This window comes from Drosophila teissieri, chromosome X, assembly GCF_016746235.2.
Source record: "Drosophila teissieri strain GT53w chromosome X, Prin_Dtei_1.1, whole genome shotgun sequence".
Taxonomy (NCBI): domain Eukaryota; kingdom Metazoa; phylum Arthropoda; class Insecta; order Diptera; family Drosophilidae; genus Drosophila; species Drosophila teissieri.
The window spans coordinates 20,612,191-20,892,126 of NC_053034.1; the positions used below are offsets into that span (position 1 = coordinate 20,612,191).

The 279,936-nt window shown below is 44.7% G+C and overlaps 26 protein-coding genes and 5 non-coding genes across 58 annotated transcripts; 13 read left to right on the forward strand and 18 right to left on the reverse strand.

Moving 5' to 3' along the window:
- Positions 1-398: 398 nt before the first annotated feature.
- Positions 399-1,278, reverse strand: LOC122624435 (mitochondrial import inner membrane translocase subunit Tim17-B). The gene has a single exon (XM_043803969.1). The coding sequence runs from the start codon at positions 1,115-1,117 to the stop codon at positions 560-562; it is 558 nt and encodes a 185-aa protein (XP_043659904.1). The 5' UTR covers positions 1,118-1,278; the 3' UTR covers positions 399-559.
- Positions 1,279-3,228: 1,950 nt separating this feature from the next.
- On the reverse strand, positions 3,229-80,449 carry LOC122623021 (glycine-rich cell wall structural protein 1). 2 transcript variants are annotated; one of them, XM_043801905.1, is made up of 4 exons: positions 80,320-80,447; positions 9,806-9,921; positions 9,172-9,366; positions 3,229-4,535 (listed from the first exon to the last, which is right to left on the reverse strand). In XM_043801905.1, the coding sequence occupies exons 2-4, from the start codon at positions 9,873-9,875 to the stop codon at positions 3,604-3,606; spliced, it is 1,197 nt and encodes a 398-aa protein (XP_043657840.1). In that variant the 5' UTR covers positions 9,876-9,921; positions 80,320-80,447; the 3' UTR covers positions 3,229-3,603. The 2 variants fall into 2 exon arrangements, with proteins under 2 accessions (XP_043657840.1, XP_043657841.1); XM_043801906.1 differs by lacking the exon at positions 3,229-4,535 and adding an exon at positions 4,548-7,506 and having other exon boundaries at positions 80,320-80,449.
- Positions 15,706-16,547, forward strand: LOC122624301 (serine protease SP24D). Its single transcript, XM_043803794.1, has 2 exons — positions 15,706-15,956; positions 16,013-16,547. Exons 1-2 carry the CDS (start codon positions 15,706-15,708, stop codon positions 16,545-16,547), a joined length of 786 nt encoding a protein of 261 aa, XP_043659729.1.
- Trnai-aau lies at positions 30,104-30,177 on the reverse strand. Its single transcript has one exon. It is a non-coding gene; the product is annotated as a tRNA-Ile (tRNA).
- On the forward strand, positions 30,919-30,991 carry Trnar-ucg. The gene has a single exon. It is a non-coding gene; the product is annotated as a tRNA-Arg (tRNA).
- On the reverse strand, positions 49,559-50,800 carry LOC122623022. The gene has a single exon (XM_043801908.1). The coding sequence runs from the start codon at positions 50,655-50,657 to the stop codon at positions 49,788-49,790; it is 870 nt and encodes a 289-aa protein (XP_043657843.1). The 5' UTR covers positions 50,658-50,800; the 3' UTR covers positions 49,559-49,787.
- A 4,011-nt stretch (positions 80,450-84,460) lies between the features above and the next one.
- Positions 84,461-95,287, forward strand: LOC122625183 (phospholipid-transporting ATPase ABCA3). Of its 2 annotated transcripts, XM_043805154.1 has the most exons (10): positions 84,461-85,370; positions 85,434-85,577; positions 85,914-87,206; positions 87,319-87,698; positions 92,117-92,569; positions 92,647-92,987; positions 93,117-93,440; positions 93,541-93,889; positions 94,225-94,974; positions 95,050-95,287. In XM_043805154.1, the coding sequence occupies exons 1-10, from the start codon at positions 84,498-84,500 to the stop codon at positions 95,228-95,230; spliced, it is 5,088 nt and encodes a 1,695-aa protein (XP_043661089.1). In that variant the 5' UTR covers positions 84,461-84,497; the 3' UTR covers positions 95,231-95,287. The 2 variants fall into 2 exon arrangements, with proteins under 2 accessions (XP_043661089.1, XP_043661090.1); XM_043805155.1 differs by lacking the exons at positions 92,117-92,569; positions 92,647-92,987; positions 93,117-93,440; ... (1 more) ...; positions 94,225-94,974; positions 95,050-95,287 and adding an exon at positions 87,753-87,854.
- Positions 95,288-95,330: 43 nt separating this feature from the next.
- On the reverse strand, positions 95,331-110,533 carry LOC122625182 (phospholipid-transporting ATPase ABCA3). 6 transcript variants are annotated; one of them, XM_043805147.1, is made up of 14 exons: positions 110,483-110,533; positions 109,417-109,630; positions 103,263-103,547; positions 102,560-102,625; positions 101,353-101,941; positions 99,857-101,281; positions 99,458-99,794; positions 99,025-99,392; positions 98,105-98,957; positions 97,827-97,977; positions 97,594-97,770; positions 96,612-97,385; positions 96,356-96,544; positions 95,331-95,946 (listed from the first exon to the last, which is right to left on the reverse strand). In XM_043805147.1, the coding sequence occupies exons 3-14, from the start codon at positions 103,472-103,474 to the stop codon at positions 95,892-95,894; spliced, it is 5,196 nt and encodes a 1,731-aa protein (XP_043661082.1). In that variant the 5' UTR covers positions 103,475-103,547; positions 109,417-109,630; positions 110,483-110,533; the 3' UTR covers positions 95,331-95,891. The 6 variants fall into 6 exon arrangements, with proteins under 6 accessions (XP_043661082.1, XP_043661084.1, XP_043661088.1 ...); XM_043805149.1 differs by lacking the exon at positions 110,483-110,533 and adding an exon at positions 110,165-110,409; XM_043805153.1 differs by lacking the exon at positions 102,560-102,625.
- On the reverse strand, positions 108,290-108,384 carry Trnay-gua. Its single transcript has 2 exons — positions 108,348-108,384; positions 108,290-108,325 (listed from the first exon to the last, which is right to left on the reverse strand). It is a non-coding gene; the product is annotated as a tRNA-Tyr (tRNA).
- Positions 108,564-108,671, forward strand: Trnay-gua. Its single transcript has 2 exons — positions 108,564-108,600; positions 108,636-108,671. It is a non-coding gene; the product is annotated as a tRNA-Tyr (tRNA).
- Positions 110,534-111,447: 914 nt separating the features above from the next.
- On the reverse strand, positions 111,448-118,740 carry LOC122624910 (phospholipid-transporting ATPase ABCA3). The gene is made up of 13 exons (XM_043804680.1): positions 118,353-118,740; positions 117,627-118,212; positions 117,421-117,564; positions 116,606-117,362; positions 115,643-116,127; positions 115,285-115,564; positions 114,647-115,157; positions 113,610-114,295; positions 113,253-113,391; positions 113,012-113,194; positions 112,086-112,745; positions 111,955-112,020; positions 111,448-111,787 (listed from the first exon to the last, which is right to left on the reverse strand). Exons 1-13 carry the CDS (start codon positions 118,568-118,570, stop codon positions 111,535-111,537), a joined length of 4,968 nt encoding a protein of 1,655 aa, XP_043660615.1. The 5' UTR covers positions 118,571-118,740; the 3' UTR covers positions 111,448-111,534.
- Positions 118,741-119,561: 821 nt separating this feature from the next.
- Positions 119,562-121,252, forward strand: LOC122624912 (26S proteasome regulatory subunit 8). Its single transcript, XM_043804683.1, has 3 exons — positions 119,562-119,721; positions 119,781-119,925; positions 120,129-121,252. The coding sequence occupies exons 1-3, from the start codon at positions 119,704-119,706 to the stop codon at positions 121,181-121,183; spliced, it is 1,218 nt and encodes a 405-aa protein (XP_043660618.1). The 5' UTR covers positions 119,562-119,703; the 3' UTR covers positions 121,184-121,252.
- Positions 121,253-121,599: 347 nt separating this feature from the next.
- LOC122624914 (acyl-CoA-binding domain-containing protein 6) lies at positions 121,600-122,436 on the reverse strand. The gene has a single exon (XM_043804688.1). It carries the CDS (start codon positions 122,434-122,436, stop codon positions 121,705-121,707), a length of 732 nt encoding a protein of 243 aa, XP_043660623.1. The 3' UTR covers positions 121,600-121,704.
- A 56-nt stretch (positions 122,437-122,492) lies between these two features.
- LOC122624915 (SRA stem-loop-interacting RNA-binding protein, mitochondrial) lies at positions 122,493-123,000 on the reverse strand. Its single transcript, XM_043804689.1, has 2 exons — positions 122,861-123,000; positions 122,493-122,778 (listed from the first exon to the last, which is right to left on the reverse strand). Exon 2 carries the CDS (start codon positions 122,763-122,765, stop codon positions 122,493-122,495), a length of 273 nt encoding a protein of 90 aa, XP_043660624.1. The 5' UTR covers positions 122,766-122,778; positions 122,861-123,000.
- Positions 123,001-123,467: 467 nt separating this feature from the next.
- Positions 123,468-127,843, reverse strand: LOC122624913 (CTD nuclear envelope phosphatase 1 homolog). Of its 5 annotated transcripts, XR_006326521.1 has the most exons (5): positions 126,961-127,842; positions 125,569-125,826; positions 125,309-125,491; positions 124,811-125,105; positions 123,468-124,754 (listed from the first exon to the last, which is right to left on the reverse strand). XR_006326521.1 is itself a non-coding variant. In XM_043804685.1 (4 exons), the coding sequence occupies exons 1-4, from the start codon at positions 127,057-127,059 to the stop codon at positions 124,914-124,916; spliced, it is 723 nt and encodes a 240-aa protein (XP_043660620.1). In that variant the 5' UTR covers positions 127,060-127,843; the 3' UTR covers positions 123,468-124,913. The 5 variants fall into 5 exon arrangements, 4 of the variants coding, with proteins under 4 accessions (XP_043660620.1, XP_043660619.1, XP_043660622.1 ...); XM_043804685.1 differs by having other exon boundaries at positions 123,468-125,105; positions 125,569-125,817; positions 126,961-127,843; XM_043804684.1 differs by having other exon boundaries at positions 123,468-125,105; positions 126,961-127,841.
- A 353-nt stretch (positions 127,844-128,196) lies between these two features.
- Positions 128,197-132,017, forward strand: LOC122624911 (pyridoxal-dependent decarboxylase domain-containing protein 1). Its single transcript, XM_043804682.1, has 6 exons — positions 128,197-128,456; positions 128,596-129,717; positions 129,783-130,067; positions 130,126-130,641; positions 130,702-130,895; positions 130,959-132,017. Exons 1-6 carry the CDS (start codon positions 128,346-128,348, stop codon positions 131,293-131,295), a joined length of 2,565 nt encoding a protein of 854 aa, XP_043660617.1. The 5' UTR covers positions 128,197-128,345; the 3' UTR covers positions 131,296-132,017.
- Positions 132,018-135,321: 3,304 nt separating this feature from the next.
- Positions 135,322-142,179, reverse strand: LOC122625293 (protein tweety). The gene is made up of 8 exons (XM_043805370.1): positions 142,144-142,179; positions 140,623-140,935; positions 139,774-140,259; positions 138,942-139,705; positions 138,647-138,816; positions 137,804-137,815; positions 136,792-137,722; positions 135,322-136,116 (listed from the first exon to the last, which is right to left on the reverse strand). Exons 2-8 carry the CDS (start codon positions 140,758-140,760, stop codon positions 135,714-135,716), a joined length of 2,904 nt encoding a protein of 967 aa, XP_043661305.1. The 5' UTR covers positions 140,761-140,935; positions 142,144-142,179; the 3' UTR covers positions 135,322-135,713.
- A 1,198-nt stretch (positions 142,180-143,377) lies between these two features.
- On the forward strand, positions 143,378-149,161 carry LOC122625291 (protein flightless-1). 5 transcript variants are annotated; one of them, XR_006326544.1, is made up of 5 exons: positions 143,378-143,796; positions 144,192-147,346; positions 147,584-147,734; positions 147,905-148,847; positions 148,910-149,161. XR_006326544.1 is itself a non-coding variant. In XM_043805369.1 (5 exons), exons 1-5 carry the CDS (start codon positions 143,964-143,966, stop codon positions 147,990-147,992), a joined length of 3,510 nt encoding a protein of 1,169 aa, XP_043661304.1. In that variant the 5' UTR covers positions 143,860-143,963; the 3' UTR covers positions 147,993-148,130. The 5 variants fall into 5 exon arrangements, 3 of the variants coding, with proteins under 3 accessions (XP_043661304.1, XP_043661303.1, XP_043661302.1); XM_043805369.1 differs by lacking the exons at positions 143,378-143,796; positions 148,910-149,161 and adding exons at positions 143,860-144,017; positions 147,773-147,850 and having other exon boundaries at positions 147,584-147,718; positions 147,905-148,130; XR_006326543.1 differs by lacking the exon at positions 143,378-143,796 and adding an exon at positions 143,861-144,017.
- A 458-nt stretch (positions 149,162-149,619) lies between these two features.
- LOC122623323 (putative peptidyl-prolyl cis-trans isomerase dodo) lies at positions 149,620-150,830 on the forward strand. The gene is made up of 3 exons (XM_043802408.1): positions 149,620-149,759; positions 149,869-150,210; positions 150,638-150,830. Exons 1-3 carry the CDS (start codon positions 149,702-149,704, stop codon positions 150,745-150,747), a joined length of 510 nt encoding a protein of 169 aa, XP_043658343.1. The 5' UTR covers positions 149,620-149,701; the 3' UTR covers positions 150,748-150,830.
- Positions 150,813-154,194, reverse strand: LOC122623322 (protein penguin). The gene is made up of 5 exons (XM_043802407.1): positions 153,661-154,194; positions 152,312-153,014; positions 151,839-152,241; positions 151,271-151,746; positions 150,813-151,066 (listed from the first exon to the last, which is right to left on the reverse strand). The coding sequence occupies exons 1-5, from the start codon at positions 154,104-154,106 to the stop codon at positions 150,881-150,883; spliced, it is 2,214 nt and encodes a 737-aa protein (XP_043658342.1). The 5' UTR covers positions 154,107-154,194; the 3' UTR covers positions 150,813-150,880.
- Positions 154,195-154,676: 482 nt separating this feature from the next.
- Positions 154,677-162,425, forward strand: LOC122623643 (calpain-D). Of its 4 annotated transcripts, XM_043802915.1 has the most exons (9): positions 154,679-155,248; positions 156,339-156,964; positions 157,243-158,137; positions 158,610-158,923; positions 158,989-160,571; positions 160,643-161,149; positions 161,215-161,481; positions 161,552-161,694; positions 161,763-162,425. In XM_043802915.1, the coding sequence occupies exons 1-9, from the start codon at positions 155,010-155,012 to the stop codon at positions 161,938-161,940; spliced, it is 4,752 nt and encodes a 1,583-aa protein (XP_043658850.1). In that variant the 5' UTR covers positions 154,679-155,009; the 3' UTR covers positions 161,941-162,425. The 4 variants fall into 4 exon arrangements, with proteins under 4 accessions (XP_043658853.1, XP_043658850.1, XP_043658851.1 ...); XM_043802916.1 differs by lacking the exons at positions 156,339-156,964; positions 157,243-158,137 and having other exon boundaries at positions 154,681-155,248; XM_043802917.1 differs by lacking the exons at positions 154,679-155,248; positions 156,339-156,964 and having other exon boundaries at positions 157,415-157,553.
- A 345-nt stretch (positions 162,426-162,770) lies between these two features.
- Positions 162,771-166,180, forward strand: LOC122623573 (septin-1). The gene is made up of 5 exons (XM_043802800.1): positions 162,771-162,893; positions 164,029-164,221; positions 164,288-164,546; positions 164,664-165,029; positions 165,096-166,180. Exons 1-5 carry the CDS (start codon positions 162,876-162,878, stop codon positions 165,343-165,345), a joined length of 1,086 nt encoding a protein of 361 aa, XP_043658735.1. The 5' UTR covers positions 162,771-162,875; the 3' UTR covers positions 165,346-166,180.
- Positions 166,181-167,596: 1,416 nt separating this feature from the next.
- On the forward strand, positions 167,597-177,936 carry LOC122623602. Of its 4 annotated transcripts, none has more exons than XM_043802852.1 (4): positions 169,657-169,791; positions 174,502-175,538; positions 175,599-175,680; positions 175,794-177,936. In XM_043802852.1, the coding sequence occupies exons 2-4, from the start codon at positions 174,559-174,561 to the stop codon at positions 177,048-177,050; spliced, it is 2,319 nt and encodes a 772-aa protein (XP_043658787.1). In that variant the 5' UTR covers positions 169,657-169,791; positions 174,502-174,558; the 3' UTR covers positions 177,051-177,936. The 4 variants fall into 4 exon arrangements, 3 of the variants coding, with proteins under 3 accessions (XP_043658787.1, XP_043658788.1, XP_043658789.1); XM_043802853.1 differs by lacking the exon at positions 169,657-169,791 and adding an exon at positions 172,814-172,904; XM_043802854.1 differs by lacking the exon at positions 169,657-169,791 and adding an exon at positions 172,842-172,942.
- A 1,549-nt stretch (positions 177,937-179,485) lies between these two features.
- LOC122623283 (proline dehydrogenase 1, mitochondrial) lies at positions 179,486-190,534 on the forward strand. 7 transcript variants are annotated; one of them, XM_043802336.1, is made up of 12 exons: positions 179,486-179,663; positions 181,511-182,057; positions 185,365-185,486; positions 186,024-186,110; positions 186,179-186,360; positions 187,021-187,056; positions 187,492-187,556; positions 187,927-188,105; positions 188,174-188,348; positions 188,405-188,758; positions 188,825-189,002; positions 189,074-190,534. In XM_043802336.1, the coding sequence occupies exons 2-12, from the start codon at positions 181,596-181,598 to the stop codon at positions 189,277-189,279; spliced, it is 2,046 nt and encodes a 681-aa protein (XP_043658271.1). In that variant the 5' UTR covers positions 179,486-179,663; positions 181,511-181,595; the 3' UTR covers positions 189,280-190,534. The 7 variants fall into 7 exon arrangements, with proteins under 7 accessions (XP_043658271.1, XP_043658278.1, XP_043658270.1 ...); XM_043802335.1 differs by lacking the exon at positions 185,365-185,486 and adding an exon at positions 184,971-185,092 and having other exon boundaries at positions 179,488-179,663; XM_043802339.1 differs by lacking the exons at positions 179,486-179,663; positions 185,365-185,486 and adding exons at positions 179,768-179,980; positions 184,971-185,092.
- Positions 190,535-191,120: 586 nt separating this feature from the next.
- LOC122623813 (probable ATP-dependent RNA helicase DDX56) lies at positions 191,121-193,303 on the reverse strand. Its single transcript, XM_043803156.1, has 4 exons — positions 193,152-193,303; positions 192,340-193,091; positions 191,718-192,146; positions 191,121-191,659 (listed from the first exon to the last, which is right to left on the reverse strand). Exons 1-4 carry the CDS (start codon positions 193,215-193,217, stop codon positions 191,224-191,226), a joined length of 1,683 nt encoding a protein of 560 aa, XP_043659091.1. The 5' UTR covers positions 193,218-193,303; the 3' UTR covers positions 191,121-191,223.
- On the reverse strand, positions 192,211-192,303 carry LOC122625398. Its single transcript, XR_006326570.1, has one exon. It is a non-coding gene; the product is annotated as a small nucleolar RNA Z30a (small nucleolar RNA).
- A 734-nt stretch (positions 193,304-194,037) lies between the features above and the next one.
- On the forward strand, positions 194,038-196,628 carry LOC122623845 (protein misato). The gene is made up of 3 exons (XM_043803203.1): positions 194,038-194,168; positions 194,224-194,953; positions 195,014-196,628. The coding sequence occupies exons 1-3, from the start codon at positions 194,088-194,090 to the stop codon at positions 195,925-195,927; spliced, it is 1,725 nt and encodes a 574-aa protein (XP_043659138.1). The 5' UTR covers positions 194,038-194,087; the 3' UTR covers positions 195,928-196,628.
- A 5,421-nt stretch (positions 196,629-202,049) lies between these two features.
- Positions 202,050-202,805, reverse strand: LOC122624303 (putative uncharacterized protein DDB_G0294196). The gene is made up of 2 exons (XM_043803796.1): positions 202,770-202,805; positions 202,050-202,602 (listed from the first exon to the last, which is right to left on the reverse strand). Exons 1-2 carry the CDS (start codon positions 202,803-202,805, stop codon positions 202,075-202,077), a joined length of 564 nt encoding a protein of 187 aa, XP_043659731.1. The 3' UTR covers positions 202,050-202,074.
- A 3,628-nt stretch (positions 202,806-206,433) lies between these two features.
- On the reverse strand, positions 206,434-206,828 carry LOC122624595 (salivary acidic proline-rich phosphoprotein 1/2). The gene has a single exon (XM_043804232.1). The coding sequence runs from the start codon at positions 206,786-206,788 to the stop codon at positions 206,516-206,518; it is 273 nt and encodes a 90-aa protein (XP_043660167.1). The 5' UTR covers positions 206,789-206,828; the 3' UTR covers positions 206,434-206,515.
- A 20,731-nt stretch (positions 206,829-227,559) lies between these two features.
- On the reverse strand, positions 227,560-263,014 carry LOC122624305 (neurotrimin). Its single transcript, XM_043803798.1, has 10 exons — positions 262,883-263,014; positions 247,628-247,952; positions 246,777-246,883; positions 240,347-240,532; positions 237,184-237,376; positions 236,890-237,018; positions 230,096-230,215; positions 228,985-229,155; positions 228,637-228,692; positions 227,560-228,509 (listed from the first exon to the last, which is right to left on the reverse strand). The coding sequence occupies exons 2-10, from the start codon at positions 247,884-247,886 to the stop codon at positions 228,105-228,107; spliced, it is 1,626 nt and encodes a 541-aa protein (XP_043659733.1). The 5' UTR covers positions 247,887-247,952; positions 262,883-263,014; the 3' UTR covers positions 227,560-228,104.
- A 14,292-nt stretch (positions 263,015-277,306) lies between these two features.
- LOC122624932 lies at positions 277,307-278,995 on the reverse strand. The gene has a single exon (XM_043804712.1). It carries the CDS (start codon positions 278,993-278,995, stop codon positions 277,307-277,309), a length of 1,689 nt encoding a protein of 562 aa, XP_043660647.1.
- Positions 278,996-279,936: the final 941 nt, after the last annotated feature.

Genomic DNA, 279,936 nt, shown 5'->3' on the forward strand with positions numbered 1-279,936 from the left:
CCCACACAGACACACACACAACCACGCAACCGCCGCGATGACGACGCCGCCGTGTCGCTTCTAATGCGACTTGAAAAGTCAACGACATCCGCAACGGAACGAGCACCGTGAGGCATTCATGGGCGGGGTGGGTTGGTTGCAGGGTGCTTGTGGGGCAACACGGGGTTAAGGGCGGTGTGCGGCAGCGAGAGCGAAAGGCTTCTAAATGCGGCGCGTCATTGTTTTGCCCTGAAGGAGCTGCCAGCTGAAATCCTTGGCCCGAACCAAAAGACCTGGTCCTCGATCTGCCACCCACAAGCTGCTTCTGGGTGGTGCACAGTGGTGCACAGTGGTGCAGATCTACAGAAATCATCTAGATTGTAGTGTAAAAAACGCAGTAACAAATGAAATACCGATGCTTTGGATGTGCCCAAATATATGAAATATATTAAGCTTGAAATTTGGATTTTTACGAGCGGCAGTGGGAGGCACACAAAGTAATCGAGCGAATGCAAAAAGCGAAAGCAATTATAATTATTCATGGAACTTCCGGCTTGAGCGACAGAATGCGAACGGAAATTTAGCTGGTTGCGTTGGCCTGCTGGGCGACGGGGAATCCAAAGCCGGGTGCGGAATTGATATCGCCAGATCCCGCTCCGGATCCAGATGCAAACGAGCCTGCTGTTGCCAGCTCGGTCTGGGGATCAGGATTGCGGAACTGCTCGGCGGAGATGCGGGTGAACAGAATGCCCACGCCCTCGATCATTGAAAGCAGAACGCCGCCGATGATGGCGCTTCCGAACATGGCGGCCACTCCGTTCCGGGCGGACAGGATCCCGCCGGCGATCGCCCCGCTCATGATCGAGTTCCACGGATCCTCCTTCTTGCGCAGATGCACCAGGCTGCAATCGACGATGCTGAAGACGCAGCCCCAGGCGGCGAAGTTACCGCCTATGGTCGGCGATCTGGCCTTGACGGCCGCCAATCCCCCGGCGAACCGGCGTCCCAGCCCTTGAGGTGCATTCCGGAATCCCTTCAGTCCCTGGAAGAGACCGCCTCCGAAGCAGCCCATCGTGAAGGCTCCGCCGCAATCGTCGACGATGCGAAAAGGACACGGTTCGCGGGAATACTCCTCCATTTCGGTGTTCCCTCAGTTCAATATTCCTATGTCTGGCCGAAATTGAAAACTCTAAGCTGAATTTGTGACGCTACGACGCTCGACTTTTCACAGGTGCGGTAGGGCTTAAAATAAAGTGAAAGTGAAAGTGATATGAAGTTAGCCTGGACTACGATTTGGTATTCACATAATAATGCTCCATACGTAGCCTACTACTTCAAAATTAAAACCACTCAGGAAATTACATTTCTGGAGTCCACGTAGTGACGAAGTGCACCGGGAGGGTGTGCGAAAGAGAAAGATACATATCTTAACGAATCTTAACCAATCGCAAGACATAGCAAAAATTAAAAGATTGCTTACCCAGACTGAGAAAATGTTATCTATTGTATTTAGTCCCTTGTAAACTCATTTTTCATTGTTCGGTCGTCACTAGATTTAGGAATTAAAAAGTGGAAAAGGTATGGGAATTTCACCTGCTTTATAAAACATATTTCTTATTTAAAGGCAAAACTTGTAAGCCGAGACTTAACTATAAGGCTTTATATAAGCCGTTCGGAATTATAACCAACTTAACTTGGCCCAGTGGAAAAAGGAAAGCATCTAGTGGCCCCTTCCTCCCCGATCCCGATCCCGAAAGAAACCGGCTGGCTAATGGGCCTGCGAAATACTAGTGTAACCTCCCAAAGGCGAACAGTAATCCATTTCATCCATTTTGCATAGACAACCGACCAGTGTGAGTTGCTGCTGCTGCTGTTGTTGTTGCTGCTGCTGCTGGGTGAAGTGCTGCTTAAATATGAAAAACTAACTCGCAGCTGCTTTTCACATTTTCCTGCACTTGACACTAAATTCACTTTGGCCAAGTGGGTGCTTGGTGCACTTGAAGCGCACTTTCGCTTGACAACAAACCCACCGTCAGCATCGCATCCATATCCACATCCACATCCACAGCCACATCCACATCCACATGGATGCCATGGAGCGGCATCCACGCAGCAACATCCACATCCATATCCATGGAGCAGCATCCCAAGCACAGGGCAATTCAGACGGCCAGGTGCGCAGCGTACGTACCATATAACGTACGTATATTTATTTTATTACTTAAATAAATTACAAAACGGTAGTCGGTTAACCAGAGCCATAGCCAAAGCCAAAGCCAAAGCCATTGCCACAGCCAAAGCCAAATGGCCACCCATCCGCCGGCTGCATAGTTGAGGAGCTTAGCGCATAATATATTGTTGCAGTGCAGCAGCAACATTCCGGCCAACAAAGGCAACAAAATGTTTGCCAGAGCGGCAATGCCTCCACCTCCAAGCCTCCACTCCTCTCCAGCTCCTGCAGCTCCTTCGGCCAACTTCCAACTTGCAACTGCCAAGTGCAGAGCTGCCGAGTGTGTGGCCACGTGGAGTGCCAGGCGGGACAGGATTGGGACAGGATTCGGACAGTTCTGGGACGGAATGGGATGGGTTGGGATGGGATGCGATGCGATGGGACAGGACAGGTGAAACTGCAGCGGAAACGCAGCGCATTTCGAGTGCCGCCCGAATGCGAAACTTTGCCAACTCGGGCAACTTTCCGGGCTGCAAATCCGGTTGCCTTCAGTCAACAGCCTCTTAAAAAGTTATGATCGCGTTGATTAAGGATCTCTGTTATTTTTGCGGATTTTTCCCAAAGCCATTTACACTTTCCATTTGCTTGGTTGCTTGGTTGCTCGGTGTAGCCACACAGACGTGAGTCCGTGGTACCCCGCGTTATACTCGTGCATACATTTGCTTTTGGCCAACTTTTTTGGCCAGTTCTATTTCATAGCGGTTGACTTGCATATCCATCTCTTCACTTGACAACCATTGAAAAACATCAATGTAAGCTATGTTTTACCTTTTCCTAGAAAATGTTGTATCTGTCCCATGCAACATTTCAAAATAAATTTAAATTTCTAAGCTAAATTATGCATAACATGATGTGATTTTAAGTGCGCCCCTGGCAAAGGATATCTTTGATATTATCCCCACAAACACAGGAATTTGTTTCAAACTTCGATTGTTTATGTGATTGTTAACTTACCAAAGCGACGATCAAGATTTTGGCCCACTTTCAATCCAACGATTACAATTAAAACGCGCATGAGCTGGCTTTCAAATCTTACGTATATTATCTTGTTCAAATTCAATATCAGTTACTTTTCTATGTACAAATGAACTCCGAATTGGGATCTGTTGTTTCTGGGGGATCTGGGGGATTCTACGCGCACGGTATCTCAAATTACATGTGACTTGTTTCTCAGTTATCGAGTATATATGCTTGTATATATGTATTGTATTTGTATATCGTCATTAATAGTTTCGTATAATATGCTTATATATTTCAATATTGTTTCAGTTAATTTCGTTGAAAGTTCTCCATTTGATTACATTGCCGAAGGACGAAAAAAGACCTTTTTAAAAGGAGACTCTAAAGTCGATCTCCACGTGGAAGGCTGCGCTACCTCAGCCGTAGTTAGTAGCCTAGCCGTAGTAGTTGCCCGGTGCCTGGGTGGGATAGCCCTTGGCTCCTCCGTCGGAGGAGGAGGAGGAGGAGCCGCCGCCCCTGGACGAGGGATTCTCGCTGAAGAGGCCGCCGAAGTTCTTCGAGCTGAAGATGTCGCCCAGTCCTCCAGAACCGCCGCCTCCTTGCTGAGCACCTCTGTTGGAATTCCCGCCACTGAGCAGGCTGCCCAGGAAGCTGCTGGTGCCTCCGCCGTTGCCAGCGCCTGCATTGCCACCGCCGCCGGATAGAACGGATCCCAAGAGTCCTCCAAGGATGTTACTGCCACCGGATCCGCCGCCGCCGCCGCCGCCACCTCCTGCTGCCGATCCGCCGCCATAGCCACCGCTGGGCTGGTAGCCACCAGCCGGCTGACCACCACCGGCTCCTCCGGCTCCGCCGCCCTGCAGTTGCTTGGCTATCTGGCCTGCAATGATACCAGACACCGCTTGACTCACCGCCGGATTCGAGAAGAAGTTGGAGAAGAAGCCGCCCTCCTTGTCCTTGGGTTTCTGGGCACCACCACCACCACCGTTGTTCTCGTAGCCCGGGGCGGGTGGCGTGTAGCCAGGTCTGGGTTGGTATCCGCCAGGAGCTTGAGGTTGATAGCCGCCAGCAGCTGGTGGCTGGTAGCCGCCGTTGTAGGGATTGTAGCCGCCGTATCCGCCGTTGCCGCCACCGCCGCCGTATGGATTGTAGGGCGCCGCACCACCGCCGCCGCCATTGGAGTTGGAGTTGGGTAGGGCGGGGTACAGGGAGTGGCCGCCAGCCGAGAAGCCACCACCATATCCGCCGCTTGCACCACCGCCACCACCACCGCCCGCAGCACCACCGTAGTCAGCACCACCGCTCGCATCCGCTTCCGGCAACGGGGCACTCGGGGCATTCGGGGCGTATGCGTTATGGCTCACCTCTGGATGAGTGGATGAGTCGGCAAAGCAGGCGCGCAAGCAGTGCGCAAGCAGTTGGTTAGCCACAAAAGCGGGGGTTTCGGGGTTTCGAATCGAATGGAAAGCATAAAAGTGGGAGATAAGATAGAACACAAAAACGTAAAGAACACAAATTAGGCGGGTAAACAAACGAAAATAGAAAATATTAAAACAAACAATCAATGGTCGTCAATGGTCGGGTTACAATCAATGGACTTAGCCTACGCGATTGATTAATTACCATACCGCTTTAAGTCTACACAACTTTGAGTTTTTGTCCGCCCCAAACTTAGTCTAGTTAAGTCTTCGCTTCAGTATTACATATTAAATATATCAATATCCATATCCGACTCCGACTCGGCACACACGTGTGCTTACGTGTCTTTAATGCTATGTACAACTCTTTAGTTTGTGGTTTTGATTAGTAAATACTCGAATACTTATTGTTTGCTCCTCGATTTCCCCGCCGTGTATGAGTCGATGTGGGTAGGATTGTGGGTAGAACCGACGTGGATAGTGGTAGTGGTAGTATTGCTAGTGGTTGTGGTAGTGGTAGCGGGTAGTATCTTATATCGATAAAATGATTTCGGTTTGGTTAATACTGGTCGTACTGTTTACATGGTTCCGGTTCAGAGATTCAGAGCTTCAGAGGTTCAGAGGTTCAGAGGCTCAGAGATTGCAAATGAAGTCAGCTTTAGTTGGTGTCCCAAATCAAGTGTGTGCAAATACGAATACAAACGGACGGAGTAAATATGCTCGACATGAGTGCTTTTTATCCGGAATTTACAGCGACAAAATCATTATGTTTCGTTTTCTTGGGCAGTTTTGAATCTCTGGGACCTCGTGTGCTTAACTCTGAGTGTTTGAAATGTTTAACAATTTGTTTTTCGGCTCTGTGTTTTGTGTTTTTTTTCTGTTTAGTTCTGCTTGGATTTTGCTCTTTGGCTTTCGATTTTGTATATGTATTTGTATTTGTATTTCTGGCAGTTTGTTAGTAATGTAAATGCCTCTCAGTGACAGTTTTTGATTTCTTTTGATTCATTTCGGGAGTCAGCAGCACTTAGAGTCTAGTTTTTGTTTTTGTTTTCATTTTTAGTTGTATGTTTTTACTTCAGATTAGTTTTGAACACCTTAGGCTAGCTTAATTCTTGTTCGTTTGCTTTTTTAAAATGCCATTTAACTTGCTTCAGTGATTATTTATTCATATTCGTAATCGTATAAAAAAAAAACAATCGGTTCTGGTTTGCACGCAGCGCACTTGGTGCTCTGCCCTCGAATGTAGCTCATTATGCATTTTGATTGACATGCGTATCTTGTATCTACAACACTATCCGTCTAAGTATCTGTAAATGTATCTGTATCTGTATTTCTGACTGCAGCAGCAGTGGCAGTGGCAGTAGCATCATCGAAAGCCCTGGATCCGCCAGCGTCTGGCCGCAAATTCGTAGCATCAACAAAAATGAAATTAACATCAAAGTTGCCCAACCATGCCGTGTATGTGTGTGTTCGTGTGTGCTCGTGTGTGTGTGTGTCCTGTGTGCGGTGGTCAGACTTGCCACGCCCCCTCTAACCAGAGGCTGGCTGTCTAAGCCCGAAATTAAATTCCAATTTAATTGAGCTGCAAAAAAGAGCGGTTCGGTTCCCAGGGAGCGCCACTTTCCCTTGACTGATAGCTGAAAATGCACACACACACACACACACAAATGAACTGGCTGCCTCGTACACACACCCACACAGCCAAACGAGAACACTCTTTTGCACAATATTAAATTGAAATTACGCATTCGCAGTGTGGGCCAGACAGCAAAGGCTGCCGATAAAAGATGCCAAAATACGTAGAACGAGGGCTTACAGTGTAATTAAAATACAACCTTTGAATTGTAGTGCAAAGCTACGAAAAGATTCAGATGATTTTCTCATCGAACAAATATAGCTACAGCTCCTGTGCTACAAAATCTGTCAAGAAGAAACCATAATTAAGTACCTAGTGAGCTAAAGTCCTTGAAGTTGCGCATACGCAGCGTGGGCTTAGCACCGAAAGCTTCAATCAGAACTGCATTTGTTTAAGATTCGTGCCAAACCTCTTTGCAAAGTAGAAAGCGTATTAAGTAAGTCGTTAAATTTTTAAATGCCAAGCTAACTGCTGCTGCTCTTACATGTTTCTTAAGTCTAAGCCAGAACAAAAAGTCAAACGAATATCAAGGAAAATATGAATAAAAAGGTAAAAAATAATAAGTAACGCATAACGTTCAGGCGATCTCCCATTTTTACTTTAATATTTAATAGTTTGCATGTCCAAAAATGAAAGCACCTTTGGTGCTGTATACGAATTAGGTGAGTTGTAAAAATCTGTGGAAAGTGATTCTTGTTAGTAGAACAATTCAGTGAAAATGGGCTCATTCCATGAAGGTTATCCCGAGCAAATGGGATGGGTTAATTTCCGGGGGTCGTCGGGAGTTGTGTTCTGTGGCTATTCTGAGTGCCGCTAGTGAGCCGCTGCTGGTGAGGCCGCAGCTTATTACGTGTGCGGCAGGAGGGCCAGGAGGAGCCCCACGACCAGGACGGGTAGTATCCCCAGTCCGCCCAGACTGCCGGCTGCCGAGGGATGCGCCTGGGTGCGGCGGTTGTAGGGGTTCTGTTGGTTCTGGTTCTGGTACTGCGGCGGCGGCTTGTTGTACATGTTCGCGTTGGAGTGCTGGTTTTGGTAGCCCTGATAGCCCTGGTAGTTGCTGCCGTAGGGCGCCAGGCCGCCGCCGCCGCCGCCGAGGATGCCCAGCGTCGAGCTGGGCAGTCCGACGCCGCCGCCGACGCCGCCATTGCCGCCGCCGGGCGGACCGCCGGTCCCGGTCGGCCCGCCGCCGCCATAGAATGGCAGCTGGCCAAAGATGAAGGGCGGATTGTACGGGTTCACCGGCTGCAGGCCGTGCATGGGGTAGCCGGGATTGAGGACGCTGCCTGGATGGTTGGGTTGAGGGAACTGCTGGAACGCTGGCGCCGACGTGGGCGAGTTGTACGGGAAGATGGGCATGTTCGGTATGACGGGCATGTGGTGCTTGGCCCCGAACACGTAGTGCGGATCTATCACGCCCGTCGAGGAGGCGCCCGCCGCCCCCGCGTTGCCGCCCTTGTCGCGATCGTTTCCGTTTCCGGCGTTACCATTTCCGTTGCCGTTTCCGTTTCCATGGCCGTGGCCGTGGCCGTGACCGTGACCATGGCCGCCATCGCCACCGCCATCGCCGCCACCCTGCTGATGGTTGTACGTGTAGGTGTTAAGCGTGGGGTTCGATGAGGCGGGTGCAAAGATGTTGTTCTCGGGTCCCTGGCCCAGACTCGATCCTGTTAGTGGTTAGTGGTTGGCAGTCGATGGCACGCGGGGAGAAGAGAGCGGGTTTTCTTGTTAGCTTCTTGTTAGTTTTGGCCATGATCCACCCCCCCACCCCCCATCACGCCCAGCCTGCTCTTGGCCTCCTCTCCGGCCAGCACAGAGAGAATGCGCCACACACTCATCGAGCTGTGGCTCAAACCACAGTCAAACTTCCTCAAAAACTTGATTCGCTTGTTTTAGCTTGAAATGTAGATGTATCTGATGTTTTTAAAAGGTTACACTCTTGGATGTAGTTGATTAGGAAATGGTTATCTTGTTGTCATGCGTTTAGTATTTCCATTTCAGCTGCAAGATTGTGGAAGTTGAACTGTTCCTTCAGCAAGTTAATATGCAAAGTGGATTTTTAATGCTGTGAAGCTCTTCTGTGCTCGTAAACTTGAATCAAAAATAGAGGTAGCATTTTTTCTCTCTGTGCTGCGGCATCCTAAAACATGCAGAAGTGCTCGGCGGAGATGGGTGAGGCAGGGGCGGGGGCGGGTGGGTGTTGGGTGTTGGGTGGTGATTAGCTTTCGAATATTTGCAAGCCTTGAGCGAATGAGGCGATGAATGAGCGAGCGAGCGAGTGATTGGTTGATTGATTGATTGATTGATTAAGTGTTAGATTGATTGAGTCAGCGGAAGCGCTCAGTGTGTTGGTGTGAGTGTGTGGGTGTTAGATCGCCATACAACATATTACATTCGGCTATATAGCATGGATATATATGTACATATATATATATATATATAGATGGAAACGATCACAAAAAAATAACAAATACGTGGGGCCAAACAAAAAGAACCAAAAAAAGTTCGATAATTTGGAATAGAGCTTATAGCCTTGCAGAGCTTCGACGGTCAGATAGGGAATGTGAATGTAATATAATATAAATATATATATTATATATAATATAAAGTAATGGTAATATAACAGACAAAAGGCCAATAACGCCCAACTATTTGTATACTCAGGAAAATGCACTTTCTCGACTCTGCAAGGCTATTGAAGTCTTCGGCGTCCGAAGCCAGGTCGTGTGCCCCAGAAATTCCCGTCTTTGGTCACAAATCGTTGGAATATTTAGTAACAATATAACCGCAATAACTCGTTTTGAGGAACCAAAAAGATGTGGCCGCCAATCGCCAATAGCCGGTCGCCAAACCTCGAATTACGAATTACGGAACACGATGCCAATCGCCTGGACAACTCCCCCAGGGAAGCGCACAATGAGTAATCAAGTGGGGGATTCCAAGCTAAATACCTGACGGATTGGCCGAGGGGGCTGCCAAGTTGGGGCTGCTATTCGAGGCGGATGATCCTCCGCCGGAGCGCCGCTTGCAGGTGGGGTAGTTGCCGCAATCCTTGCCGTCCCGCTGGTTGTAGCTGCACGAGTCGCTGGTGATGACGCACTCCTCGGTGGGCAGGCAGCCAATGTCCCCGCATCCACGGCCGTACTCTTCGCCCGCGGGAAATTCGATTAGGTTCAAGGATTACGGATTTCGGAATTCGGATTACGGATTACGATTTACGGGTTGCGGATTACGGATTACGGATTTCAGGTTGCGGATTGCGGATTGCAGGTTTCAGTGTGTGTGTTGTGGAGCAGAGTGGTGGGGTCAAAATCATACGGAAAAAAAAGAAAAACAAATTATAAGCCTGCTCGAAATCGGGGATATCACATCTGGCTTCAGTATGTCAATGATGGAGGGCCAAGGGTTGATGAAGGCATGAAAGGTTCACCACCGATCCAACGGATCGGTGCTCATCTCGGGATTACTGATTACACAACACAACGAATGGCAACGAATGGGGGCGCTGGCTTTCGGGGACCTTGAGTGGGTGGCATGGTGTCCACGAAAGCCAACCCCCCCACCCGGAATATTACGCATACGTACTGGAGTAGGCGTCCACGGTGTAGCCGCAGCTGGCGAGGACCGCCAGAGTCAGCAGAGGCAGTGCCAGCATCCTGTTGCTCGCTGTCGATGCCACGCCCTTGGATCAGAAGTTGCTGCAAAGGACAAGATGGAAAAGTACTTCTTCAGTTGGCCAACTTCGCACAAGAGTTAAAACAAGTTCGCAAGCAGTTTGCTCCCGAAAAATACGCATATGCCCGAGCCCGAAGTAACCAATCAAAAGTGCATCACAAGTTTGCAATGCCAGTTGGTATGTTTTGATTTCAGCACCCTCTGCTTTGGAATGCAAAATATTCTTATAAATATATTACTCTACACATATTGTTTTTCCATTTAAACTGTATTGCCACGTTGGGAACATCAAAGGTATATTTAAATTAGGCTGGGACTAAGGTAAATTCACAGGCTTCGTGCAAACAAACAGATGTGTGGAAATGGTGTTTCCCTTAAGAGACTGCGAGCAGTCGATATTCATATATGTAATTCCACGTGCCGAGCCAGCCTTACACTTGCGCAACGCACTGTGGCTAGACAGCTGAGACAGCTGAGGCAGCTGCTGCCTGATTATTATTTATATGCTGCCGCAGAGCCAGGAGGCTGTACCCTTTTGGCTAGCCAAGTTTATTTATCACATTGACAGCTGGCTCAAGTTCATTGCGGTCCCGATGCGTCGCCCAGAGAAATGGGAAAGTTTGCCCAAATGGAGCTGGAGCTGGAGATGAAAATGGAGAGCGACCAAATGGCGTCGCATTTGTTTGGCTGGAAAAGTCGAGAATCGAGTACCCACATGCGATCAAGCCAGCTGCTCTGTTTCCAATCGAATCTGTTTCCCGCTGCAAGACTTCAAAATCGCACAGCAGAGTTCACAAACAGGAAATACTCTTCGATGGGTTGGAAGTATTTCAATAACATTTGGAAAATATTTCACAATTATAGTGAACAGCCAAACCAGTTCCTCTCAAGCGTGAGGGCTAAGCTATTTGCTCATTATTACAGATTGATTTTAAAATCATTTAACTGCACAGCGTGCTGAAGAAAATTCTTAATTCTTAAGCGGGAAATTCCAAGTTCCGTTCGCCTTTCCGAGCACTCTTCAAGCAGCTAGAAAATAGTCAACTCATCCCAGTCAGCCCACCTGGAGCAGACACTCCATCACCATCACCATCACCATTACAGTCGGCGCTTTTCAGCTACCGTGGTGCTTAATCAATTGCCCTCCAGTGGGTGAAATGGGGAAGGTCTCGAATATTTTCCGCGTTTCAATATCAAACAATTTAAAGAACTTTTTCATAACTTGCCCTTCCTGGCCGTCGTCCACTCGCAGCATTTCCATATTCAAATTTCCCAAATGACTCGGCTACTTTTTCTGGGGACACGAGCGGAAAATATTCCTCAGCCGGGGAGGAAATGAATTTAGGGTTCGTTCGTCTTGATTAATTTCGAATTCCGCTTAAAGATCTTTGTCCTTTTGCATGAAATGGACATTTTATGGGAATGACCAAATGAAAAATGAAAACGCATAAATTGTCCGTCTGTCTATATGTGCTGTTCCCCATTTCGCACACCCTCAAAAATAAGTGACAAATATAATCATAGAAAGGAATAGGCTTTCCATACTATAAAACATATGTAAATATAAAGCATCTCATTTCTTTTTATATAATCAATCAGATAAATAAAAAGTCAGTTCACTGTAAGGTAAGCTTTATTTAAATGAAATTGTACTAAATTAAAAAAACATAAGTTGGTTTAGCTAAGAAGTTTTCCTGCATAGTAGCCAAAGAGTCCCATTTCAGTGCTTTAAAGAGCTTGTGTCTTCCTTACCCGCAACTCGACTCGTGTACTGTCCGTTGTCCGCCCGGCTGTCCGTTTGTCCGTCCGGTTGTCCGTTTTTCCGTCCGTCCGTCCGCCTGTCCGTCCGGCTGTCCCCGTACATTTGTCTGTGCGGGCCACGTCCCGGTCGACGGAAGCCAAAAGTGGAAATGCATGATAAATGACACAAGGTTTGCCTCTCTTTTTTTGCCACTGTTATTTTTCGTCTTTTTTTTTTGCCGCAGCAGCAGAAGGGGAAGGAGCGTGGGCGTGTACAACAACATGAAGAACGAGAGCGGCAACAACAATTTTCATTTCAAGACACAACACACAACATACAACACACAAACACAAAACATGGATTCTAGGACAGCGCGAAAGTGAGCAAAAAGGGGGCTCGCAGCACAAAAATTGTGAAACGATGACGTCGTAAATGTTTTGTTGCAACATTTCTCTGTTGTAAGCGAGAGAAACAAACGAAAAAAATAATAAATACACGAAATATACGAAAAATACGAAAAACAAAGCCAAAAAGGAGCAACAGAGACAGAGACAGTTAGATACGGCGTGCAGAACTCGAGAAAAATGAAGTAAAAACAGCAAAGCAAACTGTCCGCGAAACGGAAGCGCAAATAAAACAACTGCAAGGGGCGCCCAGCCAAGCGGTCAGTGGCGTCGGAAGGGGTCGGAAGGGGGCGGAAGGGGGCTGTGTGGGGGCGACCAGGGGTGCGGATGGAGTCCGCAAAAAGGGGGGCTTAAACCGCAGGACGCCCCAGTGTGCGCAGCCTGGGAAAGTGGTTGCTAAAATAGGAACAACAGCCGTAATATTGAACAAGCATATTTTTTGAAGTTGTTTCCTCGCCTAAGGCAAGTGGTGCATCGAAAGTAATTGCCAACTTGATTTGTGAAAGTCTGTCTATAATATAATAATAATATCCTCTTCATTTTATGGTGGAACTTAATATTTTGGGAGTCAGGAGAAAACGTTTTGGAATTCGATTGTTTCTGGAATCGCAGATAAAGTTAAGCAAAGTGTTGTACTAAGAAATAATGCGTTGCTCAATGCCTGCTATTTCATAAACAAATTATGAATTGTTAATTTAAGTACTGTAAGCGTACTGCGCTTAAACTTTTAGGTTTTCGCCTGGCATTTTTGCATTTGCAGCAAACTCAGCTCCGCCAGTGTGGCCAAGTGCAGCTATAAATCCGGAGCCCGCCCATTTGACCCACCGGCAACAGGAAGGAGAGCAAGCCACACCAACGAGCAGCGCCCGAGGGAAAGCGGAAGGGCTGCGAGGAGGGGCGGTGGAAAAACAGGGGGGGGGGGGGAAAGCGGTGGGTGGAAAGGAGGGGGAAAAACAGCAGCAGCGCCGCTTCAACGCTTGGGTTCGCAAGGCATAAACCGAAAATTCACACTTGGTTACTTCCTTCATGACTTTGGATATTATTGTGGTTTATGTTAGTGCTGTCACTTGCCCGCCGGCCGGCCACGCCCCCCGCTCCGCCACCGCCACCGCCTCCTTAACCCCCCGACGGCCTCGTGATGTATGACTGCATGAAATGCGATATATTCATGTTAAATTATTTTTTTGCAACACAGAACGAGGAGCAGAGAAGTCGAGCAGACGAGGAGAAGGCGACATCAGAGAGCGAGAGTCGCTGAACAAGTTTGAAACAACAAAAGTGCAAAGTTTGGCGCCAGTTTGAAATTGCAATTGCAATTGAACAAACAATTAAAACTTTTAAATATTGTGACAGCATTTTCACAGTTAATTGCACAGGCGAACGAGCAGCTGCTGCCTCCGCCGGCTCACCAGTTTGCCAGTTTGCCACTCTGCCAGTTTGCCAGTTTACCAGTTTGCCAGTTTGGCAAGCCCACAGCTCATTCACTCATTCCCTCATTCATTAGTTCCAATTCATTTCAAAAACTTCTCCCACTCCCCCCTCTCCCCTCTCCCCCGGCAAAGTCCGCAGTTTGCCCTTTTGGCCTGCCAAAATAGGTGCAAAAAAGCGCCGCTCCCTTTTTATCTGCAGTTGTTGCAGCGGCCAACTGACAAACTGACAACCATTTGTCATTAGCCAGGGGGCGTTGGGGCTGGGGGGGCGTGGTCGCCCATGCGACATTACACTGGGATAAACTCCATTAACTTGTCTTACTGATGTGTAATTAGAATGCAAATATTGGCTAAAAATAAGGGTAGCATATGCAGTTTCCTTCATTTTAATATTACACTGCCACTACGAAATTGGTTATTTGAATATCACAAATTGTGACACATTCGCCCTTCAATTTCTCCGAGTGCAGCACTAAAAAAAAAAAGGATCTGTCCAGTGAAGGCGACTTTAATTACGGAACTTCGCGGGCTGATTTTTCAAATTTATTTCGGTTCGGCTGGCGCATTTCTGGCTTATTAAATTCCGTCAGCTAACTACAAAAAAAAAGTGGCGAGGCGCAGAAAAAAATCTAAAAACGGCGGAAAAAATGGGCGAAAATCGTCAAAAAGGTATGGGGCATCCCATTCCGTCCCGTTGCCGGCAAAAAATGTCAATTTGTGGCCAGAACAGGCTCGGGGCCAGCAGCGTATCACAAAAAGGCAGGCAACACACAAATACAAAAAGAAGGAGCGAGTAGGAAAAAAATAAAAAATACCGGAAGAAGGAAAATCTTTGTAAGGCAGTTAATTAAAAACTTCACATAAAGAGCCTAGGGTGGGCGGGTGTAGATGGAAAGGGGGCGTGGCATGTGTGCTGGGAAAAGCGGCAGAAGCGACAAAGGAAAAGCTGCCAAAGAGCTTCCGACTGCAGCCATAATTAAAAAAGTCCGCAGCCGAAATTGAAACCCATATTGAGAGCGGTTCAATGGGGCGTATGCGTGATTTGGGCCTCCGGCGCTTACGCATTCAATTAGGTTACAAATTACCAGCCCCCAACAATCGGGTGATGAATGGGTTCGCATTTCTTGGCTCTGTCACTTTTTTTTTTTGTTTTTTTTTCCAATTTCAATTTTATTTCGCAGCGTGAGAGGAGCGGCATGTGGCGCCTTGCCGGACAAAAGTGCACGGCGGGAAGTGGGTCATCGATTCGGCACTGGCAGAAAATAGTGACACCTTGCACTAACCAACTGCCAACTATGAGTTTGAGTCACGCAGCAATTTAACGAACCCCTTTTATACTTTTCGAGCCAACTAATTTTACAAGGTATTGCTATTTTTTTGCAAAATATTTTTAGTACTTGTAATAAGCGGGGAGTTGTGTGATTTTCAGCTAGTATTCATATGACTAATGGCAGAGCTGGTAAATTTAGGTGACTGGCGACTATTTGGAGTATTAGTTTCCCTCGCTTGCCATCAAATTAGCAGTAGTGCGAGTCCGAGCTGTTGGCGTTATTTCTCTCTGTATGTCAGGTGCCATGCCGACACGATGATGATGATGATTGATTTCGTTAATTTAGTTGAGCAGCTGAGCTCGTGGCGGGCCATGAAAAATGCATGACACTCGCCGATGGAAGGTGTTTGCTTGTGCAGTGGTGCGGTGGTGCAGTGGTGCGGTAGTCTGGTGGTGCGGTGGGTGGTCACTAACTGAGTTAATCTGGTGGGGAATCTCAAAGGGGAAGCAGCAGCTGTTCCTGGAGCTGCCATCTCCGCATGGCTGTCCATTGAAAGCCGCTGAAAGAGACCGCTCGTTTGAGTAGTTTTCGGGGGTCAAATGTCAGCGAGCACGAGTATATCTGATGCTGGTTGGGGTTAAGGGTTAAAGCTTTGTTTGCTCTCCAAATCGGCGAATCCTATTCACTCCCTTTTCGCATGCGAATTTAATTGGATAGAAATGTGCGCTGTATGTGACGGTTCAGTTTAAAGTTGAATACTGCTGCTTTTGGATTTTCAAGAACATTTCCTGGAAGACTTTCACTTAGACCATTGTAATTAGAATGCAGCTGCGAAGTTCTAGCCAACTTAGCATATAGCTTAACAGCACTACTAATGATGATGAGTGCCATTACCTACTCCATATATACAACTGAAAACGACTTTCAGCAGGTAAAACCTAATAGGAAACTAACCCATTCAGTCATGCCAGCATTGTGGAGTCTACTGCCACTGCTGCTATGTGGCGTCCAAGGAATACTGGGGCAGGATGTGGCCACAAACCGGAGTGAATTCCCCATAGAGCCCCGAATCGTGGGCGGAACCAAGGCGAAGGAGGGTCAATTTCCCTACCAGATCTCGCTGCGCCTCCGTGGAGAGCACTACTGCGGTGGAGTCATCATCTCAGCCACCCACGTCATCACCGCCGGCCACTGTGTGAAGCACGGGGATGTCGTGTAAGTATGGTCGCAGCTTTTTGGTTCGACTTTGATTGCCATATCTGTGGCCGTAGAGTTGCGGCGGATCTATGGTCGATTCAGGCGGGCAGTCTGCTCCTCTCGAGCGGCGGCGTAAGGATTCCGGTGGCCGAAGTCACCATGCACCCGAACTATGCCACAGGTGGCCACAACGACTTGGCCGTGCTCCGACTGCAGAGTCCGCTGACCTTTGACGCCAACATAGCCGCCATCCAGCTGGCCAGCGAGGATCCGCCCAACTGCGCATCCGTGGACATCTCCGGTTGGGGCCAGATCGCCGAGAAGGGACCACTCTCCGACAGCCTGCTGTACGTGCAGGTGACCAGCATACCGAGGGGGGCCTGTCGCTGGCTGTTCTACTCCCCTTTGCCGGAAAGCATGATTTGCCTGCTGCATCCCAAGAACAGGGGTGCCTGCTATGGGGACTCCGGCGGACCGGCCACATACGGGGGCAAGGTGGTGGGCCTGGCCAGCTTGCTGCTCGGCGGTGGCTGCGGCAGAGCGGCTCCTGATGGCTACCTGAGGATCTCCAAGGTGAGGGCCTGGATCGCCGAGAAGGCGGGCCTGTAGAGATGCACCTCTAAGTATTTAACATATATGAGCATTTGAATAATTCCAAAATTGAATGTTTCAATCTTGAATCTGGTCAGTTGGGAAACCTGAAGTCTGTGAAAAGGATTTCCATAGTGCAAAGTCACGAGCTAAAAAGAAAGTGCTTGAAAATTGTGGCCCGTCAAAATTGGACAATTCTGTAAGTCGAGCCAATGACTTCGGGTCTGTCGGAAGCACTTTTGGGTGCAATGAATCCAGTTGGACCCACTTCCGTGACTTTTCGCAAACAATCAATGGCTGATTGCTGGCCCCAAAGAGTTGTCGCGCAACATAATGAATCGGAAAGTTTGGGGGCCAGCCATCCACGTCGTGGATCCCCCCGAATTGGCCCGACAACTATGCGCTTTATTTTTCGATCAACTTGAGGAAACTTTGGAGGACTCTTCAGTCGCTCGCGCTCCATCGACTGGCAATGAGTGGGCTTTGGCTTCGGTTGGGGAAACTATCAAGTGGGCGGGGCAGCTCTTGGCGCTCGGTCTTGTAGCTCGCTCGCTCGCTTAACCCTCGAGTGCCCGCGGGGCCAAAATGGGTATGAAATGGCAGTGGGAGTGGCGTGGGCGAAGCTGAATGTGGGCGGAAATGAATGTTATTTATTTATGTCGCTGCGGCGTGGTTGTTGGCCCTGTTATTTGTTGTACTTATTAGCAGTACATAAGGATAACTATCAGCCGGCGGCGGGTGCACTTTTGCCCGGCAAAGTTTTCCTGGTAATAAAGTTTGCCCCAGCTCCAGTGTTAGCTCCATCTCCAGATACAGCTCCAGCTCCAGAGTCAGCTTCAGCTTCAGCTTGAGCATGGGCTTCAGTCATGTAAATTTCCCTTTAAGCAATAAAATGCACAGTAACTGGACCCGCTTCTCTGTTTCTCTGTTTTGTAATCATTTCATTTCTTAGTCAAAGCAGCCAAGGCGGAAGTTATTATTTGCTAGGCAACTGCATAACTGCTAAAAGTACACCAAACGCAAAAAAACGCAAAAAAAACGCAAAATGCTGAAGAGGAATGGCAAGGACCAAAGGCAAAGGACGTGCCGAAGGACGAGGAATGAAAACAATTTCTGAGCCGGCGACGCGTTGTAAACGAAGGCAGCAAGCAAAGTTTTAAATTGCAGTTGGGCGAGAGTTTTAAATTATGTGACCAGCTCTCCTGGAGCGGCATCTTCGGCATTCTTTTCCCGGCTAATTGCTGTCTCTGGAAAGTGTCCTCACCAGCCCCTCCCCCTCCCTGGAAAAGCCCAGCACTCGAAGCCCTTCAGCACCCGCATTGCGTATACGCCGCGTGCGTCGATGGAGTGGAGTGGAGTGGAGTGGTTGTGGAGTGTTTGGCTGGTGAAGCGGCCAAATCCGGTGAGTAGCCGGGTCGCCTGGCCTGGCTAAATGGAAAATCCATAAGCCCCAAAGAGCCCACTGAGCTGAGACAGATGAGCTGGAAACGGAGCTCCAGTTGTCCACCGCTGGAGTAACTGCATGAGGCTCGGCACTCGCAAACGGCACACTGTCGCAAAATGAAAACCCCAAAAGTATGGTGAAACCCTATTTACCCAACGAACTATCAGTGCGTATTTTAAAGTGTTTTTTTAAACACCTTTTTTATTCTGAGACAAGTTAGTTGTAAGATGGCAACGACACAAGAAGTCTTAAGCCTGCCTGCTTGACCGATGAGCTACGCAAGTCCTGTGACTTCTCGAATGTTTTCTGATCGATGTGCCAACTTTCGAACGTTATTTCCCTGAGTGCCCGTCCTGCCGGTTATCCTGGTTATCCTGGCTATACTGGTTATCCTGGCTGTGCTGGCTGTGCTGGCTGTGCTGGTTTTTGGGGGTGTGTTTATTGAACACTGAACCCGGGGATCTGCGGATCCTTTTACCCGGCCAACAAGTTGCCGCTGTAATCCACTTAAGTCGCTGCCATAGCTGCCAATGCTGCCGATGTGGCTGCCTTTGCTGTTGCTGTTGCTGTTGCTGTTGCTGCTGCAGTTGCTGATGATGTTGTGCATCGACATTCCAGCTGCTGGGCCGCCGACTCTTTTGTGCTCCGGCAGGGCGGGGAGCATTGCGATTTGCATAATGCCAGAGAGAGGGGGAGAGAGAGGGGGGAGGTGAAGGGCCAAGTGCACAAAGGCGGAGAACTACGGGCACTTGAGTGCCGGAGAAAGGGCGAAGGAGCAGGGATAAAGGACCAAGGAGCCGGCACAATGGGCAATGGCCTACGGCACGACCTACCACCTACCACCCCCTCCCCGGCATTAACCCCTTGGCCCCCTGCTTGCATTTTATGGCATTTTATTTACTAATAAAGTCCTTATAAAGTCAATGCCAAGGAGCCCGCACAACAAATCCGGGCCATAAATCATGCAGGCCATGCAGGCCACTTCATTTCCCATTCTCCATCCTGATCATGAACTCATTTCTGTGCGTAATTGAAATCCTTTGACAGTCTCAAGCTGATTTAATTTATCGCCGCAATTTCCAATTTAATTGAAACTGAAAATTGAAATCGGAAATATTTATGCCCACCCCCATGCTTCGCCCACAGCCGCGCTCAAAATTTAATCAAGCGCCAAATGCGAGCCAAAACTAAACAAAGTGCCAGTCAAAGGGAGCCCACACATACGCACATACGTATGTATGTATACGAGAGCATGCATATGTATGAGTATTTGATATGTACATACACATATGTATGTAGGTACGAGTACATGAATGGCTGGCACGGGTGTGTGCGTGCGTATTAGCCGGGGTAGCAGCAAAATTAATTAAGTTGAGAAAATGTCAACGCTGCTGCTTTTTGGCTTGACAACGCCGCTCAGCAACCACTGCGTCCCTCCTAAATATTTCCCCACACCTTTGTGCCTTTGTATATACCCTTTGTATACCCTGAACAATGGAGCATATATCCCCGCCGATCCTTCAGCTTCCAGACTACACTGCACCAACTTCCCCCAAAGAATTCCGGCGACATCGCAAGGCTAATAGTCATTATTGTTGGGCTACCTTTGTGGTCGTAATTGCTTCTGTGCGATACTTCAATACCGAGATACTATAAGTTACTTAGGTAGATATGCCCATTTCCATGTGAATACATTTAGAATCTTGAGTTAATTACTTTGAAAACAAAACATATAAACCAATCTGCTCCTAAAATGACAGTAAAAAAAGAGCAGCCATATTTAGAAGCCAATTGAAACCTTTTTTTAAAGCTGCCAGATTCTTAAAGCACTCAAATCATTTTTGAATATTGATCGTGAATATATGAAGGAGAACCACGAATGTTGGGCTATCGGGCCTACACATATGACCATTGGAGAATGTGCCGAATAAGTAATGACTTTCCTGTTCCTGTGCGATCTCGGAGCCTGGTTACCTTCGCCAGGACCTTCTTTGAAGGGTATTCCCCGACCCCCTTCCCCTTTCCCCTCCACCCTCGTCTCCGCGTCAAATTGACTTTTCGTTCTGCTTGTTCCCATTTTCCGTTTCGTCGCAGCCATTTTGTGCAGCTGCCTGCATTTTGGCCACGTATGTGTGTGGGTGTGAGTGTGTGGCCTCTTCCTCTTCCCCTTATCCTGCATCCTTTCTCCTTTTAAATATTTTTGCTTTTGTTAAGTTTCCCTCGCAGAGTCGTGTGTGCACACATACTCGTATTCCCACACCTGGTGATTTAATAACGCGTCGTTGCAAAAATTTGCGGTTTGAATAGCTGCTAACTTTATTTTATGATAAGTTTATAATGCCCATGCCCCACCACCCCGCACCATCTCTCGCACACATGTACTTGGGTGTATATAAATGTGTACAAACACATACATATGTATGTGTAGTTGTGGGCGAATGGGAATTGCAGCTGCGGCACACAAAGCGAAAAATCAAATCGCAAAGGCAAAGCCCCCGTGGCATCAGCCGCGCTCCTGAAATTTGTTAAAATTGCACTAAAATGCAGCTCCCGCAGCGCCAAAGGAAATCGCATTAGAAATTTTTGTTTGCCCGCGTATGCCCACGTGGCAGAAGGAGCTCCCTTGCCCCAACTTTCTAATTTTCCTTCACTTTTCCCTCCCTTTCCATTTTTTTTTCGGCGCTCAGCAAACTTCTCTCGATTTTTGTGAGCAGGGCAGGGATACGTCGCTTGCGACTACTCAAACAGAAACAGCAAGTGAAAATTTTCAATTTCCCATGCAAAACTGCCTCGCAGCCCGATAGTCACGCACACGAAGGCGGAAGAAAACGTGGCCAAGAAATTGGTGGGCGGGGAGGGGCGTTGGGTGGAGGGGAAGGGACGGGAGGGTCTTGGGGAAATGATGATGTCGCCCACGGACATGCCCCTGGAACTGATGCTGTTTGCCCGATAGGCGACAAAAAGTCAAATTGTGGCAGCCAATTAACAGCAGCCATCCCCCGGGCACGGGCACGGGTAAGGGTTAAGGCTGGCTCGGTGGGGTACGGAAGTAGGGAGGGGGTGAAGCGGGGGGGGGACCAAGAAAAGAACGCCACCAACAAGTCAAACAGAAGCGAGCAAAGTGTGCAAAGGGTCTGTGGCTGGAGGTAGACACTTGTCCCAGGATCAGGACGCACGGGTTAAGGCCCACAAACAGTGGCACAAAACGGGGAAAAGTTCTGACAAAAATCGGGAGCAACCATTTGGGAACAGAGAGGAAATCTATGAAAGGTTGTTTTATATTAAACTATCAGCTATTTTACTTTACTTGTTAAACGTTTGTAAACTTACGTTATCAAGGAATGGCCCACTTTAAACAATTGCGTAGTGTTATTCAGTAATTCAGGATAACCTTACCTAAAAGCATAAAAAATATATATACATTAATTGAAATAATAATGCTTTAAAATAATACTTTAGCTCAATGATAGTAGTATAACCTGTACAAGTGCAAGGCTTGATTCAACCAACTATGAGCCGTTGGAACTAGGAAAGGACAGCACGTAATGATGTGGGGAAAGCTTAGGCAAATGTGGTTCCTAAAGCGATTTCCAAATGATTTTCCTGATTTTTCTGATTTTCCCAATTTTCCCGATTTCCCCTGCGGTTCGAACCACTGCTCCTCAAGACGTGCGTTTGTTTGTTCTTCTGTGATATGGACGTGCCTCGGTCCAAGTCTTTCGTCATGGCGAGATGAGCTCGTTTATAAAGTTGACAAAAGGCGTTCCCCAGTTCCGATAATCATCTGACAGTTTTTGCGCTATCAGCGACAAGGCACACAGAGCGTGGGCGAGCGAGATGGCAGAGGGCAAACAGAAAGAGACGGACTGGAGGGTGCGACAGAGACGGAGACAGAGACGGGGACGGAGACAAGTCCATGTGAGAGCTGCCTTCCTGTTCAACACTTTTGCTTTTGTCAGCATTGCGGACAAGATACAAAATTTCCCATTGCCAAAGATGACTAAGGGAAAATCCCGCACAAATAAAAAAGGGGGGAGGGGATATGAAAATAGGGAAATAGGAAAATAGGAGAAGCGGATGGGAAACGGAAATGGAGGAGAAGTAGTTCGTTCTTGCCCTGGGGTACGGTGACCCGCTAATGAGCCGCCAAAGCATAAAAAATGCGACAAGGGTCGTACGCCGACCATCCGTACCCATCCGTACCCAAGCGAACACGACCCGCCACGCCCCCTTTTCTAGGGAAATAGGCGCAAGGCCAGGCCAACAACAAAGCCAAGAAGAAGCAGCAGCGGCAGCAGCAGCAGCAGCGGCAGCAAAAAACTATTCCCGCAGCTCATTAAAAACCCAAAGGGTTAAAAAGTGAGGGGAGGCGCCACAATGCAGTATGCAAAACAAGGCAAACAACAACAATAAGCGTCGGAGCTGGAGAAATTGAAACTAGGCTGCCGCAGAAAGGGACGGACACAGGGGTGTGCGAGCGAGGTGGCGCTAGCGGAGAAAGTGGGCAAAGTTAAACAATTGAAATTGAAATTAGTTGGCGAGCGTAAAAATTAGTTGGGCGCCAATTAAACGAAAGTCCCTTAAATTGCAGCCGGGAAATTGGAAGATTCCAAGGAGACCGCAAATCAGTTGACACCAGACAGCATCCTAAGACTCTAAATTATTACCAGAAGTGCATTTTTCGCCCTTTTAAAATACTAAAGAGTCTATGTACATGTAGAACTAAAACTAGAATATGTGGAACATGTAATATATAAATAATTTAAAACAGCCAAGCAAACACAGAGTTTTTAAACCAATAAATATTATATTTTACGATGTTAAATATTTATATGTTGCGAGAAATAAATGTGTAAGCAGGTGAATGTGTGAATGTGTAACAGTAGCAAACCACTTTTCATAATTAAAAGCCAGCCTACCAACCAAAGATAGGCTCCTTGCTTAACTGTGCTTCGTTTTTAAATGGATTTCTTCAGTGACTCGAAATTGTATGCATATGCGCTCCATTTGCACATATTTCTTAATGGGTCAGCGCCCCGCAGAGTCCACTCCCCGCCCATATAATGTCCTGCCAGTGACAGTTGTCGCGGGGCTGCCTGATTAAGAACTTAGTTAAATGGAAATCCGCAAAAAATCCGCGAGGAATAACAACAACAAATTCAAATGGAAGCGGAGCAAAGAGCAAAGAATTTAATTTGCACAAAATGGCACACACACACACACACACACACAGAGACAAAACAAATATATGTATAAATATGTTGGGGGGAAGGATGGGGAAAGTGTCCTTAAAAAGAGCAGCGAATTTCGCCTTTTGAGCTTGGCATCATATATCTTTCAGTCAACAGCAGGCAGTCCACAGTTGGTTTGTCACACAAAAGGACAGCCCCTGCCCGCCCCAAAAACTTGGAGAAACCCTCCTCTTCGGAATCCTTCGTCGTCCTGCGACAGCGTTGCAATTAAATGAAGGCAACGCACAAAAGTATGCAATGCAAATGGTGCACACTGCGAGACGGGCTAAGAATCGAGCGGAGAGCGGAGAGCAGAGAGGAGAGTCCAATTTGAGCAGGGAGCACAGGATGCGGACGCGACAGGATGTTCCTGATTTATTTGCCAGACTTAAATCTCTTTTTCAAGGCCCAGCTTTAAGCATGGCGATATCAATGGCTTTTCCAGCCTTGATTCGTTGATGTACCAAGAATTAAAAAGTAAATTAGTGGATTAGCATGGGTTATTTTTTAAAATAAAATACCTGAGGCACTATAAAACCAGGCCTAACCACTACGAACATTTTAAAATAGGGCTTTCTCGAAAGCCCTTTTTGGGCTCGTTTTCGGATCAATCAAGTGATACCTCGAGTGCTTTTTAGCAGCCAGACAAACGAAATAAATATAAAATATTTTTACGGCTCACCTTCAGGGCCATAAATGAGTTCCAAAACCTATAAAGATTTTAGGAACAGCCTCGCCACAGTGAGAAGGACGACTCAGGACCGAGGATCCCGAAGTGAGCGAGACAGCAAGACAGCGAGACAGCGAGAGAAACCTGCCAGTTAGAGCGAGTGGGATGCACACGTGCAGACATAAAAGCGGCCATACCTGAGCTACGTGCACTCAACACCTGCCCAAAGCCTCTTCAATCCGGCAGCGTCGCCCCTCCAAAGACCCTCCGCCGACGCCCCTGCTGCACACCGCCCCTGCCACACCCCCCGCACTGGCGAGTGTGTGGCAATTGCAATTGAAAGTGATAATTTCATTGCATCATGCACAAAGGGAAGGAGCACGAGCACCGGAAACGGAGACGCAGGACGAAGGATCCGCCCGCATTCGCATTCGCACTCGCACCCCCTCTTCGATTCGCCCCCACTCCACTGTTATCAGGGCACGTCCATGGCCAGTTACACACACACACACACACACACACATTGGAACTTAAGGGGGTGCTTGCATATATTTGCACACTGGCAGAAGTGTTTCGGATCTTGAGAGGTTAATCAGCGAGTTCCGCATTTATCTGCATTTGTAATCCTTCATCAGCAGTTGTGAGTGAAAAGCATAAAACAATTACAATTCACTAAATTTATGGGCATATAAAAAATATTTAACTAAATAATGGCTGCTGATTAAAGAAGACTTTTCAGTTGACTGTGTGCTAAAATAAAGCAGCAATACTCTAGAGGATACTTTTAAGAGAATATATCTCTAAGATCTTTAATCTTCAAATTCCTATTATTCCATATGGATATTGTGAAATTTAGTAACTAAGAACAGCTGTATTCAGAACTAGCAGTTAAATGCTAATTTGTATCAGTAAGCCCTACTAAAAATGGTAAAAAAAATAAATACAAAATAAACAACCATTTCGGTCCAGTTGGTCAGACTTGCTGAATGCCAATCAGTAGATTAAGCAAACTTTTAAGAAACTTCAGAAATGTTTACTTCTTGAAGATGGTGCTCTTAAGTGAATATCTGTATCCTCCCTATGGCGGATAAAATAATAATATCCATAAATATATGTAAATACTAATTCTCAAGTTCATTGAAAGTAGCAGGTTATTCATTTTACTCCACCACGTTACTGCGAATTTGGATTTTCTCTCAGTGCACTCGGCGAGCATGACAGTTGTGCACAAATCAGGTTAAACACACGACAAGGAGTGGGGGGCGGTGGGGCGTGGATTGAAGGGAAATGCAAACCAAAGCCAAACCAATTGGGTCATAATTGCTTTACGGGCGCCAAACGCAAATGAGTCGTAAGCAGAAGGACGCAGGACGCAGGACGAAGGACAAGGGACGGAGGACTAAGGACTGAGGACTGAGGCATCTGGATCAGGACAAGATTGGGGGAGCATTCGGAAACCGAACAAGAGCTAGTGGTTGGGCGACTTTGTCACGCTCCATGTGGAACGATTTTCGAGGGGTTGGCTGCAGAACCTGCAGGACCTGTCGATTTGTATTCAGAGCCATTCTGAGCCATTCAGACCCACCAGGCTGTGGTCCCGGGATGATGGAGGCCACACAAATCTAATAATCAATTGCCATAACCACTGAGCCATTATCCAAGTGCAGTGTCTCGAGTGGGCACAACGGGTATGAATGGAAAACGAATTCCGCAAGTACGAGTATGCTCAAGAAACAGTACATACAAAAATTAGCCTGAGAAAATTAGGGGTCGAATTCGTATTTATGATTCTTGATGTGTGCAAGATAAATAAGAATTCATCTTCTGCAAAAATCTTCTGTCTAAACACATAATTGTTAATCTCTGTAAGTATATTATATATAATTATTAATAATTGGTAACTATTTACTCAAGAAAATATTAAAAACTTCCGGCTGAAAGCCACAGCAGCTATAGCTTTTCTCCCAAGTGTTTAGCTTGTGTCCACAACGTACAAATAAATAAATAATATTAGGATTTCACCAAACGTACGAAATTAATGTTCTGGAAATACGTTTTGTATAAAAAAAAAGACAATAACATCGTTCTGTTCCGCTTTACCAATTTGGGTCCATGTCAACCATGATCGCATTGATTTCCCCTCATTTTCCAGTGCAATACTCGATATGTTAACCGCACTCATCATTAGTCCATCTGAGTTATTCATTCAAATCATTCATTCAGCGAGTGCAAATATTTGCCAGCCTTTCCGGGAGGAAAAGGGCAGGCAAGGAAGAGGAAAAACAAGGAAAGCGGAAACAAATCAAAAAGGAAACAAGTAAAAATGATTGCGGCTCCTGTGGCGTCGTCATCGTTAATTTGTTATTTGATGTGCGCTCTAAGCACACATAACCGGAGTCCCAGCGCTTAAGTCCGCCCCCACTAAGCCCCTAGGCCCCCCGAAAGCCCCCCTTCCGCAGCCACTGGGGCGCACTCAGTCATTCGCTGGAGCCAGTGACGAAGGATGCAGAATGAAGGACGAAGGACGCAGGACGCGGGACGACGACAAACGTCAACCACGCACTTAATGAGCCCCGTGCGGCCAACATGTTAATCCATCCCGGACTGAACGAAGTGCACTGTCAGAAATCGGGAGCACTTCACGTAAGCTGATGATTTTCAGACTAGGCTCGAAGCTTCTTCTCGATTTTGGTCTACAATCTACTCATTTTGAGTTTTAAGAATATTATTACTAAAGTACTGCACAAATTTAGCTCAATTGAAGATGGAAATTGGATTTGGAAAACCTTTTTACAAAATGAATAAAGGAAAAGTAACGTGAGCATTAAAATTGTAATTGATTGTAATTGTGAATATAAATTTTAGAAAATAATAGGTTCTTTCTTAATTTTATCATATGCGTTAATCAAATTTTTCATATATTGATGCATTTAGATATAAAAAAGAATGTAGATAAGCTGTTCCTGATTTTATAAGATTTTTTATTTTCTGACTGCATTGACTCCGGACTATGGACTCCGGACTGCGGACTACGGACCCGGCTTCAGGCGTCGTCATTCAACACGATTGCCCACCCACCCACACCACCCAATCAACCACCCAAGCGCCAACCACCCAACCACCGCCCACCGGAAAAACCCCATCGCATTTGTTTCGTAAGCGCATACGAATGCATTTTTGTGTTTTAATTGCCCCCCGGCTGTGGAAAATCCCAGAGCAAATTTAGCAGCAGCGGTTTTTTTTCACATTTTTCACGCTCATTTATCGGAGGACAGGGATGCGGATGAGAATGGGAGTGGGAGTGGTGCAGTTGGTGGTCGTGCATGGTGTTTGGTGGGTCAGAAGTGGAGTCGCATAAATCAAGAAGCTGACGAGGCGTCAATGGCAGGCGGCGACGTTCAGTCCAGTCGCCACTTCATAGCCGCTGACTGCTTTTCTTTCATTTTCTTCGACCCGCCAGCTTAGCACCACCCACCAACCAACACCCACCACCATCAGCAACCTCCAATCAGCAGCAGCCAGCATGCACCACTCATTCATCTGCAGCCACATTTACCACTCCTGTTTACACTTGCAATAACTTAACGATGGGGAAAATTCGCCAAAGAAAATTATAAATTAATAAGGGGAAAAATTCCGTTTGCACGGACTTGGCTTGGCCATAATTGAGCACTTCTCTGTTACATTAATAAATCCGAGGGAATTTGAAGACGAAGACCCGTAAAAAGTGTAACAAAAAAGCCATTTCCCTAATTTGGAAATAGTTTCTCCAAGCATGAAGCTATAAAAGGCAAGCAAGTCACATTTAGCAGCTCAGTTGCGATAGAAATCGTTGTAAGAAATGAATGAAATGAATGTACTCGGTATTTTACAGAGTTAATTAAAGCATTTGCGTACGTACATGTATATTAAATGCAATCTAATCAATTAACTGTATACAACTACGCAGGCTGTGGCCCGTATGAAGTATGAATTAGAATGGAGAAAGTTTTTCATATCCTTGGGTTGTCTCTTGTTGGTGGGCGAGGCAAAGTAAAGTCCAGTGGGTGAGGGAGTGTGGAAATGGAAATGGAAAAATGGACAAATGGAACTATCCCGACCGGGCCAACGATAACGGCAGTAACAGTGGGCTAAAACTGGCCACTGGCCAGTGGCTATGGGCCATCAGACATCGGACATCGGGCATCAGACATCAGACATCGCACATCGCACATCGGACATCGGGTCCAATGGGGACTAAGAACCAGGAGCCGGGGAACGAGGAGCGGAGACCAGAAACTAGAGACTGGCGACCGGAGACCAGAGACCAGAGACCAGGGGCCGTGTCCACGTTGTCGTCCTCGTTGTCGTGGTCGTTGTCGTCATGGCCCTGTTAGATCGCTCTTCGGGGTAAAATAAATTACCATAATTTAAGCGTAATTCAGTGCCAGTGGCAGCAAAAACTGTGGACCGTTTGGCGGGGGCGGGGGAGGGTCCTTTCAGCTGAAACGGGATCTGGAGTTATGGGTGGGCGGCCGACTTTGTCGTTATGTCGTCTTCTTGGCTAAGTGGACATGAAACATGCACGACCAGCCATGATTTGTTAGTGGCCATAAGTGCGAGTGTGTGCGACTCTCTCGGCCCGCCATATATTGTTTTTCTCATTTTTTAGCCCTCTGAAAAGGGCATATGCAATTGGTCGATTGATTTATGCAGTATATATGTATGATTTCGCTTATGCTCTTTCATAGCGCCTTTAAAAAACGTTAAGAAGAAGTAACTAATAATTAATCTTACAATTGAATAAAGATTTGAAGCTCATTAAAAAGCTTTGAAAATAATTACTAATCTGATGAAAGCATTTTAGCATTTAGACGCAAGTAGTCCTCAATTACACAAACAAATTGCATTAAGAAATATTTATCTTTCACTCCCAAGTTCCTTGCAACTGTAGTTGAATTTAAAAACGTTGTTCCAAACCTCCTTCTGAAAACATTTTCTGTAATTGAATAAGCAGTCAAATACCTTTTCACCGAGTTGGACAGACTTCGTTATCATCTCGAGTAATAGATAACATGTGAAACAATGTTGTGTGACACGAAAATTAATTCACCGCCATAAAGATTCGTAACGCAAAAGCACTGGCCATATATTAGGGCATTTTCTGGTCGTGTATGGGAAAATATCCATGGGATTTCAGCCAGGACAAATGTCCGAGCGTGTTTCAGTTAAGCTTTTTGATAAACTGCCCCCTGCCCCTACGGTCTTTTGAGGTTCTCAAACGTTTACGGCTGCCATTTTTTGCCGGTTTTTTTTTTTTTGCTTTGTCGAGAAACATAGGACCAGCAGACCAGATCCAGCCAGACAGCGGGGTGTGGGGTGTGGGGCTGCGAGAATTGGGAGGTGGAGTTTCCAGGACGAGTACAAGGCTAATAAAGTTCAATAGCCAAGGCGACGCCTGCTAAATGTGCGCACAGCTCATTTGATGCACATTATCGTGGGGTTCAGTTCGGTTTGCTTTTTTCCACCGACTTTTCATTTTGAATGCTTGCCAAACGGGAGAAGAAACCAAAGAGCCAAAGGGGCCGGCGGGGAAATGAAAACATTTACAAGGCAGCGTTCCCACTGACCTGTCCCCTCTTTATGGTCCAAAGAAAATATGCTCATGTTGTTTTCGAGCTCCGGCAATGGCGCCTCCTGCAAATTGGTAGCCATGAATCGAGGCTAGTGAATTGAAGGGAATTGCAGGGAATCGAAGGGTTTCGCCAATGGAACTGGGCAGGCACTGGGGAAGGGGCACACTGAAGGGCACAAGAGGGCATTGAATGGAGGGAAATGGTTTGAAATCGACTACGAATCGAGAATCGAATCGAATCGAATTGAATCAAATGAAATGTAGCCAAATGAAAGAAAAGCGAATGAATAAAGTACCAAACGGAAGATGCCTCTGGCCTGGCCAATCAATCCGATGACGAGGCTGCTGATTATGATGGTGATGTGATGATGCTGATGAGGCCGATGAATTCGACTGTTCTCAATGTATTGTGCTTGGAATTGAATCCATTGTGATCCGATTGGCAGCCATATAATTGGGTGGGTAGTCGGTGGAAATATGTTTTTTAGAAAGTTCCCGAGTTAACAAGTACGAATTGCAAAAATATAATCATTAAGAATATGTGTAAAACGCTTACTATTATTTCTTATTATTTAAAGAAATATCAGCTACGATGGAAAATAAAAAAACAGATTATGGCCCATGAGGGGATCGAACCCGCGACCTTCGCGTTATTAGCACGACGCTCTAACCAACTGAGCTAATGGGCCGCTGATCCCGATTGGGAAAAAAAGCTATGAGAGCCGACGGAGCGTCCGAGGCTAAAAATAGAACGTGGATCGCCGAGAGGCGAATTCTTAAAGCTTTGCGAATTGCAGTAATGACGTGGCACGAAAGCTCAACACCCCAGTGAAAGAGCGAGAAGAAGCGAGAAGGAGCGAGAATGCGAAGCCGGAAATATTCCATCCTATTCAGCTCGCGGCGGAGACAAAAGCAACAAACACATAATAATAACACAAGAGTTTCCAAGTCATTTTGCACATTTCCTTGACATTTCATTTTTTTTTTTTTTATATACACATTTTCCCGCCGTCTAGTTATTCTTTCCTTTTTTGCCCATCTCTTTAGTTTTTCCAGCACTCATTTCTTGCGTATGGAACGTGTTCTATTGTCGGTATTTGTGCTCATGAGCCAGGAAGAGGAAGCAGCTGCACCTTATTGTCCGTCCGTCAGTTCGTCACTCCGGCACTCCCCCCCATTTCACCATTTCCCCATTTCCCATTTCCTCATTTCCCCACTCCGCACTCTCCCATTCCGGCATTCCGTCAGTTGTTCATTAGAGCGTTGCTTAATTAGCGCCTCGCTTTGTTTTCGCACACACCATCCTCCCTCTCTTTCTTCTTCGCATTCTAGTTCGCCCTCTCTCTTTCTAAATCCGCACTTGCTGCCTCGCTCCCACACTAGCTCCCCACGTTTGACTTATTCACATCTTAATCCGCTGGAAAACATGCGACCGTGTGGCCTAATGGATAAGGCGTCGGACTTCGGATCCGAAGATTGCAGGTTCGAGTCCTGTCACGGTCGATGAAAATCAACTTTTTTGTCATTATTTGTTTTCAGTTTTAATAGTCCAATTAGCTATACATTTTCTAGAAGATTGAACTTGTAAATTCGGAAATACATTTTAAGCTCGCGATAAAAGCGACCTAGTATTTATTTCCATATAATAGACATATGGAGCCTACATTTCCCTGACCATAATCACAGTACAATCCGCACAGAAACAGTTGCCATAGAAAGCTTATATCCAACAAATTAATTATCAGTAAAGAGTGTTTAAAGGATTGCATAAAAAGAGTATATAAGCACCACACATTAAAGTTGCCTAGAGGTCAGTCACTTAATGGCTTGGAAATCAACTACAATGGCGACCAAACAAACACGATTGAGGATCGTCACCCAACTAACGAAGCCCAAATAGACATCGAAATTAATAGCTTAAAGCAGCTGTATACCAATTTTCATATCTGTATCACCAATACCAGCTCAGTGGCCGCAGCACAACCAACTAAAAGCACTGAAATCCACTACAATGGCGGCATTCACTAGCAGCCCGGTGCATTTTTATTGCAGTTTCCACTCCAAGTGCCGGCGATCCGATCGGATCGGGCATCAATTTCGTGCTGTCCCTGACAGCGGCTGTCGCTTATAAATTGCAGAGCCCACAAAAACAGCAAGAACAGCAAGAACAACAAGGGCCATGGGCCATGGGCCATGGCCACTATGGCAACAACGGCGACAAGCGCCCTGACATTTAACATCCGGTTGAAATTGTTCAACGCATTTCCGGTGCTCTCTGACCCCCGTTCCCGATTCCGGCCCCGCAACAGCCCAGAACCACCCACAATCGGGCATCCCAGAAGACAGGACGCTGGGTCCTCGACCAGCAATTAAACGCTTATCGAGAAGTTGGCCAAAGAGGAGAAGGCGGGGCGGGGCGGGGCAGAAAACAGACGACAATGAGCTGCCTTGCATATAATTGAGGTTATGGCCGACTCCGACCACCTTTGGCCCGAACTTTTCCGGCTGAAGAGCAGAAAAACAGTTTTCGCTCTCCACTCCGCCGGCGAAAAGTTTCTCCAGCAGAGCAAACACACACACACACACACAGCATAAGTTGAAATGTGTCCACCGAATGGAAGTGCACACCTGGGTGGGTGGGTTTACGTTACGTACCATACCTGTGCACCTACACACACCTACAAACAGAAACATGCACATATTCTCGTGTATATGCGGAAAATAACTGCAGACAAAAGCCGAAGAAATTAATTAGGGTCTTCTGCAGCACCTTCACCTCGTTCGCCGACATCGTGGCCATATCATCACCATCATTATCGCAGCAGGCAACCTGCATCAAAACTAGCAAAACGGATGTCACCCGTAAACAAGCGGCAGCACAAAGGCAACACAACTGGTGAAACTGGAAAAACTGGTAAAACTGGTAAAACTGGTAGAAAGGACAAAAAAGGACCAAGGAGCAGCAGCAGCAGCAACGGGACACATGGAGATAGTGAACGGAGTCGGAAAACAAATCGAGTTGTTGGCATGGAAATTAATTGCTGCAAATTGAGTAATGATGTTGGTCGCTGTCCGGAAGATGGCAAAAACAGCTTGAAAGTGCAATTATCCTTAAACGGTTCCAGAATATCTATTTTAAATGTTAATAACAGTGAGGTCAGCCAGAGGTATTGCATATTTCAAACTGAGCAATTGCCTTAATAAGCCTTACGCTTTAAAAATGACTTTAAGTTGAGGAGACGGATACCCATAGGTTTTCCACGACCAATTTGCAACACGGCTTTATTGGAGTTTCCCTAGGAGCAGACATCAAAGCCATCCGAATTTCCCTGTGTCATCACATTTAAATATATACATACATACTTCGTTCCCCTAATCAAATCAACATGAAACCCCTGCAAAGTTATGATTACGCACTTTCAACGCTGCCTGCAAATAAAATGTTTCGTCAACTCTGAACTGCCAAAACAGCGTCAAACGGCGATGGGCAAACAGAGACAAACAAACAGGCAAGCATACAAACAGGCGGACAAACGAACAAACGAACAAATAAGCAGGCAAACAAACAAACGAACGAACGAGCGAACGAACGAACAAACATTGACGCAATTTCTGCTGCAATATGAAAAAGTTTTCCCTGCCTCTGCCACGTTTTTCCAGGCCTTTTCCTTCTCCGCCCTGACATTTTTTGCTGTTACTGCTCTGTGCTTCAGTCGACGCTGTAATTTGCATTTGTAATCAAAAAGTTGCACATAAACTTTGTTTTATGCTCATTTTCCTCGGCTAGTCACATGTGTGTATGTGTGCGTGTGTGTGTGTGTGTGAGCGGGCCCGTGGAAAGCCTCCTCCGGCTGCTAAGACATAAAAGGACACACAGCGCACAGGACGAACTCTCATCATAATTTTCCTAATTTCAAATTATTTCCATTAGTGGAGCGAAGCAAGAGCAAAAATAAAAAACAAGCCGGGAAGCGAACAAAAATACAAAGGACGGGTTAGCAGTGACAAGGCTTTTCAGGGAAAAAGAGTTCTGCAGGACTAATCATATATCACGGAAATTCTGCAAGTTATTTATGTATGTATGTATGTATGTATGTATAGTAAGTACATAGTAGCTCGTAACTATAATTGCGAAATGCTCTTTGGTGTCATTATCTCGTTAAATTTTAATCATTTATACCAATTATTTTAATGTTTTAAGATGATTCCTTCTGCACTTTAAACAACTAGAGGTTTTTCTGTACCACGTTCAATGCAAAGGTTTCCATCTACAGCATATCACTCATACGCACTGTTGTGCGTAAGGCAGCAAGCTTTGATTGCATACAATAAAAATGAAACTTGCGCTTCAAGTTCTTTCTTTCCTTCTCCTTCGACAAACAAAATCGCTCTTTCATAAACATGCAAAATTCCGCAGTTCTTTTCCGCCCCTTAAAGTGTTCAATTAAATACATAAAGGAAAATCACCGAAATTGAAAAGCTGAAAATTGCCATTTAATCAACTGATGCCGTTTCTGGCTCCATCGGTCGGGTTGAAGAGGAAATCAAATCAAATATTTACTTGCTGTTAAATTTATGACGAAACGCAAATCGCATAAAAAGCCGCACTCCGTCCCGCTCACACTGTGTGTTGCCATTTCACTCGCTCCCACTGTTTTGTGGTCGCATAAAAAATGCGGCAAATATTTGCGTGCAGCTGCGACCCTTCAAACCCATCGGAAAACAGAACAGAACGGAACAGAACGGAAAATGTTGACAGTGGGTAGCCGAGGATTGGGCACTGGCAAGTAGAAAGTTGGAGGTGGGTGGTGGGAGGTAGAAAGGGGTTTCCCGAGGGCTTAGGGCCATTTTCCAGGACTCCTTAGACCGGGGGTAGGCCGAAAAGGCGATGCCAAAATAGCAAAATGCCAAAAGCCATTTAACTGCATTTATCCGGCTAGAAAGCCAAGACATTTGATACGGATAGATAGCTAAGTCCTTTAACTTGCTCCCCATTTTTCCGCTTTCCGGCTAATATTTAATTTGTCAAAGTGAGATTTCACTGTCGGCGGTCCGCCTCCAGTTGCAGTGCAGTTGCCTGCACTTAACAATTTGTTGATAAATTAGCTGGAGCCAACGCCAAAGTCAATCTCACTGACGGAGGGAGTAGAGTGGCTTAAAAAGTTGCTTTCCTTTTGGCCGGCTTTCCATATCCGACCTCAGCACGTGACATTTAATTTTTCGGACACACAAACATGGTTTGCCGTCCGGAGAATGAAGTTTTAATGCAGATTTATCACCCGGCCACCGGTCACCGGTCACCACTCGCCGAAGACAAAGGCGGATGACAAACACTTTTGGGCCAAGCGGTGAGCTGGCTGCTTTGTCTTGTTGATAATGTCAACAAGTTTAGGGATAATTCCCCGCACAGAAAGAGTCAAATCACTGGACGGTTTCATTCTGAAAATGATAATATTTCACAGACTTTAAATTGGCTTGCGAAAAATGCATTTCTGGACAAATTTACCTTTGAACTATCATTTAACTAAACTATCATCGCAGCTGAATTTATAAAAACAGCCTTACACTTTGATGGAATAAGAAAACGTGTAAATATGTCTTTATAGGGCAGATATTTCCATGATAAAAATTGTTCCCTCTTGGGAAACTGCTCTGATGGAACAAGAGGCATATTTAATTTGTAAATTTCGAAGTATTTGTAGGACATTGTTGGGTCAGTTTCAGCGAAACAAGCAAAGTCTTGGAAAAGCGTTTCGCCTAGCCTGGAAATTCCGCACTTTTTCCCAACCGCAAGTTGACAGAGTTTCGGGTCTGGAACCGGCGGTGGAGATTTAGTTAATTAAAATACAATAAAATATGCAGAAGTGCTGAAATACTTAGGCCAAGGAGGGCCGCAAAAGCCACAAAATGCCCGGGGATTCGCCAGCACTGGATCAACTTTACTCAACTCTTTGCCAGTTTTAAGTTTCTCGGCTACTTTTCGGCCCAAGTCAATAGCCAAGCCGAGCCAACAGAGCGAAGTTGAGCTGAGGGCAGAGGCAGTGAGTGTATGTATGTGCCACATGGCGTATGCGTGATGTGAATTTCTGGCAGGAGCAGGAGCAAAAGGAGCAGGAGCAGCAGAAGAAGCAGGAGCAGCAGAAGCAGGAGCAGCAGGACGAAGTGGAGGATCAGAGGAGCACTGCAATATTCAGCAACCAACTGCCACCGAGTGGCAACTCAATTAATCCGCCCATCCCGACCACGTTAAATGCATTTACATAGATTTATTTTTAAGCAGACAGCAGGACAGACGCAGGACAGCCCTTAAAGGCCTTTAAAGGCCTGCTTAAACTGGGATGTTTTTGTAATTTTACTGCCATCTGCTCCCGTCCCTCTTCCCTCTCCGCGGTCCCACAGGACATCGGTTAGCTCCGGGTTCTTGCTCGATTTTTATTTTGGTGGTTTTTGAAAGCTTTCGGGTTGCGTTATTTTTTTTTGTTCGTTTTTTTCGTTTTTGCGAAGCGAGAGGATTGCCAATTATGCAGAAGGCCGCCGAATAAATATGAAATGACATAAATGACCACACAACACAGCGGCTTCGGTGGTGGCTGCAAAAAGTTTCAGTTTTCCGGCATTTTCGGACCCTCGTCTAGGCGGCAACAATGCGAGCACAACAACATTGACAGGACAACAAAGGCGAGCGGTATAAATACTCTTAAAAAGGGGTGTGGCACGGGCGGCAATAAATTACATTTATGACTGACCAGGGCGCTTAAATATTTACATAGAATAAAATTATTTATTAATATTTCAGTCGGCCGAAACAAGAAAAAGGAAGAAAAAGGAAATGAAACGAAAGCAAAGAAAATGCCGACGCACAAACAAAAAGAAATCGTCTTCTATTATTTACGTTCAAAATAAAGTTGAAAATAAACCATAAGTCTGCGAAATGGTGGCTTTAAGTTACGAGAAAATAAAGAAAAGGAAAATTAATGGGAAAGTCTTGCTCGATTCGAATAAATATTATTGAAGTTGAGTCAATAAAGTTCCCTTGAATGGCTTTTTTCCTTGAAAAAATAAAGCATAACCATATTACTTGATACTCGAAAATGCTAGTCCTGATTCAGATTCATTGCTTTGGGAAATGCATAAAAATTAATCAAGCAATCATATTTTGGCTTAATAAATACCGCAATTTCGCTCTCGTTTGCAGTCCATCTGCTAACAGCTTCCGGTTTTTTCTCGCCTTTCCTTTGGCTTGGCTAATTCACTTGGAAACTCTCTAATAACTTGATTCAATTTACATTTAGTCCATAAAAAGCTGAAGAGCCACCCCCGCCCGATTCCCCCCTTGCAATTGCGATTACTTTTGGAAAATAAAATGCGAAAGGCGAGGCGAGGAGGCCAAAAAAGAGCGGAAATCGACACAAAACGTAGCAACTTCAATGCAGGCGAGGGCGAAAAAAGAAGCCCCGCATCCGGGAGCCGCCTCTCCGGACTCAGGAGTCAGGACACAGGACACCGACGAGGACACGGACACGGACACGAACACGGACTGGGATACGGATAGGGACTCGGACCTGGGACACGATGTCCGGACAAGATGGGGCAATTATTGTAAGCGGCTTTCATCGTGCGATGATTACACTTACAACAGAAATGGGGCGCGCGAAGCGAAGCGCCATTGAGGATCCACGAAAAAAATGCAAGAAAAATAACGAAACGAAAAAAACGGAAAAAAATAGGATATAGCCACTAAAAAGTAATATCAAAAGGCGGCCAAGAAAACATTTCTAAGTACGCATCTGCTGGCGCTTTTGCCATGTTTGTTGGCCTAATTAGTGGCAGTGCATTTTTATAGCATAATTTTCGGCGTTGTAAGCGTTTTTCGTCTCCCACCGTCTCGCCCGCCAACCAAATTGTACAACATGGAAATATTACATTAAAATTTATGAAACTGCAGGAGGGCACAAGCCGAAAAAGCCCAGAACCAAAACCAGAACCAGAAAACCCGGAGTACATGGACTTGGCTACATTACACACAGCGGGTGGAAAAAATGGGGCCGAAATGGAGGAAAAATGGGAAATGCGGTCTGGAATTGAGGCATCTGAGGCATCTGAGGGATCTGAGGGATCTGCCAACGGGGGCAATTAGTGGCCAGCTTTAGCCAGCCGACCCCTTCCGGAAAATCATGGGCTAACCATTGCTCCTTGGCTGGCGAAACTCACCTGCAACGAGATAAAAAGAGATAAAGAGTTGAATTAATAAATAGTGCGGCGAATGAATGGAAATTACTTAGTTAAATGCGCAGGCCAGTCGAGGTGTAATTACAAAAATGCTCGAGGCACAAAGCCAGCAGATAAGAATGAAGCAGCAATACAGCGCGGCTTATTAAGGACTAAACTTCAGTTAATAAATCACCTGAGTGCCTAAGTGGAGTTACTTACTATACTCGTAACTATTCAAGGATCCACTGCGGGGTATATCCTTAGAGACCAGAATTTTAACTTAAATTTTCCAAGTTGGCGCTCGCTTAAAGCGCCTTGCGAATAAAATGAGAGAGTTGCCATCACAATCACGGCACTTCAGTAACAACATTTTTATGTAACTCCTAATGAAACCCCCCACATTCCAGCTATCGAGCACTTGCTGGCCGCCAAAGTAAACCTTTGCGGAAAACTGATAAATGAAATAATAATTTCCATTCGATGAAAGTTTGTCTGCTGCTCAAAGGACTCTTTTAGCAGGCAACTTGCAACTCGCAACTCGCAACTTGCAACTTGCTGCTGGGGTCCTCGTAAATTTATGAACTTTATGGCCAGCAACTCCGGAGGCCGCCAGTCGGCAGTCGACGGTCGAGGGTCGTTAGTCGGCAGTCAATATCTTGTGCATTTCAATAGTTCATATATTTCGGTGGTTACCCTTGTTGTGCCCATCCCACGTCCCACGACCCCATCCACCATCCGCCATCCGCAATCCGTTGAAGAAACCCATTGCTGGGTGCAATAAAAATGCATTTCATGCTCGAAACATGACTTGGCTCAATTTATTTTACTTTGCCGCATTTAACGACTTCACACAGGCGCCGCCAGACTTGGCCTAAACCGGACACTGGGAGAATACTTCTATTACTTTCGGAACATCATTTCCTTATTTCGGAGCTATATTACTTTTTAAAATTGGTCGAAATAACCATCTAAAATAAGAGAGAATAGTTTAGTTTTGGGCGAAAATATCTCCAAGGCTTTTCTCGCTGTGCCGTCACAGTTGAATTTGGCAACTCCATCTATCTGTGTCTGCCGCCGCCGCCGACCCTTAGCCCCCCTCTAACCCCTAAAGCCCCTCACCCCCCTCAGCCCGCCTACCACCTAACCCCCTGCCCACACATGGGCGCCGTCGTACATGGCCGGTGTAATGGTGTTAGACCACAATGAGCTCAATTTACGCCAATGATTGGCGGTGCTTGGCAAGGCGGAAGCGGCGGACTCACACAGACACACAGATTTCCAGGGGCGGCGGGCTCGGCGGGGGCTTGGCCCAGAAAGGGGGCATGGTCTGGCGGTTTCTCCTCCGTTCCGGCCGAAAAAGTTTCTTGTTTGCATTTGCCTATCGTCTGGGACTTGGTGGGACTTGGCGGCGATGGTGATGGTGATGGTGATGGGGTTTTGGGGCAAAAGGATCCAGGATCCAGGATCCGAAAAAGCAGACGTTAAACATCGCGTGCAGACATTGCCAATGCCCGCCACGCCTCCTTGGCGCTGCCAGCCGCCCCCGCCGCCAGACACAAGAATTTCTCCACTGCACACGAAAAATGTTCGACAGTCGTGGAAAAAGCGAGAAACACAAGTTGAAGTTGAAGACTTTGGGGCAACACACACTAAAAAAAATATACTGCAAGGGGATTCACAGCTACCAAGCTGTCATGTCCCAGACACAGGGGCGTCGTGCGGCCGGGGCTACCAACTAAGACTGCATTTTTTGGGCGAGCTTGATCAATAACTTGGGATAACACACAATAAGACAAGAAAAAAGAGAGGAAAACAGCATGGAATGCCTTGCTCTCTTGGACTTCTTCGCTTTAGTTTGCCGCGGGGTTAAAGCCCCCCCCGGGCTAAGCCCCTGCTTAGCCAGACAAGTTTACTTGTTACACGTAACCAGAGACAGGCAATTTTTGGATCACGACGAGGAACTTAGCCCAACCAAAACATTGACTTTTGTTTGATATTTTTCACAGCCACAACCAAAAAAGAAAACCTATAATTAGCTGAGGTTATCAGACGAAATAGTCGCAAATGGCTTGATATTTTTGCGAAAACATTTTTGCATCACTCACTGCATTAGGGCGAACAAATTATTAAAAGCAACAGTGGGAAGCCCTCTTAGCGATTCGGAAATTCGATTTCCGGACCCACTAAAAGCCATCAACGAAGCAAACAAGACATACATCTACTGCTACATCTACATCGCTCGAACTCTAAAAGTAAAAGCCAGCTATTAGGACATCTTAGAGTCTGAGGCACCCGCATACATTCGCTACATGAGCGGCATGCGCGGCAGTAATCAAAGGAAAAGCCAGTTGCTAACACCATTTGCCATTGGCCCATTATGATAATCATTCTGAAAGGCTTTCCGCACGGCTCTCTGAGCAACAAAGGCGATTTAAATTACGCCCGCTAAGCGGTTTATGCAGTCGCCGGCAACAACAATACCCAAGGCCAGAACAAGGAACATCCGCAGTGAGTCAAAGTTAACAAGTCAACAAGAAAGTCGACAGTCGACCGGCGTTTCCCCACCAAACTGGGTGGATGCCCTTCGGGCTGTTGGAAAAATGCTCGCGGGCAAAATCTTGGGGATACACTTTTCCTGCCATGACGAAAAATACGCGTGTGCTAGTTTGAAAAGTATAAAAAATAATTTAAATAATAAGCATAACCTTTGAATTAATGTTGCTAAATATTTCCAAATTTCCAAAGACTAAAAAAAAACTAAAAACATAAACGCCGTACTTGTCAAGGATCTCTCTTTTTTTAGGGTCATTAACTAGGCAGAAATGCTGCTTTTTTTGCCGCTTAAAACACTTTCCAACACTGCCAACAGCATGACTGCATAAATAGCAAACAGAATCATTAAGTGAACAAGCGGAACACAAAATTCACTCTAGCTGCGAAAAACCATGGGCGCAGCGAGGGGTTTTTCGAGGGCTTGCTCCTGGGTAGGGGTAAATGACAAGCTTCCATCTCTCGAGAGCAAAAGGGGGCGGTGGGCGGTGGGCGGAGGTCGGACGGGGGTTGGGGGTTGGGGGTTGGCTGTGGCTGGCTGGCACTCATCAGCAGCCAAGCATCGCATTTTGAGATAAAACATAAAGAGCGCACCTAATGCGTGCCTGTGTAAGTGTGTATGTGTGTGTGTGTGTGTGTGTGTGTTGAGGTCTATGAGCGCGCGAGTGTGTGGGCGCCCGTACGGATGTTAAGTGTATGCTTGTATACAGCGCCGGTCAAGAAAATAGCACTACCCACAGCGAACTGCAGGTTAACAAACACATTTCGTGTCTTAACACTTTGATAACTGGTTCACAGAATAGTCAGTATAGCCTGCAAAGATTCTGTTTTTTTTTGGTACATTTAACACATAACATACATCCGTTCAATGTTTTCCTAGTACGCAAACACAAAGCTTAATTATGTTAACTACTTGAACTAGCTACGGACACCAAATTTGTTTGCTCGTAATACCTAATTTAATTCGATTTAATTACAAAAAACCTTTTTCAAGCGTGTCCTTTCGCGCGGCAGGCTGCTTAAAATACACGCAATCTTTTTGTTAAATATTTGTTTTGTAAATTGATTAAAAATAGCACATGGCCACTACCACTAGTTTTCGAAACGCCGCTGTGTGTGAGTGCGTGTGATTTGTTTGTGCTGTTGACTTTGGATAATGTCGTTTGTTGGCTGCCATCGCCAACCGCCTTTGTTTGTCTGCATGTTTGTTTGTCTCGGGCGTTGGTGTGCTTGTCTGTGCGTATGTGTGTATGTCTGTGTGTGTGTGTGTGCTTGTCCGTGTGTGTGGGTGTACATATATTTGTCTGTTTGTTTGACTGATTGTCTGTCATTTTGTCTGATTGTGCGCCTATTAGTACACAAATGAATGAATAAGTGCGCACACAGACCGCACCCCCAATGCCCCACCCCACCCCACCCCTCATTTCGTTTTCATTTTCGTTGATTGAATGGCCCTAAGCCCCGCCCCCCATTGGCCCGCTGGATTATTTGTGCTTTAAGCCTTTAAGTCTTTGTTAGACAATTTACTGCCAAACTGCCAAACTGGCAAACAAAAAGGATGCAAAAAACGACGCGTCGATGGAGCGTGTGTGCTTTAATTGTTGTAATGCGATTTCGTCACCTCATCCAGCCAGTTTATCCCACGCCCCGCATACCTCGACTTTTCCACTTTTCCCGCTTTTCCCGCTTTTCATTCATTCGTCTCCTTTGTCGGCGCCTTTTGATTAGCTTTCCCATGTGTTTGTGCGGCGCATTCCGAGCTCCGAGCTCTTGGTCAATTTGATTTGCCTAATTGGCCAGCCCAATGGATCGGAAATTGACCGGGTGATTACTCAAAGCGTCGAAACCGAGTGCTGTTAAATGGAAACTTCTGTCGCTTCGCTGGGAACCACACAAGTAACTGCCAGCATCGTGGCTTTTAATGTGTGTGATTGAAGGCATTTGATTGAAACTATGCACCCTTTCATTCAAAATGTACAGATATAACAGATCTAGCCAGTATAGCGAATTCTCCAGCTCTTAAATCTTGTATCTTACCTAGGTGCTAGCCTCATCAAATGATATCTATATATTTGGATACATATATCTATAGATAATAAATAAAACAAGCACCATAGACACTCGTGCGGTGGAGTGCGGGTACAAGTGAGCAAATCCTAATACTCCCACAATTTGTTTCGCAATCAGATCTTATTCCTGAACAGTCGGCACTTACTTATTTTCCAGCAATTTCCCACTTGTGCTCATCAAACACCGAGTGGGTGGAAAGGGGCTGCGTTTTCCGAAGAGAGGGGGACTCCCCCCACCCCACCCATGCTATTAACACTTAGTTACAACATGTACGGCAATTGGGAATTTAGCTCGGCCACTTGAGCCACTTAAATGCTCGTGAAAACAAACAAATTGAGTGGACTTGGCTGGCGCTTGTCTGCAGCTGCGACTGTAGCGCTGTACTATATATACATACATGTAACTTGTATATATGTGCGACTAAGTATGGGTTTGGTATATGCACACAATATAGTTATTTGGCCCTAATGATGCGCATAAATTTGTCAGGGTCAGGAGAGTTGACGGCGCAGAGCTGGGCAGCATAATTTAGCATCCCGGCATCCCAGCATCCCGGCATCCCCGCCAACCGAACCAGCATCATAAACACAGTGCGCGCAAATTGTTAATTGACACATTGCTACACTCAAGTGGTCCCCTAATGGTCCTTGCCGTTGGGCGGCAGTGCAGAGTGGCTTTCGCCAATTTCAGTGGGGCTTCAATTAGTTTCGGAGGTGGAGGAGTTTGCGGAAATCGGGAAAAGTCCCAGCGATATTGGGAAACCGAAGTGATATGGTCTGCAAATGGTGCTTAATTAGAATTAGAAAACTTTGGCCATCAACCAGAAAGAATGTCCAGCAATGTGCCAGAAACATCACATAATATTTGTGCCTTTTTGTAGGAAGGAATATATATTAAAGCTCAATTTATATTCCCAGTGCATACACTTTAAAAACGAACTAGTGCTCGAATTATTTATGCACAATCCTTGTTAATGAGCTTTGCTGTCTTAGCAAAGAATGACTGCGAAATATATATTAATGCATACATAATTTTCCAAGTTTTATCTCCATCTGCTTGGCATTACGACAATGCCTTGGTATCAATAGAGATAATCAGCTAATTATGATACTTTGCACCGCAGCCACAACCATTTTAATTGAATTACGCCCGGCCAAACATTTCGATGCCCGCCTAATAGAATAGTAGAGCGTAGCAATTCATTAGAACAATCTCCGAGTTTAAATTAAATCAAATAATTGTTCTCTGGCAATCGGCAATCGGCAATCGGCCTTCCTTGGACCAGACAACTTGAATGGCTCTCAAAGAGGCTGCCATTCTTGTCCGACGTTGCTCATTTCGAATTCATTGAATTTTGCGATAATTTGATTAGGCCACGCCTCCGACTATAACTTGAAAATGCTTTGGCAGGGTGGGAATTCTGGATTCGGAACTGGGTTTCGGCTTGGGATTGGGTTTGGGTTTGGGTTTGGGTTTGGGTTTGGGATTGGGGCTGTCATGTCTGAGATGCCTCACTGACATAAATTGCAATTGCAGCAGAGCAATGCAAAATTCGGAATTTACATTTAAATGCTCGACATGACACTGCAGCATTTATCACAAGTATGTGCGCTATATCAAATAAATTAGTTAAATATTATGTTACCCAATTACAATGAGGATGAGATGTTCAGATGATGAGATGGGCGGCACGAATTGCGGAGCAGACATTCTGTCAGCATAAATTGCCAAGTCGCCGCATTTGATGTGACAACAATAAAGCCGAGGGCCACAGAGGATGGCTTCGCTCGGCTTGGCTTGGCTTTCAAATTACGACAAACTAAGGCCTGGGAAATTGTCAGCGACACTCGCTGGGTTTTCCCACCCCCTCCCCCTCCCCCCTTTGCATTTACCACCCCCACAGAAGGTCCGCCGCAGAAGTTGGCAGTTCAAAATGCTAATCACCACACGACATTCATTGTCTGTGAAACAATTGGAAATGGGACTCCCTAACTAACACGCCTCGCCATCATTATGAATCGCATTATGTGGCCGCTAATTCCGTGGGCTTCGCTGGGGGTGGAGGTGGAATAAGTGGATTGGGCGACAATGGGTTAAGCAGCCCGTCAATATCAGGCTGTGCAAATTGCAACCCATCAATCGGGAACAGATTTCAATTTTCCGCCGCTAAAATCCAATTACCCGTGGCGAAATTGGCCACCAAAAAACCACAGCTTAAAGGTCAAATCTGGGTAAATTCCTAGGCTTAAGAACAACGAGCTCGATCTTTAATCAACTCGACATTTTGTTGACTTTTGTTTAAACAGAATATAAAAACCATAGGACTGCAATTTTTATAAAAATAACATTTATATATATAGATATAGGTTGTACAACAGCACCAAAAATAACTTGACTAAGAACATAAACTTAAATATTCAGATAAAAAGCACAACGTATTTACACTGCAACCACCGGGAATAAGTTACAAGTTAAGCTCAATGGGATAACAAAAAATCCCAAGTAAATAGAAATCTGCTGCCAATCGAATTATTCTGGGTAATTAAACAAAAGCGCAAATTGAGTCAATGATGCGAAAGTTGTTCCACCAATGACCTTTTTTAAAAACACCAAAAGTGTGTTGAATATTTAACAATCGTTATTCAAGTGGTGTGTTACAATGCTTTACGAGGATTTTTATGTTATTTTCATGAATACACATTTCAAGAATACTGGGTACAAAGATATTTACTTATTTACGGACAATTATTTGTCCGTTAGCCTGAACTTGTGATTTGCAGCTGCGAAACTCAATCGCATCATATACATATGTACATACATGTAGTTATGTAAATGCAACTCTTGAAACTGAATTGAAATTGAAAAGCGTTGGCAAAGTGTCGTAGAAAACCACAGCAAAGCACTTAAATCGCTTAAAATTGTCCGTAACCACAGGCCAAGGATCAGAATTGTCAGGACTTCAACGACGAAATTGCAAAAGAGTCTGTTATCGCACAAGAGCTCACTTTTCAGCCATTAATCCAAAACAAACTGCTAAATTCCTAATCGCAGAATATAAAAATGAAGTGGGAACCGCAAGCCGAAATGCAATTATTTTTGCTGTCCGTCCAAAGCCCGGTATTTGCATATTGTCAACATAATTAAAGAGGCTTTTGACTTGTGGTTACACGCCCACTCGAACACACACGTGTCACGTGTACGGGCTGAATGAGTACGAGTATGTATGAATATGTATGAATATGTATGAACACGGAACACTCGCTCGTTCATTCAGAAAACATTCAGCCGAGTGTCCTTGACTGACGCTACTGAATACGAACACCGAGTGCACAACACTGAGTCCTGCAAATGCAAAATTGTTTTTGGCAAAGTGCACAATGCACTTGACGACTGTCAAAACGGACATGAGACGGGGGCGGGGCGGGGGCGTGGGCGGTGGAATGTCCATGTCCTTGTTATTTATGTAAAATGTTGCACAACATTTATTGCCCCCCACACACAAATACACACATAAAATCGTCCTTAACTGGAAGAAAATGAGGACAATTGCAGCAACTTTTCCGGCAATTTTATATATTGAAACAATGCCGTCGTCCTTGCTGCTTGGGTCAGCAATAAAAATTTGTCCTGCGGTAAATGAAATGGATAGCAATTGCGATTGCGATTGCCATTGCGATTGCGATAACTGGCTGCCCAATGGTCAAGTCAGTAAGCGCGGATCTCTCCATTGCCCAAAGTCCATAGCCCATAGCCCATCGAAAAGTCACGTTAAAAAAAGGCGGAAAATCGGCAAAAACAATGGGCCACCAAGTACAAGTTATAGCCGGGTCGAGGTCACCCCGGACTGGTGTCCTCTTTCCGTACTTGCTTACCCTGTAATCGCAGTCCTTGGAAGTCGGCCCTACTCATTTCTTCATCATTTATGAATGGCTTAATTCTGAGTAATCCAATCGATGAGAACAACACATAAACTGTTCTGGTATCAACACAGTAGATTTAGGTTTTTTTTTCCATTAAAATTTGAAGAATCAAATAAAATTGTGGCCATTCAACCTTTAAATTCCAATCTATTGGTAAGTTCTTCCAAAACTTTGTAAGATTACAAGTTGATCACTTAATTTTTGGGGATTTGTACTAGGTATCGCCTTGTTTGCTACTTTTTGTGGTTTGGGGGCGGTTTTACGTTGTTTTCGTCTAAGAGACGATTTCGGTTTCAGTTTGCAACTTGTTGGCATTGCTTTTCGATTTCTGCACTTGTCGGCAAAGAGGGTTTTGTTTTTTAATATTGCACTTTTGTTGCGAGTTCGCCGCGCATTGTTGTTTTATTTTTGGGAAAGTTTATCTGGCTCGGATTACTGGGTCAATTGGTTGGATGGCCTCCACTGGGGGAAATCAGCTTTCGGGATCGGGTACACGGGCTTGCCTAATTAACAAAGTCCTGAAAAGGAAAGTTAAGCACACCCCCACCATGTACATATGTATGTACATATATAGCTATCCCACTCGCTCGCTATCCCTGTCCCTGTCGCTGTCTCTGTTTCTGTTTTGTTCAACTGAACTTTGACCCGTGCATTGACATCGTTTTGCGTAAACTACGGAACTGTGTCAGGTAATTGCGTTCAATAAGCAGGTCGAATTGGGAACTGGGACTGAGAAAGAGACGGTGAGATTTGGTAAGAAAGAGTCGGATATATCAGAGAGAGAAAGTGAGATAGAGAGAGACAGACACACATGGCCTGAATGCCGTCGAGTGTCACTTGCATCCTGCATAATTGGTTTATCAATTGCGGTTGGCCCATTGAAATAAGCAACTTGCATTTGTGCGTTTAACTCTAAGCACGTCTGCCAACCCCCCTTTGTAGCCACCCCTGCAAAACCCCTGCACCACCTATTTTATGGGCCATAAAACCAGTAAAATCCAAATCCAAGATGACACCATGCACTCTTCCTGCCCCCGTGGAAACCACTTCGCCCCTGGACTTTCCCACTTTGACCGCACAAATTTGGAGCAAGGCAATGATTAATTTATGCGAAATCCGAAGCGAAATCGTGCGAAAGCCAAATTTGCTAGGCAAACACAATTTAAATGTGGAAAGAAATGACACTGGAACTATCTGAATTGCTCTACAAAAAACTCAGAATAAAGAACTGGAGGAACAAACAATTGAAAAAGTCCAGAGAGTATGTACCTTTGTACGTGGGTTAGCCAACTGCAAATATTGTCATTTCATTCTGAAACTAACAAAACCTATAGATATAGATTTGCATTGCTAATAAAACATTGATAAGCGGAGAAATACATTTTTTTAAATATTTTTTAATAATTTAAATAGCCTTAAATGAGAGCATTTTGCAAAGAAATCGCTACATTCCTATAAAATTCATTTATTCCACTTATAATTCAAATTCTGCACAGGCGTTTTATGAAACAGCTTGTGAGCTGTACTTAACCCAAGATAGGCAACCATCTTGGTTTATTTAACCCTTGCTCAACCCATCAAGAACTGCGTAACTCCGTCTCAAGGGGTCTCTATCTAATCGCGTTCTCATCCCGGCCAATTCCGCCTCACTTAGCCGCACAAAGAGTCTCCATTGCAATTGGCATCGGCGATGGCACCGATCTTTTTTACCAGCCCCTCGTTTTAATGCTTCCTTGCTCTTCAAGCTGAATGCAATCAAGGATTTTTTCGACTGGCCAAAAGTGCGCTTTCAGCCATGTTCTTTGGGGCGGACACTGGACACCTTCTCCATCCAACATCCAGCATCCTTCGCCCCGCTGAACACCATCCCAATCCCCGCCTGAATCACGGTCTGGCCACGATTATAAAGCCCGGGGCATAAATATTAGCAAAGGCGTTGCCGTTGACGTCGCTGCAGTCATTTAAATGTTGTCGGTCGTTGTGGTTGCAGATCCTCCAGAGCACTTCCTGCTGCTCCCCTCTTGTACACCCCCTGCCCCTCCTGTTCCTGGTGATTATGCCTGTCAACGAAGTTTCACATACACGGCAAGAAATCTTTGACGACATATTGTCTTGTACAAGACAAGAAAGTTATTCGCTTTTCACAAATGTGAAAGATAATATGAAATAGCATAATTTAGAGAATCGCTACTAGTTGTTAGGAAATACAGCGAGTAGCATCAGCGAGTGAATATCACAAACGCAGCGAATTTCAAGTAAATTTCGGTACAGTCACCTGTCGCAACTATTAAGTACCGTTGTGCAAAATCATTTAAGTGCAAAATGCTTTTTACCGTGTAACGCAATACTTAACCCTTTGTCCCCCCAAAAACTCAGCTCGGCGCACAATGAATTAAATGAATCTCAATTTCCGTTCGGTTTGCGGTTAAAAGCCGCAGTCGTCGTCTTGGTCTTCTGGGCAAAATGCAAATTCTCCGGCGGCGAAAATGAAAACAAGCCGAAAAACTCTCGTTGCAACAACAACAATGGCAATGGGAATACTTCTCCTGCTCTGCTGCTCTCCTGACCTTTCACCCTTTCATTCGCCCGGGTGTCCTGGGTGTGCTGCATCAATTGCCTGGCTTCCATCTTCCACTCGCTTCTCAAGTTTCTTCCCGTAAATTGCTGCAAGATGCCCCCGAAAAAACCGATGCCGGGAGCAAGGATTTCTGGCCCCAAAACTTTTGTGCCGGGAAAACTTTTACAACTGCACCAGGACGATGATGAGATTGGGAGGCGCTGAGGGGGCTAACAAGGAGCTAAGGAGCTGGAGGATTTGGGAGGATTTGGGAGGAGCAGCCAGGCCAAATCGTTGGGTCGCCGTCTGCAAAAGTTTTGCGATTTGTTTGCGCGAAATAAACGCGACGCAGATAATTTGCGCAAAAGTTCGCTTACTGCCCGCCGACTTCGCGGAAGCCAGCTCGAAATCCCAGGAACCAAGACCCAATCCCCCGAATCCCATCTCCCGTCTCCCATCTCGCAAACCCCATTCCCATTTCATATTGTCCAACAATTTCATTTGGGAATATGTATTTCTGGTATGTACAAATAAACCAACCGAAATGAAAATGTTTCGCGTTCGCTTCAAAGTTGTGCAAAGAAGTTTTTTGTTCCGAAATGCCACAGTCGTTGATTACCGAATCCATTATCCATATCAGGATTTCCAAAGGAACCTTCGACGGAATATCAGGAATATCTCAACCGATAGACTTTATACTCGTTACTATTTGACTAGATGAATAACTTGGCTGCATGATTTTTTGAGGAAGCTAGACGAAAATTTGCATATATGAAAGTAATTATATTTAGCAATTTAAGCCTTCTTGGTAGCAATGTGCACTCGTCCATTGATATAATTTTAACATTTGGCAAAATAAATGTAAATCCATTCCATTTACGGATAAATTAGACTAGAAAATTAAAGGCAGCCTGAGCCGCAAACCCCTTTTGAAAAGTATATACATGTCCACTCGTCACTGATCATTAAACACTCGCCACTCGCTGGTCGTCTATAAATGGATGTTTTTCCGAGGGTGCGGCTTTCGGGTCGAGGCGGCAGACATAGTTTGGAACTCTTTGGTGGAGATGAAGTCGATGATGGGCAGTCGGCTGGTCAGCGGGACCACCACATCATTGGCGGACGCACCGATGCCGGCCACTTTGCCGACTAGGGATGACAGGCCGGAAGGATGGCCCGTTCGCACTGCTCCCTGCGGAACGCCGTCACCCAGTCTAGTTCCTTCTCCACCTGCCAGTCTTCCCCTGAAGCCCGCGTCACCTCGTTGTCCCACCTGTTGGTCCTTCTGAGTCAGCAGCGGCTGCATCCTGACGCCGAGATTGCAGAAGAAGTTCACACCGTCGGTGGCCCTAGTCTCGGCCTTCATCATCCACCGGGGTTCCATCCGTCTTTTCATCCGGGGTAACGCACTTTTTTCGCTTGCCGCCGTCGGGTGCTTCATATTCCTGGACACCTTGGACACCTTGGAGACCCTGGAATCCTTGCCCAGAAACAGCACCGAAGTGCCGCCGGCGTTCCTCTGCGGTCTGGCGTCTATGAGCTTGGTCCTGCGGGACATGCCTAGGGATTGCAGGCCAGGGATTGCGTCCTCCGGCTGGCGATGCGACTTCTTGAAGGTCACACGCGACTTCTTCGCCGGCCTTGCCTTGGCCAAGCCCAGCACTGTGGGCTGCAGGGCGGCTCGCATCAGCGGAGATCGTCGCATGGGCTTCTTGAGCGGGCTCTTCAAGGACTTCTTCGCGGACTTGTGCAGTGTTTTCGGCTTCGCCTTGCCAGCTCTTTGAACTTTGCACTGTGGCTGTTTTGTGCTAAGCGGCTTGGAAGCCGCTTTCATTGGCGATCTCTGCGTGGACTTGGGCATAATTTCAGTACTTTGGTTAAACAAATCTCAATCTCTTCTTCGATCCGTCGCTCTCAGTTCTCACTAGGAATTTTGGTGTGGTGTCGGGCGGGGGTTATTTCAAAATCGAATGCCTCGACTTGACGTGTTAACAAGGACTGGGGATGGGGGGCAAACGGAATTCGTAGTGCCTACTTGTCCACCTCATCTGGGCCGCCCGGACTCCGAACTTGAGCACGTTCCGCCTCCTGTTTCCTGTCACCTCTTGACTTGGCCTCTGCTTGTTTGTTTGTCTCGAGTCAACTGCTATTTGTTTTCCCCGACGCTTTTCTTTTCTTTTCTGTTCCTTTTTTCTTCCCTCTTTTTTTTGCCTTTCCATAAAACCTTTGTCGTTCCCTCGGGCTACAGAAACTTGAAATCAACTTCCGTTTTGCGGCCCTTGATTTGCATATATACCACAGCAAAATAACGTTACATTTAGAATCTAAAAAAAATATATATATGCATATTGTCTTGGTTACTACTCCCCCAATTATCAAACGAAGGGGTTTCCTATTCAGTAGCATATGTAGTTTTATGATTTAAAATCGCCTATTGATTTTCCCGCATCAACTCATTAATAAAGTAACTCGTTTAGCTTTGCCCCTATTTGCCTCCATTTCCTTGGCTTTCTGTTTCAGCTTTCTTCTTTTGCCCATTTCGGTGTCAAGTGTTGCGTATCATTTAATGTGACACACTTAGCCGGAAAATGCGGGAAAACAGGGGAGGGACTTTTCCAGACTGACAGCTGAGCACATGTTGGCTGAATGCTAATTTGCTGTGCTAAGCGGATGACAAAAAACCGGAATGGGACATCAAACCGAAGGGTTGATGCACTAGCCGAGAAATGTGAGAAACGATTTAATAGGTAACGAAAATAACTATCTATAACGTTTTTCCATAAGTCATACATACATATGAGTATTCATAATTATTTGGAAACGTGAATGTTTGATGGGCTGAGAACGGGTTTTCCCCAGCACTGGGCAATATTCAGTTGGGGGACATTACTCAGCCTCAGGAACAGGAACCCATATACAACACACACACACACACACACACGCACTTGAGCAGCTGGCAAGACAGGAAATCAACAGGACACCAGCACACAGACACGGACAGCTGTTGTGGGGACTTCCGTTCTCGGTCAGCTTTGATATATGATCAGGAATCAAGTCATGGGCCCGCCGCTATATAACTGCATACATAACATACTTGTACATATGTACATGCATATGAATGTTTGTGGACTTCGCCTGGGGACGAGTAAATTACAAGCTGAAGCAATCAGCTTACGCCCGTCTCGGTTGTATGTTTATTTCCTCTTTCTCGTCTCGTTGTCTTGATGGCAGTACATGATTATCATCACGTTTCTTTCGCGTGCAGCAAAATGGAGTATACGCAATATCACGTATACGCCGCATTGGCCAAGGAGTGTCCGCCAAATCTGCCTGCATCTCCATGCACTCCTTCTATGCGGTGCCCCGTCTTAAGATTCAATTTTGAAAATGATTCTAGCTTAACACCTCAATAAGTTCGCCGGATGTCAGTTGCAGCCGCCGCAACTGGGAACATGCAACATGCAATCTGCAATCTGCAACCTGCAACACCAGCAGCAAAATGTTGTTTTCCGCTTAAGCACATCGCTGGAAGAATAAAAAAGGTGGAAACAAATAACCCCGGGAAGAGGCAGCCCCCTTCCACTCCCCTCCACCCCATTCCATCCCAAACCAATCCCAGAAGTGCGTCCGTCCAAACGTTTGTTTATTTTATTTTGCCGCACAATTTTGCCCCTTCTTCCTTGCCACCTCCCTCAACCCTTTCTCCGCGTTCTCCGCTTTCTCCCCTCCGTCTTCTGTTTCGCCTTCTGCCGCTTGTTTCTTAAACAACAGCAACAACAATGGGCACAATGAAACCTCAGTCGAGGAACAGGCCGAAAAAGGAGTAACTCCCCTGGCCACTCGACCTGCAGAATGACCTGCACACCGATGGTTGTAAAGCCAAAAGCCACCATGAATATGGAAACTACGAGCTGTTAACTTAGCAGGTGCTTCGTACCACACTTTTATATTTTTATATTTAGTTTCGTGATTTAAGGCATTCGTATTTTGATACAAGTACAAATGAGTTGTATTATTTATTTTGGCAGAGGCCTTTTATATCACTTAAATTAAAAAGGCCGAGTTCATCACGTGCTGTGCAATAGCCTATATGCCAGCGATACCCCGCACTTCTGTTGTTCATGGCGAAAAATGAAACAAAACAAGTGAAACACAAAAAGGAGCAGAGGACCGACACAGCGTCGGCAGAAAAGGATGAAAAGGAGAAAAAAACACAAATGTGCACATGCTTCGTTGCCTGGAGTGCGCTATTTTGCACCTACGGGATTTTGTGCCCCACACACACACACACAAAGGCACAAAGACGGAGGGAAACACACAGCGAAACACACAGCGAACACTCGAACAGTGAAACACTGAAGCACACACACATGCAAAGCGTGGAAAATCCATTCGAAATCAGTCAACGCGCCAAGGCTTTCATTCAGTTAGAAAGCAGACAGTAGACAGCAGACAAGCAAGGGCAGGAAGGGGATTTTCGGTGCTCTTCGGAATGGGTGCTCTTGGGTGGGGAGGTTGGGGGGTTTTGGGGTTGTGGGGTTTTGGGGATGGGGGTGCTTTTCAGGGGCCTCTCTTTTTTGCAGCATGGGACCCGAGTTCCAGCTGGAAGCGGAAGTGCGGCTTGATTTACTCAACTCGTTTGCTCGCTCGTTTGTTTCCAACTGCTGCAAACATATTTTCCTGCACCACCCTGGCTAAAATATTTATTAGCCCTTAAACAAACGGAATAGATGTGCGGCCCCTCGCAGAACTACACCTCCGATCGGCCATATATGCGGGCCAACTTAAAGACTTTCCAGCCAAATGGCCCGGAAAACAAACTACCATCTTCCTCCCGCAAAACGAAAAAAAATCCAAAAAAAAAGGAAACTGGTTCCCTGTTTATTAAAGCATTTCTTACGCATCATTTGTTGCTTTGCCGACAAAAAAGCAGCGTGGAATGCAGATGAAATGGCCCATAAGAAAGCCCAGTGGAAGGCCGGAAAATGCTGATGAAACACAACTTGAGGTTTGATTAAGTGAAATCTCGTACGAGTGGTGCGGATAACTCGAGAGCAGGAGCAGGAGCAGGGCGATCACGTCCTCGTACGAAATGCATCAATCAAAATCGAAAATAGCAAATAGCAAAGCAGAAGCACACCCTTAATTGGGTCGAGGGACTGGGAGAGGAATTAAGTAAATCGCCAAATTAATTGTGCGAAAGCAACACCAGAGAAGCAAGGAGAACGCAATACCAAGACCAAGAACAAAACCAACTCCAAAATCCAAGTCCAAGTCCAAATCCACACAATGCCGGGTCAATGGACTGGACTGAACTGAACCAAAAGCCGGCTGGCCAAAACGAGGAAGAGTTCTTTTGGGTGGAGTAAGGCAAACGAAAGCGCAAAAAGTGAATAGGCGAGCTGGAAATACAGAGAAGGGGGAAGATATTAGGGTACCGCAGGATACCGATGAGTAGCTCCATCTATGCAGGATATTTAAATATACATACTCATGGTATGGACAACTACCGGACTTTAAAAGCAGACAAAGTAATGTGATGGCATCTAAGGTCTACCCAGACTTGGATTTACCAAGAAATATTACCTACTCGTACTCGTATTACCTACAACTACTATGTTCGTTTTCCAAACCTAATCACGGCACCTAATCCCTTTGTGCCCCATCACAGTAGCCCAAGACCACAAAGTCCGAGCTAAATCCAGATCTCAGACTTGCCTAAGTTTCCCCATTCCGCATCAAAATGTCCGTTCCGAAAATCAGGCTGAGCAGCCAGCAGCTCGACAATCTGGATCTGATAGTAGACCACATGCTCAGCGGCGAATACAACAAGGCTTCTCGATTGATTGGTAGGTCCAGCCGTTCGGAGCACCAGTTTGAGCCCTTCTACGTGACCATTCTGGGCAGGACATTGGAACTCCTCATTGATCCGCGCTCTGAGTGGCAGAGCAGTCTGCCTCCAAACGAGGACGAGGACCAAGCGGTAACGAGGCTCAACCAGCTGAAGCTGGAGGAAATCATGCTGACCAGAATGGGATTGACCCCCGAATCGCTGGACGACATCTTCGAGGAGGTGGTGGATGGGAGCAGCTGGAGTTTCCGAAAGAGCATCAAATTAGAGCGGAAGACCCAATGGATGATCCGGAAGAACATCGAGGTGTTCCACCAACACTGCAGAAGGGCCAAGGCGACGGCGGATGCGATCGCCCGGCTGGAACCTACCGAAGGAGTCACCTTGGACATGGCCGCCCGCTATGCGGTAATCATCTTTTTCCTGGTCCTGCTGGCAGCCATCTTTTTTGAAGATTTCGAGATGCGTGAGCCTGTTTCCTAAGTTGTTCAATTCGCTGTTCGCCTTGGCATTTAAAGGCCAAATTGGTTTGTTTGGTGTTCGGCGGAAATTGCAATATATTTTGTTTCCTCCTTTTACCCAAATGGTTGTTCCTAATGGCCACTATGGCAATGGGAAGCAGAGTCAACAGCCGTAATCCCACCCATTAATTTGGTGCTGGTGTTGGTGTTGGTGCTCTAAGGACTTGTATTCGCAGCCGGATATAATTAAGCCTATCGCACAGAGCTGTTGGCCAAACTTCAATCAAACATTCAACCGAATTAGTAGCCTTTCTGCCAATTGCCAGTGGTTGAAAGGGGGCGTGGCGGTGGTACATTGTACAAAAAAGAGCCTAAAGAGCCGGATGGACAGGAAGTCACGCAATTGTTCCATTGCCCGCAAAAGTAGGCAACAGATTTTTGTGCTTCAATTAAATTTGATTTGCTGCCATTCAGTGGAGTGAAATGGTAAACTGGGTGGCACGGGGATGCTCGTATCATTGCAGCGCCCTAATGAAGCTGTGCGACATCCATGTATGCGCAATTTGATAAGCCCCGCCTTTGAATCCTCTTTACCCATCATTAGGTTCGCAGTTTGTGGACCTTTTTTGCGCTCGCTTGCCACAAATTTAGTGCCATGTGTGTGGCGTTGCCGGGCACCGGGCACCGGGCAATCCTGTGATTCAGGACTCTGGCTGCAGGACCCCTTGTCCCGTTTTTGCCCATTACCTTTGGCAGTTGCGCCTGGAAATGACATTTTCACATCATTTGCTGATGTGGCAAATGTCTGGCTATCCAGCTCGCCAGCTCGCCAGCTCTTCAGCGCCAGTGTCTCCCTGTATCGCTTCTCTCTGTGTAGCCAGAAATTCAGAAAAACACCCAAAATGCCACTCCCGAATCCCTCTTAACCCTCCATAACCCTCGTTGACCTGCGGTCAGCATTGAGTGCTTGACCCAAGCCCGCCCACGTTCGTACGTTTTTTGTCATTTCCGTTTGTGCGAAATTTTCGGATATCCTCAAATGCAGCCTCACCCAGTGCGCACTGAACCACAGCCACCACATCCACCACATCCACATAACTTGCACAATTTGAGCCAAACGACGACAGCTTCCAATCATAATGCCAATGAAATGAACTGCCCCGAATGCCCCCTGCTGCCTTGAATGCCTTGTCAGGCTCAATAAACTCCAAAGCAATCTCCTCTCTCATCTACGTGTGTGTTAATATGGGGCGAACTGGTACTGCTGTGTTTTTGTACGTTGCCCTTTCTCCTTGCACTCCCTCACAGGGTCGCTCAGCTAAGTCTTGCAATACTAAATCTATTTTGCATCGCAGCCAACAGACAGGACCCATCCTTACTTTAAAGCAAAACCTAACTAAGAGAAGCATCCTAGCCACAGATTGATTTCCCTTCTAGTATAGTATTTATGTTGGCAGCCCAATAAAGGGATGAAAGGACATTCACTGGCTGGAAAAGGGTAATTTTTAGGGCATCAGGAAATGCATACATCACGATGGGGAATCCCCGAAAATTGTTCAGTGCAGGGCGCTGCACTTTTCACTTTAGCTGCACTCTCGTTGCCTTTAGCCTGCAACTCCGAATCCTTTGGCTGCTTATGATGCCCCTAAGGCACACACACACACACACACAGGCACACATACACAGGCACACACATGCGGTGTGTGCGCGGAAAATCTGCTGCAAATCATTTAATTTTTCGTCTGCGGCTCCATCTTCATCGACTTCGTCGGGGGCTTTTCCACATTTCCACATTGCCCCCGTTCGCCTTTTCGCGCTTTTCAGCTGATTTGGCACTTTTCATGTGCAGCTAAGTGATTTCCCAAAATCATTTAGATGTGCTTGGTATTTTTTCAGCGCTCCCTCGCATTTTGCGCTAATATCCGAGAAGCCTGTGGACTGGACTTCGCTGCGGTGATGGATATTTGGTCGTTATTTGTTGCATCTCACTATTAGTGTTTTTCCGGGTTTTCCAATTTTCCTTGCGTACTTAAAAAATCATTTCTTCCGCTGACGCAGCTCTTGAATCGTTTTTCATGTGCTCATGGAACTGCTCGCTTTTCGCAATTCCCCTTTGGCTATCTGCTTTTTGCTGCTTTGCAACACTACTCCGTTTTTTTTGCTGAGTTTTACAACCCCTTTTTTGCCAGTACTACTTGGGTATTTCTTTTTAATTTTCCCATTTCGTTGGTTGGGTTTTTACCCTTTTTAGCTTCCATGTTCCCCAAAATGTTCGGTTTAGTTTGCAATAAAACTTCTGTTTTTTTTAGAAATCATTTTTGCTATAACTTTCAAATATGCACAGTATTCTTGTGAAATATGTTAAACATTTTTATAAACAATTACTCGGCACTTTTCCGTTTGAAGTCTAGTTTTATACTCTTTTATTACTCTTGCTTGGATTTTTTTCCAATACCAGCTAGATGCATATTCTTTAACTCCTATTTCCAAGCTCCGAAATGAAACGTAAAAGATATTGGTTGAAAGCTTTTTCCGTCCATCTTGCTCTGCACATTTCCCCTTCCTGCCTGGATTTATGATCATTTCATTTCCTCGAGTCCCAGCCCCCTCTTCAGCCCCCTCCCGGCTTCTTTGGTCCTTGTTGTGTATATCCTCTTGTCACATCTGTGCCAATCCAAAAATGATTCTTTCACGAAAGTTTCGCTCGACCATAAGTTTGTGCAGCGGCCAGAGCAACGGCAACACACACACACACACACAACAACAAAGGCGAAAGCAACGGCCATTTGGAGTCGCACATTAGGCCAGGAAAGTTGCCTTGCCCATTTCGGCCAAGAGCGCTCGGGCTGGCCAAAAGCAATTGCGCCCACTGCAATGGCTGTTGTTGCTGTCGTTGCTGTTGTTGCTGTTGTTGCTGTGGTCCCAGCTGCCAAAATGCCCCGTGTTGGGGTCAGCTAACACAACTGGGCAAGCGGAGTCCAAATCCCAAAGTCCGAGGACCAGAAGTGAAGCCAAGTTTTGGAAGCGTCGACAGACAAGCGACAACCGAAGGCTGGCTGAACTAAATGAATGCCATCTACGAAATAGCGCAACGAATTGGGTGTACCCTGTATTGGCAAGACATACTATCTTCCTAAGATGGTAAAAGCAGAAAGGGTGGTAATAGTATGCTAGAAAATACATATGAGTAAATGTCTTTAGTTTTTTAATTAAACTAACTTTTAAGCACTTTTCTGAGTATACTGGTTAGTAAGTATACCCCCCGAAAGGGTATGTAAGACCCCATGCAAAATCACAACTCCTTGCTGAGGACGAGATGTCGTCTGGGTGCTGTCGTCTTGGGCGCTGCTGTCTTAGCGCTTAAGTGCGATGGCATTAAGCTATTAGCATAATTTTTGTGCATTATCATTTGGGCCGTGGGGCAAACGGGGCAAGCGGGGGATGCGGGGGAAGCGGGGCGGTTTGTGCGGGTTTGTTGTGGGCTAAACAGATTATGCCATTTATCATTGACATATTCGGTTCAGCCCCCTCATCTCACACAAACGCAAACACATACAAACGCCGGAAAATATGGCAGAAGAAAGGAAAACGCATCCGGGAAAAGGGAAAAAATTTGCTTTTACTTACTTACGGCCGAGCCGCAGACAAAGCCAAACAAAGTTGTGCGAAAAAAGTTTCGGCTTTTTTCCATTTCACCGTCTTCTTACCCTGGACCAGTTGTCCTTTTTCTTTTTGGCCCGGCTTAGTCCGGGGAAATGAAACGAACCGAAATGAAGATGAAAGAAACTGCACTCACCTGCAATGACAGAGAAAAGATGGAATTTTTTGTTAGTTTTAATGCACTTTGGGGTAGCTGTGGGTAAATATGTCCCACAACAGGAAAGCCGTACACTTGGGAGCTAATTTAATCAGAGAACCCGAAAATCAACAAGCAATCCAAATAACTCAATATTATAGTGAATGCAAAAATGTGGCCTGTACTCATAGCTAAATTAAAACAAGATTATTTTTCCTTCCCGTTCCTTGAATGGAAATTCAAAGTACTTCTGGAAATAATACCACAAATCCCTGCGCCACTCGTTTGATTAATAACGTCAACACTTGGCCACATTTGCCATCCCAGAAACGCATTGCATCAATCATCATCGATAATCCTCTGCCCCAGTTGAACGTCCTCAAAGTGTGTTGCACTTAATCAAATCAAAAGGCATTCCATTTCCTTAATTTGGATTGATTCCCTCGCACCTGTTTCTTAATTGTCAGTGATTCCACGTAAAGAGGATTAAGCTTGCAACAAAATAAAACTAAATAACATTTTCCACACTAAATAAATGCTATGCTTAAAATATAAAAAATGAAATCCAATAGATTCTCAGTCCTAGCGGATATATGCCCCCATTATTCATGCCATAAGCAATTATTTCGGCTCTCTGTCAATTTTCCTGGGTATCAACGGTGGCGAGAGGGGGTTAAGTTTTTTGCTTGCACTGCTGAGTGAATAAAGAGCTTGGATTTGTTTCCCCCGCCACCTTTGCACATATGGAGTGTGGAAATATTGTGGCAGGATAATGGGGCAGCCGCCAGGGGTCGGAGTTCAAGCCCGGACGCATTTGGCCTGGCCCAGGACGAGGACTCAACATTTTAATTGCCTCGCTGGGAGAGCGCAGTCTGCCACCGCACGACTTCCAATTTTCAACTCGAAAACTCCAATTTCGTGTGCAATTTTCTTGGCTCTGCCGGTGGAAAATGGAAAATGCAGAAGGTAGCCGGTAGCCGGTAGACGGCTGCCATATAAAAACACATAGAAAAGGCTAAACGACTTGCCTGATAACTCGCTAAGCCGCAAAACGTTCCGCAGTTCGTTCCAGTTGTTTTTGTCCCGCACCAATGCCACTGTCCTCGCCATGCTTTTCCCCTCTGATTTCCCCGTTTTCCCCCTGTTTTCCCACCATTTTCCGGACCCCGCCCACTCACGCCTCAGCAGTTTGTCCCTCAGCTAATCCGCCTCAAAATTTATTTGCTTAATTTCATTTGTTGGCTGCAACTTTTCGGGGGCCACACAACTGAAGAACTGAAGAACTGAACTGAAGCGGAGCTTTGCGGACGTGCGGTAATGTTTTGGCTTAAGCTCTCTTCTTCCACCTTCCACCCACCGCCCGTCTCTTTCGCACAGCTCTTATCGCCCTCTCTTTCGCACGGCAATTTTCTCCAACTGGTCAGTGGCCAGAAACCAACTTGGCTTTGGATCATAAATAACCAGTGCCAGTGTATAAATCAGGTCTGCACTTGCCAGTGAAGCAAGATATTTCCCCTGTACATGTACATTTCAAAATGGATCGAGTAGCTACTCGTAACTCCTAAGATCATCCGGCTTTTTATTAATTTAACATAGCAAACAAATGAAAACATTAGTTAAACATATTCCGGTTCCCTGCCACCGGAAAGCTTTCAACGCAGCCTTAAACTTCGCTTGCACATCGTGCAGTTTCCATTTCCCTGCTGGAAAACTGAAATACTGAAATAGTGAAATTTCCATTTCATTGCGACGCGCCGCCTAAAACCATTTTCGCCCAAGGGAGGTGGAGGTTCCTTCCTCGCTGGCAGAGACATGGGAACGCATCTTCATTATTTCATTTTCCGCGCATCGACTGCAGCGTTGGCCTCGCGGAAAACCCTCGCAAAAGTCCTTGCGAAAATGCCAGCCTTCGTTTCAATTAATTTTCGCGACATTGATGCGCCTTGGCAGAAGCTGCAGCCGTAGAAGCTGCTACCCCGGCGTAGATGTTTGCCGTCCTCTCTCCCGTAATTTCCCGCTGCAATTTTCCCAGCCCTGCTGAGTTTTCCCGCGCCCCCGCCCCCCAAACCCCCCGTTTAAGCCACTCTGAGATTGCCGCGAAAACTCCTTGACGCCCGCGTTTGTTGTCATCGCGAGCTTAAAACATTTTTGCCCGGCGCGTTTTTAATTAATTTAAAGTTATTTTGCCTGTCGCCAGCCACTCCCCCTTTTCGTGTACGCCTTTATTAAATTCGTCGGCATTGCGTTTTAATTGAAATCCGCTTGTTGCTCAATAAATTTACATAAATATCGTAATGGCTGCAAAGAGCCAGAGAGAAGCGGCAGAGACCGGCTGTTTGATTCGGGAAAATGCCGAGGAGTCCGGACTATTTTCCATGATTTCTGATTAGCCCGCTCTGCGGCAGGATCCCCAGGTTTTCGGGGGGCAGAGACAGATGCAATATCCGCAGACAGGAATCCCCAGCAACTGCGGAGGCAGCAGCTGCATGTGGCATAATTAATATTTCCTCTCGCCTCCGGTGAAATGCGGAATGGAAAATGGGGGAAAACTCAGACGGGGTTGTCAGGTCCAACAAAAATTAGCTCTCATAGACGTTTCAATTGCAGCAAAACTTTTCAAAATATCAGTATATGACAAAAGCTAAACTTTGCTTGCAATAATACTCACTTTGAACCACATATAATCAAGCTAATTTAGGGAAATTGTTATTATTTCTATTCCCAATCCAGAAAAACTAAAATATGCATTCCTATAGCCAGCACTTCTTGGAAATTAGTGCCGGAGATCAACTCGACTTGGAAGTTCATTTGCGAACTCACCTTAACTTGGGGGATTCGAAGCAGTTGGCTGTTTTGAAATGAAAGTTTTTAGCATCCGAACACGAGTTTTCCATTTCGGACTTGCCCAAATCCGAACTCACTCAGTTTATACAAATTTTATTCGGTTTGCTTTTTCCAGTTTTCCGTTTTCCGTGCTCTTTTGCCGGCCTCTCTATTTGTGCCTGTATGTGTTTCTGTGTTTCTGTGCTTCAGTGTGGCTGTGTATTTGTTTGTCTGTCTGTTTGTTTGTCTGTTTGTTTGTTTGCTTGTTTGTTTGATGTCAACATGGCCTAGGCATATGAGCAGCAGCAACTGGAGCTGTGCACTGCCAAGTGGCAAGTGCATCCTGGCATGTCCTCCTCTAAATTCAGGGCCCCATTCCAGCTCCCTTTGCCTTCATTAGCCTTTGGCAGCAAGTCAGAGGCGCCCTGTATTTACCAGTATCTGTGTAACTCTGCATCTGTGTGTGCTCAACAAAGAGTCTTTTGTGCGATATACACACACACACACACACATCTATGCTGCCATAGTGCCTCATAGCCGCACGGACATGGCATTGACTTTTGTCTCGTCCTGCGAGCCTGAATTGTTGCCATTTTCTATTGATTGCCCTGTAGCAGCTAAAACTGCAGCCCAGGCAATCGCAAAGGTACGAACACGAAGTATGGAAAACGGTGCTGGATGCAAATTTAATTAAATTATGTGCAATAAGAGCGTGTGATCAAAGAGATCTTTACTCCCATATAAGTTATATAGAATGTACAAAGATGTTTACCTAATGAAATATTTTCGTAGCTTATGACACCCATTTCAAAGCAATTGTATTCTTTGACCTTATAGCTTTTACTTCCTTAGACAATTTATGAACATATTTCATGCCCTCAGGTGGGCATGGTTGGCACCACTTGATGTTTTGCACACGTTAATGTCTGCAATTGTATTATTAAACTTGACATGACGTCAATGGGCACACAATGCCATTCGCAACGTTTTTGAAATATCGATAGGTACTGGCATGTGAAATAAAAACCCAAGAAGTTGCTGGGGTCAACTACCTCGACTGTCAGATACCCCTTGCTGAAACTGCCTGCGAGGGAAATCGAGATAAGCAATCCCATAACTATTCTACTATTCATGGATGTAAACTTTTATAGAAACTGTGGTAAGCACATTAATTAATAGTACTGCCATATTTTCCCAAATCGTAAAACCGAAATTTATGTTTAATGATGTTTTGCAAAATGTAATCCACTTTACATCGACTTTATTAAAACTGCATCAGCTTAAAAGAATTCAAGCTCTAGCTGGGCAAGCATCAGGTTCTATTTAATAAATAAAGTTCTACTCCATTTCCTGGCCTGCCATTCGTGTTTGTATAGGTTTAACTGAGGCTGACAGCCCGCTGTTTGCATGTGTGTGTGTGTGTGGGTGTATGGTGTGCGGGTGTCTGTGAGTGGGCTTTGCATTAAAGTCATCACAAGGCAATCTAATTTGAAGAAAGCGCCGCAAAGTCTGCAACAGAAGGCAGCAGCACATGCAATGCCAACTCGCATGTCACCCGGCGAATTTCGGCGAGGAAAGTCGGCGGAAAAAGTCGTGGGGAGAGCCGAGAAAATGCGGGAAAATGCGGGAGAACGCGGGAATGCCAAGGCCCGAATAGCGGCGATGCCACACACGTTTAAACATAATAATTCTCAATTTCGTCAGCGATATCAATGGCAGCGGCAGCAGCGCGACAGGAAAAGCATGCACACATCAACATAAACTGGCGTTTTTTGTATGAAATTGAGCACACGAGCACCCGAAAAAAATAGAGTCAAACTTACGCGCACAGCAGCGCTCACATTAATAGGAGCTGTCCGTTTGAAATCAACTTTTTTCAAGCCAACAGGAAATTAGCATTTGCGGTAATCATTTCGTAGACAATTCCTCCAACTAATGCTGTGTACTTGAAATATTGAGCGCTATTATTGCGGCCACAGCTGTGCTACATTCGTACATAAAAAACGAGCCATAGCAGAAGGAGGAAAAAAGAAAATCAAGCAAACGAAGAAAAAGTCGGCGGCAAGAAAAACTCAAACGACATGCGGAAATCATGTCAGATGAAGCAGCAGCAGTCGCTGCAGTCGAAAAAAAGTAAAATTACACACAGACTCCGGCGAAATAAATGGCGGCCCACTCACACATATGCCAGCCCGCCATCCACACACACACATATGCACATATGCACAGCGGAAACGGAAGGAGTTGTACATGTTTGATGGCAGGGCTGCAACTGCAAGTGCAACTGCAACTGCCGTTTAGAGCGCGCATAGCGGGCAAGCACTGTACGGTGGGGAGTCAGACTTTTGAAATTCTTCAAATATTTTGCATTTCACTTGGGGACGCACCAAATATCTTAGTGCGCCATGACGCAAGTAGCAACTGCAATTGCTTTCCTTTATCTGAAAGCACTTTCGATGCCCTTGATGTGTAACTATATAGTGTTCCTAACTTGTTTGTGCATCAGCCAATGAAAGTGCATTATGGGCTTGACCCAATTGCTGACATAAGCACCCCGCAAATGTATCAGGTTCACAAGGCACGTGGCCCGTCCAGTATTTCGTTCAATTTTTCAGCTTGCACAAACATTTGATATGGCATCTGGAACAAGACCGCAAGCACCACAGGGATTATCGGCTATCACAAGCGGTTACATCCACACACACACACACTCGATGGCATTAGAGTGCGCACTTGCACTGCAATTGATCCCACTGTGCGGCATTGTCATTACTATTTGCGCTCGTTTAGGGCTTCTGATGCTGCTGGTGCTTCAGATGCTGCTGCGACTATAAGTGCATGGTAATGTTTTAAAAACGCGACACAGACGCCTGACGATAACAGCCAACACAGCAGGGAGGGGTGGGGAGGGGGGGAGGTGTGGAAAATTGGGGGGAATTCGAATCGCTGGGAAATCGCACGGAGGGGCGACGCAAAACGGAGGAGCGGAAGAGCGGAAGAGCAGAATGGTGCAGCCAACAAGCGATGCCATATCAATTTTCAATTTCCAGCGAGCCAGCAACTGTCAGGGTGTCAGGGACAGAGGAACGGAGGAACGGACCGACCAGACGGCCATTCAAGCCCACACCTAATGCCTACACTGCGCGAAAAGTAGCCAGCATTCGTTACAAGGTTCTACAAAGCAATGCCAGACCTCACCTCTAAATAATAAGAGGATCTTCTTACATGCCTGAGTAACTTTCAAACTTGTAGAAATGCATTTTGTTTGTCTTTGAGTGACTGAGGAAAGAAGTTTCTTTCACTGCATGTTGTACGCATCGCCAGCAAACTTCGGACAGACCAAAGACCATTAGAGAAATATCCAAATCAACAATGAAATGCAATTTTTCCCATAGCAAGACAGGCTGCATTTGCAACCAGCTCAACTATAAATTGCCCATTGTGTTGATTGAGAAAAGCAACGATAAAATAAAAAGACACAGCGCATGTCCAGCATTTGGTGTGGAACTTTAAAAATGCTTTATAAACACAACATTTAAATTGGCCAGCCAAAATTTGAAGCACCGCATGGCGAAATTTGATTTTATGCTAACTTTCCAACTATTTCATTTAGCTACATAATATACTAAATGTTTGGTGTCTATATCGATAATATTCATGTTTCGAAATTAGTTAAGTAATTAAAATTAGTAATTAGTTATAAGGATTTTCTCATGTCTCTGTGCTAATGAAAGAAGTAATGGTTACTCCTACTCCGTTTTATACTATCCAAGATGTTATATAAGAGAATGTATTTAGAGCACACAGTTCTTTAAAGACAAAACAGATGGTGGCCATTAATGCCACATTCCCACGGCGGTTCCAGGGTACGACCAAGTGTCTGGACAGTCGTTTATTGTCAACTCATTTGTTTTCGCTTGGCCCAATTTGGAGTTTGATTTATGTCGAAAATATTTTAATTTTATTGGCACAGCAGCACAGGTGAGAGTGGCCCCAAAATGTAGTTGTCGTTGTGTTCGGCAGGATAACCCAAATTCTCTCTGGCACGCACACACACTTGCTGGCTTTAGCTGTGTCCTTTCGTCCTTGCTGCATCTGTTTTGATAAACTGCATTGTTATGGATTCTCTTGCCGAATTTCTGCCGAATTTTTCGGCCTTGTGCTCGGTGTTGGCCCACATTCCACACACAGCCTATGCGTTGTAATCACATGAATTGCAGTTTTTGGTCAGGCGTAAGTCCTTCTGATATTTTTTCATCATCTCAGCTTTCGTTTCATTACTCCCCGGCTTTGGGCTCAAGTCTCCTGTCTATTTTTGTGGACAAAAATAAACGGAAATTGCATTCGAAATCTATTTATTTGCCATGCCGGGCTCGGTTATCTGCATTCAAATCAAATTTACAGTCACAATGGGGAGAGAAATTATTATTATTTTGGTCATTCAATGAATTGGGTTTTATTCTGAGCGTCTCTGCGAGTTTCCAACAATTAAACTTTTGAAATCCCATTCTGTCTGCAGGAAAAGGGCTATTCCTTTGATTGATGGATTGAATAAAGTTATTAAAGTGGGGCAAGTATCTATATCTATATCTTATTGCTACCTATAGTGATTATTATTAAAGAGCGGAGCTTGGTTGGCTTTGAAATTCGAAATAAAATTGCCAGCCCAGCAGAAGAATTACGAAAGCCCTCTAAAGTAGGCAACAATTTGTATTCCCAAGATGGATGGCACTCGTGTGTTTTCGTCCATCTCTCAATCAGATTAATTAATTGGATTTTGTCAAGCGACACTTCAATTAATCAAAATCAAATTAAAGCTAGAAAAAAGGCGAGGAAAATGTGTTGACTTGAGGTTTGCCACCCATTTCCCATTTCCCGGCCGCAAGTCCTCCGAGGCTCATTAGGCCAAAAAGATATACGTTGACACACATTGATAACCGCACATACATGTGTGTGTCTGCCCCTAATTAACCCACTAATGCCATTTGCCGACTAACGTCGCTAATTAAGCTCAAAAATGAGTGAGGGACGAAAGGAGTGCACGAAAAAAGCGCAGAACAAAACGAGAAAAATTTTCCCTGCCTGCGGAAAAGGTCAAAGCATAAATCAGAAGGCGGGGTGGAGGGGGACGGGGGGAGGGGGGCGCTGGGCGGGGCCATGCAGGATGCAATTGCCAGGCCTGGCCCACTTTTCTATATTTTTTTTTTTGTTTTTTTTGTGTGTTTTTTTCGCCCAGCCAGGCAGCAGCAAAAGGGGTCACCATAAAGTTTTTCCATTTCTGGGATCCAGTTTCAAGCAATTTCATTTAGAAGTGGCCTTTCACAGGTGGAAAATGAAATGAAATCTGCCTTAACCGTGTCTATCTGGATCTAGTGTGCATCTGGATAGCAAGTTCAGGCGGAAGTTCATATGCGATATCTTTTACGGCCATCTGGCAGCCACTAAAGAATATATACATACATATATGTACTTACATATATGTACGTGCTGATTTCGGTCATTTTTTATCGCCTTTTTAGTGGCTGGGTGCAAGGGAAGTGCATTGATTCCATTGCAAGTCCTTCAAGCAGGATAATGCCCACATTCAGTGGCAAATAGTTCAATAATCTAGTTTATTGCTTCGAGTCGCGCGACAATGTTTCATTCTTGCACATTTCAAAACTGGATACCTAAACCCGATACCCGATACTTGGAGGCCAAATGTGAAAAGGGAGAACCCTTTTCTCTCAGTGAGCCTCTTGCGGAGCCGAAAGGAAAATTAGAAACCAAATCTGAGCGCATATTAGTCCTTCTGTCTTTGGCTGCTCGAGGATCTCTGCGACTCCGCGCCGGTGACACAGTTCTCGTTCGCCCAAAATGCGGAGCTCCTTCGCAGGGGTCAGGGGTCAGCGGCGACGCTGGCGATGGCGATGGCAGCACAATGTATTTCAAGTGGAGCGAGTGCAAATAAAATTAAAAAACAACAAGAGCATCAACAAAGCGAGATAGAAAAAAAAGAAGCCGAAAACAAAAAAATATATGGCGCCGACCTCATTTTGGAAAAGGGGTGCTGGTGGGTGGTGGGTAGTGTGGCTGCAACGTTGACTTGTTTTGCCACTTTTGGCACTCCCCCCACCCCCAGGAACTTCCTACCCCCCTCTGTTTGTCTGTCGACACTTGGCGACCTCTGCCGCTGCCGCTGCCGCTGCCTCTGCCGGCGTTTTGTCATTGTTTGCATTTGGCGCGCATTTTTTTGCTTTCGCTTGTGGTTTTCTTTTGTTTTTGCCGCATCCAGCAAGGAGAAAAACAAGGAAAAACTTTGCAAAGAAAATGGGCATATGGCATACCCTCTAAAATGTTACCAAGACTTTGTCACAATGTGATAAAGGAAGTTTTTGAAAATCAAAAAACTGCTTCACAGTTGAAGTATATAAAGTATATGAGTATCTATCTACGAGTATATACAAATTATGCTCAATTTAAAACAAATCAAAGAAGAACCGTAATTATCACTTAACGAAGTTGAAAAGTTCAAGCCTGGCTTTATTTGATTTTTCACCTCCTAATCGTGGGCATGTTCCATGTGCCACATGCCCCTTGCTGGCGTCCTGAAGTACGAGTATGAACATTTTACGTGGCACACATTTTTGTACATATTTTGCGCTGAGGGCTTTGTTGTTGTTTACTTGGTTGGCCCGAGCTCATTGAGTCGCCTCGCCTGGCGGCCATTTTGTCATATTTGCTGGCACCTTTGTCAAGGACGCGTTCCTGTTGGCCAGTGGCGCATCCTTCGCTGTTCCGCATCCTTTGCTGCCACATTCCATCAAGTGTGGCCAACCGAATTTCTGTGTTTTGCAACGTTTTCCTACTTTTTCTGTGGTAATTTGAAAGGGGAGAACCGGAGATGGGCAGGGCGAAGCGGGGCGGGGCGGGGCGGGGCGGATCTGCAGGAAGTTGTGCAAAATTTAAAACGGAAGTCAATTGCCAGACAGTCAGCGATGGCCGCCGGAAGTGGCAGCTGCATGCAGCATCAGCACCAGCAGCGCCATGTTGGTTTCCCTTCTTTATTGTTTTTTTAGCCATGATTTTTTTGTCATTTTTGTTTTATTGAGTTATTGGCGCATTCATTTGCCATACGCCGCATGCAAGATTTATGCCCGCCATGTGTCATGTGGCTAAAAACAAACCTACCCCATTCGCTCCCCCCGCCACCCATTCTCCATTCTCCAGTCCCATTTCCCAACATTTTCCCCATTTAGCATTTACCATTTCCCACCATTTCCATACGTAAACACACACACACACGCTCATGCTGGCCAAATTGTTTAAAAGCCCCGACAACAACAAACGGAACGATTGCGAGACAAAAATATGTTCTCCACGCTGATCTCTTTCCTCTCTGGCGAAATGTTTGCATAATTTTCCCAGTCCCAAATTCGGTTTGGAGTCATTTGGATCCGGATTTGGAATTCGGCAAAATGCTGCCCCAAAAAATGCCTCCCATTTCCTTTAAAAGCCTTTGCTTTTGCTTTTAGGCAGACTCTGAAACGTGCGAGAAACATTGTTCTTAAGTCGCAACAAACACATAAATAGTTGCAGTTTATTTTCAGGAGAGTACACTTTAAAAGAGTTCCTATTCTACACATGCACAACTGAGTAACCAAACATTAAAAAATGAGGGATTTTAATGAATAAAAACCATTCGAGGCAAGTTTTTGACATTTATCGCGGCAGCCCCTTCACATTTTCCTTCCCATTGACATTTTGACATTGACACATCATCTGACAGATCGCCGTCATATTTCATTGAGTTATGCGCAAAACCAAAAACCAAAAACCCAAAACAAACAAAAAAGTATACAAAAGCTAATGCGTATTAAATTGACAATGGACAATTGTTGCTCCGCTCATTGTTCGCCGTTGCAAAATCGGATCATAAGCAAAACCCGAATCGTGTTTAGCAATTAAAACGAAATTAAAGTCCATTTTGATGTGCAATTAAATGCGAACCGGTGGAAACGGCAGCTACTCCTTATCCCATCCCATCCCATCCAATCCAACCCTTTCCATCCATTCCATTCCAATCCAATCCAATCGCCATCCGATCCGCTCCACGCCCCCTTTTCAGTGCGCCCAGCGCCACATGTCAAAGTTGAAATGCTGACGCAGTCGCGGCTTTGCCCCCTCCCCCGGGAAAACCGACCCCTGACCTCAGCGAAGTCGTTTATTATTTGCCGCCTGCTGTTGCGTCATAAATAAATTTTGCAGTGCATTTAACGAATTGTGAACTCGCCAAAGGGAAATGCCTCGATATTCATACGGCGTATATGTGCATATATATTTTTTGGTAGGGTGTATCTCTGCAGCCAAGCATTTAATTAACCTTTTTTCCATTGACAATACTTCCTCCACTCAATGAGAGTAATAAATAAAGGAAGCAGCATATCGCATGTCAAATCTATCAAAATTCCTTTGCAAATTGATAAGCACAACTAATGGTGGGAATTTGAGGAGCAAATCATTAGTCTTAAATGCTAAACTACAAAAAATTCCACATATAATTATAATTACAGTATCAATGCGCAAAACAGCGAGCATGATTTATATTCAGCTTCAGCCGCTGGCAGCAATTAAAAGTAATTGTTTTCGTATTTTCGCGTACACGAGTATACGCACCTTGGTCACCCTGGTGTGCACACCAGTATCTGTGTGTTTGCATGGCCCTGCTGGTGTGCGGGTGAATATTTATCTCTTGATTTACTGTCCGAGTCTGAATGAAAGCCGGGAGTTTTGGGGCTCATCATTACGGCCATTGTATGGGCCCATTGGCCCATTGTAAAACAGAACACAGCCAGCGGGCATGTTCGACCAATGAATTAAGCGCAAATGAGTTGAAGGCCAGAATAGCGAATTACGGAAGAAGTCTCTCCATTTTCTACATGATATATCTAACCAGTCTTGCCTTCAAAGAGCATTTTCCGCATTCGGCCTGGTTTCCATTATTTCCGCACAATTTACTCGTCTGTCTCATTGACCACTATCGCTTTACAGGATATTAGTGCGGTTCGATCTTCGGCGTTTGGTTCCCTGCTATTTTTATGGGCGGACTTTGGCGATGAGTTGGGAATGCAAAACTTAATGCGCTTGCAAAATTTATTCATAATTAAATATAAATTTATGCTCAATTGTGGTTTAACACGATGACGACCCACACACGTGTGCATTTTCTTGCCCCGCCTGTGAAAATATATCATTTGTCAACTTTTCCCTGTGTGCATTTATGATAAATTCGTTCGAAGTTCACTCAATCATCGGCGTCGTCATTAGTTTTGAACAGCATTTTTCCAGTACATTTATTTTTGCAGCCAATGCAAATATTATTCAAATTTTAGCATACTGACTAAATTTCTCTCGTTCTGTTTAAGCTTAGTCTTTAGCTACATTTTTATGACAAATTATCGCGAATAATGCAATGGCTTTATTAATATTTAATGGCTCTGCAAGCAATTAGTGAAAATTATTATGGGTTCCAATGTGTTTTATGCTGGAAAACCAGTGAACCGTGTAAGTACGCCCATTCAATCATAAAAATAAAATATATAAAAAATAGGCGTTTTTAGAAATCTTTCCACTCAATCGATACAATATTGTGCCTGGCATATTAAATACATCAAATGCTGCGCATATTCATAATAAATGATTTGCGATTTCCACAGAGCTGATAAACCGCAGGGCGGAAAATGGAAAATGAGGAGGGCCGTGGAAAATCCCAAACAACAATAAAGTTTAATAACCCAAAGGAATCCGGCGAGGAGACGCGTATAATCAGCATCATCAGCGACATCAATTTGTTTGCTCCGCCCCCTTTTCATGTATAGGCGCTAAGCTGTTAAAGTGTAAATGACGTGTAAATGGGCGACCCAAAAAAAAAAAAAGAAGAAGGAATAAAGGACACTTTTTGGAAGGGGAAAGTATTTGCCCCACGTTTGGCTCCCTTTGAAAAGGAGACAAGCACGAAGTGTATATGTATAAAAATATAATTCATATTTCAGTCACCGTTGATTGAACAAATTGGTTGAGTGAGCGAAAATCTATACGTATATTTATATGTATTCCGCTATTATTTCCCATAGATTTATTCAACAATGGCAACGCAACTCAGACGACCAGGCGCACTTAAAAAACTTTAGCATAAAAACCATGAAAACCCTGAAAACCCTGAAAAGGTGTGAGAAGCGAGCGAAAATGAAAATGGGGGAATACCCAAACCCTCGAAATATATTTTGAGTTGGGTAAAGTTCGGCTCATAATTTTCATAAATCACAATGGCCTTTTCAATTTCTTTCTTTTGTGATGAGGCGCACAGGCAGCCGGCGATTCGCGCGATTCTTTATAATTAAATCATAAATTATACATGAAAAATTATATTAGCTCGATGGATAAAATCGGTGGAAATATTGGCAGAGTTGTAGGTGACAGAGCGACTAGCAAATACTTCTGCGTTTACATGATTTATTTGGGGGATTTCCTATTTGGAAATGGAAAATTGAAATGGAAAAGCTGACGGTTTGGGGGGAGCTATTTTCGATTAAAAAATTTAAAATCTAAAAAAGGGAATTATTTGCAGTAATGGGATTCTAATTATTCATGGATGGATTAATTTCACAAAGCCTAATGCGATCAGCAAGCGTTGCAGTTCGATGCCAATCCTGAAATGGAAAATATGTAGAAATCCCCAGTAATTTACAATGTCTTTGCCGTTGCATACGCAGTTTGCAGTTAATGGCAATTAAGTTGCCGCTCTGCATGGAACCAATTTGCAGTTTTCAGCGAGGTGACGAATGCAGCTACTTCCTTGGGGGTGCGCTTTATCACGCATACGTCGTGTGGTCCCCGGCCCAATCAACCCACCAACCCACCAATCCGCTCACTCGAGCTGACTCGGGCTGACTGCCGTCTTGATTTGATTTGATTTATGCCCTGCTGAATGCAAAGCGAGCTGGCAAATGACTTAATATTTATGGAAAACATTACCGCAATATCCTGCTCGCTAGACAGGCACATGTATGCATACTCCTACTCGTACATATAGAACATATAGCAGAACCCCGACCGCTGCTCCTGTTGCAGCGTTTTATGTTCTTTTAATTTGCCCACCCACTCTTTGGGGCGCCAAGTGGGTGGGTGGCTGGCAGGGCAGGCGTCTGTCTCAAGGGCGCCACAAAAACCGCGACACACGAAAAGTGGGTGGCAAATGGCGGCGGTTGAGCTAGGATTGCAATAGCAGATTTTCGTGCAAAAATCAAAAAGTCTCACCCGCCCGCCGGCAGTTCGTGAGAAATTCGCATAAGTCCTCAGATTTCCAGGGGGTTGTAATAAAATATTTATTACTCCACTTATAGAAATGCATATACAGCACAGCTGTGCGAGTCCCACAGCACATTGAACTGCATGGAACCAAAGCTTTCAAGTTAATCAAAAATTCAAGCTCCAGATGTGGCTAAGGCTTAGCAAATTTATACGAGACTTGACGGATCCTATAATAGGTTTTGTATCTTTATCTTTATCCTGGCCATAAACGGAAATCAAGTCTATTGTTTTATGTGATTTAAATTCACATCGAAATTGTTTACTAAATGGTAGATATCATGACAATATAACATCATTTTTAATAAATTGTCCACGTGGTCTTTCTTAAAAACAGCTCGTAAGCCGAGAACTATTCTTGCATATTCAGTTGTGCTTACACGCATATTGCATGCTGCTATTTTCCTAAGAGCTTCATAAATAATCAAGATATTTCAGTGTGATTCCCCAATGGATTTCCTTGAGTGATGCACAGATGCAAAAATAAACACATCAGGCGTTACTCACAATATCAAAATGCTTGGGGGAATCATTAATGCCATGCAATACACTTTCAAAATACATGCAATACATGCCTCCTTTCAGTTCAGGCGATGGAAAGCCTTTAATCGTAGTCGTCATGGAACACCAACTAAATATTTGCAAAATTCTTATTCTCCTTTGAGCGACAAACAAACGAGAACAAAGCCAAACAAATCAACAAACACACAATATCTGCTGTTATCTGAGCGCTTACACACCGACTTTGTACTGGGGACAGTCCCAGCCCCCTTCCTTAACCCACAACAACCAGCCCCCATGTCGTCCCTTAACCCACAAGTAGCCCCGAGTCATTTCTAATGCGAAAACTATCGACAGTCCATCGCAGTGAGTCCGAGTGAGCTGTAACTGCTACTGCTACTATTTACAGGATGGTGTTTGCTATATCTGTAAACGAATCAAATTGAAAAAGGCAAATGCGAGTGGGCGATGGCAGTGCACTGAGCGAAAAGAGGGGCTCTGTTTGGGGGAACCATTTATACAACGTTTGCTATGCACTTCTAATTACGACTGATCTAGTGGCTAATACATAGTCCTGTGTACAAAATTAATAGTATAAATGAATAGTTAATGGTTTTTTGAGACATGACAAGTACTCTGACTCACTTTTGTACTCATCGTGTATGACCTCTTAAGCAATCGTAAGGTTATTGGAAATGGTGACCGCAGAAATGTCAGTGCATTCTCTACAGCTTTTAAGTCTATCGACTATTTCTGCCACTGCAATCCAATCCGGCTCAGAAGTGAGCAGATGACATGACAAATTTCGCTGAGCTGCAGTCAAAGTTGAAGCTCAACCCGAAATCCTAAATCGAAAATCGAAACCAGACGCCAGAAGCCAGAATCCAGAACCCAGAAAAGTGAGCAAGGATTCAGAAATCGGGGAAAACGGTGCGGTGCTGACAATTCAATTGTCACATCCTCTTATAAAGTTGGCAACCGTGGCTGAGAGGGAACATTTCAAGGTTAACGCTGGCCAAATCGTGGCGAAATCATGGAAGAAGTCCAAAGGCTGAAAGCCAGACAACTTCAATTTCATTCCGTCTCGCTGTGCTGGTGATTCAGATCCAACTCGGATTCCTATTCCTTCTCCTATTCCGACGCCATGTCCGCGTCCGAGTCCGACTCGGAATCAGATTCAGACTCAAAATCAGATTCAGATTCAGATTCAGTTACTTGTGCCATTGCTATGACTGTTTCCTGTCTGTCTTCCACTTCCTGCCCTCGATTTTAATTTGGCCGCCCTTCAATTTCACAGATTCTCGAGTCGCATCGCATCGCTTCGCATAGCATCGACAGTAGATTGTGAGGGGCGATTAGGGCGATGAGGCGATGGGGCCACTCAAAAATTGAAAACTTCTCCCTCATATTTTCTTTATTTCGAGCCACAAAATCAAGTCGAGCGTCAAATCACTCAAACAACATGGGACGACCCTCCGTCGCATTTGATTTATTTCTTTTTCGGCTGTGTGTCGTTTATTAAATATTTAAACATAATCCCGTGGGGAAAATTGAAAGCAAATAGCTTATGATAAACAAACATTGTCGTCCTGTCACTACAGTAAACGACTGGAAATAAAACTCTCGATAAAGTACATGCGGAATATTTATTTACCCTTGGGCTATTTAATGTCGAATCAATTTATATGCATAGGAACAAATAAATAAAGTCACCAAAGTGGCCATCAAATTACTGTTAACACAATTTTATTTATAAAAGTTTTGATTGGGTTTTAATGCGGTTGAAAACGCGTTTCAATTTTCAACAGCATCACAGAATAGTTTCAAACTATTGGGGTCAAATGAAATTTAAAGTTGCCTTCGCCATACATATACTCTTTCTCTTAATATATTCAGCCATTCCTCTCGCATTTTACCACGTTGTTTAGGAAATAATCCGATTATTAATAGTTGGCTACCATACACGAGGGGAGCTTTTCTCGAACATAATAATTACAAGTCGGGAAAACGCTTCTCCATTCATATTTCTGAGGCGTACCACCTTAATTCTATAGAATTTTATAATTATACACCAAACGCCAAACGCCAAATCGCCCTTCCTCTCTTGTGGGGAAATACGTGAAGAAAAAACGAGCCACAAAATGTTCGAGATAATATTATTCTAATGATCATCGAGACGACCTGAAAACGCGGAGACTGTGCTGATAGCGATAACCTTTGGGGTCAGTTCTCTATCTGAAAACGTGTGCTTATAGGCGGGACGCACAAATATATGTGCATATTCTTACACTATACTCTATAAATATACGAGTATTCGACTTTGTCTTTGTGCTTCGCGGCATCTTAACCAATCTACACGTAATCCAATTTGCCCTCGCCGCCGACGAAGAAGCTCTCCAACAATTGTTTTTGATTATTTAATTTGCCAGAATTTTGCTTTGATTTAGTTTCGTTTCCTTTCGTTTTGTTTCGCTTTGTTTCGCTTGGGTCAGAGAAGATCCCTGCTATCCTGCCATAGCTTTATCCTGGGGCCTTGAGGCGAGTTCAGTCGACCACAAGATGTGTCCTTAGCCCTTTGCTTTGCTTTGCTTTGCTCTGCCTTGCTTTGCTCTGCGTTGTCCCTGCCTATGATTTACTCCTGCCGCAGTTCTGGGACCTTGAAAATGTGGCAGAGCATTGTTACCAAACCTTGTTTTTGGCCCACAGACCGCAGCGCACCGAGTGCCGAATGCAGAAAGCAGAATGCCACTGCAACACAGTGGGCAACAAAAGCAGGTCGCCGAGTGGCGGAGAGTCTGCGGAACATGGCCAGTAATGGGTGATTCGAGTACATCCGCTGGAAGTGTACCAAAGCCACCCATCTTGGAAGAAGAACCCCTGTTGAAGCGGCTCGAATGCGCACATGGTACAAAATACATAATCGAGTTGGAAATCCATTTCCTGTTTTTGACTAGCTATTTAGTTGTTCTGCTTTTTCAAAGTCAAACTTAACTGCTTTGGCCACATTAACTGAGATTAATGATTAAATTGTAATATATGTACACAAGTGACTTCATGAAACACTTTAAAGCGCTTTTATAGCGCGTTTTCATGGTTATTCCTTCTTTGTTGGACAATGATTAGGGGAAATTCTATTTAAAGACCTAAAAACTAAAGAATTTCAAGAACTTAGTTATCATGGTAATATGACTGTTGCAAAAATATATATGTACATATGCTGAATATATGGTCGAATTATTTGGTGTCAGAACAGCACAATAAATTGGATACCTAACGGTCGACTCTCGACAGTTTGGTGTTAGTTTTCGGCACAGGACGTGCAACATGGCTTGCAACATTTCCACCTCAGATGGCTCACACCCCCTCCAACCCCTCCACACCCTTGTCTCTCCACTCGCCGCTATTTCACCCCCTTTTAGCCTTTGTCTCTGTGCATTTGGCTTGACAGTCGCAGCAACCAAAAGTGCGCTATGAGCTTTTGTTTTTCGCCTTTCTCTCGATTCCAGTATTGTTTTGTTTCAGTTTTTGTTGTCGCTGCGCTTAGCCGATTTGTCCTGCCCTCTGTCCCCCTGTCCCCGTTTTTCCCAATTTTCCCCGATTTCCTTGGCTATTTCTGCGGCTTGCCGAGCTTCGGGAAACATTGCAGCAGTTTTAGCAGGTTTGCATTATTAAAATACGTTTAAAGCTCGAAAGAAAACCTCCGAATACCTTTGGACACAATTATCTTCTGGTGTTCTCTGGGCATAACTTTCAATCGCAGCTAATTGTTTGCGTCAGCAAAAACTTTCGGAGATTCCCCACAATAATGCACGTTCCTCGCCCACAAATTAAATTTCCCCGAGCAAAAAAGTTGCAAATAATTTGCGTGTGGGTCGGGGGATAATCGAATATAACTTAGCCTCATGGAAATTATTTGTTGCGAAAGTTTTGCCCGTCTAGGCAAACTTTGCGACTCGTTTTGCATAATAGCGATATAATATTTTGCCATTTTTCGACTCTGATACAGAGGCATTTAATTGATTTTGATCGATAGTAGAAGACTAATTGAATTCGGCCTCGGACTTCAGATGTTCGAGACTATAGACTTGACTTTGATAGATGGGTTAATTGCTAAACTGGTTGAATGAGCTAAAGATTTACCACTTATTTGAGGGTAAGGCGGATAGTTTTAATAGTTTTTGAAGAGTTTAAAACATGTATTAAAGTGTTTGTTGCAGTAAACCTGAATTCTTTTGGCAAATAGGGGAAATAGCTTTCAAATAAAATTCTGCACCAACTTTATACAGTTTTAAATAATATATAGGACCCACACCACTGTGTTGTTCATTCAATAAAAGCTTTAGCTTAAAACTGAAACACATGCGATTCTTTCCTCCGCAACAAAATTGAAACATAATAACCACCGTGCTGCGTTTTTGCTGTTGAATTTTCAGCGCACTCATGAACTAAAAAATAAAATGATGTCAGAAAAGAGTGGAATTCATTTTAAAGAAAATTAATTTATATACTTGTTTACGATGCTTCACTCTTTTCGTTGAAAAATACCTCTAAAAATGATAGTTTAATATTTCCAATAAAAGCGGTTATAAACACGTTATTCCAAGCGATTGTCAGAAACGTTTTCCCTGCCGCATTTCAGTCAGGTTTCCTTAAGTTTTCCTGATTGATTTGTCGGAACCCACAAGACTTTGCCGACTTTTCCGACTTTCCCAGCTAGAATGCAGCGAAACAAAAGTCGCAGTAAATTAATAAGCCTGCCGCAGACGCGGGGGGCAGTCAGGCCCCCGGAACCCCTGGAACCCCCGGAGTCCCCGAAACCCCCTTATGGCCAAATAGTAACACATACTGACCTGACCTACTCTCCGGTTGCGGGTTGGAGCACGGGTCCAAGTACGGGATCCAGAACGGGAACGTGAACGGGAACGAGAACGGGAACGGGAGCGTTGCACAGCGGTGGCAGTGGCGAAAAAAATAACATAAAGAATAAAACACAAAAAAAATATGTAGAAAAAAATATAGAAAATTTTGTTATAGAAAAAAATTGTACTCTATGTGGTATAGGCTTATAAGTACGAGCACTTGAGTTTACACTGCGCGAAATGGGCCAACTCGCCCTTTGAAGGCGGATAGTGTCACTAAATTGGATTGAAACCTTGAAGTGGCTGCAGTTCAACAATTCTATTGCGTATTTCACTGTCATACTTTACTAAAGGCGAAGCCTTAAAGAGGCTAACAACTTGAATATATTCTAATTTGATTTGACGAATCTGGTTAGAATCGATATGCGAGCAACATCGAACACTACAGAATTTCCCACTGTGTACAGTGGAGGAGACTGGGGGCCTTTGGAGCCCGCGCTGTTTGAAGCCCCTTTGCTGCCCCCTGATCCCCGGCGAAAGTCCTTCATGCTGGGCCCCCGGAACACGCGATGTTACTGGAGGGGAGTACATATACAGGAGCAGGGCTCCGGCTCCGGCTCCGGCTCCACATACATATATATTCCGGGGGATGCAAAGGGGTCTAAAACGACGATGGTGGGCATGGCTGACTTTATTCTGACGGACTGTTGCGTGTTTTGGAGCCAACAACTGCGATGTACTCGTTGCCATTGTTGTTGTTGCTGTTGTTGTTGCTGCTGCTGTTGTTGTATTCGTTACTTTGTTGTTGCGGCTTCCATATACTTTCTATTGTATTATATTTTATATGCTTTGACAAAGCCCCAAGCCACTTAGACAAACTGCTTCAACTTTCTGCCCGGCTCTTGTTGCTGTTTATTATTGTTATTTAATGTTTATAGTTCGCCGAACAAGACGCGATATGTGGGTGGTTTCGGGCGGCTGGCTGGTTTCCCCACTCACTTTCGGAGGCGTAAGAAAAGGGATTATTAGCCATGTATATTAGATGACGTTACACGACCCGGCCTACAAAAGAAACGCGGAGCAACACGGAGAACCTCAGAGGAAATTGCTCGACAAAGTGGAACACTCAACACTGATCATCGCAATTATTTTCCCATTTGGCATTCAAGATTCATGTATTAAGTGTCATGTTTTCAATAATTTAAGATTTAATTAATACGTTGAAAATATATTCGAATTAAATGTGTACAAGTCTTCTGAACCTTGAGCTATTTAAGTTTTGCGTTTGAAACGTTGAGAAATTATTTGCGATCATAGTGGATTTTTCAAATCATTAAAAAACTATTTTCCTAACAAGTTCAATGGCAGCATTCGGCAATTTATACAATGAACATATAAGTTGAAAGCATTCCCGGAATTTACTCATACACTTGGCACTTTGTTTTTTTTTAATTCCTATCAATCAATAAAATTCAGCTGCAAAAACAACATTCGATTTGCTAATTAGCAAGAGAGAGAATCGTATAGGAAAAGGCAAAGCGGAGATGACGATCACGATCACGATCTTACACACTCGAAAAAAATCTATACGCAAATAGGTTTTAATTGAGCACAACAACAATGGCAACAACGGTTTGAATTCACTTTGTTTTTAGCACTTTTTCGCTGAAAAGATGATTTAATGGCACACAAACGAAAAAAAAGAACAACACAATTAAAAAAATATATTTAAGTTGTGAGAAAAAATCCCAAATCATTAGCACTTTAATTGTGTTTTGGGTTTATTTTCAGTTTTTTTTTTTTCGTTAGTTTGTAATGGTTTATTTTTTTTTTGTTTTTCCTTTTCTTTTGACTCGAAACGCGTTTGTGAAATCACCGGCTTACGTACGTTTATAATTTGCGTCAAAATCGCTGAGAACTGCGTTCGCTGTGGGAGCTAAAAGTTAAACCGTCGGGAGCCCAACTGACACCTTCAGTGCTTCGTTTTGCACTGAGCGCCAACGCAGCGCCAGTGTAGCGCCAAAAACCGGTTCGGCTCCACGTTCAACGGTTCATGGGGACTCGGGTATCTTCGGCAATTGGCCTTCGTGCCCGCATCGCATCATCTCGCTCTTGCCCTCGCCACCGCTCTGCCCTGCTACCATGCCCCGCCCTCCCCGCCACTCATACTCGATTTCAATGCCAAGCCAAAGCAGCTGTTTCCAGCGTGGATTTTGTTGTTTTGATTTTTTGTCGCGCTCGCACGTGCGCGATGGTGTGCGTGTTTGTTTTGTTGGCGGCAAGTGCAACGCTTATAAATACCGTACAATTTTAGTTGGCGCTGATAGAACGAATTGAGAATTATAGCGATCAGCCTAATAATTGTAGGCTTACTTCAACCTATGTACATACATACACATGTACGAAAAACCTCAGAAATACATAGGACCTATGTATGAATATATTTACGCATGTAATAGAATGAACACACAACATTGTTTCTAAAACACATATCTGATTTGAGAAATACATATAATTTATACTTTCTTCAAAAAAACATATGTACAGACCTTACAGATGTAGCAGAAGCGATATAAAAATATTTTATTCCGGGTGTAACAGATTATTACATATTCAAAAAAATGCATTATGAAAGACTGCATACTTTTAAACAACCATACAAAGGTGAAGTTAGTCAAATAAAGTTAAGTAAGTTAATAAGTAACAAAGCCAAAAAACCGCAGGAGGCCCAACAGACTCCTGCATACCCTGCATATTTACCACTAACGGCACTTACTCACGCCGGAGTAAAAAGAAGAAGACGGCTGTCTAAGAAGAAGAAACTGCAGAAACGCCAGTTAAAAGAAAGTTAGCAGCGCAATGATTTTAATTGGGAATCGTTTATGGGACAGAGATTTTTCTAATCCGAATGAGTTATTCGGTCATTAGTAAGGCTATTAGGGTTCCCTCCCGCTCATAGTGCTCCTACTCCCTCGCACTCTCTGCTAACTGCATTCTGTGGCGAGGGCCTTTCTTTTGATACCCTATATGAGAGTTATTAATATGGCTTCCCATTTTCTCGGAAACTGAAATATCCTAATTTAAGGGGCGTAAGTGTCCACTAGGTGGCTTTTAATCACATTAGTTTACATCACTTCACATTTTCGAATTGTTTTCGTAGGGTACCTTAAGATTCCATCCGAGTCCGTTGCTTTTTTTATTGTTACATTTATGTACGTATGTATGTATGTATGTATGTATGTACATAAATTTGCAGTTGTTGTTGTTGTCATGAGCAACGAATTTTTCAAGTTCAACATGTCGCCGCTTATTTTAATTTTAATCACACAACACAAAACATGAGCCGTGGTTATTGCTGCTGTTGTTGTGGCTTTTTGTGTTACATTTTAATGTTATGCGGCCTTTGTTTGTTTGTTTATGCACACAAAACATTCATAAAAGTGTCCCAGGGTGGACTTCAATTGTTCCTAAAATGTAAGGTCATGCGGTGCAGTTGATAGGAAATTTGTTGGGGCAAAACTGAAATCTGCACACAGGAGCGTTTGGAACAGATATAATTAATATAAATGCCTAAAATTTGAATATCAACCATAATTCATACATATATGTATCACATATGTATGTACATATGTGTGTACGTATATTAAAAAATGTGTATGTATGGGTTTTCCGAAATGAAGCAAAACTGAGGTATTACAAATTTTTAAAAATAAGAGGAGGATTTTTCAGGATTTCCGGAATCTATTCTTTTCAATGTCCACCCCAAATCACGCATATTTTATGGGATATTTTTTGGCTTTCCTTATTTAGACTTTTGGGCCTTAATGTCCTCTATGAGATATTATGTGCCATGCACACACACTAGCACATATCCAAAGATAACTGTAATGTTGTAATGTAGTCCATTTGCGACAAATATGCGCACCCAAAAAATGCTCCTCGGACAATGGCTGAAATTGTTCGCATATTCATGACCGAATTACCCACATTCGGCTGGCGAGTGAGCGAGAGGAGAGGAGAGACCCTCCAGAGGGAGCGAGAGGGAAGACGAAATGGGGCGCGGGGCGGGGAGGGGCGGATGACTGGACACAGCAGAACAAACAAAACCATTGGCAAGGCACGCAAATCTCGGCTATGACCAAAATATTTGCCAAAGTTCGTCGAGTCCTAAAAAATCAGAAAAAATGTACACTAAGCAAAAAATTTCAAAGTCACCTTGAACGGCAAAGGATTGAGAACCACTTGCAGTATATACTTCCTATTACTTGTACTTAGTAAGCATCATTTATAATTTTAAAACATCAAATACTTTGTTTTTCTGATTTTGAGAACTTAATACTATCATAAATACGTGAATGAGTAATAAAAACTAAATCATTTCAAATAAACCAAACTTTATGCTATATCAAACAAAATTTGCAAGAATAGTACAGTCTAAAACATTTTTCAAAATTGTTTTTCTGCGGCTTGTGGACGTTAGATTAGATTTGATTTGAGTCATACAAACAGACGGACGGACGAACAAACGGACAAAGTCGAAACCGAATCCAACATATGAATCACTGATTTCGAATTTTAATACAATATTGTACAATACAATAATTTTGAAACGCATTTTTGGAGTTTCCAAGGAATATTTCCCATAGACCAAATTCGGGTTGTGATAGCCTTATTTAAATCTAAAATGTTTCAATTTTTTTTGAGTGTGCGAGTGTGTAAAAAAGCGTTGCCAAGAAATCAAAGTGAGAGAGTTTGATGACGACAACGGGGGGATGAAACCAGGCCGGATATATTAGCCAAGACAGGACAGGGACAGCATCATCGTTTCATTTTGCTGCCTACGTCAATGGCAACAAATTTCATGTAAGTCCTTTCCCCAAAAAATTGGAGGGGATTCACTCCATTGACGATGGGCGACTAATATTTGCCAAGCGTAAAGTAATAAAATATTTCTTTGGTCAATAAATGCAATTGAATGTGAGGCCCAGAGCCGAAGACACGACTCAAATGGAAACGAGTCCAAAAGCGCTAAGGGCGCAGACACAAATTAAACGAGTTCAGTGAAACCCACGAACTTGACATGCCCTAGTAAATAGAACATTTTGAAAAAAGGGTTCATCAAAATAAAACTGAATCATATGTGTGCAGGAAAGTGGTGACCAATACCTTTTGTACATATCGATTTTTTATTTTTATATATTTTGAAATATACTCCAGACAGCAACAAGATATTTTTGTAGAATTTAATAGCCATGTTTTTAAACCAACCTATACATATTTTTTTGTTTTTGTCGCATCCAAAATACCGGAGTCGAATTAAACCAAAATGCTCAAAAACAACCTACTATTATAAGGAAGTAAACTGCAAGTGCAAGTGAACCGACTTTGAGTTTTAAAGATAAAATCCTGTCATCGCCTCCTTTGCGCCTCCCCCCTTCTAGCCAGGACCTTATGACTATTTTTTCTCATTTTCCATTTTCCTTTGGAAGCGCACTGGTGTCATTTTAATGCCCACTCCCTCGCTTTTCTTTCGGAGGAATATACGTAAAAGCTTTTATTGTCATTTGTTTGCTTTAGAATGCAATAAAAATGTTATGCCAAAGGATAAATAAATACGCCTGCATGTTGCCAAAAATCAACATGCGACTGACACGATATATCTATCGCCCTATGCTATATGCATGGTGTGCACTTGTATATATAAAAAGGAGGCCATGCAGCATAGATGACCATCGAAAGCGGCGAAAAAGAGCGGATATGAAAATTGTCTGTAAAAGGACTTCAATGGAGAAGGGTAAGGCTATCAAAGGTGTTGGAAAATAGCAAGAATAATAAGGAGGAAAAATAGTATATCACACATAGTATATATTACTACTGACCATTTACCTTCTTTTAATTAAAAACGTTTACCCGCTGTGGATGGTCAAATATAATCAATTGGGCAGCTTTTATTATTTAATTTTCTTATTTCCAACAAGGCTCACACTTAATCGCAGTAGCCTGCTGGCACTAAAGGCAGACGTAAAATTTATGGAACCCGAGCCCATCTGAAAACCCTGGAACGATGACGGTGCGCGGCTACATCCGCAAGTTTTTACTGATGAACTGGAAGAACCACAAGTTGCAGCTGGCCAATCCGTTGGAGCTGCTGGTCATAGTACTGCTGCCGCCATTGTTCACCCTCGTGGCGGTGCTGATGCGGTTCTTCATTCCGGTGGATTCCCGAGCCGATAGGGTGTACGATCCGATCGACCTGGACCGCAGCTGGATGCAGATGGTCGACAGGCTGCAAAAGGCGCGACAGGTGGCCGATCAGCACAACGTGAAGGGGAACCCGTTCACGCCCCATCTGGTCATTGGGTGGGCACCGAAACGCTACGGCATATTTCAGGCCATGATGCGCAGGGTGCAGAAACAAGTCGAGCCGATGACGATGGTGGGCTTCGAGGATTGCGAAAAGATGCGAGAGTCGGTGATCGAGAACAGCCTGTTCGCGGGCATCTGTTTCGATGGGAGGCCCTTCATAGAGGACCAAATCTTTGAGGAGGACACCTTGGAGACCTACTCGAACATTCAGCCGATGCTCAACTACACGATCCTCCTGCCCAGCGAACTAAGGCTGCTGGACGGCGACTTTCGGATGGCCAATTGGATGACTCTGTACAATGACCATCCGCACACCTTTGTGCTGATCCGACTCAACCAGCCGTATGAGGGCGGATTTGTTGGATATGTTCGCGAGGGCTTCATTCGGCTCCAGAAGGCCGTCAGCGAATCCTTCCTCGTCCTGACCAGTCACAAGTCCTTGCCGACCATTCAGATTAGACGCTTTCCCGTCACAGGCCGCAAACAGGATCCGCTGATGGGTAACCTCGACTACGGCATGTCCTTCATAATCATAATTGGGTTCCTCTTTCCCGCCCAGCTATTCGTCTGGGTAAGCCGAAGACCTTATTTCATTGATTTAAAGCTTCTTTAAGCTTCTTGTTTTATCTTTTAGCAGGTGGTATCTGAGAAGCAGTCCCAAGTTCGCCAGTTCCTGATTAACATGAACATTGGCAATCTCATTCACTTCGTGTCGTGGTACCTCAAGGGTTTGATATACGAGATGCTAAGTTCGCTAATCATTGCAGCACTTTTGAAGGTAGGATTCTTAAGTTTATATTCCGAATAAATCCATTACCATAGGGAAAATTAATAGAGATTTTTAGACCGCAGTAAAGAACGTCAGAAAGTTGTTAACAATAAATGTAGCAGTAACGGGTATATGATAGTCGAGAACCATAGCTAGACGGGTAGTGAATTTCAATGCGGTTAGAAAGTCTTCCTTTCTTGCAAATTATTTATCCCTAGTTTTGCCTTTCCTGTCTAAATCCTCATGCAACTTGACTTACGTTTGCAAAGAGGTTCGAAAGCAGATATTATTTTACTTCGATGACTATCGTTGTGCTACAAATATGCTAATTTCTACACTCTACAGATAAGATGGGACCAGGACCACGGGGTGCTGACCCAAACGCCCTGGTACGTACTGCTCCTAGTGCTGTTCTGCTACAACTGCGCTGCAGTTGCCTTTTCGATAATGGTGGCGGCGTTTTTCCGGAACGCCCTCAACGCCGTTCGGGTGTTGACCATCTTGTGGATAATGTCCTACGTGCCGACCTTCATTCTGTCGAACAGCTTGGAGGGAAATATTCACGCCCTGCGCTACGTGTCGTATGTGCTGCCGAATGTGGTGGCAACTCTGGTGTTCGAATTCCTCATCGAACGGGAGTCGATCGTCCATATTTCGTGGGAGGACACTGGGTACAACCTCAACTATAGCGGCGGTCCCATAACGGTGACCTCGAGCACCTGGATCTTCATGCTCAACTCGTTGGTCTACTGCGGGATTGGCCTCTACGTGGACATGTGGCGAGGTGGCGACCGATCCGGCAAGAAGATGAAAAAACCCAACCCGGATGCCGGTGTACATGAAGATCCATACCACGAACGCGGGGACAGTTTCACCCATCAGGGTCAGGCCATTGGCGTTAACTCCACGAAAATCTATGAGGTGGAGCCCTCCCATCGGCGCTTCAAGCTGAAGATCAAGAAGCTGTGCAAGCGGTTTGCGGCGAACGATCGTCCGGCATTGAATCTCTTCTCGTGGAATGTGTACGAGAACGAGGTCACCGTTCTGATGGGCCACAATGGTTGTGGCAAGAGTACACTGCTCAAAATTCTAGCCGGCTTGGTGGAGCCCAGTCGAGGCACTGTGATGATATCCAGCCACAATATACAGACCGAAAGGAAGGCGGCCTCAATGGAGCTGGGCATCGCCTTTGGCCTGGACATGCTTCTCACCGGCTTCACTGTCATTGATTATTTGCGATTCATTTGCCGAGTTAAGGGACTGCACAATAACATCGAGATCGATGGACAGTCCAACTACTTTCTTAACGCCCTGCAAATCGGACACCTGAAGACCAAGCGAATCCGCAATCTCACTGATCGCGATCTGTGCCTGGTTAGCATTTGCTGTGCCTTCGTCGGCAATAGTCCCATAATCCTCATAGACGACGTTCACTCGGATCTGGACAAGCGCACGCAGTCGCTGGTCTGGAACCTGATTAACGAGGAAAAGTCCAAGCGCACCATTATCCTGGTGTCCAACTCGCCGGCTCTGGCCGAAAATATTGCCGATCGGATGGCCATTATGTCCAATGGGGAGCTCAAGTGTACCGGAACGAAGCCGTTTTTGAAGAATATGTACGGACATGGCTATCGATTGGTGAGGATTTGAGTTCTCCTGTTCCTGCAGCATTCTACAACTCGACCTTGATTACCTTACAACTTCCAGAGCTTACTACGAGTTCCTAACACCTCCATTTGATTACTTCCAGACCTGCGTCAAGGGCAAGAACTACAAAATGGAGGAACTGTTCGGCATGATGAACAGCTACATGCCCAACATGAGTATCGAGAGGGATATTGGCTACAAGGTCACCTTCGTGCTGGAGAACAAGTACGAGGATCAGTTCCCCATGCTGATCGATGATCTGGAGGAGAACATGCAGCAACTGGGTGTGGTCAGTTTTCGTATTCGGGACACGTCGATGGAGGAAATCTTCCTGCGATTCGGTTGCGAGGACAATGACCAGAGTGGCGCCTTTCAATCGCACGAAAACGCGCAAATCCTGCTGGAGGAGTACTATTCCGCCCTGGCGGAGGCCAATGAAAAGGGTCGGAGGACTGGCTGGAAACTGTTTTTTTTGCACGGCAGGTATTTGCAAAACAATGTTCTATAAAAGCTTTTCTATATATATTCTATTTAAAGAGTGTGATGGCTCAATAGCTTCAATCAAACCCTTTACATTTATACTGAGCCATTCGGCAAGCCGAAGCTTATATACCCTTGCAGCAACTTGTGACGTTCAGCCGTGCCTCGGGTAGTCAGGGCTGGCCAGGGTCGTCCAGGAAATTTCTTTCTTTCAGGACAGTGGCGCTAGAGAGGAATTCCCGACCCGAGTCCCAGTGATAATGCGCAGAGTTAACCTTAACTAGGCTTAAATATAGACGCAGAGTTTATTCATTCAATTTCTTGGTTACAATAATTGTATATAAAAACTGTACAGGCTCCCTCGGCCTAGTTTCCGGCTTCCACAGCGAGGCTCTTCGTACCTCGCGTCTTCGTCCGGGGACGCGGTCTTCCATACACGGCCGCTCCGAATTTCGTCGAGTACCCTTGAATCAACGTAAGCCTATGTTGTTGGACCCTGAAGTCAGCGTAGAGAATTATACGGACCCTGAAGTCAGCGTAGAGAAGTATACGGACCCTTAAGTCAGCGTAGAGAATTATATGTAGGACCCTTAAGTCAGCATAGAGAATTATACGGACCCTTAAGTCAGCGTAGAGAATTATATGTAGGACCCTTAAGTCAGCGTAGAGAATTATATGTAGGACCCTTAAGTCAGCATAGAGAATTATACGGACCCTGAAGTCAGCGTAGAGAATTATATGTAGGACCCTTAAGTCAGCGTAGAGAATTATATGTAGGACCCTTAAGTCAGCATAGAGAATTATACGGACCCTGAAGTCAGCGTAAAGAATTATACGGACCCTTAAGTCAGCGTAGAGAATTATACGGACCCTTAAGTCAGCGTAGATACGTAATTCGGACCCTGAAGTCAACGTATAGACATAAGTAGGACCCTGAAGTCAGCGTAGATACGTAATTCGGACCCTGAAGTCAGCTAAGGAGGGGTATATACGTAGGGGGGTTGATCTTACTCTCCAATAGTTACCACTCGTCGATCCTGGTCCTGATCCTGCTGCTTTCCCGCTCGCTGGTGACTTCCACCTCGGTCGACTCCGACCACCGACTGCCTATTCTGAGGCCAGCCGCCCGCTTTATATAGCCCTTGGCTTAGTGTGCCCGTATGCCCGTATTGCCCGACTTAGTGTGGCCGGGTTTCGGGGTTAGTGTGCCCCTCTAGTTATTTGGGCGCGCTTGCGCGCCTTGTTTGAATTTGACCTTGTTTATGATGATCATTTATTATGTTATGGTTTTATCTATTATTATGTATTATGCCTTATTTATTATGTTTCATGTATTCGGTATTATTTATTATTTATTATGTATTATTTATTATGACTTATTTATTATGAATTATTTATTATGAATTATGTTATTGTATTTATTATGAATTATTTATTAAGTTTTATTTATTGTTTGTTATTTATTATCTATTATTTATTATTGTGCGCGGCCGCGTCACACTCCCCCCTCCTTTGGGAAGTGACGCTTCACCGTGACATAATTTCCACGGTTGGATGTGATGCGCCACCACCTTTCTCCGTCTTTTTCTATCCATCGCCGTTGGGTCCTTTTTTGTTTGTTCGCCAGGTTCGCCCTTATCTTTGCCAGTACTTCCTCCGATATCCTGGCTCCGGTTGGCACTGTCCACCCCAACTCGTTGGTGGTCTCGGTGTGGAGCTCTAGGATATCTCTGTCCGGCGACGCAGATTCCACGGCTCTCGTCTTTTTGACCCTCCGTATCTCCAATTCTAATCCGCCACATCTCAGTGTACTTCCTGCTCCTGCCAGAAAGTCTATCCCTAGTAGGATTCCGCCATCGACGTTCGGTAGGATCATGAATGTTATTTCAAATCTCCGACCCCCGAACTCCACTCTTGCTCCAAATCCTCCGATCGCCTTCCGCCGTGATCCGTCCGCCAGCGATATTTCCGCGTTTATCCTGATCCACTGTCCCTCTCCTCTTAGATCCTGGAACATGTTCCTACTTATCGCGCTTCTCGTTGCTCCGGTGTCTATTATGCCCTTGGCACTCCTACACCCTATTCCGAATTGTGCTACTATTTGGTAGCCGTCGCATTTCATATCGCCTGTTGCTGTTCTTCTTGCCTGAGCTGCCAGCTTTACTGGCCCAGGCCTTCTTTCGTTTCCCGCATTAGCTCGGCAACACTCCGTTGTCCTGACTCCGTTTCGTCCGCACACCCAGCAGAACAGCCTTGGTGGGTTGCCGCATGTGCGGGCCGTATGACCGGTTCCTCCGCAGCTCATGCATACCTCTGGTCTTAGTGCCTGTGGTCCTGCTTGTTCGGTCTGTGCTCCCGTTTGCTCAATTTCCTCCACTTCCTCAGCTAGCTTAAGGAACTCCGTTAGCGTTGTAAATCCGTTCCTCCTTGTGTACAGCTTTAGCTTGGTCCTGCAGTTCTTGTATACCCAATCCAGCTTTTCAGCTTCCGACAGTTTCGTGAACCTCATGAGCTTCCTCAGGCTCATCGCGTATTCCCGTGCTGGTTCGTTCTCTCTCTGTCTCAACTGTGTTATTTGGGTTTGCAACCGCTCCTCGTACCTCGGTGGTAAGAAGTACTCTAACAGTTCCGTTCTCAATTGAACCCACGAGTCGATCTTTGTTGGTTTTGTGTTCCACCAATCTTTGGCGCTTCCCTCCAGTATAAACGGCATTGTTTGGACCAGCTGATCGTGCTGTAGTCCGTATCCGGTGGCCCACTGCTCCATTTTCTCGAGGAATTCCAGCGGGTTTGTCGTCCCCTGGTATCTGATCCCCCAATTCCGCACTCTGTCGACTGTTCCCGTCTCCATTTCTCCTTCCATCTTTGTCTCCTTCCCGTCGTCCATCCTTGTCGAATAAGCAGCCACTGTTCTCCGTAAATCCTTGCTTTTCCCCGACGGATCCAATCCGAATTCACTCGCGTATTCTGCTAGTTCGGGTTTTGTTGCCATATCACTCTCCCGGCGTCGGTTTCCTCTAGTCACCACCTTAGCCTGTTCGGGCGCCACCTGTGACGTTCAGCCGTGCCTCGGGTAGTCAGGGCTGGCCAGGGTCGTCCAGGAAATTTCTTTCTTTCAGGACAGTGGTGCTAGAGAGGAATTCCCGACCCGAGTCCCAGTGATAATGCGCAGAGTTAACCTCAACTAGGCTTAAATATAGACGCAGAGTTTATTCATTCAATTTCTTGGTTACAATAATTATATATAAAAACTGTACAGGCTCCCTCGGCCTAGTTTCCGGCTTCCACAGCGAGGCTCTTCGTACCTCGCGTCTTCGTCCGGGGACGCGGTATTCCATACACGGCCGCTCCGAATTTCGTCGAGTACCCTTGAATCAACGTAAGCCTATGTTGTTGGACCCTGAAGTCAGCGTAGAGAATTATACGGACCCTGAAGTCAGCGTAGAGAATTATACGGACCCTGAAGTCAGCGTAGAGAAGTATACGGACCCTTAAGTCAGCGTAGAGAATTATATGTAGGACCCTTAAGTCAGCATAGAGAATTATACGGACCCTTAAGTCAGCGTAGAGAATTATATGTAGGACCCTTAAGTCAGCGTAGAGAATTATATGTAGGACCCTTAAGTCAGCATAGAGAATTATACGGACCCTGAAGTCAGCGTAAAGAATTATACGGACCCTTAAGTCAGCGTAGAGAATTATACGGACCCTTAAGTCAGCGTAGATACGTAATTCGGACCCTGAAGTCAACGTATAGACATAAGTAGGACCCTGAAGTCAGCGTAGATACGTAATTCGGACCCTGAAGTCAGCTAAGGAGGGGTATATACGTAGGGGGGTTGATCTTACTCTCCAATAGTTACCACTCGTCGATCCTGGTCCTGATCCTGCTGCTTTCCCGCTCACTGGTGACTTCCACCTCGGTCGACTCCGACCACCGACTGCCTATTCTGAGGCCAGCCGCCCGCTTTATATAGCCCTTGGCTTAGTGTGCCCGTATGTCCGTATGCCCGAATTGCCCGACTTAGTGTGGCCGGGTTTCGGGGTTAGTGTGCCCCTCTAATTATTTGGGCGCGCTTGCGCGCCTTGTTTGAATTTGGCCTTGTTTATGATGATCATTTATTATGTTATGGTTTTATCTATTATTATGTATTATGCCTTATTTATTATGTGTCATGTATTCGCTATTATTTATTATTTATTATGTATTATTTATTATGTATTATTTATTATGACTTATTTATTATGAATTATTTATTATGAATTATGTTATTGTATTGAATTATTTAGTATTTATTATGAATTATTAATTATGTTTTATTTATTGTTTGTTATTTATTATCTATTATTTATTATTGTGCGCGGCCGCGTCACAAACTATACATATAATTAGTATATTGTCTAAAAATTACAAATGCCAGGGCGGTGATCTACAAACGTGGGATTGCGGCCTGCCGACACTGGATCGTTTTGATTTTCGAGATTCTGGCCATGGCTCTGATAGCAGTGTGCACCTTCTCGAGCATTTTCATCTACGGCAAGAACTATGAGTTGGCACCGCTGACCTTCAACCTCAGCCAGCTGCGCACAGTGGACGCCTTCGTGGAGCTCTTCTCCGAGGAGGAGGATGTCAAGGACATGCACGCCTATTACACGGAGCTGCTCTATTGGTACGACGCTCATGTGGCGACGCTGACAAGGAACCGGCATAACGCATACGCCCTGTTGTCCCAAAACGAGTTCACCTCCCATGTCAACTCCCGCTTCATCTTCGGAGCCACCTTTGATCAGAAGATCGTCACCGCCTGGTTCAATAACATACCACTGCACGCTGCGCCCTACGCCTTGAATATTGTCCATAATGCGGTGGCCAGGTGGGTTCTAGTTGCTTAAACATATCGCTTAAAGATATCGCAGATAATAGAGATTCTTTTTTCACCATATGCTGCAGGCACTTGTTCGACGAGGAGGCCACCATTGATGTGACCCTGACGCCGCTGCCGTTCCGGACGACCATCAACACCTTTCCGCCTAGCAGTCATACCTTTGGTAGCTGCTTGGCCTTCGGCATTTGCTTCGTGCTGACCTTCATTTGGCCAGCATTCTCGATTTACCTGATCAGCGAGCGTGGAAGCCTGCTGAAGAAGCAGCAGTTCTTGGCCGGAGTCAGGGTGTGCAGCTACTGGACGTTTACGGTGCTGTATGATCTGCTCTTCCTGCTGGTCTTCTGCGTGTGCGTTGTGGCCATGGTGGCCATATACGAGGATCCCAACCACGACGTTATGCTTTACGGTAACATGTCCTGTCGGTTAAGTGACGATAGCAAATTGAAATTTTAGAACTGCCAGACATTGTTATCACCAATGGACTTGGTATATATTTACCGCACAGCATTTTGATTGTGCCCATTGACATCCGCAGGTTACATATCCATCACGTTGATGCTGGGAGGATTGTGGGTGATCCTGCTCGCGTATTTGACGGCGAGCCTCTGCCGGAATCCGTGCTATGGATTTTTGTGGCTGTGCGGGATTAACAGTATTGGCCTCGTCTGCTTCTCGCAGTTCTATAAAACTGATCGCGATAACATGCTCTTCGAGCCGACCTTCTTGGCCATGTATGCGGTGGCCACGGTAATATGCAAGCTCTTCATGGTCTACGAATTCAAACTAATCTGCACGGATCCCGTCGTGAAATTCACCTCCGCCGAGGTATTCAAGTGCAATAGCACCCCCAATTGCTGCAGTTGAGTACGATTCCATACAGGAAAAACACTGTTTATGCCACTTATCTTATGATACAAAAATAATGTTTATTGGTCCTTAATATCTCTAATATGTTATAGTCAAAACGGACTACGGCACTTCCACCTCGGGCATCTACCAGGATCTGGTCGTACTGACCATCATAGATGTAATCCTTCTGGCTTGTTTTTTTGTCTGCGAGTACCATTCAATCTTGGGTTTTGCCGACTGTCGTCTGGCCTTCAATAAGAGGAGATCCTCGAATAGCAATGAAGAAAACAGAGAGTTCCCTGGCCTTTTATCTCAGGACACCGCGGCCCTGGCAGAAAAAGAACAGGCCAGGAATTTGAATGAAGAGGAGCGCAGCAAATACGCTGCTATCGGGATTGGGATTGTCTCAAAGTATCGACAACACCGAGTGCTCAATGATCTGGACTTCACTGTGGCCAAGCAAGTATTAGTTTGGGAATTACATTTCTCATTTGTACACCCAGATTGTAGTAGATGCGTTGAAAAGTATGTAACAGCTAAAAAAAAGTGTCAGACCCTGAAAAGTATATATAATTTCGATCCGTCCATATGTCCGAGTTAACGCTGTGTTTTAGAACATTGGCCAAACCTGGCATGCCCCCATTTTAGTGCTTTGTTGTCAATTTCTATAGATAGAGAGATAAAGAACGGGTATCTGATAGTTAAAATACAAAATTACTGAATGTAATTTTCTACAACATACAAATATAAAGAAATACAAATTTAAATAAACATTGAATATCATTTGTACGCAGATCGGAGTGCTTGAGCATCACTGGAGCGAACAACTCCGGCAAGACTACGCTGCTCAAGGTGGTGGTCAATGAGACGAAGATGAACGCTGGACAGCTCTGGATCCACGACTGCTCGGTGAACAATCACCCTCTCCGGTGCTACCGGATGGTGGGCTACTGTCCGCAGAAGGACAGCCTTCCGGCGGAGTTCACCCCCCGCGAATTGCTGTACATTCACGCCCTGTTTCAGGGCCACAGGCACCGCATAGGCCGCGAACTGTCGGAGGCGCTGCTCCGGCTGGTGGGACTGACCCCTTGCTGGAATCGGTCAGTGCGCATGTGCACCACGGGTCAAATCAGGCGACTATACTTCGCCTACGCCGTGCTGGGTGCCCCGGATCTCATCTGTGTGGACGGCGTGCCCGCTGGACTGGATCCTACCGGCAAGCGAATCATCCTGATGATGACCTCCACCATGCAGGCGATGGGCTCCAGTTTCTTGTACACCATGCTCACAGGTCTGGACGCCGAGCGACTGTCGCCGCGCACGCCACTTCTTTTAGAGGGCCAACTCTGGATGATACGGCCCATGGACACGGAGAACGAGAACTACAAGAATGGCTATCAGCTGGAGGTTCGATTCAAGCGGAAGGTCAATCCCAATGTCAGCATGTCACGGGCCACCTGGAACCTAATCAACCACTTTCCCATGTCACCGAGCAAGAAGTTCAGTGCCTTCATGGAGATCAAGTTCCCCGAGGCCGTGCTCAAGTAAGTTTAACCTTTGGCTCTTCGCAGCGGGAATAGCTGAAACTCACTCACTCAACAATGATGTTTCATTTCCAGAATCGAAAGGGAGGACTCGATGGTATTTCAAATGCCGTTGGGCACCACCACCTTCTCGGACATATTTCTTACACTGCGAAAGGATGCCTTCGAAATGAACATAGAGGACTACTTTATCACACGCAACATGCTCGTGGGCTTCCAGATCTTTACCTATGATCAACATCAGGACAATCCATAAGTTTCACAGTTTCAAGTCAGTTTTAAACTATTTAGAGACATCGAATTGCCTTGCTGGATTTAAAAAGTTAATATTTCCCCCTAAAATACAATAACTATAGTTTACATTTAGATAAAATTTAATTCAATAGTATAGTATTACATTTATACAGTTTACAGTTAACATAGTTTGTAAATTCTCATATGTATCGTAGAGTTTGTGCCACATTTAAATTGACTTATTTACACGCTTTGGTAAGCCGGTCTAAGTACATCGAAATAAATAGACATATTACTATATGCAACAAGTTTCCTTTGGGCGCTGGGAATAGTTTCGGGCCAAGTCTGGCCAATACTTTTAAAAGGTGAAAATTAAAGGATAAATCAAAACTTAAAAGATCTTGGGAACTTATCGTGCAAATCAAGCATTTTTATATGCATATATGTACACACATATACGAGTATATACATACAAATTAAAGATCTCTCGTCGTGTAGTGTAAATTTCGCTAGATGATCACAATGAAATAAGGCATAATCGCTGCTATCTATTGTCAGGTCGAACTTAGAAACTATTTGTTAGCTGTTCAGGCATTGGCGTTGTTTTGGTATACAACATTATTTTCTGTGAGTGTAAGATCAGGTCAAGTTCGGATCGTAACGGACCCGTTCAGGTAGTTGGTTCAAAACTCATTAGCTAGCAGGCACTTGCACAGCTTCCTCAATTCCGAGAGGCGGCTGGATATAGGAGGGAAAGATTTCAGAAGGAGAAAGAAAGAACAGACATAACACGGTTAGCATCAGCTCGGCATTCAGGGCGGGCGTTGGTTAGTAGGATATTGTTAGCTCCTTAGGGAATATGCGCATGCAACTGAGTTAGCTTGTTACATTAACGTTAGGGTGTTGGCTAAAACTACAAACAAAAAATCATTAAGCACAATTCATAAAATGACAGATGGACTACGCCGGGTGCTGTCGTGCATGAGAAATAGGATGTTCTGGCGGTGCTGCGGTGCTCGGTTTGATTAGGTGCTGGCAATGCGATGCGATGCGACAGGTAGGAGATGAAGCCAGGAAGCAAGAAGCCCGTTAAAAAGCCAGGTGGTGTTATCAACTGGGTGGCGGATCTTTTTGGGGGCTAGCTCACTGATTGGCGCGCGTATCCTCGCGCTGGTATTTGGCGAACTCCAGAAAGATCTCCTCCAGCGTTGTTTGGCTGACTGAGTAGTCCTCCACATTCAGCTGGTCGCGATTGCTCTCCATCAAGCCGAAGATGCGCGACCATTTCACCCCAGTCAGTGGAATGTAGAACGTTAAAATGCCCTGGTACTCCTCTCTTTAAAAGAAAAGAAAAAGCATATAAAAACAATGAAGAAAAGCACCTAATGAACAATTTAACTCACTGCAGAATAGAATTCGGATATTCGTGCTCCACGAACTCCTTGACGGCGTCTATGTCCTGCTGGGCCATTTGGGCGGGCACGGTCTGCTCATCCGGATTCCGCGAAAAGCCGCCACTTAATCTCGCTTGACGCAACGCCTCCAGATTGCGGCGCACCTTGATCTTAAGGATAAGGCCTTTGGAGAATTTGTTTTTCAGATGCTGCGTGGAGCCAATGCATTTGAATTCCCCGTTCACCATAATGGCCAGTCGCGTGCAGAGTGCCTCACACTCCTCCATGCTGTGGGATGTAAGCACAATGGATTTACCCGAATCACGGATTCGGCACACCATGTTCCATAACTGGCGCCTGGCCGCCGGATCCATGCCGGTTGTGGGCTCATCTAGGTAAATGACGGACGGACTTCCAATCACAGCAATGGCCGTACTCAACTTGCGCTTATTTCCGCCACTATAGGCGTGAGTTTGTTTATCGATGTGCTTCATAAAGCCAAATGACTTGGCTAGATCCTCGGACAGCTGCCGGATGCGAGACTCCTGGACACCACGTAACATGCAGAAAATGCGGAGCACCTCGCGACCCGTCAGATCGTCCAAAAGTGCGTCGAACTGCGGACAGTAACCGATCATCTTGTAAATGCTGTTCATGTTCGACTCCAGGCTCAGACCTTGGACGTAAGCGGCTCCCGAGCTAATACGCTCGTCGCCGGTCATCATCTTAAATGTGGTCGTTTTGCCGGCTCCGTTCACGCCCAACAGCCCAAAACATTCGACTCTGTGGAAGGGAAGAGCGAAGAAAGGATCTGTGATTAGAAGCAATCCTAACAACATTTTAAAAGTTTAAAAAATGAATACGTATAATAATATAGAATGCATTTTAATACAGTTTCATTTGTTGCTTTCTGTGCCTCCAAATGTAATTATATATATTATTATTGTTACAAATAAGTAACACTTCATAAGAAGTAGCATATTTAACTTACTCCTGTACGCAGAGCGACACCTGATTAACGGCCAGAAACTGGCCGTAATACTTGGTGACCCGGTCCAGCACCAAATTCTTGGCGGCCAGCTCATTAGAGGACATCTGCAGAATTCGCTCCCGTTCGTGGGCAACATCGTCGTCCAATTGACCTTCTGCTGGTGGCGGTGGAGGTTTACTGAACAAGATACGCATCGTTAGACGGGCCACAATTCCGGAGTGGCAATGACTTACGATAGCAGTTGCCGGATTTTGAACATCAATTCGTTGATCAATCTAAACTCAAGCACAATAATGATGAGGAAGAAGACGACGCCGGTAACGGTCATGTACACAGTCTCGGGCAGAACTCCAGGCTCTTCCCAAGCGAAGTAAGGCTTAATGTCTGGAATTGTAGGGTTAAAGTAATAATTAAGATGATAATTTGCGTACTTTGACGAGGTAGGATTATGTAAGCAAGTCTCAGTATATCCAAGAAAGGTTTTCTTAAGAATGGTTCGTCAAATACTCACTGCAGCATTGTGGCACCAACTCGCAGAGCAGAATGGGTGGAAGAGCTCCCGCCTTGGCGCAGGCATTCCTTGTGGCTGTGTTCGTGTAGACCTTATTCAAACTCATGGCAAGCGAAAAGTGTGGAAAGATTCGGAAGATCCAACCCAATATGTCCGCAGTATCCTTCGTATCGAATAATTCCGAGGACATCACCACGACCACAATGAAAAGGGCCATGCCGCAAAAGATATTAACAATGGATACCCTGGCAAAGCCTGTGGCCGGCTCACTAAAGAACAACGACATGATGTAGATAAAGGGCAACACGGCGAATCCAAAGAGCAGTAACAGCAAATAGTATCTTCCCAGTTCGCCGAAACTAGATAGCCCGGACTCTTGGAAGCAGACAATCGTAATCACCACAATCAGAGCCGTCACAATGTAGGATGCGAAATCGCAGATGAATTGCGACAACCAGAAGGTCCAAACTTTCACGCCGCCCACAAACTGCAGCAACTTGGCTCTGGACTCTCGCTCCTTGATCAGAAACAGAATATATATGGAGCTAACGAAGCACATGCAGAAGCACAGATTGGAGGCCAGTTGGGTGCCCAGATTATTGCCCGTGCTGAGCTGAGAAAGCAACGTGCTGGTCGTGTAAGGCAATGGCGCATTTGTCACCTGGATCTTCACCGATGAACCAATGAGCTTTTCGGCAATGGCATTGTGGACCATGTTCACCGTCAAGGGAGCAGTGTGCAAAGCTTGGTTGTTCAGCCAGGCAGTGATGTTGGACTCGGTAATTGTGGCGGCCACCAAATAGCGCGAGTTGATGCGCACCTGGATCGTTTTCCCAAGTTCTAGGATGTAATCCTAAAATTAAGATATTAATGCGTAAGGAACAAAGACAAAGCAAAGACAAGAGTTAAAGATAACCTACCTCAAAGCCCTGGTTGCCCGTTAGTTCCAGACCATAATCACTTCCATAGGATCGAGCCAAATTCTCGTATTTATCAGCTATTTCAGAGCTGCTCGTTCCGTTTGCATTTGACCGATCTAAAACAGTTACAGCCAGTGGATATTGAGTCAACGAAATGGTAATGGGCTTTAGTTCCTGAAAAGTTCCTTGTGTCCTAATGATCAATATGGTGACAACCACGAAAAAGACGGGCATAATGTTTTGGATGAGCAGTAGCAGCTTGTTGCGCCACGTGTAGAGCAACTTTTTGAGCAGCATGGCCTTCCATTGGTTCGAAAGCAGCTGCAATCCCTGGAGCAGTCGTCGATTCTCCGAGAAGATGCCGTCCGCTGCAAACAGTTAATTGAGCTTATCAAGAGTCCAAGATCCTAGATCGAGTTCAAACACTGCTTACACTGAACAGATTCGTTGTCATCCTCGCCACGGAATCCGCTGCCCCCGTTCATAATCTCATGTTGGTCCTTTATGTTGCCGGTGTTGTCTTTTTCTGCGCCAACCTTCATGAACACCTCCTCCATCGATGTGATGCCCACGCCGTAGCCGTTTAGATGAAGTTCGTCTGATTGTTCCTCCAGTTGTCCAAACATCTCTTCAAATTTGGTAGACGCACTATCCGGCAGTTGATAGGACAGTTCCGCGCCAATATCGCACTCCGGCTTCAAGCCCGGAATGTACTTGTTCAGAAGAGCTGTCACCTCATTCGTCTCGCAGTCATCTCGTTTCACACAGATCTTAAAGGATTGTCAAGTTTAATAAGTACATGTACCTTAGGCAAATTGCGATTTCCACTTACCAATCGGTAGCCCGATCCATATTGCTTCTTCAGGAAAAATGAGGTTCCCTGGCACTTTAGCTCACCGTCGCACATGATGGCAATCCGATCGCCCAGCACATCAGCCTCGTCCATAAAATGAGTAGTTAGCAGCAGGGTGCGCCCCACCTTCTCCTGCTGCAGCAAGTCCCACAACTGCCGCCTGGCCGAAGGATCCATTCCTGAGCTCGGTTCGTCGCACAGCACCACCTTTGTGTCACCGCAGAGGGCGCAGCAAACGGACAGTTTGCGTTTCATGCCGCCAGAAAGTTTAGATGAGGCCACATTCGCCTTGTCCTCCAGCTCGATCATCTTCAGATACTTTGCCACCTCCTGCTCCACGGCCTTACCGCGCAGTCCCTTCATCCGACTGAAAAAGCGAATGTGATTCGACACACTCATCTCATCGAAAAGGACGTTGTGCTGTGGACAGATGCCCAGGGACATGCGGGCTCCTTCGATATTGGTGCGGATGTCACTGCCGTTTATAATGGCTGTCCCGCTCGTTGGCGGAAACATGCCCGTCAGCATCGATATGGTCGTAGTTTTGCCGGCTCCATTGTGACCAAGCAGAACCGTTATCTCATCCTCGAACATATTCATCGAAATGCCTTTTACGACCGTTTTATCACCAAAGCGCTTTTTGAGGTTTCGCACCTGCAGGCCGATATGCTTGCCCTCGGGTTCCGTTTCGAAGGCCTTGGGATCGCGCTGCTCCACATGCCCATTGGGTATGTCCTCCACGCCCGTGTACTCCCGTTCGCCGCACCAAAACTCCCGGGTGAACGGGAAGTTCCAGGCACGAGGCACTCCAAAACTACCCGGCATCACTTGCTCAATGTACAAGCAGATAATCATGTAAATTACGCTCGATAACAGCATCATGAGCATCACGGCTCCCAAAGTCAACGTGTCGTCCACGGAAACCGGCGTGAAGAAGTTGCTCCACTGCAGACCCTCGCCCGTTCCTTCGAAGCCCAGGATCAGTTTGATGCCAAAGCCCATGGCCGTGTTTGAGATCAAGCTCCAGCCCAGCTTGGCGGAAAGACTCAGGTCGTCGTAGCTATTTATGGTAAAAGAATACGGAATGTAGGCGATGAACCAAATTAGGCCCGTAACGGCGGCCGCCGTGCTCGCTCTTGAGAAGAATGTGGCCATCATGAAGCAGAAGCAGATGCTCGATATGATGTATATAATCAGGAAGAAAAGCAGCGCCGTAAAATTAGCATGGGTCAGTACGGCTACACCCTCAGTCCAATTGATTTTGACCAGAATGGCAATCAGAACGGCCGATATGGTCAACATGATGAAGGACTTGACAAACCAAGCGGTCCAATGGAGCCAGTTGCTCAGCCCCATGATCTTCATCACCTCCTTGAGCTGTTTCTCCTTCTCGGCGGTGATGTACTGCAAGTGAATGTAATGCCGTGAGTGGAGAAGGTATTTTCAATAACCACAATCCCGGCATTGTCACTTACCTTGGTGATGTACGTGCACGGGTAAATAAAGCTCAGCAGTATGATCAGCGACATTATCGAGGACATGCCCTCCAGGAGAGGATCATAGATGTAGGCGGGATACGGATAGCGCTGCATCACCACATTCGGCAAATCCTGTTCCCCCGACTTTTGCCTTAAATAAGCCATTGAAAGGCTGTGCTGCAGGGGCAGGAAACCCTCTCGCAAATAGCCCGGCGGAATGCCACCGTCTTGGTCTCCTTCGTTTCGCGGTCCAGTCAGGTCGATTGTGGGAAACAGTCGCATCGTTAGCCAGGTATTCGCAATGGCCATCGTCGCCGTTCGCAGCTCCGCTGGGAATCTCAGTGCGAAGTGAAAGTCATCGGGCAGGGGGTCATTCTCCGTTAGACTCGCCCACGCATCGTCGAACTGGACGCCGGCGAAGGCGTTCTTGCTGACCGTATCCAACTCCAGTTGGGCGGCATTCTCCGATTCGCAGATTTTGGTCTTACCCAGGCTCTGCCACGCCTCTTCTACCAGTTTCTTCAGCACGGGATTTACGGGCGAGTAGCACAGCGTGAACTCAAACTTTGAAAAGCCACCATTCGCCCTAAACATTGCAAATCGAACTACATTAATACAAGTCTTGATTACGTTTAAAAACATATATGGTTAGTATTTAAATGAATTACTGTTAAGATGGAAGTGCAGGATTATTAATCCAGGATTTCTCTATATTATAATAATTACATCGATTCCTAATCGTTTCGACAGTGTCGCTTGATACATAAAACATATCTGCAAGCGGTGCTTAAAAGATTACTTTAGATAGTTTTTAAGTCTCACTAAGGTCAAAAGTTTGTCGCTTGTTTCGAAATTATAAGAAGTTTTATGTTCCAAATATTGTATTCGGCAGATTACTACACCGTTAACTTATACTCCTTTTTGTTGTAGTGTTAACAACTTTTAAAATATTACATAACTAGTAAAAACATGATTTTTATTCAATACACCATTATACTAAAGACTCGACTCCCTTGACATTAATACTTTCTTGTTACACTTGTAAATATGTTTTGTGAATTAGGTTATTTTTGTTTAAGACGTGCAGGTGAAGCATTCATAGATGTTGCATTTTGTTATTAGCTTTTGTTAGGGTGGCCGGTTAAGTTGGTTAAATTTGTTGATAGATTTGTGTTCTGTTTTTTTTTTTTTTTGATTTGTTTACCTCCGTCGATTGGGTGCAATCAGCGCTATGAGCTTGCCAAGGTAGGACGATCTATGCAACGAATGTCTTCAGGTTTTGTGGCCAGAACAAGACAAAAAACATTTACATATATTGGATGTAGGAAAGTCTAAAGGGGTGATTGCCCTGAACAATCGTAAGCAAAAGTATAAATTCGCAAAAAAGCCAATAAAGATAAAAAAGAAAACTATTGCTAATAAGATCTATTTTGTAGACGTTATAATAAAATCGTATGCGCAAAGCAGAGTCTGAACAGCAACCAAAACTATATAAAAATAATAATATATTTTAATAATAATAATACAAATACTCAGACAGTTTAAACATGTAACTTGGCCAATCGCAAACTGTAAAGCTATAGTAAATGTAAGACTTATAGTAGAATCAAAGACATTCGAATAATTATTATAATGTCTTTGGTAGAGCTGACATAAAAGCATGAATTAGCATTTGTGCAACTCAATCAAATCCATTTAAAAATTCTGTAAATTAAGAATGTAGCAAATACAGCAACTATTTAACGAAAACAAAAAGAGAATTTCATTTACTTTAAAAGCGCTTAGGAAGTATAAGCCAATTTAATTTATGCGAGAAATAAATTTCTGAAAATGTATACAATGAAATAAAACAAGTGGAATGCCAGGACAATAAGCACAGATATCTATATATCATGGTAAAAACTCACTGCAGCAAACTGAGATCTGTTAAATTCTGAGGATCATAATACTTGACTCCTTTTTGCTCCGTATCCACCAAGGTGCGGACCAAAACGAGGAGCAGGGAGAATATGGCCGGCAGCACCAGCTCGATAACCATCTGCCACTTGTGGTTCCATTGCAGGGTCCAGTTCTTCCACAAAAGCAGCACAAACTTATCCCAGTTCGTGACTTTTGCCATTTTGCAGATTTGTTCGATTGGCTTTTAGTTTTTCAAAGATTACCTTGACATTAAAATTGGTTAAATCATGGATCTGTAAGAAAAAAAATACAATTTTATTCAATCCTTGACGTTTTTTTAAATATCATACATTTTATTTGGTAGAAGAAACGTTTAAGTTGTTGTAATTGTTTATCAATATCAACCAAAACAACAGAGAAATACCTAAGAAATTCATTTTGGTATTGATCTTTCGGGAAAATGTGAATGGTTTTAATATAATTATACTATATTTTCAATTTTCAAACATACACAATTGGTTTATTTATTGATTTACTGTTAATTATTTATAACACTTGTGTGTTTATTTAAACCTTTTCTTGAATAACAGTAAAGTAAAAGTGAAACCAATATCAAAGGATGATTGCAAGGTAATATCTTAGATGGAAAAGTAAAATTCTTACGCAAAGTATGTATATACATATAAGTAGTATATGTGTACACATAGTATATAATATAGTATATAAGAAGTATATGTACATATGTATGTAACGTATGTGTGCGTTTGTGTCTTTGATTTTTTTATTGACTTTGATATTTATTGTATTGTGAGACTTATTTCTTTTATAAAGCCTTTAAATCAAATACTTATTATCTAAACATACTACGGTAATTATATTTATATGTTTACGGAACTAAACGCCACTTAAACTAACCCCGTTCTAGAGTGGGAATCATTATACTAGTAAACAACAATATATTGTTCATTGTCAAGTGCTCTTTCGATCTATGCGTCCTATGTTTGGTATAGCTATCTAATCTTCGCCGCTCATGTTAGATTGAAATGGCTGTGTCCAAAGCTTAAAAAACACATATACCGAAATAAATAAATCATAACCCTTCCAACACCATTGATATTTCGAGGTTTGCCCTACGAGAACATTGACATTCCTAGAAATTCCATAGTTAGTAGTGTTTTTATGGACCTATTATAATTTAAGTGTACTCATAACATGTACCGAAAACTACGTATACTGGGTAAACGATATATACGGGTAATTAGTTTATACCCGTTACTCGTACATCAAAAAAGTATACTAGAATCGTTGGAAGGTATGTAACTGGTAGAAGGATCTTATAAAGTATTTATATTCTTGCTCAGGATCTCTAGCCTAGTCGACCTTGCCAAGTCCGTCCGTCTGTCCGTCCGTATGATCGTTGGGATCTCGTGAACTGTACAAGCTATAAAGTTGAGAATAAACATGCAGATTCTAGACTTTTTTACGCCCACAAACGCCTTTAACGACCATGTTTAAAGTATATTTTTTTTAACTTATAAATTCTTAATAGTCAAATTATTAATTAATTTAGTTAGGAGCTGTCTTTTTTCCATTAGCTAAGCAATGGGTATCTAATAGGCATGGCACTCGACTATCACATTCTCTCTTGTTTTACTCCAACAACCTTCGTTCCCTTTAGTTACCAACCATAAATATACACACTTTATTGAACCTGAAATACACATTTAGCACATTTATTGCTCTATTTCAGTTTGCATTATCAAATGCACTCAAAATATCTGGCATTTTAATCTTTCTATGGCCTGATACCTTATGTGTCTAAAATTAAAGATCGTTATTCCCAAAAGTTTGCTTTGTTTAAATTCCCAGTGTACATATGTATAACTCCGCTATAAACATTTACTCTGTTACAATCGGATTCGTTGGCAGCTGGCAGCTACCAACTGGAACTAAAATTAAAATGGATTCTATGTCTGGCAACTGGTTGTGATAAACATGAAGTGTCTGGGCGTCAATGGAAAAAACTTGCTGATCTAAGGATGATTCGCATAAAATCAAAGTTGAAAGTACACACAATACGATAAGTCGTAGGCTTCCGAGGAAGTTCCTCTATTATTGTCGGAAATATGAATGATTCACGATATGTCTCTGAATAGCATCGTGGAAAATGTTTTTAGTTCATTAATACTGTAAAAAGATAGATCACCGTTTAGATTCAAATTTTTGGTTCACATATGTGGGCTATTTGAGTTAGAAATAAATTATTTAATTATTTTTTTGAAGAAAAGAAAATGTCACCAAAAATGAGTCAAAAACATACCGGCTCACATGGGAATTCCTATATGATAACACGACAATAAACAATATAAGTAAGAATGACAGCTTCGTCAAGTCGAAGGTTACGTACCCTTACAGCAATTATATATTTAACCAAAAACTGATGTATAGCAAACAAGGACACTTTAAGTTCAAAAATAGGGAAACTTTGACTGCTTGGTGGTCTAGTCGTCCGATTTGGACCAAATTAAAACGGAAATTATATATTGTTAAAAACCTGCTGTATACCTCTTTATGATCAAAAACACCGAAGGTGTTCCACTTATTTTCGATTATTCCTATAGCTATATAACTATATGATATGGTGGTCCGATCCAGACAGTTCCGAGTTATATACTAGCTGCCATAAACAAATATTTTGGGAACGTTTCACGCAGATAGAGAGATTATATGGCATAGAAACGGTCAAAAGGACAGACGGACCTAGCTATATCGACTCTGTTGCTGATACTGGTCATATATTCATATATATATATACACTTTATATGGTTGCAAACTTCTACATGAAATCAATTTATACTCTGCAAGGGTTTTCAAATATATGAAAGGCATCGTTGATAGAGTATTCACAGTAGTATCTTTATAGTCGTACAGATATATTTTAGTTAAGATAGCGGGGACTACAAAAGCGATCGGCTAAATTATATTCTTTTATTTCGCTCATATCTCATTTTAAGAAAGCAGTTGGTCGTCTACGAATTGTATTGAATGTTTATCACGTATACGTACTGTTGCATCTGAGTAATTAGTATACTTTTTATTTTTGTTGAAATTAAGTAGAAAAAGATTTTTTTTTTAATTACTAGTGTAAGGTGTCAAAACTATCAATTCAGAAGATTAAAAACATTTAATATTTTTCTAAAAAAAGGTAGTACGATTTTATTATTCGTTGTGTTTTTACTACTTTGTTCACTGCTTGGTACATTTGGCTCGCCAAAGCTAACAAACACTCATCGTTTTTATTGAAATTAAGTCATGACTGTCAATCAATAACAGTTTCAACTTACACTGTGGAAAGCTGTAGGTTTTACTTTTGAAGTTTACAAGCGCTAAGGGCTTTACAGTGCAATTTGACTACCCTAATACTTTTGTTAAGATGGCAATATGTATTGATTTCGAATTATTTAGCTGAATGCTTGCCTTACTGCACAATCGATTGGCGTTTGGTGGTTTGAAAGCACCAAGATACTTCGGCTACTAATGGCTTTTGCGAACCACCCGCTTATCCGGCAGAAGAGGCACTAACGCACAAACCCGTGTGGAACAGGAATAAACAGAGATATAGCGGCATAAATCCAGCAAGCGCCAGCGACAGGTGTACTAGCGATATGATAATCCGAGGGCGGATTGGGCAGTTGGCGATGGGTGTGGCATTTGCACCTGCCAAGCACCGGCACTTACCCGAAGCTTAGCCAAACAAAGAGTGTCACACAGCCGCGGCACAAGAACAAATAAAAAAAACAATCGGCCTGAATGGGTCGGGAATTTAAGCTCGAGAACTCCGGAACTCGAGAACTCAGGAACTCGTCAAATTGGTAAATTGGTAAACCGGGAACGCGCGGACTCCAGCGGACACACGACCGTATCGGCGAGCGGACTATTTCGAACTGAATCGCAAAGCGAGCCAATCTTCCTTTTTTTATCAATTGAACGCAATCTAGCCGTGTTCCATAGAGGCCAATAAAACCAATAGCATTTATTGTTTTGGCCGGGCTGAAAAATGATAAGCCCAAAACTCCCTTTCGGTACAAGCAGACATATGTCCGCGTTCGATTTTGTTGTTTGGGGACATAAAGTCCCAATATAGGGATATCTGAATCTGATAATGGATTAACCGCTAATCGATGACACCACATTTAATATAGGCTAATTAAAAATGTAATTGAATTACTCGATAAAAACTGTGAACAGTTATGACTAATCCCAAAACCCTTAGAACTTATAGTTCTAGTTAAACAAATGCAGCACCTTGGTTGAATCATACGCGACGCGTGGCCGTCCTCATTATCTTAGAGCCACTTATCGAATATGATCGTTTTTTGTGATTTACACAAGCCACTAGTGTCGTTGAATGACTCAAGTTAGTTTCGGTTAATTGCCTGTGTGGATTATGCGAATTTTGAGTGGTCATGTGAAGATAGTGAAGAAGTTATCTCTGGACTATTGCGATTAGACAGAAAAACCGTGCTGCTAAAATCTTTGATTATATACGTAGAAATTTGCACGGGCACCTGCTCTTCACATAGTATGTAGGTCTTATCGCAAATCAATTTGAACGGTAACTATGACATCGACGAATTATATCGCTGCTTAATATTTATTGTTGGCTCGAGAGTTCATGCACGTTTTGGGCAATAAATGTTTGGATTAAACTGTACGTAATGGCCAGGTACAGCAGAACTTAAGTTTTTCACGACCTGGGAATGGATAAAAATATGATACAAATCTAGCTGTGAGAGGTTGCATTCACGTGTTATATCGAATTCCTCGACTATTAGATACTCGTTACTCAGCTCAGTGAAAGGGCGACGGAGAACTTTTAATATACTTTTGGCATATCGATACAAATTAGCAAGACGTATATAATAAAATATTCGAATATTTTATGATCAAAAGCAACGAAACTACGATTTCTTTAATATTACTTCTAGTTTCTATTTACCTTTAGTTCAAAAAATAAAATGAATGTGGAAAAAAATCCTTCGAGCCGGATTTGAACCAGCGACCTATGGATCCCTGCCGTTGCGATTTACCATCTACAGTCCACCGCTCTACCAACTGAGCTATCGAAGGGGCGATGGGCGCTGCGGCCGAGCAGCTAAACAAGAGCTACGAAAAGCGAAGCCAGACGAACTAGTAAAAGTGAAAGGTAAGCTATGAGATGCATATACATATGTACATATGTAGCTGGCATATATTATATAGAAATTTTAAATTAAGCAATGTCGGCGGAGACAGAGATTTTGACACAACCTTCGATAGCTCAGTTGGTAGAGCGGTGGACTGTAGACGGTTGCAAATTGCATTCAGAATACAAAGCAGAGATCCATAGGTCGCTGGTTCAAATCCGGCTCGAAGGATTGTTTTTTTTGCCCCCCCACCACATTCCGACATTCCCACGTGTTATAGTTCGCCCAGGGCGATCTTGAACCATATAACAAGTATTGGGACTCGAGGGCCCCCAATAGCAATATGATGCGGAATGCTGATATGGATTGTTTCGCAGAATGTACCGAAAGCAATAAGAGCTCCATTCATCACGAGGACCTTTCCCACCTGCTGACTAATATGAAACGATGAATCATTGAGTGTAGTTAATGGCGCCTGACATTTGGCCATGTGACGCACATAAAAGAAGGAGCACTGTACTATCGCCAACTGATTGGGCCAATCTATCGGCTCATTTGGCATTTCTCGTGGAGAGTGGATTGCGGTGATAATAGTGACATTATCATGCCTCCCATAAGCCCACAGCACGGTACCCATTCACTTCCCAAGGGCCTGGAAAGCAATCTGTTAGACTAGCCTGCTGACCGATACTATAAAGTTTAGAAACTGATAAAGCTCACTTATCGTACAACAAACATATGTAAAGTTGGCCAATTAGTCATACTAGCAATCTCATTGTAAGATCATGATCTCCTAACTAAGATAAGAATAAGGAATAATCTTGTATTTGACTTTAAATGAAGAGTATACGGTCATGCAGTTTCGCAGTCAGACATGTTGACTTTTCATTCATCCCCCAATGATCGTGAGTCACATTTTTATAAAATGGAACCAGCCATAGAAAATTAGATAATGTTCAATTATTCTTGCACTTACCCCTTGCACGTTTTGAAGGCAATAATTGAAATTGCAACGATGTTTGTTTTGCACTGTTTGTTGTTATTGCGATTAAGTGAGGGCCCACTTAGTGATAAAAATTAGATCGACATTGAGCATTACTGCATAATCGATTGCCAATCAAATTGCTGCAATTGCAATTAATTATTTATGCTAACGCGCTGCCCTTTTTGCACTCGAATATGCACTGTCACTGAAATTGAAATATAGTATACGGATTTATTACGATAACAGGGCTGCACAGCTTTAGCTCACACTCTTGAACCACTTTGATTAATATCCAATGTAAAAGAGAATTAAGCATTATTATTTGCACATATAGCTAAAAACGATTAATAACCATTTGGGTTTTGTATTAAAAATGTATGAATATATATATTATTAACAGTTATGAAAGGATATGCATAAAACCTCAAGGAATCTAGTTTTCATATGCATGGGTTTCCCCGTTAAGGGTGTTATGAAATTCAAACCCCTGCGATCGCATTTAGCAGCCCTGGGAATTAACGGTCAAAGTTCAACGGCGGTGCGCTCTAACTGTAGATGTGACTGCATCACTTGAGGATGCGCATGCAACACTTTACGCCCGGGAAAAATGTGTGTATGCACCGTTATACAGACAACTTTGGCGCCTCTCATAGAGCCGTGCAAGTGTGTGCGTGCGTTTTGGCCAACATATTTGGAAAACAACTTTTCACGGACGACGACAACAGCAACAACTACGAACCGGCGAATCTCCTGCAATAACTCTGATTTCGCCCACTGTGCGGTCACCTAATGATTATTCCTCACAAACACCGCGATACATAAACAATATATATGTGCGTTGATCGAATATAGCGCTGTTATTAGTTTTTATCTCTTGCTGCGTCATTGAGTTGCCCAGAAGTTCATAGTTTAATCAATTCGTGCAACACCGTACGCACTTCAATTTGCTTTGTTTTATATCAATAATTTCGGTAATTTTTGTTTTTGGGGCAGAACAGCTGTTGCCGACACACACACAGAAACACACTAGAAAATAATGACAAAATAATAGTAGTACTTCTAACGCCGCCGGAGATGCCAAACAAAATGAAACGAACTGTTAGGCGGCAATAACATCAATGAGTGCGAGAGAGCAGAGCACGGAGCATTGCTGAGCAGTCAGATTTCAGCTATTGTCTATTCAGCTGTGGAATTTTTTGATGACATTTTTTATAATCATTTCGTTAATGGGCTAACAAAATCTTACAATATTCATGGTTATTAGTTTCCATGGGCACTACATTTAAGACAAGCACCACGAAATTAAATTCAAATTATCATTTATTGTACAAGTTTTTATAGTCCGTTAAAAACAGCTTTTTTAAAGCCAAATTGTGGGCAGCACTAGCGTTAACAAAGAGCACGAATAACAACTGTTACGTCAGCTGGCATTGAAAGGGAGAGCAAGAAAAATTCTAACACCAAAAATATGAGCATCGATTATTCGTCTATCGATAACGCTTGAGCGCGCTAAGTGATGCATTTTAAAATCTATTTCAGATTAGTTTTAAAACTCCTTAATCCGCTACTTAATCAAAGCTAATCCGATCAATTATTATTTTTAAATTGAATACTTGCTAAAAACTCACCGCATTGGCAACTTATAATAATAAAAATTCACTCCTGTCGCTAAACTACCCACATTCATCAATTATCAATTCCTAGGCGAAAATGTGTCAATGGTACGATAATTTTTATTGAGCACACAATGAAAAATGAATGCGGGCACGTGCAGAACTTCCCAGAACCTATAAACTTCCCCTGGGATTATTATTATTTATGCAAAACCACACGTGCGGAACCCTCAAAGTTCTCAGTTGGTGACAACGGGAAAACCCACATTTCCAAGGGCCTTCGTCTGGACAACCGAGGCCAGACATTGACCTCCGAGTAAGTCGGCCCCAGAGTCTACGAACATACAGATGCGTAAATTAGTTCAGATTAGGTTGATTTTAGGGGGTTGACAAATTAAAGTCATTCACATTTCAGCACGGTTGAAAAACGTATAATGTCAAAGTTTATAAAATATGCGTGGCAAAACAGTATGTCTTCCCCAATAAATGCTCGGAATTACTTCTTTCCCCTGCCCTTTTTGGTGGTCGTAGTGTCCAGGGGAAGCGGACCCTCCGTCTGGACGAGATGATGCTTCAACTGGGCCCGTGTCTCCTGCACCTGGGCCACCACACTGATCATGTCCGCCTGGTAGATGCAGTAGTCACTCACGTTTAGACGCAACTTGTTCTTCTCCATGGCGCCATACAGAAATGAGTAGACGATGTGGCCCACGGGCACGTAGAACTTGAACCAATTGTTTAGACGTCCTCTGAAACATAAATTATTAAAAATAAGTTATTATCAAATCATTGTTGTGTAACCAAAAAATGATTGTTTAAGAAAAACTCAAGCTATGATCCAGTAAAAGTGAAACCCACTCAAACGATAATGATATCAAAAATAATGCTATCTATATAGCAGCAGGCAACCACTTACACTAGCTCAGATCGGTTGTGCAGGAAGTTGACGAACTTGGCCAAATTTTCCACATCCTTACGCAAACTGAAGGAGAGAAAAAGAGTGGTTATTAAGCCATGAACCAGAGATCATAGCTATGTAAAACCCACTTCTCCTCCGATTCGGCGAGGGTGGCTCCATCGCGGATGAGCCGGACCTCCAGGTAAAATCCATGGCTGTACTTGTATCGCAGATACTGCAGGCTGCCGATGGCCAGCATCTCGCTGTCCTGAAACAGGAGAATAAAGTCGGCAAGGATCTTGCACTCCAGCTCATCGTTGGTGGCAAAAATGATCGTCTTGCCGCAATATCGGATATACCGAAGGATGTTCCAGATTTCCCGCCTGGTAGTTGCCGGCATGCCGCACGTGGGCTCGTCCAGAACGAGGACCTTGTTGTAGGCCACCAGTGCCAGGGCGATTTTTAACTTTTGCCGCTTTTCCGCCGTCAGCAAACTGCACTTTCGGTGCATCCACCCGGTCATGTTGAGCATGAGACACAGATCATGCATCTTTTCGCCGATCTTAGCCTCGGGAACACCACGGATCATGCACAACAGGCGAATGTGCTCCCGCGGTGTCAGCTCATTCAGGAGTCCTTTGTGCTGCGGACAGTAGCCTATGTAGGTGTGGATGCTTTCCAGATCATACTTGAAGTCCAGGCCTCGCATGTAGATCTCGCCAAATGCGAATCCTTTCTGGCCCACCAGCTGCCTTATCAAGTGACTCTTGCCCGAGTTGCGAGGCCCAAAGATGCCCATGCACATGTATCTAGAAAAATAATACACGTGGTGAATAAGTGAAAAATTCGAGCTTCGGGGAAAACAACACTGATTTTTTACAATAGCGAACTAACGTACTGTAACACTGGAATCTCATGCCTAAACGCAGCTTTCTAGAATCTGGCCGTTTATACGGACGGACAGACAAACGGACAGTGTCAATCGATTCGGCTAGTGAACCACGTTGAAAATATATACCTCAGATAAGATTTTTATAACCTTATGTACATATATAGGGGACTACTCCACACTCACTTGTTCAGGGCAAAGGAGACAGTGTGTATCCTTTTGCCCGCAGTTGGGACCCTGGCCTCCACCTGATCCACTAAGAAGACGGACTGCTTGGCCTTGGTGTTATCCGCTTCGGCGATCTTTAGCTTCACGTCCGCCACATCACCATCGTCGAAGGGATAGGTTGCGGTTCTCATATTACGAAGACTGCCGGAGAGTCGGATTTTTGTATAGGTCGAGACATATCAATATATTACAAACTCACTCTCTGGGTGTATGGAACTTCTTTTCCCTGCGATGCAGCTCAATCCAGAAAATCAGAATTAAAAGACATAAAGCAGACAATAGCATGTACACAATGGGAGGTAAAATCCCCGGAGCAGCCCACTTGAACAGAGTGGCAACTAGAGAAAACCAATAAGAAAAATTAACAGATCAAATAAATATAATTAGAAAAGATTAGGATCATGCAATTTCCAAATTCTAGAGATTTGTCGGCATGATCAATAATAGCACCAAGATTTTTAAATGGCATTTTTAGATTAATACAAAATGATCAGTTTGCTGAAAAACTAAACTAAAATAGAGGGCAAATAAAGAATTACCCGGACCGAGGACTCACATTTGCAATTCGGCACCACCTCCTTCATGTTCTCCTTCGTGCAGCTGTCGTGCGCCTCACACTTGTCGACGCAGATTTCCTGCTCCAGATACCGGGCGTACACAGTGCTGATTCCGTCCAGGAGCGAGAATCCTGGCGACATGCAGGCGGCGTAGAAGAAGATCGTATTGCTGTTCGCGACGTCCCAGTAGATGATATAAAGTACCAGGCCGGACGTTCCCTGCAGGAGTACGGAAACGAGAAATGCCCGGATAATCGACTTGTTCACGAACATGGACACCAGGTAGGTGAGTGGCAGGGCCGCCAGTCCGAAGATGGTCAACAGTAGCACCAGGATAGCGTTCTCGGAAAATCCAAAACCACCGATGCCCATCAGACTCATGATAACCACAATGATGATCGAGTAGACGAAGAAGTTGAACCAGTCCCAAAACAGATTGATGCCCCAGAAGACCTTCAAGCCAAGTCCGGCCATGTGCTGCAGGAATCGAACATCATACATCTCCTCCTCCACCAGGGGGATGACGAAAACGGACACGGTCAGCGGTATGATGCAGCCGACAACCAATGGCACGTGGATGTGCGCGATCTTGTTGTCCAGCACATTGATCTTCCTGGACAGCCGTGTGGGCAGCGGATGGTTCTCCACCAGGGCAACTATATCCTTTTGGTCGGGATATGCAAGTCTGAAAATAAGGACCACAGAGAAATCGTCTGTTAAATACTTGTAACTCAGCTATTCAAAAGATATGCGAGAAAGACTGAGATATGCAACCAGAAAACGAATTAGAAAGAATCAACTGCTTTAGAAAAACAAAATGTGCACTGCAAAATAGCCGTCAATAGAATCTGCACCTCTCTAGCTCTCATAGTTGCAAAGATCCCGCCGTTCATACGGACAGATGAACGGACGGACAAGACTAGATCAAGGATATAGCTCCTGGAATCCATTCTATTGAGGTCTTATTACAAATAAAAAGGAAGTCTTTCAAAAATTTGACGATAATCGAACTCATTATCTTTAAGGTAATTCTCACCTAAGTATGACATTATGCAGCAAGTTCAGCATCATGGGAGCCGAGTGAAATATATCCTGAGTTATATAGCCGTTTAGGTACTCATCCCCATCCGCCTCCACTGCCCCAAAACTGCTTAGCTCGTTCTTCTTTCTAAGATCGTTCCGATAGCTTCCTTTTTTACAAACGAAGGAATCGTCATCAAAAGTTCGGGAGACATCGACGCTGTTCTTCTCGTTAACTTTCACCGCTGTCTGGATGTCGATGTACCCGCAGTCCTTTAGATTTGGCATGTACTTTTCCACGTCCTCTGGGTCGTTGAAACCAATATGAATCGAGTTCTGACGCACTTTCGGCATATCGAGCACCACGGACAAACGTGCAATGATGGCAATCAAAACGAAGCTGGTGAAGATCATGATAATGGGCCAGACATTGGGCGCCGTGTGGATCATCTTCTTGTAGAACATGGCTCGCATGCGTTGTTTGACCAGTTGACTCTTGGAAACCACCTGGTATTTGAATGTTTGCGCTGCAGAAACGGGTAGAATTTATATTTAATCTGTAGCAGAATAGTTTCCTTTCCACCAGGCTAAATATATGTATAATGGCATGCCCCCAAATAGGTATTCCCCTAGGTTCGATGGCTTTATACGTACTGACATCCGGAATCATCTGTTGCTGCAGTCGAAACGAGGTGACCAGTGTCATGTAGATGTCGGAGAGTTCCGCACCCACCACTCTCACATTCTCAATGCCCAGCATCTTGCGATCGATCTCCAGGTGAATCAGTAGTTTCTGCAGCCTGGGGCGGTATATCACGGGGATCCTGTAAGTCAGAGAATCACCGATCTCATTTTCCGGCTCGATGTTGTACATAAACTGGTTTATGTAGTCAGTGATAGGCTGATCAGGTACATGAGGCTTCTTGATAATGACCTTGAAAATGAGAAATGAAAAGAGACCGATACGCATTATCAGTTATAGATCTGAGATATAAAATCGGTTTATAAATACCAGATCCACACTGCTGCTGAACTTGGATCGCAAAAAGAAGGGTGTGCCACTGGCCTCCAGGACGCCCATGCTGAGGATCCCGATGCGATCTGCGGCGTGCTCCGCCTCGCCAACACTGTAAGTGGCTATGATAAAGGCACGATTTTCCTTCTCCGCATGGACAATAGACCAAAACATCTGCGCCTCCCGTCCCGTCAGCGTGGTGGTCGGCTCCTCCATTATAATGATGGGCGTATCTCCGGCCAGGCAGCAGCACAGCGCCACCAGTTTCATGGAGCCCGTACTCAGCTTTCCAATCCGGACCCTCCGACTCTCGACGTGCTGATCCAGTATGGCCAACCACTTGCGCCTCTCGATTTCGTAGCGGTCGGACTCGTTGGGCGACAGTTTCAGACGCACATGGTAGTCGATGGTCTGTTCCACGGTCAAGTGCTTGTTGAGCCCATGCTCATCGAAACGGAAGTCCACCATGCGACGGGCTTCGCCTAGTTGAGTTTGTTCTTATGAGTATGGGTATGGGTATAACTACAGCTTATCGCGACTACTAGATACCCTTTACTTAGCTACTGGAAGTGCGAGAAAGTGGGAGATATGCAGCAGAAATCTTATGCTTAAGCATGCAGACGGCTCATTAATGGTTGTGGGCGTTCCAGTGGGCGTATCAAACTTACTTGTTCCCAGCTCTTTTAAATCCCAAGATCTCGACGTTTATATGGACGGACCGACGGACAGACGAACGGACAGACGAACGGGCAGACGGACGGACAGACGAACGGACAGACGAACGGACAGACGAACGGACAGACGGACGGAAAAACGGAAATGGCCAAATTAAGCTGGCTATTGATCCTGATTAATAATATATATACTTTAAAGAGTCGGAAACGCTTCCGGTTTAGTAGCTGTTAATTACACTTCACGCATCTAGTGCACCCTTTTACTCTACAAGATTAACCAACTTACCATTGGGCTGGAAGCTATTGCCCTTGATAGATACACTGCCACGAAGTGGGAACTTGAGGCCGGCCAGAATCCTCAGAAGTGTAAGTTTACCGGAGCCAATGTGGCCGAGAATCACAAACACCTCTCCACGATAGATTCGCATGGATATATTCTTCAGGATCTTTCGCTCCGAGTCGCGATGTGATGTGCTGACATGGCGCAATCGCATGAGCTCCACACTGCCCACATCACCGTACTCAAAGTTCTGGAAGCTCGGAGTCCTGCCCAAATACATAATGGTGGTATCCGAGTCCTGTATCTTCCGGGGCCTATTGTTCACTACACGCCGACTGAGGAAGGTGCCCGGCATGCGCCACTGAATCGCCAATAGAATGAGAAAGTAAATCAAGGCCGAGCTTATGGCCGATGTGAAGATCACGACGAAATCGATGGTGTTCACCAATTCCGGTTCCTCGATGCAGTTCCTGAACAAAGTCATGCTGAAGTGCATCTGGCAGTTGCAGAAAGCCACCAGGACGAAGAACACATAGTACTTGTGGATGTCCCAGTAGCGTTCCAGGATAATGCAGAATGCCGCGTACATGAACAGCCAGAGCAGCAAGGCGAAAAGGACCGCATTCGTGGGATTGGCGAACAGTTTGGCGACCACCATTCCGGTGATAATGATCTCCACGGTGTACACTATGATGAAACAGACGAAGGCTATCGTTCCGGTGCCGGAGAACTCGCCTTCCCGACCTCCAAATGCCCAGAAGGCCTAAATATATTGGTTTAATTACTTGAGTTTTTAGTACGGTCAAGTGACATGAGCTCACCAACAACATTACTGTATATATGGTACCCAAAATGCACATTTTGAGAAAAAGCACCAGAAACTTGATGCCCCACTGCATGCCAAAGGAGTAGCCGTAGTGCCACTGGTGCACCATCACACCATCCTCCACCTGGGCAGCCACGTTCTGGGAAAGAGCCGGAAAGCTTCCTAATAGTTCATGTCATTATGCTTGGGTGGCGTACTCACTCTGATGATATTCAGGAAGGGCAGAAGGTATATAAAGTTGTACAAGAATGTGGGCAGCCGGGCGACACTCATCACGGAGCACGGCTCGTCGGCGGCCTTGAGTAGGATGTTGTAGACCTCGACATTGGGTTCCTTATAGGGGGTGACCGCGTCCCTGGTCAAAAGGTGGTACCATTCCACAAAGATCTGATGCTGCAGCTGCAGGAAACCCTCGCGAATATATATATCCTGCTGCTTATCGTGCTTGGCCCGATCCCGTGCGGGATTAATGCGACCCGAGCAGCGGGTTATCCACAGGCGATCTTCGGTGAGGAACGGAGCGACTGTGCGGAACTCGCTGGGGAATCGTATCGAGACGGATAGCGTCAGAGGAACGCCCCCATCACTGAGGTCATTGAAAACAATGCCCGCCAGGGTAGTCCGCTCGTCGAACTGCATTTGCATTTCGGACTCGCTTTCGTAGCCCACGGTTGAGCTTAGTTCCAGCGTTTTGGCCACATTCTTGGTCACGTCCGTCGTGAACGCCGTTTCGGGCGTGAAGGCTAGGATGTACTTGGTTTTCTCCCGCTTCGAGTCCACCATGCGTCTGCGGAAAGGCGGATGGTAATATAACCATGGAGTTATGAGCATTAAGTTGAGACCTTTGGTATGGCGCTTCCAACTTTGGAAGGAGCTACATTCAACAGGTACTCTCAAAATTGGCCCATTTAAAGAGCTCGCACTTACGTCAATATATTTATGTCCTGCAGCTTGTGGGATACGATGCTCTGTTCGTTTTCGTTATCGGTCTTCGCGTAGAGAAGCCTCTTGGAGTGGGCAATGGGATTTAGGAAGATCACAAGGACCATGATCACCAGGGCGACGATCTCGAAGAGTGTCCGTCGCCACAAGTTCAACTCGATCCGGATGTAGCGCTTGAACAGAAGTCCCTTGGTGGCCGGCATTTCAGACTTTCAAATATAAATTTAACAAACGACAGAAAATTGGTTGTGAGATCTGCACTCTTGCACAAAATAGAAGGTTCAAGTGTGGGAAGTTGTTCGATTTTCGGCAGGGGATTTTGAATATATTTTTTATTTTGCGTCAAAACATATCAGTACTTTGTTCTCAAAGCACATTTTGATGAACTCCGTTTGCCCATTTGGACTCACAATTTTTTGAAACTTTAAACGATAATATTGAATATAGGGTGAAGACTTTGTTTTTTGATTAACAAGTTGTTTCATTCTCATTTACTATTCACAATTTATAAGAAAGGCATTACATACTATTGATTTTTATTACCAATTCTAATTAATTACTTATAAATTGCTTTGCGAACAAAAACAAAAAGAACACAATGTAACTTATGAAAAGAGAGAACGCCATAGTCGACTATCAGATACCCATACTCGGATAAAGCGTCTGCAACTAGTAAATCTGTTCTGATCTGATGGCATGCTGTAAGCTTTTGATTTAAGGAGTATTTCGGACAATTTTTGGTGTTTTCCTAGATGTTGACTGAAACAAATATTTAGTACCAGGAAAAAAAAATCCTAGATTGTAATTACATGGCGTGGGCTACATTTGCTTCTGTGAATGTGAGAGTTTTCTGACAGTTTTTCTATTGTTATAATTCCTGATCATTTTACGTTCATACGGACAGAAAGACGGACAAACAGACGAACGGACAGACATGTCCTGGTCGACTCTGGAAATGACTATGAATAAAAATATATGTATGTAAAACATAAGCAAAAACTTTCTTCTGGCTGTTACACGCTATGCAATGAATCTAGAATACCCTTATACTCTACGAGCAACGCGTATACCTAAATTTTGTAATATCTTATTTTAATAATCTAGTGCAACATTTAATTTAAGAACATTAGCTAGGTTTCCCACCTAGCTATTCTTATCGATTCCGATTACTCTGTGACATCGGTGGTCTGACTGCAGTGCGATAAAGGGCATGTTCCATCTCCAAAAGCAAATGCCGAGTCATACAAAATACCAAAATTAACTCGACGTTTTTGCATTGTGAAGGAAACACGACGAATAATAACCAATTAAATTGTAAACAGGCACAGGAAACAAAATGACGGTGACGAATCGGGTATGTGCCTTTGAATTCCTTAGCTTTTCAGTCGCGGAAAACTAATGTTGTTTTCGCAGATGGAAATCGAGTCGGCCTACCAAAAAGGCGAGGGATTCCGTTCCTACTACATCCAAAAGATCGAGGAACTGCAGTTGGTTGTGGCCGAGAAGCACCAGAATCTAAGACGTCTGCAGGCCCAGCGCAATGAGCTCAATGCTAAAGGTAAATTTACTACAGGACATTAAAACCATATACTGTAAAATCTTGGCATAATTGCCCACAATCACTACTGAGAACCAAGATTAAGATTGTATCATCTCATATGTTTTCATCATAGCATTTTGCCATTGAAAACCGAAGGACAAGTCTTGCTCATTTTCGAAACCAATTTAAGAAACCAATCCTAATAAGCACGTCTTTTGCAGTTCGTATGCTGCGGGAGGAGCTCCAGCTGCTCCAGGAACAGGGTAGCTATGTGGGCGAGGTTGTGAAACCAATGGACAAGAAGAAGGTGCTGGTCAAGGTGCATCCCGAGGGCAAGTTCGTCGTCGATCTGGACAAAAACATAGATATTAACGATGTTACCCCCAATTGCCGTGTGGCCCTGCGCAATGAGAGCTATACGCTGCACAAGATTCTGCCCAATAAGGTGGATCCGCTGGTCTCGCTTATGATGGTCGAAAAGGTGCCTGATTCCACATATGAAATGGTTGGCGGCCTGGACAAACAGATTAAGGAGATCAAGGAGGTGATTGAGTTGCCCGTAAAGCATCCAGAGCTGTTCGATGCTTTGGGTATTGCCCAGCCGAAGGGAGTTCTCCTTTATGGACCTCCGGGTACAGGAAAGACTTTACTGGCCAGGGCCGTTGCCCATCATACCGAGTGCACCTTCATTCGTGTCTCTGGCTCGGAGCTGGTCCAGAAATTCATCGGCGAGGGCTCGCGCATGGTGCGAGAACTCTTTGTAATGGCCCGCGAGCATGCGCCTTCTATTATTTTCATGGACGAAATCGATTCCATTGGCTCGTCGCGTATTGAGTCGGGATCGGGCGGCGATTCCGAGGTGCAGCGTACTATGCTGGAGCTACTCAACCAGCTGGATGGCTTTGAGGCCACCAAGAACATCAAGGTGATTATGGCCACCAACCGCATTGACATCCTGGATCCCGCTCTGCTGCGTCCCGGCCGCATTGATCGCAAGATCGAGTTCCCGCCACCAAACGAGGAGGCGCGTCTGGACATCCTGAAGATTCACTCCCGTAAGATGAACCTCACGCGTGGCATTAATCTGCGCAAGATCGCCGAGCTAATGCCAGGTGCATCGGGTGCGGAGGTCAAGGGCGTCTGTACGGAGGCCGGCATGTATGCGCTGCGCGAGCGCCGTGTCCATGTCACCCAGGAGGATTTCGAGATGGCCGTGGCCAAGGTGATGCAGAAGGACTCGGAGAAGAACATGTCTATCAAGAAGCTGTGGAAGTAGGCGTTGATCGACCACTGCAAACGAACCCTTATTTCATTGTCAATAAAATACATCCGTTAGTAACATAAACTCATTCTTGTGTCATTGGATTTACTCCTTAGGCAATAAGCAAATCTTCAAAGATAACTTCCATTCAATGGTCCTTGAAGAATACAATAGATTTTCAGATAGAGTTGCAGCTTTATATGAAATACATCACAGCTTTTCATCAGAATAACAAAGAAAAAAGTGCTATCCATCTCTTTCTTTTTCAGACCACGACGCTTGCAGTTACTGCATGTAATGATATCCTAAAATTCCATCACATTAGATAGTTCCGAAGCAAAGTATATTCAAAATTACATTTATGAATGTTTATTATAGTTCCAAAGAACTATAATGTGTACCACTTCTAAATATCGTAAAAATAACTCAAATGCTTTTTAACCAAAGTTTTAGGGGACTTGTCGGTGATTTACAATGGTTCACAGCACCTTGCGGACTTAAAGCAAAAGAGCACCTAGCGACTTAAGATTTTGGCATCAGGATGCGGATCCAGCGAGTCGTTTCCGTTCCGTTTGAAGCACCTGGCAGATCTGTTCATCGTCAGCCACGTCGTAACAAGTCTGTCCATCTGAATCGCATAGCTCCAGATTGGCCCTTAGCTCCAGCAGGCATAGGAGCGCCTCCAAGTGTCCGCAGCTGGCGGCGTAGTGCAGCGGTGTCTGTTGTTCCGCATCTCGCTGATCTACACTAGCGCCACTCCGGACCAGAAACTGGATGATTTCGACGGCATTGCGATCGGTGGCCCAATGGATGAGCGCCATGCCATGCTCGTCCAGCTCAACCAAATCACCGGGCTGCAACAGATCTCGGAGCCTGTCTAGATTGTTCTCCTTCACGTGGTCAAACAGGGTCTTTTCGCTGTCCAACCGCTGGTCCTCCAGTGGAGCCGATTCAATAGAGTGAACGACCCAGCCTGGGTTGCGCCGGGACCGCCAGTTGGGTTGCAGCTCCTGAAGTTTCTGGACGTAGGCCTGCCTGGCGGCGATGGGGGACATTGTTCCCAGATTCCGCCACGCCTGCCATTTGCTCTTGGCCTTCAATTGGAGCAGACTTGGACTTGGCTCCTCGCAGGGGCCATTCGTCGCCTGCTTGTAGTATCCGTAAAAGAGTAGAAGGTCCGCGGAGCCAATGCTGGTCGACTGTTTGGCCACATGCTCGGTGGCTAGGTGAAATAGCTCCTCCTCGGGATCCGTATCGCTGTCCGACATGTCAACAAAAAAAAACTACTAAGCTTATAAACTAAATGACAATTGAAGAGGGGAATCTAAGATTTCTGTATGTTGAGGTAGTTGCCCTCCAGTATGTGCTTCTGTTCGTTCTCGATCTTCTCCAGCGCGGCCAAACTATTGAAGCTAACGAAGCCGTAGCCCTTGGAGCAGCCCGTTCGCTTGTCGAAGATCACGTTGGCGGACACCACGCGTCCGAACTCGCGGAAGTAGCCACGCAACTCCTGGTGGCCCACTGTCCACGGCAGATTGCCCACGAAAATGCGGTGCACTGATTTTCCGACTTTTGCTACAGCTGCGGCGGTGGCCATGGATTCGGTTTTCCTAAATACGGGGAGGCTTCGTGTTAAATATGCTTGTTTGGTTCTTGGGGCCAAGGCGATCTAGATTCCGGGCGACTCCTTACCAGTTGCGTTGCGTAAAAACTGCGGCGCTTCTGTTTCACGGTAACTTGCTGTTTTTGTCGGAAAAGCGGGCGGTCATAACCTCAAAGTGACAGCTAACAGCACTTTGCGATACCCTACATGTCTAGCACATCGATTTACGTATATAATCGATACTGCTGAGGAAGACACAGTGAAAGACTTAAATGGTTGAAAAGCTTGTTATGATTTTTATATTACGCTACGCCTAAAATAGTTGATACAAAATAAAAAGCTTGTCTCAATAGATATCTTTATACATCGTGTTTAACAAAATGAAAGTATATTTCTTACGGTAACATATTATTGTTACTCAAACAAGCGAAAGGCAGTTTTAAATAAATAAATAACATATTATTGTTCCAAATAGAGTATCAAATAGTTGTGTCAACTTACCAAAAGCGACCTTCATTCATTATTTGTGCGCCTAACAGCACATCATTTGCACTAACAGTTTGGCATTAGCAGTCTGTTAAACGACGAGATTCTGCAGAACAGAAAGAGAGCGCCCAATTCAAACAGCATATTAACGAAAACACAATGTTTTTGATTTTGTATGATTTTGTTGTATTTTTGTAATTCTTTTTCAGATTTCGTGTTCCCTTTCTCATTTATTTCATTTACTCTTCAGTTTAACAAATTTGCTACAAACTACTTAAAATTAACAACATCGCATACACGTATTATTCTCGTTTTCCTTGCAATAAATAAACAAATATTGATTGTTATAAATGTACAATAAGATAAAAAGAACAATTGGATAAGGGTGGGGTTAAGGGTGAGGGCGTGTGCAAGCTTTTGTTGTTTAGTTTAGTGTTGTATTTATGCTTTTGGAAATAACATTAACTATGGAAGCAGTTTTCATGTGTTTCTCTTTTCTCTCTTGCTTAATTCCTCTGCTGCTTTCCTGAATATCCTGTGATGCCTCGGATGATGTGCCACGATTTCTCAATTCTCAGACTAACTCGGTTCTCGTATAATTAGTGATTTGGCTCTCTAAACTCCCTATATATATCTGTCCCAGTCTGCGGCTCATTAACCTGATCTGATCCGATCCTATCAGAATTAATGTGATTTTTAATTCTTTTTGCTACTTGGCTCGCCTTAGAAAATATAACTTTTGCCTTACTTGCTTGCTTGTCGGTTGTTGTTTACTTTAATAGTAGTTTATAGTTGTTGGTTGTTGCTTAGTAGTAGATTTTTATATATATTGTATAAATATATAACTTCCCCGAAAGACAAAAATCTTATCCATAGAAAAGTGTTGTTTGGTTTGCAAGCAATGAAACTCTTGAAGATCTTCCATTCGTTTAGTTTTGTACAGGAAACGAGGGCAGAACATATATAAGTCTATACAGAATCGGTTACATATTCAATAATTATCCATAATAATGATGTCCAGGAAAGTTTCGTAATCAACTAATTTGTATAAATATAAGTATTTTGCTTTGTCTCGTTATCTTCACAAAAACAATTCGTGTCATAATAATTAAATGTTATCATGGTATAGAAATTACAAGACTCTTGTTGTAAGTGGCCTTATATTTAATTTATAATAATATGATATATAACTTGACAAATTTGTTCTTAATGTTGCCGCTTCGCTTTCTACTTAGCTTCACATTCATATATATACTGTATTCAAGAGTTTCCATTTGATATTATAATCAAAATATACACGCACAAAACAAGCACAAAAAAATAATAATTCTAATAAACATAGCTGGTCTACATATATGGACAAATATGCATGTATAGTTAGATGTTTACAAAATCTTTTAGTCTCTATACACAAAAGGAAAAAAACCATCGCTTCCAAATCTGCCAATCTATCATCTAAACTCAACTTTCTCTTTTATCTGTGTGTCCTCCGCTCATCTGATTGAATGGTAAAAATAATAATAATGAAAAAATTCGTTAATGTGTCACAGCACCACCATGTTTGTTGTTAATTTCAGAAGATATTATCCCCACTTCGCTGGCTTTCATTGCTCCTCCTAAATAGATAAACTAAACTAGCGACAGGCGGCCCACCTGCTACCAGAGGCGGTGCAGGTGCAAATTCCTCGACAGCACCGATCTCACGTCGTTCGTAAACCTCAGCGCATCCAGCATGGGCAGCAGCGACAGCAGCGCCGTGTCCATCGGGTCCGAGAACCAACTTTTGATGGGTATGGCGTTGTTGGGAAAACAGCGATAGGCCCCGGGCGAATTGTCGATGATGAATATCTGTAAAGAACGGCGGTCAATGAAGGAATCAAATTCTTCTACAGACAATAAATAGTATATATTCCTTAGTAATTTGTTGTAGAATCTACCTTATGCAGCACTTTCTACTTAACATTACATTAAATCCATATAAATTTGCAAGTTATCCTCATGTCCAAGTTGCACCTGATAGCTGCCATGGAGTTGCAAGTTCCCGAGCTTACCCTATTTAAGTCACTGCAGATGGCCGACAGGTCTTTGGTATAGGATCCGTAGTCGGGCGTGCAGTGTTGTCTGTAGTATCGCCTCCGGAGGATGTTTCGTCCGTTGTCCAGCTTGTCTGCCACCGCCGCTCCGTATATCTCCATGCTGGCCGTGAAGACCACCAGATCATACCACTGCGAAACCTGCGGGAAACAAGGAGTAAGTTTATGTGGCAACTTCTTTCTATTGGTCGTTTTGACTAATCCCTTCAAGAACTTACCACGTCCAGGAAATAGTCCACATGCGGTCTCTTGTGCACGAAAAAGCGTACTGGATTCCGATCGATGGTCACTTTGACGGTGAAGTCGTGCGGCGTGCCCGGCTTTACCGTGTTCCGGGGCATCGCATTGTGATGGGAGTGGATCAGCGTTTCGTCCAGGTCCAGAACGAGGGTCTTTCGCTGCACCAGGCTCAGGCGGTGCCGCGAGACGGGTGACAGCGGGAAGAGTTCGTATTTAACCGGTTGATACTGGATAAACTAAGAAAGTTAATACATAATCAACGGAGCAGTACTTGAAAGGCATTCGACATGGGGTTCATATGATGGGCTTGGTGGTCATACGTCTCTAGACTTTGCGGGTTGGGGTGCATGGGGATGTTGGAGGTGATCAAAAAGGCCAAGTAATTGCGTTTATCGCTAGTGCATAGGAAACCCCAATTTACTGATTTATAAATGATGTATTATACCGAAATGAAGCCATTATCATTTAAAATAAAATATTTACAAATTCATTTAAATGGTTTTACAAGTTAAGCTGATTAGCTGTGCAATTAAATATTATTTTGATGTGGATTCAGCGATATCTACATATGTAGGCGTTACTTGAGCATGTAATGGTGGGAAAGTACAAGTTAGCAGGTCGAAGGTCAGTGCTTCTTGCCGCGTCACGATTTCTGGCCAAAATTGCCGGCCCAGTGGAGAACATTGAAGGCGGGTGGAGGTCGATAAGGCGGATGGGTGAACAGTGGACAGTACTTCTGGGAGGAACGGGGATTCGGTGGAACAAGCCCCATTAAACGTGTGGCGGAAAATCTTGATAAAGGCACACTCTAAGAAAGGTGTCACTGGCTAAGTGTTACCCAGAAATAAATATAACTTCAAATTATTTCACATTTTGCATTAATACTACGACATAATTAAGATAAGAAATCTAGTTCATGTATATACTAAAAGTCACTTTTAAACTTGTCCCACCTTGAAGTACCGTTAATATATTTCGGAAATATAATAAAAAACTAAATTTTTACTTTGGAAATTGATACAAACAATGGATACAAACAACTATATTATATTATTTTGTTTAAATGACTTTAAAAAAGAAATTGTATTTCCCTTGGGTTTTGTTTTAAATAGAATTTATTTATGCAAATCTTCAGGTACATTTCCAAAGTGAATGCATCACACCTACTGTGCAATGCAGCGGGTGCGGACTGTATCATTGAAAGTCTTATCACTGCGGCCGCTTTTATTATTATTATTCTGAAGCAGTAGTACTTGAGTGTCGATTGCGGGAGCGGGTTGGGAATTATTTCGGGGTTTCGGGCGGGTAAAAATAAAACTATTTTCGTTCTTGATTTATTTCTTCTGCTTTCTGACAATTTTAGTACTTACAGCTCGCACTTGGCGATTGAACATGAAACAGATGCATGTCCATACTTTTGATAGCAACAACAAAAGTGCATGGAATTTCATTTGCAGCAGCGAAATCATTTGAAATAATTCAACTACTTGTACGGTGGTTTTTTTCGGGACGATTAATTTGATAAATCGGCCACGATCCGCGATTGACCGCGGTGCGAGCGAGATGGCGCGATTTGCAACCGGCTAAAGAAGTTTCCTTCTTCTTCTTTATTTCTCCTTTTGCAACGAATTGTTGTTGTTTTTGATAACGCGCCGAGAGCACACGCACACACACTCACCCACACAACCGCACGCGGGCGCGCTTCACACACACAAACACACGGAACAAAATCGATAACAAGGCTTCTAGTTATTTTGTTGGAAAATAGTTTTTCTACAAATTTTCGCGGGTTTTTTGGGTTCAATTATTAGTTGTCGCCCAGTTTTATTACCCCTTTTTGGTGGAGAAGGGGGGGATGGTCTTATTTTCACTTCCTTGGGGCCTTTTTTATAGCTGGCGTCTGCTCTTCTTCTTCTTTTTTGTTGTCTTGCACGCGTGTGTGTGTGTTGTGTTTTTGTGTAGTTGATTTTACTTTTTGGCAACTATCGCACCGATTTGGGGATAGATTTTGTTTTCGGTTGAGCAAAACGAATCAATTGATTGAGCTATTGCACTTTGATTGCAGTCGATTGAAAGGTGCGTTCGCCGAAATAATACGACCTAGCCGTGGTCTGCTCAATGCTCTTTGGCGTTGCGGCTTGGTGTTTATTACATAAATATAGTTTGTCCGCGTTTCGTTTTTGTTTAATAAATTCCCACACTCATGCACACACTCATGTTTATTCGATACTATCGCACTTTCGCAGCATCGATGATTTTTCCGCAACTATCGATCACTGCTTAGTAGGACCGCGCGCTGGTGGCTTTAAAATACGGAAATCGCTTTTCTCACACTCAGCGGGGACACAAGCCGTGGTTAATTTGAGTGAGTGGTTAATTAAACTTTGATATCTCATTGTATTTTGCTCAATGGTGAATTTTAAAAAAAGCGTAGGTGTTATATACGTCTGTGTACTGCTGTTCAACCTCTTTAAATACCGTGCACTATAATGATATTAGGTAAGTTTTTCAATTTGCCCGCGAACTTGTTCCATCACCAGAACCAATGGCCTGCAGCGTACACCATTTGCGGTCTTATTCCGCCGCCCCCACTACGGTCACACCATTCCACATCAGCCTCTCTCCCACCAACACACGCACACACGCCCGCCCCACACACACACACCCACCCACACAGACGCAGTGGCACGAAACGAAAACAATTATTTTGCATCGCAGGCGATAAGTTAAAAGTGATTTAGACCGCACTCAAACCATGTCAGCGGCTGGTAGATCGGATGACGATCCCGGCCAGAGTCCGGTCGTAGACCAAGAACCGGATCCGGGCCAATCAACGCCAGCGGTGGCCGAAATCGCCGCTTCCAGTGTGAGTGTTTCGTGTTTTTCGCCCTGCTTCTTTCTTTTTTTTTTTTTGCTGACGACGACGGAAGACACGTCAACTTCTGGAGCGCTGTTGTTTACCTTGTCTACTATGCCGCCTAATTAGCCATGTATTCACCATATAGATTCGATCAGGCCTGGCGGAGCTGGAGCTGCGATCCTCGCAGGTGCTGCAGCGCTTGGAGAACGTTAAGGTATCGTCCACGCCAGAGAACCCACATCTCGTCGAGAACGAGAACGAGGAGGAGGAGGCTGGGGAGCGGGTGATCAGTGAGGACCTCCTGCCAGCGAAGCACCGAGTGCCCTCCGACATTCTCAAGTCCCTGGAGCAATTGGTCTCCTACACGGACAGCGACGATGATCCCGAGTTCCCGCTGCCCGCCCTGGATGACGTCTCCCACTTGGCCCTCATCTCGCACAGCATTGTGGCCTATTTGTCGCACCTGGACCGCCAGCAGCTGCTTCGGGTGACGAACAGCATTTCCGGTGACGCCACCCGATGGTTGGGCACGTTGTTTCACTTTGCCCACCCGGCGAGCAGCTTCCACGCGGACAATGCGGACGCAGTCCTGCGCACGGTGCGACTGGCCATCGTGGCCAGGTGCCCGGGGTACTTGGAGGGTGGCATACCCGCCTTGGCGCAGCCCACGTTTTATATCTCGGAGAATACGACGCCAATGAGGCTGCACTACGCCTGCCGCCAGTTGGGCATCCCGCTGGAGGCCATCAAGGTCATACCGGAGCACAGTCAGTCCGGAACAATGGATGTGACGCTGCTGCAAAAGCAAATTCAGCAGGATGTGGGAAATAACCGAACGCCGCTGCTGGTGGTCGCCGACATTGGTGCCTCGTTGTGTGGCTATGTGGACAACCTGCTCCGGCTAAGGGACGTGTGCAAGGCGCACAACATGTGGCTGCATGCCAGTGGCCACGGGCTGGCCGCCCTGGTCTGCGCCCAGAATCAGGGCCATGTGGAGGAGGTGCTCCACTCCATGGCCCTCAATTTGGGCAGCTGGCTGGGTGTGCCCAGTCTGCCGATCGTCCTGCTGCACCGTCCGCTACAGAACAGCGCTTTGAGTGCCTTCGAATCCGATCCCATACTGTCGCGTCGTCTCAATGCCCTGTCCTTGTGGACCAGTCTGCAGGCTCTGGGCCGGAAGGCGATTGCGGAGCGGCTGCATGTGGCCTTCCAGACGTGCAGTATTCTCTTCGAGATCGCATCGAAGTGTGAGGGCATCCGGGTGTTGGTAAATTATTGCAAAATTTCCGAAAAAAATATGTTTAGCTTACCAAAGGGTCTTCGCATTTTCAGAGCCATACTCCTGGAGCGCAGACCGGAGCCTCTTTGTCGGACGTCATTCAGAACCCCTTCGATGTGCAGGCGCTTTTTGATGCCGCCGCCCCTGTGGTCGCCTATCAGTTCGACGGCAGCACCACAATTCCGCTCGGTGGGAGTGGCTCCTCCGCCGTCGCCGTCGCTGCTGCTGAGCGGGAGACGGCCGAAGGCCTCAAGCCGCTGGAGAAGATTAACAATGCTTCCTACTTTGACCGGCTCAACTCCTGGCTGGGTCAAATCTTGCAACGCGACTGTCCCAACGTATGCAGTGTAAAATGAATCACCCCATTGTATGAACCTAATCACCATGTTCTTGCAGTTTGACTTTGAGGTGATCGAACACCCGACGCACGGCAGCTGCATCCGCTACTGTCCGCTGGAATTGGGGTTGGGTGAGCAGCCGCCGAGCTCCGAGAACCTGGAGAGCTTCGCTCAGAGCTTAGAGGCACATGTGGACATCCTGCGCGCGACCATCAAGCACAAAGCACGCTTCATTCATTTGGTGGAGCGCAGCGAGGTGCTGCGCCTCGTTCCACTGCCCGAATGGGCGGGCATGGGTGGCGTTCGCTTCGTGCCCGAGGGCTGGGAGTCTCTGCTGACGGACCAGGCCAAAACAGAGCTGAACAAGCTGAACATCGACCTGGTGGAGGCCCTGAAGTCCACGGACAATGCCTTTTCACTAGGCGAGGGCACCGATGGCCTGATTTGTGTGCGATTTGGAATGGTCACCCACGAGACGGAGGTCGAAGAACTGCTAGACTTGGTGGTCACGGTGGGCAAGAGCGTCCAGGAAAACTCGCGGGTATTGGACACCATGTCGGAGATTGTTAAAAAGGTTAGCTACCACCATCGCGCTGCATTAATGTAACATGTAGTAATTTATTTGTACACTCAGGGCATTGAGGCGGTTACCGCAGATCTGCAGCGCGAATCGGAGGAGAAGCTCTGGCAGGAGGGCATCCTGCGCCACGTGCCTGTGGTGGGACGCGTGTTCAACTGGTGGTCCCCACCGGCCAAGGAGTCGGGCATCAAGGGGCGGAGCCTCAATCTTACCCAAGGTGTTGTCGAAAGCACCGAGAACATTTACAAGTGAGTTTCGAAGGTCGTTCGATATTGTGTCCCGATTTAATGTTCATTAACTTTTCTGCAAAGGTACCACATGCAGATGACTGGTGCCACTGCACATCAGTTGCCAGCGAATCGTTCGCCTCCCACTCCAATGGTGCAGACGCCCGTGGGCGCGCCCGCTTCGCCGCCAGTCTTTCCCACAGTGGAGCCCGTACCCGGAAACGGAACTGGAACGGACGAGGGCACGCCTGTGCAATCGGGAGAAGCTTCGGGATCGCCAGCAGGAGCCTCGGGAGCGACACCGCCAGCGGCACCGACACAAAACCATGTGGATCACGCCCGCACTGTTAGTCAGAGCAGTGCCGCCTCCTCCAACGTTCCCGAGCTAGTGGCCGCCAGCAGTGCAATTAACAATAATTAACACGAGTACGAGTATATTTCAAAAATAGTATACCTATAACTGAACAGCAGATAACAACACACACTTAGATCAAGGCAGAGCCAGCAAAATGGATTTCAAAGTGGGAGAGGCCTTAAAAGCAGCAATATCAAACAAGGCTTAAACAGAAACGCGTAGACGACAAATACTGAACAGATTACCATATATGGACGGCTTCATTTCCACTTTCCCTACTTAAACGAAAAACAAAAACAATTCCAAAGAAGAGATGATTGTTCGCCCGAAAAGATGATAACGCAAAATCCAATTCAATTGCTTTTATGTATTTATATATCGCTATTTCTATGATCTTTTTTTTATATATCTCTATTATATATTATATTATTTTACCTTATACTTTACTCCCACCATTGTTGTTGATTATGATCAGAAAGAAATGTGCGGAATTTCGTCCCCTTTTCGCTTGTATTTTTTGTAATAATTTACCTTAACATTTGTTTGCCTTAATTTGTAATTATTATTCAGATGCAAGTACCTTTGAGAGACATAATATATAGGCAATTCTTCAATGTTCAATTGTGCGAAGCAATAAATTGCGCTATTCTTATTTGTTAAGCTAAGTGACAGCACACTAAAGAAATTAAAGAAAACGAGGAAAAAGAATATAATTAAATGACAAAAATATATTTATTATACAAATTGCTGCTATAAGAAGAAATCTGCACAAAATATGATAAAAGGAAACTATACAAAATAAAAAGTGAAATAATTTAGAAAGAGAAGGCATGTGTTTTTTTGGTGTACGCCGTTCGCTTCTAATTGATGAAATCGTATCTTTTTAGTGGGACTTTCCTAAGCGATCAAATCTGGTTTCATTTGTGGGTTTTTAGGTTTTTTCTGTAACGTAGAAGTCTCAAAAAACATAACTCGACCCGTCATAATAATTCCTAAACTTATGATCCGATATTCTGAACCTGTGATTTTGTGAATTCCAGAAAATAGAAACAAATGGTTTCGAATATTTTTTTAAAGCTTATCGCTTGAAATAGTTTATTGTTATGTTATGATTCACCAAACCTACCTTCAGCATTCGTCACTCCATTGGCTCCCATTAAAAAAACAACAATTCTCCATCTAACTAATGCAATTAAATTTTATATTTTTATTTTATTTAATATTTTTGTTGGATGTTTTTTAGCGCTTTACTTTGCCGCTATTTGCTTTTGAAAGAAATTCCTCTTGACTGCGCGCTTTTCGTCGACCCGCCGACTCATTTCGATTTTTCGCATAAAATATGTTTTCATTCCAGAAATTTGGTTTCTCCCGCTCATCATCGGAACAGTTCCGAGAAGCAGACGGGGCAAAAGTGGTTTCTGGAACACACTTATTAGTAAATTTTTGTATTTCGTACTTCTTACAAGAATTTTTAAACTGTTCTTACGATTCGCTAGAATCGCCTTTGTGGTACATTTTGGTTTTACTCGTTTATTAATATGCCACTAAGCGCTTCGATTTATGCCTCTGTTCTTTACATTTGCTTTAACTATGCATACTATATATTTAAATATATATTTATATATATATATGTTGTACAACTCGATCTTCTTTCGTCTTATTGCTGCTGCCGCCGAGCCTTCGAAAAAAATGTGCGAATTTCGTTTGGAATCTCCAGTTGGCCATTTCTCGGATTTTGGGTAATTCGAGGAGTTCGGCCCACTTGTTTTGCGTTATTCATAGGGATTTTCTTTTGTAATAACTACAACGCGTACGATGACAACATTTAACACAGAAATATATTTACGAACTAATTGTGTTATATTTATATGTACGTGTATGTGGAGCTCCGATCTGGGCTCGGAGCTCCCATGACCAAAACTTTGCCTTTTGCCTCCCAAGGGGCTCCTTCGCGGCTTTCGCATGTGTTATTTAGATATTCTGGTAATCGGCATCCTTGAATTGGATCCTTAAAGGATTCAGTTTCGATTCGGTTTCGTGTGGAAGGGCCCCTTGAGAGGACTGGTTCTTCGATTTGTTCGTATTTTTGTATTTTTGTATTTTCGTATTTTCGTTTGTTTTATAACTGGTAATTGTATAATAAGCGAATAAAAAACTCGATTAGTTTGCTCCGTTCTCTTTACAGCGTCTTTACATATTTACTTTAAAAATGCCGCCCATGTCTTGCGATCTCGTTTTCGTTTCTAGCCAATTTCGATCCGAGTGCCCGATTGCTAATATCTTACAGTTGATCATTTCAATGGGAGTTCGCTCTAGTTGGGGTTCGTTAGGTGTTTGTATATTAGGTCTTTGTATATTATGGCTAGTAAATGTTGAGTTGAGAACTTTCGCTGTGTGGGCAGTGTTCGGGTGCGACTTAGTTGGTTGGCCACTTGGCGTCCACCGGAAGTTGGAAGTTGGCCTCCGGGATTCGCTCTAAAATGCTTCGATTATTCTTGCTGTGAGTTGCGCTGGTATATAGTTGTCGATAGGCTTAAGTATCTTGTCTATAACTATTTTATAATATCTATTCGTGTATATATCGCGTGTGTATACATATCTATATAACTTTGTAGTTCGGTTTGTCGTCGTCGGCTTGTTTTGTTCTTTTGTTGTTTTGTTCTTTTGTTGTCTTGTTCTTTTGGGGAAGGGGGGCAGTACTTTGTGTTAGTTTTGCATTGCTATCGGTTGCATACCAAGTCCGAATTGTTCATCTCTCGTCTATTTGGTTACTGTTTGTTTGGTTTACGCTAGTTAGCTAGTACTATGCATGCCTTTCGTTTAGCTACTAAATATACAGTTAGCCCACTAAGTATCTACATATATCTTCGTTTAAGTTTAGGTTTAATAAATGCATTCCATGTTAAGCTTAGGTTAAATACACAATAAAATCGCGGGCTCGAATCCTCCATCGATTCAACCCGCCAGTCCCGGACGATCCCGTCCAGGTGTGGGGATCGTCCGCAGCACAACCCAGACCCAGGACAGAGTCGAGCACTAAACGGGGGATCCCCTGAATGGCTGTGGCCGGGAATGGGCAGTGGCTGGGTTCGGCGTCTTAACAGTAGCAGTACGAGTCCTTGGGTGCTTAAATAATTCGAAGTCCTTCAACTAATGTAGGTTTGGCATACTCGAGGTCACGTCGGTTCGGTTCGGTTCGATTCGATTCGATTCGATTCGCTTGCAACGTAAAGTAGGGAGTGTTTTCATGTTAGCATTGCTAATTTGAATTTGTTCGATTTGTGAACATTTATTTAGGAGTAGGTATAAATGCAGTCAGTCAGGAACTTAGGCCATGGAAAGTGTAAGCGAGTGAGTATGGCCAATAAACATAGGTCTTTCGGAAATTGGAATGACTAGAAGTTATCACATATGTGTATTGCTATTGTAGAAGTTTGTGGAAGGTTCGTTAGCTAGTTATATAAACCGAACGAAACCAAAAAAAAAGTTATAAAGTGGTGTCACAAAAGTCTCCAGACTCAGAAATCGACTTTTGAATATATTAATTTATTCTAATCTTAAATATTTTTGTCTGGATTCCGTTGGCAGTTCGCACTTACAGGTAAAAACATTGAATATCCAAACCAAAAAGCTAGTTAGAACCCGCCACGCCCATTTGCCCATCCATTCAGTTGCCCGTTTTCTACTTAAAAATTGACTCCCGACAAGTGCCTAAAAAATCTTTTCTAACTTTGCTACTACAGTTCGATTCTAGAACTTATGACCTACGATCCGAATTCGATTTGAATATTTGGTGGATGCTTTTTAGGTTCAAGTGTCGGTCTTTCGTTTTCGGTATGGTTTTCATTTTCTTTTTCATTTCCATTTTCGTTTTCTTTTCATTTTGCTGTTTTTCTGTTTTCTGTTTTTTGTTGTAGAGGATATACAATTTATATATTTTCGTAGATTAATGTTGTATAATACAATAAGTTAGCCCCCGTAAAATTGTTTCTTTCTGACAATTTAGCGCTTTAAAATTGGTAAAAATATGCTATTATCAAAAAGGAATAACCGTGTCCTAAATGGATATATATATATATATTTATATAAGTAATAGATCGCTGATATATGTTACATGTGTCCGTCCGTCCATCTGTCTGTCTGCGGGTGTCTAGTATCTGTGTTTCAATCCATGTCACTTCATGTCGACTTCCTTGGAATGTTCGGGTATAGTTCGGTGTATAGTATGTACAAAAGACGAAACGCAGGACTCCGGTCTAGGATACGATTACGATACGATAAATGTACGTTAAATGCAACAAATCAAGAAGGAACACTCGCCGCTCCAGCAATACTTAGTCCCATTTCCCCGATTCCCTCGATATATGTTTACCTATCCTACATCCGAGTTCTAGGAAGACGCCCCAATCCCAAGTCCTGACCAATTCCTGTCTTATATGTCCTGCCTGCCTTCACTGGGTGTTGTGGTTTTAGCAGCAACCATCTTACAGCTCCGTCACCGCATAGTTGCTCTCGTCGGTTATCGCTGGCGGTGGCGGCGGCAGATCATCATCGTCGTCCACCGCTCCTCCGCCCCCACCGGGTACGCCTCCTCCGCCTCCGCCATTGTGCAGCACCTTGCCATTGGCCGCCGGTCCTGCTCCCATTCGGCCCTTTGTCGCCTCCGTTTGCGCTTCCAGCGGCGGCGGCGGCAGCGAGGTGTCCTCGTTGGCGTTTCCTCCTCCTCCTACACCGCCTCCTCCGTTCTGCAGACCCGACGGCACTCCTCCATTGGCCTCGTTCAGCGGCTGTGCGACGGGCGGGGGCGGCGAGGTGGGCGTGCCAATGCGCGGCGGAGGAATAGCCTTCATCTGGGGCGGCAATTTCATCGGTGGACGCTGCAGGGTCCTGCACGGAGAGGAAAGATTCAGTTTAGGATATATCATGGCTAATTGTTAAAGCCTTTAGTTTAAAACGTTTTGTAATTTTGTAACGATGGTCGCGGGGTAGTAGTTGCAAAATAAGAGAGAACGCTATAGTCGAGTTCCTCGACTATCGGATACCCGTTACTCAGCTAGTGCGAACGGGACGGCGATGTGAGCGACAGGAAAAGAATTAGAGGGGGCGTGGCAATGTCTTGAAACAACCTTGCATGACGTAGGTGTCATTAAAATCTAAAATCGTAATCTAAAATTTCGAGCTTTAGAGATATCGAAATATATACGGACAGACGGACAGATGAGCGGACAGAAAGACAGACGGACGGCCTTTTTTTCTACCTGTGTTTTACTTTAAACGAATCTAGTATACCCTTTCCTCTACCAACGGGATTAAAGGGATTCAAACTGGGATGCTAAAATACTTTTTAACATAACTAGCGTTCTAAATAGTCGCACATTAAAACATGCAAAATAATAATAAACATGTTTTAAAGAATAAAATAAAACAACAAATGGTAATATTAATATTAATTATCCTTATTGATGGATAATAGAATAAAAGCATTCATTATGCTGTTTAATGCATTCCTGAAGCAGTTATGAAAGGAATTTAAAGTTCTTTTATTTGCACCCCAACACCTACTTGGAGTAGTTTTGGTGGTGAGCCTGCTGACGCTGCTCGTAGATGGACTCCACCTTGGGCTGCTCCGCATCTTTGGGGATCTCCGGCAGTGGGCAGTTGAGAATCGATGGCTTGTACTTGGGATCAAACTTGCCGCCTTGCCGCAAAGTGGAGCACTTGTAGATCTGCTTATCCCGATCATAAATGGCGCTATCCATGGCCGTGCTGATGGGCACGACATCCGATTCGTTTTGCTGTTGCTGCTGATGATGTTGCTGCTGCTGTTGCTGCTGGTGAAGTTGCTGCTGCTGGTGTTGCTGCTGCTGGTGCTGCTGCTGCTGGTGCTGCTGGAGCTGTTGCTGGTGTTGCTGCGGGGACTTGAGCTGATGCAGCTGTTGCTGCTGCTGCGAGGGGGGCGGTGGTTGCTGCTGCTGCTGATGCAAGCTGGGTGGATGCTGGTGCGCCGGTATCTGTGGGCCACCCTGGCTGTTCTGGCGACGCATTGTGGCCAAATTGGATACATATATGGAGCCCTGGCTAACAGCAACTAGCGGCTGATATATGGAATGGGGATTGCCATTGGCCGCCAGTTGGGGCGCCAAATGCGCCGGAATCTGCTGGTAGATCTGGCTCTGGCCCGGCCCCAGGTGATGCGGTGCATGGTGGGCCGCAGTGGTATAGGTGCCATATTGCTGCGCCTGCTGTTGGTGGTAGATCGCATGCTGGTGCTGCACGGCAGCGGCCACGGCGGCGGCCGAGTGCGAATGCGGATGCTGGTGCGGATGTGGATGCTGGTGGGGATGATGGCAGTAGATGGGCTGTGGTCCTCCCAGCTGTTGCTGTGCCTGCTGCTGTTGCTGCTGTGCCTGCTGCTGCTGCTGTTGCTGTTGGGCGGCCTGCGTGGTCGGCGGCATGTTGGCGGCGGCGTTTGCTGCTGCTGCGACTGCTGCTGCTGCGGGGGGTGGCGACGGTTTTCAGTAAAAGTCATTCGCTTCCAATGTCTTGCATTGTTTGCTTAGGGTTGCATATTTACCATTATTGGGACCTACAAAAATGCACACACACAACGATTAGCAATAGGCGCGGGTTGGACGAAGGATGTGGATGTGGACGTTGGATGCGGATGCAGGATGCAGGGTGCAGGTGGTCGGCGCGACGATGGTGTGGTCGTGGAGTGGGTCGATGGATGGGCGCGGGCATTTAGCATGGAATGAGATTATATAGAAGAATATACGTGATGAGAGCGAATTGAGCGGTTTGCCGTTTATTTGGGACGCAAAGCTAGTTTGAAAATATCTGAACCGGTTGCGTATCGGTTTAGTAACGGTTATTTATATTCAAATTCCGATGAAATCGGTTAACGCTTATTGTTTATTTCTTTCTCAACATTGTCTGAATGTTATAAATAAAATGTATGCCATTTCAAACTTTACATATGTACATTTGTTTTAAAACATGAAATAAGTTAATTTAAGATTTTTCTGAATTACACATAATTAGATTAAATAGATATAAGATTACCAGCTCAATTTCGTCTTTGGACTTTATACACATATGGACACAAAGATTGATATAAATATGTACACGTACACTGAGATAAAAACGCCTTAATGAAAGCTCATAAAATATCAGAAATCTGTTCATCGAAAATTTGATAATTTTAAAATACACAACATTTACCAAATGTTTTTGATGTAATGCCCAAATTCTTTAAATACAATTTTTAAATGTTTGCCTTTGTGGGTTTCAGCACATTTTACATTTTCGGAGCTTTTTCAGTTAGGACGTTTTTTTCCTCAGTGTAAGGTCAGATAGAGTAGTGGGCGTGTGTTTCGAGTTGAGTTTCGGGAGTGGGTGGTGTGGGCTCCCCACTTACCGGTCATGTGGGTGGGGCTGTGGTTGTGCGACGGCAGCCGGCCCAGCGTGTGGGTGCCCATGGCGCGCATGTTCTGCTGGATGTGGGCGTGGGCCATCATCTCGTGCTGCTGGCGCTTGCTGGGATGCTGGAGCGTATGGGAGCCGCTGATCACCGGCGGACTGAAGTGCCTGGAATGTCAGATATGGCGCAAGAGCAGAGAAAACGGGACGAGAGAGAACAGAGAAAGAGAGATCGAGAGAATGGAGGCGGGAATCGGGCGGGACGGGTCACGAAGGGATCTTCTAAAACATACCCATTATGATTTCGCGGCAATGTCCTGGCGGCGTTCATCATCTGCTGGTGGTTCTGCGGTGCCGGATGCGAAATATACGACGGCTCATCCACCTGGGCGTAGTCATTCCGTTTGCGTATATAAATCCACGTGTGCGAGTCCACCCACACCATGATAGTAAGCAAAATGGCGGCAATAAAGCTGGCTATCAGCATAAGAACCAGTCCCAGTAATCCTCCCTCGCAAAGTCCTCGAGCGGCGGCCAAAAAATTGTGATGCACTGCCTTGCAATCTACGAGCGCCGTCAGTTGGGTCAGCAATCTCTCACTGCTATTCAGATCGGCATTCACAGCACCCAACTTGGGCTGCAGCCCCGAGGATTTGAAGAGCACCAGCGATATCTTCATAACTGTGGCCATGGCACTGCGAGCATTGTTTAGGGAATTCTGTGATTCCCTCAGGCGTTGGGTAAACGGATTCGTGTGACCTGGTTCGCATTGGGTGTAGTGCAGTAGCACATTCGTGGGCAGGTCCCTGGGAGCCGTGGACACCAGGAAATCCGCTGGCGAAATGCACAGATCGCCGACAGCCACCGAGGAGGAGAGATACAGACCGGACATTAGCCAGGAACCGGTAACGGCTAGCAAGCCGCACACGCTGAACAGGATTAGGGCGCAACGCGAGTGCCGGGCCACGCCCACCAGCAGTACGGCACACAACACAAGGAGCAGGGCCAAGGTGGCCACCGTGCCCGGCCAGCGGATCAGTTCCCATTGGTCGCCGCGCTGTTGGGATACAAATGTCATCAATTTGGCATTATTGCTGTCTACATGTGGATATTAAAAGTGCCTACCGTCAGGAAGTGAGTCATGGAGATGCCCATCAGGGGTCGTCGGATATCGCTGGCCGCATTCGTGGCTAGGGTAACGTTTCCCTGGACAATATTGAGCGACACAAAGAGCTTAGAGAGGGCCGTTTGATTCGACACCGGCTGATCGAAGATGTCCGCCAGTTCCACCAGCTGCGGCCGTATGCGATTCGTCAGCGTGTTCTCCAAGATGTGCGTCTGATTCCGGATGGTCGTGACCAGATTGTCCACCTTCCTGCCCGCCGTCAGCACCTCCAGCAGTCCATTGTGCAGATCATCATTCCCGTACAATCCCAACCCAATCGCCGCACAGCACATCACCGTCACGATGGACAGGGCCACCTTCAGGCTGGTGATCGAGTGCGCTGGCCGCGGCTTCCGGTCACAGCAGCGGGTCATTAGATAGAAGAGCAGTCCCAGCAGCGAGACGATCAGCAGGGCAGCCGGAACCGAGCCCAGAATGCCCAGGCTCTATAAGTGGAATCAAGGGTAATAAAGTTGGTAAAACTTGTTAAAGAAAAGCTATTCCTATAAACTATATTTTTGTATATATATACGATGCATGTTTTAATAGAATTTTTGATATATGTTGGAAATTATTAGAAAAACAATTAAAATCGAATATTTGAACGACAAATTGATATTTTCATATTTGTGTAATTTTAATTTTAAGCGACCATCTGACTGAATATTAAAAACAAATTAAATTCAATTCTGCTAAAACCATATCATATCATAATCATTGACCATTCAAACGAACTTCCACTGTACTTTGAGTCAATTGAATGCGCTATACGGAAGTACTACTGCACTGCACCGAGAGAGTTTACTCACCTCCAAGTAGATCTCATCGTTGGGTCGGAACGTGCTGTTGATCTTGTGGAACGTGATGTTGTAGTGGGGCAGGGCGTGGAGTAGCTTCGCTATCACCGGCACCTTGTACTGGTCCGTGAACTCGTGATAGTCGCCCATCCTGGCCTGCTTTCCTCGGCTCCTCCCCTTGTGGAATCGGAATGTGTTCCTGCTCTTCCTGTCCTTTGTTGCTCCTGGCGGTTTTCCTTTCCCTCGTTACAGCTGCGTTTTTCTGCTACGTGCTCACGGGCCTGAGTTTCCTAACCTCTTGACACCAAATCCAAATTGCTGTGCACTGGAGAAAGGGTGAAGAAACCGGGGGAAAGGGATATTAGGTAACCAGAAGTGTGCGTTCCTTAATTAATTTATATGTTCTGAGGCCCCGAAAGCACTTTCTGAAGTAAACTCAAGTCAATGAAATCTGACAGATGGACCATGTTCGTTTTTCAAAACCCTTACTATCACTTAAGTTCAGTTAATAGATTTCACGTGTGACCGATAAGAATTTGACCTTAAGAGGCTGAGGCTGATTAGAAAATTCCCAAAATGCTCTTGTATTTTTTATGTGTACTTAAAATCGCTAATTGTATTGTATTCTATACACAAAGAAATGTATAATATAATATAGAAAACAACCAAAGCTGACAAAATTCCAGCAGCACAATTTATGGCATTACATGGATAATGATTATTTATAAAACAATACGCTTCTTAGCAAAAACGTTGCATACAAAACGGCGTAACAACTTTACACGCACAATATTTGAAATATGCACACCGCAGAATCACGCGATTTGTGGGCGTGGCAATGTTTGCAATGCGTTCCGTGAATGTTTAGTTTTAAGGATCTTTAAGTGCAGGCTTGTCCGTACTGATTGTTAGGCATAACTAGCGATCCTGACCAATAAAATGTTTATGCACATTTGTGCACACATGCATATGCATATACAAATATTTCTTATATGGTCGGAAAACGCAATATACTCTTTTTACTCTGCAAACAAATATGTACATTGATCTCCATAACAGCTGTACACTTGGGAGTACGCCATTAATTTTATGGACCACCCATTTAGAGCATCTTATTGTTCATATTATCCGTACTATGCACATAAATTGCAAGTGATTTTGAAGTACATATGTATATTGAGCACAAACTGATGCATGTTGAACAACCCCGAATTCACAAACTACATAGTACACGCATATGTACGTGATAATTTCCCGGATCCGCTGAAATATGCAAAAAGGAGCTGTCTTGTCTTCTTCTTTCTCCTGCTCTATAGGGATCTGCGATTTCGATTTTAACCCCACTTTTTGGCATACTCGAACTAACGGCTCCTGCATGTACACACACATACATACACGAGTATGTGGGCGTGCATGCGTGGGCATGGCCTTAATTGCTCAATAAGTAGGTTGCCCCACACTTTCGGGCGCTTTTCAATTAAAAAACAAAGCCGAGGGCTTGCCGGTTCATGGATTTTAGTTTTGAACTTATACCGTTAAACGATTTAGCTGCGCGCACGCGGATGTTTTTATTTTCCAGTACTTTTTCCTCAATTCATTTTTTACTTGATTTCGGGATTGAGGACGAACGATGCTGCCCAGCGCAATAGCAATTTTGTTCACTTGCTTCCTCTTCCTGCTTCGTCCAGTGCAGCAACAACACCAACACCAACACCAACAGCATCGGAGAGGCATGGCAAAGAGGCGACAGCGAGTGTGCGAGTAACGGTAACGCGGCTGCGCGTGCGTTTGTATATCTATTGATTAAAAGTTCGCTCTTCTCTGGCCACTGCTTCCCCTTCCTCTTCCTCTTCCTTATCCTTATTTCTTTTGGCAGTTCTCTCGTAATTGCTGCGCCCACTTTCCGCCGACCCCGCCCACCCCGCTTCTTCTGTCTATACCACCCCCACCCATTCCCGCACCCACGCAAACACCAACTGCAAAGTGCGTTTGCTACACAACAGCAAATGCAACAATAACACACGCACACACCCACACAACAACGGCATAAATGCAATTCGCCAGCAATTTGGCGTTTAAGCTATTGACGAACGACGGCAAATAAAAACACTCCTTTTTCGGGGGTACACAATTTTCCACAACAAACAAAGCCCAGTTCCGAGTGTCTCGGCAAAAAATTCGAAATTATTACTTTTTGCTGCACTATTTTTAGTTGCCATTAATTCGATCAATTTGCCGTATTTCTTGCACTTGCGTATCTATTCAATTTCATTCAGGTTTGAATTGTTTTTAGAGACTTGATTTGATTTTATGTTTTTGCAATATCGGTAAAAGGGCAACAAAACACACGAGCGAGGACCTTCACATTCCGAAGACTGGGCAAAGTATGAAAATTTCGTGTCGTTCAATTTGGTCACACCCTCTGGATTATGCTCACGATACGATGTTGCTGTTTTTTTCCCAGGACGAAAAGGACCCTTCGAAAAACCCGAACCCCATCCAGTGTGACCGCCTTAAGCCAGTTAGCATACACCTAAGAGTTCGGCTCTTATAGATTATTATTATTATTTTAAAGACGTATTTACTTTATTATATGAAAGACTTTAGGCAAACAACGAATGTATAGTTAGGCAAATTAATTGTATTCATATTATTTGTATTACTTCAAGTTCTTAAGATATTTAAAAATATTAACCTGTGTTTCGATCATATACTCCGTTAAAGGTCAATGTGTTTTTACCAAAACCATAGGAGCCTTTGAAAATAACAGTTCTCTTTTTAAATAGAAAAAACAACTTCAAAATTTAGGCCACATCAAACTCGGTTCCGGGAATTCACAATAATTTTAAAATCAGCTACACAGTAGTTAGCCATTCACGGTCACACTCGACTTGATCAATTTGTATACAGTGGTGGCCAAACATTCAAGGCCATGCAAAATTAATATTTAGAAGTGTAAAATTCTATTTTAGGCTCTTAAAGCTATTCATTCCGTCAAAATCCCAAATTTTTTAATATACTTAAGCTTACAAAGCACCCATTCTATGTGACTAATCAGCTTAAATCGAACCCAACTGGACCTACAAGGCGCGACGCGAGTGCGCTTTCTGTGATTTCCAACACTTCAGTGTTGCTTAACGCTAGTCAAGTGCTCAGTGTGACCAGTTCCGGCAACTGCATATCAAGGTGCGACCAGAAGCAAGCCGTTTGCTTGGGGGAGCGGTGAACGGTCACCAGCTACTCTTCTTTTTTTTTAGTGCAAAAAAAAAACAAAATAAAGAAGAAGAAACGAAAAACAGGGCCAGCAGCTTGAGCCCAAATATATAACAAATATAACATTTTATGTGGTCAAAATGAGCGTGCTGCCGTTCGTGCGCGGTGTGGACTTTACGAAAAATGATTTCAGCGTGAGTACAACCAGCAAAAACGGCCGCACCGTTGTTGATTTTTCGGAGGGGTTCAGGTTCTAAAAAAAAGAAGCGAGGAAACAGGTCACCGAAAAGCACACACACGAAAAACCTGGGCATTAGTCATAAGTCCGAAGCAGAGATAATCCCAAAATATGATTGATTCCATTGCAGGCAACATTCCCCGGCTCCATGCGGCAGATGTCGCGGGTGCAGTGGCTCACATTGGATCGCACGCAGCTGGCGGAGATTCCCGAGGAGCTTGGCCACCTACAGAAGTTAGAGCACCTTTCGCTGAACCACAACCGCCTGGAGAAGATCTTTGGCGAGCTGACGGAGCTGTCCTGCCTGCGATCCCTCGACCTGCGGCACAATCAGCTTAAGAACAGCGGTATACCGCCGGAGCTGTTTCATCTGGAGGAGCTGACCACGCTAGACCTGTCGCACAACAAACTAAAGGAGGTTCCCGAGGGCCTGGAGCGAGCCAAGAACCTGATAGTGCTCAACCTGAGCAACAATCAAATCGAGAGCATACCCACGCCGCTGTTCATCCATCTCACGGATCTGCTGTTCCTGGATCTGTCGCACAATCGACTGGAGACACTGCCGCCGCAGACGCGACGTCTGATTAATCTGAAAACCCTCGACCTATCGCACAATCCGCTGGAGCTGTTTCAACTGCGGCAACTGCCCTCGCTGCAGAGCCTGGAGGTCCTCAAGATGAGCGGCACGCAGCGCACGCTCCTCAATTTCCCCACCAGCCTAGACAGTTTAGCCAATCTCTGCGAGCTGGACCTGTCGCACAATTCCCTGCCCAAGCTGCCCGACTGCGTCTACAATGTGGTCACCCTGGTGCGACTGAATCTGAGCGACAACGAACTAACCGAACTAAGTGCCGGCGTGGAGCTTTGGCAGCGCCTTGAGTCGCTAAATCTGTCGCGGAATCAACTGGTTGCGCTTCCTGCTGCGCTCTGCAAACTCCCAAAGCTGCGGCGATTGCTGGTGAACGACAATAAGCTGAATTTCGAGGGCATACCCTCGGGCATCGGCAAACTCGGGGCTCTGGAGGTTTTTTCGGCTGCCAACAACCTGCTAGAAATGGTGCCAGAGGGACTCTGCCGATGTGGTGCTTTGAAGCAGCTTAACTTGAGCTGCAATCGGCTCATAACCCTGCCCGATGCCATTCACCTGCTCGAGGGCCTGGATCAGTTGGACTTGCGCAACAATCCGGAGCTAGTGATGCCGCCCAAGCCAAGCGAAGCGAGTAAAGCCACCAGTCTTGAGTTCTACAACATAGATTTTAGTCTGCAAACTCAGCTGAGGTTAGCTGGGGCTGCTGTGCCGCCTTCAATGCCATCGTCAGCAACGCCCAAGGATTCAACGGCGAGGAAGATTCGTTTACGACGCGGTCCTCGCAGCGAAGGCGATCAGGATGCTGCCAAGGTGCTCAAGGGCATGAAGGACGTGGCAAAGGATAAGGATAACGAGGCGGGTGCTCTGCCCGAGGACGGCAAGCCGGAATCCCTGAAACCCAAGAGGTGGGACGAGTCGCTGGAAAAACCGCAACTGGACTACTCCAAGTTCTTTGAGAAGGACGATGGCCAGCTGCCGGGCCTGACCATTTGGGAGATCGAGAACTTCCTGCCCAACAAAATTGAGGAGGTTGTACATGGCAAGTTCTACGAGGGCGACTGCTACATAGTTCTCAAGACCAAGTTCGATGACCTGGGCCTGCTCGATTGGGAAATATTCTTTTGGATAGGCAACGAAGCCACCCTGGACAAACGAGCTTGTGCTGCGATTCATGCAGTGAACCTACGAAACTTCCTGGGCGCCCGATGTCGAACGGTTCGCGAGGAGCAGGGCGATGAATCCGAGCAGTTTCTGGCGCTCTTCGAGACGGAAGTCATCTACATCGAGGGCGGACGCACAGCTACTGGTTTCTATACCATAGAGGAGATGATACATATCACCAGATTGTATTTGGTGCACGCCTATGGTGCTACTATTCATCTGGAGCCAGTGGCTCCTTCCGTTGCCTCGCTGGATCCCCGCAACGCCTTTGTCCTGGATCTGGGCACCCACATTTACATTTGGATGGGCGAGAGATCGAAGAACACGCTGAACTCCAAGGCCAGATTAATGGCGGAAAAGATCAGCAAAACGGAGCGGAAGAACAAGTGTGAAATCCAGCTGGAACGGCAGGGCGAGGAGAGCCCGGAGTTCTGGCAAGGACTGGACATGACTCCGGAGGAGGCAGCTGCCGCAGAGCCACCAAAGGAGCACGTTCCAGAGGACTATCAGCCGGTGCAGCCTCGCCTCTACCAGGTGCAACTGGGAATGGGATATCTGGAATTGCCGCAAGTGGAGTTACCTGAGCAAAAACTATGCCATACCTTGCTGAATAGCAAGCACGTCTACATACTCGACTGCTACACCGATCTGTTCGTTTGGTTTGGCAAGAAGTCGACGAGATTGGTCCGAGCGGCCGCTGTCAAGCTGAGTCGGGAGCTCTTCAACATGATGGATCGTCCGGAATACGCCCTCGTGATGCGTGTGCCCGAGGGCAATGAAATGCAGATCTTCCGGACCAAGTTCGCTGGCTGGGATGAGGTAATGGCCGTGGACTTCACGAGAACGGCGAAGTCGGTGGCCAAGACAGGGGCAAATCTCACACAGTGGGCTCGGCAGCAGGAGACGCGCACGGATCTTGCCGCGCTTTTTATGCCCCGGCAGTCGGCCATGCCCTTGGCAGAGGCGGAACAGCTGGAGGAGGAGTGGAACTACGATCTGGAGATGATGGAGGCCTTTGTACTCGAGAACAAGAAGTTCGTTCGGCTGCCCGAGGAGGAATTGGGTCGCTTTTACACCGGCGAATGCTATGTGTTCCTCTGTCGCTATTGCATTCCCATCGAGGAGCCCGAAAACGGCCCTGAAGATGGTGCGAACCCAGCCGCAGACGACAGTAAATCCAGCGCCAACAATCAACCAGAGGACGAGATCCAGTGCGTCGTTTACTTTTGGCAGGGCCGCAATGCCGGCAATATGGGCTGGCTCACGTTTACCTTTACGCTGCAGAAGAAGTTCAAGGCGATGTTCGGCGAGGAACTGGAGGTGGTGCGGATCTTCCAGCAGCAGGAGAACCTCAAGTTCATGTCCCACTTCAAGCGGAAGTTCATCATCCACACCGGCAAGCGGAAGGACAAGGCGCTCACGGCGAAGGGCAAGTCACCAGTTGAATTCTTTCACCTGCGATCAAACGGCGGTGCGCTCACCACGCGCCTTATCCAAATTAATCCGGATGCAGTGCATCTCAATTCGGCCTTCTGGTGAGTACTTTACATATTCCTTAGTACTGTGGGAACCAATTTAGGTCAGGTTTCTATTTTAAGATGTATGACATGTACGATCTTATGGGATCAACATTCTTGTCTTATCGTTGTTTAAAAGTGAAATTCCTTGTAGCCTACGTGACATGCCCCGGTATTATATCCAAAAGATAATGAACAAGCACACGCACACTCGCAGTCTTTCCAATATTTAATAAACAATACGTTTTGTTTCAGCTACATACTCCATGTGCCATTTGAAACGGAGGACGATTCGCAGTCGGGGATTGTGTACGTGTGGATAGGCAGCAAGGCCTGCAACGAGGAGGCCAAACTGGTGCAGGATATTGCCGAGCAGATGTTTAACTCGCCGTGGGTGAGCTTGCAAGTAGGTTCCATGTGTGGTCTAACCACGATATCGCATAGATCAATCTGGTTCCGGTTCCGGTTCTGGTGTAGTGGGTGTGTTTGTCAATTGAAACGAATGGGAAGATTTCAGCTGAAGTATGGAATATGGGTACACGAATTTGTTAATCCTTACCCAACAATCATTCGCAGATCCTTAATGAGGGCGACGAGCCGGAGAACTTCTTCTGGGTGGCGCTGGGCGGCAGCAAGCCTTACGATACGGACGCGGAGTACATGAACTACACGCGGCTGTTCCGCTGCTCCAACGAGCGGGGCTACTACACGGTGGCCGAGAAGTGCGCCGACTTTTGCCAGGATGATCTGGCCGACGACGACATCATGATCCTGGACAATGGCGAGCACGTCTTCCTGTGGATGGGACCGCGTTGCAGCGAGGTGGAGGTGAAGCTGGCCTACAAGTCCGCCCAGGTGTACATCCAGCACATGCGGATCAAGCAGCCGGAGCGGCCGAGGAAGCTCTTCCTCACGATGAAGAACAAGGAGTCGCGCCGGTTCACCAAGTGCTTCCACGGCTGGAGCGCCTTCAAGGTGTATTTATAATTTTAGGCAACTGAAGGAGCATCGTCGAGAGGTTCTTATATATTTCCCTAATTCATGCACCACCATGTGGACATTTAGTTCTCCAAATCAACAAAGGGCGACCTCAGAGTGTGCGTTTAATTTGTACAGCGTATAGAAAGCGCCTTTAAGGCGCTAGTTTAGTTTTACAAATCAAATGGCGCCTTTGAGTCCGGCCAGAACTAGTGAATCGCCTTCGGGAAGTGCATTTATTAACCAGAAGTTGAAGAGCACCCTTGCAGTTTGAGTTTAGTTTTATGGAGTGGTTAGAGGCACCTTAGAGGTGTCACCTTCATTTTAACGCGTTAGAGGAGCCCCTTCGAGGTGTAAATTGGTTTAAAAGAATTAAGTTAGATTCTGGTAGCTGGACGTGGATGGAGATTGAGATGGAGATCGCTGGGAAGGGGCTGGGCAGCTGCCGTGACAGAGTAGCTGCCCGAGAAGACATGACAGAGCAGAATCGTATCGAGAGAAATCGAAAGAAAAGCCAGTCAGGTTGCGAGAGGAAGATAATGTTTGTACTTTTATAAAATGTATTTAATTGTTTTGTATAATTAATTTAAATTTTTTTATTAGCTCACTTGCTCCCGCCCTTAACTAATTAGCTAACAACTCCAAGAACGCCAAGTATTCGCCCACTCTTTACGAGAAAACCCCATGAGTATATATAATGCAAATATATATCACATATGCCTACAAATACGCAATATTTATATACATACGCTGAGCTGAGAGGATTACTCCCTGTGCTAGTCCTTTTAAAATGTTAACCTACTTAAAGCTAGCCTGTAATAAAATCGAAAGAAACACTACAACTAATTGTACAAATGCCACGTATTTATTTTATTTTTATTAATCCCCTGAATAAACATTAGAAAAATTGCAATGCGTGTGTGTGTCGGATTCCAGGAGGTATGGGAATGGAAATAAATACGTTTAAACGTATTTAACGTTTACCGAATCGAAATCATTCTTACCTTTTCAATCACTTTAACTTGCTCGATTTTCAACTGTAGCTCTATTTCGTGCATATAATTTTTTGCAGGTCCGTTTAAGCGAGCAATATGTGATATTTAGTTGGCTAAAATGTAAATATAAATTAAGTGCTCTTTTGTTAATTTTTGTTTTTATTATTATTCATTATTTTATTTTCTTCAGTGTTATCTACGTTAGCGAGTGCACACACCGCAGTTAGCGAGTGCCCGCACCACATTTGGCGAGTTCACCACATCGTATATCGATAAGCCGTCGCAGGCGTTATCGATTTTGATGGACGGTATTAAAAGCGTGTTCGGCGTGGTCACACTGGTGGTTTATTCTATGCCGACAAATTTTTTTGTAATTTAGTTTAAATCAAGCGAAAACAGAATGCCTGACTCCGAGCAACTACCGGAGGGCTGGGAAAAGCGCACCAGCCGCTCCACAGGTAAGCTTAAATGCACTACCGCTCACGCCGTGCCGCTGGCTTCCCGGCGGAATGCAGAATGCAAAACCGGCACGCTAAATTGAACCTGGACATGATTGGCTTTTTGCAGGAATGAGCTATTACCTCAATGTGTACACGAAGGAGTCGCAGTGGGATCAGCCCACTGAGCCGGCCAAGAAGACGGGAGGAGGCGGCGGCGCATCCGCCGGCAGCGGAGATGCCCCAGACGAGGTGCAGTGCCTGCATCTCCTGGTCAAGCACAAGGGCAGCCGGCGTCCCAGCTCGTGGCGCGAGGCGAACATCACCCGCACCAAGGAGGAGGCCCAGCTGCTGCTGGAGGTCTATCGCAACAAAATCGTCCAGCAGGAAGCCACCTTCGACGAGCTGGCCCGCTCCTACTCCGACTGCAGCTCCGCCAAGAGGGGCGGCGACCTGGGAAGGTTCGGCAGAGGTACGACACAAGTTACATCCAGCTGTGCATTTGTTATTAACACAGTTCGAGCTCAGGCTAGAGTGCTCCTCGATCTGTGTCCGACTATGATCATGTTGTTTCCCAGTTGTTGATTCTCTTCCTGATCGCAATCTAGACCAAACTTAATCACCTTCCCCTTGAATTGACGGTTTGTTGTATGCAAAATGAGGAAGCATTGCTAATCCTAATAGTTCCTTTGTTTCCAGTTCAATGGAGAAATAGACCACTTAAAGATTAGGAATAGTTAAAATAATAGACAAACACTATGTGCAATTGGCTTTGGTGTTCCTTTATTACTGTTGCCTACAATTGTAATATCTATAGTTCCCCTACTTGTAATCGCTTAGGGTAGAGTTCATACTAGGCCACCCAACCTGACTGCTTCTAATTACCTTTCTCCCCACAGGTCAGATGCAGGCGGCATTCGAGGACGCCGCCTTCAAGTTGAACGTTGGCCAGCTGTCGGGCATCGTCGACGGCGATTCCGGCCTGCACATTATTCTGCGCAAGGCCTAGACTCATCGAGCACCGACCCCACAGCACAACTCACGTCACTTCACATGAATAAAACGGAATTTACAGCCATTTCAATATAGAATTATGTATTGTATTTTAAAATGTTAGGTCTTGTCTAAGCTAGAAACGGTTTTCATTTGCCAATGTCCAGTTTGGCGGCCAGCAGCTTGGCTCCGGGCGTCTTGCGGTCCGCGAGTATCTGGCTAAGACTCCTCTCCGCCGCGATGGCTTTCTTGCAGTCTTCCAGCAGTGAGGGGCAGTCCTCCACCAGCTTCAGCAGGACGAAACAGGCCCGATTTACGCCCAGCCAGGCTTTTAGCTGTAAAGGTGGAATCGTAGAAAGAAATTAAAATCTGAGTGAACCTGTTTACTTTGCGAACGGACTACTTATTTATTATACTAAAATAATGTCGAAGAATCTTTAAATAAAATGAAAAACCCCTCAAAGAAAATTACCCACTATTGCAATTACAATTCTTAGAAAAATAAATGACATTGAAGTAAATGAATTTGAAGTACTTACCACAGCGGAGGACAAGTTTTGGAGAAGCTGCTGGCTGAATGGAGTGCCCTCTTGCTTGCCATCGTTCTTGAGTATCTTTTTCAATACAATGTGCATGCCGGCCTCCTCGATTCCGGAGACCAATGGAGCCGCTGGCTCCTCCTCCTTTGCCTTTGGCTTTTTGGGCTCTTTTTTAGCTTTCTTCAGCTTGGGTTCGGCATCATCTTCGGCCGCCTCCTTTTGCTCCTTCTCGTCTTCTTCTTCTTCATCGTCATCGTCATTGTCGTCCTCCTCGTCTTCATCGTCGCTGCTACTTTCGACATTGAGCAGTTTTCTGCGCTGCTTGGTGGCCTCGGCTATAATGGCCTCCACATCATTGTGGGGCTTCTTCTTATCCTGCGGCAGCGGACCGGCGGCGTCTGCTGAAATGCGCCACTCCGGCTGGGCGACGACTTGGGCGAGGGCTGAAGCCGCCTTCTCATAGGATTCGCCTTGAACTAAAAGACAGAGATGCAAACGATGTGAATGCATTGGAATTTTTGTTTGAATACATTTCTGCTATTTCTGGCTACCAGAAGTGTGCACTCACTGTGATTAAGAATGTCGGCGGTGACCAGGCCGATGTGGCTGTTGGATAGCCAAAAGGCGGCATCCTCAGCGATGGACTGTGCAATCGGCGCCTCTATCTGCTCGAGGATCTCCTTGCGACGCAGCTCCTTCTCCTTTTTGCCAAATGCCAGACCCTCCTCAACCGTGCGAATGAACTCTGGATGGAAGCATGTGGTATCGCCCGGTGCCACCAGCCATTGAATCACCCGTCGACCATACTGGTTGCTCATCAGCGCCTTTAGATCCTCGTGTAGGTGGTCGTAAATAGCCTTCTTGGTTGCCTTCGTGTCGTCCAGGGCGTTCAGCAGCGAGATGAGGAACACATGGCCGTGCTCGTGGGTGGCGATCTTGAGCAGGTGCTCCTTGATGTTCTTGATGATGGCCTGTTTAGAAAGGTTTCAAAAATATATAAGACTCAGATTCATTACCACACGGAATACACTGGACACTTACTCTGCGGTTCTTGGGCGTCGACTTGTAGAAGCATATAACACCCGCCTCGCTGCCCTCCTTGGTGGACAGCATGTGGGGCACTAGAGCCGCAAAGGCAGTAACCGTCTCCTCCAGTTTCTCCTCATCTTCGTCGCAGGCGCGCAGGTACTCCAGCATCACGGCGTGCACCAGCGAACTGTCCACCAGCTGCTTGTTGGCCACATGATCCAGGTTTGCTTTAACCGATCCCAGAATGGAGGCCTTCATGTTCGTGGCCTCCTTATAGGTATCGCTCAGAGTCTTCACATTTGAATCCTTTGCCTTCCGGTACAGATCGCCGTAGAACTCCTGGCGCATGTGGATGCGCTGCTTGGGTGTGGCACTCTGGTACATCGTGTCCAGTAGCCCACTGCCGATGCTGTGTCCAGCCAAACGCACTATATGTCCGTACAGGCTGTCCACCAACTTTGCTTTGGTGGCCGGGGCACCGTACTTGAGCATCCGCTGCACGCAGAACTGGGCGTACTTCGACTGGCACATGTCCACGGTGAAGGGAAGCAGCTTCTCGGAGATCTCGGCCCGCAAAGCTGGCGATGCGTACTTCAGCATGCTCTGGATCACGCGGGCGGTGTCGTGGGCCTTCACCACCTTCGAAATGGTGTCGCCAACGTTGAGCACCTTGTAAATTTGCTCCACCAGCTTGTCCTTGTTCTCCGTTCGGCGGCTGCAAGACAAGCACCAAATGATGTTATTAACGTTTAAACTAATAGGAAAGTGCGGTATTCATTAATTATTATTTACAAATAAAAACGCGTCAGGGGATCGAGTTGATTTGTTTGTGACCCTCGTTTGAAAATAATCTTCGTTTTTAGTTCTAACTCCATAGCTCTTAGAGTTCCCGAGATCTCAACATTTATACGGACATGCAAGGCTAGAGTAACTTTGATACAAGTAAGAATGCTCAACATAAAAAGATACTTCTTTTTTATCACTAAAACCAACTACTTTGGAGTTCGAACTTAATTTGATTGGGCAGCGGCAATTTCTTTATAACTACCAAAGGAAAGGATTGGGTTTGTCTCGCACAACTGCTTTGTTTTGGATTCTTATGTCCATATATGTATATATTGAGATGTTCTTTAAGGAATCAAAAGAACTGCGTCCATTAAACTGAAAACCATGAAACTACATCGTATGAGATGCCTAATGAATATCCAAAACGTTAACAACTTATAACGTTTTACACGTACAGAAGTGCATTAAAAGATCAGATTTCGTATAGTTCAACTAATTTGGAAGCTAATTTGAGCTCTACGAATGTTTGTTGCCATATCTGTTTGGGCTGTCCCTCGTGTTTTAGGCAGTCTCACCATCGCAGCTTCTCGTGGATCTGGTTGGCCTCCTTGCTGATCTCGTAGGTGTCCTTGGCGCTCTTGCGCTTCAGCTTGAGGTCCTTCTTCTCCTTTTTGAACTTGTTCCAGTCCTGTTTCTCGCCCTCCGCCGGCGCCTGTGGCTGTGTCTGTGGTTTTCCTCGGAACTTGTTGCCCTCGGCGAACTTGTTGCCGCCAAGCCTTTTGTCGCCGGCTGGTCCGGATTTGTCAAACTTCTTGAAGCCCCCGGAGCCAGGTTTGTCGAACTTCCTGGCACCACCAGCGCCTGGTTTGTCGAACTTTTTGCCCGGTCCTCCGCCGGATTTGTCGAATTTCTTGGCTCCTCCTGCTCCGCCGGGCTTGAACTTCTGTCCATTGGCGGGCTTGCCTGGCGATTTGTTGGCCTTGACCACGTTAGCAGGTCCTTTCGGCTCCGAACTAACCATCTTCTCTGCGTTTTTTTCGACACTTAAACTAAATTACAGCAAATGTTGTTGCCAAAAAAACGAACTACACGTGCTGTTGACGCAGAGTGACCAGGTATTGCAATATTCACAAGCCGTGTTAATAATACCGAATGTGGTATTTTCGTTCCAAATACAGTAAACCCCTATGAGGTACTTTTATTTGTTAAAAGTTATGTTCAAATATAATTTAAGGTGGATTTAGTTTAACACGACCGGGTGGCCCTTCGACATTTTATTTGAAAGCAGCTGGCGCCTAAAATATAATATGTGATTCAATATTAAATTAAAACTCTGCAAGAACAAAGTCGTACCAATTTTAATTACAAGTATGGCAGGATCCAATGGTTTCACATATTCCTCATCGTCGCTATATCCATGAATGTATGCATTCTTTCCCAAAAACGTATTAAAATTGGTTTAAAAGTCTAAGGTACTGCTTTTCTCAACAAAAGAACTTGCCAACACTGGCTTTGCGGGGTAGAAGCTCTCGCCATCGATGGCAACCCTGTCCGGCAGGGTTCACGCACTCGGGCAACCTTGTCGTTGGAGGTGTTCGCGCACGTCGACAACTCTAGCGGCAACAGTTAAAAAATGGTGTGAAACGGCGACGGAGAACGCGGCGTGCAACTGTTGGAAGCCATTGCTTGGTCCTCGTTTTGGTCCCGGGTTCTGGTCCTCCTATCGATCTCCATCTCCGCCCGGCCACCAGCTCGCCAGCGCACCCACACACCGTTTCCATTGACAGTTCCAGTTCCACATCCACTCCCCCGCCAGCCAGCCAGCCAACAACAAGAACAACAACAACAACAATAGCAGCAGCAGAAGGAAGGAGTAGCTCACAACTCGAAACGAATCTCGGAACTCCTGCGCCTCCCCTGCACAATGGGCACCATCTCATCCGTGCTGCAGTGGTCGTGCACCAAGTGCAACACGATCAATCCCACGGAATCGCTCAAGTGCTTCAATTGCGGCACTGTCCGCAAGGTGTTCCCCCAGCAGCAACAACTGCAGCAGCAGCAGCATCGAAGGGTCACCGCCTCCTGGACAGCTGACGATGCACTGGAGCAAGAGCAGGCGGAGAAGGAGCAGGACAAGGAGAAGGGCAGGGCGGCGGTTGCCAGGTAAGCGAGGCGGTCGCCACAAAAACAAACAGCCTGTGCCTCCTCTGCGAGGATGTGCGTGTGTGTGTGTGCCTGTGTCTGTGTGTGTGTGTGTGTGCCCGTGTGCGTGTGGGCGCCAGTGGTGACATCCAATTGGAGGACAAAAATGCTAGCTAAAAGCACGACGGCGTCCAGAAACGCATATGGTAATGTACATAGAAATCGGTGGCGTTTTTAAATGCAGCTTTTGTATGTATACTTCGAAAAAGGATTTCAAGTGAAGTACTGAAATACTTTCTGCGACGCAATTCTTCACACAAAATATTAAATGGAGGGAGCCAAAATTATAGTGAATAATTTAAGCTAAGGCTTACCAATGTGAACTACTATTCGGTACATGAATATGCAAGGAACAATGCTAGTAGATCCTAGTAAATTTTTTTGGTTTTGGGCATAGTGAAAAGTGAAGAAATGGTGATTGCGGTAGTGATTAAAACGATTTAAACTGTTAGGAAACTTCTGATTATTATGATCTATATGAACAATATTAAGCTGAGATCGGAAAGCTTTGATTTCAAGAAGGAGAGTTTCGAACTAGGGAATGCACACAGAAATAAACGAGTTCTACGTAGTTCTAAGCTACGATGGTAGGCGCCTAGTTTTAAAAGCTTAGCTTTAAAAGCCAAGCCGTCTGCACTGGCGATTGTCCCTGAACGTGTGTGTGTGCGTGTGTGTGTGTGTGTGCGCGAGTGTGTGTATGTGAGAGCATGTATACACAGCAGCGGCAGAAGCAACAACAAAACAGCCGAGCAGCGAGAATTGGGGAAAATCGATTTGGATAAAGAAGCATTGTTTACAAGTTTATCGATTCGCGAACTCGCTCGGCGAGCAGAAGAGCTAAAGAGCTGAAGAACTCCCGAGTGGAGCGGACGAGCGGAGAGTAGGAAAATGGCCAGTCATTGAGATAACCTTTGCGGTCAGGTAGTCAGGCAGTCAGGAAGTCGGGAAGTTGGGAAAGCCGAAAAGCAGAAAAGCCCCAGAGCACTGAATCCCATCCAAACGAATCCCGAATCCTACGAAAAACGAAAATCCCCTTTTACCTATTTTGCAGGAGCGAGTACAAGCATGTGTACAAGTCCCTGCTGCGCGGATGCTTGAAAAGACCACAGCGGAACAGCCAGAACCTGCCCGCCAACTGTGTGGATTGCGAGGACACGCGCAAGTACATCAAGAGCTCCATTGAGCTGTACCGCCACTTCTCGAATCCGGCCCTGAATCGGCGGTGGGTGTGCCACGCCTGCGGCACGGACAACAGCTCGGTCACCTGGCACTGCCTCATCTGCGACACGGTCAGCTATCTGGCGCCCATTTACAAGGACGCCATCGCCGCCGACCGAGGCCAGGAGCTGGCCGGCAGCCTGGGCAATCGCGGCGAGCTGCTGGCGGCGGACCATCCACATCATCATCACCACTACCTCCATCAGGAGCTGGAGGAGCAGCATCATCACCAGCATCAGCATCAGTTACATTCCCAGCACTTGCACAAGAGGCACCTCAAAGGTAGATCTGCATCCGGATCGGGATCGGCATCGGGTTCTGGACTGCGCCGCACCCAGAGCCTGAGCACCGCCATCGACAAAAGCGCCTCCGGGCGCAGCTGTCACATTTGCTATGCGAACAACCAGAGCAAGGACATCTTCAATCTGCCGCAGATCAAGCCGACGCCGCATCTGACAGGTGCGTCCATTGACTAGCTCTAGGATAGTGCCATTGGGACTAGGTATACAGATAAATAATGGGTATCATAATGGGTATGAACGAGCTAAAAATGATTGATCCGGTAAAGCTTCTAAGTCTCCAGATCATGAAGCATGATAAAAGCGATAATGTAACTAGTTTACTTTTAAAATAGGTTTACTTAATCGATTGCTATCAATAACTGGCGTTTAGTCCACTCGTATAAGAATCCGAAATCCAATCATATAACACTCTAATCCCTATGTGTTTTCTCGCAGGGATTCCCCCCGTGGCCGCCTGCAGCAACTCCCGATTTGCCATCGCCAACGACACGTTTTGCAGGCGCAAACAGAACAACAATAACAAGAACCAGAATCACAAGGTGGTTCGCGAGAGCGGGGCCAAGCGGAAGTACAACTTCACCATCACCACGCTCTCACGGTCGGCGGCCAAGGATGCCGGCCAGGGCCAAATGAAGCCACTGCGTCAGAGCGTTAATCTAAATCTGAATCTTCAGCAGGAGCAGCAGCCGAAGTCGCCGGCAAATCCGCAGCAGCTGCAGAGGAAGACCCAGCGGGAGCCAGCAGCAGTGAGTATGAATCCAACGCAGTTCACCATTCCGCGGAACGGCGTCTTCATAGCCGTCAACGAGTGGTCGGAGCCAATGGCCAGCAGCTCCTCCGTCTCCTCTAGCTCCAATCATCACCATCACAGCAGCATCAACAGCAATAGCAACAGCAACATCATCAACAACAACAGCAGCAGCTCCGGCGGCAGCAACAAGTTGTATGAGAACGAGTGCGTGGCCTTGGCTCAGCAGCAACTAAGAGCAGCTGCTGCGCAGGCGGCACAGGCAGCCGCGACGGCGGTGGCCATTGCGAGTTCGCCCTCCGCTAAGGCGACGGCCGACCCAACTCCACTAGCTACCATGCCCATCTATGCGCAGGTAAACAAGCAGCACAAGCTCAAAAAGAAGCAACAGATTGCCAGCGAGTCGCAAACGAACAACAACGGCAGTGGTGAGATCACGGATCCGGTCAGTGAATCCCTCACAGGACTGGGCACCAGCACCGATGGCAGCGGCGAGGCCAGCGAATCCGAGTCGCAGGTGGAGGAGCACTCCATCTACGCCAAGGTGTGGAAGGGACCGCGCAAGGCGACCGAGTCGAAAATGTAATTGGCAGCGAGCGTGCGACTCAGATTAGTCCACAAACACCCAACCCTATCCTTCCAAACGGCTTATCAGTTGACTAGGTTTTTCTTTTTGCTGATAATTTGCGTGGCGCTTAGTCACTGCGGCAGTCTGTTTATACTTCGCTTTTTTCCGGCCACCAGCTTATTTGTTCTGCCTGTTATAAGTTCTGTTTTATTATTTAAGCAAATTATTTATGGGTATGATTTGAATTAATTGAATTAATGATTGGCCTACCAAGAGATTGTCATAACTCGAGTCTGGTTATTACTTATGCACTGCAATAAGTTCTCCTATTCATCCTGAACAATCGTGCCCCTCTCAGCTGTGACAATCTGTGGGGCAAGTCGGCAATTTAATTAACTTTTGGTTTTGCTTATCTCCCGTCTTGAATGCATTTTGAACTTGGACTCGTTGAACATTATAATTGATTGCTTTGTTTTCGATTTGCAGTATGCATGATCCAGGGAGCAGCAGCCGCCTGTCAGGAGCCGCATCCGCCGCAGCAGGAACAGCGTCCACTGGAGCGATAGCTGCAGCAGCAGGAGTAGGAGCAGTTGCTGCCACGCGGCACGACAATAAAACACAGCTGGGCAACGGCAGCCGCAGTAAGATGTGGACATGCATCAAATGTTCCTATGCCTACAACCGACTCTGGCTGCAGACCTGCGAGATGTGCGAGGCCAAAGCTGAACAGCAGCAACAGCAACTGCAGCTACAGCAGCAGCAGCAGCAGCACCATCACCATTTACAGCAGCAACAGGCAGGTGTGTCATCCCTCGTTGAGGAAAAGGGCATTGCTTACTACAGCGAATATCTAATGCATTTCCAGAAGCACCGCGCGACGAGCCCTGGACCTGCAAGAAGTGCACCCTGGTTAACTACTCGACAGCAATGGCCTGCGTGGTGTGCGGCGGCTCCAAGCTGAAAAGCATCTCTTCCATCGAGGACATGACGTTGCGAAAGGGCGAGTTCTGGACCTGCAGCCACTGCACGCTAAAGAACTCGCTGCACTCGCCGGTATGCAGTGCCTGCAAGTCCCACCGCCAGCCGCAGCTCTCGATGGCCATGGAGGCGGTGCGGGAGCGACCGGATGGCCAGTCGTACGAGGAGCAGGATGCTGCAGCCGTCGGGGGCGGTGGCGGCAGCGGAGCCAGTGCCCACCAGTCGGGCGCCACTGAGGTCAAAGCACCTACAGCTTTGAACCTCCCGCTGGCTTCGGTGGCGCTGCCCATGCCAATGCTGCAGATTCCATCGTCATCGGCGGCTGGTCTGCGTGGCTCACGCAGTCCCTCGCCCAGGATGCAGCCACTGCCATCGCTCCAGCAGCAGAGGAATTCCAGCTCTTCTGGCGCCATACCCAAGCGTCACAGCACCGGCGGCTCTATTGTGCCCAGGAACATCTCCATCGCTGGTCTGGCCAGCTACAACTTGCAGCAGGGCCAGGGAGTCGGCTCCGCGTCGGTCGTGTCTGCTTCTGGAGCAGCAGTCGGAGCCAGTTCGAGCTCAAAGAAGTGGCAGTGTCCTGCGTGCACGTACGATAACTGTGCCGCTTCCGTGGTGTGTGACATCTGCTCGAGTCCGCGTGGCCTAGCGAGCGCCGTTTTGGGTGAGGCGTTGGGCAGGAAGTCCATTCGAGTTGCCCTCACCCCCGCGGATATTCGGCAGGAGAGCAAGCTGATGGAGAACCTTCGACAGCTGGAGGAGACCGAAGCGTTAACCAAGTGGCAAAACATCATCCAGTACTGCCGCGACAACAGCGAGCTTTTCGTGGATGATTCGTTTCCGCCGGCGCCGAAGAGTCTGTACTACAATCCGGCGAGCGGAGCGGCCGAGGGCAATCCTGTAGTGCAGTGGCGACGACCGCACGAGATTAACTGCGACGGAGGAGCGTATCCGCCATGGGCTGTGTTCCGCACCCCGCTGCCGTCGGACATCTGCCAGGGCGTCTTGGGCAACTGCTGGCTACTCAGTGCCCTGGCGGTGCTGGCGGAGCGCGAGGATCTGGTTAAGGAGGTGCTGGTCACGAAGGAGATATGTGGCCAGGGCGCATACCAGGTGCGCCTCTGCAAAGACGGCAAGTGGACGACGGTGCTGGTGGATGACCTGCTACCTTGCGACAAGCGTGGCCATCTGGTTTACTCGCAGGCCAAGCGCAAGCAGCTATGGGTGCCGCTAATCGAGAAGGCTGTGGCTAAGATCCACGGCTGCTACGAGGCACTGGTCTCGGGCCGGGCGATCGAGGGACTGGCCACGCTGACGGGAGCGCCCTGCGAAAGCATACCGCTCCAGGCCAGTAGCTTGCCCATGCCCAGCGAGGACGAGCTGGACAAGGACCTGATATGGGCCCAGCTGCTGAGCTCGCGCTGCGTACGATTCCTCATGGGCGCCAGCTGTGGCGGTGGCAACATGAAGGTGAGTTCTGCGTTATTAAGTTACAAGATAGATGTGTTATGTTAATCAACCTTCGAATCATTCCACCAAAGGTGGACGAGGAGGAGTACCAGCAGAAGGGGCTGCGCCCGCGACACGCATACTCGGTGCTGGACGTGAAGGACATCCAGGGACATCGACTGCTCAAGCTGCGCAATCCGTGGGGCCACTATTCGTGGCGTGGCGATTGGTCGGATGACTCCTCCCTGTGGACGGACGACCTTCGGGATGCTCTGATGCCGCACGGCGCTAGCGAGGGCGTCTTCTGGATCTCGTTCGAGGATGTGCTCAACTACTTCGACTGCATCGATATCTGCAAGGTGCGCTCCGGCTGGAACGAGGTGCGTCTGCAGGGCACCTTGCAGCCCCTGTGCTCCATCTCCTGTGTGCTGCTCACCGTGCTGGAGCCGACGGAGGCGGAGTTTACACTATTCCAGGAGGGGCAGCGCAACTCGGAAAAGTCGCAGCGATCGCAGCTGGACCTGTGCGTTGTGATATTCCGCACCCGCTCTCCGGCGGCGCCGGAAATTGGTCGATTAGTGGAGCACAGCAAGCGTCAGGTGGGTGCTTCTTGTGGGCATGCGAAGTTAAACATCCTAACGATTGGAAATGCGTTCATTTTTAGGTGCGAGGCTTTGTGGGATGCCACAAAATGCTGGAGCGGGACATTTACCTACTCGTGTGTCTGGCCTTCAACCACTGGCACACGGGCATCGAGGATCCCCACCAGTATCCTCAATGCATCCTGGCGATACACAGCTCCAAGCGCCTGCTGGTGGAGCAGATTAGTCCCTCTCCGCACCTCCTGGCCGACGCTATTATTAGCCTGACCCTAACCAAGGGACAGCGGCACGAGGGGCGCGAGGGGATGACCGCCTACTATCTGACCAAGGTATAAGTGCTCCGAGAAAGGATCTTCAGGATGTGGTGGCTTTACTAACCTGACTCAATTTCGTTTGCAGGGCTGGGCGGGTCTGGTTGTGATGGTGGAAAATAGACATGAGAACAAGTGGATCCATGTAAAATGTGATTGCCAGGAGAGCTACAATGTGGTGTCGACACGCGGCGAACTCAAGACGGTGGACTCTGTGCCGCCGCTGCAGAGGTGAGTTCCCAATCTCCCACCTAAGTTAGTTCATTTACTAATTGTTTATGTGTGCATAATGTTTTTAGACAAGTAATCATAGTGCTCACCCAACTAGAGGGCAGTGGCGGCTTCAGCATTGCCCACCGGCTGACCCATCGGCTGGCGAACTCCCGCGGCCTGCACGACTGGGGGCCACCCGGCGCCACCCACTGCCCGCCCATCGAGAATGTTCATGGACTGCATGCTCCTCGGCTAATTACCTAGGATGGAATTGGGACGGGGACTAGGATTGGCATTGACATTGGCATTGGCAATGGCATTCGCTAAGCAGTGGGGCAATCCTTGTCCTTGTACGTATCCTGATTTGCATGCGTCTCCTCTCAATTCTACCCGTACTCTAGTCGATGTTTTGTTAACGAATCACATCACAGCGAAAAACCAAAAGTTAAAACCAATCAACAAGCAAAACAATTCATATATATATGTGTATAGAGCCGTGCAGATATGATATATGTGTTTATGTACTATGGCGTATCTGAAAATGGGAGCAGATTGGTTGGGATACGGCACAGCCCAAGAGCCCCAGTCCGGAGTCCTAAGGCCTCGGCACGATTCCCTCGAGATCAAATGATATATGTTTTGATTGGAGCGCCTATGATTATGGATTATATAGATATGTATTGTGAATTTAAGTGCATCCAATATTAATATGTGTATTGTTTTAAAAATAAAGACTACAAGTTATAAAAGCCATGAATGTTTGAGCAATTTTAAATTGGAAAAAGATTTCGATGCGCTATAGATGGCGCCAGTTGACTTTCTACATAGCATCTACATAAGCTCGTATCTACTGTCAAAAACATCACTGACCGATCGTAATAATAATCCGGGCTTAAAGGCTTAAAATGGCTAATTTCCACTTATAAAAGTGAAATCGATTTAAGCAAGAGCGACACTTTCAGTAATTAAATAACTAATTGAATTAAATATTATTAAAGATATTATGTTCGACTATATTTTTCAAGAAATACCAACTTGAGTCTTGATCGCGCCTTAGTTAGCTGGTATTTTCGTTTGCCGCCGAGCTGGGCCCACTGGCGGCAGGTTCTGCCAGTTGCGCGCTGCGGTCACACTAGTTGCCCTGCTATTTTGTTCGTCATTACGTTGATTTCTTCGTTCGTTTCGTGTTTTTTTTTAAAATGGCCGATACAAAGGGCGTGAGTAGCCGCTGTTTATTTGTCAAAGTGCCAATGGCCCGTCCGGCTGAGCCCGATCCGCCAGAAAGTAGGCGTGGTGTGCCGCCAGCGCCCAAGCCCACTTAGTTTCCACTCCTCACAGTGAAATTGCCTGTGCATCGGATGCCGACGATGCCGAATCCGGCGCTGCTGTTGATTTGTTTGCCGCCCATCCCTCCTCCCCCGTTTATCGGACTCTCCTCTCAGCTCGCCCGTTTATCGGCCGCTCCTCCTTCTCCTCCTCCTTCACCGCCCTTCGTCCAATCGTTGGGAAAGGGAATTGCTGAGCGGAGTGGAGTGGAGGTGGAAGTCAAGTGATTCACAACATGCCGGTGGCGTCGGCGTTGTTCCTTTGTTCCCGGAATCTCTGCCTCCCTCGCTCTGCGGCGCGCTCTGCTTCGCTCCTTTGGGCGCCCGTGACCCACATGGCATCGCATTCTGCGCCGGAGAAATTGTTTTGGGCGCCCAAGAGAAACTTGATCCGCGCGTGCTGGGCATGCAAATGAAGTCAAGCAATCGCTTTCTAAGACCCAAAACTCTAACTACCAGGCACTAACCAGACACCCCCACCCAAATGCTTACGAGTTAATTAGATAGCTGGGATATCCTAATAAGTAGGATACGATAGATAGATACAAGTAGGACACAAGATATAAGATCACTTGCCCACTTGTGCAATATCCTTGAATCCTTTTATGAAAGTGCATTCCAAAACGTTGTGTTCCTAACTCTAAGAACATTCAATTCACAAGATGCAAGTTTTCCCTATCCACAAAAGTATTACATCGAGTAACATTGTTCCACTTTATTGGTAGATAAATTGAGCGATCGCAGATAGGCCAATATTACAATTTACAATACAATACAATATTATTATGATTTATCATCAGCCTGCATTGCGGGCTTAATAGCATAATCAGCATAGGCTGACCCACTTTAACACACTTTCAATAATTTTAATGCATATATGTATAAACACAATGCACGGCACTTTTAGGCTTATATCGTTCATATACAAATTAACTTTAAAGATGACTACAACAAAGTCAACGTTTGTTTTCGCCTTGTTGATGATGACTTTTGGCTCATTACTAATGATTCACGTATTTTCGTGCAGTTTTCCAGCATCGAGACGCCCGGCTATGTGGGCTTCGCCAACCTGCCCAACCAGGTGCATCGAAAGTCCGTGAAGAAGGGCTTTGAGTTCACTCTAATGGTGGTGGGCGAGTCCGGACTGGGCAAGTCCACGCTGGTCAACAGTCTCTTTCTCACGGATCTCTATCCCGAGCGCATCATTCCGGATGCCATAGGTGGGCACGGTCTTTCTTTAGTACTCGCTTTGATTACTCATCCAGGAAACCATTCCCCTCTTGCAGAGAAACAAAAGCAGACCGTAAAACTGGAGGCATCGACGGTGGAGATCGAGGAACGCGGCGTCAAGCTGAGACTGACGGTGGTGGACACACCCGGATTCGGCGATGCCATCGACAACTCCAACAGCTTTGGCGCCATACTCGAGTACATTGATGAGCAGTACGAGCGCTTCCTGCGCGACGAAAGTGGCCTGAACAGGCGCAACATTGTGGACAATCGCATTCATTGCTGTTTCTACTTTATATCGCCCTTCGGTCATGGGTGCGTACCATTTTTGTTTACCTTTTGTTCAGCAGTGTCCCAAATTGCTGTCAATATTATGCTGCATGTATTGTACAAAAGAAAATATATAAATCAACACACCATTTTGTTATCTAGGCTAAAACCCCTCGACGTAGAGTTCATGAAGAAGCTGCACTCCAAAGTTAACATTGTGCCCGTGATCGCCAAGGCTGATTGCCTCACAAAGAAGGAGATCCTGCGCCTGAAGTGCCGCATTATGCAGGAGATCGAGAGCCACGGCATCAAGATCTACCCACTGCCAGACTGTGATTCCGACGAGGATGAGGACTACAAGGAGCAGGTGAAGCAACTGAAGGAAGCTGTGCCTTTCGCCGTCTGCGGCGCCAACACACTGCTCGAGGTCAAGGGCAAGAAAGTGCGCGGTCGTCTGTATCCGTGGGGCGTGGTCGAGGTAGAGAATCCCGATCACTGCGACTTCATCAAGCTGCGCACCATGCTCATGTAAGTGCAGAAAATATCCCAATATTGTTTGCTTACCAACTAACCACCTGTCCCGCTGCCCCACAGCACCCACATGCAGGACCTGCAGGAGGTGACGCAGGAGGTGCACTACGAGAACTACCGCTCCGACCGCCTCGCCAAGGGCATTAAGGGCAAGGAGAACGGCGTGAAGGCCGAGCGGGACAGCAGCTCGCAGGTGGTGTCGAACAGTGTGCTCGGCGAGAAGGACCGCATCCTGCAGGAGAAGGAGGCCGAGCTGCGGCGCATGCAGGAGATGCTCGCCCAGATGCAGGCGCGCATGCAGGCCCAGCAATGAGCGGGCGGGTATATTTTTTATATACGCGCTCAGCGGAGGCGGCAATCTATAGTTATACACACAAGTCGTATATATACATATACACAACATATATTTTGTACGCAGATTTTGGTTGCGATCGCGCTTTAATTCTACTCTCAATTGTGAAACGACGGGCGCTAAGTATTCTGTATTAATTTCGCATTCTCCATATATATATTCGTAGTATCTAGGTATACACACCATATACATTTATACACACCGCCAACTTACACCTGCCGCGTATGCAAACGCCTGCAATGCAATTGCTCCATTAAAAAACCAAACAAAAAACAAAAACAAAATGAAAACCAACCATCAGCGAACTCATATCACTCCTATCACTCAAGCAAAACACACACGAAAACAACTGTATTCCTACTATGTATTTAGACGCGATTAACAATGGATTATTATTGTACTATTCATCTAGGCTAAGCGAATCCAATCCGATTTATATTGTATGTTGATTCATTTTTGTCTGTTTACCTTACCCTCTGTGTAGTCTCAAAGCGAGCAATTTATTTAGGTTATACTATATGTGCGCAGCAGCCTTCCCCTCCGATCTTTCTCGACCACCATGGGGCGCTATCCTCCAGTGCCGCCCGATTCCTAAGCACGATCTGATTGAACAAACAGTGATCCCTTCCTAGGCGGTCCCGGGATCCCGTGGCTAGTTGCAGAAACTCGGTTTGGCAGGCTGCTCGCTTAAAAGTGCACTCCTTTAACGGATGAAACAAAAACCAAAATGTGAAATCTCTTTTATTATGTATATGAAGACTTTTTTACCCAATATAATCCCCTATGAATACATAAACATGCTTTTTATACAATTTGTAAACCAGCCCGTCTTATGCATTTTCACCTCATAATTAAGAATTGGATTTGATTTTCTCTTATTACTCGATCTTTCAGGAAACTTTTCCAATCACTTTGGCATTATTCTTAGTAAAGCAAGTGAAGTATGTACTTGAATTTGTCAAGCGTTGGTCCAAAGAGTTTAAAGATCTCTTGTTTGACCGAAACTTGAGTATTGTCCGTGTGTTATATCAAGATCTGGTGGAATCGGTACAGAATCAATAGATCAGTCTCCTTGGACCTTCCCTCACTAAGGGATCATTGAACGTGCCACGGGCTCAAGTTCAGTTATGGATTTTATCATTATAATTGCTTCAGAAGATAGCAGCTGGGAACTGGGAAGCTCCGTTGCCAGGCTATTGTGATGAGCACTTGGCATTTCTAGATACAATTGCGAGATGTTGGTGGTTCTCATGTGCCAAGAAGCCCACAGAGGCGGTGGAAGTCGGATTTTGCAACAAGGCCATGCACCTGAAAGCCGTAGAAGGGACAGGGTGCTGGCATGGAGCTGAAGATCATGACCTTTCATCACTGATTGGATGAAAGTTTGTTTGCTTGGTGCAAGAGCATGGGAGTTGAGCATTTTTGCCTTAGGAATGGGTGCTGTATTTTCGAAGGCTTACGAGCGGAAGGTCTTAGCTGCTAATGCTCCTAGGTTCCAGTTACCTTAAAGTTTTATACTTTAAGTTAGCTTTAAATAAATAAATGTTCGAAGGCTTGTTTCCTGTCCAGACATTTTTTCCAAGCTTCTAAGCTTCTCATGCAGTCCAAATGAAGCGATCTTGGCCGCTATTTTAGAACATATAGAACATGCAATATTATAGAACATCTTGGTCCTCCACTTCAGCCTGTTACTAATGCTGATGAAGAACATGTAGTCATTATTTATTTATATAAAGCAAATTTAAGACTTAAATCTAGAGCAAAATATCTACTATGAGCACTACGTCCGAGGATTGCAGTTCGTATAACTTATATCTATATTATGGTACACCTACACATCGGCTTATTTTATTTTATTTTGTTTTAATTAATACCTTATATATAGTCTTTGAAAAATTTATAGATAGTATCGCAGTTTATAAAATATATACATAGATCCTTTTATCGCAAATATCCTTCATTTGTTCCCCATCTACGTCTAAAAACATAAACTGATTGAGTCCCTCAATTTTATGATAAGTAGCCCATCCCCTGGGGTTTTTTACTTTGTTAAAATTATTTTTCAGGACAAATAGGGAAATTAGTAGGCGATTATTAAGTTGTAGTTATTTTTTTATGTGTTTAAACCTTCGCTTGGCAGATCGCCAACAGATGTCGCTGCTAGTCACTAGATGGGCAGTATTTTTCTGCTCATTCGGCCACTTGGTATTTTTTCATCGTAAGGTCACACGGCGCACATGGTGTGCGGTAACAACTTTTTTTGCCGGCAAGAAATGTAAATTCAGCTATGATCCGCACGATTTCCATCCGCTGGTTGCTGCAGCGTGTGGGGGACAGGCGGCACTCCACTTGGCTGGTGGCCAGCTCAAGGAGCTGCTTTGCCCGCAGCCTGAGCACCACCAACCAGGTCAAGGCCGAAGCGGAGGAGCCCCTGGCCAAAGTGGAGGAGCCCTCGCAGGCGGAGCTGTTGCGCGAATTTGCCCGCATGCCGGTGCAGCGCATCCGGAACTTCAGCATCATTGCGCATGTGGATCACGGCAAGAGCACGCTGGCTGATCGGCTGCTAGAGCTCACGGGAGCCATTGCGCGGAATGCCGGGCAGCATCAGGTGCTGGACAGCCTGCAAGTGGAGCGGGAGCGCGGGATCACGGTCAAGGCACAAACCGCATCGATCTTTCACCGTCACAAGGGCCAGCTTTATCTCCTCAATCTCATTGACACTCCTGGTCACGTAGATTTTTCCAATGAAGTGGGTTTTGTGTCAAAAATCAGCTAATTCGTCTGCTAATCATTTACCTATTCCCCAGGTTTCCCGATCTCTGGCTGCCTGCGATGGTGTGGTACTCCTGGTGGACGCATGTCATGGTGTGCAGGCTCAAACAGTGGCCAATTATCATCTAGCCAAGCAGCGTCAGCTGGCAGTGGTCCCCGTGCTCAACAAGATAGACATCAAGCACGCAAACCCTGATCAAGTCTGCCAGGATCTAAAGCTGCTGTTCGGCATAGAGCCCGACCAGGTGCTGCGCGTGTCCGCCAAGCTGGGCACCGGCGTATCTCAAGTCTTAGAAAGGGTTATAGAAACCGTGCCGCCCCCACAAGTTCAACGGGACAGTAACTTTCGGGCTCTAATCTTCGACAGCTGGTTCGACAAGTATCGCGGAGCCCTTAACCTAATTTATGTGCTAAATGGAAAACTAGAGCAGAACCAGGACATTCAGTCGCTGGCCACCAAGAAGGTGTATCCCATAAAAAGCATCTCTGTGTTGAGACCAGCCGAGTGTCCCGTTCCGGATCTATCCGCTGGTCAAGTGGGTTTGATTGCTTGCAATATGCGAAACAGCAAGGAGTCCATTGTTGGCGACACCATTCACCTGAAGAACCAGTCCGTCGCCGCCGCAGGTAGCTATCGTCCGCAACAGCCCCTTGTTTTTGCTGGAGTTTTTCCCGCCGATCAGTCCAAACATGTCGCCCTGCGCAGTGCCATCGATAAGATGGTACTCAATGACTCGGCGGTCACTGTAAAAGTGGATTCCAGCCCGGCTTTGGGACAAGGCTGGCGTTTGGGCTTCCTGGGACTTCTGCACATGGAGGTCTTCTGCCAGCGTTTGGAGCAGGAGCATGGCGCCGAGCCCATAATCACAGCGCCTTCCGTCACATATCGTTTGGTGTTGAGTAATCCAAAGATGATCAGGCAACAGGGTCGCGATACCATGGACATTTCAAACGCAGCCCTCTTCCCGGAACCGCATTCCATCAAGGAGTACTATGAACCCTTGGTTTTGGGCACGATCATCACACCCACGGAGTATGTTGGCCAGGTGATCAGCCTGTGTGTGGAGCGACGGGGACTGCAGCAGAGCTCGGTGAACATCGACGAGACCCGTGTGCTAATGAAGTACGTCTTGCCGTTAAGCGAGATCATCCTGGACTTCCACGACCGCCTCAAGTCATTGAGTTCCGGCTACGCTAGTTTCAGCTACGAGGACCATGGCTATCATCCTTCGAACCTGGTTCGTTTGGACATCCATCTGAACGGCAAGCCCGTGGAGGAGCTGTGCCGCATTGTCCATGTGTCCAAGGCTACGGGCGTGGCTCGGCAGATGGTTCTCAAGCTGCGGGAGCTTATTCCGAAGCAGATGGTTCAGATCGCCATCCAGGCATGTGTGGGCAGCAAAGTGCTGGCGCGCGAGACCATCAAGGCGTATCGTAAGGATGTGACAGCCAAGCTCTACGGGGGGGATGTCACCCGGCGGATGAAACTTCTCAAGCAGCAGGCCGAGGGCAAGAAGAAGATGCGCATGTTTGCCAACATCCGCGTGCCGCACGAGACCTTCATCAATGTGCTCAAGCGGTAGGATCGATCCCGACTAGAACATCACTTCTCGAAGCTGTTTGTGGCCAATTTAGGTGAGTGATTGTTGTCATTTCGAAAATATGGTGCTAGGTATAACTATTTCTTTTTGGATTCCTAAATTGATAACTTTTGAAGTTGCTGTTTGGGCCACTCCAATCTGTATTTAATTAAACATTGCGATGTTTCTTTCCCTAATTTTAATGCAAATATTTGCCGAAAACCTAAATCTTAACATTGTTTAAAAAATACTTCAGGGCGGGGCTGTCGCTTATCACCCTTATGCACCCTTCACCCGCCCCCATTTTCCTCTCCAGTTTCCGCGGTTTGTGCGATACGACTTATCATTGTTTGGCTCTTGGCTGCAAATAGAATAATAATTCCGTCTTATGATGTACTCGCGGAATTGGGCGCGGTTGTGGAACGCCCCTTTTTCAAAGTTCATTAACATTAGAACTAGACAAAAACTAGCACAAAACAAACTAAAAGGTAGCGCAGTGCGAGTGTGGAGAGCATTTTTTTGTTACTAGTTTTCGAGTTGGTTATAGCACACTGCTTGGACATCGCAGCTAAATAGTTATTTATTTATGTAAATGTTCATATTTATACTCGTTACTCGTAGATTCTTAATAAAGTATGTATGTATCACTTAAAAGATCTTTATCAAAATTCCACCCGAGTCGAGTCATCACTGTTTGTCCGTCCGTTAGTCCGTATGATCGTCCGGATCTCTGAAACTATAAGAACTCAAAACATAAGATTGAACATGCTCATTTTTGTGACGCCTACGCATATCAAGTTCAGCTTAAAACGTGATTCCGATTCAAGTTAAGCAGAGTGATTAAACGGTACTGAGTAATGAAATCTCCAAAGAAGTGCTTTTACGTCGGTTCTCCGGTACTCGACTATATTTGTTTCTTTCTTAGTAACCAGTCCACTGAATTATTAATAACTTTTCACAAAATCTTGCTCGGAAAGGAAATTTCAGTTTTGACAAAAATAATCAGTATTTCCAGTTTTAAAAGATTTTTTATGATTTCTGCATCATTAGTATTAGTAATTCACTGCTGATGAAGACGAAGAAAGGGTATTTGGGTTTCATACCTATTAGCATTTCCAATAGGGCTTTCCTTCACTTAGCTTGGCCTTGACCATATTGTTCTTGTTAGTGGGTCGCCCGCAGAAGGAAAACCACAGGGAAGAAGAAGAGGCGGAGACAGTCAGACACAAAAATCGAATTTCCCTGACCCTGAAAACTGCCACCAAGCAACATGCATCCCAACTCACGGCAGTGACAAGGAGGGAGAGAATAGCGAGAGAGCTAGATATAGTGCATAACGGTATCCCCAGTCGCCCCAAAATCATACGTAAATACAGTGCACGCCCAAAATGGTGAACCGTCCGTTTTAAAATATGTTTAACCAGTCCCAATGTTTTTGAATTTTGAGATCTTAAATCTCTAGTTTAGTACTTCAATTTCAATAATACTCATTTTCCTACAAATGCTTTTGAAACTCATAAATTGTAACCTTTGATGGAGTTAATTATTTTATTATTTTTGAAACATTTTTTATTTTGGGCAACAAGGCGAAAGCTACAACTTATGAGCAAATACCCAGTAGGTCGACCAATGGTTCACTGTACCGAGGGCGGATGGTATTTGGCGGACTGTGTGTGTGAGATAGCCTGTTTGTTGGGTCGCTTGTGTCGCTCTCACAGCCGAAAATTGAGAGAAGAGTGAACTGAAGTGAACCTCCAAACCTGAACCGGCGGGTGGGGGGGTGGTGAATTTTAGGGGGTGGCGGTGGGTGGGTTGTTGTTTTGCCGTTCGCTCTGCATGTGTGTGTGACCTTGAAAAACAATAACATTGTTGTTGCCCCTGGCTTGGGCAAAAATGCAAATTGCAAACAAACCGAATCGGCAACCGTTCGAGCAAAACTGTTAAATGCGGTTATGCAATAAAAAAGCACGGCAATAGGTTTCGTGTGGGCAAGGAGGGGGTGTATTTCCATACACATGTATGTATATGTGTACATAATGTATGTAGAATACGCACACACTCACTAATAGTGCAATTTGCGGATCAACTTGTTGCAAAAAAAGACGGAGAGGGTAGAAAAACTCAAGCAGGCTAAAAACAGGAACTTTTATAATTTACGGTTTCAAACCACCTAATATCTTGAACCTTCCTAACAACTTATGTATATTACACTTTCAACCATTTTCATTTTCTTGTACTACCCATCTCAGGGTATTAAAGTGCGTTGCTTTTATTTCGAAAATTAAAAAATAGTTAAAGAAAAGTTATGTATTAAACATACCTTTTCTTTTTTGAATGTTTTCAAAAATGTTTTCCATTTTTTATTCAAAATCTAAATCCAAAATTTTATTAATTGTCATGGTGTCTTGGGATCCAAAAACTATGGTTTTCAAATCCCCTTTCATGAATTGAACTGCACTCTTTGCGATTCTCTCCCTAACAAGAACAAAGCGAAAACAGCTGAGCGAGTGCAGCAGGTGCAACAGAGACGGCTGCACTCTCCGTTCCACTCGTCAAACGGTTACTTTGTTATTGTTTTTGGAGAGAGGCTATCAGGTGTGTATGTGTGAATACGGATGCGTTGCGGATATGGGGAGCTCACATACACTCACACGTACTGAGGGGCGCCTGCAGAAAGAAAAAGTAAAATAAAATACATTTCGCTCTAGTGTTGTTGTTGCTGCAGAGCGCAATTAAACGTCAGCAGCGACGCCGCGCACAGTAGGGCCTATTGGTGGCTCGGGTCAATTTCGCTGTCAAGTAAATATCAGTAAAAAATGAACCGCTAACTATTCAAAGTCACAAAATCTTTCGCGCATTATTTTTTTTTTTAAATATTATACAAATGTTTATTATTTAAATAAACGCACAGTGCAACCCAAATTCAAAATAGTTGGAACACATCACACTTGTTTGCTCAACTTGCAGAAAATTTCGCGATCGGGCCCACAGTGCGAGTTGACGTCTCCACATCGTCGTCTTTGCTGCCGACGTCGCTGCCTCTGGCCGCCGCACAAAAACACAAAAACAGAAAACACAGTCAGTTTTCATTCTCATTTGACATCATCAACATTGAAATTTAATTAAACGAGAGCAGAGTCTTCGGTTCGAGGCAATAGTTTAATTCAAGTAAAGCGCGATTTGAACAAACTTTTATTTACGACAAGGCAATAAAAAACACTTTTCATTTAGCTTTATTGTTTAATGCGAAAATACCTTAAAAAATAAGCGACGCGCACAAAATAACAAACGTCATCAGCTGTTCTTTGTTGGTGTGTGTGTGTGTGTGTGAGCTTTATATGCGAGCGAACATAATATGCTTGTGTGCGTGCTGCTTTGTATTTTTGTTGTTATTTTTTTTATATTTTTTTATAAGTTACAGTCAAGAAATTGCATTTCAGAGGCAGCTGAAAACCTAACCTAAAAACCTAGAACTAAACGTTTGAAGGTTATGAACAGAAACGTCCCTGCCCCCACCGCTCATCGTCGACCGCCCCTTTTAAAACTTGGCCTTGACCGTGTGCATCTGTGTGTGTGAGAGTGAACGAGATGGATAGAGATGGCCAACGGTAACCAACAGCTGACAGCTGCACTTTACTTTGCCAGGTGGCAACGCTGGTACCGCGATCCTCTTCCCCTCTCTTTCCATCCAAAAATGTCCACAATAACAACAAAGGCAGTGCGTTGCTCGCACAAACAAATAAGCAGAATAACAAAGCAACAAGAACAGAACAGCAACAACAATGCGTTTAATCAAGTTCAAAGCGAACTTTGCGAAAATGAGAGAAGCCAACGCACTCGCACTCTCTCTTCGAGCGCTCTCCCGCTCGCACACACACACACACACACACACACATGCAAGCCAACGCTCAGCTGTACACGTAGCCTGTTTTCGTTTTCGTTTTTGTTTTCCTTTTTCCATTTCTTTATTTGTGTGTTTTGTTTGTCACATAATTGTGCAATAGCAGTACGAAAAACAAGTATTTATCAATATTTAAAACTATTATTAAACTTTGCATAAAGTATTGGAAGTAAAACGAATCTTATGCACTGATAATGTTAGTTGTTATTAATCTAAGCAGTAAAGTGAATTTTTTTGTACTTCAGCACTAACTTTAATTGTCTAATAAATCGATTCATGATTTCTACACATTAAATTAGAAAGGTGCATGTTGCAATTGTAAAGGTTTGTAATCATATAAGGCTCATTCAATTGATCATAAAAATCAATTTTTTTTTCCGTTCTTGTTGTTGTTAACCTTCGCAATCAGTGTTGTAAAATTTTGCAAGTCAATAAGTAACAGTAACTTTTGAGTGCGTTGCCTTTTTGCAGGTGCTTTGTTTATTTATTTTGCAAATATTTTAATGCTTATGTGGGTTTTTTTGCAAAGTTGTATGTATGCCTTAATTCGCTTAAATTTCATAATAATGAAAAAAAATAACTTTGTTTGTGTGCGATGAGTTTATATTTTTGTTTAAGGAACTTTTGTGTGAGACAAAAAGAGAAAGAACTAAGGGAAAAGGCGTCATAGCACGCACAAACACACATGCACAGCTGATCTATCTCGCTCTCTTTCTCGCTCTCTGGAAATTTGTAAACAACTCAATATCGCAAAAACCAGAGCTGCCAATTAGTTTTCATTTTCCAGCCACACTGGCAGCGCCGTCTTCTTGCATTTGTGAAATTCACCCACTAAAAATCATTGAAATTTTTCCATACTTGCAGCGTAATATGTTCGAGGATCGGGACTAGACAAATAGGTGGAAAAAGAAAGCTAAGAACATGATCAACGGCCTGAGCGTTGGCGGTGGTCAGCAGGTGGCGCAAGTGACGCCAACAGGTGCTGCAATTAAATTGCACTTTGCCTACAACAACAGCAACAACAGCAGCAGCAATAACAGCAGCAGCAACAACAACATCAACTACAGTGGCCTTAAAACAGCGGAGCCAAAAATGAGCAACAACAAGAACTACACAGGCAGAGCGCTGAAAATAGTTGAGAAGATACCGGGAGCAAGTGGAGTAATCACCGCAACAAGCGGCAACCAAGGAGCAGGAAACCTTGTGGGATTTTCTCCGGCAACAGCATCCTATGTTTCAGGCTTGTCCAGGGATTTTTTGATATCCAGAGAACTTTCCCAAAGATCAGGAGATTTCCTGACAGCTGCTGCGAAGATGGTATCCCAAATGGGAGCAAGCGAACTCCGCTGGCTGCCCATGCCCAGGACCAAAGAAAAGCCATCTAACGCAGCAGGAGCAGAAACTAAAACATTAGTCAGAAAAAGGGATGAACACGGATCACCTGGTAAATCAGCCAAAAGTGCCTTAGTTGACCCCCAACCGCAACGCACCGAAGACCAAGAAAATGCCTTTCGGCGCATCGAGGATGTGCACAACTATGCCAAGTTGCAGGACTGCAGCAGCGACACCGAAGACGAGGACGACGAAGAGGAGGATCTCGATGAAGAGGAGGATGATGAAGAGGAGGCGGATATCCAAGTCCAGTTGCCTGTGCAGCAGGAGGTCACGCGCATTCGTCGCGAGGCCGCCGAAGAGCATGTGGACGTGGACGTGGTCACAGTGCCGCAGCAGGAGCAGGATCAGGAAAGCCATCAAGTAGAGCCGCAACAGCAACAGCAGGATCAGGCAACTGATACCACACGACCGGAGCATCATGCCCGCCGCCCCATGAATGCCTTCCTTATATTCTGCAAGAGACACCGCGGCATCGTCAAGGAGCGTTACAGAACCTTGGAGAACCGGTGGGTTTTTTTTCCCAGCTCCACCAACTGCAAAGTACTTACAATGTTTTCCTATTTTAGTGCCATTACAAAAATCCTGGGCGACTGGTGGGCCGCTCTCGACGAGCAGGAGAAGCACTGCTTCACGGATCTGGCACAGCAGGTGGGGATCATAAGCATACAAATATTACCCGTGCTCATTTCTTTGATTCCGCTGTTTGCCTCATGTTTGTTGAGTATAAAGAGATTAACAAGCGCATTGATTTTCTTTTGTAGAACAAAGACGCCTTCTTCAATGCTAATCCAAACTTCAAGTGGTACAAACTGCCAGCTCCGCCGCTGCGAACACTGGCTACCCGTCCCAGCAACGCGGCTGCTGGTTTGCTCATCCCCAGCGAAGAACAGCCACAGCAGCAGGTGCCGGCTTCACTGCAAATGCAGTGGGCAGAGCGAGGGGAGATGCCGCGTGCTATGCTGCGCCCCAACTACTTTAAACTGGCAGACGAAACGCAGATGGGCGAGCTAAGCTCCCTACTGCAAGTTCAAGTACAAGAGAAGGACTTCGCCCTGCAGCAGGTGCTCAGCGAGACCAGTCAGTTTTTATCTGCCCACATGCCAGGTGGCAATTCAAATGGCAATGGCAATAAGCGCTCCTTGCAGGACAGCAACTCGAGCAACTCCAGCGAAGAGGAGGCGGCCAGTGGTAGCTCGCCCAACAAGAAGGCCAAATCATCACGCTCCTGCAAGGGCAAGATTTACCAGGAATTGGTCAACTCCGGTCAATTGGCGGCCATAGCTAAAAAGAGCAAGGCTCGATCGCCGCCGGCGGGCGGTATGGGTGGAAACTTTATGGACATACCCTTGGATGCGGGCCCCAATACACCGCCCGTTTCGCCACCGGAACGCCAGGGTAGCAGCCCGGATTCCATGCAAAAAAATATGAGGAGCGTTTCCGAGTCAAGCAGCAGTGGTTTCTTTGATCTCGAGGAGAAAATCAAAGAGCTGCCGGCCCTCAGCTTGGACGCTTACCTGCAGCGCAAACGTAGCACCAAAAAGAAGAAGAAGTTTAGCGGCACCAAGAAACAGAGGAACTCGAACAGCACAAGTGGTACATCAGCAGCTTCGAATGCAGCAGCAGTAGATGCTACGGCAAAAGGAGCAGTTCCAGCAGTTAACGAGCATCTAGTGAGGATCAAGCAGCAGCAGCAACTGCAGGCCGTGGGTAGTCAGCGACGAAAGGCGCGCAAAGAAAGTATCACTCGGCGCGATGTCAGTGCCATTGAACAGGAGGTGGCCTCAATTCTGCCCCTGACCATTAATGGCAGCTACTACTTCAACCAGAGCGGCACTCCCAAGGCGGTGAATGCCTCTGTAACCTCGTCGTCGAACTCGCCACCGCTGTCTTCGAACTCCTCGTCGTCATCCTCGTCGCTCTCCTCGCAGACGGCCTTCGACGTGACCTCCTCTACCTCAGATCTACTCATTCTGGCCGAAGTGGCCGCCAACCGCACTGAGCTGACCAAGTCCAACTAGCGCCTGCAACACCACTAACATCAGCAGCACCACTGGCTGTCCAGCATTACCACCAAATAGTTAGCCCAAATCAAAATAGCAAACTGCAAGATTGTCATAACTTGGAAATGATATATTCACATATATCATAATCTTATAATATGAAATTCTGTTTAGATATTCACCTATTATGTAGTTTTTAAGGAAGAAAAAGAGCATGGCCTTAACAGTTATTCATATCATCCATTACGTCAGAGCTGAGGAATAATACTTTATATTCTATTTACATTTATAGGTTTTTACATGATTTTCGGGTTAAGAGCACACATATTTGAAATATTCAGTTCTTAACCCCATAACTGTGCATTAATATTCTATTGTTTTAATCATATTATCAATCGAAAACTTTAAACTGAATGTAATTCCCAATTGTCGCCTTTATGATAGTCTTGCGGTCAAGTTGAGCACTCCTTTTCGATACTTACAATGCTTTGAGCTATTTGCTGGTGGTGCCTAATGGAGATGGAAAAACAGACATTCGTTGATCTACAATTTAGTCAATAATATTATGTAATAACAGAAAAGCAAGCCAGCAGAAGAGAATGCGAGAAGAGAGTCGCGGCGATAGTGAATTATGTATTGTTTGTTATGACGGCGGTAGGAGGAGACCCGCCTCAGTTTCACACGCATATATCTATATATTTGGTATTTAGATAACTTGTTCTGTTTTTTTCTTGTTAAGTTTCTCCTTTTTCGGGCCGCGTTCGCATAAGCAGCAAAATCAACAGCTGCGAACGCTCATTACATGTTAATTATTATTATTTCTAATATGTAGTCGTAACTTATTGCTATATTTGTCAAAACGCAAACAATTTGCAACAAAAATATATTCATTTTAAAGTGGAAACATGGGAATTTTCATCTGAAGAGCCAATTTTGCAATATTTAATTATTAAATCACAGAAAGTAAGTAGTTTATGTATGTACATGCAGGTATAATTAAGCATCTACATGTGTAGACATATTTACATATGCTATATATATTGAAATATAATCGGGTGCATATAATGTTTGCAGATTTTTTACTTCGTACATGTACATACATAGATGTCCTAGATGCCATAAATAGTTTCTACATATCCTTTTTTTTACCCGTAGAGAATGTATGCATATAACCGGAAGAAGGAAGTGTTTTCGACCCTATAAAGTATACATTTTCGTCATCAGGATCAGGATTAGGCGAGATGATCTTCCCACGTCCGTCTGTCCATCAGTAAGAACGTCGAGGTCTCAAGAACTATAAAGGCTAGAAAGTTGAGATTAAACATGCAGATTTTAGAGACATACATACATACATATATAGATTCTGCGTTAGTTTGTTTCCTGATGTTGCCACACCCACTGTAACGCCCACAACACTGCCACAACCACGACTTTTAAAAATGTTTCAATTTTTTTTCGTTCCATTAAATCGACACATTTGTTGGATACATTTATTGGATACACATTTGTTAATAAAAATAATTCTTAAAAATTACCTTAAAGGTACTTTAATAGAAAGTGCCATCAACGAATTCAAGTGTCACTTATTACATTTATTCACTTATACACAAATTTACTAACTTATATATTTATGTTTTTGTTTCAAGTTACTTTAAATTATTGATATAGGAGAAGTAAGCCAAGTACTATTTTGATAAACTTTTGCGACCACTTGCAATAAGATTGGACAGAAAATAATAACATTTTCTAAAATGCTTTCATACGGCGGAACACAAATGGAAATATTTGGCTAACGCGGGTCCGATAAGAAAATTCTATATTCAGTAAATGGACTCCGATTTGGATCTGCTCTCTTAATGTAAGTAAGAAAGACTAGATTTGAAATATTTTCCACTATCAGTTTTCTTGACACAAAGTAACATTTTGAAAAATGCACATTTCTGAATCCAAATTTCAAATTCAAGTTCATTTTGTAATCGATATATTTTTTCATTGCTCTGTGTGGAAAGCAACCCTGTTGCCAAGCCAGTGTTGCAAGACGCCGGCAAAGCTCGTTATTTAGCCGGTTGGCAAAACGAGTGCGAGTGGTCGGCTGAAAGAGAGACTGAGAGGGAGAGAGAGATGGAAAGAAGGAGAGTTCGTTGGGGGCGCTGGCGGAGTCCATTGATAAGATAAGAGCACGAAAGATTTCTGGCCAACCGCCAGGGGCGTAGATAAGCGCACCGATTTTAATTGGGCAACAAGAGGGGACAAGATGGCGATTAATTCTCGATTAGATTTCTTTTTTCCGCTCACGTGCAGCACAAACAGCTGCTGGGGGTGGCCCACCACGCCCGCTCTCTCCCCAAGATGCTTTCTGCCCCTCACCCTCCTGTTCGACAAGCGTTTTGACCATTTCTCACAAGCTTTTTTGGACGAGCTTTCGCCGTGTTGGCCTTAATTTCGCTTCATGTGTTTCAGTTTGTTCGCGAATTCAGACCCTTGCAGTCGTTCTCTCTCCCTCTCGCGCGTGCTCACGCTCTCTCCCGCGCAGCAGCAGCAAAAACCAAAAACCCTCGAAAAGAACAACATAGACTCGAAAAAACCGAAAAATTAATATAATTGTGCTTGTACTTGTGTGTCTTTTCTGAGGTGAGGAAATGCACTGGCAGAAACGGGCACTTTTCTACTCCTCTTGCAGGCTGCTGTGAGAAGTTTGTCAAACAAACACGAGTTTTTCCGGAAAACTGTTTGGCGATTGTACAAAATTTCCAACAAACAATTTTATAAATTGTATACCCTTTTGTTGTTTTTGGGTTGTTGCTAGTTATGTATCGTAGTTTGTTTTTTTTTAAGTGACAAAACAACCGTTGAAGCAAAATTTAAATCGAGAAAATAGAGGAAAACCGCAAAACAGGGCAAAAAAAGTTAGGGAAAGTCAAGCGAAATTTTGCAGTGTACATGTGAGTGTGAGTGTTGTATTTGTATCATAAAAGGATCTCTACAAAGAGAGGTAGCGAGCAGTAAGCAGTGTTATATAATAGGTACAATTCGCCGCGTAGCAACAAAAACGAAGAAAAAACAAAAAAAAAAACACCATTCTGATGAATTCGCAATTTAAGTACGCTAGCTCCCCGTCTCCCTTTAACCATGGCGGCCAGAGCGAGACAGAACTTGATATTGACCATAATGAAGTGTAATGAAATCTGTGCAATGAAACCCGCCAAGTTTTTTCGATTGATTGCAGCCTCTCGTCTGGCAATTATTTAGCGGGCTGCTAATTAATAAATAAAATGAAAACGGGAAAGGGGGCCAATGGGAGGAAAATAGAGAACGAAAATTGGGGAGAATCAAGGAGAGCTGCAATTAACACCAATTAGTGTGTGCTTGCGGCGCATTTCAATTAAATCAAAACAAATGCCAAATCAAAACCGAAATCAAAGGGGCTCGCATGCCTGTGACGTCACACAGTCGCAGTTACAATTACGGTACAATCTCGGTTACACTTACAGTTACATAAACGGGAGCGAAGCGGCGAAAAGGATTTTCTCGCCTTTGGGTCCTTCCTCGTTTCGCTTCGTGGAATTCGCCGACAATCGCCTAACAATTCGCCCCATTTTCAGGCGTCTTCGTCGCATTTGGTTTCGTGCTTTTGCGGCGTATACAACGCTCAAAGCGTAATAGAATAAATAATAAAGACGAAGTAAGAAAGAAACCCAAAAGACACATAATAGCGAAAGATACATAGATCTCAGGCCAGAAATTGGGTTTTTTAATTGAACATTTCGACGGTGTACTCGCGTACGTGTGTTTGTGTTGTTGTGCTGTTTTTTCGGCTTCGCCGTTCTTCCGCTCTCTCTCCCTCTCCACCTCACGTTTTTCGCATTTGTTGTATAACATTCGGAGCGAGCGAAAGAGGGAGAGTGCGCCCCAGAGCGAAAAGCTCTCCATAAATCAGACAAAATCAGCTGTGATCAGTGGCGTAGGCGGGGGGATTGGGGGGCCAAAAACAGTCTATTAGGCAAATTGTTTCAAATAATATGTGAAATGCACTGATTCTTGTTCATGGCAGTGTAATTTAAAAATGGATGTTATAATACATTGCTTTGTTATTTTCATTTATTGATGAACTATCTTTCAATTAGAATTAAATCAATCCTATCAGCCTTTATTGAAAATCAATTATCAGTTATAAACGACTATTAGTGGTAATGTATTTTTTATTACGAGTCGAAGGCCTAAGCAGCTAGCACTCGTTAAGTTTATATTAGGTTTAGAATTTAGTTCTAAATTTAATTTGTTCAAATAAAAATAAATATTTTTTATTAGATATGTAAATTTCCCAATTTCGATACAATTTTGTTCCACTCATCAAATTGAAATCGAGATAAGAACCTTTAGTGATTTTATGGCTACGCCACTGTCTTTCCTCAGATTCGTGGTGATTTGATTTAGTGATAATAGTGAAATTACCTCTGATTTTGCATTGTTTTTCACAGAAACAGCCGAGATCGGAGTGCGTTTCAATATCCGTCTCAAAAGCCGGAGAGCAGAAAGCCGAAATAAACCGCAGAATCCCTTGTAATGGCTCTACTCCGTTCGCTGAGCGCCCAACGAACAGCCATCAGTTTGGTCTACGGCCGTAATAGCAGCAAGTCGAGCAATTCCGTGGCCGTCGCCGCCTGCCGGAGTTTCCACCAGCGCGGCACCAGGAGCACCAGCACCGCCGGCGAAGGAGCAGCATCGGAGTCCACGAGAGGAGTCAATGGGGCGCGTTTCCTGCACAGCGGCGATCGGCCGCTGCAGGCCTCCGCTGTGGTACAACCGGAGCTGGTGTCCGGCGAGACGGTGAAGCGATCGACGAAGCAGGAGTCGTCCCAGGAGAAGAACCCCTCGCCCGCTGGCTCGCCGCAGAGGGACCCCCTGGACGTGAGCTTCAATGATCCCATTGCCGCCTTCAAGAGCAAGACCACTGGCGAGCTGATACGCGCCTATCTCGTCTATATGATATGTTCCAGCGAGAAGCTGGTCGAGCACAACATGACGGTGAGTTAACCGGCGTCCCGCGCTCCTGCTCTGCCGAGTCCTGCGTCCTTTGACCCTTATATTGGTCCAATCCATCGACTAGCCGAGCATCCCTCTCTGTTTCTGGTTCTGTTTGCTGAGAAATCAAGGGCGTACCGTCTGAGGCTCTGTTAGTACTCAACCCCTGCTGAATGCTTTCTAAAAGCTGTAATTAAGAAAGTATTTTTAGATAGTGAGCTATTTGTAACCCATTTATTTCAACTCCATGAATGATCGCTGACCCTTGGCCTGTTTAATGTCCTCTACTGCTGCTTTCATTTTAATTCAATGATATATATTCATATAAATGTAACTTGCAGTGAGTATAAACTAAAAGTTATGAACAGCTAAGGCCATTGAGTTCCATGGCCACTGGTCAAGTTGTCCAAACTTCAACGTAGAAGAATTTTTAATTATTTTCTCCAAAGTTTATTCGTTTGTTTGCTTTTCTTATATTCACGAATTTTTGCCTTATTCATGAATTTTATCGATCCTGTCGCGCAGAGTGTATTTTTCACCTGCCTCATCTAGTCGCTTGACTCCGATTTTCCGGGCAACCGAAACCCGTGTCAGGTGGCTGGCTGCCTTCCTTCCGATTTTCCGCCTTGTTTCCGCTTTTCAATTCGCTTGCTCCCCGCCTCGTGCTGATGAATTCCTGGCTAATTGCTTGTTGCATTTGTTGCCACTTTCTGGCAGGTGCTGCAGTCGCACAGAAGATTGAATGAGTGCCTGATTGACGGCAGGAAAAAGGGAAACTTTGCCATGCAAATTGCCGATGCGATGGCGACCTTGTTCGGCCCGCTGTTTGCTCTTAACTCGTGCGTATTTGCTCAGCGAGACGTATGGATTATGTGGACTGTATAGTATAGGTCGTTATATAGTCAGGCCCCCGAATGTGCGCCAATCGGAATCGTTGGAAAACCCCGCGCATTTCCCCTTATTTTCGCTAGCGTGCTTCTATTCTATTTAATTACGTCGGCGATCGTTTGATTGCTTATCGATTACTCAAAGTGCATGCGTCGCCACGACGGTTACTTATCTATCATTTTTCCACCCCGCTCGATGCAATTTGCATATATGGGTGGTTAATGGCTGTCGCAGGGAATATTGGCACAGCAACCTGGGACCGGAGACATCACATCACATGTGGCATTAGTCAGGCGTCGACTTTGCCCACATCTCAGCGTTTTGCTGTGATGCACTAGAAAAAATCGGGCATCCATTCCTTCATGGCAGCAATAAAGCACTTGACTTAGCGTTATTTGAAAACATCGCTTGCACAATCGTTTTTGATACAATTACTATATAAATTTGATACTAAGTAGCAAAATCAAGGCAACCCTTGTGGTTAACGAAGGTGTTTTCTTGCTCACGGTTCAATAACACAATTGGGTTCTCATATTCGGGTGATTTTTTATCAGAGTGTACTCATTTTTTCGCTATTTCTATTTGCAGTAGCGCGTCGATTGCTTTTGGCGAGCGAGCGGTGTGGGTCTCGTGATATGTGAGAATGGGTTGGGTATTGATGGGTAAAAAACATGGTGGAAGCGGGGTACAGTGGCAGGTGGCATGTGCCAGGTGACCGGGGGTGGTGTTAGCTCTGGGGCAGCTTTTTCTTGGGGCCAGAGCTCAACGGCAAACACCTGTCTTCGGTTTCGGATTGTCTGCCAAAGAAAAAGTTAAGAGACTAGAAAAGCAAAACATGCCATAGCCATACCCAAAAAATAGAATGCGAAACGAGAATTTGTTTTATGTAACCAGTTTTGGTGATGGTTTATTTATATTGTCGGCTTTGTGTTCTTTAGCCAACTTTGTACTCAATTAATTACCTCAGTGTTCCCGACCAAACCGGTTCCCTCAGACGGAGAATGCTCTTTTCCTTTCTTCACCCCCTTCCCCTCCTTGGAATCCCATTCATCTGATGGATCCCGCATCAAGCAAAGCACACACGTGCAAGGGAATCATTTATCAGAGGCCAATGCTCTTGTGTTTTCCACATTGTAAGGAATGAGTTGTGAGGAAACCGGAAACTTGGTGATTCCCAACTTGGGCGATCTCTTCCTGCCCCTGTTGCCTGGTTTTATTACATGCAGTTTGACATTTGTTCGTCTCCACAAATATCTAAAAGTTCAATAGTTGGACTAATGCATTGCATGTTTTATTAAAATCCATAAATATTCCCTAAGAGATAGTATTGTTACTAGTCGCATAGTCTTAGCATGAATAAGTTTGCAATAGAGTCTATATAATCGATTGCGTTATTTTACGGCATTTCAGGAAGTGCTCATGTGTTCTTCGCCTAAAACATCAAAGTTCGCACATTTATATTATATTTTCTGTGGATTTCTGTTTGAGTTGACGGATCCGCGGCGGATCATCTTTCTTTGAGCACTAGGCTCAATTTGGAAATGGGATGGTTGTGTGCATGTGCGTGTTTAGCTGACACTCGTTTAAGTAACATGCAGCCTCTTAAGAATAATACACATTGCCGCCTCCGCACTTTTTGTCGCATTTTTGTATTGCTGTATTGTTGGACTTTGGCAACGATTTTGGCCTTGACTTCGTTCACGTTTTTTATTTTGCCTTTTGGCCAAATTCCAAGTGATTTATGTGCGATCCAGACGATGAGAAATTGAACAAACCAGGGCGGAGGGATCTCAGCTAGATTCGATGGTTATTAGTTGCATCTTTCAAAAACTCTGTCCTTGCTACATATGTACATATATCAACTTTGTATTGCCTCAAACGGAAAATTAAAACTATCTCGAATTCAATTTTTGACGCCGCACACAACATGACAAAATACCGAAAAACCACAAAATCTATAACCGACAAACTTACAAACTTACTGTGTATGCCGCATAAAACCGATCAAAACAAACGAAAATTTCGCAGCTTATGAAATGGTCAAAGAACGTATTGGGTCAACGGTTATTTACAGCATTGATGAAGGCGACCTTCTATGGCCACTTTGTCGCCGGCGAGGATCAGATCAAGATCATACCCACACTGGAAAGGTAATTGCCCACCACGACACTCCCACTCACTTATCGCCTTTTTCTTTTCTTTTTTTTCTTTTCTTTTCTTGTTTTTTCCGTTTCAATATCGCTTTCTGCCGCCCTATGGTTTTGTGTTTACTTCATGTTATTATTTTGGCCGCGAATCGGGCTGTGAAACGGTTATGCGAAACCCGCTTAAATGCCCACACTTGTATTCTAATGGAATCCCTGACCAACCGAACACATTTACCGATAATTATCGAACAAACACCGATAACGCCGATAAACAGCTGATGAAACTGACGCGCAACCTGCTCGGCCAGAAGCTCTTCGTCCTGCTGATGAAGTCCAGCTTCTACGGACACTTTGTGGCCGGCGAGAATCGTCACACGATCGTGCCCGCCCTAGAGAGGTTAACCCCCTCCCCCTACCCCACTGCACCCCATGCACCCCATGCAACCCATGCATCCCAATATATCCGATACTACAAGTGCATATATGTAAATGGTTTCAGCCGAAGTAATAGCATTCGAAACACGATGGCGTGTTTTTGAAATACTGCTTCAATTCAAACTTACTGAGCAGCAGCTTGAGTAGTGGACAATTCAGAAAGTTTGGCTAAAGCATCTTTGGTGCTATTATTTCCACCATCCATATATGTATATGTACACATAATATAGACCACACATGTTGCTACTAATATTCTAAGCAAGCATAGTGACCTCACTAATGGGAGGCTCTTCCAAGTCCTGGGCATGTGTCAGCATGAAAGATCTACTCGAATATTCAGATGCGAATCCCCAATCCGAATTCGATCCCATTTAACGAAAGAACTTTAAATTTTCTCAACCGCTAACCAAGCCATACTCAAAATTCTTCTATTTTACTAATATTTTGTGTTTTATTGGCTTGCTGGAAACTTGAGCTAATGCATTTCGTACAATTACAGGCTAAGATCCTTCGGCGTTAAGCCGATTCTCGACTATTCCGTTGAGGAGGATATCACCCAGGAGGAGGCCGAGAAGCGTGAAGTAGAGTAAGTCCTGAAATCCATCTAGTCATTTAGTTTAGCTTTAATTTGTATACTTATTCTGTTTCTTTCAGATCCTCCGTCTCCAGTGCAGGCGACAAGAAGGAGGAGGGCAGCATGCCGCAGTACCATGTGGACAAGTCCTTCGCCGATCGGCGCTACAAGGTCAGCAGTGCTCGCACCTACTTCTACTTGAACGAGGCCACCTGCGAGCGGAACATGGAGATCTTCATCAAGTGTCTGGAGGCCGTTTCGGGTATGTTCTTGGCCAGTTTTCCTCGCTGGTTCCCGATAGCCGACTCCGGCATGCAAGTTCCTTGAGTTCCCTCTCACGATCCCTGACTTCCTCTGTGCAAATGTTTCAATTTAGAACGTGCAAAGCAAACGCTAAACGTTAAGCATGCAGTTTAATTTCGTTTGTTTTGTTTTTAGCGTACTGAACGAAAGACATGACATATCGAGCTATGAGTTTTACTTTACTTTATTCAATCAGATGGATCAAGAAAAATCAGTATGCTTAACTTTACTTTAATCGAAATATGAATTCCTACAAAATGAAACCAGAACCAGAATGTTATATAAAACAAATTGTTCACATTCAACTCGATATGTCACTACTTATGACAAATATGACAAATAGGTGAGAACATTCCCGCAGATCTGTGTAGTTTCCCCGTCCTGCATTCAATGATTTTGGGGTTCTAGGCTGTTTCCTGCTAGGCTTTCTCCTTTTCTCTATCTTTTTACACACTCGATCTCTCTTCCTGAAATAAATTTTAATTTATGATTAATAAATTCTTCTTTCTGCCCCGCAAAAATCCCCAAAACGGCACCAACCCATCGATTATCGAATAACCCCCACATAACTTAAAATCCAAAATCAATTCGAATTCGTTGCGAATCCAAATATGAACAGATGATGATCGCAAGGTGCCCCGGGCAGTGGCCACGGGTAAGCCGAGAAATTAACGAACACACAACCCAAAATGCCAACAAGTAACTTCGAAAACTATCCAACAAGTATCCGAAATACCCGAAAGAGTAACCATTGATGGCCAATTCCGTATTTCGACAGAGCAAAGCAAACTAGTTTGACTTTCTAGCCATTTCGTGTGCGTTTTCAGTTGGTTGCTGTAATGCGATGTCGTCGCCTTTGTCGTTGCTTCGTATCTCTGTGTCTGCAACTCAATCCGTACTCGTACCCGTAACTCTTGACGCTTCTATGTGCCGTAGTTAGACATATACTCGTATGCTATATATCTGTAGAATCCGCTTTCCAACTTTCGCCTCTGCCACCGCATCGCATTCACCGATTGCTCTGCTCTTTTTCCAAATGCTTTTCATTTCCACCAACCAACCACCGATTGATCCGAATATCGACCTGCAGGCGCCACCTTCGGAACTGGCATCACCGCCATTAAACTCACCGCCCTTGGCCGTCCACAATTGCTGGTAAGTTCGCACAACGTAATCCCCTTGAGAACCACATAATTGAGTAGCTTTATTTATACGGGAAACACAGGGGTTAATAGGTGTTAATAAATGGAAATGGAAAAGGAACACAGTTAATTGACGCTAATGGATAGTGAAAACAACTGATTCTTAAACGTTTCACTTGCCGCAGCCGATAAATGTCAACCTCTAATGATTTCCTCAAAGCTATAAAATCAAAACTTTAAAAAGTAATCCTAAAAGAGAAACCTCGTAAATCTTAATAAGTTATATATGATACCTATGATTTTATGTATTTACAATCATTAGGGACTATTAGTATAAACTTCCTTCTTCTTTTCATTCTGATGACCTTGACTCTCGTTTGCAGCTGCAACTGTCCGAGGTAATTATGCGCACACGCAAGTACATGGAGGACATGGTGGGCGGTCAGGGCAATGTGTTGACCCACCACAAGACCATCAAGGATCTCGAGAAGTATTACGCCACGCTGGGCGACAATAAGGACGTGAAGGAGTTCCTGAACAACGTAACGTCCGACAAGGAGGGGTGAGTCCGTTTTCTTCTTATTAAACTCCTTACCAAACTGACTTTCCACGCTCGTCTATCGCTTTCAGAATTTTGCATCTGTTTCCCTGGTCTGGCATCGTAGACGAGGACTCGCAGCTGAGCGACACCTTCCGCGTTCCCGATCCCCAAACCGGACAGATGCGCCGACTGATCTCACAAATACCGCCCAAGGAGGAGGAGATGTTCAGGAACATGATCCGTCGCCTCAACACGATTGTAAAGGTGTGTTTTGCCACTCTAGTTGTGGAATCAAACTAAAATGGTATTACCAACCTCAGGCTGCTGCGGATTTGGATGTGCGCATCATGGTGGATGCGGAGCAGACTTACTTCCAGCCGGCCATCTCACGCATCACCCTGGAAATGATGCGCAAGTACAACAAGGACAAGGCCATTGTCTTTAATACGTACCAGTGCTACCTGCGCGAAACGTTCCGCGAGGTGAACACCGATCTGGAGCAGGCCAAGCGCCAGAACTTCTACTTCGGAGCCAAGCTGGTGCGCGGTGCCTATATGGACCAGGAGCGGGACCGTGCCAAGTCGCTGGGCTATCCGGATCCCGTAAATCCCACGTTCGAGGCCACCACGGACATGTATCACAAGACGTTGTCCGAGTGCTTGCGACGCATTAAGGTGGGAAATCGTGTATTTCGGTTATCACTGATTATAAGTAAACCAAGATTTTCTAAATAATTCCAGCTAATGAAGGACTGTGATGACGATGCCAGGAAGATTGGCATTATGGTGGCCTCGCACAACGAAGACACCGTGCGATTTGCCATCCAGCAGATGAAGGAGATCGGCATCTCACCGGAGGACAAGGTGATCTGCTTCGGTCAACTGCTGGGCATGTGCGACTACATCACTTTCCCACTGGGTATGTTTCCATACCGTGCCCCTTTTACTTGTCTTTTATTTCATTTCATTTATGTTATTTCCCACCTACAGGTCAAGCGGGCTACTCGGCGTACAAATACATACCATATGGCCCTGTCGAAGAGGTGCTGCCCTACTTGTCTCGTCGTGCCCAGGAGAACAAGGGTGTGCTCAAGAAGATCAAGAAGGAAAAGCGCCTTTTGCTCTCTGAGATCCGGCGTCGTCTGATGCGTGGCCAGCTGTTCTACAAGCCTAAGGGCAACTACGTGCCCATCTAAGCTGGCCTGGATGGATGGAATCACTCTCACCCACACACATCCCTGAGGTGGCAAATCGGTTGCCAATTATATCCGGCTGAGGATATCGCCAGGAAATCGATAGCTTCGGACCTATTTTAATGTTTTTTTTGTCGTTCTTATTACTCTTACGAAATTTTCGTATATCCACGGTATATACATATATGAAAACTTATGTATATACCAAGGTCCTGCAAAGGAGCGAAAATGTTCTAACTCATTGTGTCGTCCTGCAAATCTGCAGGACCTTCTTTGCCCACAAACAACTTCAATTAGAGACGGTAGCACTGAGCGGTGGTAATTTTTGATGAAAATATGTATATTTTTACGTCTTGTTGCAACAATAATCTAAACGAGTTCTGTATGTGTGTTACAAAGAAAAAAATAGAAAGAAAAAAACTGAAAAGCGTCAAAAACGTAAGAAAGCGAATGTGGGATGTCCACAACGAGGATTTTGAAAAAGGGGATTGAATTAAAGCAAACATTTTTAAGCATCGTAACAAATAAAGCATAAATCGTATGGTATATACATATTATATACAATATAATGAGAGCAAACGTTTATAGAGATATATCTACATAGATACATGTATGTGTATGGCTGCATTTTAGTCTAGATTCATTAACTTCGTGATTGTGCCTGTTCCTCAGTATCAGTATATCAGTTGTTAGTTATCCATTCTTCATTTGCAATGTGATTTCATGTTCGTTTTCCCTAAGTTATACCATAAACTATATATTTATATAGAGCAATAGCGAGAGAGAGAGTGTGCAGAGCATTTGTTCCTCCAGCTCGTGGCCCTCCCATCCGAAATAGTCAAATAAATAATACTGTTCATAGGAACCTGGGATAACCGCGCATACCTATACCTAAACCTAGCGAGTTTTATTACGATTATGCTAAATTAACTTAAATGTATACGTTTAATTTAGCACTTAACGGAGCGATATTATAAAGTCATTACTACGATAGTCGATGGATGAGACCCCGCAACAAAAAGTTTCCCCCTGTTTTCAATTCGTTTCCTTATCCGTTTCCGCGTTTCGATTGCTCAGACAACTACATATATAGACAGACAGACTTGGCCATATACTAAGGCGCGCAGATCGAACCGAATAGTTTTTTATTATTACCCTCATGATTATTACTGTATTGCATAAACGCTATAAATAAATGAATAAATAATTGTATGAATGTTAACTATTTCAATGACAATAATAAAATGTTAAAAACGAATCTCCATGCATCGCTTAAATTTCATTTGAGTGCAGTTCTCCGGGTAAACTACCCAAATCGCCGCTAATGGTGATCTATTGTTCCCTGGGACTCTCAGAATAATGACCTTAAATGGTATCCAGCTGCTGGATAATCATCGTAGCTCATACGACGATCTTCTGGCAATTTGAGTAATGGGGCTCGTAGATTTATTTCATTTTCCGTCCGCTGCTCAGTCAGAAAAGTTAAGCAAATGATATAGTGCTTTCTCCGTCTAGCTGGTTCAGTGGTTACCCAATGCCACCCAAACAGGGGGGTATTAAGCACCCACCTGCCAAGATTCTAATTTTTTAAAGACATTCACTTGCTTATCTGCTGGATAAGTACAAAAACACACATTTGGAGGTATTGCAAATAATTGGAAATAAATCTGTGATAGGTGTTCACAAATTACATTACAATGATACGTGATATTCACACCTATGATGTCAAATTCTATAATGATTTATACAATTTTCATATATATGTATATATATGAGGAAGACAATTACCCGGGCTTGTCAAGAACAGTTATCGCCTATTCGAATTGAGAAATAAAATAACAGTATTTAAATAGCAAACATCTTTGAAGGCCGTTTTTATGTTTTCCTTACATCAACAATATTAACATTACTTCTTAGGACTAATGCGACTATGGACAATTTATTCCCCTACAACGCCTTCTTTTTTCGCCGAGTGGCAGGACGCCGTTTGCCGAAGTCCACCTGGCTACCCATCAAAGGATCATTGGCCTGTCGCTCGAAGGCAGCCTTGGCGGCCGATTGTCGTGGCTGTTTGGCTTCCGAGGCTCCGGCGGTGGAGGAAGACGTTCCAACTACTCGCTTCAGGGCCTTTGGCACTATGTACTCGGGCATGTCAGATAGATGACTCTGCACCTTGATGGCGCGCAGAGGCTTGTCGTGCCGAAGCGCTTGCAGATCGCGTTTGTTCTCCTCGAAAAATCCCTTCAGCTTCTCGCAGTTGAGGATCTCTGTCTTTATCTCCCTAATGCGAGTGTCGTGAACAGCGACGCGAGTTGCAGCACGCCAGCAATCCTGAGCACGATAACGGAAGGACTCCACTTCTTCCATTTTAAACTGGTAGTTCCTGAAATGAAGGCACACTTAGCAATTGAACATTTTTGAAAATGCCATTCTATACTCACTTGATAATCTGTTCGCCCTCTTGGGCTGCAAAGCTATCGCACAGTTTCTTCTCAACGGCATCGTTCACCTTGGCCTCCTTCATGCTAACGAATGACAAGACGGAGCCCTTGTTGTTTCCTCTGGCCGTCCTGCCCGCCCGATGGATATATGACGTTACATCCCTGGGGAAGTCGAAGTTGATTACGTTGTTCACGCACTGGAAGTCGATGCCGCGGGAAGCACTTGACTCCATGTCTCCGCTGCGCGGGGATTTTCGGTTAGTTGCTGATTTGCCTCCGGGCTGTTCAAGATGATGTTCGTCGGAGGCAATGATTATGTCGTAGGTGCCCTTGTTGAACTGGCTAATTGTGTGGATGCGAATGTTGGCCGGCAGCTCGGAGTTCAAGACGCAGGCACGGATGCCGAACTGCTCTAGGAACAGGCGAACCCTGAAAGAGTTAATCGGGAAATTGTTAGGACGAACTATCGGAAGTACTTAAGGTCAGATGGGAATGCCATCAGCGAGAAGATTAGTTGCTGGTCATGCGTGCGCCAACTGTTGCCAGCTGCCCACTCCCTACATTCATGGTTTTATCATCATTGGCTCCTGTACATTTATGGGACTTGGCATGTTTTACTCACTTGTAACAACGATCGATGCTGTTCACAAAGATGATGCTCTTGCCGCGTATAAGCCTCAGCTTTAATAAGGCGTACAATATAGACGGCTTGTCGTTTTCCTCAGCCAGGATGCGCTGGTGCGTCAGTTGATCTTGCGACACCACCTCCGGCTCCTCGAGCTTCAGCGTCACCGGGTTGTTCAGGCACAGGCCCTTCATGCGCACCACATCGTCGGTGAGAGTAGCGGAGACCAGGACAGCCTGGTAGATGGGTGGCAGGTGCTTGATCAGCCGTTTGAAGTCCTTCTCGTATCCAAAGGCAAACACCAGATCCGCCTCGTCCACCACCAAGGTCTCCACATGCTTCAGATCCACCACGCTACCAGCCTCGGCGTGGGCCAGCAACTTGGCGGGTGTGGCGACCACTATGTCTGGTCTTTCAGCTAAGGCATGCCTCTGTGTCACCGTGTCGTTGGAGCTACCAGCAATGTCCGCCACGCGAACAACTTTGCCACAGGACTCGACCAGCTGCTCTATCACCTTACGGGACTGCCGGCATAGCTCCTTGGTGGGCGCCAGGATCACGGCGCTCACACACTGCTCGCTGGCGTTCAGTTTGGAGTTCAGGATCTTCTGAATCAGTGGCAGGGCGTAGGTGGCAGTCTTGCCGGATCCGGTGCGGGCACGCACCACCACATCCTTGCCCTCCAGGAGCAGCGGTATCGCTGTCGACTGGATGAGCGTGGGCTGCTGCCAACCCAGCTGGGCCACCGCCTGAAAGATAAGCACAACACTTTGAAACAGGCACTTTCAGACGCAAGCCGGTGCACTCACCTTAAGGATGCGCTGATCCAGCTCCAGCTCGTGGAACTGCACCGTTTTCTGGGTCTTCTGGCTCATGGCGGGCGACGGTATAAAAAAAACCCTAGAAAATGCGCAGCGCACGTTTTCGGGCCCAACAACAAAAAGAGTGAGGTATCGGTCTTTCGAATTATCGGCGGCTGTATCGGTCTATCGATGGTGGAAATGAACTGTTATTGAAATCAAATTTAGAAAAGGGATCTGACAACATTCAACATTAAAAAAATTAAAATATAGGTACGGTTAAAGTACAGTTTTTAGTTTTAATTTCGTTTAATATGTAACTTATGTGAAAAAAGTATTTAAAATAGGGTTAGTATTAGTTGGCAGGCTGTCATTATACAAATTCCGAAATTGTACCATCCTGACTTCCTTGCTAATTTATTAGAGGACTCTTCTGCCTTTTTTATCCTCCGTCCGTTCACAGTGAATGGATCTCCATGGAAACCGAGAATTCCTATAAAAATTCATAAAGTTTTGCCGTATCAACATTGCCTTCAATAAAACCCAAGTTTAGTTTTGAGTTTTTTCCCGTTAGCTGTTTTCGGCCTAGATTTTCGCTTGTTATGTTCTGTGAGAACCAAAGTATTAAAAATTCCACGTTATTCTTACGATGTTATAAAGGTCATATCGATATATGTACATAAATAAAATAAATTAAATTTAATGACCATACAAATTTTAATAAGTAAATAAAGGAGATTAATCAAAATGTGGAAATATATATTTTTGTTATATATTATATATATATTTATTATAAAAACAATTTTTTTGAATTGAATTACAGGGCATCCCATAGTCGATTGTTAGAGCGTTTATTATGCATTCACCTATCGATATATCCGCAGCAATCGATTGTTCCGCGGGCTCGCGCAATTGCATCCAAATTAGTCATTTTCGCCGGCTGTTATGGACCATACACGTGAAATTTTGACCTTCCAGCTCGGAACGTACGCGAACTACGTGGGCGCACACTTCTGGAACCAGCAGGTGAGTATTCCTAATTACTTAGCAGCCAGGAGCCTCACGAATTCGGCATTTCCAGGAGGCCAACTTCAGGTACGGAGACGAAATCGAACAGGTGGCCGAGGAGCAGCTGCCCAACAATGATATTTTGTACCGGGAAGGGCGGAACGACCTCAATCGCACCACATACACGCCTCGCCTGCTGTCCGTGGATTTGGCAGGGACCCTGGGTCATCTCCCAATCACCGGCGAGCTCTACGGCAATTTTGTGCAGCGCGATGAGGAGTTGCTGTCCCTGAGCACCGGAGAGGAACTAGAACAGGCGCGCAAGCGGGCAGAGGAGAGCGGCGTATGCGATCCGGAGCAGCTAGAAGTGCAAGAGCAGCCAAAGGCCGCCATTTCCGAGTATCAGCGGGATCTGCTCAAGAATGCAGTGGTGCCCGAGAAGAACTACCAGCTGGCAGCGACGGCCAATAGTTGGGCGGACTTTCTTTACGCCCGGTATCACCCGCGAACTTTAAATGTCTTGCCGGGATTGGTCCGAGATCCGACTGCCCAAGCGCTGGGTACCTACTCAGCCGGAACAGAACTGTGGCAGGAAGTCTCCTTCAACGAGGAGTTCTGCGATCGCATCCGTTTGTATGTGGAGGAGTGCGATGGCCTGCAGGGCTTCCAGGTGCTGTTTGACATTGACGATGGCTTCGGCGGACTGGCCGGCAAGTGCCTGGAGCACCTAAACGATGAGTACAGCCGGGCGAGTTTCGTGCTGCCACTTCACTATCCCAGGATAACTAGTTATGCCCAAGCGGGTAAGCAATGTTAGTTTTAAAAAAAGTCTAGCATATAAACACAGTTTCTCTACTTTTCAGATCCCCGCCTGTCGCACAGCATTCGGGTGGTAAACAATGTACTGGGATACCATCAACTCAGCGAGCAGGCTATGATGTTCACGCCGCTGTCCACGCTGGAGACTATCTGGCGGAACAATAATCTGAAGTCGCGCAGTCTGCCGGGACTGCAGTGGCAGGCAGATAACCTCTACCAGACATCGTCGCTGCTGGCTGCCTTTTTCGACACGGCCACCTTAAGTTACCGCCTGCGACAAACGCCGGAGTCTTTGCTACGCTTTTGTGAACGCGTTACTCCAGCGGGCAGAAAGATGACTGCAGCAGGACTGGCTCTGCCATTTGGCCTGAGGGAGGGTCAGGATCTGATAGAGTTTCTAGACCAGAGTGGCGACCACGCGCTGCTCACACAACTCACACCTGGTTGTGAACCAGGCACATCCTACGTGGTGCAATCGGTGACGGCTCGTGGCATTCCCGCAGAACGTCTAAAACGCCCCCGGGAGCAGGCTGGCGATCAACTTCGGATGGCTGCCTATGGCTGCGATAGTGTCTCCCATATGCTGCAGCTGTACTACCAGTGCACCTATCATGGGAGTGTCACAAATGCGGCAGCCACACCACTGCCACTAAAGACGCAACTACCTTTTCCCTATGAAATGTTTGGAGCAGGTATCTCAGGCGGTGGATACCGCTTGCCTGAGGGGGCGGAACGCGAGTCAAGTAGTCGTGTGGATTCCGCACCCATGCTGGCCGCCCTGCAGAACTCCACCAAGCTGGGCGAGCACCTGGACAACTTGCACGCCCAAACGCATCGCGTGCAGCTGGCCAAGTTGCAAGCGTACTCCAATTCTGGTTTGGAGCGGGATGAGTACGATACGGCGCTGGATCAGCTGCTTGAGTTCCGCGACCTTTACGCAGATTCGCAGTATCTATAGGATGGTAAGATTCCCCTGTTCTGGGAAACAATATTTTGTGATAAGCCTAGGATAATGTACACAATAAACACTCGTATGCAGTCGAATCCATGAGAAATCGCAGTCTTTTGGATTTATTTTGATCCCGAATTAGTATAAACGAAATGATTTATTAGTTTTTATGCATAAGCCCCCTACTTTTGTAAAATTATTTAGTTTGGTTCAGATTTGTATGCCTATTTATTTTGTTTCTGTTAAATTGTACTTCCTTTAGAAGTTATGATTATAACAAACTGGCCGAATTTCCAAAGTATTAATTCAATCTTGTGTATTTGTACGACTTAAATGAAGATGTGATACTGAACTCACTGACGCACGTTAGATTTGCCTAGCTTAAAGAGTTTCAGAAACCATCGCTACGGCTTGTAAGTATAAGCTTTACGTACCACACTCCTTGTCTTCGAAGGTGTCAGGTTGGTTAGGTTTCCCCGGAGCGGAAGTTGATGGGCTGTGGCCCCACCCGCGGCACTTCGTGATTGGCAGTCTCGGAAGCGGCTTTGATATTTTCGCGTTTCCAGGAAGGCGAGGAAAATCCAAAACAAAACAAAAGCAGTTTTGTCTGGACAGAGAAATTTTGAGAGTCGTCAATGAAGTTCCTAACAACAACGCACAGTGGTCAAAATGGCAAATTTGATGCGTCGTTTTAAACATTATGAATTGTGAGCGGTCAAGCATTTTACACTACAAAGCCAATCTTTATATAAATTTATGTTTTTAGTTCTTCAGATGAAAACTTGGCTATAATGACTTTTTGATTAAATAGTAAACATTTACAAAGTCTTTTTTTGTTGTGGGCATACTAATTTTTATGGTTTTTTTATAATGAAAATAAAATTCGAGTACTTACGTTTGCGCAAAAAAGTGTTTTATTCTCGTTATATTTCGATTTTATTTCATCCTAGAAAAGATGGCTGTGAAACACGTTATCAAATTTTACGTGCGGGCTTGGCCATTTCGCCCACTGTGCGACCATGACGACATGGACGTGCCCAAAGAAATCGGTGAATTTTTATTTGCATGGCAATCAATTTTTATTCCTGCTATCCTGGAAAATGCCAGGGGCATATTTATTTATTGAAAAGGTCTTTATTAAAATCGGTAGACTTTATAGTCACAAAACAGAATAAATAGATTTGGGGCTAATGAGTTTTTAGGTAGTACATACATACATACATATGTGCTTTCTGTTAAAATAAATTTAAAGAATATACGTGTGCTTTAATTTTGTAATTATCTGAGTCAAGGTATTGTTTCCTCTTCGAAACTAAGTCGTTTAAAAACTTGTTAGTTAATGAAAAATATACTTTATAAAATTGTTGTAGTTACTCAAGAGATGTATCAAACACAAATCTATACCAACCATAGCTCTGTGGACTTTCGCAACCAGGATTTGTCTCCCATTTGAACCCCCTGTCTGTCTTCTCTGCTGACCCAAAGGACCCTTCCTGGCCGACTTCACCTTTCCGCGACGTCTACGTGCGGCTACTGGCCGCTTTGTTTAACCTTAACCCTTGCGGATGGGATCGGGAGCTGGGCCGCTTAATTTATACGGAAATTTATTGCCAATAAAGCGGCAGTAATTGAAATCTCAACGGGAGTAAATCACAATTTTATGGACTGCTAACGGGCGGCGACTAGGTGGATGGAATTGGGATTAGGGCCAGGGGGTTAAGAGGAGGGGGTTAATAATTTGGGTGAGTGTTTTCCGTTTGCCGGTCAAGTTTTCCGCACCAGCCCGGCGCGTCCACATTGTTGTGCAAATTAAATTTCAATTTGATTGGCACCGCTCCTTTAACATTCTGGCGTCTTTTTATCCGAGGTCCTTAAAGCAGCTGCTGCTTTCTAGCTGCTGTTGGTGTGCTTCCGGGGAAAAAGGACCAATTCCGAAATTAAAATTACGCCAACGACTTTAATGGAATATGTGCGTGGAATTCGAAATTCGAAATTCCAAATTGAATAGCCTCCACTGCCGAGCTAGTGGAGTGTACGAGTATATATTTCGTATATTGTTTTTTGCAGCTTTTAATTTCGTTTCGTTTTCGTTTTCATTCTCCTTTCGGTCCGGTCTGCGTGTGAATTGGGACGAGTCCTTGCATTAGCATGCAGTCCTGTCACTGCACATCCTGCCACTCACTCGACCTGCAATACATGTACGAGTATTTGATTAATGTGGGCTGCACCAGCTCCGCTCCAAACAAGGCCACTGAGTGTCAAACTTTTGTGGAATTGAAACCTAATAACCAGGCAGATCTTTAAGCGTTTGCAATGTGAGCTGAATTAAGGCGAGTGATGCAAAAGAGTTTCATTTTGTAGGCCAAATTTGCACAGCTCCAATCTAAAACGCACAAGAAGTTAATGTTTTAACTGGGACACTGCTGCACTGAGAAAATTCAAATGGTGATTCTAGTCAACGTGCTCTTTACTATAGAGTACGATTCTTTCTGCACAATTGCAAAGAATATGGAAACAATTTAAATTCAAAATGAAAATTGTTGGAAAAACAAGAATTGTGAATTTAAAATCGTTTAGTTTTTAAATCAAACAATTTGTATAGCTGGATCTCTATACTTCCAATTTAAATGCCAATGTTATCCGTAATTATTAAATTAAAAAATAAACAATAAGAAGGATAAGAAGCTTATTCGTGGGAGGATGAAACTCTAGAACTGGTATACCGAAATGGCATTGAAGGAGTACTCAAAGGACATTAAGTGATATACTACGTTGTGGTGTCTGCCTTAAACCAGGTGTTATTCGATATGCACATAAGCAATGTTGACATAAAGCTCAGCTAGACACCTTTAAGTTGGGGTAACTCAGGAGTGATGGTGGCTTTGTGTAGAAGGAGAATCCTGTCACTGGTTGTACAACCTATTTCTGTACGGATTCAAGCATATCCTGATACCACGTTTCTTGCGGAAACCAGAAAATGGACGGCCTAATGGAATATTCTACAGATATGAATATTCAACCAGATCGTGTGGTCGAACTCCAAGACCTGGGACGGATTTACCTGACGAATTATGTGCTTGCATATGGTCTAAAATGCCACGGATTTGATCTAATCATTAATAGGCAGTAACTTGTTGGCGTGGCATCAGGATTAATGGTTATTGAAGTCGCGCTGGAGTTGCTTGTAGAAATTAGAGCTTTAGGAACTTCTTGCGAATATGTTACTTAATTTTACTGGTTGGATACGATTCATTATGTAGCAATGAATCCAAATTAGGAAGGCTTATGGAATCCAGGGACGTCAATCAGTGAATCAGTAACCAATCAAATGCTTCAAAGTCTCTAAAGACTCATGTTTTTAAATTCAAACTTAACAATCTGAGAAACCAAGTTATATAAGTGATTACTATTCTGGTACTTTAATTTTTTTAAACAACATTAAATTGCTAGATACATTTGTTAATAACATTCCTACCATTAAACTACATTTAATATTAGTTTTGTACAATCGATACATTCTTACTTCTTTAAGTTGGCTTGGCTCTGCAATCTTTAATCTATGATATATAATCAATCTATGATTGCGAGAATCTACATCCCATTTTGTTAAGGGGTTCTTAAGTGTCCTGTTTTAAAGTTGACAAGCATTTCTGATTGCAGAAAATTTAAGTAAAATTCACACAGTAATGTACTCCTTTACGTTTTCCCGTGTATCCTAAGCTCCGTCATCCCTTTATCCCTTCGTTTTCAATTAGCTCCTTCAATTACTCAGTTGGTCAGCTACTTAAGTGCTCGGCTTGTTCGCCCACGCGGCAGTTGATTTTTAATTTCTGCCCGTCCTGGCCCCCCCCCGTCCTGGCATCCCCATCATCCGGCTATATCTGCGGTTCCATCGCCGTCTGGGCACTTCATCATCCGGTGGAGCTACTCGGAGGCGGCGGCCGACACTCGACTCCCGCGGCCAAAACAAACTTAACAAAGTTAGCTAAATTTGGCCGAAGGCGTCATTTTAACTGCCGCTTACTACCACCCTACCACCCACTCATTCGGCTGCCTCCCATCGTCCGTCCTTTCAATGCCGATGTCGACATTTCAATGCCTTTTTAATCTGGAACAAAAGCAAACTTAATTTGCCACAACATCTGAGAAGATAGCAAAAGGACGACAGGAGGCGGCCCAAAGGACGGCTAACAGAGGCTGCCATCCTGTATTGTACTCGGGGAAATAAGGGGACTCGCTTGTGGTCAGTAAATATTCTCAAATATATTCATATTCATTTATTTATGTGGAGTAATTAGATTTATGTTCTATATATTCGGGGTAATGTAATGTGCGAATTTCTTGTATTTTTCTGCTCCAAATTTTTTACCATTTTATAAAAATTCATTTATTGTGTTTGTTTTCATCTAATAAGATTATTTATTTTGTCCTTTTCCATGTTGAACACTTTCTTGGGATTATTGTTTAAGTGTATGCGAAAGCATACTTGGCACATGATTTAATTACAACAACACTTTTGGGGGCCATAGCCATCCAGAAGGCGGTGGCACTTTGAAGTTAACCACCCAGCCACCCACCGCCCAGCCAACCAACCACCTCCCCCTCCCGACTCCGCCACTCAGCGCCAGGAGTCGAGTGTTGAATGAGCAACAACTTTCGAGTGCAACGCGTCCTGAATTGTAATTAGTGCTCAGGAGCAGCGAGTTGGAGGCGGATGGGGGCCGGCTTTTTGGCCAGTTCATTCGCAAGGGGGACGGGACGGAAAGAATGGAGGGGCGCCTCCAGGAGATGGCTTCACTTGATTTATGGAGTGCGCGCATTTGTAATTGTTATTACGTGTAAACGCTCCACTCCAAAACAATCAACTCGCGTCTTGTTTTCCCCCTTTCACCAAAGCCGTATCCCAGATGCGGCATCCTGACCATAAATTAGTTATCGGTGCTAATTGTTAAATGGATGAAGCGTGATTTGATAAGGACCTAACTGGTGGTCATTGAGCAAGGACCAACTATCGTTGGCCCGCTTACATTGACCCACTGCCGGCGGATGTAATTAGTATGTAACGTGGAAGGAATTATGCGATGTGTAAGTTTTTAAGGCCATTTAACATATTGTTTTAAATACTCAGTAAGAAAAGTATTGGTATCCGTCAATATATGGTGGATATTAACGCATCTTCTGAGGCGATGTACTTTAGCATTTTTAAACCAATTTGCAAAGATTATTGCAATCTAAGCAAATGCCCATCACTGCTGGGTTTAAATTGGTATCTACCTTGTATTAAGAGTCAACATTTCCTCTACGAGTAGAGGGATTAACTAGTAAAGGGTATCAACATCAGACCCCACATTTAAAGTAACCAGAAGTGAGAAATACTTCGTTACTCGTATTAATTCATTGAACTGGCTTTCTTTCAAACTTACTTTCTATAAGATACCGAAGACCCGGCAGATGATATTCGAAATGTACGAATGCATCCTGGCTTAATTTGAAAACAAGAGTACTTAGTAGAAGCCACACCAAACTCCTTTGTTCACTTGCACAAAACCAGTTGAGTGAGTGTTTGCTCGTTATGGAAAAGCCATAATCTTGTTGTTTTATAACTTTTAATGCCTCTTAACCCTGTTGCTGCCCCTCGGGCTTATCCTGCTTAGCTCCTTTACCTTCTCCTTGGATCTCGGCTGCAGCTTACGTGCCTTTTGTGTGCAAGGGCAGCAGAAAGTTGCGTCGCAAATTGACCAAATGCAATTAAATGGTAAACAATTTGGCTTTCACCCATCCCAGAAACGAGTCCGTCTAGAGCAGGTGTAATTCCAATTGCCCCGCGGAATGATTTGTTTTTAATCATCAGTAGTGCACTTCCTAGTCGGCAGTAGATGATTTAACCCTAAAATTGCATAATGCCATTTGGCTAATTATCCTTATATTAGTTAACTCACGAAAAGCATTAATGTTGGCTTCTGTAGTGTTCAAATATATCTTCTGGTTTCATACAAAAAGTTGATCATAGCCAAAGATGAAGGTCCTTTGGAGTACCAACAGTTATTCACAACGCTCAAGGATTTACTTGGCAAAAAAAAAATCACTAGTATTTCACGCCGTTTTGGAAATACGATGGATTAAAAAAAGGATTTTTCATATGCACAGATTCGCTTTTTAATATATACACTCATTTCTGACCAAACCAATTAGGCAAAACTCGAACGGGAACATGTCAAGCGAATTATGCTGCGGTGGTGGCGGTGGTAGATTCCGTGGATTCCGTAGAGGACTCTGTGGTGGAGGACACCGTAGTGGAGGAAGCTGTGGTGGAGGACGCCGTTGTGGAGGAAGCTGTGGTGCTGGAAGTGCTTGTGGAGGCCTCTGTTGTCGTGCTTGTGGTTTGGTTGCATGGCGGTCCACCTGGTCCACCTGGTCCGCGTCCTGGTCCTCCTGGGCCACCTGGTCCACCTGGTCCGCGACCTGGTCCTCCTGGGCCACCTGGTCCTCCAGGGCCACCTGGTCCTCCGGGGCCACCAAGTCCTCCAGGACCACCAGGTCCTCCAAAACCACCAAGTCCTCCAAGACCACCAAGTCCTCCAAGACCACCAAGTCCTCCAAGACCACCTGGTCCTCCAAGACCACCAAGTCCTCCAAGACCACCTGGTCCTCCAGGGCCGCGTCCTGGTCCTCCTCGACCACCACCTAGTCCACCTGGGCCACGTGGACCCCAAAGACCGCCGGGTCCTTGAGCGGAGGCCACTGCAACCAGGGCAACAAGGGTAACAAGGATAAAGGTACGCATTTCGTTATCGGATAGTCAACGACTCGAACTGATCTCGGCATCCCGTGCCAGCGGTATATATACCCACCGTCTGGGAAAAGTCTCGGCGGCACATGTGTTCCATCGGTGACGTTTGCGGGTTGAGCAAACTAACGCCAGTGTGGATTGGTAAATTCCACTTTCCAAGCCAGTCACATCGCAATTGACATTGGCCTTCATCATGGGGTTCCATGAGATAGAAGGAATATATCTGTGTAAACATTTGCTGATTCATGTTTATGTCTACATCCAAAATGAAAATATTTGTTTAAAAGGATTTGTTCGAAGTTAATTTTCTATGAATTTATTAAAAATAAATACTTTCTTCTTTGTTTTTGAATGATATACATTTTATAATTGTATATGTATGTATACTGAAACTACTATATATCTACAACATACTTGAAACTACTATTTTGTGAAACGAAATGCGCTTTAAAATCCATGAATTTAAAAACTATGTATTTGCATTAGAACTTGACAATGTTTTTACTTACAAGATAAGGTACGTAGAACTTGTACCAGCTGTTTGGCTTGCCTTTTGGATCTTACATAAAAGAATCAGCAAATTCCTTGTGTCAATATCTGAGCTAGATATCGATATGTGATGCACTTTGCGGCCAAGCGTCAGTGGACTTGGTGTTTATAAAGCATCAATTGTGTCTTTGGCATGAGTGTAATTACATAAGAATACTCCACAATGAGTAAGGATGTTTAAACAAGTGGTTTTGCTAAGCTTAGATGAAAGTTAACTCTGCAAACACAGCAAGTTGAATACACGCGAAATCGTAACAAATTCTGGAAAGTTTATTAGCGGAATAGGAATCTTTAAGCTATCATACATACATACATGATTGACTCAACATACTTCCGAATTGATTCACTGTAGTGTTGGACAGTGCATTAGTTTTATATGTGGGAAGTTCACAAAATCCTCTTTCGGCTCTATGGTTCACTGCTTCTTAGTGCATTTTGCTCAATATAATGTCATGATACATCGTTACGCCTTCAAGTATGTTATGATTCCTCACTTTTTCTGCCTAATAAAATAGTTCTAGAATTAAAAGCCAACGTCATTGGCAGTGGTGGTAAGTGAACTTTCATCGGGGTTCTTGTTTTTAAAAAAATTCCTCTACTTTCTAGTATTTTGATTTACATTGGTCGTTCTCTCAGCAAACTCTCTGCCTGACCCCGAATATTTTCAAGGAATTTACGCAACTGTCATTCGCAGTGTTGGAAAGTGTTTTTGTTCAATTATTTCCATGCGATGCCCGTGGCTTGCCGTCCCTCTCCGGCGCCACCGTCTCGCTCGCTCGCACACATGCATGCCATGCAGTTGTTGTTGTTAATTGGAATAAATTGCTTCGGTGCTTTATTTAAAGAGGAATTTGTTTTGTTGCAGCATCGTACAACAAAATGCTTAATTAAGTTTTTGCTCGTGGTGCTTCAATTGTTGTTTGTCTACACTTTTTCCAAATGCCTCTGGCTGTGTGTGTGTGTGTGGGGAAGAGTCAGTCAAATGCTGGTAATGAACAGTTAGAAAATGAAATGGCTGTTTGGAGTTGCTTTAAACACGTAGAAAAATCGCCCTATAAACGGTAAAAACATTTGTCCGTCTGTCCGTCCGTATGAACGTTGTGATTTCGGGAACTGTAACATCCAGGAAGTTAGGATTAAGCATGAAGATTCTAGAAACGCCTACGCTGTACAAGATTGATTCAGAATGTTTTATACTTTCTTGTATCATTTAACAAAAAAACTTTATAATTTATCTATCACACTAGCTGCATAAGGGAATCTAATAATCAAGGAAATACCTTGTGTCACTATTATGCTATGTACTTATTACGACTATATGCTTATGATATGACATATGCTTATAAATATAAGTCAAAGATTGGTTGCCTAAAGTAAGATATCACAACCTATACATACATACATATGTACATTAAGTTTCAGAACTTAAGGCTTCTCAAGGATTTTTCAACACTACAGTTCACCTTTTATAATGTATTCCTACTGATTAGATATTTCGGTAGATATATCTTAATAAACTTCCTAATCGATGAAACTATATTTTTTAAAATTAGAATGTTATTAAACTGTATACGCGTAACAATAAAATTCATTAGCTTCTTCCTTACATATCCAGCACTTTCGATTCGAGCGATTTCGCTGCATTTTGAGTGAAATTAAAATTGCCACACTTAATTTTCCAGTTTTTTGTTTCCGTCGTTTTTTGTCTGCGATTTCCACGTTCTTGTTGCTGCTTCTCGGTGGGCGGATGCTGGGCGTGTGGGCCCTGTAAGGGTTAAGCTGCTAAACCACGATGGGCAAAATGCCGAAAGAAAAACAAAAGAAAAGTTTTATTTGCATTTCTTTGGCATTTCGCTGCCAAAGGAAAGTGAAGCGAAGTCTGCAGGTATGCGATGCGGCATGTCCTGGCCCAGAATCCAAAATCCAGGATCCAGGCTCCAGGATCCTTCTGCAGGATGGCTTTGCGGCCCAGGGGAAGGGCCCCGTCCACGTGAAACTTGTTTCATCTTGAAAAGTACAACACAGAAATGGCAGCAGGAAATACAACACAAAAAAATTAAATAAAATAAAATGCGGGGAAAAAACCAAACTCATTTTACACAGATTCCTCGTCGTACCCACCAACTTCCCATCAACTTCCTTCAGCCAAGCCACTCAAACCCATTTCTCTACATATAACCAATTGAAATGAATTTGTATCCTGTGGACACACACACACACACACACACACACACACACACAGCCGCACGCATGCAACAACAGCAACAACAAGGAGAGCAACAAGGACGAAGGAGGCGAAAACTTTGCCGACAAACTTTGACTTTGGTTATTGTTACAGTTTAACTTTGTTGCCTTTGCTATTCATCGTTTTGGTCTTATTTGGGCAGTCACTTCCCAGGCAGGATATGCGCTATCTCATTACCCATTAAAAGGCGACCAAATATCATCTCGAATATCATATATAAATTTAGTTGTTTTGGAACCAGTTATCGTTGCTTTTTATTTAATTGCATATTCAAGTTAAGGTCACAACCACGTAGTGCTTCGTGTTTACTGGGAAATATCCTTTGACTTCTAACTAATCTCTAATTAAAAGCTGCTTTGATTGTTATGATTGACAACTAAATAGTTAGCTTTTGCCGAGTACGTATTATTGAATCCCTATTTATCCAAAAAAGGTTTTAAATTAATACTCAATTGTTTGGTTGCCTAAAGTTTAGTTGCTTTAAGCTTTATGTTTGTTGTTTCTATGCTTTTCTGTAAAAGGAAGAAATGTTTTTGATTGCTATTATTTTATAGGTATGTACATATAATGGGTATTTCCTAGTCGTGTGTGTATTTTGTACCGCTTTCAGCTGCCCTTATTGTTGTTGTCTGCGCTTTGTTGTAGCGCTGTTGTTGCCTTGTTGCTTTTGTTTTGCCCGATGTTGCTGGTGTCGCAAACGCAGACATCGCCGTCTTCTGTCAGCGAAAAGTGGGGGCGGCAGCTGGAGGGGGCGTGCCGATGGGAAACTTTTCAAATAAAATGATTTCTTATTTAGGCAGCCGATTTGAGACACGCCCCCATACCCATACCCATGCCCGTTTCTGTTTCCATTTCCATTCCTGAGGCCAGAGTTAGCATTACTCGGAGTTCGAAATGGAAATTTGTGCGGCTAATGGAATCGGTGGACGGGTTTGTTTTGAAATAAGCGGAATATATATCTTTATTCAAAGAGTTTTGAATGTTTTTATGTGGAGGACGCGGCGATCGAGTCTCTAGGCGGATGCCTCGCTGGAGGCCTCGCTGGAGGACTCGCTGGAGCTCTCCTGGGAGGAAGAGTCCTCGGAGGAGGATGAGTTGCCGCCTTGAGGAGGTCCTTGCGGGGGTCCCTGGGGAGGTCCCTGAGGAGGTCCCTGAGGAGGTCCCTGCGGTGGTCCCTGCGGTGGGCGTTGTCCATCCTGAGGTGGTCCCTGTCCTGGAGGACGACGTCCTTGGACAGCAGCCAGAGCCACCAGGGCGAGCAGAACGACGATGAAGAATACACGCATTTTGATTTTGTAGATGATTGACTGAGCAAATTCAACTGACTTCACCAACTACTCCCGAGCCCTATATATACCTCGGCGATCTCCACGGAATCGGATCGATTGCAGGTGTTTTGCAGTTCCATGTTTTCGATGGACAAACAAACACTTTGTGCAAACAGTGATGCAGCTACTGCCCCCAGTGGAGTTGTGTAAACCCTTCATAACGGAAATACCTTGCTAACTGATGATCTTAAAATATTGAACAAATAAACCTCGTGGTTATAGAACTTCTCGTTCATGTCTTCTTAAAGCAGTTCCGAAAGATCCAATGCTTAAAATATAGATTCTAGATTTAATATTCTGCTTAGTTGCCATTAAATGTTAGCAGATTATCAAACGATAAGATTCAAGTTTCATAGATTATTCTTTTCTCTTCTCTTCTTTTCTTTTTTTTCTTTTCTTTAAATATGCATTTTGATTTCGCTTAAAGCCTTCCTCAGCACACCCGCCCGAGATGTGGAAATATAAAAATGGCAATGAAATAAAGTCGGGCAAAACAATTGAGCTGAAACCTTAAGCTCTTTGCTGGGATTTGGCCAAAAGAAAGTGGAAAGTACTTGCACTTGTCTTGCCCCCACGAATCCGCCACTCCACGCATTTCAAAGATCCCGGAGCATTTGCCACTTGGATGCTACACCCAACTTATAAAAATTTCTGCACATGATTCCGCTTTATTGCTTTATGACTGTGTGTGAGTTTTCCGTGTAAGGGTGTGAAAGTTCGTGGAAAAGTCTGGTGTCTCTCTGGTGCTAAAAAAATGTTTCCACATTGAGAATTGGCCTCTTGCTTTCTGGTTTTTTAGAATTGAAGCCTCTTTTTAGCTTCCGTGTCTCTATTGTTTTTCTTGCTTAAATTATTTCACTCTCTGTTCCTTTCCACCCAGCATGAATTTATATTTCCTCGGCATGTTATAGTTTGCAACTCTAATCCCGTTTTGCTTAGTGTACATTCTTATGAATATTTCAAAGTACTGCCAGGCTCAAACTTTGACACTCAGACTTTATCCCGCGAAGAAATGCAGATACATATATCCAGTATCCTTGCAGCGAGTGTATTGAGTCCCCTAAGTGTTAACACTTTCACTTGCAGGATTTCTTTTCGCTTACTTTCCTGTCCCGCGATTGTCGACATGTAGTGTTGCTTATGAATCTTTTTACAACAGCAACAAAAGGACCTTTTCCGCACTCGTAATAACCTTTGATGATCTGTTTGCACGGCGCGTGCTGAGAATTGTCAATAAAAAGGCAATTTCGACGCTCTAAAACCAGCTCGGTGGACTTCCCGGTGGATATTCCCCTTGAGCACCGCACTTTCCACTTTTCCTATGTGGCTGCCGTTATGTGGTAGCTTTATCGGGGGCATGGGTGAACGCCAGGGAGTCGCAGGGCGCGTTACAAAGTTCCAGATGTCAGGGTTCGGTTTTGATTCAATCGTGGGAGGACAGGATAATCCCCTCAAGAATTGGCGGCCGCTCCACTTATGGCTTAATTGATTCAAATACATTAGTGTGCTAAATCTTAATTTTAATTTCTGCGCTATTATTTCGTGTGTTACAGAATGAGAGATTAAAGGTTACGGATACCGATACCGAATTAAGCTGATTCTTAACAAACTTTGAGTGGCATACAATCACTTCGCAGCTCAGTTATTCATCGCAGGCTATTGGCGCATCTAACAGGACTTTTGCTAAGGACGATTAAAAAGGATGCCTTAACGGGCTTAATTATTGGGGTAATGGGCTGCCCGGACGTCCCGCTGATTTGCGGTCAACTGACGTTGCCAGCGGTCACATTTTGATTAACCCAAACGCAAATCCACTCACACACTCAGATAAACACTCACCGGAATGCTGATGAGGCATTTAGTGTCTGGTGTCGAAGTCCGGTTCGCATGGTCATGGGATCGGCTGCCGCACCTCCGCATTCGCATTCGCATCCGCATCCGCATCCGCACCCACATGCATCCGGTACGTACTGCTAATGCGCCAAACGGGGTCTAATAGGCCTGATTCGATTGCACAATCGGTCAGTCCGCAGGCCAAGCTCCAATTTCGAGTTTCCACTTTCGCCGAAACTCTCGGCACTACGATAGCTCCCAAACTACATACATATAACTACCGAGCTATCAGGGCAAACGCCCATTCGCAACCCCAAACCATCAGTGAGCTCGGTTGAGTGAACCGAACTGGGGCCAGAAATGTTATTATGCAAAATAATAACAACGCATCGCACTATGAAATTAAATTTTGAGTCCCAGCAGTGAGTAAACTTAAAATACAAGTTATTGCAACACCACAAACCGTTTCACATGTGTGGATCCCAGCATGCGAGTTGCCACATGACTGCCCTTGACTCCGACTCCGACTCCGACTACGACTTCGACTCGAGCCCTGCGGATCCGGATGCGGATGGGGTTGAGGATGTGAATGCGGATGCGAATGCGAGTACGGATCTTTTCCGGGCTGCCTGCTCATTTGATGCTATTGAAAGTCCATCGATGGCAGGGCATCCACCGCATTCGGTTAAGTTACAGTAGTCCCTATTTTATAGCCCAGCAACCAGAATGATACGATTCCGATTGTGCTTTTAGCTTACAGATTCACAATTAAGATTACAAAAGTCTCCGCACAACCCACAATATTTTATTTATTTAAATGCAGAAATATTATATCCATGCTGCCTTTCAAGCAAAGAAGAGTTCAAACTGGGAAAACGTAACGAAAGTACTGATTAGTGCCTTACAGTGAGGAGAATAGTAACGACTTTAGATTACCTGTACTGAGTACCCATCGAGTTCTTCTCTATTTCTCCCTTTATTTTGCATTCAACCGAATGGCACGTAAGCTCGCATCGATTGGATAAGTGTATTCCCGATTCGTGTTGATAATATCTGGGAACCGCCTCCGCTTTCCCGCAGCAGTTTTCATTCCGCTCTTTTCATTCCGTTTTTGGGGTCGTGGATCGGGGGGGAATGGGGGACGGGGGGAATGGGGGACGGGGGGAATGGGGGATCGGGGATTCCCCTCTGTTGCTGTTGCACTTGCCGTTCTTGGCTCGTTTTCGTTTTCGTGGGAGTTGGAAGACAAATTGATTTCATGTCTGAAACTTCTTAAGCGCCTGCACCGGGGGAATCCTTGGCGTCCGCCCCAACCTATCCCCCCACCCCCTAGCACCCCCCTCTGGTTTCCGTCTGTGTCTGCGGCCATCCGTGTTGTGTTTGTGTTTTCAAATTTGATATTGCACACATGAAGCGCAGCCAGAGCCACCTACGAGCGACTGAATTCGCTGCTTTTTTGGGGCTCCCACTCGTATCTCGTATCCACGAACCTACACACTTCTCTTAGCCGCTCCTTTTGAAGTTGGTGTGTGCTGAATTTGTCTAGAAATTGATGCGCACGCCGTCGAAACAATATAGCGAGACAACAGGGCAAAGGCAACATGTTGCAAAGGCCAGCATGCCCAATCCCCCATCCACCCCACTGCCAACCCCCAACGCCCCATTCCCAATTCACCATGCACCGCCCCTCCAATTCGGGTTGCATGCTTTTGGCGAATATTTTGCGGCACGTCGCTGCGGCTTCGCCTCCGCTGTCATAGACATGAGCAATAGACAGATACATACATTCTACATTCGAGCACATGTGCACTCGTGCCAGGAGTACACTGAGCGAAAGTCCCAGTCGAGCTGGGGGCATGATCTTCAGGTATTACTTTCGGCATTCCATTTATGTCCTCCTTATGTTCAAGGCAATGTTTAAAAATATAAAGTGAAAGCCTCAGAGGCCAGATTTACATAGCACTTCAAACTGTCCGCTGGAAGGAGCCATTTTCGAAAGTGCACTTGTACATATATCTGCGTGTGTTGCCGCTTAAGTATATGGCTAAATATTTGCAATTTCGTGTTCGGTTTTCCCCCAAGTGTGGCCATAAATTGCCCCCTCTTTAATACGAGGTGCAAGCGAGTCCGCCCCTCAATCCTCTTGTGTTGCCACACTCCTCGCCACTCGTCCTTGCCATCGATTCGTTATCCTTTATTTTTCTGTTGGCTTTCCTAATCAGTTCGGTGGCCGTCGAGGAGCTGACCCAAAGAAAGCAACCAAGGGTTTCCAGTCAAGTGGAACAAAGTGGACAGAAAAGGGGAGCGGCTAAAGGAAGGAATCTGTAATGCATGTTGGCATGATGGCGGCTCATTCAGTCGAAAGGGATTGGGTTATGATCTATCGAGGTTTCGGGCCATCCCGGGGGCATTTCCAATATAACTCATAAGGACGGATATTAACTATCTTGGGAAAAGAGTGAGTGGAAGTGTATGGAATGCAATCTCTGACTTTTCTGTGAACAATTGCTGATTAAATAAGCGAAAGCTGCTCGTAATTAATAGGTGACTTATGTATTTATGGTTTCAGCCAGCACCTTTAATCGGTGTCCCATCGGAAATGCCGGCCTGTAGAATAAAAATTAATTATACAGTTGTTTACGGCTTTAGTAAATCCCCTTAATTGATATTCCTTTTCAGCGGTTAAACGGTCCAACAACTTTCTCCATCATTGCAAAGCACTCGGCGGAGACACACGAGCTCAAAGAGTACTTTTCGCAAGGGAGAAGTAGAAGTTGCAGTGGAAGTTGCAGTGGAAGTCATAAGAATGAAAACAAATTCCACACTATATGTTATTTGCAGTATCAATAACTCGAGCGTTTTTAGTTATAACAACAGTTTATCCATACTGAGTGCGATGCTGGCTGGGTGGCTCCTGGTGCATAGCCATTCTCCTAAGGCCCTCATCAGTTTGGTTCTCCTCCATCGACTGCGAAACTATAAAATGCCAGTCAAAAAACAAAAAAAAAAACAGAACCGAACAGAACAGGAATAGTGAGGATAAACTAGACGTGGCAAAGGTGGAGGGTGTGGGCAAAGTTTGCACTGCAACTTTTTTGTTTTCCACACGCTTTCGAAGCAGTTGCAGTCGCCTCTTTACGTTTTTCCCGCTTTCCCGCTTTTCCCGATTTTCCCGCTCCTCAGCCGCCGCACTGTGCAACGGAGTATGCGTGAAAATCTTGGCAACTTGTTAGCTTATCCGGTGATTACATCGATAATGCTACGTGGTGTTTTAGCTTCCCGACTACGTGCTGTTTATGCCCGGGGAGTCAAGCGGGTCGGGCTGTCCATGGATCCATGGCTCTATGGCTCCATGGCTCCATGGTTCCATGGAAATGCGAGAGGGGATGCGGCGAAGGGGATCCCGTGGAATGATACTGTTGCCATATCTGTTCGACTGTCTCAATGTGTCTGGGCTTGTGCCGTGTTACTTTTGGCCAGGACTAGGGACGGCAGAAAGCCACTCAACTATTTCCCTTTGTTCTACCCTGCCGATAAGTAGAACTCTTTGCAGTTTTTCTGCTCTATGTTTCCCATTTCCAACTGCCGGAATATGGCAAAAGAAAAAAACGACTCTGCACCTGGAATGCCTCTTACATTTCTTACACATAAACATTGACATTATTCATGAAAATGTAAATCCACACAACACGTTTATTGTTTTCAAATATATTTGTTATATTTAAATATAAAATAATTTGGTATTAATACATTGTGCCTGCCTTTGTAGGGAAAGTCAGAGTTCGACTTCATATCTTCCCTAGCTTTTGGCATACAAATGCGCAAGCTGCAGTTCTGGGTGGCCTCGGCAGATACCCTGTAGTCCCCCTTTTCTGCCCAACTGCCAACTGGCACATTGTACATTTTATTGCCTTCCGCCGATTCGACTCGAGTCGAGAGTCGTAAGCAGATACATTTGTATGGGCAGGGGCGTGCATGTATCTGCTGCTCCACGTAGAGCCCAAGACCCCCTGGAAAAGGATCCTCCGAAGGACTCACGCCCCCAGCAAGCCATTTCACTTGCTGTTATTCACGCGCTCAATCAATTTTTCAAGTTTTTACAGCCAGGAAACGGGCGTGAGGCAAAAGCAAAAGGAGCATGGCATCGCTTTTTGTTGCAGTTTGCGGTGCACATTTCGTGTCGTGTTTCTTTCCTTTTTGGCTTTTTTTCGCCAGCTCCTAATGCAGTTTCTTCTGGCTCCGAGTCTGGCACTAATGATATTTCATTGGTTCTGATTTATGGCCAGTTGTTTGCTTCTTAGCCGCTTTTTTACCCGACCGACCGACCGACCACCTTGTGTTTTGCATTGATAACGGAGGAGGAGAAGTTTGTCCAGGGAATGGTAATGAGTCAACAGGTGGCGCCCGACAGATAAGAGAACAGATTATGGGCCCTGTGCCCCAAACCCATTTACGATTCTCAGCAGTACACTGAAAGAAGGGAATTAAATTAATTGTGTGCACTTTTGATTGGCCATCATCAGCTGTCGAATTTATGAAATTTAAGTCTTAGTTTATAATTGACACAGAAATACCTTTGGAGCAAGGAGAATATAATTATTTATAAACCCTAGAATCCTTTGTTAAGTTCATAACTTAATGTTACGTTATTATCTGCAAGGCCTAATACATAATCCTATTGTCTTGCAACAGCTATACCTGTTTCATAGAAACTCCCAAGAATGCTTCGGATAATAAAACTAAATTATTCAATTAATGTTTTTATCGCAGGCCTATCTGCCGTTTTGAAGCTGTGGCAATAAAGCGAAACTTAACAAAACGATATGGAATAAGAGGAAGAGTTTATTATCCGCCACTTGAAATTAATGCGTAAATGAAATTCCAACTTGGCACGTTAAAGAAAGCTGCGAAGACAATTTGGTGAAGTTTTATATTATGCCTTTTCCCAGTGCTATATGGTATATGCTATATGCTATACACTATGCACAACCACCCACATTGCGTGCTCCGCGGCGCTTTGGGAGATGGGGATGGCGGTGGAGCATGGAGCATGGCAATGGAGATGGAGATGGAGATGTCTTGGGCCTGGTTGAAAGTTGCTCCGCCATCTCATCCGGCTACCCGGCGACTACTGCTGTTGGTTCCCATCGCGAAGGCCGTTATGTTAACGCAATTATTACGCATTTCTTATGATGTAATCAGACGCAGCTTGGTTTTGAAATGAAAATATGCCATCCTTATCCCCATTTCCGTATCCGCATCCGCATCCGCATCCGTATCCGCATTCGCCACCTGAATCCAGAATCGAGAACTCAATGCCCGCCCCGCCAGTTATCCGTGCGCTTTTTGCGGCAAAACTTTCGCCAGGTGAACTGCCGCCCTTCGTTTTTCCTGAAAATGAAGCAGAATAAAACTAAATTATGGCAATTGAAAATGAAAAGCGAAAATTAAGCGCATAATGAGTCGCAGCGGAGGGGGATTTTCATGGGCGGAGACAGCGGAGGAAACGGGGGAATCGGGGAAATCGGGGGACCCAAGATTAAAGCAACAAGCGACGACAACAATACAGGATAACACAATAAAAGGCCGACAAACAACAAACTGCCAAATTATGAGGCAAAAGTTGGCGTGAAGCAATCTCGAGAGGAAGACAAAGGGATCCGGGCGAATGGGGGCGTGGTCGCGTAGGGAAAACGCATTATCCAGCGCCCTAATGCACTGGGCTCACAATGAACCTGGCGCCCTCAACGCGAACTCTGCCCTGGGAGCCACTTGAAGAAGTCCTTGGGTTGCCGGTTTGGTGGCTGGATTCTCGGGGAATTTGTGGGAGGATGTGTGGTGCCTTTTGGGGCCGCTTTGGGAAGCGGGGAAGATGGAATGCTCGGCGGTGTGTTTTTGCAGGTAGGCTGCAGGATACACTCTCCTGCTGCAAGGCAGCCAAGAGAAAGCGACATGAGTATTACGAGGCGGCAATCAAATTGCAGGTTTTGCTCAAATTGTGGAAAACAGGACATTTTTGTCGCCTGTCAAAGGACTAATGCATTCGCTGCATAGCTGCATGTGTGTGCCGCCCGTTGAACATCCTTTTGCCCACGTGCAGCCAGCGAAAGGCAAACAAACGGCTCTGTCACTCAAATCTGACACAAGACAAATCGCATTGAGGCGACTGCCGAATTGATCGCCCGACTTTGCCAGCTCCGCCCTGCCCCCGGGGAAAGTTCCCCGGAAAATTCGCTACACTCGAGCAATCAATTCACAATTACGGCACTGCCTCTCCAATCTCATTCCCATTCCCGTCCGCAACCCGAACAAGAACAACCCTATCCCATTCCCATTCCCATTCCCACTCCCATTCTCAGGCACATTCCCAGGCACATTCGCATCCACATTCGCTCGAATGCAAAGTTCAATTCAATCTTTCAGTTGTCACTGGCAAAAACAATAAGCGAGAGGATGCATCGGTTGCTCCGTGTGTTGCCTGCATCTCAGGATCGAAAAGTACACAGATACATTCTTGTGCACATACAGACATCTGTAATGGCATTTGCATTGCGAAATCTAATGAAACGTGTTTAAAACAATTTGTTCCCAATATTGAATTATTCACATGAGTGCATTTTGACTTCTTTCCCTGATACCAAAGGTGTTTTTCTTGGGGCTCCATTAAGCTTTACAGAAGGGGTTTTTGCACAGACGGCTCACACGTGCGTGTGTGTGCGTGTGTGTGTGCATAAATTAAGATGTGTGCGTTTGTGGCGCGAGATCAATGCTCATTTGGCTGGCAATCAATCCGAGTCCCGAGTCCTTGTGGGCACTCAGCCAGGCTAAAGTCACTTACTCGCTGGCACTTCAGTGCACTCAAATTGGTATTTGGGGTTGTGGGTGGCGGCGGTATCAGTTTGTGGGGAATGGAACTTACTTAGACATGACCTAACCCTTTACTTTTGTTGTTGCTCTTCCTTACCAATTCTTCTCAACAAAGGAAGTAGACTTTGACACACTATAGTTAGGAGCCCCGGCTATTTGATATCCCTTACTCAGCTAAGGAAATAACAATCTTACACCTTACATATTATTAAAAAATATTTATACTTAATTAACACTATTCTATTTCTATTCTATTGTTCTAGCTGGCATTCAAAGTGAAATGATAAAAATATAAGTAAGATAGCTGAAAGTATTACGTTACATTAAAAGGAAATAATGAATAATACTAAATACTAAATAATACTAAGTACTGAATACTAAATAATACTAAGTACTAAATACTAAATAATACTAAGTACTAAATACTAAATAATACTAAGTACTAAATACTAAATACTTAATACTAAATAATACCAACATATATGTGCCCTCCTCTGCGCTTCTCAAAAGTCCTAGGTAAGCAAACTACTTTTTCGATGTTTTTTTTAAATACTAATTGTGAGTGAGTGGTGCAATGATTTTATGTGGCAGCAGAGGATGATGTGATTTCGAGCTAGCTATTTTCCAGGAGCTACAACCAGCTGTCAGCTCTGACGTGAAAAGAGCTTGAGGAAAGGGGTGAGTACCTGGGGGGAAATGGAGAGGGACGCTTAACTTTCTGTCTTTTGGCTGCGGCTTCTGTGGCTGCTTGTTTCTTTACCATTTTAAAAAGAAATATTATACATTTATAAAGTTAAATATGGGAAGCAAATATTAAAAATTGTAACAAAGCAAATAATATAATATATAAAAAAGAAATGTATATTTCGTGTTGTTTAAAAAAGAGGCTGTCTACAGATTTTGGGCGTAATCTAATTTGTTTTTCAGTAATTATGTTACCACAGCTTGCCCATCTCCAGTCTTTTTTTGCATTTGACCATCTCTATAATTTGCTTCGTTCAGATAACGGCTAGTTTTTACTGCGTTTCTATTGGCTGCCCAATTTACAGTGGTAGAAAGGGTATATTTTAAAGTCATGGGAAAACCGGAATTTTTTATCGAATTTTTTGGTAATTTCTATTTAAAATTGCTTAGGTCTATATATTTTTAAGTATTCGTCATAGGGAAACCAAACGGACAATTTGTATTAGAACACAAAACTTATTGATATCCTATGACACATGACAGATCTTATGACAGCGAAGCTATATTGTTTTTTATTTTATTGCTCCGATTTTTAATAATTTCCAACCCCTAGCACATAAAACAATTGGTCAAAATGAGCGCGTGGTATAACTTTATATCCAAAGTTGCAGGTGCGAGACTATAGAGAACTTTTATTCTTATCCACCATTAGAAGCCGAGTCCGCAATCATTCTAGGTCTTAGACTAATTTTTATATTATGCAAATTATATCTGATCAAGAATGTATAAACTTCATGCCGTCTAAAACTTACCTATACGCAACGTGGTTGATTACAACAAATAGACACATTTGCCTTCGGCCGTGTACGAGTATTGGTCAAGTACATTTTGCAAGTGATTTAATCTATTTTTAATATGCGCTGAGGTTTCAACCGCTGGCGAAAATGAAAAGACTCGAAGGCAAAAAATGCCGAGAAAGAAAAATGGGCATTGCACTCATAATAAAATTGAAACAGCAGGCGGCCGAAGGATGCAGCTGGGCTGCGGGGCGGAAGGACACAGGACATGGCTCACAACCAGGCCCAAATGGCCGCAAAAAAAAATACAATAATAAAAACACGAGGAAACGGCAACAAACATTGTGTAAACACATGTAAGACTTGCTCGATTGTTGTTGCCTTTTTTGTTGTTTATCCCCTTCTGATATTCTTGTTATTGTTGCCTTTGTTGTTGGTGCCGGCGTTGTCTGCCTGGTGAACCAAAATTGTTGCTTGTTTTCCGCATGAATCACTTGCATCATCATCATCACCATCGTCGTCATCATCGTCGTCATCATCATCGTCATCATCATCGTCATCATCATGGCCATCGCCATCGCCATCGCCATCGCCAGCGTCATCATGGCCAGTTTTCGTTGCCAACGCCGCACTATATGCTCATGCATGCACACATGTATGAACCACAACACTGCAAATATCTGTGTGTTTGCGAGTGGGTGGTGGGTGTGCCTCGGTGTGTGTGCCACCACACCACCATGTGTGTGAGTGTGTGTGACTGCACACGGGCCAAAGCGTTTGGCTCTGCACTTTGTAAGTAGCTTTTAATATATTTTGCCACAAGCCAGGGGAAAAAAATCAGGAAATAAAAGTATAAAAAAAAACCACCCACCCGTATACAAATAAAAATAAATTCTCTTCGTTGGTCTTTTGTGTGTGTGCAGAAATTGGATTAAAATTAAAATAAAACGAAGCAAAAAATACCAGTACATACATATATGTATGTATATCCCATATGTACGAGTATATGTATATACATAAATAAAAGTAAATAAATAAAAAAATCAGTGCCCAAAGAGCACAAAATTAAATGAAATAAAATGTACAACGCACACAGCAAAGAAAGGGTGAAGACGAAAGGGTCAAAGGTCGGGGAGTTTTGAGGTGAGCTGCCTGAAACGGCAACAATACGAATATGATACAAGTGTATGTGTTTGTGTGTAGGTGTATGTGCATGTACATGTGTATGTGTTGTGGCAAGTGCCAAGGAGGTCGGAATCCTGGATTAGCAAAAAGTTGGTCACGACTGGAATTTCCTTTGCCAAATTTTTTGATAGCTCGGCATCCCATTTGGCTTCCCCCTTTTTTCAGTTTGCTGTGCAATTATTTGATGTAATTTGCAAAATCCGCATATTGCACTTTGTCGCGGTTTGACACACAAATTGGTTTGGTCTGTGACTCTGCGTTCAAGTTTGGTTTTCTGGAAATGGCTTTTCCGAAACACATAACATACATATATCGTGTACAATTATTTTCCCAACTGCAGCTGTTTTATAAACTTTTGGCTGAAAATCTTTGCCAATTCTAAATATGCAATGCTCAAGTACACCCAAAAAGTTGTATTTAAAAATTTAGATCATTTAACTATTTTATGCTCCTGATATTCACGATAAGAATCGAACATATTTTGCTTGGCAATGTTTCATTAGAATGTGCTAATAGTACATTTTGAGCTGCGAATTTGCATATGCTTAGAAGAAATCAACAACATTTGCTACTTAAGTCTATCACTTGATCCTGACAAATAAAGCATTCGCCCCGTTGGCCCGTCGGCTTCGCAGTGCAGTGGAAAATCGGATGGATGGCGGGGTTGTCAAGGTCTCGACCAAACCAATTACTGGCTGGACATGCAACCGAGTCACCGCCCATCCACTGATTTTCCTTGGCCACGCCCCCTTTGCTCGATGAGCTGTCGCCTCTTTGACACTTTCGATTGCTTTTCATTTCGTTCCGTTTCTCGCAGTGCCCCCGGGCGAGCGGGGAGGGGAGGGGAGGGCAGGGGCGGAGGGAGGAGGGAGGAGCGCTTTTCCTGCTTAGCTTGGCACTTTCCACTTTCCACACGAGCATTTGGATTGCCTGTTCGGTCGAAACTTTTGCTGACGTCGGCAGTGGGAAATTGTTGTGTACTGGTCAATGTTACATATGCCATATTAACCACCGGTGACCCCTGAATTCGTGACTCCCACCACCACCAGCACCACCAGCACCACCAATACCACCGCGACCAGCACCCACACCTCCCACCGCCCCCTGGAGGCGCCCCTGGAGTCCTCAATCATGTCAATTACTCGCCAATTGTTGGTGTCCTCGGCGAGCAGTTGAAAATGTGTTATATCTGACGTCTGCGATGTTTCGCCTGATGGGCATAAATTTTGATTTATGAACAGCCGCAGAGATACTACATAAATGCCCACATATTATATGAATATACATATGTACGTATGCATATATGTACATATACTCGTATAGGAATAAACGTATTCATGTGCGATATATAGCACGTATATCTGTAGCGGCGCGCTTCATTAATTTGTCATATGTAGCGATGCATGAAGTGAGGCGATATACTCGTATCCCTGCAAAGGACTCCGCGCAATCCTCGAACAGTTTAAGTTTTCAATTAATGCGTAAATTATGAATATTCGCATATTCGGATTTTCGCCATTTTAAATGCGCCTCAAATGAGATTTAAATAACAAAAACCACTGATTGGTCTGGTCAGCGGACGAGGCGGCTCTCTACTTCGGAATTGGTGCCGATTCCACGCCGATATGCCTCTTTATTTAACCATGATTTTCGAAAATCAGCATTGGGTGGAAGTGGTGGTGCAAGTGGTGGTGCAAGTGGCGGTGGCGTTGGCATAATAACGCTGATTTATGAGCCCGGCCCGATTTGGTGGTGGCCAACTGGCCCGCTCCTCCGCCTCCTCGGCTTATTCCTTATTTATTGTTTGCCTCCTTTGGCTGCATTAACCTTGGGCTGATCCGCTTCCAGCGGCGCAACTTCACCCGGGGGCCAACAATTGAAATTATGGATTTTATGTGTCATAAGCTTTTATTGATGCAACAATCAAATATTTATGATGACAATTCCCGCTGACAATGATGGCAATAAAAATGCTTCACCCCCACGAAGCTCTCTTTCACTGGGATATATTTTCGCATTTTTTGTCGCTTTTTTCAGGCCGTCAGTTCGTTTGAGGTGAGGTGAGGTGATGTGAGGTGAGGTGAGCTGAGCTGAACTGAAATGGAGGGGCGGGGCAGGAATGGGAAGGATAACGAGAAAGAGCGGGCGGCAAGGACAATTGAAATTCAATTCCGATTGATGAGCGCCGTTGGAAAAATATCCATTTTGCGTTGGCTGGAAAACCACTTTGTTTCCGAATTGTTACTGTTGTTCTTGCTCTCTTTAAAGCCGATTTACGCTTGTCTAGAAACTGATATGAGTTTCTTATTGAGTTTTTGGCACTCGTTTTGTGTGCCATATTGCAAAAGACATGTACATATTTAAAGGCCCTATTCTTAAGCTCGAAGTTAGGAGGCTAAATGTGATACCACATTAAAAGTTTGGCCTAAAACCCGCCTGCCATATAAATATAAAGGGGAAGAAGTAGAGCTCTGGCCCGCAGGTAAATGTAATTTATCTAGTCGAGCTCGTCCACACAAGTGTGCCTCCAACCCAACCGAGTCCGCATGGCGTCCGTGCAGATTCTCGGATGTTTCGCGCTGCTTTTGAGGAACCTGAAGGACGAGAACCTCCTGGCGACCCACCTGCATATTTATCGGGACACCCCGTCCATCGCCTCTGCCCGCCCTGCCCTCGTGCTGCACTTGGCGAAATATCTATGAATGCATCCATTATCCTTAATACACTTACGTGCACTAATGTGCTCCACATTAATGTGGGGCTGCTTGAAAATTTTACCTTTACCGTTTGCTTCAATGTCTGTCTCTCTGTCTGTCTGTTTCAGTTTCGTCGGCGCCCTCTACCGCCTCTATCCCGTCGCAGCCACGCCCCCATCCTTGCATCACAGCAACAATAACTACACTGCCATATGAGGTCCTTTGTTGGCTGAGAGCACGAGGTCTCCAGGGCAACACGTTGGATATCCGTTTTCATTTTCCATTTACATTATTTCCCATTTCCACCGGCTAGCATGCAATCACGCCCACGGGCGGACTTGCAACCGGTGGGCGTGGTCGTCTAAATACTGCCTGCATTTTGCGAAAGTTATACTAGATTTCCCCTCGAACTATTGTTAATTAATGGCATTATTTGGTGCTTCAACCTTACAACTTAGCTTCAAATTGTTCGTGCGCCTTGAGGATTTTTATTATTGTTAATTTTTGGAAATTGTTTTGAATGCATAGTCCTGGCCTGGAATATTAGAGTATCTGAGTTGTTTTGTGTTATTAATATTTATTTTACTTGTTTACTAAAATATATATACATATATATTTTTTTATATAAAATTCAGGATCTAAGGTTTTTATTAACCTTAGGTTGAGTATAGCTGCTTTCTAGGCCAGCCTGCATAGCCTATTTTGTAGTTAAACGGCAAACAATATTTGAGTGCAGGCAAAAGAACATATTTAATAAATCAATTAATGAACAAATTAGCTCAGTGCTCGCTGTTTGTCGGTGGACACGCCGCACGGCATCCTTGCGTTAAACAACCGGTGTTTGCTTTTGTTTATTTGTTAGTTTCTGGTTGTTGCAAATAGCAAACAAACTAAATGCTTAAACGATTTAAAACACTACGCGGGTGGATTTCAATTGGGAAAAAAGGCAGCAAAAAGCGGCGAGTAAATAAGCATATTCAGGCCGGTAAACAAAAAGCAGAGAGGCGCAAAAGGGGCCAACGAAAACGAAAGAAGGAAAAAGCGAGGACAGAATGGACGACGGGTCAAATTTTATGCAGGCGCAAATATTTTAAATGTTAACAATAAAACATGAACACAGTAAATAAATGCACATGTGAGTGTAAACAGGCTGCAGAAGGGCAAACACACAGGCTCACACACACACACACTGCAACAGCAACAGCAGAGCCTAAAAGTATGCAATAACCCCCAGGAAAACCCCTTCGCCACATTCAAACAAAAACCGCTTAAAACACTTTACTATCGCATTTTGGAATTGTTCAAATATTTTCGCTCTTCTTTTTGCGTCGCTTGTTGCTGTATTGTTGCTGTATTGTTGCTGCATTTTTTCTAGCCCCATCTGCCCTCTCCCTCCCCCCCTCCCCTGCCACCCTATCTGTCGCTCTCTCTCTTTCGCAAATACAAACAATTAAAATCCTCAAATATTTGCGCCAACTGCAAAAAACAAATGTGAACTCAGTGTGCAAAGAAACAAGTTCGAGGAAAAAAGAAAAGAAAGGGGCAGCGGGAAAGCGGCAAAGTGGGAAAGTGGGAAAGCGCCTGGAAAAGCGGGCATTTTACGTTGAAGTTGGTCAGCAATTTCAAGAGATATAAATAAAAATTCGCTGCCGCTTTCGTTTTTCCACCATTTCTCCTTACTCACCTTAGCTTTTCCTGTCTATCTTTTTTTTACCGGTCCGTCTTATGCTCTTGCACTACACTTACACGTGTAGCTGTGTGCTTAAATTGTCTGCGAATGGCAGCTGCACTTCACATTTAAATATCCCCCTACGTATACGTAATTTTTCAATATCATTACGTATACGCCGTGCTGGTGCTACGCTAGCTCTTTAAGATGAAATACAAGAAATATTACAAGCAACGTTTGGTTGGAAATTTTCGCCCTAATTGTCCATTTCAATACATTTGTGTACAATGCAGTAGAACATTCATATGCAGGACTTGTGGATGAATATAATTTTGTAATGCTTTTATTAATCAATTGCACTCTTTGATTTCTCTGTACAACTCATTATTTATATAAATTACACATTACAAATACAAAAACCTGAGGTTGTTACAATTACAATGCCTAGTCTGTTATTGTTGTCTGCTTACAGCGTTTGAATATAGCATGCCATGTGAGAAGGTATACAAATAAATTACAAATACCTGTAAAATTAAATCAAGACCAAGGCTGTTTTATGTCCCAAATTTAATACTGGTCTTGATTTGACTTACCTTTATGCGGTAATACTAACTGCACTTTGCTATTAAATATATTTTTGAATTTGCCTCGATTATTGAATTTTGCCTTTACCTTTTCCGTGCTTACTGTAAGCAAACTCAGATTTTGGGAATTCACACAAACGCAATACAATTAAATTAGACTTGTTTAAAGCACTTCAAATCGAAGACTTCTCTGACCAGGCCATGTTTGGAATTCGTTTCTGCATTCAAACACCCAGCTCATATTTTTCATCGATTCCGTATTTGTTTGTCTGCCCGATTGGAGTGGCTTCAGCATTATAATTTGGGCTAATCGATTTCTCCGACCAACTACCAACTACCAGCTACCAGCTAGCAGGTGGCAGCTCCAAATGCAAACACTGCATTTCCGGGGGCTATCAACGGCACACAAAAAGCCAGCGTACATTGCTCAGAAATATCCCAGATATATAATATGTACGAGTATGTATATTTATTTAGATGTGATGTGTGGATGCGGCTGAAGAAGCATTAGCCGGAGAGTTTTGCATTTGACGTCGTCACGTGGTTGCTGCTGTATTCCTGGGCTGCCTTGCCCGCCCCTCTGCCCACGCTCTCCTTGCCTTGGCTTTCCCGCTTTTCCCCCGGAAAAGGGAGACAACATCAAATCATTAGCAGTGCATAAAGCGTGAAACCAGGCACAGACATGCAGATGAATTTAAACTATTAGCAGCGGCAAGAGGAAAGAATGGAGCGCCTGACTCTGCCAACAATGTTGGACTCTCATCCGCCTGCAAGGTGCATCCATCGTTAGGCAACAGGATTCGGTTGGGTTTTCCGAGCTCATCCCTACACTGGCAAAAAACTCGCGAGTTTTCGGAGAAGCGCAAGCATGCCAAACAACGCATAAATCAAGCCGAGGGAGCCAAAGCTTAGCGAACAGAGAAATCACATGAAGTGGCGCATAAAAGTATGCTACAATATACTTCGAATTCAAAGTTATGCATCCTCCTTCCGAAACGCCACGTCCTTCTTATACTGCATAGTTTTCATAGAACCCTTTAGAGATTAGTGATTTCAAAACCGTGCTATAATTTCTTATAATTCCAATGCTAAAATATCATTTCATAGGGAGAATAAGTCCCAATGACAATGGTCAGGTGTAAATAGATGTTATATAGATGTTATTGAATTGCAAATAAAAATAAAAATAATTATAGATTGTAAAAGCATCTACATTGTTTTTGATGCGTTTAATATTGAAAACCCGTGGTGAAATCTTTTGAAAAATATAATAAGTAAATATATGCGTTTTAAATCCACTAAAACAAATAGCAAAGGAAAGCTTAGTCTTGCCTAAGTAGACTTTTTTGGGATATTCACCTAGGAACCTTGATTATTTCCCCCAGTGCATGTCCGATCCCCCCGCCCTCACCCCCGCCGGGGGTTCCCTTGGCAATGTTCGTCCTTATTCTGCTGCAGGATCTGGTTCTGGTTGACATAACCCTGCACATTGTTATAAACGCAATCTTCGCTTCCTCCCTTGGCCTTTATTTGTGTCGTGTGAATATAAAAGATGCAAATGCAAAGATATTTTTTCCATTTTCCATTCTCGTTTTAGGCTGGCAGGAGATGGCGCAGATGGCGGAGATGGCGATGGCGATGGCCATGCGGCGGGGCTATGGGTCGGATACGGATTCAGATTCAGATTTAGATGCGGATTCTGTGCTGAGTTGCGGTGAGTGCAACGTTCTGGGGCAACATTGTCGCACAGTTTCATCCATTGTGTGGCAGAGCGGTGCAATATAAATAACTCGGCCGGAGTCGTGTGCATATTTTGTAACTGCCCGTACAACTTAAAATAAATACAAAATGTTGGTTAGTTCCTCTGCTGCCGGCAACCATCATTTGACCAATTCAAAACATATGTACACACACACCGAAAATATTTGCACAGCTCCTGTTTGTGTTTGTGTTTGTGTGTGAATTTCGTATTTATTCTCCACCATACAAATCGAGCGAAGACCTCATATTCCTATGCCCGAGCTGCTATATTGCCCCTGTGGTTTCTTTTTTTTTTAAATCAGTCATGAATGTGTGGGGAAAATTTGCATTGACACATTCACTCGGAAGTAAAAGTAATAGTTTTAAAATGTATTTGACGTTCACAGTTGATGCTACGTTGCATAAGATTTCCAGAGTTCTTAGGGAACCTCAACTTTAAGCTGTCAAATAAATTGCCAGATTGCCAGAATAAGAAAACAAAGATCTTGATATTGCTTTCGGCTGAAAATAATTTCCAGGGTATCAAATCGCTGCAAATTTAAAAATATAAACGTAGGACTGAAAAGAACTTCTTTCACACCATTTCCACTTACAGTTTTACGCTCAATTAATGGAATGCTCATTAGGTTTTCATAGGTATTTCTCTTTATTTATTTTTCTTTTTTATTCTGGTTTTTTGTGGGGTCTTTTCGATTGCGCGTTTTTGAATATTCAGTTTCATAATCAGATTTTACAGTACAAACATTTGTTTTCGCTCGTTTCTTATGTACATACATGAACACAAATTCAACTAAATGCTATTATCTTTACGTGATTTTGTTGAATCAAGAATCCTGGAATCCTGGAATTCCGCATAACGCATTACGCATTATTACGCAGCAAACTTTCGATTTTGTTTTACATGGGTTTACATCTTGAAATTGTTGGATATTCTCATTGCATATGTAGTTGTCAAATATTTGTTTTCTGTATACTCTCCTCGTTTATGGTTTATTTTCGTATGGCTGTAGCGTAGACATTGAATGCTTTATGACTTGAATGGTTTTCTGGCTTAGTTCGTTAATTCTTAAGTTTTACTATAGTTTAGTTTGCCTTGCCTGTCCTGTCTTTCTCCGCCTGCAATTTCCACTAAATGTACTCGTAGTTTTTTTCTTTTCAACATTGCGATCGCCTGGGATTCCATTTAGATGAGTTAATAAGTATTTTCCATGCCTTACACGTGTAGGTTAAACGTAACTCTGATTTGCTAGGCGATTACGTTACTCTCGTACCCGCAAAAAAAATATTCCCTATATTTAATTAACTTTATTTTATGTATATCTTCATTAAATTTAAAATGTATTCCTCCCTTCCTGTTTCCCTCTCCATACATTTGCTTCTTGGTACGTATATGAGTCAGAGTACATCTGAGTAGTCGGCTTTCGAGTAATTCTAACCAACTGGATTTCTGGATTTTTGGGGGAACGGAGTTGGATATGCGGATTATACATATGTCTGGGTATTACTGTATTTTGTATCTGGTATTTTGTATTTTGTATCTTGCATTTTGTATTTTGTATTTCGTATTTCAGATATGAACACACACATTTTATTTCGCTATTTATTTCGCTCTGCTTATTTTCTCCTCACGCTCTGCTTTACTTCGAGTTGCTTTTAATGCTTTTGGCACATTTATTTCTGTTTATTCTGATTTCCTTTCCTTTGATTTGGATTCTATGTAAACATGGAATTGAGCTGGACACGCACACATGAGTATTACGGAAACATATATGTACGTGGGTACCTCATCTGGTTTCAGTGTGTGTGTGTGAGTCTGGCGTTAGATAATGAATATCGTTAGTTTAAGCGATTTAAAATTTGTAGTACCGAAAATATCATATATAATATAAGGTCTGAAGAACTATTAAATCGCTTCGCGCATGCAATCAAGAATTTCCAAAAAATATAATATTGCAACAATATTGATACCATGAAAAAAGAAACTCTAATGGGATGGGGTATATTTTCAAAATACATTTTTGGTTTGCTGTTTTCCCAAAAGTGTTAAGGTTACTATGTCCTTTTGACACCATATGTACTTGCAATTCATGACACCTAACTTATTAAATTTTGCAATAAACTTTTTCATTCACTTGATTCATATGGTGTCCAGCAGACAAAAATCTAAAATGAATCTAATATCCCATCGCTAAAGATTCTAAGGACTAAAGTTTCTAAAGACGTGTTATATTTCTAAGCCAAAATCACACACACACCATTAGCGGATACTTGCTTATGGGATTCCAAATATGGCTTATATCTAGGGTACGCATTAGTCTTTTGAGCCGTGAGAACAAAGGTGTCAACAAAGGGGTCCAAAAGTAGAACCATTTTTACGATGATAACGAAACTTTCTCGGGATCACTAAGAGTGTTAATATTTACAGCTTACGGTACGCAAGGATCGTCTAAACATATTTCTTTAGCCGCGGATGTCCTTCTCTTTGAGCAGGCCTTAAATATATATACAGAACTCTTGATTGAACACTTAGTACATATAGATCTATGTATACGTGTATTTATTTCATCTAGAAACACGAACTCAACAAATTAGGGACTCAGTTAAACGAAAGCGAACGTTTCTTAATATGTGTATAGACATGTAGAAATATCCGTATCAATGTCTTTACCGTCATTATCATTATCATTATCATCATTATTTATGTTTATAGTACGCAAATATCCTTCTGCGGGCGTACTTTTCGTTTACTTCAGAGTAGCTAAAGCCATTTAAAGAACCGAACACCATTTAATCTTAATATTGTTTATAGTTGACTTCCATTTGTGGGACTTGTGGGGGGTTGGGGTTCTCCTTTCCATCATTTCTATCCTTGCCATCTTGCCATCATTTTCCACTAACGAGGTAACATTTAAACGCGTTTTCTTTTCCACTTAACTACGACACTTTCGGTTTTCTCTCCCTCCACTCCTTTTGATTTAATATGCATTCAATTAGCCCTGTCCCCCTTCGCAATTCGCAATTAGCATGGGCGTAGATGATTAGTCAGTGGAGTGGCGGCAGTCGCGCCATCCCCACTGATTAATGGCTCTGTTTCCCGGCCCGTGTGTGTGTGTGTGTGCGTGCGTGTGAGTGTGTGTGTGTGTGGCAGGAGCGGGACGGGGGGCAGGAGCTGCTTGCATCATAATCTGGTTTGTATAATTACAATTGAATTAAGCTATAATAATCTAACTCTGGCGGCGCTGACCGCCTCCAACTCCGCGCCGATCTCTCCCAGCACTGGCTCCACTTCTCCGCGTGCCCCTCCTCCCGCCTGCCCGTGTCCTTGCCCCGCCGCCCCTGCGAGCTCGTTTCCTTGGCCTTCCTTTGTCTGCCGCCTTTTGTGCGGCAGGACAATGTTGCTGGCCCGGCCTCTGTCCGCGCCGTGAATAATACCAATAAGGCTAATAGAAATGTCCCGATTAGCCGCATTGTCCCGCCCCCGGGGAGCTGCGGGTCACTCCCGCTGGCCGGGTGCTGATCCGGAGCGCGGTCCTTGTAGAGCCTGCCGTTCAGGTTGCGTGACCCATCCTCGCTGCGCGTGTCCTTTTGCACCACCTCGTTCTTCTGCGGGATAAAGGAGAGAAAGCAAGTGCGTTTTGTTTCGTTTTGTTCTCTTTCTCAAAGGTTCTTAAAGGGCCAAGTTCTTAAATACATGGGATGGCAAGGACTTTTGTCTGCGGCCTCAACTTACCGACACTTCGTTGAGGTCATCATCACGGAGGATTTTCTTTCCGGGACGCTCCATTTCTGCAAGTACAATGGGGAGAGCAAAGGGCGAATGCTTTAATTTATATTAATCTATGGTTAAATAACAAGAAATGAATCACAAAAACATTTACTTCGAACTTGTTGTATCTTTCTCCGCTAAATATGAACACCCTTCGTTTATTTTAATTAATTATGCATTGGTATATCTAATTGTATTATTCTATTATCAAGTATCAGTATTCTATCTCAAGTATTCTAACCATATTTGCAACTCCTGGTGTCTTTAATGTAATCTCGTACATATAGTAGTGCACAAGATGTCCTTGCTTACCATATAGCCGGATGGTGCCCTCGGTGTCGCCGATGCTGTTCTTCGAGATGCACTTGTAGCCACCGAAATCGCTGGTCTGCAGCCGCTTGATGTGCAGAATCATCTCGATGGCATACATATTATTCTCCTTTTCGGTGAGCGCGTAACGATCGCCGGCAATAATCATTTCACCTGTTTCCAGGCCAAAAAGGTAAAAAGGAAGAAAAGGAAATTTAGAAAAATCGAAATGAGCGACGATGAAAACGAGATGTGAGATGAGTTGAGTTGAGTTGAGGTGTGAATGAAGTCATGAATACGAAGCAGGGAATCGCTCCAAATGAGTTCGGGTTACGTGTGGGGAAAGGTGCAGGGGGGGCGGAGAAAGTCGGAGAACGGAGGAGAGAGGCGGGGAGAGGGGGGCTGAAAGGACTCCGTTGACGAGGAGACGAGCCATGGATGATGACATTTCTGGCATTGCCGTCGAGCGTTTCACGTTTACACTGCGGCTCTCGTCACGTCTGCAATATACGTCAAATGCACTTGACAAAAGATCCAGTCAGCCAGTACTACCCTCCCCCTCCCCCCTGTCCACCCCTCCATCGAGGGGGACAACAAAATATTTCAGCTGGGATCACGAACCAAATAAAGACAAATTGCGGCATTGAAAGGTTTATAAAGTTTGAACCAGACCGACTTCCAACTCGAGCGGATGCTAAATGAAAAATTCAATTCGTGGCCACTCCCCGCTCATCAGGCACACTGAGAAAAAATGATGCAAATTCACTTAAGGTACTCAAAGCAACTATACACTTGTTGAATGAAAGGGGAACATGACGCTTTACCGAAATAAACAAAGTAATAAATCGATTTAATGAAACACAGTTACACAACACACTGTCAAATAGTCTTATCATGACTTTAATATGTAAAAAAAAATATATAAAATTATTTAATGAAAGTTTAATGGATTTTAATTACATTTTAATGACTAGTCCGCACTTCAAAGAGTAATAAAAAAAAATTCAAATTTGTGTTAACCAGTGAGTTAACCTTTTGGAGAAATGGAAATCGGGGAAATGACATTCAAGATGTTGCCAGTGGATTGGCTTTCGTGTGGCGCCGTGCAACTTACCATTCTCGCGCTGCCAATAATTGATGGCCTTCGGCGATGCCTCGACGTTGCAAATTAATGTGACATCCGTAAGGACCGGGGCGCCGACCAATTGATTTGGCACTTGCACCAGCGGATGAACTGCGAAGGAGAAGACGGAGCAATTGGGGGTGAGTCAGTGTGTGGGCTGGTGGATGGACCCGCCCCCGGAGGCAGTGCCAATTGTTAGTCCATCAGTGGTCTTCTGACCTTGGCTAACCCGCTAAGACCCCTGCTTGTGCTTAACCCTTTACCCTTAACCCTTAACCCTTTACGTTGCCCCGCGGACTAGAGCGGCAATTAAGCTGGCCACCAGGGAGCAAAGTCAAACTTCAAACCCTTTGTCGGTGTCCGGAGTGCGGACTCCCGATTCCCGATTCCAGCTGTGATTTGTATTTTTTTCGCTGCTGGTTAATGGCAGCGCCAACAACAACTGATACGATTTTAATTGAAAATGAATTATTTTGTTGTTAGAGCGAGAGCCAGCAATCCTGGCCAGCAATCAGAACCACCAGCAGCAGCAGCAGCAGAAGCATCATCCATCGTTTTCGCCCAGTGGTCAGTCAGTGGCAAATAAAACGAGCAAGCCATACTGTCCGTTTCTCCTCGGATTTTCCTATTTTCCACTTCCTATTAGGGAAGGGATAGGGATACACTCACTTATCCGGCTGGACTGGGAATTGGCTTTCCCTGTCGGAGCAGTGATGATCCCAGAACGGTTTAATGATTCCCCTATCGATGCGTCTTTCGTTTGGGCTTTTGTAATTGCGTCAGCGATTTGTAAGATTTTTGATCAGAAACTTATTGGCAACCAATTGTGCAGTCAAATTGGTATTTTAAATCAAACATATTTATGAATACTTTCCAGGTACTAAATTAGGTATTAAAACAAATAAGAAATGTATGAAGCGAATAAGTTTCCATCTTCATATTGGATATAACATTAAGGAGTAATTATTTTTAAAGAGGTTTTAAAGGCTTTTTACGAATAGAGTTGATTGTTCCCCTTAACTGTTCTCCGTTTGCTTTGCTTCGAATAGAGCATTTTTAGTTCGCCAAGGACGTGGCATTAATTCATTGGGTTTGCCCTTTGGAGCTGTTTCATGTTGTTCGTGTCGTGTTGCGTTTGTTTTTTGTTCATTTTCGGAATTTTTTGCCAGTTGATTTTTTGCGTTTTTCCCGTCTTTTTTTCGTGCTTTCTCTGGCCCTTCTCCCTTGTCTTTGACGTTGTCTTGAAGCCGCCCCGGGGAGCGCAGGCGGGCGAGCGAAGGACCAAAGAACCGCAGGCCAGAGCCACTGACCATCATTGTTTTTTGGCTTTTCAACTTTGGCTCCCACACCCACCCACCACTGCACAGCTCCCCTCGCCCTTCGTCCATCGCCCTTCGCCATTCGCCTCGAGCTGCATTCGAGCGTTCATTATTGGTCAATTTATTGGATTTGTGCATGCCGCACTCTCGGCCCGGCTCCATATGGCGTCCGGATTTTCGGTCCCTTCTCCGTACGCTCCCCCCACGTTACCCCCCTTCGCCACCCCTTCGCACCGAAATAGTGCAGCATATGTCATGTGGTGTTCTCAGCGGCGTCGGGGTGCCCTATTATACCCAATTCCCGCTTAGCCTACCACTTATTGAAAATTCAATTTGCCCTAATAGAGCTTTTCAGCAGGCGGCAGCTGGCGGACAGTAGAAACATAAAATCATTTACTCATATCAGGATTAAATTATCAGAATAGCTGGCCCACGTACATATATACCTCTTATTTGTAATACAACTTGCTCTTTACATTTTGGTTCCACCTGTAACTCAGCTACTCACGGTAAGTAAGCAGACATCTAATGAATTGACAAGCAGCAAAGAGGCTGCTTCACAGGAGGTGATATTTCATTACTAACTCTTTCGATTTTCCTGTCGACATCGAAGAAATAGCAGAAAACCTTTTTTCCCTTAAATTTTATATTTTCCAATGCCTTTAAGTGGCACGCAGATGGCGATCATAAGCTAATCACAATATTTGTTCTGAACCAAGCCGTTTTTATACGGACGGACAGACGGATGGACAAACGGACGGACAAACGGACGGACATGGCTGGTCTTACACAACGAGTAATATTTCCCAAGTAAAAGAAATGGCGTTTCAATGTGCCAGTTGGATTTTAATTTTATACATTTTGCATATCCATTCCCTGAAAGTTTTCCATACTCCGCAATTGGGATTCACAATCTATCCCGATCCAGTGGTGCTCTCCGTGGAGCTGCTGTCAGTGGAGCTATCGGTGGAGCTATCGGTGGAGCTGTCAGAGGAGCTGTCAGTGGAGCTATCCGCAGAGCTATCGGTAGAGCTATTCGCGGAGCTATCAGTGGAGCTGGCAGAGGAGCTGCTGTCGGTGGAGGAGCTGCTGGCTGTGCTGCTTTCCGTTGTGGTCCAGCAAGGTCTTGGGCGACGTGGAGGTGGGCCCCACCTGCCAGGACCACCGAATCCACCATTGAAGCCTCCGGGACCTCCGAAGCGGTCAGGACCTCCGAATCCTCCAAAGCCTCCAGGGCCTCCAAAACGACCAGGTCCGCCGAAGCCACCGGGGCCACCGGGACCACCGGGACCACCAGGACCACCGAAGCCACCAGGACCACCTCCACGTCCGCCGAATCCTCCCAGACTGCGTCCACCGCCTCCTCCGCCGCCACCGCGTCCTCCACGTCTTCCGCCACCTCCTTGGGCCACGACAACTGCCACGAGGGCCAGAAGGGTAATTGCAATGTAGGCACGCATTCTCGGTCTTTTGCTCCAATCGCAACTGATTTCAGTTACCTACCACAAGCCCCTTTTATACGAAAAAATTCGGGGGAGAATTCAACCATCGGACGGCCAAGAATCCCCCGTGACGTCAGCATGGGCTGTGTGCTTAGCTGGATACTCCAAAGAATGGAGAATAGAGCGAAGAACTCCCTGAAGAGCTGAGCTCGATTCTTCGCATCTAATAATCCGTGTGTCTCTTGTTTTTTCCCCGTGTGTCAACAGCTGGTCCATGTTTGAGTTACGTCCATTGTGTTTCTATTTTAATCCAACCGCTTGAGTTTGAAATTAGTGCGCTGTCAAAGGGAAAGTTTTGCAGACATTTACGCAGAATCCCCACAATCAACCAAAAAAACAATAATAAAGTAAGACGTATACTTGGAAGAATTTGCTTAGAAGAAAATAAAAAATAAGTTGCTTAGAAGAAAAGGAATGTCTTTTTGAAGGTTTATAACCCTACTGCGAATCTTTGTTTACAAAGTTTTATTTGAGGAAAAAAGTCAACAACTCGGTTACTTAATCAGAAAAACAAGGGTTTATGTTTTTTCTTTCGTCTAATAGCACGCGTTCCAAAAGTTCTTTTAACATTTTTAAGTACGCCTAGATGGTGAAAGGGTATGACTCGATATTGCTCTGGCAAATATTTGATTTTTTCTCAATGTTCACTTACAGCTGTGTTCATTGAAATAGCAGTGCTTATGACCTGCGAGTTTAAGATTGACACTTTTAATGGGCAAAATTTCGTGCAAATAATGCAACAAAGGTTTAACTTTTGTTGCATCATTAATTTCGTAAATATGGATAAAAACAACATACAGGCATACATTCTGATGTTCACTTTAAAAGCAGTGTAAGGGAAAAATAGCAACATGACTTAGAACTAAGTTTATTTTTCTTATAAACATTTCGAATGTGGTCCAATACTTTGTTGCTTATCACTGCTCTACTCCTGCTCTACGCGGCATGAAGTCCACCTATTCCTGGCAAAGTTGCCATGCATTCTGCACAACTTGCCACAGATTAGCTTTATAAGTCAGGAAGTTCTATGACACATTTTGTTTAAACTCGCCCCACAGGTTTTCGATCGGTTTTAGTTTGGGAGATTGTGGTGGGCACGGCATTGCGACTCTTTTATTTTGGGTGAACCATTTCTTAGCCGTTTTACTTTTGTGTTTCAGATTATTATCCTGTTGGAATGTACATTTTAAGGGCATATTCCATTTAGCATATGGCAGTAAGGCATCACTAAGTATATTTACATATACGTGTTGATCCATAATACCATTGTTAATCATATATTTGGCACCAGGATTTTGGGTCCACAATGCTTGGTAGGCTTGAGTGTGTGGCTTGGTTGGAACTTTGTGTTTGGAGGTCGACGGACATACTGTTCCACCAAATATCACTATTTTTGACTCATGTCCAAAAAGTGTTACGCCATTTGCAGACTGTCCAGTTTAAGTGGGTTCTGGCGATGTCTAACCTTGCCTTAATATTCCGTTGGCTAAGTAGGGACACCTTTCGTGGGCTCCTGGCACTCAAATTTCACTGAAGTTCGACTCTAACTTTACGTCCCTAGAGGATGTAAAATGATTCATTTTGCTTGAAAAAACTATGCGTCGCTCCTCTGTATCTGTGGCTTAAGGAGGCACCACGTTTTCCATTCATGCTGTATTAAATGAATAGATTCCTATAGGTAAGATTTCAGTAGCTTTGCATTACCGCCATTAAATATTTATTTATTTGTCTATTTATGTCTAAGAATTAACTAAATTAACTGTCAATAGATTAGTTTCATTGGTAATATTTACGCCTTTAGTCCCTAAGGATATTACTTATACTAATGTAAAAATAAAACAAGATAGAACGCTATAGTCGGGTTCCCCGACTATCTGATACCCGTTACTCAGCTGGTAAAAGTGCGAAGGGAAATTACAACACTGACCGTTTTTGGCGGTTTGTGCGCGTGGCAAAAAGATTTTTGGTATATAGAGTTATATTTACAAGACAAACAACAATGTGAAAAAATTTCACAACATTTTTCAAAAGTATGGGCGTGGCAGTTTTGGGCGGTTTGTGGGCGTTAGGGTGGGCGTGGCAAAAAGTTTTTCTGCAGATCGATAGAAATTTACAATACTAATAAGAAAATGAAAAAATATCAACACATTCTTCAAAAGTGTGGGCGTGGCAGTTTTGGGCGGTTTGTGGGCGTGGCAACATGAATCGACAAACTTGCGCTGCGTCTATGTCTCTGGAGTCTGTATGCTTATTCTTAACTTTCTAGCTTTTATAGTTCCTGAGATCTCGACGTTCATACGGACGGACAGACAAACGGACAGACAGACGGACGGACAGACGGACATGGTCAGATCGACTCGGCTATTGATCCTGATCAAGAATATATATACTTTATATGGTCGGAAACGCTTCCTTCTGCCTGTTACATACTTTTCAACGAATCTAGTATACGCTTTTACTCTACGAGTAACGGGTATAAATAGAGCATCAAACATTTTATGTTACACGCACTTCCCGAGCTTAGGAAATTGGAGAATACCCTCTTTAAGACTGAGAAGTGGATTAAGTTTGGAAAAGTAAAGCGGAATCAGAGCTGCTTTTCCGACTTTCCCAATTCGAGTTGTGAGTGCCAAAAGCATCTACCAACAGGAAGGGAAATCTTTAAGATTCCACACCCACTTAGTGCTAATACATGGCAAAAGACCTCGAGGAGCCACTTAATTTTCTGATTAGAATCAATCAGGGCGTCGAGTGAAATGTGCGGCTGAGACAAGGAGCGCAGGTTGGGCGGGGGGAGTGGTTGGGGTTTGGGAAACGCAGCTTTTCCTGCTTTTCGCACATATGGATTTTTAAATTGAAAATGCGAGGGCCAGAAGGTGGGTGAGTTCGTTCAGAGTCAAATGAAAACGAAATGACAAAGAGAAATAAAAAAGAACTTGCGGCATAGATAAAAAAGTAGAAATGAAAATTAATTTTTGCGGCAAGTCGAGTGTCAAAAGTATGTGTGTGTGTGTGTGTGTGGCTGAAGAAACTGGCGCCACATTTTCACGACCGTGTCAATATAATTTTCGGATACAATCTTTTGGGTTTCCAGAGAGCTGATGCTTCTAGGTATTCTTCGCTGTCCCTCCTCCTCCACTTCCCCTACGGGTTTTCCTTCGTTTTCCCGTACTTTTCCCCTCTTAGCGTATTTTTTCTGTATTCTCACATTCCTCTTGCTTTCCCGCTTTCCCGCTTTTCCGCTTGCCAAATTGTCGTCGTTTGAACTTTTGCCCCTTTTGGAAATTTCATTAACTTTGATGCGGGAAGGTAAAACAGTTGCAGGGGGGTTTCAAGGGGTCTTAAAGGGGGTTTTTATGTGGGCGGACAGAGGGACAGAGGGATAGTGCAGAACTGCCCTTAACAATTACCACTTCACATGATACACACACACTCGCCAGCACACACAAGTTTAAAGTTTTACTGCAGAAACGTGACGTTGCGTTGCCCCAAGAAACACTTCGCCCCCCACCCGTTTTCCATTTTTCCCGTTGCCCATTTTCGTGCGGAAAAATGCCCTTTGACCCCACATCCGCCAGTTTGGCGCCCTAATGCATTTGGAAAGTTTGCCGGCCACGTGAAGGAAGCTGCCGGATATCGAAACGGAAACACTTGCAGTTGCCGCCGCTGCGTTATTGCTGCGGTTCTGTTCCTGTTCCTGTTCCTCTTCCGCTTCCGGTTATAGTTGTGCCATACCGCATGTATGGCTCCAATACGGAGCAGCCCCCTTCTGGAACACGCACAGCACATCCGAACCGGGCTATATGTTACCATTATGATTATTATGCGGCATTAGCTGCCTTCGACTGCCATAAATCAGGCCATTTTCTTGGCCAACAGCTGCAGGTGGCGCCCACTTGCCCATTTGCCCATTTATCATGTATCATATATGGATAGATAGATGGCATAGTGTAGTGGTACTCACAGTGCACCTGTAGCTTCATCCGCTTGCTCACCGTCGGCGGCACTCCGTTGGAGGCGATGCACATGTAGGCACCCATTTCCGATCGCGTGATCTTCGACAGCGTCAGCATTTCGCCCTCCACCGATTGGGCTGTGGGTGAGGAAACGAGTATAGGCATAGGATTAAGTATGGTATAATACTATGTGTTTGCTTTAAAAGGGAACCTTGCGTTAAAATCATTGTGTAAATGTGTAGTTTCTATTAGTAGTACTAACTCGATTTTGTAAGTCGGCGAGTAGCAATCGCATCACTTACCTTTTGTTTTCTGATGCGAGCCGTTGCGGGCAATAATCTCCCGGCCATCCTCACGTCGCCACGTGATCTTCGGCTTCGGATGACCACGTGCTCGGCAAACGAGTTTGGCGGATCCGCCCTCCGGGACCATCATATCTCCGGAGGTCTCTTCGTTGATGATGTCCGGTGGGATGACCACTTCCAGGGTGGCCGTCTGCAAGCGAAAGCAGTTCGGATACTTTAACTCCCAATTAAGTATGTTACGCATACGCCCAGTGTGCCGTCATATACATGTTTAAACTTAACTCCTGCTGATAATTGTAATCTATTTTACGTTAATGCAGCACTTTCTAGAGAGCAATTTTTTAAAATAGTTTGTTTTCTAAAAGGGTTTAAAAGGTGTACATTTGAATAAATGTTCAACGTTTAAATCGTTTTATCTACGTGCAGTTGAAAGTGCCACTAAAGTGAGCCCGTTTAATGAGTATTGGCCACCATTTTAGCTGCACTCAGCGACAAATAGCCGTCTCATTATAGAGCCCAATGTCCTTTACCTCTCTTTCATTTTTTGCCATATTATTTTTTTGCAATTTTTTGCCTTTTTTAACATTTGTTTCATTCTGCGGTTGCTGGCTGCTAGCAACAATAACCGAATTGCTGCTATCATTGTCGTTGTCATTGTCATTGTTCCCGCTGCAGTTGACAGTTGTGTCATAAAATAAAGTTGACGTCACTGGGAAAAAAAGGAGAGGCTGGCTGGCAGAAAAAAAAAGGGGAAAACCCCAAACGAGCCAAGCGCGAAATTTATACGGCAGTGGGTAAAAAAGGCTGGAAAGCAGAACGGCATGCGAGAAAGCTGGAGAAATGTCAAGCCTGTTTGCGTTTTATTTGTCTCATATTTGCTTTTCACTCAATTCGCTTTGTTAGGTTGATTTTATTACAAAGGGGGACGTGCCACCCACGTTTTCCTCATCGCCTCATCGCCGTCTTTGCAGCATAAATGAAATGAAATTGAAAACGCAATCGCTTTCCACATGTCGCTTAATGGTGGGGTGGTGCTGCATAAAAAAACTCAATTCAACTCGACTCGACTCGACTCGAGTAACACCAAACGTCAGATGAAAACGACGCGCACACATAGGAAAATTCCCCCGGAAAATGCCAGAGGACCCCCGCATACACACACATAAGCGCTCTTTGGTGACGTCAACATTGCAGCGGCGCTGTGTTTGTTATTTATTTTTGTCATTAAAGCGCTTCATTGTTTATATATCGTGTTTAAATGTCACCCCGCACAGACACACAGCAGCGGGAAAAAAATAAAAAAAATAGAAGGCAGGATATATGCACACACACACACACACGCCAGCACATTGAAAGGCCCAAGAGGGATCCCCAGCATTCCGGAATAATTTCATTATACCCTACTCTTTCAGGAATTTTTGCGCAGGCCTTCGGAAAGGCAACTGAAAGTTGATAGCTTTGATGCTTTGTAAGTTTCAAGAAATTAGGCTGCAGCAAAAAAGGGAAGCCTTTCACGGAGATGCAAATACTTGGTGATGCAAATACAAAAGATCGAAAAAAACTACGGCATTGGTGTTCGTGAACTTCGTTGTATTGCCTTATGCCGACGCACAAATTTGCATAACAGAAGAGATTAGGCAACACTTTGTTAGGGAAAAACATGTGATATTTCAAAGGTAGTGCATGGAATGGCCTTGTTTTTCACTATTGCTGCTCCGTACACTCTACTTTATTCATTAGTTAAAGTCCGTAGGATCGTGATTAACCAATATAAAAGCTGGATTATTCGGCCTATCAGTATGTAATCGTTAAAAATATTATTAACACGAAGCTAAGTTAATTTATTATTCACTCAAAAGAATTGGATACGTGGTTCTTGTGTTAATACTCGATAATTATATTAGAAGTAGGAAGTTTTACAATCCAATATACATTCGTGAACTTTAAACCATCTTGTGAGTGGCACCAACTATAAAACTGTTTAAAAAGGCCTTCAAGGCTTCCTAATTCTTATACAACATTACTATAACAATTTCTTTTATCTCGCTTGCTATTTTTACCCTTTACTCTTAGAGTACTATATTCGTTGAAAAGTATGTAACATGTAGAAGGCGCTTCCGTTCATATAAAGTGTATATATTCTTAATCAGGATCAATAGCTGAGTAGTCTGTCTATTCGTCCGTCTGTCCGTCCGTACGTCCATCCATACGTCTGTCCGTTTGTCTGTCCGTATAAACATCGTGATCTCAGGAACGATAAAAACTAGAAAGTTGAAAGTTTGTCCAAACGTTGTTTTTGCCTTATTGTTTTCCCTATTGCTATCGATATGCCCGATAAATGTTGAACTTTTTCGTTCGCCCTCTACTAGCTGAGTAATGGGTATCTGACAGTCGGGGAACTCGACTAAAGCGTTCTTTCTTGTTATATTTATATTTATTAATACATGTATTACTATCAAATAAAATATATACAAGGTGTCTACAAAGGCAGTAACAATTTAAAATTACGTTTCTTTAGACCCCTCCTGTAATTAAAAGGTTTATCTTCAATTTTCACGACATGTTAGTTTGTGCATTACTTGATATAACTTATATCTGCTCATAAAAATAAACTTCTTGATTCAGTTGAACACCATAAGCTGATTGTCCAATCAATTAATATGCTGAACATTCTAAACTGATGTCAAAAGTTGATGGTAAAAGAGATAGTAAATAGAAAGCAAATTCAGGTAAACACAAATCGAACTGCACAGGCGAAAGTAAATTCAGTAAATGAAGTATTGAATGCTCACATTAAACTAAACCTTTTATACTGTTCCGTTTTGATTAGCATTTTTTATTATTGCTCGGAAACTCCTAAGTTCTTAAAAAATGTTTCTGTGATGGTCAGAATCATCTTCAATTTTATTTAAGTTGTGCAAACAAATACTATTTTAATCAAGTAAACCGTTTCACTTTATGTTGCGGGTAGCGAGTTAACTTATATTAGTTATATTTTGTATCAATTGAAGGGGCCTCGTGGCCCTTTTAACTTTGCAAAAAACCCGGTGGCAGCGACATTTATTATAATCTGGACAGAAAACAAATGATTCGTTTTTCCGGGGAAGCCGGGAGAGTTGGAGGGTGGAAGGGAAGGCCGCAGTGCAATCGCCGCACTCACCTGCATCTTCATGGGATCCGTGTTGACCTGACACATGTATTTGCCGGCGTCCTCCATTTTGACGCTGCGTATGTTGAGCGTCCATGTGTTGTAGTCGTTGTGCTGCACCGATAATCGATCATTGTTGGTTATCACGTGCTCGTGAATGGCCAGAATTGCCTTGGCATCGGCCTTAATCCAGGCGACCTGATGGTGCCAGTTTGCCAAATGGAAACGGAGGTGGCGGTCGGCGGACGACGGGCACAATGGGGGAAATCGAGGGGGTAATCGGGGAAATGGAAGTGGGGATAAAGGGATGACCATTGTTGTTGTTCAGTTGATGACAGCGCCGGTTTGAACGTTCATGTATGTGTGTGGGTGTGCGGGTGTGCGGGTGTGGGTGTGCGGGTGCGAGTGCGTTGATGAAGACAACGGTTGGCCGTTGTTGCATGTCAAAGTGTTGTTTGTGTTTGTGTTTGAGTTTCAGGATATATAAGTACGTGCGGATGTGAGCGGACGCCAGATGTTCGGAAATTGCAGTTTGATATCCACCCAGAGGAAAAGTTTCGTGGTCATTATATTTAGTTAATGCCATTGTGGGCAACATTCGCGCGTTGTCGCGTTGTTGGGTTGTTCGAATGTTGGGTTGTTGGGTTACCCAAAAGTTAAGGTTGTCCAATATTGGGGTCGATTTTAAGGAACCACCCAGGTTCACGGGATCATTTGGTTGTTGAATAAACCACAGGTTGAGTGGAGTGGAGTATCGAACATTCGCATGTTTAAGTCAGGTTGTTGAAGAAATACGAAATGTCGTTGATTGGTTGATGGATAAGGTTTTTATGTTTGTTTTATGAGTGTTGGGCAGGGGTGGTGAAAATTGTGTGACGGATTTCCCAAGTTCGGCCATTTGCGCCAGTGTCGTTGCAATGGATTCAAAGGAGCCGGCGATAGTGTTGATAGTCAGTTCGGTTTCAGAGTTGAGGTCGTTGTTGTATTGTGTTGGTGTAGCATTGTTATTGGTGTTTTTGTTGTTGTCATCGTCAAATGTCAGCGCAATTTGACGCCATTTTCCATTTCGCACAGGAGCAGTAGAGGAGTTTTTGCAAGTTTTTGGTTTTGGGGTGGTTGCGGGTAGGGTTTGGGTTGCAGGGTTTTGATTTTTTTCCGGTGGTTTTGCCATCGAGAGCAGATTGTTAGAGTCATTGTTGGTGGTGTTGTTATGGTCGGTGGATATGAAAAGGGATATTTCAAGTGCAATTAGTGGAATTGGGTTTGTGGTTTTCGGGTTTTGGGTTTTGGGTTTCGGTTTTCAGCGTCCATCGTTGGCCATTTGGCGAATGGATTTTAGTGTGTTTTTTGTGGATATGGGTTTAGTTTGTGTTTTGTGTTTGTGTTTGTGGAGAAAAGAAACATTCAACAATTAGTTAACATTTTGCGCTTATGCAATCTCTTCTTATTTCTTATGCATTTCTATACACGTTATTTTCCTTCTGTTTGTAACCAAAGAGCAATGATAAAACAAACGTACATACAACAGGAAGTAACGCTCACATGTGTATGGCATACACACACACACACAGAGACGGTGTGTGTGTGTGTGTTAGAGAGACAGGGATAGAGAGAGAAAGAGAGAGAGTTTGACAGACAGAAACGAAGGGAAAGGAAACACAAGAGTCATGAATTATGGGTGCAGTTGGCGGTGCGTTGTAAAGCGGCTAATCAGTTGGCATTAACATCGCATGCACAATTAGAAAGAAGAGTGGATTAACGTCAAGGAAGGAGGATGGGCACAGGGAAAGCGACCAAAAGGATATATGGGTATATATGGGGGGTACATGTATGGTGCAGGCAGGCTAACGTTGCAACACTCGCAATGCTCCCCCATTCCACTAATCCCCGCCCAGCCCCGTCCCGCCCCGTCGCGCCCCTCCTCGCAGCTCCTCTACTCCGACTAGTTTTAATTAACATTATGATGTCCCGACTGAGAGCAGTCTACGGGTTTTAGCTAATAGGCTTAAGCGGCTTTGTGCGGACGAAACGAAACGGGTTTCGCAAATCCGGAAAGTGGAACGGGGAAAGGGAACGGAGACGGGCACGGGAAAGGAAACGGAAACGAGAAGGGAACGGGAACGTAGGAAAAGGACTTACTAACTAACGATAACGTCGGATCGGTACACTCAGGAGAAAACTTGACAGATAGGCAGTGAACGAGTATTACGAAAAATCCTCTAACCTGTACGAACTTTTTCCATTTCCGAATGGTGTCTTCGCGGCTTAGAATTCCCAAGTCATTATTCTGAGGAAGTAGCGTATATATATGGCTTTAAGAAAAAAGTTTTCAATTAAAAGTTAAATTTTTAAGCCTATTTTGGTTGGTAACTGATTATGACTTTGATTCGAAATTGTGTTTTTTGAGTATTTTGAAGGTCACAAAACAATTAGAGCTCTTGGTTTACAATTTCAAAAATCACATTTATTTATTTGATGATAGCACATTTATAAAATTTGATGAAAAGGTGATTTCAAATGAGCAGGACTAGTTTTTGGAATGTATTACTATCAAGAGCTTACTTAAAATTGTTCAAGCCCTAAGAATAAAGTTGAATGAAAATATACTACCATATGTCATCTGTATGAATGAGAAAACGACGAATCTAATAAGGAAAACTATTGCTTAGGCAACCTTGTTTACTCCCTGTCATTCACTATATAAAAGCTAAAAAGTAATAACTAAACTGTGCCAAAAACTCTGGTGTCTACTAAATATTCCCATATTATGACTTTTCTGAACATACGACTTAGTCAAACTTTGGTTCAGGAATTCTGCGCTAATATATCTGTTGGAGTATTTACTCAGTGAGTTTAGCCTCTTTTTGAATTCTTTGTAAGTTCCAACGCCCGGATGAAAAAAGTGCAATTGAAATGCCCTTGCAGCTCTTTGTGTTGAATCTGTACAAGCTAGAAACTGAAATCGCCATGGCTCTGGCGCTTTTTTAATCGCTGCTGATTGATACAACTTTTGAGTAAAAAGTGATAAAATATTTGCCATTAGTCCTTTTGTGATCTGCCAACCGGGCAGCCGTTTTGCACGTTTACACTGTAGCGGGTCCGGCAATCCAATAAGCAGGAAAGCCAATACAGCTGAGACCCAGACCTCGCATTTCGTTTTTCCCCCCTTTTTTTTGTTGGTTTTTATTGAGTGTGTCAATAGGCGGACGTTCGGTGGGTGTGGCAAGGTGGGTGCGCGGCAATGTGGAGCGGGTAGAGCGGGTGGTGCGGAGGTAAGGGGGATGGGTGATGGGGCATGGGTTATGAGCCCTCTTGGAAAATAAATACCCATGGACGACGGCAGCCAGGATGAACGTTTGATGTTGCAGTGCGACGGCGGCACTGGCGTTTTATTTATTTACTCAATAAAGCAAATTTATTGAGTAATGCATGGACGGCATGGCATGGGGTGGGATGGGAGGATCGGGTGATTTTTTTTGGGGGGGATGGGGTCGGGGATTTCAGACAAAGGCTCAAACGGATTGTGACGAAAATCAGGCAAACAAAGAGGGGGCCAACAAAAAATCGGAGCGGAGAAGTGGATATGTAAAACGGATTGTAAAAAATTTTCAAATGTAAATGCAAATAAAGCGAGCAAATGTCATAAAGTAAATCTACAGTTACTACATGGACAACACACGACTACATAAAGCGCACTCTCACGCACACACAAACACATTCGCACACACTCGCACACAAGCACACACATGGATAATACATACGTATGTTATATATGTACATATACAAAAATGGTGCAAAGTTTGTTTCGGTTTAAACTCGGTGCGCTTGAATTTATTTTTATAAATATTTTTCTGTATTTTACTAACCGAAAATAAAAACAGTAAAAGATGCCCAAGGATGTGGGCCAAAAAACGAACCGAAAAGCGGAAAGGAAGCTACAAACAGAGGGACAGAGATAGCGATAGACCCGGAGAGCGAGTGCGAGTGCAAGTGCGACCGAGAGGGCAACACACGAATGAAAACAATGCCATGAATTTCGCATTGTTCGCCGAGTTGTTGGCAGCGTTGTTTAACAAATGGATGAGCAGCAGAAGTCGCGTTTCGCAAATTCATCCAAAGTTTTCTGTGAATGAAATCTTAAATTATGCATAGCCGACGAGGTACTGGGTGCATTGCATGCGACTGCATTCAATTGAACCCTGGTCACACTTGCCCAATTCTGTTAGAAAATGTTAAGCAGACCAGCCCCGTGAACCCCAAATGGAATGAAGTTATGGAAACTTGACCGTATGATTAAATCTATCCTAATACTTGTTTATTATGAATTGGAAAACGAAAAATTGCAATATGGTTACACTTTTAATAAAAAAAATCGAATTTAACGTTAGCAAGCTTATGTTATTTATATTGCCACCAGCAAAATGAATTGTAATTTAACTTTTGGGCTGTTAGCTGTTATCCACCGCCTCGCCATTCATTTTATTGCGTTGAAAATAACTTATTTGAAGGAATGTATTAATACTTTAAATGAAATGACATGGGGCACTACTACTCTCCTTTTTTCTGCCCGCTTCTGCCATTTTATTGCAGCTTGGCTTTGTTCTTTTTGTTTGATTGAAACATGGAAGGATTTATATGAAATGACGTTTTTATTTATGATGCCATTTCGTTGATTAACACTCTTTGATGCGCGACGCAAATCGTCGCAGTGCGACAGGGACAGAGTCAGAGACAGAGACAGAGACGGAGGCGCAAGAAAGAGAGAGTGTTAGTGGGGACTAGCAGATACCCTTACCAAAACTGTGGAACTGTGGTTGATAAACATCTAAGAAAAGAAGTGAAATCATGCATTTTGACATGACATTTGTCTATATTAGGGGACTAAAAGGTTAGCTGTGACTTAATTTTCGTAATCCTAAACTAAACTTTGCTAGTTTTTAATATGACTTCTGGATATCGAAAGACCCCATTGAATTTCGATAGAGAGGTATCAAGATACTGTGGGCATTGCACACACAAAAACGCATTTAACGCGAAAGCATCGAAAATTGAAACAGAAGGAATTTCTCTGGGCTGTCGGTCACATTTAAAGTGGTTCTTCAGTTTCACTGCAATGCTTTCACTTCAATGCTTGCGATATTATTAATAGGTATTAAATGGATATTACAAACGAATTCATGGTGCTTGCCTTGTAATGCTCAGTTAATTTAAAAATCCTTTTAATTTGTGTGTGCACTTAATGTCTTTTACAGGCATTTAAAAGTAAAAGTTATCAATTAACCAACCTATGTGCTATAGTTACTCTTCACAGGTTCGCATGCCTACTCGTGGATTTTATCAATGCCATAAAATCCCCCGTTGTTCGCTTAGAACGGATGACTTTCGTGATTAAGGGATAACCAGGCTTTAAAGAGATTAAATCCTCGCTGATATAACGACTTAATTTGTTTTCATTGTTTACGCGATGCGATGCGACCTCATATATGTAAGTGCAACCCCCTGGGAGGCGCTGAATAAAAGCTATTTCGCATTTATTATTGTAATATTAATTTTTTTTGTGTTTTAACGATACACGATTGCTTATTGTTGGTAACAACAATCGCTTTCAGCTGGCGGTTTTTGTGCGCTGCTCTTTTATCGCTTAAATTCTTTGACACAATGCCGGAGTCGGGAACCCGGATCCCCGGATCCCCGGATCCCCGGATTGCCCGCTTTGTGAGTGTTATAAATTAAATGTGAGTCCTAATAATAATATAATACGATGATAAAAACAATAAGCTTTGCATTTTTCGGTTTCGATTTCGCATCGCATAAATTGTGCCATGTTTATTTAAATTTATTTTGATGCTGCTGCTCGATTCGTCGATGCGATTCAAATCGATTCGAATCGATTCAATGCGATTGTTGATATTTTCGCTACTGTTATTGTTTGGTCCTTTTGTCTCAGCAACGACTCGCTGATGCTGTTGCTTTTTCTGTTGCTTTTGCTGTGCATCGGGGCGTTTAATATGCAGAGTGCTCTATGTACATACATATTTTTTGTGGGTACTAGTATATATTGTATATCGTAAGTATTGCATGGTGCTATGATTGTTATACTGGTAGTTAACTATAGAAATGCGTATAATAGGAATAGGTGCGCTTAACGGTTACATAATTGCGATAATTGTGGTGCAGTTGGGAACTCGTTATTGTTATTGGTGCCTTTTAGATTGGAAAATCGTGAAAACTGTATTAAGTTATTTGCATATTTGCATATTGTGCACTTGAAATGGCAAATGAAACGGAACCGAAGAGATCGGAAATGAAACGAAAAGACACGAAACGAAACGGAATCGAAACGGAATGGAACGTAACGGAACGGAACGGAAGTTGAGAATTCAACGCTGCGCTTGAAACCGATACATACCTTGGCTGGGGCTGACGAACCGTCACCACTCACCCGATGACCCCCGAGGTTGTTCACCACGCACGTGAAGGTCGCGTCTCGACCTTGGGCGATGGTCACGTTCTCCAGCGGAATCACAAAGTCCGGCTCGAAGGCGCCCACTGAGGAGATTTTGTTCGAAACGGTAAGATCTTCATTTCAATTGACATTTCCATGAAGAGAAGACATTGATGGAACAATTAACACAATTTCGAACAAATTTACATATGCTATGTGTTGTGTGTGCGTGTAAGTGGGTGTTTATGTGTGGGTGTGAGACTGTGTAAGCGTTGGTGCACAGAGAAGAAAACTGTGTGTCCAATTTAACAATCATCAGCAAATGGAAATCACACTTTCTGATTATACTCAAAAAGGTATTTAAGCATTTAGCAAAGTTAATGCCATAGAATCCCGTTTATGTGTGTATACTTGATCTACGATTTTTGTAAGAATCATATAATAATCATATATTTGGGTATTCATTCGAATCTGTATACAAAGCATAGCCCTGGGTCAAAAAGGTGGTGTATATTTTTTTCTCTGTGTATTTGCTTCTGTACAAGTGGACAGGTGTTAGTAGCGAGCGGCCTGTTAACGGTAGGCAAATCAATATGGTTAAGCTGAACAAACCAGTTAGGCCGATAACTGCCATCGACCTAAACGGGAAAACCAAGCAAGCATAACGTAGTAAAAGCTGGAATGTAGGTAAATCGATTACTGTAGATTAGGTAGCTCGATTACCAATATTCCAGCCATTCGATAGTGCAGGATTATCGTAATAAGGAAGCAAAGCGAAAACATTAATCGGCATTTGCCCAGCGCCAGAGCTCGTTCATTTGATCCCATGCGGATACCTTCGCACTTACCAATGCAATTACAGAGCAGGAGCAGTAACACCAACTGCCACCGAATAGCTTGTCCGCACCAACTTCCGGTTCCGGTTCCGGTTCCGGCTCCTGATCCCACCAGTCCCGATCCCGGTGCAATCTCCAGCTGCGCCAGCTTGCGAAGTTTGGCTACTTGGGGCGGCTTTGGTTTTGGTAGAGTTCGGGTACTATGCTCCTGGCTACAGCTGCTGTCGGCGATCCGCTCGCCGCTCTCCTTCACCACCAGCAAGTTCATCATAATACTGTCCTAGCCTCCACTGGCATGACTTCCCTTGTGTTTACGCGGCTTGTTTCGATGGGGATGCTGCAATAAGTTATAAGGCAAAGACCGCAATTTAGTTATATATAGTGCAATAAAAGTTTGTTTAATTTTCACTAATCAAGGAACAATTATAAGTGTGAGTATATACTTATAAACATTTCAACATTTATAACAATCATTGGTACGAGTACATATCGAAAGAAAAGCACACCATCCACTTTAATTTGCCATCCATATAGTAAGCAATACCACCGATTAACTCTAATTGGCTATATAAAGGTCTTCCACTTCGAGCACTCCTTTCTTTGCCTTTCTAATGTCTGCTTGTCTCGAATTCCGTTCACATTTTCTGCACTGTCAAGCAGTCAAAATAAAGAATCTAAACAGACGTACGTACATATTGCACTATTTGCCATGCTATCTGGTATCTGGTTTCTGGTGCTAGCTTGTATTTTGTATTTTGTATCTTGTGGCTGCATTATCTATTGACAGAGCGTTGCATGCCCAGTGTGGCAACTAGTCGACAGAGCATAGAGGAAACAGGACTCGGGACTTGGCTCCCAGGACTCCAGACGCCGAGCTGCCTCGCCTTTGTTTGGCGACGCCACCATTTTTATTGCCAGAACGGAGGAGCCAACGAAGGATCGGCAGTAGGATTTTTTAAGGCAACAAAAAGCGGCAGCCTTTTGAGTACAGAGAAAAAAGTCTTTTCATTTGGATAGGAAAATTCGTGCTTTTCTTATGTCTATTCCCATGGAGAATCAACTAGTAAAATGTTAAAAATTTATGATTATCACACACATGTCTGTATGAATCGTCAATAAATATAGTTTTGAAAATTGGCGTAGTTAGCAAAGTATATAAAAAGGGTGGTAATCAGAAAAATACACAAAAATGGGAGCCCCTTTGAAATATTTTGTGCTTTCTTCTCTTTATTGACATTTACTTTTTGAATTTAATTTTAATTTAATTTAAACGTATCTACTTTCTGTACTGTTGTTTTTGAAGGGGTTTAGAAATAGTGACTTATATGTATATGCCAAAGAATCTTTTAATGGCATAATAGACAGAAAAATATGTACCCTCATGCACAGAGTATGCACGTAGTGCCATCTACGTAAAGATGGTTTAAAAACTGGTTAACAGAGTAACGGGTTTTTGATGTCCAAGACACTTGAATAAAGCGTTTTTACACCCCCCACTCGAAGAGTTAAATATTATACTGGATCCGTTTCAAAGTTCGTTACAAGCGCTTCCGACGATACAAAATGTACATATTGTAGGTCAGTAACATTACCCCGTGAATGCAGCCGTGTCCGTTTGTCTGTCCGTCCGTATGAACTTCGAAAGCTCGGGAACTATAAGAGCAGCGAAGTTGGGACCAAGCATGCTTCTTATTCTGCGAGTAACGCATATAAAAATGTGTCTGAGGAGTTTTCCAATATTATAACTGCCTGTGCAACATTGTGCATATCTCAAACGAGATAGTCAGCGCATTAAAAATATTAAAAATGTAGTAAGATATTGATATAGCTGAGCACCTATAGCAGAATATTTTGCATGGTTTGCTAACGTGTATCTGGTTTTTCTTGGCATGGGACTAGAACCTTTCACAAAGCCGAAGGACAGTGAAGCGCAGGATACGGAGCCCGCACGTGCCGCTATTTACATTTGCACGTAATAAATTCTGAGAGCGAAGGACGAGGACTAGGAGTCGCAACAGGAAATGTGCCGGAAGTGCATATGCCGGCTGTCGTTTGCCCCCGTCCGTCGCCGTCTCTTTCGCCGTCGCCTTCGCCTTCCTCGTCCTGCGTCCTGCGTCCTTCAGCCTTCAGCTTCGAAGGACACCGACACGGACAGGGACCAACGTGTTGCATTCGGCACCGCTCTCCTTTGCAGCGGCACACATATTTACATTGACGAAATTTAATGAGCTCACAAAAGCTGGGCCCAAATATTTGAGCTGCGATGGCTGGATCGAAGCCAGCACATTAGTGTGTGGGGACGTGTGCGAGGCGTTTTATTGAAAACGTGTCCTATCTGTCGCCCATGTCCAATCCTAGCTCCTCAGCACTTAGTCCTCGGTCCTTGTCGCCCCTCAATAATCTTCTGATGTCGCCTATGCGGGCGTCTTTTGTGCACTCGCTACTCAAACGCTTTCCACACTTTTCACACTTTCCACACGTTTCACACTTTCCACACTTGTCACAGTTGCCGTTCCAGTTTGGCGCCACAGCCAGATGAGATCGCCAGATAGGAAGGTATAGCCCGATACCAGAGGACAACCCCAATTCCATACAAATAATTGTGTGACTGCATCATAAGTGACACAGTTTGCGCAACTGGATTCTCGGATATTTGCCAATTAATTACCATTGTGCTTGGCCAAATAATTATGAATTAATTCTACATTATTGTTAGCAAATACACAACCAAATATGGTTGTCATTACTGGGTTTTACCCTAGCTGAAAAGCGAAAAGTTATTACATATTTCCAGCTACGCGAGCTCGCAGTAAGTAATTGGATCTATATTGAGGAAGTATACAAAACTGTTTATGCTATTTGAAAGTGAAATATATATTTATACCATTTCCTTTATTACAAATAGATTATTATATAGAACCGTAAAGAAATTCACAAAAAATGCAGTTTATTCACTGGAAATGCACAATACCCAAAAATATTCGCTGAGCTTTTGGGCAGAATTGGTTAAAGTGAAATTGCAGAAGGCAAATAACATTCCTTTAATAAATCTGTCGTCCTTTAAAGTTGTGTACGTGTGCCACGTGGGGACCGCATCTACTTTTCGTTGCACTTTCGACGCAACCAATTGAATTACCGGGGATAATATTATATGTAATGATTTTGGGCTGCGCACAGGGAGAGTTAACAATATGGTTAAAACCCATACCATGGCACAGAGCACACTGACGGTTCTGTAAGGTGCACTCTTTTTAGGTTCAGGTTGAAGGGTAGCAGCTGGTGGCGGTGGCGGTGGTGGTGGTGGTCTCCACACCCGGCCAATCTGAAATGCCAGCCCTTTTGGCAGCTCAACGGGCATATTCGGGCTTTTAATTGAAACAAAGTGCCATGGCTGAAACTCAATATTAGAGTAAATATTGCCGGGGCCTCGAAATAATTTGCCTGGGACAGGGGATGCGAAATCTCGGGCTCAGGCAGCCTAATGTAATTTTTGTATGTGCAGAAGGCGCACGGAAATTGCTGGCTATTAATTGTTTTGCTTGTTGCCTAAGTGGCAAGCTCCTTGCATTTTGCCCCGTGTTCAGCCCGTAGTTTTTCCAGCTGCAAAATATTTTCCTGCCCGCTTCGAATTGGTTTTTGTTTTCTCCTGCCGAGAACTTTAAGTAAATCAGTTTGTGTTTGCGGCCAAGCATGCTTGTGTGTGCTTTAGTTGCTGACATTTAAAATTACACACTTGGGAATGCCAAGTTTTGCTTCAAAGTAAACAGAATTAAGCAGATAGTTTCGGGGGACAGTGGGTGGCTGTGGGGCAGATGACTACTGGACATCGACTGGCCATGGGACGTGCTCATTTTCCCATTTTCCCACCCACTTTACCCACTTTACCCACTTTCCCCGAACGTGGTCGTTGTCATGGTCAGCAAAACTTACTTCTCGCGGCGCTTGTGAAAACGGGGTCGGAGATTTCTGGGGGCTGAAATGGGCTAGGACACCACTGTACAACTAGCATAACTGTATTTGCTTAACATCTAACAAGCACACACACCGAGAATCCCACATGCCATAGTTGTGTGTGTATGAGAGCCAAATATCCAGCAATCCAGCCGAGTAGCCCAACTATTTGTTACCCCTTACCCAAGTTTTGGTAGAATCAATAATTTTTTGTGGTCTTACTCATTCGAATCTTTATTCTAAGCCCCTACACGGGGTATATATATGAATTTGCAAAGCGACATGTGCTCACACCAAGAAGATCATACAAAATTGTTAAATTTGACAGATGAATAGCACTGTGGGTCTTAAAATTGAGCAGAATCCAAAACCAGAAGCCAGGGTCCATGTGGCCATGTGGCCATTAGCTGCGACTCGAGCTCCAGCTGCCCAGATACCTCGCACAATAATGCAGCAAACCGTTTGACTTGCCCCACCCATTGTTGAAGGACCCCCCACATGCCCCGCCCCTGGAATGCCCCACATGCACCTCGTGTTAGTCTGGGACTTTAGTGCTGATGCGACAGATTTCCGAGACACTGGGACATGTGGCAAAGTGTAAATGAGCAGTCCAGGCCAGAGATTCTCGCCTCGTGTGGCCAGCGGCGCAATTGTCGCACAGTCGCCCAGTAGGAGGGGTCTCTGGCCCCCTGACACGCCCCTCCGACGCCCCTGCCACACTGCCACCCGCCTCTGGCCAGAGCTAGAAAATGCCTGAATATGCGTGAGTGTCAACTGGTCCACTTGCACGAGAAAAATGCCAGTTCGTGTCATATTTTTATTTGCTGGCACAACTCCCAGTTTTCCACCAACTTTCCACCTCTTCGGCTCCGTCGTTTGTTACTTGGCCACGCCCACCGCCCACCACGCCTTGTGGTCTAATTGACCGCTTTGCGTTTGGCTTTGGCTTTGGCTTTAACTTCAATATCATCTCCACCAACCCGACCTGGCGGCCATTGAGCCGGCTAAAAAGGGGGAGAAGTGGGCCGGAAAGGGGAGGGGGCAGTTGATATGCCACGACCATGGCTGAACAATTGTCGTATTGGCCTGATCCTTAGTTATCCTTAGTTATGCTGTGTGTGCCCGCGCTCAAGTGGAAAACTGCCTTGCTCTGTGATGGGAATGAACGAGGAAAGAGGAAGTCGAAAGGCCAGATCTGAGGATTTGTTTTCCCGTTTTGCGGCCACTTCTTAGCCGCAAATCTCTTTAATTGAGTCTCTTGGGTTGTAAGGTCTTTTTAATTGAACACAAGTTCGGATTTCGAAATCTCGTATAGAGATTTAAGAATATGTATTCCGAAGACTCGAAACTAAGTCTTTACAATTCTTTTTTGTTTATAGCGCATAAAAATGAAAGCGCGGAATGAAAACTAGAAGCTATATTGATAACTAAGTAGCTCTAATATCGATGCCAGATTTTTCAACCACTGCAAGGTGGACATTTTAAAAAAGAAGCTTTGGGAATTTATGAGATTTTGATTAAAAATCAACAGCCAGAACGTCTCCTTAAGCAGCTGCAGTGAAGCGAAAATCCCGAGTCACTTGGCACCCAAGTCCATCGCCCATCACCCATCCGCCCTGTTGGCCCCAATCCTCAATCCTCAATCCTCAGTTCTCAGCTCTCAGTCCCCAATCCGCAAACCCCAATACGAAATCCGTAATCCGTAATAAGCTCTATCAATAGCCGACCAAGTCAATAAGCGACCGAGGAGCAGCGGCTCAGCTGAGTCCGGGATTCGGTTTGGCTGAGTTGAGTGAAGGCAATTGCCGTCAAGTGCCAAATAAAGGCATAACTCGGCAGTCAGGACACGACATCCGACCTGCCCAAAAGGATATGGCCACGAAGATGAAGCGAAGAGGGGCGAACGGGCCGAAACTTAAGGCATAAAGATGGAAACTTGTAAATGGGCAAATAAAATGGAAATGAATATAATAAAGTCTCCGACGCGGAGCCTTCCGCCTTCTGCCTTCCGTCGTTCCGCCTTCGTTCTGCTGCCTTATTTTCCGTAAGTAAAAAGCTGACAAGCAGCTTACGTAAATAATGTCAACGCAACAATAAAAATAATAAACGAATTAGCTGCTTATTCAAGGGCCATGACCCGAGGGCCCTTGCTAAAAAAGCGGGTGCTAAGGTCGCACAAAAAGGCAAATCCCCCGGACAAACATTCAAATTGACTTGGCGACTCCGAGAGCGCTTGTTGGGTTTACAATTTCAAAGAGCGACCCCGCAACCCCCGAAACACCCGCAACCCCAGGACTCCCGCCCGACTCCTGCGAGTCCTGCGAGTCCTGTGACTCCTGCGACATTTGTAACTCTAGTCTATTTGTCTGCGCTGGATGGAAATGGTGTATGGTGATGGCGAATGGTAAATGGTAAATGCTGAATGCTGAACGGTGAATCGGAGAGCGGAAAGCGGCGACGGGTACAAGGACGTTAAGATGTTTATGGCTTGTCAAGGATTATTGTTATCACCAGCTAGCCAGGTATGCAAACAAACGACTTTGGCCCCGTCCCGCGTCGCCCAAAAAAGCCGAGAAGCTGCTTTCCCCAGCTTTCCACGCTCTCTGTCATGTAATTGCCGTGTAACAGAGATGGCAACCGAGACCCACAGATCCACAGATCCCCGACAGACTATCCTCAGACTAGGTGAAGGGCCGGGGTCGGGGATGGGGATGAGCCGGGATGCGGGGCACCCCATGTCTGGCCGGAGCCACAGTTTCGGTTTTAATCTTGCCCAACCCGAGCCAGGGAAAACAACCAAAAAAGGGGGGGAAAACAAAAAGTGGAAAGAAAAACTATGGGAAATGTAAAATGTTATTAGAGCTGCGAAAACGAGAGTGGTGGCTACGCAGTGAGGGGTAGCCCTAGGTAGCTTTGTTTTGGTTTCAGTTGCTGTGAAGGTGTAAAATAAACAATGGGCAGGGGCTCAAGCTAAAACTCAATTGAAAAAGGGTTTGGTTGGTTTTTTAAGGTGCTACCTTTGATTGTATATAAACTGAGGTGGGCACCCCAACGACAATTACATTCATTCCCGCGTTTTTCATAAATATGTATATCCTAAGCATCTTTCTAGGTAATAACGCAAGTAATCACATGTGGTATGCATTTACTTGTAATTAAAATTTGGAAGTATTCACCATTAATATTATATTTATTATTTTAAACTGATTTACCATTGCGGTTATTTCTGAACTTCGATCGATTGGGGTTAGAGGTAATCTGCAAGTCCAGCCCAATCCTGCCGGAAAAGCAATTTATGAGCAGCAGACTTCGCCTAGCTCTTGCCCATTTTAGGCTGCCGCCGGAGCGAAGCGGAGTGGATGGTGGGAATGGAGCAGATGGAGCAAGCCAAGATCCAGCTGGACATGGAGCTGGAGGTGGAGCTGGAGTGGGAGCAGGGGCAGGGGCAGGAGCAGGAGCAGGAGCTGGAGCGCCGAAAAGCTGGCAAGTCATGAACTGTGACAAAAGGATTACAAGGAGGATTCTGGCGGAGCTGGCTTCGTGGCTCTGGCCAGTGCAGTTTATAGGTTAAATGAGATTAATTCCGAGATTAAGCAGGACACAACAATGGTCGCCGCAGGGATCTGGATCTGGATGTCCTTTCCCTGGACAAGTGTGCATGTGTGTGTGCTAGCACCCCTTCACACTTATCCTGTCTGGTGGCTTTCAATTCATTCGCTCGCCTGTCGATTTAGTCAACGTGCAAATTTATTAGATTAACAGCAAATATCAAATAGGAAATTAACTGTCGTCTGGACACCCAATGGAGTGCGATGGCTGGTGGGTGGGTCATTCACTGGATTGACTGCATTGACTGGATTGACTGGATTGACTGGTGGCCACCCACACTCAAGCGACTGTCACTCTGCGGTTGATGTTTGTCAGTCAGTCAGTCTGTCTGTCTGTCTGTCTATCTGTCTGGCTGGCCGCTTGTGTTTCTTTGTCGCCCGTTGACATGCAGAAATCCGATTTCTGGGGCGAATGAATTTCGTTATTTCTGGACTCTAACTCTGACTGCTTACCTGGCCCCTTGTTTGCCAACGAAATATTGCCTACTTCTTGGGGCACGTGGGCTAGGTGCTGCCAACCTCTGCGGAGCTCTGAGGGCGCATAATCAGGTCACAAAGTACTGCCTACTGCCTGCTGCTCAGGGCTGACTTAATGGCGAAACAATGTAATGTGTGATTGATAGTCGCTGGAAAGGCTGTTCAGAAGATGTCACAGATTATTTGAATGTGCGTCCAGAAACAGGGAATAAATGCTTCATGTTCGCAGTGTGTTGAACACGATGAACTTGCCTTAACGCGAACGAAAGGTTTTTATTCCTTGAGTTTCGATCATATACCTACATAGTTTTTAAAAAACATTGTAGAAGCTTTCTGAACTCTACATTAATTGAGAGAATAGATTCCATAATAGCTTAGAGCCACGGGGCCGCAGCAAATGGCATTTACCGAGTGGGCACTGTATTCTCGTGGTGACAGGCTGTGAATGCCAACAATTTGCTAACATTTCGTGTGTCGACTCCAAGTCCATCAAGCAGGAGATGCCAGCAGCAGAGAGCGAGTGAGGTGGTGCTGCAGCATAGACGGGCATGGAGCAAGTGACAAGTGCCAGGAGCAGGAGCAGGAGCAGTGACTGGGGCAGCTGCAGGAGCAGGAGGAATGCGTCGGGTCACTGTGTGGGGTCAACTGGGGTAACCACTTGGGGCATGCGGATGTGTATTAAATGCTACAAATAGCTGAATCCCATTCAATAGAGAGGAAAAGGCTGAGGTCAACTTTACAAATGGCAAGCAAAACATGACTCGCTGACTTGTTGCTGTTGCTCCTGCTCCTGCTCTAGCTGTGTGCGTGTGAGCATGGGTGTGGTGTGCTTGTGTGCGGCTGGCTGGGTGCGCGTGTGTGCGATTGTGTGTGCAATGCAATGAGTCAACGTCGCAAGGACACATCCTTTTTCATGTCGGAGAAAGAGACCGACTGCTGGCAGGGATACCTGGGGGGCAGAGCGAGGGGGTGGAAACCTCAAACGAAAGCAGGGCTTGCTATATGCATATGTGTGCGCCTGCACTGAGAACAAATCCATGGAGCATTATGTACGCCATTTGGAAACAGTTAGTAACAGAAGTCCTGCAAAAAGCTTGAGCTAATATTCTGGATTTAGAAGATGGTGTTTCTTTCTTCTTCCAAAGAATTCTCCTTATGCAAACGCCGAGTTTATTAATCTGCTGATTTTACTAGACAAACTAAACTACGCTAACAATTCAGATTCCAATTCCTTGGCACATAATTCTTGTGTGTGATCCTACACTGCAATAACAGAGCTTTCATCACGGGAAGAAATTTTCCTGAACCCCAAAACATTTTCCAGTGTGTCCTTTGGGGCGAGGTGGGCGAGGTGGGCGTGGTGGGGGCGTGTTCCTGCATGTCCCGATTTTGTCAGTTGAAAAGGGTTCAGACAAATTTTTAAATTAATGACAAAACGAGCACCGCGAGACAAAAATGGTTCGGGTTTGGGTTGGGAATATGGGGATATGGGGAGGAATTTCGCTTTTGCACCACACCGCAGTTTGTTTGCCAATGGAAAATCGTTTTAATTAAATTTCGTGGCCAGTTGGCAATGCCAGGCGGCAGCAAGAGCAGATTTACAACAAAAGCGATGAACTTGCAATTGCCTGTAGAATTTACTCCATATTATTTATAAACACCGCTGCGGAATTGTTGGGCCCCTTTTGTTATTTGCCAAAGGCAAATGAAAATGGCCAATTGATTTGAGTCCTTATTTCGCAATAAATACCCACCGACTGTGCGAATCAATCAATGCGAAATGCCTTTCATGGCCGCCCAGTTAATCGACATAATATTATATTTTCCTTTGTCCCTTTAAAGCGCCCCTCAGTTCCAATATTAATTTCGATTAAAACGGCTTTAATTATGGCCAAAACTAAGCTGCAAATATTTGCCGTAAAGTGTGAAATATCCTGGGCAAGCCGTAACTGCCGAAGGGCTCATACAATTTACTGGGAAGCCACAAGCCAAATTCGGCTTAAGCCCATACTTGAGAAAGGAACTTTAATCAGGCCAAAAATACTCACATATGTTAATTCGAGTGCCTGCACACGCACGTCTGTATTTATTACACTTAATATGCCACTGCTGCCATACATTAAGTTGTTCGCTGTCTTGTTTCGGCTTTTATTGTTGATATTGTTGCTATTCAACTGACTATTTGTGTCGAGTGACATTTCTGCGAGCGAGTCTAATCAAAATTCAAGTGGCCCACCACTACCGCCAAGTATTGCCACACACTCACTACTCACTACTCGCTGCTCTATTTGATTTTGGCTCGATGCAAATGTTGTGTAAATGATCTGCTCAACTTGCTTATTGCAGCTACACATGCGAAGAGGGGCAAGGTGGCATGCAGTCTTCGGAAAATAGCTTAAATGGGTGTCAAAACCGTGGAAAGCGGGGCATACAGCCTGGAGTTCGATTCATCTTGTACACTTTTCACGGTCTTTTCTTTTGGCATGAAAAGTGTCAGTTCGTGTATGCATAAACCACTTCTTTTCGCGATTTCTCTACCACACGAAAGTTGAGAATTAATTCGGACTGAAAGGCATGTTGCAAAGGTAAGTGGCAATGCATTCCGTAATTAAAAGCAAATTATACACGTCCTTATCGGATGAGTTTTGTAAATTTCGGTGTGTTGCATAAACAGGAGCTTGTTGGATTTCACGCTTTCAAGAAAGAATGGACCTTATAGCATAACCATTGAGCTTGAGTATCCAAAATCGAGTGTAGAAATTATAATTTGTAAATTGATTTAAATAATAAATCCTTAGGCGCTGCATTTACAAGTTTTTGCATTCAATAAGTTCAAGGAGTTTTTGAACAGGAAATACAACACAATATAAATCTATAGTATATAAATATGTAAATATTGTATAAGACAAATTTAAGCTGCCCAGATGGTAGTAGTACGCTTTTCCCATAAATAAGCATTTCCATCTAAGGATTAAAAATAAATAATAATAAAAACGGACGCTTAATCATTATTCTAAGAGAACAGAACCCATGTAGAGATTTCTTTTACAGATATCTTCTGGATACACCCATTGTTCTGTACTGTAATATTTCATATACGTGCGAATGACATTACTTACTATCGAATTGCTTTTGCAAATGAGAAGACCCACTTGAGCAATTTGCTCTTGTTTATTGGCTTATTAAAGGTTTACCAGTTTGCCAATGCACTAGTGTTCATTATTTTTGTAATGCCCAATTACTAATGTGAATTTCAATAGTATTTTTGTTTTGCACATGCAGATGCGTAGATGTACTTCCCATTATTTTCTTCTATTGTACGCGCGCAGTTAATCCTCTCAGTTTTTCTCTGGCACGAGTATTTCCCTGGATGCAGTTGCCCTCTTCTTGGCTTTTCCACCGCCTTCCCTTTTCATTTACCTGTTGTCTTGCTGGCTAATTTCTGTTGTCAAATTGCCCCCGCTTTTCTATGCATTTTGTCCCTGCCGCCGGTCGCCCCCTCAACTACATTACGCATACGCAGCGTGGTCCGTGGGGGAAAAGCTTTTGCCATTGCCAGTGCCATTTCCCGGTTTTCACTTAAAGCAACTGAAACCGCTGCGTTCTGGCGTTTCCTCTCACTTGTTTGTGCAATTTTCTTTTTATGTATGGAAAATATTTCTTTTATTGTGTTGCCACTGCCGCCGCCGTTGTTTGCCTTTTGTTAATGTGCAAGTGCTGGTTGTTTGTGGTTTGCTTTGTTGGCCATCCGAGCCCCGCCCTTAACCCTTGGCTGCCCGAGCCCAACTCTCACATGTGTAGCCATTCGCCACTGATGCGTTTTTAATTGTGTTTGTTTCCGCTTCGCTGTGACACGTCATTTATTAGCCCACAAAAACGGAAATCAAGCGGCTTTAAGAACTGAACTCCTTTGCTCGCTCCACCATATATCCTCACTGGGTCTCGATCAATCTTGGGGTTAAATATGTACGCGTATTGCAGCCTGATTTATTCGATTCGCTGACATTTTGCATTATGTGCAGGAGCCGTTCGCCGCTGCGTCTGCCTTGGCCGGAACAAAAAATTAAACAAGCGAATGGGGTTATTTACAACAGGATTCGGGGCGAATTGGGCAGCGGCACTGGCAGCGGCAACGGCAGCCGGGAGTCTGGTCGGGAAAATAATGATTGTGAAAATTTCGTTTAATTTTCGCCGGGCGGTGGCCGTTGTCGTCCTTTATTCGGCAATGTCTTTTGTTCCCCATTTTCCCCATAATTATTGTTCGAAGTTTCCTTTTGTTTCGTTGCGGCTTGTCTGTGAAATCGGAAAGAGGGGGTCCGGTGCGGTCCGGAAAACAAAATATTCGGAAATATGATTCCGTAATTTAATGTAGATTTGATTTGAAGGCCTGCTAACTAGTTGCAGGCAAAATGACCCGTCTCTCTCCCCCCAAAATGCATCTTCACTCGGTTGCACTTTTATGCCATATAGTCATTCAGCACTCGGATTGCTCGGACATATCCCCTTTCCCAATAGCGCCGATTAAATACCCTGGCAACCCGTCAGTTTGCTCCTTTCGACAGGGAAATTGGAGCCTAACAACTTCTGGCCCAATGCGAAGTGGGTCCACCTTGGAGGCAGCTATTGCTCGAATTGGTTATTATTACTGGGCTTCGATTGTTTAATTACTGCAACCTAATCGCTTAATCAGCTAATTAGTTCCTTTCACAGTCTTAAAACCCAAGCCGGAGTCTAAGAGTAGCTTAAAAAATAAATGTGTTGGGAGTGTCAAATAATGCCAATTTGGCCAACTTTGAATTATAATTCCAAGGGCGTGATAGACGAAGGATGTGGATATTAATTAATGGATGCCAACCACTTTTGGCGTTGGGCCGAAATGATTTCGGCAATTCAGAACGGGTTTACGGGTAAATATTTAGCAATCCAAATTACTGTTAATATTTTACCACGAATATAGTATATTTGCTCTGAGTAACTTGGCAAATAACTGGAAATGCAAGCAATTTATTGTTGCTATTTACGTCTGCAGAGACCGGTCACAGTTTCGTCATAATTTCCGTTCGAATGCGTCTAATTGGATCACTTCAAATCCATATGAACAAAGATCCAGAAATATTTTCAATCTCCCAAGTGCAGAACAAAATCAAAGACCCCTTTTCGCAGACTGCCAACGCCGCCCCTGCCCTTCGGATATTATGGGGCATTAGTTAATTAACCAGTATTCTGACCGAGATGCTCCAATTTGGCCAAAGCTTTGGGATACTTGAGGAATTTCTGGACAGATAAACCGGAAAATAATAAGGTTGAGAACCATTTGTACGTTGCTTTGGTGTTTGGAAACTATGTTGTCAAGCTGTATACGTTTTTCAATAAGATTCCCAAATGTAATTACGAAAGGGTTAGCTTTAATTTCGTTGTATCACACCGCCAAAAGGATGGTAATTAGTAACTTCCACATATAAAGTTGCCTAAGAAATGAGTAAAAACGGTTGGGAAAAAATTCATTTACCATTCTCTCTGTGCACTGGGGAGATTTCCCAGCGAGATTTCCTGCCCCGAAAATGTAAAAATGTACATTTGCCGCATAAAGCCCTTTCATTTGCCACTTTGCTCTTTTTGTGTGCCACTGCATACATTGTACACACTTCATTATTTAATATAAAATGCATCCTCACACGCACACCTGCGCACAAGGGAAGACAATTGCTGGGCAAGGCGATGCGATGCGATGCAATGCGATGCGATGCGAATGAGTAAAAACGTTATTTAATTAATTCATTTTCATTAAAAACACGACAAAATGCGACGGCGGATGAGGGGGGCGGGGCGGGACATTAAAGGACGAGCAGATGCCTGCTCCTCCCTTGTCCTGTCACGCCGCCTGTCATTTACAATTTTAATCTCGTTGTGCAGCAGTTTAGCTTAAGTTCGGACGGCGGGATAATGAGCGGCCGGGTCCGCGCTTAAGGATAATGGAGCCTGCAGCCGGACAGGACCCACTCCATCCTCGACCCACTCCATCTGTAATTAAAGAAGCGCGCATGCAGCCAGCACTGCCTTCACCTGGGCGGTCGAATAAGGGCCAACGACCAAGTTGGCTCACAAATTTCATGGCTAATAAATCACTTTTAATATTAATAAAACATAAATCATGGCCAACTAAAAACTTGGCCTGCTACCTCGATGCTGCAGTCTCATTTTGGCGCCTTTTGTTCGATGGCAAAAAGTTTCGCAGGAGTCTTCCCGAAAAGGTACCTCAAGAATGTGCCAAACTGGTGGCGGATGGCGAGGGATAAGCGTGAGATTGAATGGGGTTTTAAAGTTCAGGTGGGTGAAAGTTCCTCACGGAAATCAGCAACACACAAAGGGCTCGAAGCTATACTCGTATATGGATAACAGGCTTGGAATAAAGCTTACGAGTATTTCTCGTGGTTGTTGTACACACCAATAAAAAGTTTTGCAAACATTAATATGTATTCTGTAAACAAATTATTTGTTGTCATATTATACAAAACTGACAATTGACAAGCAATTAAAAACAAAAGAGTAGACTGTCTTAAAAATTATGTTTAATTACTTATCAAATCTCTGGTATGGAACCTTACAGAAATTCTTCCCTTTGAGTAATTGTTGAGTGGTAATTGATTTCCAGATATGGCAACAAAGTGAACGATTCCGGCCATAAAAGGTGCACATATACTCTATTCACAAAAGGGCTATGATTCGGTTAATACCTTATCATTATGTAAGCACGCCTGTACAATGAGACTTTTTTTTGGGAAATAACTGCAAAGGGTTAATTTACAACTGGGCAGATAAACTGTTTAATTCACTGGAAACAAGAAACGAGGATAAAGGCTTCCAACGAGTGACTCAAGATGCACAAATCCCAACAAAGAAAGTTAATGTAATGTAAGAAAACAGGAACTGCATAGGAATGCAATGAGCTGAATAGACATTCGAGGAAGAAACAACTCGATTGGTGTAAAATTTGGTTGAATGGCTGTGAAAGGAATGCATTGGGAAAGCTATCATACCAATAATGCAATTGACAACTGAGTGAACATGCGTACGAGTATGTGAAATTATTGAGCCAGCGATCGACGGGCAATCGAGTAAGGAGTTGAACAGGGGATTGACTTCACCTCACTAGTGATTTCTGAAATACGCAGTCACAACTCACATGGGAGACTCCGCGAAGAACTTTTGAATTTGAGGTTTTTAGAATTACCTGTTTCGAAAAACAAGAGAAGCTCCGAAACTGGTCCAAAGCACTGGCGAACACTCAAAAAAAACTTGGAAAATAATCAACCAACACTTGTCAAAGACTCTCCTTTTGACTTTCTGCTAGAGTAAATATTTCACTCGTTGTTGTTTCGCGCAACTCGAAAACCCTTTTCGAAACTTTAAAATTCTTGGTTTGGAACTGAGTCCTTTCGTGTCTCGAATCCACTGGACTGAACTGAACCGACGCGCTAGGAAGTTGCCCGAGCACTGAACCTGTCGCGCCAAGCGCGTTTCGCATTGGGCCGACCTAGCGCAATGTGCTCGTCCTTCGGCAGCACGGGCGTCCCGATATCCGATTTCCCAATTTCCCGACTCCCGATGTCCTGGCCCTGTGGAGTCCCGTGTCCCATGCCTGCCATCCCGAAGCCAGCCGAAGCGCGCCATTGCGTCCGAAGGACACCTCGTGTGGCGGACGAAGCCGTCTGTGCTTGTCCTCTGGCAACATGTTGCCAGCAACATTTGAAGCTGGGTAACTTACCAGAGCAACTGCCCTTACTTGAAACGCAGGGATCCGCATAAGTGATGGGTTGGGCTTGCCCAGTTCACTTTTATTGGCTTAAAGTCATTCTAAAAGAAATCAGAAACAGAAGTGGTTGAATTATGTATGATTTTTATACAATTATTTTGGAGATAAACTTAAAGAAATGACAAGGTTTATTGTATATCGCGGAATAGCCTGATCATTTGGATATTTTTGGTTTATTCAAACTTAAAGTTTGCATACAATTTGAAGTGCTTTTGAAACTCATACAGAATGTAATAAACTGAATTTACCTGATTTTTTAAACCAAATATATTTAGAGGATATTATTTTGGGAAATTTAAAGTAAAACGAAAGCGTATTGGAAAACACTCGAACGTTAAAAAAGATATCTTCATTTTGAGTTATCGCCTAGTAAAGCATTTGAATTAAATGTCTAAATAAGATTTTAATAAAAAAAAGAGAGAGGACGCAACTACGAGTGTCGCGACTATCAGATATATATTACTCACCTAAGGGAAGTGCAAGGGAGAAGGAAACATGCAAGACAGAAGATAGCCGTTAACAGTTAACAGGTTTGCAATAGTCCGATCTAAGCAATTCTGAGCACTAATTTGTATATGTATTGGTAAGTAATAAAATATTTATTAGACATTGACGATTACCGTAGTATGTGCTACGGACTTTAGGCGTTTAAGGCAAACTTTTGCTGTGTGGGCGCCACTAGAATCTGCGTGCTTAACATCCCAGCTCTTGTAGCTACCAAGAACTCTACGTTCTTACAAACGGACAATCAGCGGACGGACAGACCGACGGACATGAACATATCGACTCGGCTAGTACCGATCTCAGGTATATGTTTATGTTCTTACTTATATATACATTTTACCGAGCGCACATCCTTCTTTCTTTTACACACTTGTCAATGGATTTAGTTTACTGTTTAATTAAGTGGTACAAACAAGTTTTGTACACAGCACCCTAAAAATTACCACTCCACTTGTAAGTGAAGTGATACTGGAGGGTAGCTTTGGCGATCATTGAAGCTAGTTCGAAACTTTCTTTGAACAGCTGAGATGTCCTTAATGTTCTGGGTTCCGCCTTCTCAAAATATAATTACGACTGCAGGCGGCAAAGGAGCGTTAAATAACTTAAATAACTGTGGCTTTTGCAATCAAAGTCATTTTGTTGGCGCTCTCCTTCCTTCTGGGAAATTCACTTACCAGGTGCTTAAAGGGGACTCCTTCGCCTGCCCTTCCCCCTTTCTCGGATCCGGGTTTTCCCTTCCCATCCACACATCACTTAGGCAAATCAAGGAGACCAATAAAGGCAAAAAGGAGGCAACACTTAGTCAGCCAGCTCGCGATGAGAGCGAGAGTCCTTGCAGGATCCCCTGCCTATCATAAGTCGTCCTTCCATGTGTGTGGGAAAGTGGGTGGATGGCTGGGTGGATAGGTGGGTGGATGGACTGAGGTGAACTAGGTAAAAGCACTTTTGCGCTTGTTTTAATGAAATTCAATGCGTCGACGGCGGCGACGCCGTCAAACCTTTTCACCAAATGAACACGAAAATTTTCATCAATGTCTGGGACAAAATGTGCGAAATGGGGGTCTACGTATGCCCGAAAGTAACCAAAGAAACCCACTTTCATGCTTCATAAGTAAATTCATTTGGCACGCCAGCCAGTTCCCCCCATCCTCCCGCGACCCCCACTACGGGCTTAATGAAATGTCATCAACTTTGAGGTGTTTATTGCGCTGACATCCCAGGGAGGAATTACATCAGCGGTGGCAGCGTGAGTGGATTTTAATTTCCAATAAGCGATGCTCACGATGCTAGCCCGACTTGGGCTCAGCACTCAAGAAAAACGACTTGATTCCGGAACAAAACAGAGGCACATAGAAGTGGAATATGTTGAATGAATGCCGAGCCTCAGAGAAGTCACGCACTCATCTCCGGAACATGTAAATACATCACAGGACTTCGAGGGTCGGGGAAAACCCTTTGAGCAGGACTGAGGTAAACCGAGCCCAAAGTAATCTTTGAGTCTTACTGTCAACCTACGACGCGTCGGGTGCAAAAGGTGTGTGTGTTTGTGTGTGTGTGTGTGTGTGTGCTAAGCAGGAAAAACATTTTCATGTATCATAAATTGTCTAACACTTAAAAAGTGATTACGTCTGCGTGTTCCACCCCCGTTTCTCTGCTCCTTTGCGGGGCGATGTACCAGGACCCTTCTTTGCCGGAGCAATCCAATCGAGGACATCAATTTATAGAGTTGCCAACGGAGGAGCTTAGCACTTTAGATAAACAATTTTGTGCAAGTTGTTAACTTTTACGATGACTCATTAATTTTGTAGATTTTCGCTCGTAGTTTGAATAGATGAACGGATGGGCCGGGCGGATGTAGCATCGTAGTTTCTGCTGAATTGTTGTTTCACAAAAGTTGTTTGTCGATTTTAATGATGTGACACTAAATACTCGTCAAAGGCACATTCTCTAAAGGTTTCGAGAGCCCCGCATCCTGTTTGGGCCGGAACTTTTGCATAACAAAGCCCTGGGTTCCTGTTTCCACAAATCCGCAATGCATCCTGCCAAAAACAATAAGCATCTCGCATTCGTAACAGATGACAGCACATCATATAATTAGTGGACTTTGGCCTCCGATTCCGGATTCTGGGTTCTGGATTCCGGATTCCGGATTCCCAAGCCTTTGGACCGAAGGACCAAAAGATGCGTGTTAAAAACCATATCGTTTCGGAGGTGGGCAGTCGGGTGATAGCGTTTGGGTTATGGCGCATGTAACTAATCGGAATAGTTGTAAGTGTGTGGCAACTAGGGAAATCACAGTTGCGGATTGTGCCCCTTATTATTCTAGTTTTCATTCCGATTCAGAAATATTACTGTGTTTGTTCGTTGAGTTCTGTCACATTGGAATTGCCACACACGGTAATAGAGGCATAGCATTAAAGTATTAATTTGCCTAAGGTTAGTCGAACAAAGCAAATGAGCTCCGTATATTACAGCATATACCCGTTACTTAGTGTATCGTTGGTGCATTGGATTCGTTGACACGTGCACCACGGGTACAAAGAACCATGCCCGATCTAATAAGAAATATATAAATATTATTGATAAGGACCGCCAGTTGAGTCGATCTTTCCATGTCCGTGTATTCGCCTATTTGTCCGTCCGTATAAACAACACAATTTTTTGAGTTTTGTTAGTTATTTACTCAAATAACTACTCGCAGAGTAAACAGGAAGCGTTTCCGACACTATAAAGTATATATATTTATTATCAGGTTCAATTCCCAAGTCCATCTGGCCATGTCCCTCTGTCAATCTGTCCGTCCGTATGATCGTTGATATCTCAGGATCTATATAAGCCAGAAAGCAGAGAGATTAGGTATGCAGATTCCAGAGACATAGACGCAGCGCAAGTTTGCCGAATCACTTTGCCACGCCCACTCTAACACCCACACACCGCACGAAACTGCCACGCCCTCACTTTTTAATAGTTGGTTGATTTATTTTATTTCTGCCATCGATATGAAAAAAATATTTTTAAATTTCCCGTTTGATCTTCCACTAGCTGAGTAACGGGTATCTGATAGTCGAGGAACTCGATTATAGCCTTCTCTTTTGTCTAATGTACTACATATATAATATCTCTAAAGCCATTAAATTGGATTATTAACAATTCTGATTAACATCCGAAGACAAATATATTTCAAAATTGATAAGCCATTAATGGGTATATGATAGCCGAGGCGGTATGGTGTTGCTTCTTTTAGGAACTATATAAAATGATTTGAATTTTAAGCCAACTTACTTCCATGTTTTCTTCGGTGAATGGGTTACATAAAACAAATGGGTTCGAACGATATTGATATTGATAATTCTTCTGTTAATCGATGCATTTTGAGCAATCGTGCTGAATGTTTACCAAAAATATCGCTTTCCTTGGAACTTTAGCCGTTGCCGCAGAGTCCTCTTTGTTTCACCATAATTTCTAAGCCAGCAACTAAACCAATTATAAAATGTACAGAATAAACCCAATTTGTATTCAACACTCTTGATGAACATTTATATTGGAGAGGATTCAAAGTATTCAAAGCTCTAGAGAAAGAGACGTTTGTCACTGGCGGGGAAGTTATCAGATATTGAGTACTGCCCCCAAATCAGTCACTTTTCGCATTCCTCTTCCCTCTAAAATAGAATGTGAGGACCAGAGGTCCCGACTTTCACGGCTATAATTTGATGTTCGGAAATCAACAAACTTGGCCCCTGCCCCAATCGAAGTCCCTACTTTTCCGTGACGTCCCCTGTGTTTGATGCTTTATTGGTGTTGTCGGGCAAATCGCTACAAAATGTAACTACTTAACAGCGACAACATTGCCACAAGGCGTTGCGGGGGTCAGGGGTCACGGGCCAGGGGTCAGGGGTCAGGGGGCGTTCGGAGGACCTTATGGCCTGGCAAATTAAGGAATTTTCATTGAAAAAAACTTGCCAGTCACGCAACAATCATTTGGCCCGGGTCAACGTCGACGAATACCAGCTACATCGAAAAAAAAACCCAAGTCAATATATCTAATTTATACATTGTCGAATAGTAATGCAAAAGTGGCATTACAAATTTTAAATCAAGTTCAGTTACCTCAAGCTCAAATAGAATATTGGTTTGCATAAATGGTCAGCTAAAACTAGCATTTCATTTTTTAACCACAAAAGGCCTTTATTAAATATCTTGGAAATGTCTTTTTTTGATTCATTCTTAAGGCATTTAATCAAACGCTTTTCTTCGCTACTAAAAAAATGTATTCAACTTTAAATAATCTGAAACTCACTATTATCTCGAAAAAAGTGCTTCGTTCAACCAAATTATGGCGAAGTATGACTAATTCAGACACAGCAATTGTGTTTAATTCGTAGAGCTTAGTGTTTTTTCTCGGTGTACCCTTAAAAACCCATTTCCCCATCTCCCCCGCATCCTTTGAGCCTTGGCCTGTCCATCAGTGGAAATATGTGCCCCCCGTTTTCGCTGCAACTTCCTCTGTCCCACACTTTATTATTTCTTATTGAATAATTATGGGTCATTTGGTTGCGGCGACGTGGTGGGCGTGGCAGTGGGCTGTGTGCCGGGGTCAGGCGTCAGGGGTCGGGGGTCGGGGGTTGCGAGCTCGGCTGCCACCTCACGTGCTTATCTTGTTTCCGTTGCTTCATTTAAAAGTTAATGACTGCTTTTAATGCCAGCGAATCGGACTTGTACTTCGGAGCGGGTGAGCTTCAGCTTCCGGTCGGTGGCCGTGTCACCAGACAGGCAAATTGATTAGGTTTAAAGGCAAAAATCATGGCATACATTAGGGACATCCCAGCCCACACCCATAGCCACATCTACATCCACCGACATCCAGCCAGCCGTCGACTCGTCGAGCGACTGTTCCCATTAGGGGCGAAAATGTTTAACAAATTGAAAGTCACGCAACAATTGACCAGCCCCAGCCATTCAGAGCCCTCCTCCGGCCGCTCTAAAAATAAAAAAGTAAAAAAAACACTCTATGAAGAGAAAGTAACCACATTAATGTCGGTGGTTGTCTCGCAAACGCCAGCGGCTATCAAAGGCTAATGTTATTGAATCATTAACACCTGGACTCTCGCCTGGCTGCTGAAAAAATGATGCCATAAAGTTGATTAGAAGTCACTTAATGGCAGCGGATGTGCAGGTTTATTACAATTTGTAACGAGAGCCCCCACAGCTCCGGGTGTCCTGGCAGCTCCCGGCAGCTCCTGGCCATTCCTGGCAAGTCCTGGGGCTTCTTCGGGGCTCCGGGCGCCTTGGCGGCTTCCACCGCGTCCGACATTAGCGCTTATAAAATATGCAGCGGTCGCGTGTCTGTTTCCAATAAATACGGGGCACCCGGCAGGAATCGGAATCGGAATCGCAGTCGGAGTCGGGAATCCTTGGACCACGGCCACTCGGGCTGAACCGACTCGGACCAGACTGAACTGAACCGAACCGAACTGAGCTGAGCTGAACAGGACTGGCATTCCATTCCGGCATTCCGGCCGGGACCACGGCACTTAAATGGCCGTAAAGACAGCGCCGAATGCTGCTCAAAGTTCGAAGTTCGAAGCTCGAGTGGCGGGTGTTAAGCGATTTGGGCAGGAGCTGCGGAGTGTTGGCGTTTCGGTTGATCTGGAGTGGGCATTAGCGGGTACATAAACACGTACAGTGGAGGGCAAAGTAATAGCATCAGAGCCAAGAATAAATAATCAAACCCCGAAGATATGACACCTAAAATAACAACCATATTATAACAATGTGGTTACATAAATGAGTTTCTCATTCAGAAGGATTTCGAATAGTTAGCAGTTAACAAAAATCATGGCTTAGCTAATATGAGGGTATTTAAGTGCATTTCATAAGAAAGTCTTTGAAGGAAATGCTATTAATGTGACCGCAACTTTTTATTGGCTTTTTTCAATGATTGAGCATACCTTTCATACAGCAGCATGAACCCCAATTATAATTTATCATGCTCTAAAATATTATGATAATGAACCATTGTTAAAAATTTCATTTAATCTGAAAATAAATCACTAAATAAATGTTGTTCATTTTCACTTCTTATAGAAAAACGACTATTGTTAATAAATTAAATACTATATCGGCTAGTTTAACAAAGATAAATCATATCATATTTTGAAGTGATATTCTTTCACAATAAACCTATTATTTATAATTTGGTATTCCTTTCCCTAATTAAATAAGCATATACTTGGAAAATAAACGAGATCAAATTGAACTGATCCCGATTCCATTCGCGTTTAGTAGCCCAAGCCGCCTTCTTAGTGACTTTACTGCTCCAGCACTCTTCCTCCGTCCACATTATGTATTCGCAACGAAGGACATCATATTGGCCGCGCCCTCGTAAAAATTGTGGGCGTAGAAAGGACGAGGACCGAGAACCAGGAGGGATTGGGAACTAGAAGGCGGTGCAGGACTACAGGGACAGCTGATGGCGTTTTTAATGTTGCCAACAATTTTTAAGTAGCACAAAAATGACGCAAGACAGCCGACGCGAGAATGGTGAGTTGGTGGGGAAGTGGAGTTCGCGGTGGCAAGGTGGACGGAATTTCAGGTTGACAGCCAGGAGGGCAGGACGCCTAAAGGACTAAAGGACTAAAGGGCCGAAGGACTGGCGACGACGTCGTCGCTGGTCGACGCACGCTTAAGCATAAGTACTTCCGACTTTAAAAGGATGTCACATCCGGTTTCGCTTCTGGAGCGTGAAGCGCAGACTGGCGACGCGATAAGAGCCCGGCCAGAGAAACCTGGGACCCTGGTATCCTGGGACTCAGGAACCAAGAGTCGAGAGTCGTGAGCCGAGAGCAGAGAGCCGGGAACCGGGAGCCGGGGAATAAGAGTCTCAATTTAAGGTGCAACAGTTTGACAGGCTTAAGCCTTTTCGCCTGTCCCTCTGCTGCGCTTTGTGCTTCACGGGGGAATCCCCGGCGAAGTTCTCCGGGTGGGGCAGCAAAAGTCGCCAAGAAGGAAATGTGAACAAAGCTGCTTAGAAGGCACACTTTCTGCCAGTGTGGCCATACCTGCACGATAAGGCGGTCGTTCCGAATCGGCTTGCAACTTCCAACTTCCGTCCAGTAGATATGTATGCCCCAGTAGGTGGTAAGGACAAGGTGACAATCAGGACACACAATCCCCAATTATTGCTTTTCTATGATCCTCATTAATTATTTAGAAAGGAAATAGAAATTATTTCAATTCTCATACATTTCATAGATCATCCAAATAAAATAAGAAGAATTTAAATCTTTTATATTTCGCCATCGGGCAAAAGGTAAGTAAACCAGAAGAAGTAAGTTCATTTTGGAAAATGTCCAACTTAAGGTCCCTAAAAGTGTCAGTGGGAACTTAAGATCTTTTTTATAATTTTTGTACAGCTTGCTGAGCATGTTTGATATAAAGTCGAAAGGTCGAAATCTTTAAGATGCACTGTGGTTGCCAAGCGTGCACCTCGCCGATGATAATGGTAGTAATGCTGATGACGATGATGTTGTAATGGGTTTGGGAACCAGCAGCCCCTGCGAACTGAGACAATGGCCTGATGCTGACATTTATGCAGTTAGGCAACAACAATGAATGCGAAATTGTTGTTAGATGCGAGGCAAGCGCGACAATGACAATAGAAATCTGCCTATCCCCTCTGCCTACGCCCCAGGAGAGAAGGCATAAAAAAGAACCAAGATTGATGAAGAAGCGCAACAGCAAAAACAATAAAATGTATCTAAGGCGGGCAGAGGCGCAGGCAAAAGGGGTGAGGGGTGGTAGAAGGGGAGGAGGGGGAAGAGCAGACCGTTAGCATCTGTATCTATGACAATCTGCGGCAACAATAAAAAAAAGGAGGAAGGACTGAAAGGAAAGAAACACGCAGTGGAAACCACGGGGAAAGCGCCGAGTGAAGAGAAGGAAAACCGGCAGCAGAACGAATTGGGATCGGCTTGGGCTCTCCACACCCCCCTTCCCTCCCCCCGCGAGTGAGGGGCTCGGTTCAGCTTAAAACAATACGTTTGACAAAAGTGGAGTCAACTGCAACGGCTGCAGCCTGCACGTTGCACAATGACAGTGGGCCTGCTGGGTGGCTGCGGCTGGGCTGGGTTGCTAGGTTGCTGGGATGCTGGGATGCTGGGCTGCTGGGATGCTCTGCTGCCACCGCATAATATGTGTAAAGCCAAAAGGATTTGTTATTCGAAACCGAGCGAAAAGATAAATAAACAAAAGAAGATTCCTTCTCCTTTCTAGCCGTGCCACCAGCGCCCCACTCCCCTGCAAAGCAACAACCACCCAACGCCCATCGCCCACCGCCCACATTGTGGGTGGTTTCGGTGGACAGACAAAGGCTCCAAGGTTCCTGCTGTAACAAAAACCAAGAAAAAATACCAGAAAATTTTTAATAAGTGCCACAATGCAGCAGCAGAAATAAAACCGAGATGGAGGAAACAGCGGGAAGATACAGGCGCAGATACAGATACAGATAGAGACACGGATACAGATACACATACAGACACAGTGGGAAGTGGAGAGAGCAATAATGAATGCCCGGACACACACACACACACACAGTGAAGCAGGGAAGCACATGTGTGTGTGCCGCCATTAGAAGTCAGCCAGGGGCCAAATACCAAATACCAAACACCAAACACCAAAATCCAGACAGCCACGTTGATGGGATGTCAACCAAAACGTTTGAGCGACATGGCCGAGCTGGAACAAATAAAAATTGTTGCATTCCCCACTCTCGGTTTGTCCGCTTACGCTTTTTGTTGCAGTGTGGCGGGTCGTGCACGCGAGTAATCACTGTGGCCATGCGACGGCCTCCATCAACTCGCTTCCCTTATTGAGCCCTCTTATCAGCCCTCATCAAATTGGGTCTCGTGTATCCGCTCAATGGGGTGAGTCTATGAGTACAGCGTGTTAAAAATCAAATCGTATTTCATTTCTGCTCTTAACTTGATCTCAACAAAACCAGAATATGTGGGACTTAAGCTGCAGTTTTGTAGGAAGAGAAACGTCTTGGATAAAGACGGCTTAAATAAGTTACCCTAATAGTTCACATTATATGTACATTTGAACGGGTTTTGGTAGCCAGTCTGAATTTTTCTACTTCTCCGCTCATCGTTTTCCTGTGACTGGCGATCTGCGATCTGTGATCTGGGCGCAGTCACGTAGTCACTGTGCGGCTTTATTTCCTCTGCAGAGTTTGGCATTCGAACGAGGACATAAAACATATTTAGGCTCGCCGAATGCCAAATGCCAAATGCCGAAGCAGAAAAGGATACAAACTGGGACGACTTGTGCTCATCCGCCCCCTTCGAACTGCAGTGCAACCTGCAACAAAAAAAGAGGAAAAGTGCACAAAAGCCGACAGCAAATGCAAATAACAATAAAGCAAAAAAAAAAAGAAAATAGTGGACCAAGAAAATGGCATTTCAGGGGGGCGGGGGGAACGCGACAGGCGGCGGCGGCAAACGGAATTGCAAAATGCAAACAAATAGTGCACAATTTTAATAACTCACATTTTGCGCCAGCGTTTGGCGGTGTATTCGGAATTAAAAGGGAAGTCCAGCGGGAAGGAGCAGGTTATCCTGCACAGGGTGGGCAAGGGGGCAAGGGGGCATGGTGGCAAGGGGGCAAGGTGGCAAGGGGGCACTGGGGTAACGGGGGACTGTGCCCCCCAGTCGGTGGGTTGGTCAATTGTTGTCATTGTTGGCACTGCGGTCTTTATTTTCGCCCACGCCGGGTAACTTGTTGGCCGATTTTCACTTTTCACTTTCCACTCTGCCCCAAAAATGTCGCCACAATGCGATCGAGTCGGTTATGATGCGAATGACAGCGATGGTGGCGATGATGGCGATGGTGGCGATGGTGGCGATGATGAGACATAAGTGCTGTCAACAGGCCGCAGACGGATTTAATGATTCAGCCAACTCGACCTGAAAAAGTAAGTGAGCAGTTTGCAGTTTGCCGTTTACAGTCCGACTTTATTATTCATGTCCTTTTTACAGCCCATCGAGTGTGGCAGGCTCTTCGGTGCGGCCATAAAGGCACTGCAATCAATGGACAATTAATTGTTGCAATACAAAGTGGTTGGCAGCAATATTTGATCTCGAAATGGAAAAACATTTACGCCAAATTCGATAAGATCGCTGGAGGAATATATCTCAGTAATGCATAGCTATGAACATATAAAAATCTCAATCGAGTTGTAAACCCGCAATTAGCAGGTGCTAGCGACCTCTACATTATTTACGTTATTTATCCGATTTTAATTAATGTTATAAACAATGGGAGAGTGTAAAACCAACCGCTTGCCGTTGATCCTTTCGGGTCAGGTATCGCATGCATGTATCGATGCCCTTCAAACCACTGCAATCCGAGCTTGATGGAATGCTCAACAAGTGTGAATAATGAGCCGTATATGCCGAGCGTTTCGCCCACGCCCATCGCTCGGCCAGGAGCTTACATTATTTATGTGAATAATTAAGGGTGTGTGTGCGCTTGTGTTTTTTTTTTAAATTAATAACACCTGAAATTATTCCGATTCGGGTGCAATGCGCGTGATTAATGCAAGAAGGACGCGCACAGGACACCGCCACTGCCATGCATGCCACATATGTTAACCGATTGTTTGCAGAGAGATTTTCCAATTTTTCACTCTGTTTGTTTGTTAATTTTGTAAAATTATACAATTTAATTGCACACACGAGCCGCAAACGGGGGCATTGGCCATTTGGGCCGAAAGTTTACCTTCTGCGGTTTTTCACGTGGCGCCCAGTGAGTTGCATGTGCAACAATATTCGCATTAATTGTGCGACTCTAATGATGCGCGGTCTCCCCTCGTTTTATATTTAATTAATGCGCAATTTTCACTTTTAGTCCAGTTGGCATTTTGTTGTTGCTGCGCTTCTGCTTCTGACCGTCGAATTGAATGTGCCACGCCCCCCAGTGCCGCCTCCCACTGCCGCTTATCCGTTTATTATTGTTACCCGAGTTGATGAATTGCGCTTAATTAGCCGTTCGAAATTTCGCAGCCCAATTTAGGCAGCTATCCGAAATAAATTAGTTGTTTCAATTACATTTACTCCCCCTTGGCTCCACGATTTAATAGGTTTTTAAGTTCGAGACAATCGAAATAGAGTTCTCTTCAAAGGTCCTTGATACATAACATAACTCTTTGCTTGGCGTATATTGTTGTCGGTCTCTGCTAGTCGTACATTTCGTTTTCGAAATGCAATTATCTTCGATTCGACTCGCTGAAAACAGCAACAAGCGCTGATCCGCCCCCTGAACTTCCGCCCCCCTGGACATTCGGGGCGTGGCTGTCATCGGCAACCTCAAAACTCATCCTCAACCTCAAAACTCATCCTCACCCGGCCAATAATTTAAATGTTTTTCGGCTGGGGGCCCTGCCAATGCGGTCCAGAGGCCGACATCAATTTAAAATCATTTAATAAATTCGCACTAAATTTCAATTCCGTTTTCATTAAATGCCACATAAATTATACGCACTGCGATGGCCGCGGGGTGGGGGGGTGGTGTTTTGGGGGGTTCCTCCTGCCGCTCGCTGGGTGGCTAAGCCCCTCTCAAGAGGGGGAGGGGGGGAGTTGTCAGCTGGGGCCGCCAAATCGCGTGCCACCATATTTCGCATTCGTTTTAAACGCCGCGCGCCATTTGCACATAAAATGCTTTTAATTTTTCGTTACATTTGTCCTCTCCTGTTGTTCTTGTTGTTGTTGTTGTAGTTGCTGTTGCTGTTATTGTTGCCCCGCCCCCTCTTTGGTCCCCCACCCCGCACCTTTCACCCCCCCTCGACGCCTTTCGCCCACTTGGCCACATTTTCAATTCGACCTCAATAAAATTTACGCCCAAAGGCTGTAGACGAGAACGGTTGTGCGAGGGGAAGGGGGTTGGTGTTGGGGGGCAGAGGTCACAGGCGAAGACAACCGACGGCGAAGGGGGCGGGGGCGCAAGGGAAGTCCCAGTCAATACTCGCATACTCTGCCACCAAAGTTGCCAGCTTCCACGCCCCACTTGCCACACAGTTCAAATAAATTACAGATATTAAATTACTTTTATTTATATGTATACTTTAAATGAATTAGCTCAATCATGTTTAAATAGCAAGTTAGTTGGTTGGAAGTGTAGGGCGCCGAAAGAGTGTTCCTCATTCGTTGTCGTCTGGAGTGAAATACAGCCAATCGCCCGCTGTTGTTGTCCTCGTGAGTTGCTTTCGTTGTTGTTGGCAGCAACTCCATCGCGCCCCATTGCCCAAAAAGTGTTCATTTCCTTTCTGGCGTGTTATCATCGCCACTTCCGGCAGCGGGGGCAGGGGGGAGAAGCGCGACAAGGACGACAAGGACGACAGGGACGACAAGGACGAGAACTTGGACGGCGGTCGACATTGAATATTGGCAGTTAATATACAGCTGCCTGCTGCACGCGTATGTGCGAGCATATGTGCGGCATGTGGCAGCAAGAAACCGCCAATTTAAAGAGTGGCTTTAAGGGACCTTTGGGGGGCCAATTGACACCCCGCCCCTTCCCCGCCGACCTTGGGCGGGCAGCAGCAGCAGCAGCAGAGTAGAGTAAAATAGAAAACAGAATAAAAGTTCGCCCTCTGTTCCAGACGAATGCAAACACAATTTGAATGCTGCCGCTGCCAGCAAATCGAGCGGAAAACATCCACCGCCAAAGCGGCTTTTCCGCAGCGGGAAAAGTGCACAGAACTTTTCACTTAATCGCTTTTCGTTGCGTTTGAAGGAAAACAAACAGAGCTAATTTGACTTTATCTCCTTGGCGTCAAGTTTCGTTTTCGTTCTCCTCTTTCACAGTCACACATTTTATTTGCCTGCACCAATTTTGCCCATGAACTTTAACTAGTTTTCCAGGCCAATCCAACAGATTTCCAAGGACTCTGAATGCAAAAGTTTTCGCAATGAATAATATTGTAATGTGAGACAAAAATAGCTTTTGTAGCGGCAATTACACTTAGTATTTAAATGTTATATGTATATGTTAGCATTTTACGACAGAGAGGGGTCCAAATAAATGCCATCAAATAAATATTGAAGTATTAGTCAGAAAACTATATTTTAATTTATAACATAGTAAAAAAAATATGCATTAACAGCTACGCTCTTTGAATATTACATTAAAGATTATAATTCAGTGTTAAGTTTGGTAGTATTAGGATTAAAATAGTGCTACACTTCTATTCTATTGTTTGAATATTATATGTTGTATTAAATAGCATATAGCACATTTTACCTTTTCATGGGCCTCCTAATATTTCAATATTTCCGAAATATTTTACAAGCCATTGAGGAATACGTTGATGTAAAAGTACAACAGCTCCAGCAGGAAAACCGCAGAGGCCACTGCGATGAATGCTCCACAGACCCACCACACGATCTCCAAGTCGCCGATATTCAGGGGCTTAAGGACCTCCAGTTGGCTGTAGTCCTTGATGCTCATCTTGCCGGCCTTGACCATGTCGTAGAAGCTCTTTCGAATCCAGTGATTCAGTAGACCAGCTTGATGGACACTGAAGGTGAAGTCCTTCAAGGGCTCCCAGTAAATCGAATCCGGGGCCACAACAACGCTGGTGGGCATGAATTCGCAGAAGCAGAGATCCCAGGACCAACGGAAAACGGGCTTGGAAAAGTGTCGTTGCTGGGTCTTTATCACCATCCACTTGAGGAAGGGCATGGTGTAGGCCCACGTGGTGTTGAAGTGGTTGCGCAGATCGATCAGCTCGTTGGGATCGTCAATGAGGTGAAATATGCCTGCATACCGCGCTCGGAAGGCCTCATCCATGTCGTAGAACTCGCTGCGTATTCCCAGGATCTTCCTGTCGCCGCGCAGCAGATCCTCGAAGCTGGCGACTCTGTCTTCGTAGGGCGGATAGATCAGCAGCGACAGCAGTTGGGCACTGCAGGTGGTCAGCAGGAGCAGGGCCAGCAGGTGGGGCACGATCCGTGCCGGCCTTGAGTTCTTCAATCGGGCCAGGCAACTCAGATGCGTGAGCAACAGCCTGGCCACGAGGATGATGAGTAGCAGGACCATCGCCAACGCCGGACACACGATGCGGCCGAACAAGTCCGAGGTTGGTAGGGGTTGCTCCACCGGCAGCATGGTGCACCAGTTGGAGATCAGCACCGGGTAGCTGTACTGGTAGATGCCCCGGAGATTCCGCTTGGTGATCAGCGTGGTGGTCAGGCCCACGTCTATGAAGCCCTTCGCGGAGTACTCCAGCATGTAGCTACTATCGGAGGCCGAGCCTGCCCGCCAACTGGGACGCACTACCTCCAGACCCGCATTAACCCGACTGGCAAACGTGGCCAAGAAGTCCCACAGGTAGCCGGTCATCTGCTCGGCGCCTCTGGCATCGCGATAGAAAAAGGTGTTCGGTGGCGACAGATCTGGCATGACACGCAGACGATGGCCCCGCAGATTATCCAGTTTATGGGCAAACAGCTGCCCGCCCTGTCCGCCCGAAATCCGCCTCCTCACCAGCTCGAAACTGGGAACAGCCTGGAAGGTGTAGAGCATCAGCGAGGGGTGGTAGTTCCGGAAGTACAGCTCCACGTGCAGCATGCTGCGGCGCAGACAAGACGAGAGGTACTGACGGGCCAGCGATTCCTGCTCAGGACCAGCCACCTCGATGAGCAATCGAACCGCCGTCCGCAGGTGCTTCAAGCTATTGGCCAGCGTTTCCAGTTGAGTCGCAGCACTGGCGTCCACCGGCAAGCAGGCCAGCACCAAGAGGGGCGAGCTTAACCGATCGTAGAGGTTCAGGTAGGAGTAGCTGCGCTGCCACACGATCTGCGGATGGGCAGTCAGGTTGCGCTGCCACAGGACCCCCCAACGGCAGTCGAGTCCTGCGGGATTGTAGTACACCAGTGTGGTCTCTCCCCCCAGCAGGAAATGAACCACCAGGCCGTAGAGCTCCAGCAGCTCGGCGGGAAGGCCAGTGCTCCGATCCAAGCTGGCCAACATGTCGCGGACATGAAAGGAATCGACTGACCAGCTCTGGCAATGTTGTCTGGAAAATGGTCAGCACTTCGCTGTGTACGCTGCTCCTTATCGAGAGCCATCCGGTATAATTGACCTGGGACACTTGCATCTGGCAATTCCAAAGTTTACACAACGAGGTGGCTCGGCCATTGCAACTCCCACGTGTTTGCTTTGGAGCCATGGAGTTGGGACTGGATATTCCGGAGAACTGCATGGTTCTTGGGACAGTATAAAAGGGAGTTTCAATCTAGAAAGGGCGAATTCTATGGCCGAGTCTCCTAGGTTTATAATACTTTTACACTTGAAAAGTGATTAATGTGAATAACGTTTTCCTATCCAGTGTGTTCCGAACTGCAATATGTATGGGCCATGAAGCAGTTAGTTTTAGATTGAGACACTGCACTATTTAGATACAAGTGTATGTTCATTAAGGGGTGCCAAATGTTGAGTTTTTTTTAAACAAGAAGTTGAATTCCCCATTCGTCGAAGAAACAAAATAATCGACATTCGCTATTCTTGAAATGAAAGCTGACTCCAAATCAGAAAAGTCCGGCAACAAAACGCGAAATCGGCGCATTTGGAACTTGTTGTTTCGCTGGTAACTCGCTTACCTTGGCCCAAGTGGTCCACTCACCTGTGTCACCTATTTGGGAGCCAGCCGGCTGCAGCCCCTGGGCGAAAATCCCCTGGAACCTGGAAAGGCCGCCAAAAACGGTCGCAAGGAACGGAGAGTATGCGAGAGTGGGCGCCCACGCAAGTATTTCCAGGCGAAATGTTTTGCGCATTTCGCCGCCGCGTTTTTCAAATACACTTGCGACATTTGACAGCTCCAACTGTCAGTGCAATGTGCTCGGTGTGTCGCTGTGTGCGTAGGCGTTTGTGTGTGTGTGTGGGAGGAGGTGCGGCTGCGGGTGTATCTGTAT

Excerpts from the sequence above, each read along its gene's own strand:
- LOC122624435 (XM_043803969.1), bottom strand. The coding sequence starts at position 1,117 with ATGGAGGAGTATTCCCGCGAACCGTGTCCTTTTCGCATCGTCGACGAT.
- LOC122623021 (XM_043801905.1), bottom strand. The coding sequence starts at position 9,875 with ATGCTGGCACTGCCTCTGCTGACTCTGGCGGTCCTCGCCAGCTGCGGC. Across the intron at positions 9,367-9,805 it reads CACCGTGGACGCCTACTCCA|AGTACGGCCGTGGATGCGGG; the intron begins GTACGTATGCGT and ends CCGCGGGCGAAG. Across the intron at positions 4,536-9,171 it reads CCCCTCGGCCAATCCGTCAG|AGGTGAGCCATAACGCATAC; the intron begins GTATTTAGCTTG and ends CCACTCATCCAG.
- LOC122624301 (XM_043803794.1), top strand. The coding sequence starts at position 15,706 with ATGCCAGCATTGTGGAGTCTACTGCCACTGCTGCTATGTGGCGTCCAA. Across the intron at positions 15,957-16,012 it reads GTGAAGCACGGGGATGTCGT|AGTTGCGGCGGATCTATGGT; the intron begins GTAAGTATGGTC and ends CTGTGGCCGTAG.
- LOC122623022 (XM_043801908.1), bottom strand. The coding sequence starts at position 50,657 with ATGCCCAAGTCCACGCAGAGATCGCCAATGAAAGCGGCTTCCAAGCCG.
- LOC122625183 (XM_043805154.1), top strand. The coding sequence starts at position 84,498 with ATGACGGTGCGCGGCTACATCCGCAAGTTTTTACTGATGAACTGGAAG. Across the intron at positions 92,988-93,116 it reads CCACGACGTTATGCTTTACG|GTTACATATCCATCACGTTG; the intron begins GTAACATGTCCT and ends TGACATCCGCAG. Across the intron at positions 93,890-94,224 it reads CTGGACTTCACTGTGGCCAA|ATCGGAGTGCTTGAGCATCA; the intron begins GCAAGTATTAGT and ends ATTTGTACGCAG.
- LOC122625182 (XM_043805147.1), bottom strand. The coding sequence starts at position 103,474 with ATGGCAAAAGTCACGAACTGGGATAAGTTTGTGCTGCTTTTGTGGAAG. Across the intron at positions 101,282-101,352 it reads CGTGCACGTACATCACCAAG|TACATCACCGCCGAGAAGGA; the intron begins GTAAGTGACAAT and ends ATTCACTTGCAG. Across the intron at positions 97,978-98,104 it reads GTTGGTGCCACAATGCTGCA|ACATTAAGCCTTACTTCGCT; the intron begins GTGAGTATTTGA and ends CTACAATTCCAG.
- LOC122624910 (XM_043804680.1), bottom strand. The coding sequence starts at position 118,570 with ATGCCGGCCACCAAGGGACTTCTGTTCAAGCGCTACATCCGGATCGAG. Across the intron at positions 116,128-116,605 it reads CAATAGCTTCCAGCCCAATG|GCGAAGCCCGTCGCATGGTG; the intron begins GTAAGTTGGTTA and ends AAACTCAACTAG. Across the intron at positions 112,746-113,011 it reads GTCTCCTTTGCCCTGAACAA|ATACATGTGCATGGGCATCT; the intron begins GTGAGTGTGGAG and ends TTATTTTTCTAG.
- LOC122624912 (XM_043804683.1), top strand. Across the intron at positions 119,926-120,128 it reads CAATGAGCTCAATGCTAAAG|TTCGTATGCTGCGGGAGGAG; the intron begins GTAAATTTACTA and ends CGTCTTTTGCAG.
- LOC122624914 (XM_043804688.1), bottom strand. The coding sequence starts at position 122,436 with ATGTCGGACAGCGATACGGATCCCGAGGAGGAGCTATTTCACCTAGCC.
- LOC122624915 (XM_043804689.1), bottom strand. The coding sequence starts at position 122,765 with ATGGCCACCGCCGCAGCTGTAGCAAAAGTCGGAAAATCAGTGCACCGC.
- LOC122624913 (XM_043804684.1), bottom strand. The coding sequence starts at position 127,059 with ATGATTTCGCTGCTGCAAATGAAATTCCATGCACTTTTGTTGTTGCTA. Across the intron at positions 125,827-126,960 it reads TCAATCGCCAAGTGCGAGCT|TTTATCCAGTATCAACCGGT; the intron begins GTAAGTACTAAA and ends TAACTTTCTTAG. Across the intron at positions 125,106-125,308 it reads TCTGCAGTGACTTAAATAGG|ATATTCATCATCGACAATTC; the intron begins GTAAGCTCGGGA and ends CGTTCTTTACAG.
- LOC122624911 (XM_043804682.1), top strand. The coding sequence starts at position 128,346 with ATGTCAGCGGCTGGTAGATCGGATGACGATCCCGGCCAGAGTCCGGTC. Across the intron at positions 130,642-130,701 it reads TGTCGGAGATTGTTAAAAAG|GGCATTGAGGCGGTTACCGC; the intron begins GTTAGCTACCAC and ends TTGTACACTCAG. Across the intron at positions 130,896-130,958 it reads AGCACCGAGAACATTTACAA|GTACCACATGCAGATGACTG; the intron begins GTGAGTTTCGAA and ends TTTTCTGCAAAG.
- LOC122625293 (XM_043805370.1), bottom strand. The coding sequence starts at position 140,760 with ATGGGCGACTATCACGAGTTCACGGACCAGTACAAGGTGCCGGTGATA. Across the intron at positions 139,706-139,773 it reads CCATGACTCACTTCCTGACG|CGCGGCGACCAATGGGAACT; the intron begins GTAGGCACTTTT and ends GTATCCCAACAG. Across the intron at positions 136,117-136,791 it reads CACCACCAAAACTACTCCAA|GACCCTGCAGCGTCCACCGA; the intron begins GTAGGTGTTGGG and ends CTCTCCGTGCAG.
- LOC122625291 (XM_043805367.1), top strand. The coding sequence starts at position 143,964 with ATGAGCGTGCTGCCGTTCGTGCGCGGTGTGGACTTTACGAAAAATGAT. Across the intron at positions 144,018-144,191 it reads TTACGAAAAATGATTTCAGC|GCAACATTCCCCGGCTCCAT; the intron begins GTGAGTACAACC and ends ATTCCATTGCAG. Across the intron at positions 147,735-147,904 it reads CGCCGTGGGTGAGCTTGCAA|ATCCTTAATGAGGGCGACGA; the intron begins GTAGGTTCCATG and ends AATCATTCGCAG.
- LOC122623323 (XM_043802408.1), top strand. The coding sequence starts at position 149,702 with ATGCCTGACTCCGAGCAACTACCGGAGGGCTGGGAAAAGCGCACCAGC. Across the intron at positions 149,760-149,868 it reads GCGCACCAGCCGCTCCACAG|GAATGAGCTATTACCTCAAT; the intron begins GTAAGCTTAAAT and ends GGCTTTTTGCAG. Across the intron at positions 150,211-150,637 it reads CCTGGGAAGGTTCGGCAGAG|GTCAGATGCAGGCGGCATTC; the intron begins GTACGACACAAG and ends TTCTCCCCACAG.
- LOC122623322 (XM_043802407.1), bottom strand. The coding sequence starts at position 154,106 with ATGGTTAGTTCGGAGCCGAAAGGACCTGCTAACGTGGTCAAGGCCAAC. Across the intron at positions 152,242-152,311 it reads CGACGCCCAAGAACCGCAGA|GCCATCATCAAGAACATCAA; the intron begins GTAAGTGTCCAG and ends CTTTCTAAACAG. Across the intron at positions 151,747-151,838 it reads CGCCGACATTCTTAATCACA|TTCAAGGCGAATCCTATGAG; the intron begins GTGAGTGCACAC and ends TCTGTCTTTTAG.
- LOC122623643 (XM_043802915.1), top strand. The coding sequence starts at position 155,010 with ATGGGCACCATCTCATCCGTGCTGCAGTGGTCGTGCACCAAGTGCAAC. Across the intron at positions 155,249-156,338 it reads GGCAGGGCGGCGGTTGCCAG|GAGCGAGTACAAGCATGTGT; the intron begins GTAAGCGAGGCG and ends CCTATTTTGCAG. Across the intron at positions 161,482-161,551 it reads CCGCCTACTATCTGACCAAG|GGCTGGGCGGGTCTGGTTGT; the intron begins GTATAAGTGCTC and ends TTTCGTTTGCAG.
- LOC122623573 (XM_043802800.1), top strand. Across the intron at positions 164,547-164,663 it reads ATATCGCCCTTCGGTCATGG|GCTAAAACCCCTCGACGTAG; the intron begins GTGCGTACCATT and ends TTTGTTATCTAG. Across the intron at positions 165,030-165,095 it reads AAGCTGCGCACCATGCTCAT|CACCCACATGCAGGACCTGC; the intron begins GTAAGTGCAGAA and ends GCTGCCCCACAG.
- LOC122623602 (XM_043802852.1), top strand. The coding sequence starts at position 174,559 with ATGATCAACGGCCTGAGCGTTGGCGGTGGTCAGCAGGTGGCGCAAGTG. Across the intron at positions 175,539-175,598 it reads TACAGAACCTTGGAGAACCG|TGCCATTACAAAAATCCTGG; the intron begins GTGGGTTTTTTT and ends TTCCTATTTTAG. Across the intron at positions 175,681-175,793 it reads TCACGGATCTGGCACAGCAG|AACAAAGACGCCTTCTTCAA; the intron begins GTGGGGATCATA and ends TTTCTTTTGTAG.
- LOC122623283 (XM_043802336.1), top strand. The coding sequence starts at position 181,596 with ATGGCTCTACTCCGTTCGCTGAGCGCCCAACGAACAGCCATCAGTTTG. Across the intron at positions 185,487-186,023 it reads ATCGTGCCCGCCCTAGAGAG|GCTAAGATCCTTCGGCGTTA; the intron begins GTTAACCCCCTC and ends GTACAATTACAG. Across the intron at positions 189,003-189,073 it reads CTACATCACTTTCCCACTGG|GTCAAGCGGGCTACTCGGCG; the intron begins GTATGTTTCCAT and ends TCCCACCTACAG.
- LOC122623813 (XM_043803156.1), bottom strand. The coding sequence starts at position 193,217 with ATGAGCCAGAAGACCCAGAAAACGGTGCAGTTCCACGAGCTGGAGCTG. Across the intron at positions 193,092-193,151 it reads TGGATCAGCGCATCCTTAAG|GCGGTGGCCCAGCTGGGTTG; the intron begins GTGAGTGCACCG and ends CTTATCTTTCAG. Across the intron at positions 192,147-192,339 it reads AGCATCGATCGTTGTTACAA|GGTTCGCCTGTTCCTAGAGC; the intron begins GTGAGTAAAACA and ends TAACTCTTTCAG.
- LOC122623845 (XM_043803203.1), top strand. The coding sequence starts at position 194,088 with ATGGACCATACACGTGAAATTTTGACCTTCCAGCTCGGAACGTACGCG. Across the intron at positions 194,169-194,223 it reads CACACTTCTGGAACCAGCAG|GAGGCCAACTTCAGGTACGG; the intron begins GTGAGTATTCCT and ends CGGCATTTCCAG. Across the intron at positions 194,954-195,013 it reads AACTAGTTATGCCCAAGCGG|ATCCCCGCCTGTCGCACAGC; the intron begins GTAAGCAATGTT and ends TCTACTTTTCAG.
- LOC122624303 (XM_043803796.1), bottom strand. The coding sequence starts at position 202,805 with ATGGAACACATGTGCCGCCGAGACTTTTCCCAGACG. Across the intron at positions 202,603-202,769 it reads GCCGAGACTTTTCCCAGACG|GTGGTGGTCGAGGAGGACCA; the intron begins GTGGGTATATAT and ends CAGGTGGACTAG.
- LOC122624595 (XM_043804232.1), bottom strand. The coding sequence starts at position 206,788 with ATGCGTGTATTCTTCATCGTCGTTCTGCTCGCCCTGGTGGCTCTGGCT.
- LOC122624305 (XM_043803798.1), bottom strand. The coding sequence starts at position 247,886 with ATGATGAACTTGCTGGTGGTGAAGGAGAGCGGCGAGCGGATCGCCGAC. Across the intron at positions 246,884-247,627 it reads CCTGCTCTGTAATTGCATTG|TGGGCGCCTTCGAGCCGGAC; the intron begins GTAAGTGCGAAG and ends AAATCTCCTCAG. Across the intron at positions 228,510-228,636 it reads ATGACCTCAACGAAGTGTCG|AAGAACGAGGTGGTGCAAAA; the intron begins GTAAGTTGAGGC and ends TTTATCCCGCAG.
- LOC122624932 (XM_043804712.1), bottom strand. The coding sequence starts at position 278,995 with ATGTTGGCCAGCTTGGATCGGAGCACTGGCCTTCCCGCCGAGCTGCTG.